General features: G+C 41.6%; 7 protein-coding genes, 1 non-coding gene and 1 pseudogene across 17 annotated transcripts in view; 2 read left to right on the top strand and 7 right to left on the bottom strand.

Annotated features, from left to right (window-relative positions):
- Nucleotides 1-35,205, bottom strand: part of AMOTL1 (angiomotin like 1) — a 164,264-nt gene extending 129,059 nt beyond the window's left edge. Inside the window, exons 1-3 of one of the 5 annotated variants that reach the window (XM_074372891.1) lie at nt 35,141-35,205; nt 29,809-29,892; nt 8,550-8,684 (exon numbers count right to left, since the gene is read on the bottom strand). In XM_074372891.1, the coding sequence (XP_074228992.1) occupies nt 8,550-8,634 (85 nt within the window). In that variant the 5' untranslated portion in view covers nt 8,635-8,684; nt 29,809-29,892; nt 35,141-35,205. Of the gene's footprint in view, nt 1-8,549; nt 8,685-29,808; nt 30,053-35,140 lie in introns of those variants that run through there. The other 4 variants (XM_074372898.1, XM_074372892.1, XM_074372894.1 and 1 more) reach the window with 4 other exon arrangements.
- Nucleotides 35,206-70,835: 35,630 nt separating this feature from the next.
- Nucleotides 70,836-113,324, bottom strand: PIWIL4 (piwi like RNA-mediated gene silencing 4). Its single transcript, XM_010973345.3, has 20 exons — nt 113,132-113,324; nt 111,850-111,934; nt 109,599-109,724; nt 103,778-103,992; nt 100,908-101,029; nt 99,255-99,335; nt 97,008-97,205; nt 95,447-95,558; nt 90,394-90,517; nt 88,954-89,071; nt 88,311-88,422; nt 85,559-85,743; nt 82,991-83,063; nt 79,379-79,576; nt 78,337-78,440; nt 76,602-76,672; nt 75,068-75,221; nt 72,779-72,904; nt 72,524-72,671; nt 70,836-71,568 (listed from the first exon to the last, which is right to left on the bottom strand). Exons 1-20 carry the CDS (start codon nt 113,216-113,218, stop codon nt 71,452-71,454), a joined length of 2,556 nt encoding a protein of 851 aa, XP_010971647.2. The 5' UTR covers nt 113,219-113,324; the 3' UTR covers nt 70,836-71,451.
- A 16,099-nt stretch (nt 113,325-129,423) lies between these two features.
- On the bottom strand, nt 129,424-135,695 carry FUT4 (fucosyltransferase 4). The gene has a single exon (XM_074372889.1). It carries the CDS (start codon nt 135,343-135,345, stop codon nt 133,753-133,755), a length of 1,593 nt encoding a protein of 530 aa, XP_074228990.1. The 5' UTR covers nt 135,346-135,695; the 3' UTR covers nt 129,424-133,752.
- Nucleotides 135,696-138,671: 2,976 nt separating this feature from the next.
- Nucleotides 138,672-138,771, bottom strand: LOC123613824 (U6 spliceosomal RNA; annotated as a pseudogene).
- A 4,630-nt stretch (nt 138,772-143,401) lies between these two features.
- On the bottom strand, nt 143,402-173,319 carry C10H11orf97 (chromosome 10 C11orf97 homolog). Of its 2 annotated transcripts, none has more exons than XM_074372887.1 (6): nt 173,183-173,319; nt 168,040-168,098; nt 160,858-166,655; nt 157,437-157,541; nt 147,545-147,712; nt 143,402-144,228 (listed from the first exon to the last, which is right to left on the bottom strand). In XM_074372887.1, the coding sequence occupies exons 3-6, from the start codon at nt 161,216-161,218 to the stop codon at nt 144,224-144,226; spliced, it is 639 nt and encodes a 212-aa protein (XP_074228988.1). In that variant the 5' UTR covers nt 161,219-166,655; nt 168,040-168,098; nt 173,183-173,319; the 3' UTR covers nt 143,402-144,223. The 2 variants fall into 2 exon arrangements, with proteins under 2 accessions (XP_074228988.1, XP_074228989.1); XM_074372888.1 differs by having other exon boundaries at nt 147,587-147,712.
- On the bottom strand, nt 168,615-177,587 carry ANKRD49 (ankyrin repeat domain 49). 3 transcript variants are annotated; one of them, XM_010973347.3, is made up of 3 exons: nt 177,448-177,587; nt 174,598-174,952; nt 168,615-173,369 (listed from the first exon to the last, which is right to left on the bottom strand). In XM_010973347.3, exons 2-3 carry the CDS (start codon nt 174,853-174,855, stop codon nt 172,914-172,916), a joined length of 714 nt encoding a protein of 237 aa, XP_010971649.1. In that variant the 5' UTR covers nt 174,856-174,952; nt 177,448-177,587; the 3' UTR covers nt 168,615-172,913. The 3 variants fall into 3 exon arrangements, with proteins under 3 accessions (XP_010971649.1, XP_045364893.1, XP_045364892.1); XM_045508937.2 differs by lacking the exon at nt 177,448-177,587 and adding an exon at nt 177,313-177,447; XM_045508936.2 differs by lacking the exon at nt 177,448-177,587 and adding an exon at nt 177,181-177,313.
- Nucleotides 177,588-177,594: 7 nt separating this feature from the next.
- MRE11 (MRE11 homolog, double strand break repair nuclease) lies at nt 177,595-245,086 on the top strand. 3 transcript variants are annotated; one of them, XM_010973350.3, is made up of 20 exons: nt 177,596-177,742; nt 178,517-178,630; nt 180,272-180,404; nt 185,213-185,373; nt 191,205-191,292; nt 192,540-192,681; nt 195,007-195,121; nt 196,308-196,493; nt 196,989-197,160; nt 198,515-198,595; nt 202,328-202,454; nt 204,873-204,973; nt 206,201-206,374; nt 212,099-212,161; nt 220,915-221,134; nt 222,738-222,821; nt 230,341-230,399; nt 232,346-232,413; nt 238,011-238,104; nt 240,208-245,086. In XM_010973350.3, the coding sequence occupies exons 2-20, from the start codon at nt 178,611-178,613 to the stop codon at nt 240,262-240,264; spliced, it is 2,145 nt and encodes a 714-aa protein (XP_010971652.2). In that variant the 5' UTR covers nt 177,596-177,742; nt 178,517-178,610; the 3' UTR covers nt 240,265-245,086. The 3 variants fall into 3 exon arrangements, with proteins under 3 accessions (XP_074228985.1, XP_010971652.2, XP_074228987.1); XM_074372884.1 differs by lacking the exons at nt 222,738-222,821; nt 230,341-230,399; nt 232,346-232,413; nt 238,011-238,104; nt 240,208-245,086 and adding an exon at nt 222,008-222,254 and having other exon boundaries at nt 177,595-177,742; XM_074372886.1 differs by lacking the exons at nt 222,738-222,821; nt 230,341-230,399; nt 232,346-232,413; nt 238,011-238,104; nt 240,208-245,086 and adding an exon at nt 221,913-222,254.
- Nucleotides 245,087-258,845: 13,759 nt separating this feature from the next.
- Nucleotides 258,846-272,977, top strand: GPR83 (G protein-coupled receptor 83). Its single transcript, XM_010973351.3, has 4 exons — nt 258,846-260,640; nt 263,259-263,384; nt 266,922-267,055; nt 270,193-272,977. Exons 1-4 carry the CDS (start codon nt 260,278-260,280, stop codon nt 270,824-270,826), a joined length of 1,257 nt encoding a protein of 418 aa, XP_010971653.1. The 5' UTR covers nt 258,846-260,277; the 3' UTR covers nt 270,827-272,977.
- Nucleotides 272,978-285,171: 12,194 nt separating this feature from the next.
- Nucleotides 285,172-285,248, bottom strand: TRNAI-AAU (transfer RNA isoleucine (anticodon AAU)). The gene has a single exon. It is a non-coding gene; the product is annotated as a tRNA-Ile (tRNA).
- Nucleotides 285,249-288,358: the final 3,110 nt, after the last annotated feature.

Genomic DNA, 288,358 nt, shown 5'->3' with positions numbered 1-288,358 from the left:
CCTATTGCTCTTAAAGGCAAACAGGCTTCTTGGTCATCACTCTTCCAAAGTAACTTTTGTCAGTGTCCAAGCCTGGCCTTGACACTGCCAAATTCCAGTGGTCTTGGCCCTAATAGGAGCTTCCCCACTGATTCTAGGAGTGAGTGAGCTTAGAGCAATTGTCTCCAGGCTCAGGCTCCTCCATCTTCCCCATCATATCAGGAGGCAGCTAGCCTTTGTGTTCCAAGAGAGACAGTCTACAGAGGGCTTTGGGGTCTGCCAGACCTTGCTTCCAATACCAGCTCCACTATTAACTAGTAGTTTAATTTCTGCCAATCTTAGTTTTCTATAAAAATGGAGATGATCATCATAGCTAACTCATACAGTTGTGGCAAGAATGCAATAAACTAAAGCCCTTGAGCCTGTAGGAGAGAGACTGTCACATTGTGAAAATCAAGTCAATGTTGGTTATTCTGAGATGGCATGCTTCTTTACAGCTGAGAAAAGTGGGTTCTTTTCTCTCCTTTACTGAAGGGAATCACTGACCACAGATTATGCTTCAAATTAAGGGCAATGTCTATTATCCCATCTTTTAGTTTGTTTTCTAAGAGTCAGATTGAAAGCTGGTTACGTGGAGTTGGGACCAAGCATTCCCCATAGGGATGGGGAACTGCAAATGTTCTACCAGGTGATTAGTTTCTGGCACCTGCTAAGTTGTCCTAACTCACAATGGGTGTCTCTTCAATTTGTTCCCATGAATGGATGACTCATAAGCCCAGAGCTTTCCTTACAACACTTCAGTTCTTTGAATTTCCCAGTCAACTGAAGGTTAATGAGAAAATATTTTTCTTGTTTCAATATTTGCTGTTGACAATTTTTCTAAAATGGATGATTCTAATTTTCCCTCTTAGGAAGCAGAGCAAAGAATAATGTTTCCTGCTACTCAAACAACATTTATGGGGAATTTATCACACTTCCAGGATGATGCTAGGCAATGCAGATACAAAGATGATCAGAGCAGGTTCCTGCCCTCATGTTGCTCACTTTCTAATTGGTTCAGAGGGCCCTACTAACCTCAGGCAGTGTCCAAAGAGCCTACCCACGCTTAACTTTTATAGGTCTTTTACAAAGAAATGATTCTGCAGGAGGGTCACTGAGTTATAAAGGATGGTGCACAATCTTATAGGTTGGAATCTCAGCTTTGTCAGATTATTAGGGGAGAAATCACAGGAATGATACTAAATCTCCCAGAGCCTCAGTTTCGTAACAATAATACTTATCTGACTGTGTTGTCAGGAAAAGCAGAACAGGTAAAGTATGAGAGAAACCAAGCACCGTGCCTGGCACACAGTGGGTGCTTAGGGAGAAATGCTCCTTTCCCTCCCACACAGAGGGCTGGAGCCTGCTGGAGTCTCCTCTCTTGACTGTGCTAGGAGGAGACTGGGCTTCCTGCTGCCATGGCCCCTGAGCACAGGGAGGAGTCTCTGGTCCTATTTCTAGGGCAACATTTATTAGAAAGTGGGACATGTGGGGAGAAAGCAGCAAGGAGGAAATGTTTCTGGGGCTCAGGGTGAACTCTTTCTGGGATGCAGGTTTTCCATAGAAACAGAATACACAGGGGGCTGCTGTCTAATATCCACTCCTACTATTACCTACCACATTATGAGCTGAACAGGCTTTGGGGAGCTAGCCTGGGAATCCAACTCTTAGCTTTAGTATTTCTTCATATATATAAATTTAATAATATATTATTAATTAATATTAATGATGTTATATAATATATATAGTTATAAATGTTTTAAATTAATTTTTATTATATAAGAAAATAATATATATTCAGAGTGAGGAAAAAAACATTTAGTACTGTGGGGTGTAAACTGAGAAATGGCGGTCCTCTTTCCCGCCCTCTCCCAGTCTCCATTCCCAGACTGAAACACCACCCACAGCCTCCTGTGTGCCCTGGTAGAGATTATTTTTTAAGCATATTCAAACACGTATGTGAATTGTTTAAACAAGCTGGGTTTCATAGTATGGCTTCCAAATTAAAGACGATATATTTCTAAATAAAATTTTGATCCCATCCCATGTCATAAACTGAGGTGTGATTATTTTCTATTTAGTAGATCAAGATAGTGTATAAAAAGTCATAGGAAAGAAGTTTTATCAACTATTAGAAAATCTTGAACAAAACTGAGGCATTTAAAGGGTTACACTTCAGTTATCTGGAAAACTCACTTAATCAGAACCCTCAATTCTCATTGAAGTACGGTCATATAGCAATGTTGAATATAGCTCTAGGATCAAAGGAATTCTTAGATCCATTTCTAGAGCTAAAAGCACCCTCCAAATGCTTTTTGGGGTGACTAGAAGAGGTGTTCCTAGCTTAACATCCATCACTAATATTCTGCTTAGTGCTATGGCATTGCAGCCGTGGACACAGACCACTCTGCACAGGAGTCTGGGAATGCCGTCAGCCCCTAACTATGGGCTGCCTTGACTCTGGGGCTCCCCAGGGACTACACAGCCCCTTGGTCAGTGGAGAAAAGGAGGCGATGCGATCTCATACAGACAGCATCTTCCCTCAAGAGATGGGGGAGGGCTAAATGCCACATGGGGAGTTTTTTCAGCCAAGGTACGTTATCAATTCCCTTTGCAAGAAAAAGCTGCACAGTTGTCCTAACAAGTTAGGATGGTAGCCAGAGGCCACTATGATCTGTGCACAGCCTTCCTGGCCCCAACCCCTGGGAGGTCACCAGTTTCAAGCAGGAAAGACAGAACAAAGCAGGCTGAGCCCTCCGCCTGCCTGCCTGCCTCTCCTCCCTGGTGTCGCCCTCGGCTCATCTTCTCCGCAGGTAGCCTTCTGTCTCCTGGCGGCCCTGTGCTAGTTAATAGCAGAACAGAGTGAAGAAGCAATGCTCACCCCCTCCTCCCCTCCTCACCCTGGGGAGCGTGAGCAGGACTGATCAGGAGGAAAGAGTGGGGCTGGGGCTGCCTGAGCACGGCATGACTTTCTCCTATCATCCTGTCTCTTAGCTGCATCCTCTTAGGACGAGGCAACAGAGGACAGCAGGGAGAATATGCTCCCACCCAGCCGGTTTCATCAAAGAGAATTTTGTGCTTAATTGGTCGCAGCATTAGCTCCAGGGCCAAATTGGCCCAAAGGACATCTCTCCTTCTCTGGGGGTTTAATATTCTTTTCTTGTAGCACAACCTCACTTGTTTTTTTTTTTTATAATCCTTGCTGAAAGGGAGAAAGAAAACATAGTTGGTTTGTTTCCCTTCAAGGAAAAGCAAGTCTCAGATAACTGCTTTAAGTGTTTGATAACCTGCAGAAGAGATGGGCTCTTTAGGAAGAATAATTCACTATATCTCACCTGAAAAAAAAAATCATTATCCTGAGCAGAAACAATACAAGCAAAGAGATGATATGATATTAAGTCTGACAGGAAACCAAGGATTCCTTTTTATAAAAACGCTACATATGGCCTCTGAAAAATTCAAATACCAGTGCAGTCGATGCTATTAACAAAAGCAAGGTATTTTATGAAATGTATAAACAGATTGGATCCATCCAGCCTCTCCCTGCCCCCAGGATTCCTGTTACCAACTATGGAATAGAGATGAAGGTTTAAAAGACTCCTCACTCAATATCATATCAAAGGAAATAAACTCTGGCTGAGCCAAGAAGCAACTAGAAGGTGTATGTGGGCATGAATCAGAATAAAGAGCCATTCCGAAAATACACGAAGAAAAAGGTCCCTGCAGAGGAAAATCATACACTTCCAGCTCACACTCGGTTGGATCTATTGAGTGAAATCAGACAAAATACCCTCTGTTAAGATTAAGGACAAGAACATTTGCTGCCATTGAAATCTGTGACTCAACCACTAAAAGAGAAATCCACTGAAGGGATGTGAGTTTCTGCTGAGATACAGAGACCATCCCGATCTCCCATTTTCCACCCCAGCCTCCTGGATGGAGGCCTGAGGGGGGATCGCTTCTTTTAGACATGGCAAATCGAGTCTGCCTGGACTGCCCAAGAGTCTCTCTTCTTTCACATTAAAATGGTTCTTCCAAGAAGCTATGGCCTTAGCAGTCAGCATAGCGCAGGTGCTGGAAGGAGACGCCTGAGTTCTAGCCCTCATTTTGCCGCTTATCTTTGGTAAGTCTCCAAACCTGCCTGGCTGTGATCTCCTGTGTGAAATGAGAAGACCTTTGTGCAATTTATTAAAACAAATGCCAACAGGGGACCATGGATAACAGATTTCATGGTATTCATGGTATTCTTTTTACTGCACTGCATGTGAGAGAAATAGACACAAAAGATCAGGCTTCAGAGAAAGGTGGAGACGCCGTTTGAAACTGACAGAGAAGTGAAATGGACGGAGCAGAGACCTGGAGGAGCAAGGCCTGAGTGTGAATGGGAGCTCTGCTGGCCTTTACTCTACGAGCTTGGCTTGGTTATCATGCCTTCCCAAGCCTCCGTGTCTTCATCTGCACAACGGGGATAATAAAAACTACTGGAAGAGATTTCAATGAGTGTTTGAATCAAATGAAATCATATCCAGAGCAGCTCTTGGCACCCAGACTACACTCAGAAAAATTCCTTCCTTCCTGACCTGTTAAAACTCTCGCTGACCTTGAGAGGCACCAGGAGGGAAATCCACTCCTTCCTGTTTTTATAACCATAATGAGAACAGCATCACTGAATTTCTAGACGCACCTGGCCCCTGCTGCCAGGTTATGTTTCCCACACTTCCTGCCTCTCCCCCTAATGAGGAGCTTACGCAGGTTGGGTCCCCTGGGAAGAGTGAATAGTGGTAGGATTCTCAAACAGCTGAGTGAGCACATCCATAACAGGAAGAAGAAGTGTTTCCTAGATTCACTGAGAAGGGCTGTGAAGGCCTTCCCTTCTGCACCAGATCCCCACGCGTCTGAGGTGGCAGCTGGCAAAGCAAAGGATGTCAGATGAGCTTACCCGGCGCCAATCAGAAACAGGGCTCTGGCCCCTTCCGTTTTGTGTGTCAGGCACTGCATGTGATTTCATTTGGAAAATGTGTTCCAGGCCTGTCAAAGAAGCTCGCAAGAACACTGGCCCAGGTCCTGGAGGGTGCTGTAGGAGTGCAGGAAGCGGGAGTGGCAGAGGGACTTTCCTGCAGAGATGCCGTATCGCCCCCAGACATCCTGGGTTCCCCCCCCACCAGCTTCCGGGAGGCTGACACACCCTCCTGGCAGCCTGAGATGTTCCGAGGATAACACAGAGGCAGATGTTGCGTGGATCTGGCCCTGCCTCGAGGCCTGTGACTCACCGGGATGACTGAGCCTCCCTGGCAGATAATGTGGTTCTCGGAGGACTCCACGAAGCCAAGAAGAAAACCTCAAGGCCTGGATGCTTCCAGGACTTTCCCGGCTGCCTCGCTAGAAACGTAAACCCCATTAGCCCACAATGGGCCGCAGAGATGGAGCAGCTGGTTTTGGCTAGTGTTGGGAGAGGAAGGACGTGGGGTTGAGGGTAGAGGAGAGATGTTCTGAAGCAGGTGGGTCAGAGCCTTGGCAATGCATTAGCTGAGGCGGCCATGGGAGGGCCTTGGACGGCCATCCACACAGGACCACAGCACCGTTTGTTTTCCGGCGGTGCTCAGGGCTCGTGCTCTTTCCTACTGTGACAATGAAATCAGCAGCAAAACAAACAAACAAAAAACCAACCAAACAAAAAATTCAAAACCCGTAACTAGGCCACGAGAGGCTTAACCTGAGAAGGCAGAAGGCAGAGTGGGGAGTGTGGGGGGTGAACGGTGGGGCGGGAGCTTGGTGTGGCGTGGTGTTGGGCAGACCTCGGTTCAAATCCCCACTCTGCCAATGACCTTGAGCAGTTTCTCAGCCTCTTCAGGCTCAGTCGTTTCATTTATAAGAGGAAAATAATGTTGTCATGAGAATGAACGGTGACAGTCTACATCGATACAGAAAAAGCTTAGGGTGGTGAGACTTTCCAGTACTTACCTTTTAATTTTGTTTTTATTTTTTTAACTATGTAAATGCATTACTGTTAAAAGAAGTTAAAATAAAGTGGTGCAAAACACACACAGACACACACACACACACACAAAGGCTTAGCATAATGTCTGGTGTAATATATCTACCTAATAAATGATTATAAATTTTTTTTTGTAATTCATCAAATTCTGACTTAGATCTGGCACAGTGGGGCTCCCACTTTCTTTCTGAGTACAAGATTCTTCCTCTCTCTTCAAGATTTCGCCACATTCCCATTTTGCCACCCTGCCTAGTCTTCTTAGGACCCGAGCCCTTTCCCTGAACCCCAGCCTAAGCCTCTGAGGACCACCCGCATACCTCTGCTCACAAGGACTTTCACATCTCAGCCACACTGATTCCCTGGGACAGTGCTTCATCCACATACGGCGACACTACCATACTCGGTCTTGGATGCCTCCATCATCACAGACTGATAGTCTCAACGGGGGCCAGGTACCACGGTATCCACCAGAGCTAAGCTTTTCCATCAGTCCCGGAAGCTCTTCACTTACCCACGAGCAGTGCCTCCCCATTAGGCAGATATAGACACAGGTCTGGTTCCCCTTCCTACTAGCCAGCCACACCCCAGAGACCGCAGATACATGACAAGGTGAACTCCAGGAGGTGTGTGGCAGTGCTTGGAGCTGGCCTCAATAAGCAGTTTCTAGCCACCCCTTTGTCACAGTGATCCCCAAGACTTCTTTCAGTTCTAAGATTCTAAGATGGAAGATTCTATCGCCTCGGTTACAAAAGCCCCAGCAGACAAACCACACCTACTCAGCTCTCTCCTCTGCCATCTAGCTTTGGTGAACAAGCCTGGGGTCCTGAATGAAATACTATCCGTGCTGAAAGTAAGGCAAAGTGATCAGTGATGCCAGAAGCAGTCGTGCAAAGAGTTGGGTTGCCATAGTTAAAAAGGTTCTTCATGAAAGGAGAAATCTGCAGGGGATGTGGTCCTAGCCATCATCTGTTCATGCATCCATCCATTCATCAAGCCACCCAGCCAGCCGGCCACCAAATACACATCAGGCATTTGCCAGGCTCCTGGGGAAAGGGACGCAAAGGTGAGTGAAACAAGACATCTGCCCCAAGAAGCTCACAAGCTGTCTAGGCTATAGACAGTTGCAATACAGCATAACAAACTCTGTGACCCAGCAATCTGCAAATTCTCTGGCAGCCCTGAGGACGGACCTCTCTTTCAGACCAGGATGGAGATGGGTAGATGGCAGCCACAGGAAGAGCTCTCAGTGTAAATTGCTTAAGCTGGAGCTTCAAAGATGCACAGGAGCTGGCCACGCAGAAGTCGTACAGTCATGACAGCCTTTGCAAAGGCTCCCAGGTGTGTGAGTGCATGATATATTCAAGGTTCCAGAGGGAGACTGAGTCAGTGATGAGAAAGGGGTTTGTTTTAAGTGATGAGTGCTGAGAGATGAGTCTGGAGAGGCAGGCAGAGGTCAGGTCAGGGAAGGAAGGCTGTGTGTTGAGCTGAGGAAGTTCAACTTTAGTCCCTGAGCTACGAGGAGACAGTAGCTTGAGAACCTCTAAAAAGTGGCCAGGGTGGCAGTGTGACAGGACACAAGAGTGAATGGCTGTTGGTTTTTAGCTGGACTGCATCCAGGTCTCCTTTCTCAGAGTCTCAAGTTTCCCTTTGGGAACCTCCCGTTGCAGACAGCAGTGTTGGTTGGGAGATGTACCCTGGTGCAGGGCAGAAGCTCAGTAAATGCTTACTGCTGAGTAAGTTGCCCTTTTTAGAGATGGGGCACAGTAGAGAGTGGAGTCTGGTCATCTCCAAGTCTATCTTGCTTTTTCCTGTATTCCCAGTACTGGGCACAGATGAGATGTTCAATATTTATTGGGTGAAGGAATAAACAACAACAAATGGGAGGCATATCTTTTCTAAAAACATGAGCTCCTCTCCACAGCTCTATGTCAGGGTTATGGTTCCTACACATGTGGACTCCACTCTAGGGCAGTAACAACATCCCCATCAATTAACGCTGAGTTGCATTAATCAGATGCTTGGACAGAGGAAAAGGAGGAAGGCAAACTGACCTAGTCTGTTTATACCAGTTGCATTATCCTCAACCTTAATCTTTGCAGGGCTGTGGGGAGGAGAGGAGAGGGGAGAGAAGAGAGGAGGGGAAGGGAGAGGAGGAGACAGGCAGGAACCCAGTGCCTGACACATGTTAGGTGCTCAGAGATACGTGGCTAACTTCCCACTTGCCTAGGGTGAGGGCTCAGTCAATGACAGCTTACATCTCTCACGATGCTTATCACAGCCTTACAAGTAAGCATCTTACTCTCATGTTAGAGCTGAAGAAACAGATTTTCTTAAGGCCATATAAGCTTATAAGAAGGAAATTCAGGATCTGAATCCAGATCCGTCTGACTCCCAAGTCCACGCCCTCTCCTCTCCACCTGGGTGCTTTCGAGAAGACAGCCAGCACCGGCCACATGCTGAGTCTAGCTGGGTTGACACAATGAGGGCAGGACTTGACGTGTACCACGCGTATCAGGGACAGCAAAAGCGGCCATACCCCCACTGGTGTTGGCAAAATGATGAATTCCAGCATGAGACAACCAGGCTCCTTCCTCCAGAGGCCACTGTTCACTGAGGTCCATGCTCCCAGCAAGTCTCTTGTCTGTGCAGCTCTCAGATCAAATGGAATCTCCTGAAATAAATCATGAGCACACACAAAAAAAATGGAGATAAATGACTATTGATGCTCTCCTGGGCGGGGGACACTTTCTTGAAGAAAAGGAGTCAGTTTCTAGTTCATTCTGTTTCTTTAGCGTGCAAAGATTGCTGTTAAGATTTGGGCATGCCATGAGTGGGAGCGCTTACAATGAGACTTCAAGTCTACCATCCACGCTTCCCTCTCCATTCAGTTAACAAATGTTTATGAAGCAACTATCACGCGCCAGGCTTTGGGCAAGGACGTTCCCGTGTTTAGTTCTGCATGCTTTGTAGAATCCTAGAATTTCAGGGTAGGATATCAATTTCATAAAAATAAATAGGTATATGAGGTATATACATGCCTTTAAAAATGACTGGAAAATGGAACAAAAAAGTTGAAAGTAACTCCACCATATTGGCCAAAACGAGTGCTTTTTATTTTCTTTGTAATTGCCTGCATTTTCCATAATAAACATGCATTATTTTTACAGCCTGAAAAAAAGTACACCATAAACATCCTTTCAGAGGAAAATCCCAGGGCCTAGAAGGGCTGTGGAGACCAATTTTCCATTTCCTCTTGAAAACCCTGATACGCCCATGTCATGAGAGCTCTTGCTTTCACGCAAAGGACACCCTACTGGCCGCCTCCGAGAAGTCCAGCCTGGAGAATCTCTCCCTATAAACTGTATCTGGGAAGATTACAACTCAAGGCCAAACTTCTGCCTACATCACAAAGAGAATGAAGAGAACACTCTGTGTGTGGCAGGTCCTCCTGTGGACAAGGCTGAGTAATTGAACGTGACTGATTGACCTAATTTGTGAATACAGCAAATGGGACATCCACCCCAGCGGAAATCTTGTCAGCCCAATTAAGATGGGCACCAGTTATCATTTGTTGGAATCAGAGCAGCTGGCTTGATTTGGTCTCGAGAATGCTGTTCACAGTTGCCCTGCAGGTTCCTGTACCGCCCGTCTGACAGCAGACACGGCAGACTGACGTGATGCTTTTCGGCTGTCTGTCTAGAGAAGGGTGGTCCTCTTAGGAGTTGCAACAAACAACCAAAAATCTCTAGTAAAATACCAGGAGGTACCGAAGATGGTACTGCATTTTATTGGGTACTGGCTTATTAGGGATTTGTGCTCATTCCAAGCACCCCAAAATTCTAGAGAGGAATTCTAGACCAGAGTGGGTGTAACACAATGCCATAGGGAAAACATTAGACTTATCCATAAATCCAGATCTTAGCCCTGATGCTGGCACTAACTGGGTGACCTTGGGCAAACTCACTTATGTTCTTGGGGCTCAGTTTCCTTAACTTCAGATGAAGGAGTTAGGATTAGATGCTGTCAAAGTTGTGCGCAGTCTTCCAAGACCTACAATCTATAATAATATGCTCTTACATGCAAAGATGACCTATGCACGCACATTAGTGGGCTGAGAAAGCTGTGTTACTTGCCCATTAGTGAGACATCAGCCTGGGCACGTGAGACGGGGCTGAGGGAGGCCAGAGGTAGTCAGCCACTGGGACGAGGCGTGTTCTCTGTGCAAAACTAAAAACATGTCTGGAATAGAAGTCCAATCCTGGGCCATGGCCACACTGGCATCATCATTTAATCAAATGAACTCAATATTCTACATCTTATATCTTCACCAGTTATGAAATAACATTAACAGTCATACCACATCCTTGAAAAGCAACATTTTTTTAAACATTTTTTTATTGAGTAATAGTCATTTTACAGTGTTGTGTCAAATTCCAGTGTAGAGCACAATTTTTCAGTTATACATGAACATACATATATTCACTGTCACATTTTTTTTCTCTGTGAGCTACCACAAGATCTTGTATATATTTCCCTGTGCTATACAGTAATAATCTTGTTTATCTTCTCTATGTTTTAAAATCCCACTCTGTCCCTTCCCACTCCCAGCCCCCTTGGCAACCACAAGTTTGTATTCTATGTCTGTGAGTCTATTTCTGTTTTGTATTTGTGTTTTTTCTTTTTTTAGATTCCACATATGAGTGACCTCATATGGTATTTTTCTTTCTCTTTCTGGCTTACTTCACTTAGAATGACATTCTCCAGGAGCATCCATGTTGCTGCAAATGGCATTATGTTGTCAGTTTTTATGGCTGAGTAGTATTCCATTGTATAAATATACCACCTCTTCTTTATCCAGTCATCTGTTGATGGACATTTAGGCTGTTTCCATGTCTTGGCTCTTGTAAATAGTGCTGCTATGAACATTGGGGTGCAGATGTTCTTTTGAAGTAGGGTTCCTTCTGGATATATGCCCAGGAGCGGGATTCCTGGGTCATATGGTAAGTCTATTCCTAGTCTTTTGAGAAATCTCCACACTGTTTTCCTTGCTTTTCCTTGGTGGCTTTCCTTGCTTCCCTCTCCCACTCTTAATGATTTAGATGTCTTCTTTTACAATTTTGTGTTTATTCTATTTGTAATTCATGGTAGTTATCACAAAAAGCAACATTAATTTACAACAGATTGGTCATTCAAAACCATTATAGCAATCCCTGCGGTACCCTTGAGAAGTGAGTTGGAGATTCTAATAGCTTTGTTTGACAAAACTAGAACTTTACTGAACCCTTGGAGAGGGGTTTTCAAAGTTGATGCCCCATCCCTCTTGGCCCAATGGTTTAGACACCCACTGGCCCCCAGGAAGCAGATTTGCAAGATGGTGTCTTCTGGATGAGTGAAGTTAGGCGTTCACATCCATACATTTTATTTATTAATCCAGACTTCAAAAATTCGCGTTGAGTGTTTCATTAACTTCAACTCGAAAGCCCTGCTGGTTTCTTTGATGCTTGAATCTCACACCTCAGCTTGGGAAAGCCAAGCATAAAATGAGAAATGAAATTGCATCAAACACAAGTATTTCGAGGAAGACTGATCCATCACATCTGTTACTGAAACTCTAACACCGACACATCCGTCACAGGAAACCCCAGAGTTGCTCATTAAACTCTAGCAGCTAGAAAATATTTTCCAGGCTTCTGGCCACATAAAACAACATATTCAGAGTTTTCTATAAAATGTTTAACCTCTATCCAAGTCAAAATTTTATCAAAGACTAAGTCCAAGAAAAAGAAACTAAAAGAGAAAAAAATTAATGCAACCCCAGGAATAAGAAATGCAACCACATGGCAGCTCAAACAATAAAATGTGTGATAAGGTGGGGTGGCGAGAGTGGGAAAGACTGTTGAAAATTCATAGTTGTAATTCTGTCTTTGAGAAGCACTTTTTCAAAGATACATTTGTCATGTTCATAGACCCATTATTCACAATAGCCAAGAGTCTTGTCAATAGATGAATAGATAAAGGTGTGATACGTGTGTGTGTGTGTGTGTGTGTGTGTGTGTGTGTGTATACATGGAATATTATTCAGCCATGAAGAAGAAGGAAATCCTGCCATTTGCAATAACATGGATGGATCTAGAAGGCATTAGGCTAAGTGAAATAAGCCAGACAGAGAAAGACAAATACTGCATGATATCATGTACATGTGAAACACTGAAAAAAAAAAAAGTAGAACTTATAGAAATGGAGAGTAGGGAAGTGGTTGCCAGGGGCAGAGTGGTGGGGGAAACAGGGAGAGGTTGGTCTAAGTACAGAAACTTTCAGCTTTAAGATGAACAAGTTTTGAGGATCTAATGTGTGACACTGTGACTATAGTTGATAACACTGCTTTGCCTGGTTGAAATTTGTTATGTGTGTAGAATTTAAATGTTCTCACAAAAAGAAAAAAAAGAAATATTTGAGATGACGAATGTGTTAACTAGATGAGAGAATCATTTCACAGTGAACATGTATATCAAATCATCATGATGTAGACTTTAGATATGTTACAATATTATTTGTCAGTTGTATCTCAATAAAGCTGAAAAAATAAAATAAACAGCAATAAAAAGGAGAGAGAGAAAGAGAAGAACTAAGCAGAGTTGGACACTGGGATCTATAAAATATTGGGATGCTATGAATACATAATTGATATTTAATAAATACTGGTTGATGGGATGAATGAATAAATGATAACAGCCAGTGTGGGTACGGACTCTGGCCAGATATTAGACACCATTAAGCTCCCAAAGGTGACCTGCCTACCCTGAGAGTGTAATGTGAGGCCAAATGGACTTTTGGACTTAAGGAGTTTGGACCTCAAGCTCCTCAGCCACCAGAACTCTCCTTAAACTGGCAAATGCTCTTCTCTTTTTAAAGCTACCTCTAGAGCAAGAAATCTACCCAGCCACCTGAGCCAGAAACCGGCCATCCTTGATTAATTGATTACTTCTCACATCTGATCAATCACCAACCTTGGTCCATTCTAGCTTTCAAATCTCTCAAGAATGCAACTCCTTCCCTCTGCTTTCATAGCCTCTGTCTTAGTTCAGCCACCATCACCTCTCACTGAGATACTGCAATGACTTCCATGGGTTCTTGGTCTCTCTTTCCTCCAACCCTTTCCCCACACTTTGTTGTAATATTTTTAAAGCACAAATCTGATCATGTCACTCCTCCATCAAAACACTCCAATGATTCATTATTCCCACGAGAAAGTCTGGGCCACTCCACATGGCGTGTAAAACCTAACTATAGCAAAGTATTTGCAACCCCTGAATAAGCTCCCCACTTGGTCTCTGGGATATTCAGCCCTTGCTAGAGCTGGGGCAAGGTGGTTCTTCCTCTCACTTTGCAAACTGAAGCTTATCTTTCACCTCTCGTCTTAGGTTTGGCTACGTGTCCCCCAGACTCCCCTAGGCTTACCTCCTGACAGCATCTATCACACTGCACTGTAACTGTTGGTATGTCTGTAGAGTTTAGTTCATAGTTTACTTACTTGAAAGCAGAGATCCTGTTTATCTGTATCCCTTGCATTGGTACAGCGGCTCCGCAAGGTAACACCCAGTAGGTATTTGTCTAATGACTGAATGGTGATGTTTGGCACAAGCACAGACGTGTCGCTTTGGAAAGTACTCTCTTTGCGACCTCACCCACATCCTCTGCTTCTTTGGAAATTTCTGCACCAAAAAACCGCACCCTATCTGCCTCTGCTTCCTGGCCTTAATCTGACCTTCTCATCTGGTCTAACTGGCTGAGATTCTCCCACTGATGCTCCCACTTCAGTGTGATCCTTACTCCTCTGCCAGCATGCCGCTGGAGCCCCTGCCCATCACACACCTGCCTCCCTCCCCAGGACCAGATGAAACTACACTTCTGATTATCCACGGAGACACCTGCCTCCCCAGTGCAGCCAGGTCACACCTAGACCTCTAACCAGTACCTCCAGGGTCATTTCTGGTTTGAGGGTGACTTAATCTAGAAACACAAATTCAGAAAACCTCTGTCCATACTATGATTCTGCCTTGACTGACTTAACATAGCTCTATCTGTAGAGAAGAGATGAATTAACCAGGACTGCCGTGTTTGGGGAATCAGATGGCATAGTCTACCATCCAGGCATTTAAGTGGCCATGGGTTCTAAGGAATGTGAACACCCTCATAGCAAACAAGTCCGCTTGCTGATAACTTATACTATAAATCAAGATATACATAAAAGTGTGTCTCGAGATATAAATATATTAAATGAATTCATTCATTCATTTGATAAATATTTGCTTGGTGTCTCCTATACACTAGCACTTGTGCTAAGTGCTTGGGATGGAAAAGTATAAATATTGCCCTTCCTTCAAGGATTTTTCAGTCTTGAGGGGGGGACAAATACCTGGACATATTGTGACAGAAGAATGTACTAAGTGCAAGCATAGAGCAATGCACAAGGTAAACCACGGATCTGCAAATGATAGAGTCTGGAAGTTAGAAGGGATCTTAAGACCTCCGGTCTAACCCTTGTCTTATGCGTGGCTCTCCAGTAAATGCCTACCCAGCCTGTGCTGTAACGCCCAGCCGGAAGGAGCTCACTTTCTCCGCAGGCAGCCCCTTGCATTTGTGACCTCTTCTACCAAGCAATTCACTTTAAAGTTTTCAACACAATATTGATATTCACCAACAATCCTCAGTGCTGCTGAGGCATTCGAAGACCTCTTGCTCTTTGTTCTGTTCTTCAAAGGCTGCTTGAAGGTGAGATACTCTGCCAGGAATATCAAGATTTTGCCCCAATTCTAATGCTTTCCAAGCTTTGCAGATCTGGACCTTATTCTTCAGTGAGCCAGGAATCGGAAGGAACATTCCATCTTGGTTACGCATAGAGGGTACAAATCTATCTTGCCATGCCCAGGAAACGAACCAGACAATGAAACTGAAGCATAAGAAGGAAGAGGTCACAGGATGGAGTCTTCTTTCTCAACTAGGAATTTCTAGCTAAGATCTCCATTGTATAGGATCTTGGTATCTTAGTCAATACAGGATGCTATAACAAAGCACTGTAGACTGGGTGCCTTATAAACAACCAATATTTATTTCCCACAGTTCTTGAGGCTGGAAGCGAGACTAGGGGGCCAACGTGGTCCAGTTCTGGGGGGACTTTCTTCCATTGCAGACTGCTGACTTTTCATTGCTTCCTCACGCAGCAGAAGGAGAGCTAGAGAGCTCTCTGGAAGGTGGAGAACTCGCTTATAAGGGCACTAATCCCATTCGCGAGAGCTCCATCCTTATGACTTAATTACTTGCCAAAGGCCCCACTTCCTAAGACCAGCACATTGGGGGTTAAGACTTCAACATATGGATTTTGAGGGGACAGAAACTTACAGTCCATTGTACTCGGTCTAGCCTGGGATCAGCCATCAGAAAAACCCAATCATCGACAACCTTGTGGACCACAGTAGAACAGGGGACAGTCTCCTCTTAGGCTCCCCCACAGGTTTGGCTCTGATGAGTTTCAACTTCTAAACTCAGAAGGATAATTTTCTTCCAGCTCCAAATAAACCAAACACATCAGAGTATACATCTGGGCTCTTAATATTCCAAAGATAAAATTCATCGGCACCTACAATCAAGAGTTTTAAACATGGTTGGAAGAGAAGAGAGAGTAGAACACTGTAAATATCCACTGTGAAAGAGATCACCTCTTTACATGGTCAAAAGGATATGAAATACAAGAGGCATGGAGTCTTCCTCTGTCTGAAATGACTGGTATTTAAAGAGTTCGCATGATTCTTCTGGGCTTTGTATTTGTTTGCATGTATTCTTACCAGCTTTGTAGAATTGGAAAGTTTGAGTAAGTCAAAATGGAGAAGCCCAACTGGGCAAAGTATTTTGAAGTTACTGTGGAATTTACTGATGTTACTATTTCAAGTTCTCCAATAAGTAATTTAGGCTATTATATGCTACTAGTCTCTAAGGAGCTGTGGCAACAAATTTATTTTTCAAAAATCTAATGAAGTTATAAAATGATGAGGTCCTCTGCAGAACTCTCAGGGACCCAGGCTTTTCATCTCTAGAGTCAGTCCATTGAGACCAAGCTCAGAAGTTTCCTCTACCATGAAACTTGCCCAGGCAGAGTTATTTCGTTCTCCCTTTGGGCTTCTCAGAACTTTTTATATTCCATTAAGACCACACTTTTTCACTGGATGATAACACTCTCTTTGTAAGATGATTGTCATCCCCGTTAGAAGGAAGGGTCCTTAGGACAAAGTCATATTTATCCACCCTTCCGTGCCCAGTGTTCACACAATGTCTGGCTAGACTTGGGGTCAGGCAATGCTTTTTGAATGAATGAGATGGACACACCCACAGCTGAGAAACTCAGATGAGTCTGTGCCTGCAAGCTCTTCACATAGCTCACATTAAATCAGTAGTCATGACGCAAGAATTAGCCCCACATTCTGCCATCTGGGCAGCACGAAGCCAAGTACACAGTGATGAGGAATGAAAAAGGAACATAAACATTTTAAGAAAACTGGGTTCTCACTTGGCTTGGGATTGTTCCTCAACTTAGTAACCCCAGATGAATCACTTCATCTTATTGGAGCCCAGTTTTTCCAGTGTGTGAAACACGCCTTACAAAAGTCCATTTTTCCACCTTTATCAGAGTCCTGTGAAAATTGTGTGTCAGCTGGAGAGTCACCAAAAGACTATACAAATGCATAGCAAGGTTATCATTCAATAAATTTGCTTATAGATAATCACTCGCGACACAGCACTGAATTCCAACTTGGAGTTGCCTAACTTGGGAGGTGACATAGCATGTGGGAGGGAGTATCAATGTAGTGAGTAAGAGCAAGGACTTAGGGGACAGATCTAGGTTTAAATCCCAGGTCCACCATTTCCTAGCAAGATCTGTAAGCAAGGTGTATAATGTCATTGAAATTAATTTTTCCCACCTGTAATAGGGGATCGGAACCTATGCTTTGTGGGGTTGTCATCAGGGTTAAATGAGAAATACCTGTACTGTACCTAGTATAGATCCTGGCCAGTAATAAAACTCAATAAATGGCAATGGCAGTTGTTTTTACTGAAATCATTATGAACTCTTGGAGTAGATACACTTTTAGAAGTGACTTAGCCCCATCCACAGCTTCATTCCTCGGGGAACCAGGATGAACTGTGACGAGGCATTAGGAAAAAAGTCCTCTGTCCCCAGAAGAAGGCTGCTGCGTCTAACACACTTTCCCAGAAGATGACATTTGCAAGAAGAGGACGAGAGTACGAATGGGAAACATTTGCTCTGTGCCGATCCTGGAAGGGAAAGGAGGAAACGAGGCAGCAAAGAATAACAGAGGCAAAGAGGCAGAGACAAGTTCTGTAAGGACTTGCTGAGGGAGAATCATAAACAACACTGCCAGGGTCTGGGATGCTGGGAAACCACAGGAGGGGATTAAGTGGTTCTATTTGAGAAAAGGAATTGGGTTGCAGTCTACGCGGCAGAGAGAGCGAGTGCCAGCGTAGGATAAGCCGCCACGGCTCTGATCATGAACCAAGAATAAGATACTGACGTGGGCCCCACAGCAAAAAGCTGTCGTTCAGACACAGATCTTGACAGCCAGACCTGTGCTGGGGCAGATAGCAGTCACCATCTAACCCAGCCATCCATGAGAAAGATAATGTGAGTCCCACGTGTAATTTGACATTTTCTAATAGCCACATTTTTTTAAAAAAAAAAAAAGGAATACAGGGGAAATTAATTTTAATAACATATTTTATGTAATCCGCTCTATCCAAAATAGTATTTCAACATGGATTCAATACTAAAAAAATTACTAATGAGAATGTCAGATTTCTTTTTTTCATACTAAGGCTTCCAAATCCAGTGTGTTTTTCCACTTATAGCACATTTGTACCAGCCACACCCCAGGTGCTCAGTAGCCACATAGGGCCCTGAGTTAATCCCAAGGGAAAAGGAATTCCATTCTCTTGACCTCCTAGGCCGCCATTAAGACCTTTTAAAAGCCTGGGTTCGTAGGGCAAGAAAAGATCTTTGGGGACATACAGTGTCATTGCTGACAGTTTTTCCTTCACATCTTTGCTTGAATTAAGCAGTTCCACACCCCGCTGAACACCTGCTCCAGTTCAGCACTCACTGATGACCAACTTAGCGCTTGCCCCGGCAGGCTGGTCATGGTGGATGTTCTGACCACTTCCCTGTTCTAAGGGAAGCTGCCTTACCCACGCCTTCTCCCTGCAGTCCCAAGGCAGTTCTTGGCACCCAACTTCTTCTCTCCATGCCCTCTCTGGCTCAGGTGACTAGGGATGGCCACATGACTCCATTTACCATCGGATCCATCTCTGTCGTCAGCTAGTGTGGAAAATTTCGTCCAACCAGGGACAGACCACCGTGGCCAGGTGAAGCCAATCAGCTCCTCCGTCAGGAAGGCAGAGGCAGAATCCGTCAGCTGACACGGAGGCACATCGGAAGAAGACACACAGGCAAGAAGCAGAGAGAGCTACAATAATACTGGATTTGCTGCCAATCCTTAGGCTTCTTTAGGTTCCTCTTTAATCTGTTTTCCAGATCAGGCTTCCAAAGCACATTTCACTTTAACAAAGCAATTCTCCAGATGAAAAAATTTTGAAAGCCTCCTGTGGGAGGGTCTCCAAGTAACCCTGGTTCTTGGAGCTCTGTTGAAACCTTCCAGTATTAACCACATTCTGGGCCCCAGAAGCATATCTGTTTTGCTCTTTCTGATTTTCCATGAGATTCCCGTATCTTTTATGGTCATGATTAGTTTACAAGAATCCCTTATGTATTAAGGAAAGCCTGAATGAGTCTATATCTTTCAACAAAAAGGCCCACCACAGAGATAGATACTTTCACACACATTCAAGCAAACTCTTTTCCACCACTGCCCCCTGGACTTGTGTGCACTCAGTCTCATGCCTATGTGTAGCCTGGCAGAGAAGGGATGGATTACTTTGGGTTGCATTCCTAAGTAATTATATTCTCTAAGAGCTCATCACAGTGGCCTTCTGAGGACCCTTTAAAGCCTCACATCATCTACTGCAATGGTTCTCAACCGTGCCTGCACGTCACAGCTACCTGGGGTACATTTAAAATACGGTGATGCCCAGACCCATGCCCAGACCCACGCCCAGACCTGTGAAATCAGAATCTCTTGGGGCAGGTCCCTGGGCATCTGTATTTCTTAAAAGCTCTTCAAGTAATTCTAATGTGCAGTCACTACTGAGGGACACTGATATACAGGATACGCCCTTGTACAGCCTTGGGTTTCTGGCAGAGAAAACCACGCATTGATTTAAATGATTAAAATGCATATTTGTTTCTTAAAGACTACATTAAAAATAAAGAATGATCCAAAGTGGAAAAGTGAGCCTCACTCATCAATGGAATCCCCAACAGTCCCATTTCCTGGAAGTAACCATTTTGCCCTCTTGTGTGCCCTTCCAAAAATTGTCTATGCCTATGCAAATATATGTATGTGTGTACATGTACGTATATATGCACATGTATTTATATATACAAATATATGTGTGTATAGAAAGAGAGACACACATGAATACATATACAAACACATATGCACATACATTTTTTCCCTGTGGCTGGTGTTTTTTCTTTCTAATATATTTTGCTTATTAATCTAGAAATATTTTTTTAATTGTTGATAGATTTTTTTATTTTTTTAACATTTTTATTGAATTATAGTCATTTTACAATGTTGTGTCAAATTCCAATGTAGAGCACAATTTTTTAGTTCTACATGAACATGTATATATTCATTGTCACATTTTTTTTTGCTGTGAGCTACCATAAGATCTTGTATATATTTCCCTGTGCTATGCAGTATAATCTTGTTTATCTATTCTATATTTTGAAATCCCAGTCTGTCCCTTCCAACCCCCAGCCCCCTTGGCAACCACAAGTTAGAAATCTTTGATTAAAAAAAAAAAACAGCAGAGTTTGAAACGGTATTTACTTTCCCAGATAATACAACAAATTATAAAGCAAAACTAATAAAACAGTGTAATCATATTGCTGGCATAAATTACTTGTTTGAATAGAACAAAAAGCTTAAAAAATAATCAATGGAATTGATTCAGTATATGAAAGCAATCGGCATTTCAGGTCAGTGGGGAAAAGAGAGACTACTCAGAAAAACTGTATAGGGGTAGTTGGCTACTTTTTAAAAAGTGGATTCTTTCCAAATGGCAGTCAATTGCCCCAGTACTACTAGATTGAAATGCTGCATTGCCATGTTGGTTGGACCTGCTTCTGGACACAGTGTTTCCATGATCTCTCTAGTGTTGCATCAGTATTTTAATTATTGTATGCTGTGACATGCTTTAATGTCTAGTATGACTAGACTTCCTTCCTGACATCACTTTTCTCCCCAGAAATGGCCTGGCTGGGGACCCATCACCTGCTCCACACCCATGAAGCCGCCCAGGAGGCACCTGCAGTAATAAAGCAGGAGCCCAAAAGTACCAGAAGAACAAGGTAGCCCATGTTAGCATTGCAAGAGCCCTGAAAACAAATTGTCATTGCAACTATAGCTCACAAAACTTGGCCAGGACCTGCACTCTGTGTCTAAATAGGGTGACTGCCCACTGAAATAAAGTAGTTAAATAGGAGCAAGAGTCCCCCAGCATGTTATCCAAATTGTCCAAAGTATAATCGGAAATCACTCATCATACCAAGCACCGGTGAAAACACAGTTTGACTAAGAAACGACAATCCATCAGTGCAACACTGAGGTGAATCAGATGTTGGAATTATCTGACAAGGATTTAAAAGCAACTGTTAAAGGGGAGGGTAGAGCTCAGTGGTAGAGTGCATACCTAGCATGCATGGGATCCTGAGTTCAATCCCCAGTACCTCTACTAAGTAAATAAGTAAATAAACCTAATTACCTCCCCCTCAAAAAAAAAAAAAAATGAACAGGGAAAAGCAGCAGTTATAAAAAATGCTTCAAACAAATTCTCATGAAACAAATAAAAGATGTAAAATCTCAGAAATAAAAGTTACAGAAAAGAATCAAATGCAAAATATTAAGTTTAAATACATAATAACAGAAATTTTAAAATGTCAACAGATAGGAAAGAAATAATAAAGATAATATCAGAAATAAATTAAATTGAAAACAGGAACACTTGAGAAAATCAGTGAAACAAATAGCTGATTGTTATGAGAAAAAATCAATAAGATCAGTAAACCTCTAGCTAGACTGATAAATATAAAAAGAAAAAAAAATCCACCAATTACCAACATCAGAAATGAAACAGGAGATATTGCTACAGATCTTATAGCCATTAAAAGGATAATAAAGAAATATATGGACAACATTACACTTTTAAATTCAACAACTTCAAAGAAATGGAAGATGCTTTGAAAACCATGAACAACAAAAACTCATTCAAGATGAAATAAGTAATCTGAATAGTTCTACAATTACTTTAAAAATTGATTTTATAATTAAAAAGCTGAAAAAGAAATCTCTAGGTCCAAATTATTTCACTGGAGAATTTTACCAAGCATTTAAAAAAGAATTAACATCAATTTTACATAATCATGTCCAAAAAAATAGAAGAGAAGGAATCATTTTGTGACTCATTTCACGAGGCCAGTATTACCTTGATACCAAAACCAAAGATAGTACAAAAAAGGGAAAACTACAGATCAATAACTCTCATGAACTGAGATGCAAAAATTCTCAACAAAATTATCAGTAAGTTGAATCTAGCAGATCTTTATAAAAAATAATAATATACATGACCAAATGGGATTTATTCCAGATATTTAAAGCTTACACAATATTTTAAAAATTACTTAAATATAATGCACTCTATCAACAGGCTAAAGATGAAAAAATATATGATCATATGAAAAAATATTTTTAAAAAATCAACATTTACTAATGATAAACATTTTCAACAAAGAATAGAGGGAAACTTTCTCAACTTGGCCAAGAGCAGCTACAAATATCTACAGTTAACATCATTCTTAATGGTGAAAGAAAGACTGAATGCTTTTCCTCTAAGACTGGGAACAAGGTAAGGATATCTGTCTTACTACTCTTACTCAACATCGTGCTGAAAGCTCTAGCCAGCACAATAAGGCAAGAAAAAGAAAAGTCATACAGATTGAAGAGGGGAAATTAAAACCATCTCTATCTGCAGATAATATGATGGTCTATGTAGTAAATCCCAAAGAATCGACAAAACAAAAACCAAACCCAAGACTAATAAGAGAGTTCAGCATGATTGCAGGATTCAATATTAACACACACAGGGGAGGGTATAGCTTTGTGGTAGAGTGCGTGTCTAGCATGCTTAGGGTCTTGGGTTCAATCCCCAGTACTTCCATTAAAAATAAATGAGTAAACCTCATTACCTCCCCTCCTCCAAAAAAAAGTTTATAAAAAAGCATCCAAAGGGGGAAAAAAACAATATTAATGCAAAAAAATTAATTGTATTTTGGGAAGATATTGATCAAAGGATGCAAACATGAAGTTATGAGATAAATATATTCTGAAGACATAATATACAGCATGGTGACAATAGTTTAACACTGTATTACATACTTGAAATTTGCTAAGAGAGTAAGATCTTGAGTAAGCTCTCTCAAATGTTCTCAACACACACACACAAATGGTAACCATGAGCCGATGGATATGTTAATTAGCTTGATTATGGTAATTGTTTCACAATGTATATGTATATCAAAATAGCACGTAGTATATATATATATATAATTCTTATTGTCAATCATACCTCAATAAATCTGGAGGAAAAAAGAAAAATATTCATTGCATTTCTATACATCAGATGTATACATGAAAACTGAAATTTAACAATGCAATACCATTTTCAATTGTTCCAAAGAAAATGAGATAGTTAGTTATAAATCTAACAAAATCTGTACAGAATCCGCATGCTGAAAATGACAAAATACTGATGAAAGAAGCCAAAGGAGACCTAAATAACACAGAAATTTTCCATGTTTGAGAACTGGAAGGCTCCATATAGTAAAAATGTCTTCTCGCCACATTTAAATACATGTTTAACAGAATGCCTATCAAAATCCCAGCATGGCTCTTGTAGACATAGACAAGTATTTTGTAAAACTTATATAGCAAGTAAAAGACCTGAGGATAACCAAGGCAGTTTTGAAAGAACACTAATATGGGAGGCATCGCTCTGCCTGGTGTATGGTTTACAATAGAGCTTTGGAGATAGTCATCTAGATGGTGTGATATTGTCAGAGGATAGGCACATGGATCGGTGGAATACAGTGGAAAATCCAGAGATGGAATCATGCAAATACACCTATTTGATTTTTGACAGAGGTTCAAAACCAACTGAATGCAGGAGAGAGAGCCTTTTAAACAAATGATGCTAGAGCAACTGGACATACATAGGCCAAAAAACAAGCTTCGACCTAAACCTGACAACTTACACAAAAACTATCTCAAAATGGATTTCGGAGTTAAATGTAAAACTAAAAGCTTTTAGGAAAATAATAGGAGAAAATATTTGAGAACTAGGACTGGGTAAATGTTTCTATACTTTGCACTGAAAGAATAATCTACAAAAGGAAATTTTGACAAATTATACTTCATCAATATTAAAAATTTTTGCTCTGTGAAAGATATTATTTAGAGAGTGAAATACAAATTTACAGACTGGGAGAAAATATTTGTAAAGCACAGATCTGAAAAAGGATGTTTATTTGGAATATATAAGGAAATCATGATATTCAACAGTAAAAAAAAATGATCAAATTAGAAAATGGGCAAAAGTCATTAATTTGACATTTCACTGAGAGATATATAGATGACAAATAAGAACATGAAAGAATGTTCAACACTATTAGCCATTCAGGAAATGCAAATTAAAATCACAATGAGATATCACTACCCACCGACCAGAATGGCTAAAATAAAAAAAAATAGTGATAATATCAAATGCTGACAAGGATGCAGAGGAACTCCATGACCTATACATTGCTAGTGGTGACGTAAAAGGTTATGGCCACTCTGGAAAATCGTTTGGCAACTTTCTAAAACTAGAAATGGACTTAGCATAAGACCCAGATATTGCATTCTCAGGCATTTACCCCAGAGAAATGACAATTTATGTTCAGGCAGAAACTTGCATGCAAATGCTTATAGCAGCTTTATTTGTAATAGCCCCAAACTGGAAGCCACCCAAATGTCCTCCAGTGGGTAAACAGGGGGATGAGTGATCAAGCTGTGCCACGCTATACTGTGGGATACTATTGATGCACGCAACAGCTTGGAGAGATCTGAAGAAAACCATGCTGCGTGGAAAAAGTCAATCTCATGCATGTAAATACTGCAAGATCCCATTTATATAACACTCCTGAAATAAAATTATATACATGGATGGACAACAGATTAATGGTTTCAAAGGGTTAGGGATGAGGTGGGTGGATACAAAGGGATACTGCAAGAGAGCCTTGTGGTGATGATATATAGTTTTGTACCTTGATCGTGGTCATAGTTACATGAAATTAAAATGATTAAAATTGCATATAATTTACACATATGCACAAATGAGTCCATGTATAACTGTATAACTGATAAAATCTGAGTAAGTTCTGTGGGTTGTACTAAGGGTAATTACCTGGTTTTGATACTGTACTTCAGTTATGCGAAATGTTAACACTGGGGAGACTGGGTGAATCAATAAATATTTCATTTAAAAAGTTTTTTTTTATGCAATGTTGCAAACTGACTATACTTCAATTTTTAAAAATTAATTTTAAAAACTTTTTTTTAGAGTCCACAAATCAGCTTTTCTTTACCAGTCAGAATGTTCACATTATTCTTTATTTAAAAAATCCACGTGACTAGACCCATCGCACATTTAATGAGACAAGTCTGCCTCATGTCAGTTCATAGATTAAAGTTTTGGTAACTCATTCACAAAGTCTAAATAAAGCAGGAGAACTTAACACTCACAGTTTGCTCTCAAGAGTCATGTTTTCCTTCACCCTGACTGTCCTACCAAAGTGAAGGCGTCTGTAAACTGGTAAACTTGACATTTCTGGAGCACCCTGGGCTCAGGATGCCTACAAAGGCCACCCAACTTCAATTTATCCTTAAATAGGATTTTTCAAATAATATTAGTTAAAATGTCTTGATCCCCGAATGATTCAACTACCTGCTACACAATAGAAGGTAAGAGGAGGATTCACCAGAAATCAGAAAATATGGTTTTAGTTCATGTTGCTTAAGATACAGGAGAAAGCTTTTGTGGCTCTCCTTTTAAAGCCTTTGGAAATATAGTCAGGGGGCAATAAGAGAAAAAATTTGCCAGTAGAATAAACATTCAGAATATAGATATTCAACAACAAGTTCCTACTGTATAGCACAGGGAACAATATTCATTATCTTATAATAGTCTATAATGAAAATGAATATGAAAAGGAATATATACATATAAGTGAATCACTACGCTGTACACCAGAAACTAACACAACATTGTAAACCAACTGTACTCAATAAAAAGAGAAAGAAAGAAATGGCAGCATACAAAAATTAAAAGAATATAGATATTTGGTCTGATTTAGTATTTACTGAACGCTTATCTTGGGCACTTGTCGTGTGACCGACTGATTCTTTGGGCTTGCAGGGAGCCTGTGGCTTGGGAACTTGTGACAACTGTAAACCACTATAACCCCAACCCCATCACTACCACTGAGGGTAACGGCTATTTACTCAGCACAATGTGTTAGGCACAGTGCTAAGCACTCTACACTTACCATCTGGGCTCATCTTCATGAGAACTCTGTGAGAGGCATCATTATCCAGACTTAAAGGTGGAGAAACTGAGAAGAGAGATGTCTAGATACTTCCCAAGGTCAGCCAAGTAGAAAATGTCAGAATCCAGACTGGAACCCAGGTCCTCTGATTTCAAAACCCATTCTTCAACCACTCATCCATGTGTCTCCACTAGAACCTATTTTAAATCCTCCTCTTCCCTGCTCCTTGTTAGGGCTCTGGGCTGCTCTCCTCCAGGGCTCTGGGTATTTCCCTGACTTCATGTTTTTTCTCTGCCTGCTTCCCCCAGCAAATTCCATGTGGAGGATGGAGCAGAGCCCAGAGAGGAGGTAAGGGAGATGTTCCAGCAGAGATTGGTGTGAGCAGAGTTAGATGAGGAAGTGATGGGGCAGATGTGAGATGAGGGAGAGAGAGAGGGAGAGAAATTTCTTTCACTGATTTAGTTATTAGGGTAAAACTAGTAAGTAAGGCAATTGAGTCTCTTTATCAGGCCTTTTTAAAAAAAATTCTTATTTTTTATTAAAGTGTAGTCGATTTACAGTGTTAGTTTCAAGTGCACAGCAAAGTGATTCAGTTATACACATACATACATAACATATATATTTTTTCAGATCCTTTTCCATTATAGCTCATTATAAGAAATTGAATATAGCTCCCTGTGCTATTCAGTAGGTCCTTGTTTATCTGTTTTATACATAGCAATGTGTATCTACTAATCTCAAACTCCTAGTCTATCCCTCCCCTCTGGTAACCACAATTTGTTTTCTATGTCCTTTCAGGTCTTTTTAACCAAAACGCTTTCTTCCTTAGTGGTCTGAGGCCTGAGAATATGCATGGAAAAGATTCCCCGACCCCTCCACACCCTTGCTGGCTTAATCTAGGCTGGCTTCTGCATAAACAGGAATACCACCTTGTTCCCGTTATTTTTGCTGCATAACAAACTACTTCTAAACCTAGACAATATGGACTGTCACTATCTCAGGATGCTGTGGGGTGACTAGGCTGAGCTGACTAGGTGTCCCTCACCCACACAGCTGCAGTCAGAGAGTGGCTGAGTTTGGAGTCATGTGAAGGCTTCTCTCCTGTAGCCTAAATATGAATGGCTGGAAAATCTGGGTCTGGTTGGGCTTCTCTGCATGGAGAGCATCTAGTTAGCTTGGGTGTCCTTACAGCGTGATGGTCACGGGAGAACCAGCAGTCATGCACTGGGGCTGGCTTGTAGGAACTTGAATGAATTTCTTTCTAACCTGTATTCAGAGCTGTCACTTGGGTAGCCTGAAATCAGCCACAGTGGGGGAAGTATTTATATTGTGAAAACTGGTGAACACTATAAATCAGAGGGCTCCCCCAACCCCAGAGAGCCAGGTTACCAGCACATGATTTTATAAGGCGGTTGGCATCCCCCGGAGTGAGTGAGCCAAGAAAACTGGAAGGAAGCTGCAAAGCATTTGAGAACCTAGCCATGAATGTCCCCAGACATCACTCCCTTCTTATTCTATTGGCCATCAGGTCCCTAAGGTGATCCCCAGTCCAAGAGGAAGAGAATTATCATCCATGCCCCATGGAAGGAGAGTGAAGAAACTGTACAGTAGAGGACCCAGCACAGAGAAGGCTCTAAATAAATGTTTGATGAATGAGTGAATGAATGAGTAGTCACTTACACAATACGTATGACCTGAAATCACTCTAAAAGTGTAAAGCCTTCTGGAAAATTTGACTTCAACGTCAGAGCCAGTGATTTTTAAGTCCCCAAAGAGCCTCAATCTACAATTGCTTGATATAGATCTGTTGACACTCTGTCTGCTGGTATTCACAGACCTATTGACTCAAGCCCTTCCTGCTTGTGTGCTCAACTGGTACTGTACACACGACAACAGCAGAATGCTTGTATTATAGATGTTTTCATACTATCAAAGTTTGCTTTACCTCCCTAAGTAAATTGCAAATTCCTTGAGAGAGTTCTCATGTATTTCTTTGCCCAGCCTCTTCCCTCCCTTGCCAAAACTAGGTAATCAGACGTACACATACACACAAATACTTACAAGACGTATGATAGATAAAGATTCTAAGCCTTTGAAGCAAAGAAGGAAAGGAACTAAATATTCTTAATTGCTGTATTTTGTAAAGGTTCTCCTTTAACTCTTGCATTCACCTAGTGAAGTAGGCATTATTATTTTCCATTTGAGGCAAATGAGTCTCAAGAAAATTTGCCAATTTGGTTGAGGCCAGACTAGGAGGTGATGAGCCAGGATTCAGCTGTAGACCTGCCTGGTTCCCGCTGCAGGACACATCCCTCCCTCTCCCCCATTCTCTCTGCCTCTCTCTTGAAGCATCCACAAGTCATAAAAATGCTAATGCTTCTAAACCCCAGATAGAGTAATAAGCGTTTCAAGTTCTGCTCTTGTAAGAAATGTCCTTTAAAAGCTTGGGAAGACAAGAAGCCTGAAGTGCCTTATACTAGGAAGGGAGTAAGGCTGGTAGCAGGGAGGTCAGCTAAGCGGTGATTGTAGTAACTCTGGCCGAGAGTGTTGGTGGGATGGACCAAGGTTGTGCTGGTGGGATGAGGAGGTGGGAAAATGAGGAATATTAAGACAGATCGACAGACTAGTGATGGATTGGATCATCCAGGTGCCAGTCAGTCACTGTAGAGTCATCACTCTGGCTGTACTGGGAAGATGAGGCTTGGAGAGAGGAAGGCTGGATGGGCGGTTTCCATATTCCTGGAGAAGATAAGGGCTTAAACTAGGAAAGTAGCCATGAAAGTAAGAGAGTGGATGGATTTGAGAGAAAACACAGAGGCAGTATCAACAGAATCTGTTGCCAAATTAGATGTGGGAATATGAGGATGAGGAAGGGGTCAAGGGTGAAATCTAGAAATCAGTCATGGACAACCAGGTGCCTTTCATGGAGTGAGTGGACACGTGGCTGGGGGATGGGGGAGCAGATTTCAGGGGAGTAAGAATTCTGGACGTGCCAAGTTTCAGGTGAATGTGTAAGCGGGCGCTGGCAGCCAGCATGCAATTGCATTTGAAACAAAGCAAACATCTCTTATCTCAGTGAGATTATTTGTTCCCTTCAGGGGGTAGAGATGAAAGCACCGAGCCCGTGTGCGGCAGGGTTCTGCGTCAGGTAATAACAGGGCCCTGCAATGGATGCTTTCGCTTCCCAGTTGTTCAACTTTCTCTCCAAAAGCCATTTATTACCCTGGAGGCGCCTCCATCAGCACCAAGATGTCTTTATGAAGACTTCCAAAGCTAATTAAGAACTGTACGATTTAATCAGTGGCAGTGACTCATCTATATAACTCACAGATAGTGTGGCAGGGAGATTTCAGTGGCCCCTAGGACCCCAGGTCTGCCTGCATGCACACACATACACACACACACACAGCCCGAAATTTAGAACTTGCACGGACAGGCTCCAAGACGTGTTTGCACGCTTCTGCCCCACATGAGCACACAGCCACAGTTTACCTAAGGTCCCTGCATGTCAGGGCAGGGAGCCCGGGCCCTTTGTCCCTGCTACACTCCGAGGAAGAAGGGAAACATTCAAGCCAGTGAGCCGCAGCTTTCCTGCGTGCCAGCTTTTAGTATGAGACCCTCTAAGGGTTCCAGCCAGAAGACAAAGCCAGGTGTCAGGAGGGCAAAGTGGGTAGGACAGCCCCAGCCAACAGAGATCACTTGTAGTTCCTTCACCGATGTGCTCGCTCTACCACTATTAGAACAGGCACCCGAAACCAAGCCCGGGTTAGATTTCCAGAAACCACCACTGCAGCTGGAGCTGAGCAGGGTTCTGCTCACCCAGCCCAGGGGGGAGCCAAACATCCTCCTCACCCAGCCCAGGGTCCCTTGACCAGACTCCAGCTTTACCCAGAGATGCCCTAAAAAGTCTCACCTTACATCCAACTTTCCTGCATGGAAACCCACTAAAGAAGAGCTTCCTTACCTGCAAGGAGGTCCCGGTGACCAGCATTGAAAAAAACACCAAGTTCCAGCAGACGTGACAGGGACGCACAGGGCCGATCTATTGCTTTTAAAAGAAGAAACGTGACTTCATCTCTGGTGCCGTGGAGTTTAGAAGAGCAACGCGTACTCCCTGCCTGAGCCAATTCAGCCTCGCCAGTGATGATTCCATCCAAATTATGCGGCCACTGCCCGGACACGCTCAGCCTTCAGAAGGTGGATCGCCGGAATCTGACTTGCCCTGTTGTTTTCAAAGAGCTTCAGAAAGTCCGGAAGCACTGATCGCCTTCACCAGCACCAGGGGCAGGGAAACCTTACACTTACTTCCCCAAATCATACATTATCTCCCAAGAATCCAACATTCTAGGGAAGGGAAACAGGTATTTAAACTTCTGAGAGGTAGAAATTCTTGGGGGAGGTGGGGAGAGAGAAAAAGCAAAGATCTTTCAGTCAGGAGGAGGGGCTGTGAAAATCTGGAAAGGATACCCTTGCTCAGAGGTTTTCAGAGCTGGTGGATTTGGAAGCAGACAAAGGTGACAAATAGGTGATGGTCTGGACTTTGCAGAGAGGAAAGTATTCAGTTCAGCAAAGAGAATGAGTCACTGTATGGAAGGAAATGTGATCAACTTTCTAATTTTCACCATCTTATTTTCTTTTCATTGACTATGGTACCAATCCATTTGGGGCCATTTGTAACATTAATCTATTAGTTCAAAACAGGCCCACATTCCACTAAGAATATTAGGGAAAGAGACATTTATTTAAGTCAGGAATTTTCTCTTTTGTATGTTAAAGGTGAGGCTGGAGCAATCGGATTTGTAACATGGGATTCAAGGTCACATCAAGCTACCCAGTAAGGCGAGAACCTCTCCTGGATGCCACGTCCTTGGGCTAAAGTTTGGGCAGGACTTCTGGCTGTGGTGTCAGGACAAGGAATGGTAATATGTGTGACCTCTGTTGGACGTAGAGCAGAGGGTCGAGCTTAGCAGCCGACTGCCCTTCCCCCCACACCTCTACTTCAGGAGACTGTAAGGTGAACTAGGCAGGTGTCCAGTTTGGGTCACTAGGCAGGTGTCCAGTTTCCTGCTGAACTATTTTGAGGTTTTGGGGATCATCTTGTGTCGTTTGACTCCAGAGAGGGTAAAACAAGAAAAAAAAAATCTCTGTTAAGATAGAGATATTCAGTTCCAATGTTAGAAAGGGCATTTTGAATTCAGAAATTTAATAAATGTCAACATGGCTTAGAGAAGGAACTTGCAAGTCTAGTCAGGGTGTAATGATAGGAAAGGTGCAGAGTTTCATCAATGGTAAGATCAAAAAAGGGCAGGAGCCATTTTTATTCAGTTTATTATAGTATCCTCAGAGCCTTGCACACAGAGTAGCACATGGTAGGCACAGGGCAGATAGTAAATGGTGTCCAACAGCCCTTTCTCTTCTAGATTTCTCAAACAGATCTGTTGAGAACTCTTGTATAACTGAAGTATAACTGATATACAGTATCTTAGCACTTCTATATGTGTTCACCATAGTTTACACGACAGTGATTTGATATTTACATTGAGAACTCTTCAAGTCACCATCTGGTAAGCAAGGCAGTTGCAGAGAGCACAAGCTAGTGGGTCTTCTGTAAGGCAAGAGAAACTTGGTCCCATTTTTTTTTTTTTTTTTTTTTTTGCCTCAGCCCCTAGGTTTACTGCCAAAGTTAGAACAGAGCAAAGAAAGCCAATTTCTGGAACCAGAAGCCCCCTTTGCCTCCCTTGTTTCCCTGTGCATCAGCTAGACCCTCATGTCTTTTCCCAGGGCCAGGACTCCGTCTCTTAAGTAATCTGCCAAGTGTCTTTAATTATCTTTTGTTCTCAACATTTTTATCGTAGAAGGTTCAGACTTGGAGATATACTGAAAGAATTTTAAAGTGAACTCCCGTACAGATATCATATAGTTCCTTCAACTGACATGTTACTGTATTTGCTTTATCATATATTAATTCTCTACCCATTCCTCTACCCATCCAGCAACTCATTTAATTATTTTTGTTATTATAGTCCCAGGTAAGTTGTAGACATTAATACATTCCCCCAAATACTTGTGTTATTAACCAGAGTTCCAAATTTGTTTACAATTCCTTTCTTTCTTTTCAGATGAAAATCATATACAATACAATGCAAAAATTGTTGATCCTTGTGTCAGGGCTGCACTGTCTTGTTTAGTATAGCTTTAGGGTAAGTCTTGAAGTCAAGTAGTATTAAGTCCTCAACTCTGACTTCTTTTCTCAAGACTTCTTTGAATAGTCAAAAATCTTTACATTTCTATAGAAGTTTTAGAATCAGCTTATCAATTTTGACTAAAAAGCATAGTAGGATTATGATTAGGATTGTAATGAAGCCATAGATCAACTTGATAATTGCCCTCTTAAACACATTGAGTCTTTCAATCCATTAACTTGATGTATCTCCATTTGTTTACATCTTCAATTTCTCTCAGCATTGTTCTGTGATTTTTTTTCCTGTGTCATTGATTTTCAGCAGTTTGACTATGATATGCTCAAATGTTTTTATTTTTGTTTTGTTTGTTTTTGATATTAATCTTTCTTGGCATTTATTGAGGTTTTAGAATCTATAAATATTTGTCTTTTATCAAATTTATAAACTTTTCACCTATGACTTATTTAAATATTTTTCTGTACTCTTCTTTCTCTCCTCTCCATCTGGGACTCCAACTATATGTGCATAAGATGTTTTGATATTGTTGCAAAGATCTGTGAGTCTCCACACACTTCTTAAATCATTGTTCCTCAGTCTGAATCATTTCTGCTGATCTATCTTCTAGTTTTTTCTTCTTTCATCGCCCTTGTGCTTTTAAGCACCCTTATTGAATTTTTATTTGAGATATTTATTTTTTAGTTCTCATATTTTCATTTGGCCCTTTTCAAATAATTTCTATTTATCTGCTAAGATTTTCTGTATTTTCATTCATCATGGGCATACTTTCCTTTCATACTTAAGCACAGTTACAACAACTCCTTTAAAATTCTTTTCTGTTAATCTGTCATCTAAGTCATCTTAGAGTCAGTCTCTGTTGACTGCCTTTACTCTTTAAAATAAGACATGTTTTCCTGTTTTGTCATATGTTGAATAATTTGGAGTGTACCTTGGTCAATATGAATGATATGTTGTAGAAACTCTGAATCCTATTATGCTCTTCTGATGAGTATTGACTTTTCTTTATTCAGGCCTTTAAAGTAACGGAAGTCAAACTACAAAACCCTATCTGCCCTATAGCAGCTGGAATTTCAGTTATCTACACGAACTATGATCCGAGAGGAACTACTTGGCAATATCAGAAGATTTCAATTATCTTTTGAGTCACCTACTTTACCTTCAACAAGATAATTCACAGCTCTTTCCTGGGATACTAATTATGTTTTATTCCAAGCACCACTTCAGATTGACTGGCTTTGTTGAAATGGATACTGAGCTTCAGCAAAAAACGGTGACATAGTCAATAAGCAAGATCTGCCTTGGACACAGAGGGGGAAGCATAAGGCAGATATTTGCAATTTCTGTTATGGATTTTTATAAGACAGTATAATACTCAGCTGTTTGTACGTACTAGAACATCTCCTTGAAGTCTGTATTTGCTTGTTTGTTGGTTAATCTCCTCCCTTAGATGTAAATTTCACCTGCACAGGGATAGTGCTTGTAAAATTCACTTTTATATGTCCAGTGTCTAGCATGTGGAATGCAGCAGGCTCTCACTAAGTATTTGGTGAGTGAATGAGAATAGTGTCTGATTGGGACCCATTCCAAATGGTACAAATTATCATCAGTGATCTATCCCTGAAAAAAAGAGGCAATTTAAGAATACTTAATCCAGTTTCATTTCTGTTTCAGCCTTAATTTTTAAAATTATATAACCAATGTGGGGAAACAAATAGAGAAAACAGATTAGCAAAAATAAAATAAATCACATAACCCCATTTTTCCCCTCACAGACATAACCACTGTTACAATTTTTTTCCATGTAGCTTTTTATTATCCTTCAATTTTGCTTCTCAGTCTTGGGTGCAATATTCTAATTATCTGGGCTGCTTTGAAAAGTCATGATGTTTATGCCACATCCCAAGCCAATTAAATCACATTCTCAGGGATTGGGACCCAGGCATTAACATTGTTTTTAATTTCCAAGATGAAGACAATATGCAATCAAGAGGACCCAAAGATGTCCCAGCCGAGACTATCTGACATTATTTTCTGTCTCCTACATGAAACAGTTCCTGCCTTCCAGGAGACTTCAAAGAAGGCAAGACTTGAAATAATTAAATATGAAACAATTAGAAATCAAAGGGACATCAAAGATACATAATCTAGTGCTAAATCTAGTTGTGAGTTAAGTGAGCCAAGACAGACGTACCTGAGTGCAGTCAGAGGCGGGTTTACTTGTACATTTTGTTCCTTGGCAGGGAGCCCTGCCATTTACATTGAGGGAGTCTTTTCCCTTTCTAAACGTTTGGCAAAAGGGGCGGAGCTTTGTTAGATTGACAGATGATGTGGATTCTACTCCTTCTTTCTTTGAAAATTTCTACCTTATAGAATCTTAACTCCCCAGGTTCCTGGCCTCCACCCTCCCTTTGTGGGAATGCCGTTTAAGTTCTTTCCCTGACTTCAGCATTTGAGAAGACCACCCTCAGAGGATCATCCATGGAAAACGCCATTGCTGACCAAGTAGCCTGCCTGTCCAGAGTGGAAGCCAGATGAAGTGGGCACAAACATCTCTCACCACCCTATTTCTCCAGCTTGCTGAAGAAACTGATCAGCAACCAGGCAGAAAGCCTAGTTCTAGACCCAACTGGCACAAGAGACTCTTCCAGGAGATTCTAAAATACCTATCCTTACACCTCGCCCCAGAACAATTGCACAGAACCAGGCATTGGTATTTTTCTCAAGGGCCCCCAGGAAATTAGGGTGTGACCCAGGGTGAGAAATACTGGTGGGGCAACTTCATGGTCCATTCTCATGGGTGATGGGTAGATTTGAAATCTCCCTTCCTGCTACTTCTAGAGGCAGCATAGAGGAATGTGCCAGGCCTTATGCTCAACAGGCCTGGGTTTGAATCCCTGCTGTGCCCTGCGTTGGCTGAGCGGTATTGGTTAACTTACTGAACAGCTCTGACAGTCCATCTAGTTAATGATAAAAGAGGCAAACTAATAGTTCCTACCAATGAGATTCAACAAGACACCATAAAAAAGCATCTGGCCCACAGGGTACCTAAGAAGCATGCACCCTCTTCCCTCCCTGTACCTCCTACCCCTACCCTACCTTAGCACTGCAGTGAGCTTTGGGCAGCTCTGGCTTGGTTTTGTGCTATGTCTCCTTGATTTGACCATGACCACTGCGTCCGTCTGGATTTGCAGCCCTGGTCCCTGGATCTGGCACTCCAATACCAGCTCCCGAACTTGATCCGGCTCTTCTTTCCTGCCTTGCAGGTTCCAGGCCCAGTTTCCATCACCTGTTTCTGTGGCTCAGCTCTAAGCCCCAAAGGGATGGTTTCTAAAAGTAGCTGGTCCCATGTTGCTTCAGCTAAGTTGTAGCACTAGGAGGGGTGGGGCTAATTTTAGACTTGTCCTGGACTAACATCTGAGAAAAAGCAAGGCTAGGCAAGTACACCCTGCCCCCTTTGTACCCGGGTTGGAGTTTACAGGGAAGGGCTGGGGAGATGTTGTCACAGGGTTTGCATGTCTGCATCAGACCGGGCACCTTATATGGAAATATAATACATTATACCATTTGCCCCAAAATCGATTTGGACTTGAACATCAGAGGCTGTGCTGAGTGGGAGTAACCACAATGTACACTGGAGCTTTTGATATGCTAATCCATGTTCTGAGCTGGGGTGAACTGTCTTCTGCCTCCCCAGGGACAGGACCAGGCAGGTGTAAACAGTGCCCTGGATCTGAGAGTCTGCAGACAAGAGGTTGATGAAGAGAAAAGATAGAAGTTATTGATTTATTCGTGGTTTAGAGAAACTGAGAAGGAAATAGGACGAAGCAATACGGAGACAGAAAGCCCTGATTGGGAGAGGCAGTCATGGCTTGGCAGCTCCTAGAAGAGGCCTGGCCCAGGGTAGGCTTTTAATGACCTTTTGTGTGTAGAATGAAAGGCTTCTAAGTTGGAGAAGATGAGATGCTTTGGGGATGCCCCGTGAATATCTTGTGCTTTGGAAGGAAGGACGACCAATTCAAAGCAAATGGATATCAAAGGACTGACCAGGGGAACCACAGCATCAGAGATTTGTGGCCTCTAGGTCACGAGACAATGAGAGAGAAATCAGCTCTTATAGGTTCAGGCCCATAGACTAACAACAAAGGAAGTGCCGAGGACCCCCAGGTTAAGAGATAAGACAGAGAAGAACAGTGAAAAGGGTAGGGCCTTTGGAGTGAGTCAGACCAGTTTCTCCATTCCATCACTTAAGGCTGTGTGATCTTATGCAAATTACTCAACTACTCTGAGTCACAGTTACTCTGTATGTTTATTAAACATTTACCAATAGATATTTACTGATCCTTCACCAATAATTTGTCTACTACATGAGCCAGACAGTTGGATATTGTGGCAAGCAGATGCATTTCTTGCCCATCTGCCTCTAACAATCTGGTAGGGAAGGCAGAGGAGAGAAAAGGACAAGACAAAGACAGATGGTGCTGAGTGCTGTGAAGAAAGGAAAGAGAATAACCATTTCATTGTTAGTGCAAAGAAATGCAACAGATTTCTGTTTGTTAATCTTGTGTCCTGCTCCCTTGCTGAATTCATTTATCAGCTCTAGCAGATTTTGTGTGGAGTGTTTAGGGTTTTCTATATCATGTCATCTGCATATAGTGACAATTTTACCTCTTCTCTTTCAATTTGGATCCCTTTTTAATTTCTTTTTCTTGTCTGATTGTTATGGCTAGGACTACCAATACTGTGTTCAATAGAAGTAGTGAGAGTGGGCATCTTTGTCTTGTTCCAGATTTTAGCAAGAGGGTTTTTGACTTTTCACTGTTGAATATTATGTTGGCAGTGGATTTGTCATAAATAGCATTTGTTATGAAGAGATATATTCCCTCTATAACCACTTTGGTAAGAGTTTTTATCATGAATGGATGTTGAATTTTATGAAATGTCTTTCTGCATCTATTGAGATGATTGTGTGATTTTTGTCCTTTATTTTGTTGATGTGGTGTATCACATTGAGTAATTTGGAAGCCATCCATCTTTGTGCCCTTGGGATGAATCCAAATCTTTTTTATGTGTTGCTGGAATTGGTTTGCTAATATTTTATTAAGAAACAAAACATGATTCCTAAAGCCTCCTTCAGCATCCTTAGCATGAAGTAGCACAGGATCTTCCTCCTACCTTGTCCCAGCCCCTTTCTTTCTTGCTGACTCTTTTCTCCAGCTCCTTTCCTGCCCCTCCACCCCACTTTCTCCCATGCCTGCCCCTTCTCCCTCTTTTGCTCTCATCTCCCTCTCAGAAAAATACCAAAGTTCTTTTCTTATATCATGCATAAAGGTCTTGCTTCCATCTAAAATAGCTTATCAAATTTTTTTAAGTAAATTTTTATAGAATTATAATAAACACTGACAAATCTGAAAGTAAAGCTTGATGAAGCCCAGGCATCCTGCTGAGGCTTCCCTCCCTCCCATTCCCCCCCAACCCCAGTGGGTCCTAGACACTCAGCATGCTGCCTGTGCTCTTCAGAGCTGCCTCTTCCCTACCCTGGAGGTTCTCTGTTCATCCAGAGAGGCCCTCTTCATTTTAATCACCCAAGAGAACATGCTGAAGATATAAAAAAAAAAAAAAAAAAAAAAAAAAAAAAAAAAAAAAGATGTGGGGAATTGACCAAGATTAAGGTGTCTCTCCACGGCTTTTTTTTTTTTTTTTTTTTTCAGCTCCTGACTCCATGTTGACCTGAGAATAGAAAATGCCTCTGGATTTTTACCCTCTCCCCTTGTTCCTGAGGGTGGCTCCCACCTCCCAAACTTCTAGAAGGGCATGTTGACCCTCCTTCATAAAGGTTCTTTTCCTCAGCACTGGTTCTGTGAGGTAATTAGAGCAGAAAAATGGGTGCCCCTTGGGTTGAGTTATATTTGACACAGAGCTAGACCTTGAGAGTTAGCAGGAAAGGTGAAAGTTGCATAGAATTCAAAATAGCATAGAAAAGCTCATAAAGCTATCATTTTGGAGACTGAAATGCTATTTTTCAATAAGCCCAACACAATAGTTGCATCCCGTACAGAAGTAAACTGCCATTTCTTCAGATGAGGTAGTTGGCTTTTAGACAGACAATCTGAAAGCCAGTTGCGCTGGCTCTTTTTATCTGGAATCCCATTCAGTAGGAAAAGTATCTCACACTGAAGCTGACTGAGGGGGCCTAAGATCCATGCCTCCCATCTCACATCCCTTCTGGAGCACATTTAGTACGCAGGATGGTTTATTAAGCACAATTACCCACAATATTTAAATGGTTGTTCTCTCTCTCTAACTCCAAGTTCATAGGGTTTGGTTTGTTTCATAATAAACCTTTGCTATATAATAATTCAGATAAATTTTATCTGCTTAAAACCAATTCAGACTTAGTCTTTAGGTGCAAACCATCTTTAAGTGGAATTTTTTTTTAAAGGAGGAACAACTGACTTTACTTTCAGTGGGGACAGCTGCATCAGACTGATTTGCAATAGACCAAACCTCTCACTGATAAACAAACAACAGAAAAGCTGGACTCTACATGTGGCTGAAGACATTAGAGTGTTACCGTGGACTCCAGGACTTGAGGGGCCGAGGTCTCTGGGTTGAAGAGGAAACCCGTTGTGGTGAGCCTGATATTCTGCCCTCTCAATGGATTTGCCAGCTCATAATCAGTTTAGGAATGAGAGACTGAGAAGCCAAGCAGAAAGCAAAGAGGTGGTTAAGTAGAGCTTTCGGCACAAACTGAAGTTCAGGACCACCCAGGGAGCCAGGAATAGAGGGATCAAGAGAGAAGGAGCGCCAAGAAGTGACTGTGACCACCTGAGATGCTTTCCTCCTTGAAGCGTTTGTTCATCAGTTGCACGGAGTCATGCTGATTGGCCAAGCAGAAAGCATCAAGCAGAGGCTGAGAACTTCGGCAGACTTCAGCAATCTCCGCATGCTAAGGAGAGGGGCCCTGGGAAATATCTCAGACTTCCATTTGTCATTTCGAGAGCTATGCCCAAGAAATAAGGGCAAATATGAAACAGACTTAGACTTAACAAAGCCTAAAATGTGGCTTGAAATCAATTCGATTCCCAACTGGACTGCCTAGCAAGAAGTAATTTGAGCTGTAAATTCACAGTAGTTGACTGTTGCCGGCTGACCTCTGATTACAAAAACAAGCAGAGGCTCGAAAGCAGCCCAAGAAGGCAGCCCTTTGCATGAATTCTAGAACAGATGTTCTCTGCTCTTCCCCAAGCTCCGCAGCACCCATCCCTGGTTTAGGTACCACTCCGACTGTGATGTGCAAGGCGGGTGGGGGGGTGGGAGACCAGTCCGTGAGTGTGACAAGTGCTATGGCAGGATGAATTAAAAAGATGTCCCGGGAGCCTAGGGGATAGGGCACCTAATGCTGCCCTCAAAGTGTGTGTGTGTGTGTTGAGGGAGGCGCTTCCCAAAGGAGGTGACACCTCAGCTGAGCCCAAAGGACCAGTAGGATTTTCCCAGATGAGGAAGGTGAATGGCATTAAAAGCAGATGGAATAACATCTGCAAAGAAAAGGAGAGCGTAACTTGTCCAGCAAACAGCAAAGAATTCTGTCTGATGAACGTGCTCAGTACCACGAGGGGAGAGTCAACAGGGAAAGCTGGAGAGAGGGGGGCAGGAACCAGGTTGGGCAGAGCCTCTTGTATGGGGAGTTAGGGAGGTAGACAGAGCCTCGGGCCACACTCAGCCGTTTCTGCATCTGCTTGGAATGGTACACATACCTCAGGCAGTGTGGCCCAGGACCACATCATTCTGTTCCTTCTGGAAACACTGGTTATCTCGTAGTATGAGCTCTCATTGTCAAGTACATGTGTCTTTGATGAATAAACTGATTACTATAGAGGCTAATATTGTGATTTAGATGGCATACTATCATGGCTTGAATTGGTGGGAGGCCTTGTAAAGGGACCAGATGTGAAAGACGTTTGGGAACTGGGCCTGGCTGACTGGCCTTGGTGAGTGAGGACAAGGGAGGAGTGACATCTCCGTTCGCAGCTTGGACAATTGGACTAATTTTCTTATGACAAATTATTATTGTCTGTGCCTTGTCTATTTGCCTTCTAGAGTAAAAGCATCTTAGATCAAGAAACCCAAAACCTCAAGAATGTACTGAATGCTGGCTACTTGTCAGATACCTCTGGTGTCCCATTCACCCCTTACAACAGCCCAAGGAGGTCAAGACTATTATCTTTTACCATTTGGCAGATTTTAAAAACTGCTCTATGGGGAGGGTATAGCTCAGTGGTAGAGCACATACTTAGCATGCACGAGGTCCTGGGATCAATCCCCAGTACCTCCATTAAATAAATAAATAAATAAATAAATAAATAAATAAATAAATAAATAAATAAATAAATAGATGAACCTAATTACCTGTCCCCTCTCAAAAAAAGTAGAGACAAAAAACTTCTCTAGATCCCCCAAATTGTAAGTGGATGACTTAGAATTGGAGTCCTGGTGTATCTTACCCTAGAACCCAAACTCTTATTATTAGACTTTTTTAGGCAATTCTACTTAGATGGGAACATAAGGCTGCTTTGATTGGTTCCTGAATCCACCCAGTTTGGTGTGGCTCATACAGCTGGCCCCACAAGCTATAGAATGAGTTGGTGTTTCTAGGTCCTCTTACACCAGGAGCCTGAGATGTTGTGTAGACGCACACCCTGTTAGTGGTTAAGTGCGCCCAGCCCTGGAAATGGAAATCCAGGGGTCTTGGGCTGGTTTCTCAGCCTCCTCCCCTCTGTGGGTCCCATCCTGGGAGGCTGAGAAACAGGAGCCCTGCCCAGCCATTTAGCGCTTCTGCTGAGCAGCCAAACTTACAATGAGAACCAATTAGTGTCAGCTGGGCGCGCAGGTGCTGTCCTGGGACACGAACGTGGACGTCGCTCAGCCGCGTGGGGGTGGGCGGGGAGCACATTACGGGGCCCTTCCACCACATCTCTCTTCCTCTAGGAAGAGCGCGTGGACATGCTCTATCACATCCCTCTCTGAGGAGACATCAGCCCCCTCCTCTTCTTTCAAATGGCAGTCAGGCCCATTTTAATTAGCACATCGCCATCACTCTGTGGCTTCTTTCCTCCAGTTGTCTTCAGACTCCACCTGGGTTCGTTCGCTGGGTCTCCGGGCCCAAACCAGGCAGTCACTACAATGATCCTGATAATAATCATCACCATAATCATGGCTTAGAAGTTGCAAAACGCTTTCACTTGGATGATCTCCTGTCATCTTCACTGCAGGCCTGCGAGACAGGCAGGGTAGGTACTGTCATTGCCTTTGCTTTACAGTGGAGGACACTGAGGACGGAGCTGTGACACTGGGGCAAGGCTGCTCAGGGCCAGTGCTGCTCCGCGAGATCTCGGTGGAGCCCGTGTAAATGCAGGCCGGGCACCCTCGCCAAGGGGACCAGCTGGCAGTGCAGGATGGGGTAGATTTCCAAGGGCTGTTGCTGTGGGTGATTTCTCGGAAAGAGAACTTCCCCCTCTTCGGTGCCCAGGGCTCATTTGAGGAGGGCCCAGCCCAAATCTGTCTGCACAAGGCTACTCCAGTCTCTCCTGCCGATGAAGGGCAGAGAATCTTCACCCAAGGCTGTTGGGACCTGTCTAGGCCCCTCCAGGTTCTCCCCCAAAGAGGAATATCAGCCGTCCCCAAGGCCAAGCTGACAGGCTGCTTTTCAAAACAGCCCCGAGAGGGAGGCCTGGAAGTGATAGCTGCCGTCTTTCTCACCCCTGGGAGCTTTTCACAGTGAGTTTGAATGGAGTCTAATGCAGGATGGGCAAACTGAAGCACGTTCTCCTGTAGAGGTGATGACGGCTCCCCTCCCAGAGCACGGATATTTGGATAAGGCTCACACGACCATTTGAAAGATGCACGTTTCTGTCTGCAGGACCCACAGCGTGCCAGCTCCCGGCCCTGGGCCCCAACACTCTTTGTGAGGGCTGTGTCTCTGGCAAAGACAGCTCTCATCACCTGGGATTAAGGCCCTGCCCCTGAGCCAGTCTCTCTCCCAGCATGGAAGGAAGGCAGGAGGGAAGGAAAGAAAAGAGGCGAGGGTCCCGGGTCAATTCCATGACCTTGGTCTACAAGGGCAGCAATACGGTTTTAGGTTTAAGAAACCTGGTGTTGAATCCCGGTTCTGCCTCTTGGCTCTGTGATCGTGAGGAAATAATTCCATATTTGGGAGGGGGTAAGTTTTTTTTTAATTGAAGTATAATTGCTTTACAATGTTGTGTTCTTTTCAGGTGTATAGGAAAGTGATTCAGTTATACATATATATCTGTTCTTTTTCAGATTCTTTTCCATTATAGGTTATTGCAAGATATTGAATATAGTTCCCTGTGCTGTATAGTAGGTCCTTGTTGTTTATCTTTTTGTATTAGGTAGTTTGTATCTGCTAATCCTAAGCTCCTAATTTATCACACACACACACACACACCCAGTATTTCCACATTTTTTAATTTGTATTCCTTAGCTGTAAGATGGGGGATGTTAGCACCTGCTCTGCCTGACTCAGAAAGATGTTGCAAAGATCACATACGAGTGCCTTAGTGAAGCCTAGGACAGCCTCGTTGCTAGGACTGGCCCAATCGGGGCCATGCCCAGTTTGGGCATAGGGATTGGAAAAAGCAGAAAAGAAGCCATGGGTTGGTGGGCTTCAATTCAGGAAGACAGGCAGGCTTGGGGCGTCAGGTTAGAGGAAAGCTTGCTCAGAAGTTGCATCTCCCACAATTTCAGCTTTTCTCTGGGCCTTAAACTTTTATGCAAATCGCTCTCTGCTATGTTTATGATCTAACTGAGCTTATGCAGTTCCAGGTGGAGGAACCTGTAAGTGACAGCTACACAGGAGTTAAGGGACAGGGCTGGGACTAAATTCTATGCCCTCTGAGGCCCATGCCTGCACCCTTTGTCCGTATCAGCCACCCTGATGGGGAGGGACATTTTGATTTGGGGAGAGAGAAAGTAAGGGCAAGATTATTTTGGAGAAAGGGCCAGTTCAGGGAGATTAGGCCCAGGATGCAAGGAACTGTGGCAACACTTGTCTAAGAATCATGGCATAGGACGAGGGCCCTGGGTATCTGAGCAGGAAGTGAGAGAGAAAGTACAGGAGCGTATTCATTCATTCATTTATTCACCCGTTCATTCATTCATTCGGATAGCCCTTCCACACAAATGGGAGCTGGAATGATCAGAGGCAGATTGGCAGCTCAGGCCAGGAGCAGCTCACAGAGTGGGGTGGGGCTGAGGGGACGGGTGGAGATGCTGTTGGGCCAGCCCACAGGGGTTGTCAGAGGCATCAGGGTGAGTCTGAAATAATAAGAAAAGCCAGGCAGATGGGCAACCAGTTCACCAACCCAAAGGGACTGGTCTGAGAAAGATCTAGTTCCCAGGACTCAGGACTGAAACATGGGACTCCAGAGCAGAATGACAAGAGTCCGAAAGGCTGGAGTTAAGCTCCCTGAGTGTAAGGGTTGGATGGTGAGAGAGAGCTAGACAAGTGAGGAGCCAGAAGAAAAGGACAGCAAGTTAAGGCTTTAGGTGTATCCCTGGGACCCTGGGAACCACGGGAAGTTTTCAGCAAAGGAGGGCTCTGGCTACAGACGGAAGATATACAGCAGCGGTCCCTGGGGGACAATGCATAGTTAGAGGCTGCCAGGGGCCTGAACTGATTCAGTGACAGTGGAGAGAGAACGAGAGATGAGAGGTGTGAAGGGGACAGAATGCGCTGGTTTTAGGATACCTTTGAATATAAGATGCTGGCGAAGCAGAGGTCGAGGTCACGAATGACTTTCAGACTTACTGACCTGGAGACTGGAGAACGTGACTGAGATTCCCCATTCGGCCAATTTTCAGACTTTCACAACACAGGTCGCTGTCCCCTTGGAGGCCTCACTTTCTAATTCTCAGAGCAAGCAAGTTGGTCAGAGTAGTGGTTTCTAGTTACGGTCCCCAGAGTGATCCTGCTGGGTGTGGCTGGGCCTCAGGAAAGGAGCCCTGAGCTGGAGTCAGAAGACCTGGCTCGAGTCCTGGCTCAGCCTGCGACATTAGGCAGGATACAGTTTCTGAACCTGGGTCTTCATTTGTGTAAATGGAGATAATTATCCATTTACTCAAGAAATAAACACACTAGGCAAAAGATGAAAAGAACGAGACTTGGCTTGTGCCTCAGGGAACTCACAGCCCAGGAAGAGAAGCAGACGTATAAACAGATTACTGCAAAGGAGCTTGGTAAGTGGCATGGTGACGTAAAATGTGTCCGGAAGGAGGCAGACTGAAGAAGGGAGGGGCTGGCAAGTACATGAGCTGCATTTAGAGATGGGACAAGGGAAGTCAGGTAGATGATGGGGAAGCAAGCTCTTCACTGAGAGAATCCAGCTGAGCCTTCCCTCCCCCGCCTCAACTCTTTTTCACCCTCCCATGACCCTTACTGCTCCCTTCCACCGTCTAAACAGCAATCCTCTTCCTCACCTGCAGATGAGGCCTGGAGGGATTCTTCAGCAAGCAAGACCTTGATCAACTCCATATTATTAACACCCAGCATCACCAGGTGGACGCACCAATGGTCCAGTGGTGGTTCCAGGCATCAGAGACTCCGTCTTCCATAAGCTAATATCGACCCAAAGAGACTCAGTAGTGCAGGTTCTGGGGAGCTGGCGCTGTGTTCAGTCCATGGTTGGACCCCAATGCCTCACACCATGCCTGGGATATGGTAGGTGACTAATAATTGCATGTTGAACAAAAAACCTCCATAGAATCTTTCCATTTCAAAGGGTCATTGCCTCATTTATTTCCCAGCCTCCAGGGAGAATTGCATCTCAACCACCACACCTGGACCATTCAGGATCTTTAAAGATTTAGTTGCATCCACTCAAGAAATAGGCAGAGATGCAGCTCATCTCAGGTTTTTTAACTCTGTTTTATTCGACCAGTGCACTTTGGGCAGCTCCACTGTGCCAGTCTCTGGACACAGAGATGAACAGGACCTCAAGAATGTCACAGCCTATGTGGAGAAAAGGGAACCCTCCTTCACTGCTGGTGGGAATGCAGTTTGGTGCAGCCACTGTGGAAAACAGTATGGAGATTCCTCAAAAGACTAGGAATAGACTTACTATATGACCTAGGAATCCCACTCCTGGGCTTGTATCCAGAAGGAAATCTACTTCAGGATGACATCTGCACCCCAGTGTCCATAGCAGCATTATTTACAATAGCCAGGACATGGAAACAGCCTAAATGTCCATCAACAGATGACTGGATAAAGAAGAAGTGGTATGTTTATACAATGGGATACTACTCAGCCATAAAAACGACAACATAACGCCATTTGCAGCAACATGGATGCTCCTGGAGAATGTCATTCTAAGTGAAGTAAGCCAGAAAGAGAAAGAAAAATACCATATGAGATCGCTCATATGTGGAATCTAAAAAACAAACAAACAAACAAAGCATAAATACAAAACAGAAATAGACTCACAGACATAGAATATAAACTTGTGGTTGTCAAGGGGGCAGGGGGTGGGAAGGGATAGACTGGGATTTCAAAATTTTAGAATAGATAAATAAGATTATACTGTATAGCACAGGGAAATATATACAAGATCTTGTGGTAGCTCACAGAGAAAAAAATGTGACAATGAATATATATATATGTCCATGTATAACTGAAAAATTGTGCTCTACACTGGAATTTGACACAACACTGTAAAATGATTATAAATCAATAAAAAATGTTGAAAAAAAACCCAACTTATTTCATGGGGAGGGTACAGCTCAGTGGTAGAATGCATGCTTAGCATGCATGAGGTCTTAGGTTCAATCCCCAGTACCTCCATTTAAACAAACAAGCATACGAACAAACCTAATTACCTCTCCCCACAACAAAATAAGTTATTTTTATTAAAGAGCTTAAAAAAAAAAAAAGAATGTCACAGCCTAGTCGGGGGACAGATACTGCCTTCATAACTGCCGTACAGTGGAGGCCCAAGGAGGAGGAGATTGGCTCTGCCGTGGGGATCTGGGTGGAAGATGCTTGAGCTGCATCTTGAGAAATGAGGAGGCGTTCAACAAGTGAACAAGCTGGTGGAGTCGGGAGAGAACACAGTAGCTGGGACGGGGCATTTAAGATGAGAGATACCCATAGGTATAAAGTTTACGGCGGTGTTATGCAAAGGGCAGATCCATGATGAGATAAGGAATTCGCCCCAGCCCTGCTTCCTTCCACAAGGAAGTCTACGGATAAACAAACTGTCTTCTGAAACTAAACTTGTGTGTTTACTGACCATTGATTACATCCTGGCACAAGCTCCTCTATGGAATCAGTAACATATGGTTTGTAGGCAGGCAGCTGGTCTACAGACCACACCATGCTCTACAGTTTACCAGGGGCATTCACACAAACGCAAGGGGTTTTTGCCCCCTCAGAAAAAAAACCCTATGAGGTTGGCAGGGCCAGTATCCACATATCCATTTTACAGGATAGAAGTTTAAACTCAGAGAGATTAACTTTCAAGTCTCACAGCAGGTCAGCAGTGAGAACCAGATGCAAAGCCGGGAGTCCACTCCCAGCCCTCCCCTCTTCTAGGTCACGTAGGAAAGCACCCTGACTCGTGGGATGGCTTCATGGCCAGCACGTCCCTAGAAACAAGTGTCAGAAAGCGAATCTGGTTTAGATGGATCATGTGTGTGACCTCATATGGCATCTCTCATGTTCCCCTGTCTCATCTTACTGTCGTATCATAAATAGAGGCAGAATGATTCTTCCTTTCCATCCACCCACCCTGGAGCCACCGCCACCTGCCATCCCCGGGAGGGCTTCCTCCAGCTCAGCCCTCTGCTTGACTGCTTGACATTTTGTTGCAGCAAAGTGTGTTACAGCTCAGGTTTATTACTCCAGCGGGCCCAGAGGAGTTAACATTCCAAGCTCTGGACCCTGTCTGTAGGTTTACACAGGCTTTTATAGGTTACCAGTCTAGACTTTGCAACATTTTGCAACATCATATGCAAATAAGGTATAACAAATGGACCAATCAGGAGTGATAGAAATGGACCAATCAGGAGTGATAGAAATGGATCAATCAAGAGTGAGCTTAGGGAACCAATAGAATCTTAGGGGTAAGTTTCACTTTCCTAGAAGTAAGCCATTTCAGAGTTAAAAAGCAGCCCTGCCTGGGGGTCTTGCCGTCTTTTTCATGGGGCTTCTCACCTCAACTTAACTACCTAAAAGGGCTCCACGTTGGCCCATGGGAGAGATTATCTCATAGATACAGCAGGCATCTTCTGAAAATAGGCTTAACTTTCCACAGAGGCCATTGTGGACATGTTGTTCTTGCCCTGGCCAGGTGGGCCATGGTACTATGGTGAGCTATCTTGTCTCTTCCCTTAGAACACAGCTCCCTGGGCAGAGCCTTCATTTTCCCAGGTGAAAAAGCCAAGAGCAAGTGGAGACAGCTACAAGAAAAATCATCCGGGCCAGGAGAGAAGGGACCCTCTAGCCCTCTGGAACAATAAATCTACTTTTATGATCTGGCCATTCCTCCAAACAGCAAGCTAGTGGGGAAAGCTCCAGGGGTCCAGGTCTGTGGTGTCCACAGCCATCCAACTGTGGGAACATTCTAACTCTGAAGTGAGCTGCAGAGGGTCAATGGCTCTAACACCCAGCCTCCTGGAACACAGCCGTGTGTCCTGTCCTGGAGGGGCTCCTGACTGGAAAATGGGCTCAGGCAGGGCATCTCCTATCTGCCTAACCTCAGCTAGGGAGCAGTCTGGGTCTCCAGAGTCCTAGAAGCTGAGTCTGGGATGTCAGGAGGACAAAGAAGTAAATTTTTAGGGAGAGCCTTGCTGTGTGCCATACATCTTCACCTGGAGTGAAGTACCTTCTATTTCAGAATATGGGACTTTGCCTGGAGTCCCATATTCTGAAATAATATAAAAGAGAAAGAAAAAGAATACTGGATGGAAGTTAGGAAGCTGTCCTGATCTGAACACCAACTCTGCTTTGACCAACCAGGGAAAATCCCTTAACCTGTCCGAGCGTCTGCTTTCTGCTGTATAAATCGGGAATGCAATTAACAGTCACAGCTGCCTCGGGACTGGGAGACAATCTCAATCAATGCCAAAGGCTGTGGGGAGGCATTTGACTCCAGCTGGCCATCCACCCCCCTGGCCACCACACCTGCCATGTTATTTACCTCTCTATTCTGTTTGCTTAGATCCATATATATAATGATTCATCCTTTCCCTCTTTCATTTAGAACAACCTTATATGACCTTCCCTTACTGAGAAGCTTCTATCTTCATTCAGCTGTGACCATCTTGAAGTCAGGGTTCTCACCTTGTTTGTGATCACAGGACCTCCCTGACCCAGTAAGTGTCTGCTGAGTGAATGATATTTTCCCCCACAGAACCCCCATGACTCCGAAGTATTTCTTTTATATTTAACATGCAGTTACCTTAAGCTCACTGTATACCAGGCATTATTCTGAGCATTAAACATGTATTAACTCATTTAGTAGGTATTGTTACATACATCTTAGGTACTAAAGTCTATGTTTGACGGCTCCAATAGCTGGATCTCTCATTGGTCTATTTCTCTTGTCAGTTTGTTCTTGATTCCTGGTTTGTCTAATGATTTGGGACTGAATGCTAGTAATTGTGCATGGAAAATGGTAGAGGTCGTTCAATGGGGTTATCTTTCTCCAAGAGAGGGTTTACTACTTCTTCTGAAGGCAGTTAGGATAGAAGCAGATCCGGTTAAGAGATGCTGAGATTAAGCTGACTCTAAGCTGTGCCTCAATCTGTGATGACTGGGGTTTCCAGTTCATCTTTGTTCCTTGGGTGTTAGCTTTCAATATGTTTATTAGGGTCTCTCCACCCTGGGGACAGCTAATTCCAATTTTTAACTTCCCAAACCTGGATGACTGCTGAAGCCCTGCTCAACCTCTCAGCTCCTTAGCTGCCATTTACTGCTCCTGGCCTCTTGGCTGCTGCTAGAAACCAGGGAATAATGATTAGGGGAAAACTGGTTCCAAGTGCTGGACTACCTTCTCTTTTGCCTTCTCTTTGGATTTTGACCATTTGAGTCCTAACTTCCCTGTTCCTGCCAATACCTTTTAAAAATAATACTTCTTATATAATTTTTAAAATATATATTTATGTAAGGATACATGTATACATGCAATGTGCTCTTAAATGGATATATTTATTGTATCTTAAATATATATAGTTCTGCTTTTATCATTTTTCTTAGCAAGAGGGTTATTCTGATACAAGCTAGTCCACCAGAGTCGGAAAATGAAATACCTTCCTCATGCATTACGTGAGGAAACTGAGGCACAGGAATGTTAAGTAACCTGCCAGATTACTATGCTTAAGTGAAACGCGTACTCATTTATTTTAAAAAATATATTTATGAAGCACGCACCATGTATTAGACAGTCTTGGGCATTGAGGATACAAAATTAATAAGCCAAGTCCTTGTAGTCCAAGATCTCAGGAGCGAGTGGACATGACTTATAACTCAGGGTAGCCAGAGCAAGTACTGGGGAAGTGGCAGGTGCTCCCGGCTCAGGCAAGGGTTTATCGTGCTGACCTGTACTTGTTTCTCTACAGACATTTCTCTCGTAGTATTCAGTGAACTTCTTGTGATCAGAGTCTGAGACTCATCCATTCACTTCTCACCCCCTAGTGCCCAACACAGTGCCTGGAATGAGGCAGTTACTCCATTAACAATATTCCTTGAATTGAGTTGAATTAACTCTCAAGCAGGGAGGAAGGGAACCAGGATAGCATGGAGGCCATAAGGTAACAGAGCTCATCTGAGCCTGGCAGTCAGGAAGCCCTGGTCCCCCTACTCTGCCAGTGACTCTCTGTGTGAACACGGCAGGTCACCTCCCCATCTGGGCCTGGGTCCCCATCTGCAGGTTGGAGAGATTAGACTTGACAGCGCCTGAAGTCTCTTCTAGAGACACGTCCCTGTGGCTGAGTGCGTCCGCACAGAGGATGAATGACCACAGCTCACCCCGTTGTGTCCCCGTGTGCCCTCAGGGAGGCAGGACTGGGCCGGATGGTCTGTCAGACCAAACCAGGTGGCTGTTCGACTTCAGTCTCCCCTGCTTTCTTCCATGGAAAAACACTGAGTGAAAAGGTTTTCCCAAGCTCACCAGACAAATGCCAGAAGTCTTCTTGTGCAGGACAAGCCGGCCAGAGACAGGAGTGGCGTGGGGAAATATTTTCTAGGTCCTCTTCCCCTGGGACCGGGTCCAGCCAGCCTGCATCCCAGTACGGAGCTGACTTTCCTATTTGAGAAAATGGCATTGTATCTACGACAGGCCCAGGGCTCATCCTGGCTCAAGTAGGGGAAGGAAGCCAACTGCCTTGCCTCCTTTGGCTGAGGGCAGCTCCTCTTTCCAGACACCCATCTCTCCAGCACCCTGGGGTCTGGACATTGTCACCAAGGCATCCAGAGACTCACCCTTGGCTGATTAGTAAGAGGGATCTGTACCCCCTGAGAGGACACCTGCCCCCAAAAGGATCTGTTGAAGCAAAGAAGCGTTGGCACAAGAGCAACAAGCGATGGTGTAGAGATCGGCCAGTGCGCCTCCCTTTATGTATGAAAACCTGGGTCCAGAGAGGACAGTGACTCTCTTGAGGCCACAGGATTTGCAGGGTAAGGCAGAGACTTTAATGTCACAGTGAGACAGCTCCGCTGGCCCCCTGGGCTGGGAGCATGACTTGACTTCACCATTAAATCACACAACCAACTTTGAGGCCCTTTTCTCATCCCGGGTCCTGCGTACAGCGGAGCCCACCGGCCAGCCAGCATCCCCAGGGCCGGGTTCTCTCCCAAACACTGGAGTCCGCTGGGGGCCGCGTTGGGGATCAGTGATGTACTTTCAAACAGACAACTCCAGGGGTGGGAGGAGGGAGAGGCGGCAGCCAGGGTTGTTTTTGTGGATTATGCAGTTACTGACCTAAATTTCATCTTGGGGGAGAAAAAAAAAAGAGAGAGAGAAAGAACTGCCGCAGGTAACACTGACATGTCGCAGAAAGTGCTGAGGAGATGAAACGCCTGGCTGGGGTCTTTGAAAATGTTGTCTGTTTTAATTGGATGTGTCTCTTCAGAACGAGCTGGTGGCAGGCCCATCACAGGCTGCTTTTAATCAGTGGAATTCACATTTCTCCACTGCGTCTTCGCACAGAATAAAGAGCAATGGGGCAGGGGCCGAGGGGGAGGGGGAGGATGCGATTCCAATTTGAAATATAATTTAGGAGAAGGATTTTATTTAAAATGGAATTGCCAGGCTCCATCTGCTTTATGCCTTCGTGAGGAGATTTTTTGAAAGAGAGAGAAAATGTTCTCTTGGAGCAAGAGCCCAGAGTGATCTTCTGACCCATTTTCTTCTCTTTTTCCAGAAGATTCTTGTGTGGGGCTAGGTCTTCCTTTCCAAGGTTCCCAGCAGCAGAATTCACTGTTCCCAGCCCAAGGGGGACAGGACAAGGGGGTGCCTGTGGCTCAGGGTGGGAAGGAGGAGTTGCAGGAGAGGCCAGGCCTTCCCTGCAGGGGCGGGGTTGGGGGTGGAGATGGGAGTGGAGAAGCCATTGGCCAGGGAGTCATACCAGGGGCAGGGCCTGTGCCTCCCCCTTTAACCTTGGGACAGAGAATCTCTGACCAGATAGGGGGCCAGGGCTGCCCCTGCATTTATTTATTCACTCAACAAAGTTTGATTGGGCAAAGCTACACATTGCTAAGCACTAGAACCTTATATCCTTAAGGGTCCCCTTTCTGGCCATAGTTAGAAGTCTAGTACCCCCAAGTTCATCTTGGGACCACCCTTGGAAGTACATCCAAAACTCGGGAAGGTCTCAGGACCAACAGAGGTACCTGGAGCCGTGGAACACCCCGTGGACCGCCCCGCACTGTAGGCAGGCTCTAAGGTAGACCCACATCCTCAGGGCAGCCTCAGTGACGTTTGAGATAGAGAGACAGACGTAGGGAGGGTAAAGGGAGAGACATGAGATGGAGACAGCGTGTGCTGTGAGCTGCAGTGTCCAACCAAGGGCAGGGAGACTATTTCAGGCCCGTTCCTGCAGCTTTCTCTGTAAGGGGGTGGGCGACAGAGTCGGGGTTGGGAATTGATACCTCCCTCGGGACTTCCCATTTCTGGTTTAAGGATACTCAAACTGGATTCAGTCAATGGTCACTTAACCAGCACTCGTGGTGTGTCAGGGACCATACCAGACTCAGCGGCCCTTGCCCTTGAGGGGCTCACAGTGTAGTCGAGGGGGACGTTCCATTTCTTGTCTCTTAGAAACTTACTCTTGAGACCCATGCTAACGAGGAAATCCAAACAGCTCCTTGGAGAGGCCCTCAGAGAGAGGAACAGAGGTTCTAGAACAGGAGCCCCGCCTGAGCTCCCAGACAACGGGCAGGATCAACACACGAGCCATGGGAGTGCGCCAGTCAAGCAGTGGGCCTCTTGTGGAGAAAAGGGAACCCTCCTACACTGTTGGTGGGAACGCAGTTTGGCGCAGCCATTATGGAGAACAGCATGGAGATTCCTCAAAAGACTAAAAATAGATTGAGCAATCCCACTCCTGGGCATATATCCGGAGGGAACTCTAATATGAAAAGACACACACACACCAATGTTCACAGCAGCACTATGTACAATAGCCAAGACATGGAAGCAACCTAAATGTCCATCGGCAGATGACTGGATAAAGAAGCTGTAGTATATTTATACAATGGAGTACTACTCAGCCATAGAAAAGAATGAAATAATACCATTGGCAGCAACGTGAATGGACCTGGAGATCGTCTAAGTGAAGTAAGCCAGAAAGAGAACAAAAAATACAGTATGGAATCACTCATATGTGGAATCTAAAAAAAAAAAAAAAGAGAGAGAGACACAAATGAACTTGTTTACAAAACCAAAACAGACTCACAGACATAGTAAACAAACTATGGTTATGGGGGAGGGGGAAGGGGGTGGAAAGGGACAAATTGGGAGTTCAAGATCTGCAGATACTACTACTGTGTATAAAATAGATAAACACGTTTCTACTGTATAGCACAGGGAACTATATTCAATATCTTGTAGTAACTTACAATGAAAAAGAATATGAAAAGGAATACACGTATGTGTCTGTATGACTGAACTGTTACGCTGTACACCACAAACTGACACAACATTGTAAACTGACTATACTTCAATTAAAAAAAAAAAAAGTGGATGCTTCACTGCCATCAGGCGGCCCAGCTGACCCCGCATGGAGCAGAGAGGTGTGGTTTCTACAAGCCACGCCCCAGTTGCAGCTTCCAGAGCAAAGTTAATGATTGCTGTTGTCCAATGCACTAAGTTTTGGAGCAGTTTGTTATGTAGTGATAGATAACCCAAACAGAAGGGAAGCCAGTGGAGCGGGAGTTTTTCAGCACAGCTTTCTGCAAAAGGCTAGATGGTAAATAACTGGGGCCTAGCAGATCAAAGGGTCTCTGCTGTTGCAGTACAAAAGCAGTCATAGTCAATACGCAGACAAATGAGCATGGCTGCGTTTCAATAAAACTGTATTTACAAAAACATGTGAAGAGCCATTCAGCTAGCTAACTGGAACTTGCCAGCTCCTGCAACAGAAGGTTTTAAGCAGCAGAGTGATCTGCTCTCATTTAGACCCAGAAGGCTGCTTCTGACTGCCACGTGGAGGGTGGACTATAGGGAACCAAGGCAGAAATGAGGCTGTCACCAGGTGAGAGAAGATGACAGCTTGGCCTAGAGCTCTGCTGGTAGCAGTGGAAGGACCTCATTGGGGATCTCTGTTGGAGATCAGAGTACTACTGAGAACTACCAAGACAGCTAAGAACCAATTGATCATTGCCTTGAGAGAAGTATGACAAAGGAAGCTATGGAAACTCAAAGCAGGAGCGTCCACTCTGAGGACGCAGGCATGCTTCCTGGAAGAGGCAGCTGCTGATTAGAAGCTAGTCAGGGGAAGAGCTGGAAGAATTATCTTCCCCACAAAGAGAGGAGAGAAGCAGTTCAAAATGGCTAAGCTGGAGGGAGTCAGAAGTTTCAGAGATAAATGATTATAGGAGATAAAGACTCTGGAGAGGGGGCAGGGGCTAGATCTGGGAGATCAGGGGGCCTTCCCCTGCAAGATCAAAGATGGACCCGCCTACTGGGAGTAAACCTGTGCTTTTCTTCTGAACTATGCTTCCCAGCGGTCCCCATGGCCACCTTCCCACCGTGAGTTTTGAAGCTTTCCCTGCAATGGGACCTCAGACTGTCGTCAGGAGCTCCGGCAGCACATGGAGGTCAGGTGCTGCCTGTGGCACCTGTTATGTACGGGCCAGATCCCAGGAAACCTCATTGTCCACATTAGTAAAACGGCGGCGACAACCACCCCACAGAGTAGTCACGACGACCAAGTGGGAAAAGCATATGAAAATGCTTTGCAAATGCCACAGAAACAGCAGGGTTTGTTAGGGTGACAGTGCTGAGTATTGAAACCCAGCATCCTGCCTCTCCTACAGGTTTCTTTTGTTGTTTTTTCCCTCCCACCACCCTCACAACCCTTCCTCCTGATGTTTTCTGAGTTTTGGGGAGAGCCCTTTGTTCCTTGCTCTGAGGTTCTATGGGGACACGGCCACTTCACCCTGCTGAGAAGACAGTCCTGTCAGCTTTGTCCCTAAGATACCCAGGAACCAGCTTGGATGTTTCTCAAACAGCCTTGGAGGCATCTGACACAAGCTGCCTGGCCTGAGGGGTGGTCCCCTGCGCCATCTCCATGCCCCTCAGAGCCTTCCTCCTCCCGCAGCCAGCCTCAACAAGTCCTCCTGTTTTGTGCTCAGAGAAAGCGCTTTTCCCTGAGATGAGAAAACGTGGCCTTTGACTTGCTCACAGAGGTCACCATCCAGCCCTCCTCCTCTTGTTCCCTTTTCTTGGCAGCATTTCAGAAAACATTTTCAGTCCAGTGGGTCAGTGCGGCACAGGGTTTGACCACCCCCTGGAGGCAGTTTAGGCCTCAGTGTCACTGCACAATCTGCAGATGTTCTGGCTCAGCTCAGGGCCACAGTCTTGGGTTCAGCGCAGACTCCAGCCCCCAAGTCAATGTCACCGCACAGTGTCTGGGATAGCTGTTCATGTGGTCTGTAATGTGAATGACACCCCCTGGGGTTGACAGTGTACAACCTGTGCAACTGTCCGTGACGGCCCTGCTAACTCATTCTTAACCGTGTGCTTTAGGGTAACTAGCAGAGTTCAGAATCTCACTACTCTTTTGAACTGATCTGACCTTCAGAGTCTGGCAACTGAGTGGTTCCAGGGGAGGATAAGGCATGGGCCTGACCTGGGTGCTATTTCCAGAACAGGTGCTTACAAGCTAAGGAACACAGCTAATCTCTTTAAGCTTCAGTTTGCTCATGCAGAAACAACAATACTTTATGGAATTGTTGTGAGAATAAATGTTTTACAAATAAAGCACATTTTATAAATAAAGAAAGGACACAGAGGTGGAGGGTCAGTGTGAACCCAGTGTTGACACCAAGCGGCATGTGAAAGGCACTCCTTAAATCTTTGATTAATTGAGGAATTACAGCAGGCCTTCAGTTGGTGATTCATGGAAATTTCACTTTATGTAATTGTTAACGCTTTTCAAATTTCCAACCATGAGTGTGGATTAGTTTCCTTAATTTAAAAAATGCCAAGGGGCAGGATATAGCTCAGTGGTGGAGTGCCTGCTTAGCACAAATGCAGCCTTGATGAGTGACCAGGAATGACCCAGATGCAGAAGGAGTAGGATGCTCTGGGAATGCAGGGGCAGGGCAGTTGGCTTTTTGATCCTGGGCATGTCACTAACCTCTCTTGATCTCAACATTTCTGTGAAATGAGGTCAGACCAGTTCGCTGGTGCTCCGTCCCGGCTACAGGCGAGAATCACCTAGAGCATGTAAAACAGTACCAAAACCCAAGCCTCACTTTGAATCAATCAACTCAGAATCAACTCAAGCGACAGTATTTTTAAGGAACCCCAAGTAATTACAGCCAGTACTGCGGGTCCCTGGACCAGAAGCTTGCTAGGTTGCTGTCTGAGTTTTTCTCTGACAATACATCTTTCCAGTTGAGATAAGCCTCATACAGCCTTCCCTTTCATTTTTATTTTTCACTAGTAAAAATTTAACCTTATGAAACAAATCAAAAACCATCAAATGGCTTTTTTTTTAACCATTCACAATTAAAGTGGAAAGAGCGGTGGGAGAAAAAAATCCCACAATAACAGTGTTGTTTTCCTACGAGTAGTTCATCGCTACAGTCAATTTTCAGATGACAGAAGACGTAAGCCTGCTCATTCGGGAATATAAATGGACGGGACCGTCACTCCAGACTGCTCGTGTCAGGGTTACATTGGTTTCTTACGAGTCCGGCAGACTTGGCAAGTCATTTATCAAACCAACAGCAATAAGCATGGTGCCCATCACAGTGACCAGGCCCATCTCAAACAGGCCTGGAGGAGAACTGGCTGGGTTAGTCTCCAAACACCACAAACGGTGTGGCTTAAAACAACAGAAGTGTACACTCTTACGGTTCTGGAGGTTGGACGTCCCATATCAAAGTTATCAGCCGACCACACGCTCTCCAAAGGGAAGGATCTATCAGATAATCCATTCCAGGCCTGTCTCTTAGCTTCTGTTGTTGCTGGCAGCCCTCGGTGCTCCCAGGCTTTTGGGCACATCACCCCCATCTTCGTCATCACCTGGAGACCTGCCCGTGTGTTGTCATGTTGTTTTCCCTCTGTGTGTCTGTCTCTCCTGCTCCTACGAGGACATCAGCTGTTGGATTAGGGCTCACCTAACAACCGCATCTTAACTTGATTCCAATTACAAAGGCTCTATTTCCAAATAAAGTCACACGTACAGGTACCAAGTGTTAGAGCTTGGACACATCTTCTTGGGAGGGGCAGGGGGCAGAGGGGAGGCATAACTCAACCCTTAAAACTGACGAATGTGAGCAATTTGGTGAAAGCATTGGGCAATTTCAAAAAAGCATCAGTCTAAGCAGATGCTGACCTGAATCACCTGGTTCTTTGAATAAACTACTGAGCAAAATGATGAACTGACCGGATGACTTCAGTTTTCACAACAGACATGGTGATTAAAAAAATAAAAATGCAAAAATGACAACAAAAATCTGACCCAGGTTGATATGTAAAAATCCAAACTGACAAGGTAGATAAATCATGGGAGGATTATGGGAGGAGCATTTTGATTTATGAAACTGTTTCACTACTTAGTCATATAGACCAATGCTTAGACATTGCTTTATAGTTTACAAATCACTTTCATACATACTGACTATCTCAGATAATCTCAACAATTTAGACTGTGACTTGACACTGTTAACCCATTTAACCAAGAGAGCGAACAGGCTTCCCTGGAAATAGGAGACCCAGCGCTCCTCACAGCCCAGGAGCTCCCTGCACCCCCAAAGCCCTTTACTGTTAAGGGTAAGCGCTCCTCCCTCCTGCACTGTTGGTGGGAATGCAGTTTGGTGCAGTCACTATGGAAAACAGTATGGAGATTCCTCAAAACCCTAAAAAATCGACTTACCATATGTTCCTCTTACGCCTCTTTGGTCATCTTTCATCGCCTTGCAAAATGATCAGCACATAGTAGATACTCAATAAATATTTGTTGATTTTCTGAAAATCAAACTACTTGTTTTATGAGCCCTCAGTTTCCAATTTTTTCCATCATTGCTAGTGAGAGTGAAGAATTTTCCATTCAGCACCAAGTGTCAAAAACTTTTTTTCCTTTAAGAACAAGCATGTTGACAACATTGCCGCTAACATTTATTGACTACTTACTCTGGGCCAAGCACTATTTTTTTAATTGAATTACAGTTGCTGTACAATATTATGTAAGTTACAGGTGGCAATATAGTGATTCACAATTTTAAAGGTTATACTCTATTTATAGTTATTGTAAAATACTGGCTGTGTTCCCCATGTGGTACAATAGATCCTTGTCGTTTATTTTATACTTAATGTATTTTTGGAATACATTGTATTACTTTTCATTAATAATTTGCAACATAGAGGTTTTTATCCGTTTTTATCACTGTTTATGATGCAGAAAGGGTAACTCATATATTCAACACCTTACAGCTGAGACACGGAAGAAGCAGACTGTGAACGAAGCTCAGATTCCAAAGCCTATGCATTTCTACTACACCACCCTTTAATAGACATGAACTGAACGCCACCCACCCAGTTTCTTTCTTTCCAGTCTGTCACTCCCGATGGTCCCATGCCTCTTTTTTATGTACAAGTTGCCCCCCTGCCCCAACACAGAACTGCCCAAACCAGCAGTCTTGGGCTTCAGATACTGTGCTAAGACCAAGGGGTTAACACTGATACTGTATTTTGAACATTTGATATAACATGGCATTTACCCATTCGTGTTATCTAACAAGTTACTTATTTTTCTTGCCTGGAGAGAAGTTCAATGCCTTCTTCAAAGGGTTGGATCAAACAGGTGAGCATCAAGTGGAAACATTTTGCCTCCTTTCCTGATGCTGTGGGATCTCTAAACAATGGGATGTTTGGAGAGCTTTTCTGAGACTAAGTGGAAACCTGGCTGGGCTGCCTTTGTGGTCCAGCTGCTGTGTTTTGTCTTTGTTCTGAAAGAAGAAAAGTAAACATCAAAAGCCTTGCCTGGGAGATAACGAACACCGTGGGAAGGGGGAACTCTCTGCCACCACCGCCGACTCCGGTCACAGAGCCCGCCTGCTTCCCTGCGTCCGCGTCCCCGTCGCCATCATTCTCTCCACACCCTTTGCACGGACCACGACGGGAGCTCCACATTGTCTCCCCATCTCCGCTCCTGCTTCGTCTACCGCCAGCCTGTTTCCTATGCAGCAGAATGATATTTTTAAAATACAAATCCGAATGTGTGGCTCCTCTGGTTAGGCATGGTCACAGCTCCCCATTGCTTTCTGAATCATAGCCGCAATCTTTAACCAGAACTTTAAGGCACATCGTGGTCTGGTACCCTGAGGGCCTCCCAGCCTCATCTGGCCCCACCCATCCCTTTTTCTGCCCTGCAGCCATAGTAACAGAATTGACTCTTCCATGAAGATGCCAGACTATTCCCTCTGTCTGGAGATCTGTCCCCACTGCCAATCTCCCAGATAACCTAGCTTAAATGTTATTATCTCCACACAACGTTGTAAATCAATTGTATGTCAATAAAAAGAAAAAGAAAAAATGTTATTACCTCTGAAGAAACTTTCCCAACTCCCCAAACTAAGCTAGGGAGCTCTCCAATAAACTCTCATAGAATCTCATATATCTCCCTCACGATGACATATTAACAATTTCTGTGGTATTTCATTTGATGCCTCAGGACCACGCTTGCCCTGTTCTTGGCTAAATCCCTCAGGGCACAGCACAGTTCCTGGCATCCAGAAGACCCTTCACATCTCTTTGTGGAAGAAATAAGTGAGCCAGGACTCCCCGTGAGGAAGGACTTGGCTTCCAGCCCTACTTCTGCCACTCACTGAGCTGTGTGATCTTCAGCGGACCATTTACCTTCTCTGGGCCTCGATGTCCTTATCTGTAAAACTGGGGTGATGACGACTGCTTTGCTTCGAGAGCTATTGACAGAACCAAATGATAAGTGGAGCTTGAAGGGATTCAGGAGCTGTGAAACATCAGGAGGGGTCATGTATCACTGCTGCTTTACAATTGGGTTGGTTACTAGGGGAGTCAACAGCCTGGCACCCAGCTCTCAAGACTCCTAGGCTTCGTGGTTTCCAGAAAAGTTCTGAGTGGCCAGGGACCCACCAGTGCCCGTAACTTGTGGACTCTGGCCAGTGGGGGAGCGAGCTGGAAAAAGAGGTGTGGCAGCGAGTCGGGGTGCTTCCTGCCAAAGCAGAATCTTTGCCTAATTTCCCCAGAGAACCCAGTGTCTGTGAGGAGATGAGGAAAGCCCCACTGGAAAGTCTCGTGCTCCTGTTTGGTGTCAGGATTCCGTCCTGGGGACGAGGCACTCCTAGAAGTCTCCCCTCACACCTCTCTCCTCACTGCTGCCAGCAACAGAGCTGCTCCTTATGACAAGCCACCAATTCTGTGACAGCCTGAGCCGAGCAATGATTTTCATAAGATTTTGTTGAAGTAAAAGGCTGAAGGATGAAAGAGCAAGAACTAGGAATACAGCTAAGCTGACATCATAAGGGCCATCTAGACAGTTACAGATTGGGTCTGAGAGACAGTGCTAGTTGTTGCTTAAAGGAGGAAGGTGGGAAGACGGAGACTTGAACAAGAAAAAACCCAGCCATCTATTCGTCTGCTGTGTTCGCTTTCTATTGCTGTGTGACAAATCACCGCAAACCTAACAGCTAAAACAGTTTCCACTGAGCAGAAGCCCAGGTGTGGGGTAACCAATGTACCAGCCAGGCTTGGCCTCTCATCTGAGGCTCAGGGTCCTCCTGTAAGCTCATGTCTCAGAGAGGATGAAATTTTCCTCTACCTTCTAGGCTTTTCTGGGCGGTCTAAGAATTAAACTGACATGAGAATTAACAGGACAATATCAAACTAAAGTTTAATACCCTGTGTACATTGGAGAGCCCCCCCAAAAACTGAGTAACTCAGCAAAATGGCTGAAACCCTCGCCTTGAATATCATTTTCAGCTACAGACAAGAGGATGCTGGCAGTAGTGGTTTGGGACTTCAGAGGGGAGGAGGGTAAAGCACATGAAGACAGAAAAGCAAATGTTTGGTAAATAAGTGTTTGCTGGGCCTTGCAGAGACAATGCAGCGTAGAGTAGACTCTGATCTCTGGGCCCTGCCTAGAGGTTCCCTGGCACGAGTAGCCCATGTCCTTTGCAGACAGCTCTGGTGATTGCTCTGTTCTGGGGACAGGCCCTCTGTCTAAATTCTTTAGGCAGCTGAGGGGGCAGGTCAGAGTTTCTTCCTGCATCTTTTAGGTCTTGATTTTTTTTTTCAGCTTGAAATAATCCACATGCCAACGAGACATCATGGAGTGGTAAATGTTGTTCCCCTACAGTAGAATCCAGCTCTTTGTAGCTGTAGAATGCATCCGTTTGTTTCTTTAAGGCCAGCAGGAAAGAATATGTTTCTGGCTTCTAGATCCTCTTTCAAGGGCTCACCTGATTAGGTCAGACCCACCCAGCAGGCTCTCTTATTTGATTAACTTAAAATCAACTGACTAAGGACTGCGAAACTCCTGTGTTTTACTATAGTCTGTGGTTTCGAAGCAGGTTAGAGTTTCTTCCTACAACTCAAGGTGAGGGGATTACACAGCAGCGTGGACACCAGGGGTAAGAATCAACGGAGACCATTTTAAAATCCTACCAACCACACCCTTCATTTACTGAGCTTCCATGATGTGTGTGTATGCGTGTGTGTGTGTGTGAGAGAGAGAGAGCAGAAATCGGCTTGCCCCAACTCACTTCAACTAACTCAGGGAAATTAGTTTTAAGGAAATAAGGATGTCTTGTGGACCAAGGGCAACGATGCGGCTTGGCCGGGAGAAGAACAGGAGTGGGGCTGTGGAATCCTGCAGGGAGAGCTGTGTCTCTGGGTGCATTGTCTTCATCACTGTCGCTCTCTGTGGACCAGCTTTATCTGATCTCCACTTACACTCTGCGGTCCCTACCCCACGCGGTCTCAGGTAGAAAAAGCACCCCCCTCTCTCTCCCTCTCTCTCCCTCTGCTCCTCTCTAGTTCTGAATTCTCAGAGTAGGAGTCTTGGACCAGGGGCTCACCTTTAGTGCCGTCATCTCTGGTCACAATGGGGACGCATACTATGATCATAGCTGCCATGGTGACCAGGTAGAGGAGGAAGGATGGGCATTAATTCTCAGAGAAAGGGGCTGAAGTTTCTCAAAAGATGTCCACTGCCCCGTGGAAGGTGGAAGGGATGTCGTCAGTGGCCGGTACGTGCTAGTCCACATCATCTTGGACGTGATATACCAGTGGAGGGAGCAGAACGGGCTGTGTTGAACGGTTAATGAGTTTCACACGACGCTCCCATAACCACAGCACTTAGAAGAAGGGCCATCCACTGACAGAAGAGGGTGCAGGTACAGGCGCAGAGGGCCCAAGTCAGAGACAAACACATCTTACAAAACCCTCCCTAGAAATGGCTCAGAATGTACATCCTTTAAGTGCAGAAAGCAAAAAAAGTTCTCAGTAACAAAAGCTCTAAAGGAGGAAGGGACTGTTCCAGTGCAGATTGTACGGCTCAAGTTCTGGTAAGAACAAAGTGAGACACAGACAGGTTAGCCCAGACGGGGCCAGGAGTTTAAACCCAGCCATGCTGCATAAGAGCTCTGATCAGCTCTTGGTCATGAGGGGTTGGTGTCAGAACACCTCGTGTGTCTTGTAGTCGGTTTATGTAAATGTGCGTGGTGGTGGGTAAGCTGGGTGTGGTTCTTACCCCGGGGCGCATTACCATCAAGTCTTCCTATAGCCCCAAATTAAAGGATCGTTCCCCATGTTGTCATATTTGTGTAAATGTGTACACTTGCATTTGATGGTCACTACAGTTGATCGCAGGCAAGATTCTGAGGCTCAGAGGGGGCCAAACTAAGGAAATACATCCCCAGCCCCGTGCCTCTAAAGCCCTTAGTTTCAGGGAGGCTTATGTCTATCTGGGTGTTCTGCATGTTACAGAAACAGTCTCAAAAGGGCGGATTTGGTCTGGTTGGTGTTAAAGTCCCACTAAGTTGTGGGCCTCTTGGTGACAGGGGCCAAGGTCAAATCATCTCTGTATTGTGATGCCAGCACATATTACATCCTCAAGAAACGAAAAAGAAAGAGATTATTTATGGTTTTGGCCTCCTGTAATCACTGTGACTATAAGCCGCTGTTGGTCCCGGTAGATCGTGACCCTCTAGGATTGCGCTACCCAGCAGGGTCACCACTTAGCCACACATAGCTTTTTAAATGTAAACTGAAATTAATCCAAATTAAATAAAAATTTTAAATTCAGTTAAAAACTGCCACATTTCCCGTGCTTAAAAATCTCCCGGGGCAAGTGGTAGCAAATAGAACTTGCCCATCAGCACAGAAAGCTCTCCTGGCCAGCACCGCCCTTGAAGGAGGGGGCTCCGCCAGCGAACTCAGAGAATCCGCGTCAGGGTCACATACGCTGTGTTCAACAACCCTTTCTTGGGCTAGTTACTGAGACTCTCCTGGTAAGTCTCAGCCTAGTCTTCACTTGCGCCTGGAAGACCTCACTAAGTCTTATTCTGTGATCCTCCTAGACAAGAGGCAAATCTGTGTCTTGTCAGATTCTGGCTCTTACCTAACGCTGAACACAGAAATCAACTCAAAATGGATTAAAGCCTTAAGCATAAGACTGTAAACTGCAACACTTCTAAAAGAAAGCATCTTCATGCCATTGGCAATGCCTTCATGGATATGATACCAAAAACACAGGGAACAAAACCAAAAATAACACGTGGGTCCACATCAAACTAAAGTGTCTGCACAGCGAAGGAAATAACTGACAGATTGAAGGGCAACCTATGGAGCGGGAGAGAGGATTTGCAAATCATATACCTGGTTTGCAGCTATATATAGTCTATCAAGGGTTGATCTCCAAAATATATAAGGAACTCCTGCAACTCCATAGCGAAAAAAGAAAAAAAAAAAACCTAATAGCCCAATTTAAAACTGGCCTAGGGACTCGAATACACATTTCTCCAAAGAAGACATGCAAATGCCCAAAAGGTACATGAAAAAATGCTCAGAGTCACCAATCATCAGGGAAATGCAAATCGAAACCAAAATGAGATATCATTTCATACCTCTCTGGCTCTTATGGTGAAAACAGAAGATAACAAGTGTCAAGGATGTGAAGAATTGTCACACTTGCTCACTGTTCCTGGGGATGCAAAACGGTGCACTGCTGTGAGAAACATTATAGAGGTCCCTCAAAAAAATTAAAAATAGAACTACCATATGATCTAGCAATCCCACTCGTGGGTATTTATCCAAAATAATTGAGACCAGTACTCAAAAGATCTATTAGCCTTCCTGTGCTCATTGCAGCCCTATTTACAATAGCCAAGACGTAGAAACAATCTAAATGTCCATCAACAAGTGAATAAATATGTATACATACAATAGAATACTATTCAGTCTTTAAAAATAATTAGCTCAGGATGAGGTTTTATACAAATCTGAATGAAAAGCTTAACAGGAACACACATCCTCAAGGAAAAGAAAAGGCAAGGTGGTATTTGCTCACATCGCTTCAGGAATTTTTTCCCACATCCTGAAGAGTAACAGGTAAGTCTATAAAATTCAAAGGGAATCATTGCATTCAATTAGGGTTTGATATCTCTTCTCCACAGAGTTGCAGTCCCTTTGTCCCCCAGCTCCAGATGCGTTGCATCCCGAGGGGAAATCGTTGCTGTGAGTTCAGCGTTGGCTGTTCTGACTTGACCATGTACTGCATGATGAATTGATGCTGTCAGGGAGGCTGATACGTGAGGCGTTTTAAGCCACTAAGGTATGTGAACTAAATCCCCCAATTCATCTGTCAGGAACACCTGCCCGGGGACAGGGCTCTTTCTGCAGACTCTGGTGACAAATTTAAGTCAACAGACTCCTGTGCCTTATTTTAGAAAATGCCTCTATAGACAGCAAGAGAACTCAAATGGGGACGCGTCAATAGGCACTTCCGTTTGGGGAGATAGGAGGGGGATTACATTGTTCACCTGTGCAAGCTGACTTGTGTTTCTCCGGCATGGCCCTGTCACTGAACAAAACCCTCAGCACAGGTTGATGAATTAGACACAGGACCTACTGCTGAGTAATTCAGAGAGTCACAGGGAGAAGGATGTGTAACCCTGTTATGGTAGGTGCCACAAAGAGGCATGTGCAGAGGGTTACGGGACCGTAGAAGGAGTGACTAACCCCTCGTTCCTTCCAGACTCGGCTAGGGAGCCTTCCTCCCCCATCTCTGCACACCCCCGCTGTCTCTTCACTGCCCACATGATGTCGGTGTTGTCTGCTCATGGGGCTGTCTCCCCAGCGAAGCCTTAAGCTGGAGTTTCTCAACTTCAGTACTATTGACATTTGGGGCCAGATTAATGTTTGATGGAGGAAGGGGCTGTCTGGGGCACTGCAGAATGTCCAGCAGCATCCCTGGCTTCTACCCACTCCATGCCAGTATCACACACAAACACACACACACACACACACACACACACACACACACACGTTATGACAATCAAAAATGACGCCTGGCAGCCAGATCGCCCCAGTTGAGAGCCCTGCTGTGAGTGCTAGCAGGCCAGCAGTGACATTACCTTCCTTCCTGAGCCCCGTGCCCTGGACCCTCCTGGCTCTGTGAGCCAGACAGAACTTTGCTTGCAGGGATGGGGAGAAGCCTTGTATTAAAGAAGTATCGGATTTGGGTTTTAAAGATAAAGAGGAATACTCAGCGCCAGCACTCTGCTGCCGAAGTGGCTGTGATAATTGAGCTGTTCCTTACCTGCCCTGTCTAGTGCGGTAGCCACTGCCACGTGTGACCTTTGAGCACTTGAAGTGTGGGACCTCCAAAATGAATTTTTAATTTCATTTCATTGTCATTACTTTAAATTTAAATTTCCAAAGCCGCATGTGGCTACAGCTGCCATGTTGGATAGCTCAGCTCTAAGCACTGGACGGCCTGCCCCACTGTAAGCACCACTCACCCAATGTGAGTTTGGGCTTGAATTGTTTCCCAGAGATTCAGAGATATATGTACACTTGCAGTGTCTCTGACCATTACTCAAGCCTAAAGCGATATAGCAGGGTATAAAATGAACACTCATGTTTTACAGAGATGATAGAAGCTGACCCACCCATCCTAAAGCAACCAGGGATCCCGTCTTCACGGGGCTTGAAGATAGATGCTGGTGGAATTCTCAGAATCACTTAATTCATTTAAAAGCAACCCATCTATACTTTGGCTCATTTATCCAAGTAACACATATTGAGAGCCTACTGCAATGCTCTCTCTGAGATCACAAAAAATACGCAGGGTGGTCAGAGAGAGAAACGTGTGCGCAACTAATTACAATACTTACAAGGAGAGCGGTGATGGAGTTCTGTGTGCGGGGCTGTGAGGACACAGAGAAGGGAGATCTGAGTGCCTGAGACGGAGAGAGAAATCTTGATAGTGGAGCCAATGCTGAGTCTTAAAGTTAGAGAGAGTTAGCTGAACCTACCCCAACAACAATGCAAAAAATCTCCTAGGGGCTTGTTAAAAAAGAGTCTCAGGCTTCTTCCCCAGAAACTCCTGATGCAGAGCTTAGAGTTTTGCAAAAGTGCCCCTGACAAATGTAGGAAGCAGGTGTTAGGAGGATGGAGCCAAAAACTCCCACGTGCTGACAGAAACAATGCTCAGGTCCCCGTGATGCTCCTCGTATCTGACACGTATCACTCTATCACACCTGCCATGTCCTAAATGGCAGGAGTTTGAAAAACATACATTTTTCATGGTATCAAAACTATTTAGAAAAGTGGGAGGCTGAGGAAAATAAAAGAAAGATAGAGAAAATGAAAAGCACCCATACATAAGCCCACCATCCAGATCTAATTGTTGTCTAATATTTTTGATAAATATTTGGCTTGTAATTTTTGTTGTTAAACACACCGGCACACAGGATTTGAATAATACTGTACCTATTCTGCTTTTAAGAAAACTTACAATAATCTTAAATTAAAAGTAAAATTGAGAAGATGGTACCAGGAGTCCCCATTGACCGCACACCAGCTTTCCCTGTTACTGCTGTACACCGGCAAGTGTATCTGCCTCGGCCAGTGCTCTAATACTGACACGCTGTTGTTAACAAAGCTCCACACTTTATTCAGAGTTCCTCACTTACTGTCTAATGTTCTGTTGTTCCAGGATCAAATCCAGGACACTGTATTACACTTAGTTATCGTGTTTCCTTAAGGCTCCTCTTGGCTATTACAGTATCTCAGACTTTTGTTTTGGGAGTTTTGGTGGGGGTGGTTCGGGGAGGGAGGCATAATTCAGTTTATTTATTTACTTATAATGGAGGTACCGGGGATTGAACTCAGGACCTCATGCATGCCAAGCACGCACTCTACCCCTGAGCTATACCTACCCCACCTCAAACTTTTCTTGTTTTTGATGACCTTGACAAGTTTTGAGGACTATTGGTCAATTTGTAGAATGTCCTTCAATTGGGATTTATCTGATGTTTTTCTCATTATCAGACTGGGATCGAAACACACACAGATCCCCAGAACTGACAGTTGTTACCATTTTGTGACATTTGACTCATTTTTTAAAAAGGAATAGAATTGAAATTAGAGTCCCTTTATTCAGCCTGCCTATTTACTGCCTCACAGCCTCCCACTGCCCCTGCCTCATAGATGAAACTGTGTCTTAAATTTAGCGTGCAACCATCCACTTATATTTTTCCCTTTTATATGTGTGGACACTCACACCTATATGACCGGGAAAATATGTGGTATTTTATGGTGTTATAAACTTTTTCCATGAATGGTATCATATACGCATCATCCTGTAACTTGATTTTTTTCACTCGACATTGTTTTTGAAAACACATATGTAATGTGAGGTGATGGATGTGCTAATTAATTAAATGATGAGAATCCTTTCACAACGTATACACTTGACAAATCACCACGATGTACACTATAAACATCTTACAATTTTGTCAGTTACACCTCAATAAAGCTAAAAAGAAAGCATTACTTTTGAGAACCTTTCATGTAGGTCTACAGAGAAGCTACCTAGCTTGCTCCTTTCTTTGAACTGCTGTATAGTATCTAGAGTTTGACTATAGAATATTCTATCCATTCTCTTCCTTTATATGCGTGCAAGAGACTCGCTAAAGTATGCGCTTAGACATAGAATTGCTGGACGGCAGGGTATGGGCCCTCGGTATGACATTACTACTTTGCACTCCAGAGACAATGTTTAACTTTATTTCCTTATGTTCTCAACAAAAATCAGTATTTGCAGACTTTCACATTTTTTCCAAGTTTAGGCAAGTGAAATTAAACTCATTAGTATTTCATTTTGAATTTTCTGGGTTACTGGGGAACTTGAGCATCATCTCATATATTTATCAACCATTTGGGACCCTTAACTGTGACTTGCTTGTTCATGTTTTTGCTCACTCTACTATTGGGTGGTGTTTGCTGTTGTCGTCCTAGTTGTTTTATTTACTTGGTAGATTTTTTTAAAAAATATATTTTGGGGATAATAATTTTTTCTTGTTGTATACACTGCAAAAGTATCGTTCTGCTCTGTTGTGTGTCTTTTAATGCCCCTATTTGTCATTCAGAAACTTACACTGTGACATGGTCAACATCAATCTTTTCCTGTATAATTTATGCTTTTTTATATGTTGCTTAAGAATATATGAAATATACTTCCGTACTGTAGTATCTTAAAAATTTTTCCCTATGTTTTCTTCTAGTTGTTACAATTTTTGTTTTTAGTGGTTAAGTTTTTAATCTGTAGGAAATTTCTTTTTGTTTTTCATGTAAGATGGAAACCTAATTTTTCTTTCTGTAGGAAGCCCAGCCACCCAGTCCATTTGATTGAGCAGTTCGTCCTTTTCCTCTCAGATCTGTAAAGCCAGCTCTATTAAATGACAAGTGTCCATACATGCAGTGACCTGCTTTGGAATTTCTAGTCTGTGCAACTGATCTTTCCAAGGTTGAGCACCACCAGTCTACTCCCACCCGCTCTCATATTGCAGATTGGGTGACTGAGTCTGAGAGAGGGGACGTTATCACATCCCACAGCTAAAACAGTTGGAACAAGAGTGCAAACGAAGAGTTTCTTAATCCATGATGCCTTCTGGGAGCTGACTGAGGTTGGCTATTCTCCCAGAATCTGCTGCACCACAGGGACTGCACAGGCAGAGGGCTCTGCTCGTATGACAGTCCTCGTGTGCCCCCTGGTGGATTAAAGTGGTAAAGAGCCGCCACCTTGGGCATTACTTAATAGGTAAAAGGGTGAGGGGCGGTACAGACCTTTCGATTGCCTTATCAACATGCTGCATGGAGGTTCACACAAGCCAACTGTTAGCTGGTGGCACTTTGCAGCATCCTTGTACTTGGACGGAAGAAAACACCACCTCAACACCAGAACACCACCACTCTGGAGTGGTATAGCACCTGGCCTCCAAAGACTTGCTATACAATTGTAACTTTAAGTCATATAAAGCACTCCCCCACTTAAGAATTCTGGAGAAATATTTAAAATCTGATAGCACCTTTTATTAAGGCAGTAGGGTCTTGTGGCCCATCTCTAAGGCTTTGGAGTCAAACACACCCAAGGATAAATTTTAGCTCCACAATTTTTACTCTTATAAACGTGGGTGAGCCACATGGCATCTTTAATCCTCAGTTTTACCATCTGTCAAATGGTCACCAGAGTGCCTAATTCATACCGTTGTTGCAAAGGTTAAATGTATAGGCAGGGGTTGGGAAATAGCTCACTGCTGGAGTACATGCTTAGCATGCATGAGGTCCCAGGTTCAATCCCCAGTACCTCCATTAAAAAAAAAATATGCAAAGTGCTTGGTACTGTGCCTGCGATGAATGCCTTAAACCCCCTCCACCCTCACGCCCACAAATGGCTATCATTGCTATTACCGGAAGGGACCCACATTGGGTGCACTTTTGCCAGGCCTGGATGAAACTCTCAAACAGGAAAAGACCATGCTCAGTGCCCTCTTAAATGATCTCTGCTTTGGCGTCTGTTTCCCCTCACCCCGCGGAGAGAAGCTTCAGCTCTCCGCTCTCCCCTCCACTGCAGCCTGCCACATAATATCTCCCCTGGACAAAGAATTTGGACCTCTGGTCTTTCCTGCATCAAAATATTTTTGCATGTCACCATAGTCTCATCTGTGGGGTTATTCTCATGTGAAAAGGCTAGAAAATGAGAAGAAACCAGAAACGAGAAGGAGAGATAGATTTCCTGAAGGTGGAGGAAATGACCAGTTGGGTCAAAGGCTGTGACAGGTCAGGTAAGACGAGGACTGAGAACTGAGAACCAGATTTAGCCAACCTGAGGTCATTGATCACTTTGACCAAAGCAGTTTTGCTGTCATGGTTCTGGTGAAATTCTGAGTGGAGTATGGAATTGGACACATCAGGTATCGACTTTTTGAGAACTTTTTCTGCAGAGAGGGGCAAAGAAATGGGGTGGTAGCTGGAGGGGGTAATGTCTCTTTTCTAATATGGGAGAGATGAGAGTGTATTCACAATGCTGATGCGAATAATCCAGCGTGGGGGGAAACTGATGGTGGAGGAGGAAGAAGGAAGAATTCCTACAGCAGCATCCTTGATAGGTCAGAGGGAGCGGGACTGGGTCCACCGGTGGAGAGCCCGCCCACTGGAGCTTAGATGCCGTTTCTTTATGATAACGAGGAGATGGGCAGGGTCTACGTGCACAGCTGCCTGGAGGCGGGTCGATGGGCTGGGCGCCCATGCAAGTCATCCTTCTGACGGCATCTGTCCTTTCTGTGCCATAGGAAGCAAGGTCACTCATGAGAGTGGTTGCTACTAAATGAAATAAAATTCCCTCGAGAACAAATGAAACGTCCATTTTTAGAAACATAACTCAAAGAGTGATGGTGACGTGATCTAGTGGGTAAAGAGCCTTTGCTGAAAACCCTGAAAGAATGAGGTTCACACGAAACAGCAACTGAAATTCAAGTCACATGTAGACGATGCTCTGAATTTTCTTTATTTTCTAACAACTATTTAAACCACTCAACAAAATGCTCTATAACATTATTCAGAAAAACTTCTGCAAAATTTAGGGTGGAAATTAGACCCCACTCACCTACCATCAAAACATCATGCAAACAGTTACTTTCTTAGAAGATATTTAGTTTTTTGGTATTACTTACAGGTGATGGTACATTTTAATTCCATAGACCAGAATGAGAATTTACCCCAAGGACATAACTCTAAAATAAAGCAATGTAGTGGGGAGGGTATAGCGCAGTGGTAGAGTGCATGCCTAGCATGTAGGAGGTCCTGGGTTCAATCCCCAGCACCTCCATTAAAGATAAATAAATAGAAACTTAATTACTTCCCCCCAGAAAATTAAATAAATAAATAAATGTTTAAAAAATAAAATTAAATAAATAAAAATAAAATAAAGTAATGTACGTTTCTTTTGAACCATTTCACATTTAAGTTGTTTTGGCTTTTTTTTTTTCCTCCAGAAGGTAAAACTCAACTCAATCTCCTTCCCCGAGGCACAGCCTCGAGCTCCTGGCAGATTTGTACAAAGTACACCAACTGCTCCTCAGACTCCTCTTCTAAGGATGCCAGTGGTTCATGTCATCACAGGTAGAAGAGAGAACTGGCTAATTCCAGATTTGGTTCCTTATGAATGCTTTGTGCCACCAGGAAGGTCAGCTTGTGTGCGTACTGACACGGAGCCGGGACACTGATTAGGCCCTGAGGAGGGAAAAGTATTGACAGTAGCTAAGAGGATAACCTGCGCTTCAGAGTGATTTCTTCTCCTGAGTTTTTTCATCCACTAGTTACCTATACGACAGAAAGCGGCATCAGTCCTTAATAACTAAAAACAACCACCCAAGGGCAACCTTGTTCCCTGGGAACTTGCATTCACTGGGCAGGATGGGGGTGGGGAGGGCCAGTCTGGTTTCATTGTGCCAAGACCTGGGAGCCACACACTTAGGGCTCATCAAAGTTTCCTGTGACTTGATGTTCCAAGGGGCTCAGAGCAAATCTTGGCTTTAGACTTTGAGAGCATCTCTGGGCTTAATGCCCGGGAACACAGGACAGAGCCAGGTCTGTTACTTTCCCACCAGACACAACATCTGAGTTGGTTTCAACTTCCTCACCTGTAACTTGGAAATAGCAATGTCCTGGTTTCCTCCCAGGCTGCACTGGCATAAGATAACGCATATAATAAAGTCTTCTAGAAATCATCAATGCCAATGCATTATTTTTTGTGGTGGGGGGAGTAATTAGGTTTATTTCTTTATTTATTCTTAATGGAGGTACTGGGGATTGAACCCAGCACCTTGTGCATGCATGCTAAGCGTTCACTCTACCACTGAGCTATACCCTCAGGCAATTAATGCATTATAATAGTTATTGTTCTGGAGGGGAGGGTAGAGCTCAGTGGTAGAGTGCAAGCTTAGCATGCACGAGGTCCTGGGTTCAAACCCCAGCACCTCCATTAAAAAATAAGTTATTATTTTCCGTCTATGACAGACTGGGTTTCACCTGCTGTGGAATTAGGGAGTCATTCATTTATGCATCCCTCCTCTGTGAAAAGCAAGGCTTTGTGCCGGGGGTCAGGACGCAGAGGTGAATCAGGTGACAGTCCCTGGGTGGGCACCTGGAGTGCCAGACTGCACCCAGGTGAAGAGCCGCCACTCACCGGCCAGTTGTAGTACAGGTGGCACAGTTTGAACGTGAGTCTCTGCATGTGATCGGGCTTCAGGCCGTTGTCATCGTAGATGACGTTGTAGTAGGTGGGGCTAACGGTTCCGCGACAGGCGGCCTGGCTGATCAGGTAGAAGTCATACCTGAGGGGGGACGGGAGGACTGTGAGGATGGAGGCACGGGGAACGGGGCCGAGCCGGACAACGCGCAGGGACCATTTTGTTAAAAGCGGATCTTCTAACAGACTTGCCATTCGGGCCGCGTTGCTTCCGAATCCACGATGGTGCCGAGGGGTGGGTTCTGCACAGTTCGGCCCGATTCCATCAAGAACCGGGACAGGCACTTCTTCCTGACCACAATCACCGACAGTCTGGGGCTGGGAACCAGAGAGGCAAAAATACAAGATGGAGAGGGCGTAAACCAAGCCAGGCAGCTTCCCATTTAGGTATTTATCTTGGGGTAACTTTGAAATAAAATAATGTCATTAGCAAAACACAGAAAATAAAAATTATCCCCATCTCCCCTCCCCCAGAGAGACATACAATTTTTTAATTAATTTATTTTTAATTGAAGTATAGTGAGTTTACAATATTGTGTCAATTTCTGGTGTACAGCATAATGTTTCAGTCATACATATACGTTCTTTTTCATATTCTTTTTCATTATAGGTCACTATAAGATATTGAATATAGCTCCCTATGTTATACAGCAGAAACTTGTTGTTTATCTATTTTATATGTAGTCATTAGTATCTGCAAATCTTGAACTACCAATTTATCCCTTCCCACTCCCTTCCTGCACTGGCAACTATGAATTTGTTTTCTATGTCTGTGAGTCTGTTTCTGTTTTGTAAACAACTACATTTGTGTCTCTTTTTTTTAGATTCCACATGTGAGTGATATCATATGGTATTTTTCTTTCTGTTTCTGGCTTACTTCACTTAGAATGATGATCTCTAGGTCTATGCATGTTGCTGCAAGTGGCATTATTTTATTCTTGTTTATGGCTGAGTAGTATTCCAGTGTGTGTGTGTGTGTGTGTGTGTGTGTGTGTGTGTGTGTGTGTGTGTGTATGCCACAATTTCTTTTCTAATTTTTTAGATCATATAATTTTTTAAATTAAGGATTGTCTTCATTTGTTACAAAAGTATGTTATGCCCAGTCATTTGACCTGTTTACATCATTTAAGGGAGAGGAATGGTTAACAGGACAATAAACTATAATTAGCACTTCTAAAGAAAGATTTTCCAGAATGATCTATGGAGACAAGATTTTTTTTCCCATTAGCAACAGTCTCCCTATTTCCACCTTCACTCTGAAGAGCAAAGGGAGAACCACAAGTCCCTCTTACCCCTCAAATCACTGCTTCTGAATCCTGCAAAACACATGCCTGGGTGGATGGACAGATGGACCAAATACACATTGGGGCCAAATGCTGAATGATCAAAAGTCAAGTCAGTATTTGGTAAACTCCAAATTCAAATATTCACCATCATGGAAGAAACCTCTAGGATGCAACGATCCCTCTGAAATTTCATTTTAAACATTTCAATTATTTTTAAAATATATTAATGTTTTCAATCTTGAAACTTTTTAAAAGTTGAAGTTACAGTGCAAGAGAACTAACTCCTTAGCACTGTCAGCTAAATCTACTCCTGTGATCCCTAAACTGCATGCTGGTGATTCTTAATAGGTCAGTGGGGAGTGAGAAATTTTGGCTCTGACAGTTTGGATGCAGATAGAGATGGTTCCGCCCCCAAGTTATCAGGTTCTCCCTCTTCTCTGAGGTCACAGATGAGGTCAAGGCTCAGCTTCCTTGTGGCTTGTGGCTGCGACGCTTTGGTTCATGGTGGGGACAATGGTATAACTCTCCAGACAAGGACTATGCACTGCTTGGAATAAGATGCTTTCCGAGTATTTTAAGAAGCCAACTTAAAATTGTCATCCTCCTCCATTTTCCAGTTCTAATATTTTTCTCACACTCGCCACTTGGCATCATTGTGTAAGAAAATGTACTAAAACGTCGAATCTAGGAATGTGATGGCGAAGCAAGGTGTCTGGTGTTTAGGGTGGTCTGGTTTCCACACACAGCCCCGCTCTCACGGTACCCACGCTGCATCAGTGTCTGCACTGCAGAGGCTTCTGCCCTGTGTGCTGACTTGGGCCTCAAATTTGAAGCCATCACTTGTTTTTTTCCCCCTAGCATGTTAATATGTATGAAGCATCTCCAGCTGCTAGCAGCCCTCCGGGCTTCCTGCTGAATCTCAGTGTCAGCTGCACTGGAGGAAACCTGCCTTCCTCTGGTGCCCCCAGCCACGGCCCCCAAAAGCTTACACCATCCCAACTGTTTACATAAGACCATCGAAAATACCCTCTAATCTAGGGGAACCCACCCAGTTGTACCTTGCACAATACAGAAACAGAGTGAAACTGAACTGCGTGGAAAAAAAAAAGAGAGAGATGCTGGCATTTAGTAGTGACAATAGTTACGATGAATGTGCTGGAATTGGGAGTCTGGGGAAAGAACACAAATTTGATACCTGGTGTTCGAACTCGCTTCTGTCACACTGCTCAGCAGCTGGGGAACTTCATACTCCATGAGTGTTTTTAGCTGACCATCCCCGACACCATCACGGTACACAATTATCCGTGCTGGCACATCGTGGTTATGCTTGTGCCATTTGTTGAGTGCCCCTGCGGAATTCGGCATTAGTAAGAAAAGAACGGCTGGTCTGATGCCAACAAAGAATAAAATTACCATATATTTCAATATTTAAATAGTTATCTATTTCATACCCCCGTGAAGTAGGGTCATACTCAATTGGGCTTGTATTTGCAATAATATAAAAACAGGTAACTTTGAGGAATATTCGTGCATCTCTGCTATTTGAGGGTTCGTAATGGTTTCTATGGCATAATATATTCTTGAACTTAGCACATCTCTTCAGTAAAATTTTAATATTTAAGCAATAAGTTAAAATTTAATTCATGTGACAGACATACAAATTCCCCCAAACCGAATTAATACTAATTTAGTTTCTTGACATGTTTAAATCCTCTCTATAAGTATAGACTGGATAATTCTATGAATTTTCTACCCCAGTGAGCACAAATATGAAAACATAGGAAAGGACCTGACTGTTCCTCTAAAAGCGTCCCTTCAACCAGACCCACCCATAAGTCTTGATGACAACATCAACTCTGAAAAACATCCGGCCACTCTAACTAGGAATTGCCTAAAGAGCAGAGACCAGACAGTAACTGACTCCTACCTAACAAAAACTTTTCCTAACTACTGCAAGAAAAAAAGATGAGCAGGTTTTGAAGTGAGGGCGCAGTAATATGCTGCAGTAGTTCTCTTCACATCACACAATTGCTTTAGGAGACTTTATTGTCCAGGAAATTCATTTTAGTTTGATAGATGATGATCGTATTTGTAAGCCCATCACCAACACATTTCACCAAATTCACCTTTTTAGGAGACAAATATTTACAACGCCCAAAGTTTACAGATGGGACGACGCAGATCGAGGGAGGAAGGGAGTTGCACAGGTCACAGTAGTAGGGAGTGGTCAGGCCAGATTCCAGCCAGGGTTCGCGAGGGCATGGGAACCCCACATCCCGCTTTCCTCTGCATCCCGCCTTGAGGAGGGTGCCCTTCCCCATCTGCTGTCTTCCCCATCTTCTCCTGCCAGGACACACTGTCTGCCAGCATCCCCAGCCCCAGCCCCAAAGGCGTCCCTCCTATTTCTAGACCCAATGCTGGTCTGTCATAATCCTTGCTCCTCCAGAGTAGTTTTCTCTTGGCCTTCAAACCGCTTGCCAGAGCCACCAGCAGCTACCAACACTTTTGCCCCCTGGCTTTGAGTTTACCACCCATAGGCACACACATAAATTCTACAGAGACTGTTAGTCTGAGTCAGGCCACAGCTTTGGGGTCTCCAACTGGATGCCAGTTGACTCAGGCCAGCTTGAGGAGTCTGTTTCCAGCGGTCTGGTCTGCTAGAGGCTGATGGACTTTGGGTCTGAAGGAACAGTCCTCGGAGCCCACTCCCACTGAGACTGATTCAGTACCGATCATGAAAACTTTCAAGCAATCAGCAATATCCGTCGCTGCTCTCTGAAGGATACAGCGGGAAAACCACCTGAAGTCAGCAAAGAACAAAAGGAAGGCTCACCCTCAAAAGTCCTAATACAAATATGCATTAGTGTTAAATTGCAAAACAGACATTATAAGTAAAAAACGATGTTCATAATTTTATATACTCCAGACTCGACGCGCAATTATATTAAAATACTCTTCTCTCACAACCCCCCCAACCAAATAAAATTTACTGATACAAGAAACTAAAGCACAGTGGTAGCATCAGTCGTATCTGGGTTCAAATCCTGCTGGTACACTCACCAGCTCCGTGACTTTGCTATGTGACCCTAGGCCTCAGTTTCCTCATCTGTACCAAGGAAATTTATCAGATAGTAAGGCAGTTAGTACCTCAAAGGGTTGTTGTCAAAATTAAATGAGATAATATGTACAGTACTTAGCACAGCACTTGGTACATAATAGGCATTAATCAACAGAGGCCAGGATATTATTACTATAAAGGAATTTATTCATTTAGCAGTCGATTGTCTACTTTTAAAATATTCAAAGATTTCTCAAGCATAAACTCCATTCCTACATGTGAGCTTTTGGGAACTGACATCTTAATATGATTAACTGACCATAAGTTCTCTTGCTGAAATTATTAATTAAAAGCACTTGGAAAATGAAGATCATGACTTAATGGTACACATGCATCCACATTATCCTAGTTCTCCAACTCTGTGCGATAATAATGGCACAGTCAGAAATGCTGCCAACAAGCCACAGCTCCTGTACGTGCTTGATTAAGGAAGTAACACGGAACAGGGACCGCATTCAACCAGGACTGAAATCGGAGGCACGCAGTTAGGCTGCTACGCTTCCTGTTTCCCACAATCCCAGATAAATACCCAATCACAAATTTAATGGAGTAAATCAAATAGCTTAGTTCTAGGAAGAAAACATGTTACAAACAGCTTCAAAACACATTGTTTACTTACAGATATTGAAACATTTCTAAGAACTACAATTTAATATGTTCTATGAGTCAATGTTTAATGGGTTATCCCTAATCCTGCCTATGTTTTTAACAGTTGTGTGAACAACCACCACATCCAGCGTCTGCAAGCATTAAAAATAATAACAAGAGGGGGAGGGTGTAGCTCAAGTGGTAAAGCACATGCTTAGCATATACGAGGTCCTGGGTTCAATCCCCAGTACCTCCTCTAAAAATAATAAACCTAATTACCCCCCCAAAAAATAATAACAATAACAGCAAGCATGTATTAAGCATTTATACAGAATAAGTAAATGGCAGATCGGGATATAGATCCAGGCAATCTGATTCTCAGCTGCCTGATATAATGTATGTAAACTTCCCAGTACGGCGCCCAATAGAGGACAGGTGTTCAGGAAAGAAACGCACAAGAATTTCTACACAGCCACCATTTGGGAAATATGATTTGCATACGAGCAATAGCTGGCCCCAATGTTTGTATAAAAATAGCTTTCTAATGAGGTTACATTTTAGCTTCATTAAAATACTGGCTTAATGAAGCCAATATTATCAATCACATTTATACATACAGGCATAATTTATGACCATAAGTGTTCATACTTAAAAAATGAGTGAAGAATATAAACTATTCCTTGCGGTATAGTCTTTCATTAAACCACGAGTAATAATCTAAATAATTGAGGAAGATGTTAGGGTCATTGTAAAAGTACCTGGTGATTCTGGGGTTAATACTGGCCACAAATCCAACCACCACCATTCCCTTGCTGCAAGCATCTTTGCAGACATCAATGCCAACCACCATCAGGGACTTTAACTGTAAAGTGAAATTTTTCATGATTTAATGGAACACGGTATCATTTTCCCAAGCAATGATTTCATATGAAGTTTTTAAAAAGACTGTCCCTAGTCATTCAATTATTTAAGTTAAGCTATGTGCCAGGGAGATCAAGGTCCAGATGAGGCAGATTTTTAAACCACAAGCCAAAGAGACTTAAAGCCAGAGGAAAAATAGAGTACATACTACACTTAAGAGACCCACTGTGGTCCAAAGTGGCCACCATGCTTTGTGGGGGTGGGCAAGGGCCATCAGTGGCTTAAGGGATTCTGGCAAAGTGGTCAGTCCATCCATCTCCCGACTCACAGCTGAAGGAGTCTGAAGAGAAATTCCACTCCCGGCTCTTCAGCTCTCTGAGCCCTCCCTTGTCTCTGCACCTCCCGGGGGCGCTGCTGGGGGTAATCTCAGACGTACAACCTGGTTATGGAAGCCTAAGGGGGTGGGCAGCATTCCCTCATCCCTCACTACTTGGCTTCCTCCCGTGGGGGCCATGGTTCAGTTCCCAAAGCAGCCTGGACGCTCGGCTCACAGGCTCTGCCAGTTCCCCAAGCTCTAGGGAGGGGGTTCCCGTCAAGGTGGCACCTGGCCGAGAGCAAGTGAAGGAGCACAGATTATAAATTGCTGCTGGGAGTCTCCAAATCAGGTCCCTCCATACTCAGTCAAACTAGATTTTCTTTCATGAAATACTCTGTGATCAGCTTAACTGAAGCTCTCTGAGAAGGGGGGCCACCCTCACCTTCCTGACGCCCTCCCGCTGGCTTGCGTCATGGAACTCAAGCGGACAAACCACAGGCACACCCAACAAACAAGATAGGTATTTCTAGGACCGCATGAAAATGGCTTCTAATTTGACTTAATTTTTAAAATGAATTAATAGACTGGCTGACGACTAAAAGGAAATGAGTGCCGGCGCTCACAGGAATCTCCACGGCCCACAGCTCGCCCCCGAGTTTACAGGTCATCTGCATGGCGATCTTGGTGGCCACACTCATCATCATCCCCTGTTTGTTCAGCGTCTGAGCGAGCACACACTGGCTCGGGACTGGGCAGTCGGAGCTCAAGTATTTTTTAATGCAATCATAGTAGTTCTTCTGAGAAGGCAGAACACACATTACCTAAACGCAAGCAAACAAACAAACAGAACCAAAATTTAAAACAAACAAACAAAAACAGGAGAAAAGAAAGTCAGTTAACTTATGCTTAGAGGAAGCTTTAAAAGATAAACAACGAATACATGGATTCTCCAAACATTTTTTGCCCTTAAGATCCCAAGAAGCAAGCATTAACACACTACAGCGCTTCTCTTAAATGGCCTTTAAAGAACAAAGACTCCAAGACGTTTGAAATGCCTCCTCAACTCCCATCCGCTCTGCAAACCCCCTCTCCAATCCCACCACCTCTCTTGGCTCTTCCTTCCTCCTTGTTTCTCTACCGATTTGATTCTGTCCGTCTCCTCAGATTCCTTTCTCTCCTGGCCCTTCCTCCAGCTAGCTACCTCCCTTGCGGGCAGTGCCCACCCAAGGGGCTCTCCAGGTCTGCCCCCCACTGCCACCTCTCCAGCTCCATCCACGGAAAGCAAAGTGGAAAATTAGCTTAAATTGTGGTCTTTTTCCCAGTAGGCACTGGACAGCTGAAATAAAAGCAGCAAGCACAAATTTTTTGTTGACTAGAACTTGGGTGTAGGGTCTGAGGGGAGGGCAAATAAGGAGAAAGAAGCTTCAGGGCCCTGGTATTTTTAAATTCCACCCTCCTCTGCCACTGTCTCTACTTCCTACCAGGTATTTCCTCATAGAAGGACCTCTCCTGGCCTGACTCCATCTTCTTCCTATCTTTTATTCTCTGCTTTCAAAAACCCCCAAATTATAGAAAAGATAATGATTAACAGGAAAAAAAAGTGATTTTGTTTTCACCTACAGAACTCTTCAAAATCATGTTAGGGCTACAATTATTTCTATGTAATTAAAGTAAGGCAAATATTTTTTAATTGTCATCAATGTTCTTAGGGGTCTTCCTGCCTTCCATCCTACGAATCTGGGGACAAGCAAGGTAGGTGGCAGAACAAGGCGGTGGCCCAGTAAGGACCAGGGCCAAAAGAAGGTGGGAGCCAAGTGAGATTGGTTACACACCAGGGACGGAGAAGTAAGAAGTATGTGGAAGATAGTAAGAGCCATGTTTCTCACTATCAGAGAAAAGAGGGGCAAATACAGAAAGCGGGAACACTTTCCCGTGGCACTGGATTGGAACTAGGAGTGTAAGCACGTGTTTTTAATATTTCAATTTTTTATTAAATATTTCAATATATGTATAGCTACATACAGTAATACAATAGATACCAGTGTGCATGTATGCACATATATGAGACACAAACACGTGTATATTTCCTAGCTTTGCCCACTGAGAAAGCCTATGGGCGATGACCCCCCCCCCAGTAGCAAATAAGCACACCCAGTGCCCAGATCTTGGTTACTAAACGCTGTTCTCTACCAAAAGGAATCGGGGCTCATTGGAGAAATACCTGATTCCACAGCTGGGCAGCAAAACGTCAAGATTAACGTGGAACCTCTTACTGCGCCATACAGTGAGAAAGTGTTCCAAAAAAGATGGAGACATGTCAAAAAGACCCAGAAGCCAGCCTCAGCGGGGCTCCCACTGGCAAAACTGGGGACAATTTGGACATCAAAATAAAGAACAGTAGTAATAGACTTTTAAGCTGGTTAAATAAAATAGGGATCCATGAACCCACACTGATGCCATTAAACGAACAAAGAAACGAGAAGAAGAGAAAGCTCTTCCTTTTAATATAATGCTACCTAACAAATGCAGAAGGAAGTACGAAATTAGAAAGCCACCATCATAGCAGTAGCGGATTCCGACAAGAAGTATCAATGGATTTTAAAACTAGTGGTAAAACCTTGATGAGGAACAGGATATTTACATAGTCTCAAATTATCTCCCTACCGAAAAAAAAAAAAAAACTAATTACAAAAGAAAAAAGAGTAACTTTACAGCGGAGAAACTTGACAGACAGCACCTTAATCAAGGGAGTGTCCCCGGTAAGATGCAATGAGAACGCAGAATTGTTGCTGCCATTCTCCTGCCAAAAGTGATAGCCTGATTTAATCATAAGGAAACATCAGACAAACCCAAACTGAGGGACATTATATAAAATAACTGGTCTATAAGCTTCAAAACTGGAAGGTCATCAAAGTCAAGGGAAAACTATGGAACCGTTCCAGATTGAAGGAGAGATTAAAGAGACAGGGCAACCAAGTGCAACATATTAGATACTTTGACTACAGAGGACATTTTGGGAACAAATGGACAAAGGTGAATGGAGTCTGTGGATTAGCTGGTCAATACCGCTCTCTGATTTTGATGGTGGTTCCATAGGAGAGAAACCTCGTGTAGGAAATGTGAGCAAAAGTATTTAGAGGATAATGGGCATCATGCCTGTAAATTACTCTCAAATTGCTCAGGGAAAAAAATAGATAGATAGATAGATAGATAGATAGATAGATAGATAGATAGAAAGAAAGAAAGAAAGAAAGAAAGAAAGAAAGAAAGAAAGAAAGAAAGAAAGAAAGAAAGAAAGAAAGAAAGAAAGAAAGAAAGAAAGAAAGAAAGAAAGAAAAGAAGGAAGGGAGGAAGGAAGGGAGGAAGGAAGGGAGGAAGGAAATACGATAAAATGTCAACAATTGGGGAATCTGGGTGAAAGGTATACGGGAGTTCTTTGTACTATTCTTGCAACTTGTCTCCAAGTTTGATTTTACTTTTTTAAGTGAAAGATGAATGCTCTTAGGGTAAGAACTTCCTTTGTTCATTATAATATCCTCCTACACCATTTTTTGTGTCTGACTTTAAAAGGGAGACAAAGAGAAAGCTAAACTCCTTCGCATAAGCTGTGAACAGGAATGTGGGGAGTGGGGATGAAGGCGCTGGAGGAGACGGATCAGGAAAAGCCCTGCGGTACTGCATGCACACGCACACCACATAGCCCTCCGCACACACACACACACAGCACTTCAGGAAATGAAGCAGTTGTGGGTGCCCCTCAGGGTGATGCAATGCAGGAGGAAAAGGCACTCACGAAAGGGGGCAAGAATTCAGAGGAGGAAGGAACGTGGGGCCATAGGTGACATGGAAACATCCAAGAATCCCCTGAAACGCTGGGGGGAACACCAGGTGCCCCAACATTAACGGGATAAGATGGAAGTCAATTTATCTTGAATCTTAAGTAAAAGATGACCACTACCCTCGACCCCGGCAGCATGATGAAAATTATGCAGGCATCCAAGACGCTGATACAGATGTAACAACAAGTATTTGGAAATGAATATTAGAAACATGAAAGGGAAATAAAATATTGCTTAAAATACTAAGACTAATACTTTCGTGGGTACTTGGGAAATGCACAGCAATTTGCAAACAAATTATGGAAGAATATGTTCAAATTCCTTCTTTCAATGCTGTTAGATATAAAGAAAAAATGAAAATTATACATCAAAACACAAAAAGTATCTTGTACTCACCAACTGGACCTCAGGGTCAACATGCTTCTGTACAGCGTGAACAAAGGCAGCTGCATTTTCTTGTACTTTTATGCTACAGAAACAGATTAATTTTGAAAATATATAATTCCCTTCCTAGTAACACATAATCATATGGAGCTAAAAATAATATGAATCGATTTTTATAACGACTATAATTTGAGGGGAAAAAAATCATTAAAGTGAAAACCTCTGGAGTCTAAAATTGTTTCTCCCACAGAAGATAATGCCATTTAATTACCATTTTTATTAGCTTAAAAAATAGCTTGGTGAAAAGTGAAATTTTCTCAATTGTACAGTTCTATGTGAACAGCAATTCTGTCGTTCAAAACGGGGTTGAAAGCGAACTTTGGAAACCACAAGTTTCAATATCAAATATCCATCAAGGGGGAGGGCATAGCTCAGTGGTAGAGCACATGCTTAGCATGCACCAGGTCCTGGGTTCAATCCTCAGTACCTCGGTCAAAAAAATGCAAATAAATAAATAAACTAGTTACCTTCCCCCACCAAAAAAAAAAAAATATATATATATATATATATATATATATATATATATATATATATATATATATATATATGAGATATTTTTGTATTACTCTATGCATTTAGCTAAAAAGTTAGAAAATCTGGTTGAAGTAAATTTCTATGAAAATACAAATGATCAAAACCAACTCAAAAAAAGAGAAAACCTAAAAAAAAAAAAATCTGACATAGAGTTCAAGTTAAAGTGGGACTAACAATTCTCTAACACTGCATCTCCATGAAAAATTTAAAATAAAAATCATTAGGTTAATGAGACCGAGATATTCCGCTAATCTGTATGATTCAGATTACAAGATTTGTTTTTCCTTAGTAGCACCTTTTTGGAGCCTGGAATATTTAGCCTTAATCAATCAGTGGACAAGTACTTATCAATTTAGCAGTTCTGTGCTGACACTATGTTAGGGGCCAGAGGCTACAGAAAAAAATCCCACGCAGAGGAATTTATAGATCTTGTTTCTAGATGTAGGTTCGCCCTCCTACATGTATATATGGTTGGACTGTCCCAGTGCCCAGTGGCCTTTTAAACCTTGCCCAGCAGGTGGCAGGACCACTGTCTGCCCCTTGCTGGATGTGAGCTGCAGGAATGACCAGCAGCACTGTTTCAGGTGGGAGAAGCTATGTATGCAGATCTAACAGGTAAATGGATACTTCATGGGAAAGAAAAAGGATGGAATGAAATATGAGCTTTCAAATAAAACAGGCCAAGAAGAGAACGTGGGCACGGGCTTGTTGGAATTTGTGTGAGAGCCCATGATGCCAACCCAGGGTCTGGGTCTGTGGTTTCTTTCATTAATCTTTTCCTGCTTTATTACCTCATGGGTTAAAAGAAATTAGGGCAGGTGAAACTCACACCAGGCGATCATTGACAGATTTGATAAAAGGGGAATTCTAGCCTACAGTGTAAAATGAGACTTTGGGAACAGCCCTGGTTTTCAACAATGCTTGCATGGCTGATGTAATTAATTAGCGCCCGTGTGTTTAAAGAGTAACTCCCCATCCTGTCAATCAGGACATCTGCACCTCCACTACAATGAAGGAAAAGAACCATCTGTTGCTCTTTTCAAAGCATATAGAGCTCAGTGAAGTAAGGCATGACCAACTTCATGGTTTTTCTAAAGCAAAACAATAGTCAGTGTTGGGTGTGGCTGGGTATGAATGGGTCCCTTACTAAACTGAAAGCATCTTACTTATCTTCCTCATCCCCATGCAAATGGCACAGTGTCTACAGTAGTAGATACTCAATAAATGTTCAAAGGCTAAATGAACGAGCTTGGCTTTATCAAAAAACTATCGAAATGACAAATCTTATGCTACTGTGACAGAATTAGAAAAGCTAATTTCGGATCTATTTTTACGTTAGGTTTTAAAACATAAAATCTATCAAATAAGTCAGGAAATGCAACTTTTACCTGTTAATATCCTATTTGCTGTTAAGCTTTATAAATAAGTGATATGGAGGAATTAAGACAAAAGAGGAGGAGGCAACAATACAGATTTACTTAGGATTTATATCCCAACAAGGACTGGAAAGATTTTGAGGAAATGTAACTGTTGCCCAGGAAGAACTACGAAAACCCAGTTTTACAAAGACCAACATAAAATATATTTTAACAGGATCAAAATTTAATCATTGCCAAATTTATCTACTTACAACAATTTTCTGGGCACTTTATATTAGGAAATTTTATTAACATAAAGAAACTTTTGTAGCTATATCAACCATTATATCCTATCTTCTAACAAAACCAAATTAATATACGAAAAAAGTTGGCAAACTACTATATATAAAATAGATAAACAACAAGGTCCTAATCTATAGCACAGGGAACTATATTCAATATCTTGTAATAACCTATAATGACAAAAATATGAAATAATATATTTATGTATAACTGAATCACTTTGCTGTCCCCTAGAAACTAACACAACATTGTAAAGCAGCTACACTTCAATAAAAAAAAACAAACAAACAGAAAAGAGTTGGGATGCTTCCCAGCATATCCTCACATTTTAGGGTAGTCCACGTGAAATCCCATGGGGCTTCCAACCTTCCTCAAGCAATTCAGAAAGCTCTCCATCACTCTTTCAGCTCTGCTACTACATATAATCAACCACTTATTCAAAGACTGTGCACTTAAAATTTTGCAAGTTCGCATATCCCTGGACCAGTCAGCAGCAGACGCAGGTTGACACTGAGAAAATGAAGGGTCGTGAAAGGGTTACACAGATTTACTCAGAGAGCAATGAAGTAAAGACGGTGTGAAGATAGTTTGTGTTTGTCATAAAAACTATTTAGTACAAGTTGCTATCCACAGACTTAAAACACAGAGATAAGTGCTATACATTTATTTGAACAGAATACACGTACTTCCTGGGAGTAAAGGCATCTGAGCATCATCGCAGGTCAGCCATTCCAGGCCTGCAGACCCTTGGCAAGTCCCTTTACCTCGTGGGCCTCTGCTATGTGCAAAGACAGGTGTCTGGTTCAAAGCTCTAGGTTCCCTTCCAGCTCTAAAAATCTATGGCACTGACTATGAATGACTCAGGTGAGTGGCTGTCCGGTTTGGTATCTCTGCTTTGGGCGTCAAGATATCGCAAATAGAAAATGCTGACGATTGACACGCCAGATCATCATACCGAAACTAAGAACCCCTACAGGGCAATTCAGAATATACATTACGCCAGGAGCGGCTACGTCCAGGAGCACAGATGAGGCCAGGACACAAGCTGCCTTCTCATTCTTGGAAGTTTCCCCGGGTGACCAGGAAAAGCAAGCTCCTGCACTGAAGAGACTTTAGGCTGGTCCCTAGGCTTCTGCTTATATAGATGGACCTAGAGATGATCATACTAAGTGAAGTTAAGTCAAAGACAAATATCATATGATATCACTTATATGTGGAACCTGAAAAAAATGATATAAATGAATTTATTTACAAACCAGGAATAGACAATAGAAAACAAACTATGGTTACCAAAGGGGAAAGGGGCAGGCGGGGCCGGGGAGCTGGGGAGAGGATAAATTAGGAGTTGGGATTAACACCTGTCGCTCCTCCACTTCTAGCTGCCCGGCCTACTGCGATGGAACAAATGTGGAAGGTGTTTCCCCCCACCAGAGTGCCCCTCCTCAGCAGAATAGTGAGCCTGGGCCAGGGTTGAGCCCTGCCCCACACCCCTCTCCTGCCGCTGTCTCCGCTGGACTGGTGACTTGGGTCCTGAGTTCTGCCCTTGTCCTGACTCCAGGGAGGGTGAGCCAGTTACGGAAGCTAGGGCCACTGCCACCTCACCAGATCTGGAGGACCAGTTCCCCTGCATGCTGTCCCTAAATCCCATACCGCAGGTCTCTCCCAGGGGCTGGCTTCCAGTGAAGGTGACATCCCATAAGCAGTTTTGAGTGGGTGGTAGGTTACTTGCCCACCAGAAATAGACCTGGTCCCTACACCTTGAGTTCTCCTTGGCCTTGCCCTGCCCTCCTAGAATCTGTCTGAAAGGACTGGAGTCCTGAGAAGGGCAGTGTCTGGAGGTCTGTGATAGCTCTACCCCCAAGTCATACACAGGAGCCTTTGATCTCATTAAAGAGATGTGAACCAAAAAAAGAAAAAAATCCAAACAAACAAACAAACAAACTACTATACACACACTACTATGCATGAAACAGATAAACAACAAGGACCTACTATACAGCACAAGGAACTATGTTCAATATCTTATAATAGCCTCTATGGAAGAGAATCTGAAAAGTATCGAGGTATATATATAACTGAATCACTTTGCTGTACACCTGAAACTAACACAACATCGTAAATCAAATGTATATTAATAAAAATCAATTTCTTAAAAAGTTAAAATGAAATTGTGATCATGTATCTCTGTATGTCTACTGTGTAGTACTATGAAAAGCACTTAATATTCATCCTTAAAAAATGACACGGAATGTAACTTGCTTTAGAAATGGGCAAGACAAACTACTACATATAATCTAGGTAAACAACAAGGCCCCACTGTAGAGCACAGAGAACTATATTCAATACCTTGTAATAACATATAAAGAAAAAGAATATGAAAAAGAATACATGTATGTGTGTATAACTGAATCACTATGCTGTACACCAGAAACGAACACAGCATTGTAAATCAACTACACTTCAATTTTTTTAAAATGGGCTAAACAGAGGGAAAGAATAGAAAAATAATGTACAATTTTTGCATAGAATAGGTTCATTTTTTTCCACTGAATCCCAGAAGTGGCAATGATGTGTCTCTCCAGGTTGCAGAATGCCTCTCTGCCTAAATGCTGTGGCTGGTGTGGAGTCGAATTTCTTCATGTTTAGACTGGGTGAGCAGCATTTTGCTTTGGGGTAGGGGGGTGGGAGGAAATAATTCTATCGGAATTAACCTGAGGTATCATGGATTTTTTTTTTTAGTCAAATAAGATTACTACAACACCCAATAATAGGTGGGTGTGTTTTGATTGCAATGACTTGAAATGCCATTTTCTAATGTGTCTTTAAAGGTGACACCACACCACACTAACTGACCTAAATCATGTCCTCTGGTTACCGCTAAGCCCTGGGAAGTACACACGGATTTAAAAGGAAAACAGAGGGACCTGGAGGTTTAGGACGAATGGAGGGCATGGACATGACTGTGGAGAAACCAAATGAATATTATACTGTGAGTCCACTAGTCACTCTGGCATACGATCAAACTGACACACATTCAAGAAAACACTTCTAAATGAAAATAAAATCAAAACACTTACTACATGGTCTTGCAGTATTATTTTTTCTGAAGGCAACACCCGGCCAGTCAGAGACATCTGGCATCCAAAATGCAGCCCCCAGGTCTCCAGCTCAAAACGAGCATCCTTGTTCCTGTCAACAGAGTTGAGTTTTAAATCTTTAAAGGGCTTATTTTCTGAAGAACGGTAATCATTAGTAATAGAATTATAACTTACTGAACCACTCAAAGACTGACTTTTTTAAGGTTCCCAACTTCCACTTCTACTCACTGTTCTTTCCCCTGCTGAAGGGAATTACGGGAAGACGGCGCCCGTGTGGGACACACAGGGATGGAAAAGACTCCCGGGGTGCCTTGCTGGTTGGCAAAATGGGCCTTTGAGCCAGACAGACCAGGCTTCAACTCCAAGTGCCAACATTTAGTAACATGTGACCTTGAATAAACTCTGAAATCTATTAAAGCCATGGTTTCCTTATTGGCAAGATGGAGGAATAATTAGCTACTTCCTGGGGTTGATGTAAAGCTTACATATGACAATACGTGGCAAGTGTGACCACGCTGCCTGGCAATAAAGCGCTCAATAAAGGTGAGGCATTAATCCTGATAATAAACTTGTTAACAAAGGGACACTGTGGAACCCCAGATGTTAAGAGATGTCCTGGTACCTCTGGATGTCGTCTGCGAGTCTAGCCAGGCGCTGCTGCCTTCCCAAAGGATTGAGACGCGTTTCTTCGGCTACAGCCTTCATCAGCTGGAAATCAGTAGTCGCCTGGCTAGGAAGCCCTATTAAATGTGAACAAAGACAAAGTGGAAAATGAACAGTCCTCGATGCAACCCCAGCCCATCTCAAGGCACAGTGCAATAATACCTTTCACTTAAACTGAATCAGATTCATCCCCTGGATAGCACCATCTGACGGCAATGCAAGCCACGTGTCATTTACAATTTTCTAGTAGCCATATGAAAAAAAAAAAAGCCAAAAAGAAGCAGATGCAATAATTCAAATAGTATATATTATTTAATTCAATATATCCAAAATATCAACATGCAACCAATATAAAAAATTTATTAATGAGGTAGTTTCCCTTTTTCTTCATACTATGTCTTAGAAATCCAATCTGTTTCACATTTACAGCACTTCTCAGTCCAGCCCCTTGGCTGCACTAGTCACGTGTCAAGTGATCAGTGAACTCACGTGGCCAGAGGCCACCGTGGACTGTGCAGATCTAGAATGCCAGGGTATCACTAAGAATGGGCATCCTTGAATTAGGAGCTTGGGATTAACATATACACACCACTATATATATAAAACAAACAACAAGGACCCACTGTATAACAAGGGAACTATATTTAATATCTTGTAATAACCTATAATGGATAAGAATCTAAATATTTTTATATATGTTCATGTATATGTATAACTGAATCACTTTGCTGTACACCTGAAATTAATGCAACAATGTAAATCAACTACACATCAATGGAGAAAAAAAAAAAAGGGGCATCCTTCCCCACCAGGAGGATGTCCTTACTAACTTTTCTAATCACAAAAGAAATATGTACGTATCACAACTGATCCGAGCAATACAAAAATGTGAAAGGCAGAAAGCCTTCCCTCCTCAGTCTCACCCCGGTAATCAGATGGACATGATTAAAAGTACCTGACACAGTTATTCAGCTTCCACTACAGAGTAAAGATTACCTTCTGGAAGCTCATGTGAAAGACACTAAGGATCATTTCGGCACCACTCAAAGAATACACTAAAAGGAAATTAAAGTCATGTGGCTTCCTAGGCCAGTGATGTTCAAAAACTGAGGAACAGCAGCTTGGTTTTAGGAAAATGTCTGGAGACCAATTTAACATCGAATTAACCAATGGAAGGCATGAGATACAGGAAACATGTAATTTTCACTCTGCAGAGCAATTTCCAGAGGACATTCTGCCCTCCCACTTTCTGTATAATCAAATAAATTACTTAAAGGGTCATCCTCCATGGGTTAAATTAGTGCTCTGGCACTCAGGTAACTGAAGGAGGTTTTACCCACTGCTAAGTGGCAGCAGTCTGTGATGGAGAGCAGGACAGAGTGTAAAACACAGACGTTACCTGTGAGAAAGCAGAGCTCGGGGATCAGGTGGGCCATCCGAACCTCAGGGTCATCGTTTCTCTTACTTTTCAACAGACTAACAAGCACTGGCTGGTTTAGGTCAGACAAGGTAATATCATATTGCTATAGAACGCAAGATTAATGAGGGAAAAGTTAATATGGAAACATTGTAAAGTCAGCATGCTTGCGCAGGAGCAACAAAGCAATCCCGAAATGAATAAAGGAAAAGAAGTCCCTGCTAATCCCTAAGGCGACCTCCTCATTCCTACTTCCTTCCTAGAACCTTTCTTTTGTATCTCAGGGCCAGTTTCATGATTTTTAATCATTACCTTTTAAAATGCAACACTGTTCTTTTTTTCCGATTATTTCCCTGCTCTCTTCTTGTAATAGGGAAGAACAAATCTGACTCCATATTAGATCTGTTCCTTTAGCTCCAACCCTGTGCTCTGTTTTTTGTGCTTAGTCGTGCTGGTTCTGCACCTTTTATAAAAGAATGTTGCCAAAAGCCTGAAATATACAGGATACTTCATTCTCAAGACTCTGACCTTTTAGGGTTTAACACTTTTCCATTCACATAGCGATAAAATGTTGCAGAACAGAGAGTAACATTTGTCTTGTTGAAGGTTGACAGGGACACCATGACCTGACCTAGGTGGACAGCTGCAAGAATAAAGGATTCTGACACCAAGAAGTTTGCAACAACCAACCACACTCCCCTCCCCTTTTTAGTATAAAAGGAGCCTGAATTCTGACTTGGGTAAGATGGTTCTCTAGGACATTAGTCCCCCATCTCCACAGTCTGCTGGCTTTCAGAATAAAGTCATTATTTCTTGCCCCAACACCTTGTCTCTTGATTTATTGGCCTGTCCTGCAGTGAGCAGAACGAGTTTGGACTCGGTACCATTCTGAGTTTCATCCAGTCAGAATAGCCTCCAGCTGGCTCCAGACGTGGCGCAATGATCTCACGGTAGCTGACTCCACATCAACATTTCCACCACTGGAGACCGAGGCAGACTGCCTGATGGAACTCACTGGCTCTCAGTATCTGTATTCATTTTGAAAATATCTATACACAAGTTGGAGGCAAGGATTATACTGAGTCAACATACAGATTTCCCAGAAGGGCACAACTATCCTTAATTTCCAGGACAATGTGATAGGGAAGCAGCTTTGAAGTCTGACAAATGTAAATCTGACCCCCACTTCTTCTGCTTACTTGAACTGTGGCACTTACCTTTCCTCATCTATGAAAAGAGGAGACCAGCAGCTCAGGGGTGGCTCGTGTAAACCGCAAGCACGGTGTCTGGTTTATAATGAGTCCTTGGCAATCATCAGCTCCTACCCCACCCCCTTTCCCTTCATAAACTTGAATTTCAACACTCTCACCTTGCCAAAAGTCCATTTACCTTCCAACGGCCAAGTTTCCAATTAACACTCATTTCCAGTATAATTTACTCAACACTGATGACAGAACTGGGATTAACATTTACAAAATGCCTGGGGATTTATCTCCTACTGACCTCAACAGTTATAACTAAGTGAGAGTTTCTCTATTGAGTAAGGACTTAAAGTCATTAAAATAAAAAAACAATCCAGGAAACCGCAATTGAAAGTGATGACTACAACAATGCTATGGCTGAAAAGCTTGGAGAAGCCTTAGTAGAATGAGAGTTTTTACACATGACTTCATTAATTCACATCTTGTGCTTACTGGATCCCAGGAACCACAGGGGATGCAAAGATAAAAGAGGCGGTCCCGAGTCCCTGGCAAGGAGTGAGAGACAGGGTGGTAGTGAAATAATTTATGGCTGGTAAATCAGGGAAGGCTTCATGAAGGAGGGAGAATCTGAGACAGCGCCTTGAAAAAAATGTGGGAGTGTAACAAGCTCCAGGAACAGCTCCAGCGCAACTGGCGCATACTTCAGGAAGAGGGTATTCTATTTCCCTAGAGCATGGCCACGAATTCTCCCCACTAAGCTGTGTCATCAGGTGATCCTTCCTCTCTCCCATGCTCAGACTTTCTTAGCATTTGAAACCGTTTTTCATGATAAGATAAAAACAGAGAAATATAAAGGTCAATATAAGATGTCTTCCACTTGAAAAGCTGACTACCTAATAATCTAGTGTTCCCTTCCTGGGAGAGAGAGGAGGATATTCTAGTAATTGGCACTATTTTGTTTCTTTTTCTCCCTAATTACAATATATATGCAATGAACCACAATTCATTACAAAGACAGTGAGTGGGATTTTATCATGATTCTTTTTTCAGAATGTCACAGGTCCTAAAATGCATTAAAAAAAAATGAATTTAGCCATGCAGGGAAAGCTCCGGGAGTTTAACAAATTTTGTGTTAAACAAACACACACGGAGCACATTTTCTGCACGTCAGAGAGGACCTCATGAACGAGATGACATCTGACCTTGAAGCTAATATTTTACTTGGTGGTGAGGAGGAGAGGTGCAGTGCGGCTTTATGCCACTGTCTCTTAAACGTGAGCAAAGGCTGAGGAACACAGAGTGACAGCAAGTAGACCAGGGTGATGGCAGCATGGGGTGCATGTGGGATGAGGCCAAAAGGTGAGGTGGGCTCAAACTATGTGATGCTGCAGATGAAGAAAGGAAGGCTGTTTGCCCAATGCCCACCTCGTGCAGGCACCGGACTAAGAGCTGTGCGCGGACAAGCACCTCGTTCAGCGCTTACGGCATCATGACAGAAGACAGATGGCTCCCTTCATGGATGATGCTCCAGGTTTAGGGATGTGCCCAAGGTTACACAGCCAGTGCCGGGACTATCTGATTCCAGATCTTATGCTCTTTACCACATTTCTGGGCAGCATTTCAGAACAATCGTTCTGGTGGCAGTGAGAGTGATGGATCCCAGTGAAGAGAGAGCTGGGACAAGGAGATCATAAAGGGGGACCGAAATCCCCCAAGCGGAAATCCATGAGACGTTCTGCACTAACGCAGTGGTAACGGGGCATGGGGCCCAGGGAGAATTCAGGGATAAAGGAGGCAGAACTCATCTAGGTGACAACTGAAAGAGGAAGTGAGGGTGAAGAAGAATGTAATAGGGAAGAGCAAATCTGACTCCACGTTGGATCTGTTCCTTTACCGCTAACCCTGTGCTGTTTCCTGTGCTGAGTCATGCTGGTTCTACATCTTTTGTGAAAGAATGTTGCCTATAGCCTGAAATACACAGGACAGCCCATTCTCCAGCCTCTGACCTTTAAGGGTAGAACACTTTTCCATTCATAGAGCGATAAAAAGTTGCAGAACAGAGAATAACATTCGTCTTGGAGGTTTACAGAAACATCCTGACCTGACCTACAGGGACAGCTGTAAGAACAAAGAGTTCTGACAGCAAGAAGTTTGTAACAACCAACCTCACCCTCTCCCCTTTTTAGTATGAAAGGGAGGCTGAATTCTGACTTGGGGAAGGTGGTTCTCTAGGACATGAAGTTGCCATCTTCTCGGTTTGCTGGCTTTCTGAATAAAGTCATCATTCCTTGCCCCAACACCTCGTCTCCCTATTTACTGGCCTATTGTGTTGTGAGCACAATGAGTTTGGACTCAGTAACAAGAGGAAGGGAGCAAAATGATTTCCTGAGAGGCAGAACTCCCAAGGAGAGACTGGAGTGGGAAAGACAATGAATTCAGTTTGAATTCTGTTAGTTTGAGATGCCTGCAGGATATTCATGCAAATGTGACCTGAAATGGAGATGAGTATGTAATTGAGGAATGGAACGAGGGAAAAGCAAAATAATATATCTGAGCAATCTCAAAATACGCAGAGAAGATCCTATGCAAGGGGACCACAGTGAACAAATGCATTTAATTTTGGGGGGAAATGAAGGGGCAAAATGTCAAAAGAGGCTGAGAAAGAACAACCTGAGACCCAGCAGAGAACCATGAGAGATGCACTAAGGAGTCAAGGATGAGGAGTTCAGCTCGGGGGGCGTGGTCGCTAGTGTCAAAAGCCACCAGAAGCCCCTTGGAATAAGAAGGACAACTGAATTTGACCTCAGAGAGCTATCTCCATCACAGCAGAATCGGATACCAGACTTCTGAGGCATCAGGAAGGAAGAACTGAAGAGGAGCTTGGAGCTAGTGTAGATGGTCTTCTAAAGAAATAAACTAAGGTGGAAAAGGAGATGGCTTTTCTTGAAGGTGTAGAATGGTCAAGGTAGGGTTTTAGCTTTGGGTTTATTTTTGTTTTTAAAACATCAGTGAGATTTTGGAGACTGGAATTTGACTGTGTATGAAAAAGAAGGCATCTCTGAAAGGACAGATGGTGGGGATGGGGTAATTATAATTGTTGTGAATCAAGTTCCCAGAGTTGGGAGATTACATCAATAAATGTTTGAGTACTACATGCGAGGCATCGTGCTAGCCCTGGGTCTCCAGAAATTAAGAGCTCAGGGTTGAGGAAGGGAGTCAGACCATTCACATCCTGCCCGTGATCATCTGAGGCTGCTGAGTGCAGGGAGGGGAGCCCTGGGGAGAGTGTCCCGGGGCTCCCTTAAGAGTTGACTGCTTAGCTGAGTACTGGAGACTGGTCAGTGACCGGCTGGCTGCAAATGCACGTCCAGGAAGAGGAAGCAACGTGTGGGAAAATGCACAGGGGAGTAACTGACTCAAGGAACCACAAATGGTGAGCACAGCAGAACAGACAAAGAAACCTGGGATGGTAAGGGATGCGGCTCAGGAGGCAGGGAGTGGCCGGATCATAAAGGGCCTCGGAAACTCTGCCCTGGAGCTTACATCTGGCTTCTACAGCAATAGGGAGCCGTGGGAATATTTTAAGCAGGGAAGTGACATTATCAGATGTGCTTTTAAAGGCGGTAACTGGACTACAGGAAGCACAACAGGAGACAGGATGAGGGTCTGAGCCAATCTAGGAACGGTGGGGACGGAGGGGAAGGGATGGATCAGCGAATGATGACGGAGGCAGACCCAGCCTGCCAATCTGAGGGATTCATTGGACTGGAATGGAACAGGGAGACTTCTCTGAGCTAAGAGGAAGGGGGATGAGGATGAAGGAAAAGTCCCACCTGCTTGTAGTAATCCACGTAGGTGATCTCAGTGCCATCCCGCTTCTGGAAGGTGTGCGTGGGCTTCACTGACCAGTCAATGTCATTGATGCGATAGGTTTTGTTATTGTACCTGATAAATACAAAAAGTGCCTAAGTTTTTTTTCCCAGATCATACAAAGTAAGTACCTATGTCACTACACTTTTAATTCAAAGTATTATTCTCCAGAATTTCAGAAGTTATGAAAGATAGTAACTCAAGAATAGTCACTTTAAAAAAAATGAGCAGCTCTTATCTAAGGAGAGCATTAATGAGCTCTTCGGTTCACAGAAAGTCCTCCGTATTCCAGCAAAACCGAACCGACGGGAGAGTCATCAGCCCGGCCGCTGCTTTTCTCACCGAGAGACACTGTAACTGCGGGTAAACCATTCTTAAATGTCCACAGGCCAAAGCATTGCTCGAAACGTTCCCATCAGCTTCCAGTGTCACTCAGAGTTTTTGAACTCCCAGATTGTTTTTCTGATAAAAAGCACTCCCCAAAAAAGGCTGATCAAATCTGCAATTCCAGCAGCCTGCTCCATCTCCCACCTAGGACTGGCCCCGGGGAAAACGGCAAGGCAGCTCGGCTGCGGTCATCTAGCTCCTTCTCCCCTTCTCAGCAGGCTCTGTGTGGCACGGAACATCCTCTCCTGACATCCCGGCCTCGGGACGGAAACCTCCCTGTCAGGTTTCTCCTGGGCTCTCGGTACCTTGCGCGGCGACTTTGATAGTGTGATGAGCTAATTCAAGAAGAGCATGACGGGAGGATAAGGGGCCGGCGTGGAATTCAACCAGCCCCGCCCCCCGCCATCTATCACCCAGAGAAACAACTTCAGCGAAAATTCCAAGCCAACCTTGGAGAAGGCTAGCAGAGCCTCTAAGAGAAGTGTTGATGGACTTGCAGCAGTGGATGGGAGCTTTTTACACTCAGGAAGTCACCTAACTGCCCAGGGGTCATTCAGTTCCCTGTGCACGGAGGGCAAGTTATACACAGACAAACCCAGAGGCATGAAAAGACTCAGCCTTAACAATCTCATCATTTTACAGAGAAGGCGAGACATGGACCTGATGTTGTCCTGTGATGGAATAAAATGAAATAAAATGGTTGTAAAGAGGTAACTATAAGCCCCGTGCTATGGGAGCAGCACAGGGGAGGGAACTGAATAATTCCAACTGAGCGGAGGCTTCAGGAAACAGTACCGTATGAGCTGGGCTTTGTGGGAGGCAGAAACTGGGGTGGGGGATCCAGGCAGAGGCACCAGAACAGCAAAGTGCAGACTCCTGGGAGTTGGGGGCAGAGGGGACAGCAGGAGACAAGGAAGGACCAGGTCAGACTGTGGACGGCCCAGCACGCCACTCGAGGACACCTGAACTCTAGACAACCGAGAGTGGCCAAGTCGAAGCAGGTGAGCAGACTAACCAGATCTGTGCTCAGGCCAGTGCCCGGATGCTGCTCCTGTTCCCTGTTCCCACATTTCTCTGGAGAATGCACGTACATAATGCATTCTCCAGAGAAACATCTATTTCCACGCAGGCTTTTACCTTGTCAGGACAATGAGTCCGATCAGCTGTTTTTCACACATCTGGGTAAAGCAGGACATGCCAGTTTTGTGGCAGAGATCAGTCATGAATTCCAGAACAGTCTCATTCCGGAGTACCTTATAACTCACATCAGCGCTAAATAGGAGCTGGCTTTCAAAATATGATACAGAAACAGCAAACCCAGGCCAAAGGGACAATCTTTAAAATAAAAAAAAAAAAAAACTCAAATAAGTAAAACTTTTTAAATAAATGTTCTAAATGTTATATCAGGAAAACAATAAACATTTTTTAATGGTGATTTTACATTCCAATCTCTAGATTTTATGAAACAATTCTTTTTCAGTCTGATTTCTTTCAGTGGCTGACTAAACACTTCAGTGCTGGGCTGTCTCTAAACATTATATTTAGGATAAAATACATTCCTGCAATGTAGAGCTGCATTTTGCAACCTTGGCCTCAGACATGTGGACTGGATAATTCTTTGTTTGGGGCTGTTCAGTGCATTGCAGGATGCTCAGCGATACCACCCCCCCCCCAGCCTCTATCCACTAATGCCAGTAGCAACCCCCAAGCTGTGGCAACTAAAAATATCTACAGACACTGCCAGATGTCCTCTAGAGAGCAAAGTCGCCCCTGGCTGGGAACACAGCTGTAGGATTCATATGTTAAGGGAGGGCTCTGTTGCAGCATGGGAACATCTCGGTTCAGCAAAGCACACGGACTCGATGTAAGACAGTGAACAGACTGAATAATGAGACCAAGAACTAATCTAAGCGGTGCCATGTAGACGCACAAGGGAAACTGCAGCAGTGGCTACAGCTCCTTTCCACATTCATGAATCTCGTGGTCTGAAGTCTTGAGTAAGAAAAAGTTAGGGAAATGGCATGAAAGAACAGACAGATGTGTTTTAAAAACCATTTCAGTTTATAGCTTGTGGACTTCAGTCACCGTGATCCTAAACCAGCCTTCAGGACCAGCATAGGCACAACCCTAGCTCCAGCTCAGCACAGCAATGAACTGAATTTCTAATCCAGGTGCAGAGATACGTGACAGGGATGAATGAACAGGATGCTTTATACAGACCACGCTGACTCATGGAACTAACATCTGGAAACCTTGCCCTTTTCCTCCACCTGGCAGAAGGCCAAACACCCTGCCCCATTTTCTTTTATGCACAGGTCTTGCTCGACTGATGACAGGGTTACATCTTGATAAACCCATCCCAAGTTGGAAATATCCTTAGTCTTAAATGCATTTAATACATCATAGCCTAGCCTACCTGAAATGTGCTCAGAACACTTAAACATTAGCCTACAGTTGGGCAAAATTATCTAACACAAAGCTTATTTTATAATGAAGTGTTGACTATCTGGTGTCATTTATTGAATACCATCCTGCAAGTGGAAAACAGAATGGTTGTGTGAGTACAGAATGGTTGTAAGTGTGCTGGTCGTTTACCCCTGTGATCGGGTGGCTGATGGGGAGCTGCAGCTCCCACCCCTGCCCGGCACCACGAGAGAGCACCACACTGCATATCGCAGCCCAGGAAAAAGAGAAAAATTCACAGTTCAGGGTATGGTTTCCACCAAATGTGCATCGCTTTTGCATCATCGTAAAGTCGAAGTGCCGTAAGTCAGAGACTGTCTGTACGTCTCCCTCTGTTCCGTGTCTGTCTTTGGGTTACTGGCTGCCTCTGTCTTTGGCTCAACCACGTATTCTGGAGAGCCGACTAACAATCATTTCAAGACATAGCTGACCACCTTCCCTGCAGCATCAACCTCCCAGTTCAGGGTGAAAACTCTGCAAGTGGTCCTAACAGCTCCACCCTTCTTCACCAGGGGAGCTCAGCTTAGCGGCTTGTTTGTCTGACCTCTCCTTACCCAACAATTTCGTATCAACCACCCTGGCTGTGTTACCCTTCTGCCAGCAAGAAAACAGAGCGCCAACTATGTGGTATAACACACTACGGCTCATTCTGTTCCATCATTACTTGTCATCCACAGAAAACTCAGCTTCTGAATTCCTCCTAGGACATATGATAACGGTCTAGCACACTAATATAAGAAAACAGGCTGCTAGCTTTTGACACTTGCCATTCTGTAAAGAATTTGAAAATTTTTTTAAAATTGATTACTTTTCACCCCACAGAGTCTCTCATAGGAGGCACAGTGCTATAATATTGCACCGTAAATTATGCCGTTCACATTGCAACAACGTCAACATAACACAAGATACAAATACACCTACTTGTGCTGGGGAATTTCGACTGGGTCGGAAGGCTTGTAGAAGTTCCGTCCAATCTGGTACATAGACAGCCTTTTTAAGATCCTGCAATTATATATGTATTTTAAATCTTTGTCAAACATCAGTCACTAATGCTGTCGTTGGAAGTTTGTACCCGTGCTGAAACCAAAACAGTAGGAAGTGCAGAGCTGGGAGGGTTAGCTATCGCACATACGTAGGAGAGTGTATGTAGGAACTATCCCCCCGCATCTGGGGAGGACACAGCCGAAATGAGTTCTATCTGCCTGGGTTTAACCGCACTGGGAAGTAGCTGGTCACTCACCGGTGATGGCTGTGCCTGTAACACGCTGGTTAGCCTGGATGGGGCGAGGCAGGCCATGCCCACCGGCTCTTCAGGCCTCCTTCTCATTTTGAGATGAGGAGGCTGCTTCTGATGAGGCTATTCCAGCTCCCCAGGGGCTACCAAGTAACCAGGTTGCCTCTTCAACAACTAAACCTGGTCACCTTTAGAATGTGACCCATGGCCGATCTGAGGCTGCTCCATGTAGGGGGGAACGAGTTTCAAGTCAAGAAACAGGGGCTCCAACTGCGTGATTTGGGGCTACCGAATGTCAGATGTCATCTGAGCTTAGCTGCCTTACCTAAAACGGGGATTTGAACAGGACCTGCCTCAGGGTGCTCGAGTAAGTTCTAACACCGGAGAAAAGTCTGCCACCGCAAAGCACCTTCCAATGTCGCTAACTTAAAACAGTCCCCTCTCAGGGAGCCACGCCCAAGACTGGCTGCTGAAGAGGGCTTGGCAGCACTGAGCTGAGGCCCAGATATGATCTAAAGATACTCGCAAGACATGAGGAATGAGGAAATCACGTATCTGTGTTGGGTAAGTTGTGCCCTACCCAGCAAAACCGCAGACTCCCCCATCCTCACCCTGGCCCCTGGCCCCTCTGGTTTGCTTTTTAGGTTTTAACAGATCATTCCAGTGATCTACACCAATAGTTCAGGAAAATGGCAATTCTCAAGCTTTTGTGCTCCCATGTGTCATCTGAGAAGCCTGCTAAAAATGTGGATTTTCAGGCCCCACTCACAAAATTCTGTTTAGTAGGTCCAGGGAGAGACTAGGAAATCTGCATTTTGTCAAGTTTCACCCCAAGACAACTCTGAAGCAAGTGGTCCTCAGATCAGTTTGAAGAACACTGAAAAGCTTATCACCACCTTCCTTCTGTCCCCGGAACACACGGGGGAGGGAAGGGGCTGAGAGCAGATGGTGCCAGCCTTGCACACCTCAATTATATCGGCCAGTAGCAAAACCAGTCCTTCCAGTTACTAAGCCAGGCTCACTCAACTTTTAAGTCGGGGGTGGAGGCTGGGAGGCGTACAGAAAAAGAAGAGGCGAGAAAAAACACCTGCCCTGCTACCACTGAGACATCACAAGCTTTAAGTTCTTTGTCTCAACACATGTAATACTGGACAGTAACAGAGGCAGCAGCTAGAGGCTGGGATGCACTGTGGGGCACGTCACTGCACAAGAGCATGCAAGTACGTCGAACACTGCCCTAAAGATGACATTGCCAACAAACAGTTACTAACTTTAAGCCCCAGGCTCGATGCTGAAAGGCATCATTAGCTGAAGCTAAATTCACATTTCAGGCACTTTACTTTTTGAAGATGATATTGAAGACTTGGATGCACACGGGAGAGCTTGCTGGCAGCTCCCTGGTCAGAGTGATGGTCATCTTTACAGTCTCGCCTCTTCGAGTTTCACTTGACAATTCCGTGACCTGGAAAAAGAAGTACTTAAAATGCACTCTGTAGATTATCCCCAAGTGCACAGAATGTAGAAACGATAAAACCATCACCATGTGATACGTATTAACAGAAACAAAACTGCAGGCGTTAGTCATGTGAGTTATGATCTAATCATTGCATTACGTTTGGAGAGTTTTTTCTCTCTGTATCTTGTTAATCCTAGAAAAGAAACACACCTCTCGACTCTCGAACTTCTTAATAAGGAACCAAAACCAGACTCAGGGTTCAGAGATTCAACACAAAGAGAATTTCAGAGCAATGGTTCTTGACCTAATTGGGGGATGTGAAGGGCAGGAGACAGGTCATAATTTACTTTGAGAGCCTGATAAAAGTTACAAATACTCTCCTAAGAAAATGTCACATATGTATGTATCACAACAATGTACATAATGGACCCGTTCTCAGGAGTTCAGGGGTGCCCAGAAGACTATTCCTCCCCATCCTGGGTTCACAGATTTCAGAAGAAAACCTCTAAAAATTTTATTCAAAAAAAAGAAAGGAGCAGAGAGGAAAAGAAGAAGAAAGCAAAGGACAGGGGGCAGACGAGGGGAAGGAAATGTAGGGAGAGCGAGAAGAAAATGGTGAAAGTTAAACAGAGAGGAAATCTGAACTTTTGAAAGGTTTAGAGAAATCCCTAGGGTTCTTATAATCCAGAACGATGTTCTAACAGTATCATGAATGCATGAATAGGTTTTTATGCCAGCTGCCCAACTAAATCTAAAGCTCCTTAGACCAGGCAGGGCTCGGTACAGGTTTTTGGAATAAAGAATGAACAGTCAATAAAAATCAATGATCAAGCACTTTGCAGAAGGGTAAGGAGTTCAAAGAGGTCAGTTTATTGCAATCATTTATGTATTTTATCCCTACTTTGTCTAGTGACAGTGTAGTTTTACCCACTTTTAGGTTAAACCAAGAAGGTATGGCAGGAATAGCTCACTGAATGGAAACAAAGAGAAACAGGTCCTTTCAGAGGGGATGAAGTGTTTCATCGAGTTGATGTCTTGCTTCTGAGAAAACTGCACAGAATTCAGAGGCAGAGAGCTATAGGAAGAGCCCACCGACATCCCAGAGAAGTCTAGCAGGCAGGAGAGGGCGGGCTCTCAGACCGCCACAGGGGTCTCAGGACGAAGGCTGAAGACTACGAAGGTGCTGGGATGAGTGGCTGGCGGCAGACGGTCCCCGCTCAGACCTCTGTCCGGGAACTGCTCTCCTAACAGTCACCTAAGGGCAACTCGTCAGTGTCCCCATACCTCCCCCATCAAACACTTGCCCCTCTGCTTCCTGTTACTGGACCCCACAGCCTCCAGTCCCCAGGCTGCTAGCTTCAGAGGGAGCGTCCACTTCTCCCCTCCATCTGCTATCTAATGGGTTGGCCAGTCTTAGCACGTCTACACCAGCAGGGTCTCTAATCCATTTCAGCTGTTCTAGTACCATTATTTACCACTGAGCTCAAGAGCACGTGGTTTGGACTTGGAGAGACCCTGGTTCCCTGCCTCTTGTAGCCTGTATGATATGGATTAAGTTACTTCAACTCCTTAAGACCTCATCTCAAGAGAGCTGTGCTGAATCCCACTCCAGGGCATGTATCTGGAGGAAACTCTAACCCAAAATGATATATACACCCCAATATTCACAGTAGCACTATTTACAACAGCCAAGATATGGAAGCAACCTAAGTGTCCATTGATGGATGATTGGATAAAGAAGTTGTGGATAAAGAATATATATATGAGGGAATACTATTCAGCCATAGAAAATAATGAAATAATGTCATTCGCAGCAACATGGGTGGACCTAGGGATGATCATACTAAGTTGAAGTCAGTCAGACAAAGACAAATATCACAGGATACCACTTTTTGTGCAATCTGAAAAAAATTATACTATTGAACTCATTTACAAAACAGAAACAGTCTCATAGACATACAAAACAAACCTATGGTTACCAAAGGGGAAAGGTGGCGGGGGTGAGGGATAAATTAGGAGTTTGGGATTAGCCGATACAAACTACCATATACAAAACAGATAAACAACAAGGTCCTACTGTAGAGCACAGGGAACTATATTCAATAGCTTGTAAAAACCTATAATGAAAAAGAATATATATATATATATATGTATAACTGAGTCACTATGCTGTGCACCAGAAACTAACACAACATTGTAAATCCTGCAATTTCCATATCCAATGATGACAACCATTAAATATACCCTTAAGATTGATATAAATAACTTGATTTCGTATGATGGAACAAGCGATGAAAGGAATAAGTTTTAAATCAAGGATTGATGGAAAGTTCTTTTGACACATGGACACAATTGCATAGGACCAAAAAATTATACAGTAAATTTAAAGCTCAGAGGCTATAGGTAAACGGTGTTTCTTAAAGTCTTGCCAATTTGGGGAAAAGTTTAAAAAAGATTCCTATCTCAAGGACATTTTGCCTTAAAAAAAAAAGTTGAAATAGCAATGTTTATATTACAGCTCTTCTGTTTTAAATGCCAGACCATCAGCTTCTTAGTTAAGAAATCAAACACTGATGAGGTCTTAATTAGAAAGTCTTTTGCTCTCAGGCATCGGAACAGGAAAGAAGAAAAGGGTGAGTGAAACACTCGTTCCAACTGCCAGGAAAATCAGTTAACCTCTCAAATCTACATGGATGAATATAAATATATGCATATATGTGCGTGTATATATAAAAAAAATTAACCATACAATACCTTATCTTCTAGCTTTTGTGAGAGAAAAAGGATGGCACCATCAAATGCTTTTGCTTTGTTGGAGAGCTCCCTGTGATTATAAAGCAGAGCAATTCTCAGCCTTCTAGATTCTATATCTGGATTATATGTCACATGATACTGGTAGAGCTGCCAGTCTTGGGGCAAGTCCAAGTTAAAGAGATTTGTGACCAGTTTCACAGGTATTCCACTGGAACCTGAAGAAAACAAATAAAAAACTTTTTTTTAACAAAAACAAAAAAATCACATCATGTTCATATTAATCACAGCATCCAAACTTTAATTTGCATGTGCATAATTGTTGCCGCGAAGCAAGGATTCTTGTTCAGTGACACAAATAAGCTCTAATGCGGCGGTGGGTGGAGGAGGGTATAGCTCAGTGGCAGAGCATGAAGGTGGTCCTAGGTTCAATCCCCAGTGCCTCCATTAAAATAATAATAATAAAAGGGAGTTCCGGTCAAGATGGCAGAGTGGTAGGACCACGAGCTTCCCTCTCCTCGCGACTACAACAAAACCACAACTGAATGCTAAACAACCACCCAAAAAAAGACTGGAACCTAGCAAAAAAGATCTTCTGCAACTGGAAACTTTATAAAGAGAGAACCACGGCACAATGGTAGGAGGGGCGTGCTCGTGATATAACTGCGCCCCACACCCCCCAGGTGGGCGACCCCCAAGCTGAAGATTTGTTAAGTGGCAGAGGCCCTCCCACAGGGGTGAGAGCTCTAAGCCCCACGTCAGGCTCCCCAGCTCGGGTTCTGGCATCGGGAAGAGAAAGAGACCCCAGGACGTCTGGTTTTGAAGGCCAGCGGGGCTTGGCTCTCGGCCCCCCATGGGACTGGGGGAAATGGAGGCTCCATTTGCTTGAGAAGCGGACACGGAAACACGTGCACCGGGTCCAAGGGCAGAGGCAGTGGTTTCATAGGATCCTGGGCCAGGTCTGCCTGCTGGATTTGAAGGGTCTCCTGGGGACGTGGGGGATGGCTGCAGCTCACCCAGGGTACATAGAAGCTGGTGGCAGATATTCATGGAGTGTTCATCTACATGAGCTTTCCTGGAAGCTGACATCTTGACTGGGTCATTAGCACCAAGACCCAGCCCCGCCCAACAGCCTGCAGGGAAACTTCAGGCCAAACAACATACAGGGTGGGAACATGGCCTCAGACTTCCTAAACCACTTCATCAGACTTCTTAAGCCACAAAGCCTCTAGACACAGCCTTACCCACCAGAGGTCCAGGACCAAGCTTCACCCAGCAGTGGGCAGGCACTGGCTCCTCCTGCCAGGAAACCTGCATAAGCCCCTAGTTCAGCCTCATCCATCAGGGGGCAGATGCCAGAAACAAGAAAACAATAATCCTAAAGCCTGTGGAAGGAACCCACAAACACATAGAAAGACAATATGAGGCTGCAAAGGAATATCTCCCAGGCCAAGGCACAAGATAAAATTCTAGAAGAAATAAGTGATGAGGAGATAGGTAAGTTATCTGAGAAAGAGTTTAAAGTCATGATGGCCAAGATGTTCAGAGAACTCAAGAGGAGTACAGATGCACAGAGTGAAGTTTTTAGCAGAGTTGGAAAATATAAAGAACGCCCAAACGGAGTTGAAGAATAAAATCACTGAAATGAGCAATACACTAGAAGGAACCAAGAATAGACTAAATGAGGCAGAAGAACGGATCCATGAGCTAGAAGACAGATTAGTGAAAATCAATACTTCAGAACAGAAAAAAGAAAAAAGAATAAAAAGGACCGAGGAGAGTTTAAGAGAATGCTGGGACAACATGAAGTGCACTAATATTCACATTATAGGGCTCCCAGAAGGAGAAGAGAGAGAGAAAGGACCTGAGAAAATTTTTGGAGAGATAATAACCAAAAACTTCCCCAACTTGGGAAAGGAAACAGTCACCCAAGTCCTGGAAGCACAGACAGTACCACACAGAATCAACCCAAAGAGGAACGCACCAAGGCACATAGTCATCAAACTGACAACAATTAAGGATAAGGAGAAAATGTTAAAATTAGCAAGAGAAAAGCAACAAATAACATACAAGGGAACTTGCATAAGGTTATCAGCAGATTTTTCAGCAGAAACTCTTTCGTTTCAGACTTGATGGAGAAATCAAAAGCTCCACAGATAAACAAAAGCCAAAAGATTTCAGCACCACCAAACCAGCTTTATAACAAAATGTTAAAGGACCTTCTCTAGTCATCAAACCAAAAGAAAAGAGAACAAAAAGAAGAAAGAGAAAAAAGAGACCTACAAAAGATTGCTTTGGCTGCTTGAGGTCTTTTGTGGTTCCTTATAAATTGTGGAATTGTTTGTTCTAGTTCTGTGAGGAATGTCACGAGTATTTTGATGGGGGTTGTGCTGGATCTGTGGATTGCTTTGGGTAGTGTGGCCATTTTGATAGTGTTGATTCTTCCAATCCAAGAGCACAAGAAATCTTTCCATTTCTTTGTGTCATTTTGGTTTTCAGAGTATAGGTAACCTCCTTGGTTAAATTTATTTCTGGGTATTTTGTTGTTTCTGATGCAATGGAAATGTCTCTGCCAGTTATAAAATTCTGGTTTTTGAAGTGGGGGAAAAAAAGTGATTAAAGGGCCATAAATGGCAAAATATCCTTTTTTATAGGTGAGTTGTATTCCATTACAAATACATATATACTGCGTCTTATTATCTATTCAACTATTGATGTGCACTTAGGATGCTTCCATATCTTGGCAATTATAAATAATGTTGCTGTTAATAGCAAGGTGTACGTATCTTTTTGAGTTAATTCTTATATTGTGGTTGGTTTTATTCCTTTGATAACTATGTAAGTTTAAAAAGCTAAAGCTCTAAACGTTCTTAGAAACAATGAACAGCACATATATGTAAATTAAAAGATAGGTGCAGTAAAAAAAATTGAGCTATGAAGCCATGAAAGACATGGAAGAAACTTAAAAGACATATTACTAAATGAAAGAAGCCAGTCCGAAAAGGCCACAAACTGTACAATTCCCACCCAGTGACATTCTGGAAAAGGCACAACTACAGAAACAATAAAAAGATGGTGGTTTCCAAGGGTTTGGGGAGAGGGAGGGAGGGATGAATAGATGGAGCACAGGGGATTTTTAGGGCAATGAATTTATTCTGTATGATACTAAAGTGGCTACATGTCTTATGCACTTGTCAAAACCCATAGAATGTACAACATCCAGAGTGAACCTTAATGTGAACTATGGACTTTGGTTGATAATAACGTGCCCATGTTGGTTCATCGATTGTACCAAATATGCCGCACTGATGAGGGATGCTGAGGGTAGGGGAGTATAGATGTGTGGGTGGGGAGGGCTATGTGGGAACTCTGTATTTTCTGCTCAATTCTGTTGTGAACCTAAAACTGCTCTAAAAGAATAAAGTCTATTTAAAAATAATAATAATAATTAATAAACCTAATTACCTCCCCACCAAATTTTTTAAAAAGCAAAAATAAACCAAAAAATAGTAAAAAAAAAAAAAAAAAAAAAGATAAAGATAAAAATAGAAAAAAAAAAAAGCATGTAAAGACAAAGATGTTTAATAAGTGGCAGTTTTCTTTTTAAAAAAAGATAAGCCCTAATAACCAGCAGCTTGAAAACCTTACAATGTCCTACAAACAAAAAGATAATGTACAAAACAGGTCTCATAAGAACCAAAGAACAAACACTCTTGGTTTCAGGAGAAGAGGAACATCTGAATTCAACTACCCTAGGACTCCTTCCAAAGTCAGCCTGCCAGCTGATTCTGTGCAACTCAAATTGGCTTGAGAAATAGTTTCAGATGCTGCCCTGAAATTAGGTACTCTCGAATCATAAAGAAACTATCCAGTTTTTACCATGAAGACAACCTCATCCTCTTGGAAATCCAGATAATCAAAAGTTCATCATACTTCAGAAAACTGTGAACCAGTTCAATCAGTGGTTAGCAGGCTCTGCAAGTCCCAGAGAAGGCCCTCACAGATTTAGGGGGTACTGGGGAGGGAGGAAGAAACTTCACATTTCCCTGCATGAGAACAGACAGGGCCTCTGGGCTTCTGGTTTCTGCAGGCATGAGGAGGCCAGGTGTGTAGCCAGGAATTTGATCCCCCACAGAATTTTTATGCATCTCTTCAAAATCTGCCAGACAAATTCAGAGGTGGCTACGATGTAGCTAGTCAGTGCCCAGGATGGCATAAGCTCCCTCCAAGACAGAATCTAGAAAGGCACAGAGAAAGTACTTCTCACCTTGTGACCGAGCAGGACCCTATGAGGCCTTCCTGCCACAGACCCCTCCCCCCACACCCTCTTCTGTAGCTCCTCTCTGAAGTACCCAGATAATAGTATCTGATGCACCTTTCCTGAATTTTTCAGATGCTAAAACCACCACCAAATGGAAGAAATTAACTACTTGATGATCATGAGCATGTAGCTCCCAGACCTTCTGGTGCCTAAGGATCGACAATGTTAACTGGCCTGTCACCTCACCATCGATGAATCAGAGAATTGTGCACAGCTGATCACATACCTGGGACCCCCCCCCCTCACTTTGCCTTTAAAAATGCTTTGCTGAAACCCTTCCAGGAGTTTGAGGTTTGAGGGGCATGAGCCACCAGTCCCCCTTGCTCGGTCCTGCAAAAAACCTTTCTCAGCTCCAAACTCCAACGTTTCCATTCTTTCATCCTCACCGTATGTCTGGCACTGGGTTTGGTAACAACCTCGCCTTGTAGTAGGGAATTACTCAGTGTCTGACTTATAGAAAAGAATTATCAAATAGACACTATTTTGTCTTTCTCGTGGAGGCAGTAGAAACATGAGCTTTGAGGTGATGAGGAAGAAAAAGTACCATGTAGACCTTACACAGTATCCCCTCAGCTTCGACCTGTGTAACTATCCAGTAGAGCAAGGAATCACTGTGTGATTTTAGTTAAAGAAAAGCTTTTCGTTGTGGCTGTTCTCCCAGAGGAAATGGCAACATATTTTACCTGCTCATATTAAGGGACAAAGAGAAGTCATCCCAGAATATCAGAGGTGGCAACATACCCTTTGAGATCAACTCCACCAGGGTGTTACCACGACCCACTAGTGCCGCAGTTATCAAAGCTAAGTGAAATGAACCACCACGTTTCACGGAAAGACCAGAACACAATAAAGTGGACCGCAGTGCCATGCCCATCGGAAGGGCAAGCATTGTTTCATGACACTTTGTTTCGATTGTGTTTGTGTAGTGTGTGTGCGCTGGGTAACAATATATCTATTTATTTCCCTGCAGGATTTTACAGAGTTTGAAAAAGACGGATCTGCATGAGTGAGTCAACTTCTGGAGAGAATCACAAAGCCTTTTGAGAATCATGTGAGAACAACAGACCTACTTTCCCTGCAAATACATATCCTCACAATTCTAGGTGCAATTTCAGGGGGTGAGCCCAGAATCTGGGTGAAGAATTCTCAAAATAGGCTACATTTTTCTTTTCCCAGGTGAAGTCTAAAAAGGTTATTATTCCCCATATAGGAAAAAGCTTGGGAAAGCGACTAAACATATCTGTGGACATACAGCCCAGGGGTAAGAAGAAAATCCTTTCAACAAGTGAAAGGTTGTTTTGTAGAAAATGTTATTCTTTCCATTAATAAAAGAGAAAATGAAGACTAAAACAACTAGTGTGTGATAATGCCTTGAATAAAGCAGATGTTCAATACATATCTTTTATGACAATACATGAATTTGTTTATTTCAGATCTAGAAGTTAAAATCCCTTAAGCAAGATTTGGTAACATTCAAAAAATAAGCAACATAAAATTGGATACCTTTTTTGCAGTTTCTCACGTGGGCCATTTTCTCTCTGGTACAAACAGCCAAATCCACGAAGTCTCGTCTAAGTTTCCCACCTCTTTCCTTGAAGGTACATCCAGCATCACCAGCAGAAATACCATCTTCATTTAAAACATGAAGCGAACACCGTAATCTCTCACATTTCAAGCAGTGGTATCGCTTACAAGTACTCTAGCAAAAATGCATCTAGGAAAAAAATGCGTCTAGAACCAAAACTCAGATTTTTGTGGCTTTTAATCAAACTGCCCACGTGGCAGGAAACAATCATAACTCTATGGAAGTCTTCAGCCTGAAAATTGAAAATTGTGAAGGAAGCATGGCATGTTTTGTTAGAAATACCAGACCTTGGGTGAGTCCCATCTCATAACATTTGGGGCTGGTCTGATTCTCCACTTGGCTGAGGAGGAGGCTCTGTCTCCCTGCGGAAGCTCCACGCCCGTTTATGGACGGCCTGTCTCCATCTCCCTCTTTGATTCTTTTAGCTTTTATGTAACACCCTGAACGCTAACATCTGCACCAACTTCTGTACAGATGGGGCTGAATCTCTGACCTTTCCCAATCACAAGAAGAGAAATGCCCAGACACTACCACCAGTTTTGTGTGTGTGTGTTTGTTCTTTTCTTCAATTTTTTTTTAAATGGAGGCACTGGGGATTGAACCCAGAACCTTGTACATGCTAAGCATGTGCTCTACCACTGAGCTATACCCCCTACCCCTGCCATTAGGTTTTATGCTAGACCATTCCCCTGAGAATGAAAGCCAGCATTTCACCTTGGGAGAGACCACTTACCTGTTAGCTTTTAGAAAATGAGAAATTAAAATCTGTTTCCAGATGAATATTTTCTTTTTCAATGAGTATGAAGAGATGCTAATTTTTTGGATACAACTTGGGCACTTTTAAAATAACATGAGAATATAAATTTTATATTACTACATTATTATTACTACGAAGGAATATGACTAACAGTGTGACAGATCTCTAGGACTCTGACTTGATCACTGTCATAGACATTGTAGGCAACTACCCAAATGGCATTACCACTTGCCCAAAACTGCTGTCCACACCTTTCTCAGCAGAGTCCAAGCCTCCCAGGAAAATCACAAAATGTACTTAATTTTTTTTAATTGGATTATTCTCACTAGATTACCCATATTATTTACTGCTCTTGGTTTCAAAAGACGTTCAGTGGTTTCTAAAAATTCAATACTGTAGAACAGGAATGGCTGGGGGAAGGGCAAGCAGGCAGTTACTGTTTACTGGGTACAGAGTTTCAGTTCTGCAAGATGAAAAAAGTTCTAGAGATGGATGGTGGCGATGGTGGCACAACAGTATGAATGTCCTTGATGCCACTGCACCGTCCCCTTAAAAGTTGGTAAAGTGGTCCATTTTACCTTATGCATGTTTTACTACAATTTTTAAAAATAAATAAAAATCCAATCTACCCTCTTAGGATGAAGGCTTTCCATCGCTTGCTAGTCACAAGAATGTGCAGCAGATGTGGAAAGAAATTCCAAAGAAAAGTTGGAATAACACTTGAATGGTGGCGGTAGTGCTGGAATTACGAGACAATATATTACAGTTGTTTAAGTCACCCAGCCTGCGGTTCTGTGTGGGCAGCCCTAGCAAGCCAGTGCATCGGGCATGCCGACTTGCATGGTGCGGTGGGGCTACTTGGAGTAGCATGCTGACAAGTATCCTGAGACCAAATCTGGTGATGTCTATCATGGATGGGGAAGGAAGAAGGGAGAAGAGGCAACAGGCATGCCCGGTTTCTACCCTCCCTGCAAGGCAATGGTATTGGCACTTATGTCATAAAGAATTTAAAAATATATTTTCAAAATTATTCTGTAGGGAGCAAGGTATAGCTCAGTGGTAGAGTGCATCCTTGGCATGCACAAGGTCCTGGATTCAATCCCCAGTACCTCCATTAAAATAAACAAACAAACCAACCTAATTACCTCCCCCTGCCCCAAAAAAATAACATGAAAAAAAAGTATTCAGTAAATAGACAGAATCAGAAAAACCAACTTCCTAATGTCTGTGGCTTCCCAATTGCTAAGCACTGTCAGGAAATTCAGGGGCAGAGTCTGTGTTTGGAAGCCCCAAAGAAACACAACAAACAAGTGGCATCCTTCAGGAAAAGGAAGATGGGAGGCCCGAGGAGTGACCCTGTACCATAAGGCTTAGCAGACTGGAACAGGACTGGGTGGAACAGACTGAGCTGCACTTACATTTCTGGGAAATCCTGCTTGTTCCCACGGGGCCGCTGCTAGAGGATACCTCACTGTCACCGAGACCAACAGATGGAGGCTAAAATGGGAAAAAAAAAAAAAAAAGAAAAAAGAAAAAGTTCGGCCAGATTTAGGATGTTAAGTCATAAATTAAAACATGATCACAAGAAGAATATCACATGCTATGTCATTAGATTACCAAGAGCTAGGCAATGAATGTTAACAGGTAAGATGTTTGAGAGAGGAGAGGAGATTGCCCATTTTAGGAGGCGAGGATAAGGACAAGCTATGGTTTTCCGCATTCATCAGTCTTTGATTTCAGTGCCAACTGTGAGCCAGACACAGCCTTTAGCCCCTGGACACGGAGAGAGGCAGAGGTGTGATCCTTGTGCCCAAGGAGCTCATCAGACCGAAGGCGGTACAGGCAAGAGCGGACCTTATGCTTTCGTGCTGCACAGACGTGGGGCCTCCCGTGTGAACACGCCTGGAGCAAGAAAATTAATTGGGCCCGAGGACCTGGGCCACCAGCTGAGATGATGACTCTCCTGAATAAACTGTCCAAAATTAGTTCACGGAAGAGGTGAACGGAACCATCAATATTTTCTCTTTACAGTAACTACTTCTCTTTGTTCCAGAATGTATACATCTGGGCCTGCTAGAAAATGGATACAGATCAAGAGAAGACGTCTGCGTGACAGTAAAGGCATAATGACCAGACTACTCACGTGAACACCTTTAGTCTAAGAGACTGCTCCAGATACTGAGTAGTTGTAACGTTACTTAAAAACTGCTGATTTGCCGCTCAATTCAACCCAGCTGCCTAAGTCTAGGAAGGAGCCCTACACGCAGTGCTTGCTCAAGAAACAGTAGTTGATTATCTATGACCTTCGTGTTTGAGATTATTTTTATATATGAATTAACAAAACGGATTATATTCGATTATCTGCCATAAAATGGTCCCTTTGACGATAGGGGCATTTTCACCAGGAGACCAAACGAAGTAGTTAAAACTCAGGAAGCAGAAGAGAAGGATACACTTGCCTCCAATTTTCAGCCCTATTCACTGGCTAAAATAGCGACATTAATTAATATCTTAGACAAATTCCCCAGCAAGGTGGGGGGTGGGCAGAAAGCCTGGAAAGACTCCAAGTTGAGAGAGAAGATAACCCAGTACTTCCTAGCAGAGAGGAAGAGGTATCTGCAGAGGAAGGCGACGTCCAGGAAGGAAGCAGAGGTAGGAGAGAGCAAGACTCTGTCGGCTAACGGGTCTACAAACCGAAGGGGAGGCGTGGAGGCGCCCCACCTCCGCGTCGCTGGAGCTGCGGGCCCTGCCTCGCGCCCTGGCGCGGGCGCGGCCAGTCATGTTCCGGATGAGCGCAGAGTGACTTCAAAGGCAGCCAAGTCTCAACCACGGTATTTTTTCCACTGGCATCCAGATGGCGAAGCTGCGACGGAGGCGGTGGGGGTGGTGGGTGTCTGGCCCTGGGGAAGGAACCGCAGCCGACGTTGCGGGGTGGAGGGGCGCGCACAGCCTGCCAGGTGCCCGCGGTGGGAGGGGCGGGGGTCAGAAGGGGAAGAGCGCGTGGGCGGGAGCGCGTGGGCGGGGGGGGGGGGCTCAGACTTCTTGTCCTCACCCTCCGCTCCTCCCCCTCCAAAAACTGGCATTATACAGCTTTCTGGGTTTTGCCCATGACATGTGTGTATAAGGTTTCATCTCACTGTTACTTTTTTCTTTCTTTTCTGCTCGCAGGTGTGGGTAACCACCCCTTCATAGGCGTATTTGCTGTGGAGTTTTCTGTGAATTGTCTTTATACCCATTACTGTTTTAAACTGGATTTCTCATGTTTTTTCTGGTGATTTGGAAGAAATTTTTTTTAACATTGCAAATATCTACTTACAGTTTCTCACTCGTTAGTTTTAACTGTGAAGTTCTTTCATCAAAATTCTTAATTTTTATGTAGTCAAATCTAAATTTTTTAACATTTTTTATTGATTTATAATCATTTTACAATGTTGTGTCAAATTCCAGTGTAGAGCACAATTTTTCAGTTATACATGAACATATATATATTCATTGTCACTTTTTTTTCTCTGTGAGCTACCATAAGATCTTGTGTATATTTTCCTGTGCTATACAGTATAATCTTGTTTATCTATTCTACAATTTCGAAATCCCAGTCTATCTCTTCCCACCCCCCCAACCCCTTGGCAACCAGAAGTTTATATTCTATGTCTATGAGTCTATTTCTGTTTTGTATTTATGCTTTGTTTGTTTGTTTGTTTGTTTTCTAGATTCCACATATGAGCGATCTCATATGGTATTTTTCTTTCTCTTTCTGGCTTACTTCACTTAGAATGACATTCTCCAGGAGCATCCATGTTGCTGCAAATGGCGATATGTTGTCAGTTTTTATGGCTGAGTAGTATTCCATTGTATAAATATACCACTTCTTCTTTATCCAGTCATCCGTGATGGACATTTAGGATGTTTCCATGTCTTGGCTATTGTAAATAGTGCTGCCATGAACATTGGGGTGCAGGTGTCATCCTGAAGTAGGGTTCCTTCTGGATATAAGCCCAGGAGCAGGATTCCTGGGTCATATGGTAAGTCTATTCCTAGTCTTTTGAGGAAGCTCCATACTGTTTTCCACAGTGGCTGCACCAAACTGCATTCCTACCAGCAGTGAAGGAGGGTTCCCTTCTGTCCACAGCCTCTCCGGCATTTGTCATTTGTAGATTTTTGAATGATGGCCATTCTGACTGGTGTGAGGTGATACCTCATTGTAGTTTTGATTTGCATTTCCCTGATAATTAGTGATATTGAGCATTTTTTCATGTGCCTGTTGATCATTTATATGTATTCCTTGGAGAATTGCTTGTTTAGGTCTTCTGCCCATTTTTGGTTTGGGTTGTTTATTTTTTTCTTATTAAGTCGTATGAGCTGCTTATATATTCTGGAGATCAAGCCTTCATCAGTTTCATTTGCAAAAAATTTTCCCATTCTGTAGGTTCTTTTTCTGTTTTACTTATGATTTCCTTTGCTGTGCAGAAGCTTGTAAGTTTCATTAGGTCCCATTTGTTTATTCTTGCTTTTATTTCTATTGCTTGGGTAGACTGTTCTAGGAGAACGTTTTTGAGATGTATGTCAGATAATGTTTTGCCTATATTTTCCTCTAGGAGGTTTATTGTATCTTGTCTTATGTTTAAGTCTTTGATCCATTTTGAGTTGATTTTTGTGTATGGTGTAAGGGAGTGTTCTAGCTTCACTGCTTTACATGCTGCTGTCCAGTTTTCCCAACACCATTTGCTGAAGAGACTGTCTTTATTCCATTGTATATTCTTGCCTCCTTTGTCGAAGATGAGTTGACCGAAAGTTTGTGGGTTCATTTCTGGGCTCTCTATTCTGTTCCATTTGTCTATATGTCTGTTTTTGTATGAATACCATGCTGTCTTGATGACTGTAGCTCTATAGTATTGTCTGAAGTCTGGGAGAGTTATTCCTCCAGCCTCTTTTTCTTCAGGAATGCTTTGGCAATTCTAGGTCTTTTGTGATTCCATATAAATTTTATTATGATTTGTTCTAGTTCTGTGAAATATGTCCTGGGTAATTTGATAGAGATTGCATTAAATCTGTAGATTGCCTTGGGCAGTGTGACCATTTTAACAATATTGATTCTTCCAATCCAGGAGCATGGGATATCTTTCCATTTTTTAAAGTCTTCTTTAATTTCCTTCATCAACGGTTTATAGTTTTCTGTGTATAATTCTTTCACCTCCTTGGTTAGGTTTATTCCTAGGTATTTTATTACTTTGGGTGCTATTTTAAAGGGGATTGTTTCTTTACTTTCTTTTTCTGTTGATTCATCCTTGGTGTAAAGAAATGCAACTGATTTATGAACGTTAATCTTGTAACCTGCTACCTTGCTGAATTCTTCAATCAGCTCTAGTAGTTTTTGTGTGGACCTTTTAGGGTTTTCTATATATAGTAACATGTTGTCGGCATATAGTGACACTTTTACCTCTTCTTTTCCAATTTGGATCCCTTTTATTTCTCTCTCTTGCCTGATTGCTATGGCTAGGACTTCCAAGACTCTGTTGAATAGGAGTGGTGAGAGTGGGCATCCTTGTCTTGGCCCAGATTTTAGTGGGAAGCTTTTGAGTTTTTCACCATTGAGTACTATGCTGGCTGTAGGTTTGCCATATATAGTTTTTATTATGTTGAGATATGTTCCCTCTGTACCCACTTTGGTGAGAGTTTTTATCATAAACGGGTGTTGAATTTTATAAAATGCTTTTTCTGCATCTATTGAGATGATCATGTGGTTTTTGTCCTTTCTCTTGTTGATGTGATGTATTACATTGATTGATCTGCATATGTTGAACCACCCTTGTGTCCCTGGGATGAACCCTACTTGGTCATGATGTATAATCTTTTTTATGTGTTGTTGGATTCTATTTGCTAATATTTTGGTGAGGATTTTGGCGTCTATGTTTATCAGTGATACTGGCCTATAATTCTCTTTTTTTGGTAGTGTCTTTGCCTGGTTTTGGTATCAGGGTGATGGTGGCTTCATAGAATGAGTTTGGGAGTATTCCCTCCTTTTCAATCTTCTGGAAGAGTTTGAGAAGGACTGGTATGAGTTCTTCTTTGTATGTTTGGTAGAATTCCCCAGTGAAGCTGTCTGGTCCTGGACTTTTATTTGTAGGGAGGTTTTTCACTGCTATTTCGATTTCATTTCTAGTGATTGGTTTGTTCAAGTGGTCAGTTTCTTCTTGATTCAGTCTTGGTGGACAGTATGTTTCCAGAAACTTGTCCATCTCCTCTAGATTATCCAGTTTGGTTCCATATGGTTTTTCATAATATTCTCATATGATATTCTGTATTTCTATTTTATTTGTTGTAATCAAATCTACTAATTTTTAATTTTATGGTTTGTGCTTTTGTGGTTTGAAAGAAAATTTTATTTTTTTCTTTTTTTTATAATTTACAGTGTATTAGTTCCTGGTGTACAGCATAGTGATTCACATATATAAATATATATATTTATACACTTTCCCATATTCTTTTTCGTTACAGGTTACTACAAGCCATTGAATATAGTTCTCTGTGCTATGCAGTAGGACCTTGCTGTTTTTCTGTACATAGTAGTTTGTATCAACCAATCCCCAAATCCCAATTTATCCTTCCCTCTCCCTTTCCCCCCTCTCCAACCATATGTTTGTTTTCTATGTCTATGAGTCTCTTTCTGTTTTGTAAATAAGTTCATTTGTGTTATTTTTTTAGATTCCACATACAAGCGGTATCATGTGATATTCTCTGACTTACTCTGATTTTATTTTGAAAGAAAATTTTCCCTGCCCTAAGTTTACAAGGATGTTATATGACATTTTCTTTTATTCACTTTATAAGTTTACTGTTCACATTAGCTATCCTGTATTCTTCAGGAGTTCATTTATATTTTATACATATAAATATATATTTATATGATATGTATGATATGAGGTAGAGATCTAACTTTATCTCTGTGTACTGAGCCATTTCCCCCTAACATCACCTATTAAACAGTGTATACTATATGATTTGTGGAACCACATCCAGCAAATGACAAATTCCCATACATACCTAGATCTGATTTTGTGCCTTCCATTTCTTTTCTGCTTATCTATATCTGCTCTGCACCAAGACTTTACCATTTTTTATTATTCCCTTATATTACTCCTGAAATCTCAAACTCCCAGTTTATCTCTTCCCAACCCCTTTTCCCCCTAGCAACCATGAGTTTGTTTTCTATATCTGAGTCTGTTTCTGTTTTGTAAATAAGTTCATTTGTGTGTGTGTGTGTGTGTGTGTGTGTGTGTGTGTGTGTGTGTGTGTTTTAGATTCTACATATAAGTGATATCCTATGATATTTTTCTTTGTCTTTCTGGCTTACTTCACTTAGAATGATGATCTCCAGATCCATCCACATTGCTATAAATAGCATTTTTCTTTTTTATGGCTGAGTAGTATTCCATTGTACAAATATATCACAACTTCTTTATCCAGTCATAAAATTCATTCTTTATCATTAATTTTTGACAGTTTCATTATAATGTGTCTTAGAAAAGGTCTTTTTGCATTGAAATAATAAGGTGTTCTATTAACTTCATGGACTTGTATATCCAATTCCTCCCCCAGGCTTGAAAAATTCTCATCTTTAAATAAACTCTTTGCCCTCTTCTCTCTCTTTTCTCCTTCCGGTACACGAATTATTCTATTTGTCTTTCCAATCAAATTTGATAGGTCTTTTAGAGTTTCTTCACTTTTTAAAAATCTTAGCATTTCACCTCTTCTGATTCATTTCTAAATTCCTATCCTCCAAGTCACTTATTCTTCTTTCCAACTGACCTTCCGTTACCTAATGCTCTCTAATGCATTCTTTTTCTAATTCATTGAATTCTTCAGCCCCAGAATCTCTGTTTGATTCTTTTTTTAAAAAATAATTTCAATCTCCTTGGTAAATAACTCGTTCTGTTCAATAATTTTATTCTTGAGTTCACCAAATTACCGTTCTGGCTTTTATTGTAGCTGGTTGCATTTCTTTATAACAGCTATTTTGAATTCTTTATCACTTAGCAATTTTCTGTGCCTTTGACTTTGGTTGCTGGAGAGTTATTTTCTTTTTTTGAAATCACATTTTCTTGATTTTTCTCAGTGTTTGACAATATGTGCTTGTTTTTTCACATTTGAAGCAGTGGAGTCCTGCCTTAGTTAAGGATTTAATTTATCTTTGATTCCTAAGAATTCAACAGACTGACAATTGGAAACCTTTCCTTTGTGTTCCAGAAGGTGGCGCAATTCCTCAGGTTTTTTTATTTCTCCTGTTGGAGCCGGTTCTCAGGGCTGTGCTCAAGAGCGCACACCGGGAGCTGGCAGCAGAGTGGGGAGAGGTGTGGGCTTAGCATCTGGGGCTTTAGGGGTGCCCCCAGGCCTCATGGGGGATCCTTGAGTGGCGGGCTCCCACGGGTCCATAGTGGACATCCTGCTGAGGCCCCAGACAGACAGCAGGAAATGTGTTCCTTCAAAGCCCTTTGATGATAATCTTGTCTGCCTCCCTTCCTTTCCCTCTCCCCGCAGGCACAGAGGTCCCTCCTCAGAAATCTGGGTGCTGCTGGAGAGAAACGGTTCCCTCCAGCTGCAGCCGGTGCAGCCGGGCAGTCTGTCACTCACCACTGCTGCTTTCCACCTCCCCTGCTAGAGAGGTAGCAGCTTCCGCTGCTCAGTTGCCTTCCCCCTCGGGAAGGGGGCTGCCTTGGCCGTTTCCTCTCTCTCCTCCGCCTCCAAACTCATCTCTGTCCCGCTCTGATGGCAGGGCAGCTTCTCCTATCAGGCAGGCTCGACCTCCACAATTCTCTGTCTCCTGTCGGTGTCCACTCAGTTTTGCACTCTCCAGGGTCCCACTTTCCCAATCGTGGTAAGTGGGGTCGGGCAGGCTTACCGACTCTCTTGGATTTGCAGCCCTTCCGAGGTCCTATCCACCCACTTTTGGATGTGCAGGTGAGCAGAGATCGCCCAGATGTCCTGGTTTGCTGTGCAGAAACACTTGTTCAGTTATAAATGTCCAATTAGTTGTAAATCAAAGGAGAGAGAAAAAGGAAACAAGTCACTCCACATGATGCCAATGTCACTCCGCTCCCTACACTTTCACATGGTTTTGACCACTAACCAGATATCTCTATGTGATCTTTGTTTCCTTATACTATTTATCAGTGCTATTTTAAAGATCAGCACAAAGTAGACAAGGTTATATCATTTGCAATATTGGAAAATAAGTCCCAGACACCACCAGTTGAGATCCTAGAGTGGGCTAGCTGCCCTAGAGGGGGAGATAAAAAACCCTGGCTAATTGGAACTGGCTGTTTGTCTTCCATTCTTCAACCATGACAGACCCATCTTCCCTTTAGAACCACTGACCACTGGAGAAATACTTACTTGTAATCTTGTGGCTAGAAATGAGATGTTAAAAGAGACACATGATGACTCTAGTGGTTGTATCTGTCCTTCCCTTGAGGTAGCTCTCCTGGGGCAACTAAGAGCAGGTACATGGGGAAAAAAGTGTCGATGAAAAATACTCAGTCCATCCAAGAAAGAAATGGAAAATTTTATTCGAGGCAAATCTGAGGGTTCCAGGAATAGCATCTCAAAAAGCTCTGAGAACTGTTCTGCCTGCTAGGAACCAAGGCACACTTACATCAATTTTTTTGAGACAGAGGGCTGTATATCAAATGATGTATTATTGACAGTTTACGTAATCCAGATCTAAGTGGCATCCTGGTGGGTCATGTGACCCCTTACAAGATCAAGAAGGAATGTTATCTTTTAAAGAGTTGTCTTGTTGATGCTAGGGGAATGGTGCTCTTTGTGGTAGGGTAGGTATTCCTGCCGATGGGCGAGGTCTGTTCAATGCCCAATGCAGACACACAATGCACAGTTGAGGGTGAGAGGAGGCCAAAAGGCAGAGAATTCTTTATGTTTAAATTTTTCTTGTCTTGCCATAGAATATGAATTTTATTTCACAGAGCCAAGAGTTATGCCATAATCATACTCAGATCTGCCCACAAACAATAGCCCAAGGAAGCACACCTGGTCACCGGAGTCACTACTGTGGATACAATACAGCCATCACGTCCTGTTTTGACACAGGTTCTTAAAAGCTTTTGTAATTAGTTCCCCAGGCACTGGCTCTTGTTCCCAACTGTGTCCTGGGAATTGTCAGGGTAGTGAGAGCTACTTGACCTGTCTCTCTTTCCCCTGGTTTTCTGGTGGCTAAGGGCCGCAGTGTGACTGTGGGTTCCAGAGCCAAGAAAGCACAGTGGTGGCCCCAGGGGCAGGAGGTGTCTTACTGGGCCAGTTCTGACCTGTTCCTGAAGTCATGCCGGAAAAAGACAGAACGTGGACTTTCAGTGTGTCCAACATTCCTGAATTAAATTCCTTGCTAATTAAAATCCCTACAGTTGTGCTTTACAGCTTTTTCAAACCCAATTCAAATGTCTCTTCTGTTTTGAAAGTTTCTTGCATCTCCAAGAAAACAGTTTTCATTCTTTGGCTTCTTCAGCATTTTGTCCCTTTCTTTCAGCACTAACCACAACAGTTATTGGTAAGCCTGTCTTTTTCAAAGTTATCAATCTGTGAGTTCCTTCAGCAAAGGAACCAGTCTGGCCCTTCGTCCCACTCTGAACTCAGCACAATTCCATGAACCCAGCAAATGATCAATAAATGTTTGTGGAAATACTTGAATTGGGGTTTGGCTTTAAAAAGTTGGAAGATTTGTTATGAAAATTTTGTTGGAATATTTGTTATAGAAGAAAGCAGAAATTTAAGGTAAAGAAAACACAGCCTGCAAAAATGTCAATAGGTCAAAAGGACAATAACAAGCTGAAAAGGAAAAATGACTTGCCCTCAATGGAACACAAATAAGGAACACTCACTATCCTTGCATTCTCAACAGCAGCAAAGAGAGATTATCAAGACTACGGGTTCTGGTTGAAGATAATGATGTAGGAGGATCTTGAGTTCACCTCCTCCACGGACACAAGAAATCCATAGCTGTAGCTGGAACAATTAACTCTGGGAAATAAGCTTGCTGCTACCCATGGGGCAAACTAGGAAATAACCCACACTGAAGTGGGCAGGAGAGGCTGAGACATTCGCTATAAATCCTGTAAGCAGCTCTTTGCAGGAAACGGCCCCCAGCAGGAAACTCCTTTTCTTGGCATTTTAGCTACACTGCAACTGACGTTTTAAAGTCAGTCCTTACCCCCTCCACCCACCACCCACCCCCCACCCACCCCCCACCCCCCCATGCTCTACTCAATCGCAGCCTCCACCAAGCACGCTTTTCAGATCGGGCGAGGCTGTGTGGGCGTGGTCGGCCGCGGGGGCGGGGCCGGGGTCTCCTACCCTCCAAGTGGTTTGGTGGATGCAAACCAGGCCCGGTTGCGCGCCTCCTCCGCGGGGTGCAGTGAGTAGTACGGTTATGAATGCACCAGTTACCTCGCCCTGAACGAAAATGCGAGCCTGGATCGCGGAGGACAGGTGGCTCAGTTCTGACACCACATCTAGAAGGCACGATGACCAGGGAGTCCCAAACTTTAGGGCGCAAAGGAGCCACCTGGACATCTGATTAAGATCTAGGCGGTCTGGAGTAGGGCATGAGGTTCTGAATTGGTAACAAGTTTGGTGCTGATGCTGCTGGTCTTCAGGTCACACATTTGTAGCAGGAAGGTAGACCAGGATTCCCACGTGGCTGTGCATCAGCCTCACACTCAGGGCTTGTTAAATTAAGTGATCCTGACTCCATGCCCAATATTGTAAAATGCTGGGCCAGGGGATAGGCCTGAAGATTTTGTAATAAACCCACAAGCAATCCAGCCAGATAGGGGACCATTGAGGGGAGAGGACTTAAATCCACATTTAAATGTTTTTTCCTGGAGAAAAACAAGACGAGACATATGCTAGGAGATACATGTTTTCTCTACCGGGGGTATAGGCAGGTGGAAGATTTAGAAAATGGTTATCAGTTCAGCATAAAGTCTCCTGGTTACTAAGAGCATAGATCTTAAATGTGCTCACCACAAAAAAGAAATGGTAATTATGTAATGCGATGCAGTTGTTAGCTATGCTATGGTGAGCATCCTTTTGCAAAATATAAGTGTATCAAAGCAACAGGTTATACACCTTAAACTTACACAATGTTGTATCTCATTAAAGCTGAGGGAAAAAAAATCTCTGACTCCTTGCTCTCTGAGGCTATTTCCCACATGGATTTCTCACTTCTTGGTGTGAACAATGGATTCCAAATTAATGGAAACATAAATGAGAGAGGGAAATTGGGCCTTGTTTTATTTCAGGGAAAGGCACAGAGCAGGCTTGAGGCTACACAGCCAAGACCAGAATCCAAAATCCCACTCTAGGTCAGGTACCATATAGGAACCACTGCCCATGCTGCTAGCCCCAGCTGCCACTGTTCACGCCACTGACTCCCATGATGCTGGATGCTGGACCCTGGGGCTAGGACTGCTGTCTCTGCTGCTCCTGGCAACTGGATGACACGACTGCCACTCACGTCACCAGTGCCAAATGTATTCTGTACTGTCCTAGCCCAGCCTAGCTGTCACCAAGTCCCAAGACAGAGGCTGGCATGTGGTTACCTGACTGGTGGAGCCTCGTGTCCTGTCCAACTGCAAGAATGTTTGGGGAGGTAAGTTTTTCTCTCTTATGGAGGGAGATGGTCTCTGCCTCCTATGAAAACACTTCCAGTGTGGAATTCTCCCAACCTGGGAAGAGGGCGCAAGTTCCGGGAGCAGAGGTTGTGCGTGAGGGATGGAACAAGAAGGACACATTTTGATTTTTGGAGCAGCGGTGTGAGAATGGAACTTGATCTGGTACACTGTAGGCACTTGGGTTTGGCTGGATGAATGGGTGACTAATAAATGATATATTTCAACTTACTCCCGTGTTTGCCTGTTATGGGGTCTCTCTTTTGGCTACTCCAGTTTATACTCCCAGATAAGTGGAATGGCATTGTTGAATGATGAAATGATTGCTCAAAATCCTCCTGTACTTTGTCTTTTGTTGGGATTAAAAAACTAAGATCTAGCAGGGAGGGTATAGCCCAGTGGTAGAGTGTGTGCTTAGCATGCATGAGGTCCTGGGTTCAATCCTCAGTACCTGGATTAAATAAATAAATAAATAAGCCTAATTATCTCCCTCCTAAATAAATAAAAAAATAAATAAATAAATAGAAACTGCCACTTTAAAAAATAAAAACAAATAAATAAAAATTTAAAAAATAGAAACAAGCAAAAAAAATGATCCTAAGATCTGTACGGCTGTGGCTTCAGAGGAGCTACATATATATGCTGACATTTTATATTAATGTTCACATTTTTTTTACATCACATTTTTCTGGGGATAGTGTATAGAATATTTATCAGTTTTTATGTGATCCCAGCAAAAGTCTAAAAAAAAAAAAAAATCCCAGTTTAGCCACCATGCTGCTCAATCTGTGGTCCATGAAGAGCTAATAAACTTTTTAGCAGATGCAGTGATACAATATAAATGCTTTTTTTTTTTTTTTTTTTTTTTGGGCAGTTACCAGCCTGAGACAAGATGAGGCAGAGATTCACTTACTTACACACTTACACTCCCTTTCAGTCCCTGTATGTATCTTTTGGTGGGCTGATAACAGTCAGTTACAAACCAGCACTGGCTCACAGGACAGACACACAAAGTAGCACTGGTTTAGTAAAATGGCATTATAAATCCAACTGTATCAATATAAACATCTAATGTAAACAGATTAAATAAGCCAATCAAAGTCCAGATGATTAGACCGAAAACGACAAAGACCCAACTATGCTGTCTACAGTAGACACACTGAGACTCAATTACAAATAGATTAAAATCAAAAGAATGGAAAAATACAGCTCAGGTAAACGACAGCTGTAAGAAAATTGGATTGGCTTCAGTAATATTGGAAAAAAAGAGATTTAAAAAAAATACTAGTAGAGATAAATAGGAACATTTTGTAATGATAAAAAATAAGTGTTTATCAAAAATATAAAATAATTTTATACACATATGCATCTAATAACTGAGCACCAAATACATGAAAATAAAACTGACATACAATTTTGCTTGAAAATCAGATTCTGCTCCTAAAATAAAGGTATGAAAGCCACGCATAGAGTCTTTTTCCTTACTTTTGGGCAAGAAACTTCTTAAACAATCCTTTATGGAAGCTTAAAGATTTAGAATGGCAATAGTCCGTCCACCGGCACGCAAGGCAGTGCACTGTGGAAACAAGCGGCCTTGGAGGCCAAGAGAATCGGAGGCAGCTCTGCAGTGAAAAGCTGTGTGACCCTGAGCAGGTAACTCAGCCTTTTATTTATCTGTGTAATGAAGATCATAAAAGTCAACTCACAGGGAGTATCGTGACTGTAAAATGGGATAATATATGTGAAAAATGTATGTGGGCCAACTTAGGTGGCCACACAGCAGATTCAATAAAATTCACCTGCTCTGTCTTCCTCTTCCCCTTCATTTATAACATTTTAGAAAAGCGAACTATTGCACTAGAAAGCAGATCAGTGGTTGTCAAGAGCTGGGGGCGGTAGAAGCTGTGGCCAAAGAGGCATGAGGAAAACTGGGGGATGGTGGAACTGGACCACAAGACCCAGTTTCCAGACCCTGGAGTGGCACTGGCTGCGCTGCACCACCAGAATGGCCAAAGTGAATTAACGGGGCTAACTAAAATTCCATCAGGCTTCTGACAGGCAAATGAGCATGGAGAACCGAACACCCAAGACTGCTATCCGCTGAAAAATCTGTAGAGAAGCAGCATCGGCAAAGGCATGGCTCCACCTTGGCATTTATTCTGGGCAATGAAACTGAAGCCTTCAATGGTTCCCCTGAATTTAGGAACTAATACAAAATCCTTAGCCTCACTTACAAGGCTCCTCATGCTCAGACGCTGCTTTCCTCTCTAGAAGCATCTCTTGCCCTCCTCACCTCTCACTCCTGCCCCAGCACACCCTTGTCTTCTAGTCCAGAATTACAGGCTGTCCCTCTAACCTACCATATTCTCCCACACTCATGGGCTTTTTGCTCATGCTAGTTCCTCCCGAATACACATCTCTCATACTCACCTCTAAGGTGTGCTTCCTACTTAAAGACTCACCCAGCTGTCTCTAGGTCAGGGAAACCTTCCTAATTTCCACCCACTCTGACATCCACGCTGAACTGGACTCCCCGCATCTGTGCTCCCATTACACTCCTTACGTTCCTCAACCAGGACCCTAGCCAGGCCACTTGAAGATCGTTGCTTCATTTGCCTGTGTCTGCTTCTAAATGATGATCTCCTGTTGGACAGGGACCATGTTTTCACCTGTGTGTCCCAGGAGTCTCACATAATGTTTATTATGTGAAAATACATGTTGACAAAATGAAGGGCTGAGTGGATTCTTGGATGGATGTGGATGGATGAATGATGGTTGGACAGATAAATACTGGCTATCAAATAAATATGTCAGAAGCACTGTGGGACACTCTGGGAACTGAAAACGTATGTGTGTATTTCTGGTGCACTAAGAAATCTGATTGACTGACTGATTTGAATTTCTAGTTTTCCCACCACCCCTCGTTTTCAGATATGACATTTATACAGATTAAGTTAGATTATAATAGCTGGAAATAAATCTGAAAAAGAATACATATATATAACTGAATCACTTTGCTATCCACCTGAAACATTGTAAGTCAACTATGCCTCAATCAAAAAATTTTTAAAAAAAGAAAGAGAAGGGGGAGGGTATAGCTCAGTGGTAGAGTGCATGCCTAGCATGCACATGGTTCTGGGTTCAATCCCCAGTACCTCCACCAAAAGTAATAAATAAATAGATAACCCTAATTACGCCCTGCCCCCCACAAAACTAGAAAATTTTTTTAATTCTTTTAATTTTTAAAGAAGTAAAAAAAAAAAAAAGTAGTTATGTTTTCTAGTCTCTCTTTCCCCAGCCCTGCCCAGAAGACCTAGCATCTTCTTTGGCACTTGCCAACCTCCTCCTCCTGGGGACTGGACCCCAGCTCTTCACTCCTAGCCCATCGCTGTGATCCTGCTGTAGACCACGTGGACTGACCACCTGGAACAGCAAGGTTGCTGGCCCCAAGTCATGCCCACCTGGAGACTTGGACTCAGTCAAGACTATACCTGCGGTTAGGTTATCTCGATACTGGCCCTCACCGTGAGGCCTCTAGGCTCTCGATGATACCATGGTAAGAGCTGTTAGCAACCACCTGAAGGCATTGCCCCTGGTGAGTGGTTTTCAGGTCCTCCCTGGGTTGGCCAGAAGGCCTCCCTCCGTTTCCTGCCCCCAGGGCATTTCCCATCAGGTCAACTGGCTTCTCAGAGCAAGCAAACTAGAAAGCAGAAAGGGCCCCAAGAGGGAAAACCAGGCTTCTTGTCACCTAATCTCAAATGTGTTAGCCTTTCACTTCTGCCATATTCTTCTCTTCATTAGAAATGAGTGTTAGAAATGAGTCACCAAACCCAGACCAAACTCAAAAGGAGAACATTACACAAAGGTGTGGACACCAGGAGGCAGGGACCAGCGGGGGTTGTTGGGCGACATGAGGCAGGCCACTGTTGTAGAGGTACAAGAATTTACCAGAGACAAGGGAAAGTTTAACAAAGGAAAAGCTTAATAGATACGCTGCTACAGGCAACAGCGGTCCACACAGAGGAGAGGTGCCTGTGTGAGCACTGGGGCGAATGTGCAGGGTCTTTTATTGGGGGGAAGGGGCTGTGAACACAAGGGGTAGGGGGCTGCGTGATCAACTTGTGCACAGGTACCTGACTGGTTGTAAGTGAGGTAAGACTTGTCAGGGGCCACTCTGAGTTATGGGATTTATGACTCTGATAAGGGCAGGATATGCAGTGATGCCTGACCGCCAAGGGTATTGGGAGATTAGCCATTTCCTGGGGGCAGTTAGTTTTGTTATAGTAAACACACATGCAGGGAAGTTGTTTTTATCCTGAAGTGGGGAGTGGGGGTTAAGGGTGCCAATTGGCTCCAGGCACACAGAGAGCCCAGGAGTGAGGGTTTTATGGACTTCAGAACAGCTTCAGAGAGTGCCAGATGGCTCCACGGGGGTCATCGTAGAAACGGATGACCACAACGCCTTTAATGTAGAGTTGAGAAATAGGAAAAAAATATGGAAAGCACCCTGCATATGGTAAGACCTTAATAAAGAACACATACTAGTGAACTACAACTTCTAGGAAAGAATCCTTGTCTGAAAGCCACAAATTTGTACCTCCCAAAGAAGGAGGCTTGGTCAGTCTTCAGATAAGACTCATTTTTATCTGAGGGTGTTTTTGTTTGATCAGTAAGAGCATTGGTATTTCAGAATAAGTTTCCGGGAGTGGGACAGAGATTTTGAAAATGTTCACCAAACATTTTGAGAATGAGAAAAAAAAAAAAATCACAGGGTAAGAGCAGGTGTTCCTAGTTACTAGGAGAGCAAAAGCCCCATAGGGGTTAGTAATTCTGAAGGTGATGCTTAACAGTAACACTTATTTTTAACTGTAGTATTAGTGAAAATAATCAGGTAGCTTTAGTGTTGAGGCTCGAGGCTGCAGAACTTGTGTTTTTAATAAGGGACATTAAGAAGACTTAGTTTGTGATGAAGGAAGTTCATTTCTAACATGGAATCCTCTGCCTCCTCTGAAGCTACTACTGAGAGTTTGCTTTTTTTCCCTTTAACTGCTGTGATTTTGCACAAAAATCTAATTCTTTACAACTTGCTTTAAATGGTTTTATCATAGGATTCCACATGAAACCAACAAATGTACTAAACATTCTAAATCCCTTCTGTGTTTTCCTCTGACTCTTCTTCAAAGCAGTCAGTTGGTGATTATGGTTATATTAAAAAATAGGAAATTTCTCTAAAAGTGGATAATGAGTACAATTGAAGTATGCCGACAGGAAATAAAAAACAAAAACAAAAACCTGCAATGGATGTGGTTTTCCCAAGAGGAAAAAGAAGCATTCAAAAAGAGTTCAAGAAGCTGTTGTAAGCAATCCAGGCGCAGTTTTCTATTTCTGCTGAAATGTTAGTTTATTCCTTGTTAAGTTCCTGCCTCCTTGTCAGTGAGTTCAGACTTCTTGATTTCACTTCTCATTTGCCAACAGATGCTGCACTTCAAGTGGGAACAAAGGTTTCTTGAGGAACGTGTGGCATTGAATGATCGACTTTACACTCTTCCCTCATTCTCCAGGCATATGTTCCTCCTTTCTCCTACTTGTCATCTTAACCTTCGTCTTCCGTCTCCTCTTTTTCTAGCTTATCTTCTCACTTTCTCTTCAACCACTTCTTACTCATGTACCTCAATGTCTTTCCTTTTACTCTTCACTCCCCACATATACCCACCACCTGCTATGCTTTTAATGTGCTTTTCTTTTAACCCTTTCATTATTGAGTCCTCTTTTCTTGTCACACCTGCCCCTCCCCTCAGCTGGCCATCACCATTTTTCAGACTGCCTACCTAAATGAGCACATCAGTGTGTGCCTCTCGGAGGAGGAAAACTAGAGAAAGCAGTCAATGTTTTTTCCAAGTTCATAGTTTCTGCATCAGCTGCTAAGAAGAAAATGCCTCTGCCCACCAGCATGTTCCTAGTCTTTATTCCACTTCTTTAAAAATTGGCATTATTTAACTTCATGCACAGGAGCTAGAGACAGCACGTTGAAGGCATCAGAGCACTTAGCAAAATAAATTGGAATGAGAGAATATATAGTACTTATGTCCTTGGAGATGTCACCAGGTTAAAGTGAAAAGCCAGGCAAGAAAGACAAGAGGACAAGATGAACTCAACCTCACATGGTTTACAAGAGGCAAAGCCATCACATGTCAGTTACCAGTCTAGGAGCAGTGAGCTTAGAGGGCCCTTAACCAAGACGCAGCCCATGTGTCATGGGGGACACATTAGCACCGGGGGGGGGGGGAATATAAAATTATAACCAAGGAGTCATTTTCCATCTCATCACTTTAATCATTTTGTCAAAACAATCTGAACAGGTGTACATAAGTACTTGATTTATTATCAGAATGCATAGTGTGAAAGTCCCTGAGATACATCCAAGGATGACTCGAAGTGTATTCAATGCAATTATTCACCATACTAATTACCAAAGACTTGGCTCCCTTCCCTGATATTTAAGGCATGTCACTAAAAAATATATATGTAATATTTATGTATCATATAAATATATATTATATATAAATATATATATTTTTTAATGCTAAATTAGAGTCTCCCTCTGAAGTGCCTGGTTTTTCTGCCAGTTTACTGAGGCTGTATAGTAAGTCATTTCTAGACTATAAGGAAGGCACTAAGGGCGGTAAGGTAGTTCTTTAAGCCCTGGGGTGCCAGTTAGTAGAATGATGGCAATGGAACTGGAAGATTTTGTTCCACCCCCTAATTTTACAATTCAAGTGACAGAGGCTCAAAGGGGTTGTGACTTGCACAAGCACAGCTGGTCCTGCCACTAGCATTGTAACCTTGGCAAGTCCTTACACGGGTCTGGACCTCTGCTCCCTCCTCTGTAAAACTGACTGGTGAGCCTCACAGCTAACATCTTTCAGGTGCTTCCTATATGCCCCACACTGTCCTGAGCGCATTTTTTTTTTTTAAACGGAGGTACTGGGATTGAGCCCAGAACCTCGTGCAAGCTACCACTAAGCTATACCCAACCCCCTGTCCCGAGGACTTAGTGTCTTTTTTAATTCTCCCAACACCTCTATAAATTATATATGATTACCTTCAATTAGAGATGGGACTATGAAAACACAGAAAACTTAAATAATTTGCCCAAGATAAGACAATTAGGAAATGTTGCAAAGCTGGTCTAGCAACCCAGGAATAAATGCCTCCAAAATTCTCAAATTCCAATTCTTAAATTCCAATTCTTAAATCCCTTCTAAGAAACCCCCATCAGGTAGGTACTCAAATTCCTTCTACCTCCAAAAGTCTAGGGCAGCGTTAACAAGCTATGACCCATGGACCAAACCCAAGCATGGCCTTTGTTTGCACGTAGTCAATTGCTGTTTTTGCAGACAGCAGAGTTAGATCGTGGCCACAGAGATTGTATGGCTGGCAAAGCCTGAAATTTTTCCTCTCCAGCCCTTTACAGAAAAACTGTGCTGATCCTTGCTCTCGAGCTTTGAAAATTTAGAGCATCCTATAACTCTACAGCACTTTACAATGTACAAAGTACCTTGGCAGACATCATCACATTTAATCCTTGTTTTGCAGGCGCATTCATGCATTATAAAGGAGGAAGCTAGCTTAAGTAATTTGCCTGATCAGGGCTACAGGAGCAGAAAGTGGCAGAACCACATACCCAGGTTTTGACTCCAAATTGCAAGCTCTTTCCATGAAGCCACCCAGTCTCTAAATTACTGCTAGGGAAGGGCTTGGAAACTGAAAACGACCTGTGAATACTGAAAGCAAGTCAGACTGTCCTCCTGATGCAGACATCAGTCCAGGTGCACTCGTGTAATTAGTCATCAAGCACTAAAAATATTAAATTTGTAATACAGTTGAAAGAAAAATTTATGAAAGCCATTTCTGAAATACATGTGATGCATCATATGTATTTTTATATTCATATATGTGAATTTTTAATCTATTCAATTTAGAATTTGAAAAACAGAATAACATAAAATGAACAATTGCCATATTTCTCTTACTCTTTGATGAGATTAGCCTAAAAAAAATTTTGGTCCTTAAATTTCATACTCAAAATTTCCACATTAAAGATTCGATTATACCCTCCTCATGCTCAGTATTCAATAACCACATATGTGGTTAGTTTTAAATAGGCTTAATACTAAGGAAAGCCTTAGTAAAACAACAGTTATTTAATTAACTATATCACTTAACCAAAACTCCAATTTTTTTTTTCAAAGAAAACCTCACTGCTTCTTCCTAGTCTGCAAATTCCATCTCAATCTAAATGGCAATGATGATTCTTAAAACCATACGGCTTAGCTTTCGGGATTCATTTGAAATACATGATATTAGGCCCCTTCCTTTTTATTTCAGATATATTCTGCAACATATCTTGAGACTTAATTTTATAATCCATATAATTGGATATAGAGGCATGAAATCACTGCAAGGAAAGAAGGGGGAAAGATATGTCTCTCTCACTGATTGATTCCCCACCATGTGTTAATCACCTTGTGACTTCTTGAAATTCTGAAAACCGTTGTGAAGTAGTTTCCTGCTCCATTTTACGGATAAGAAAGCTGAGGCTCAAGGTTATTACTAATATGCCTGAGGTCACATGGCTGGGATTCAAATCGAAGCCAGATTATCTTCAAAACCCAAACTGTCCCACACTGTCCCACCTAGATTCCCAATAACACCAAGATCGCTGGCCAATAGGTCATAAAAGGCTTATTTGAAGAATAGGATTCTTCCTTCTTCTTTATTGGACGCCTGCTACTTGGATATTATAATTCTGCCCGTACTATTTTAATAAGGATATTTTATCCAGGGATTTTCATTTCTCCTTTTAAGGAAAAAGGAGAATTGAAGCACCTAGATTTTAGACAGCTTTTTGAGTTGGCAACAAATGCATAGAAATAAAACTTTATGATTCAGCTAATTGTACTAATCAAATGCACAATTACTATTTACAGCAGAACTCTTTATAAACTTAATTAATCTTGGGCCTTACCCCCAATAAGTCACTGAGGGTGTTTATTATAATAAATCAAGGGAAAAATTATTTCAAGCTTTAAATCAACTGGCTTTCTAATAACTGATTTATGGTACTGTTAAGTAAGTCGTTTTAAACAAATAAGTTCTGCCAACTGATTTACCAAAATTACTACTTATTTTTTGACAGTGGTAGATTGTAAGAGCCTTAAAGAGAGGGACCTTGCCTTGGGGTCTTTCCTGGCGCCCCAAGCTCAGCGTTTGGCACAGTGAAGTCACGTGGGGAAACCTAATATGCTGCTTGTTCAAAAGCTTTTAAAAGTCAATACATATATTTTCAAAGTTGGCCTCATAGCACAGACTTAAGGGCAGGAGAAATGGGAGGATATACTTACTGTACTGCTAGGCAGATGAGGAGGGGAACCTGATGGCCTCAGAGAAAATTTCCCATTTCTTTAACAAAAGATAAAGCTTTACTGCAGGCACTAATTTAGTTCTGTTTCCTAGCAACTAAATATTTAACTAAAAAGTGACACACAAACAGTAACTGCCATTAACAGACACCATGAAACCTTTTCCTTTTGCAAGGTTCCCTAAGGGCAGGACAATTTCACTGTTCTGCAGACAGGTAATGCCAACAGCTCCGGAGGGCGTGAAGTGGGGTGGGGACTGACATTCCAGTTTAAATTTCAGCTCCAGGAAAGACACAAAATAAATAACTTTGTGGAAAGTGACATTATGGCTTCCTTCTCTTCTGTTTGTAAACACAGGCTGATTTTCTGGGAAGAAGGGAGAAGGTTGCTTCTACTTTATTTTCACATCTGTAATTTTAATATGCTTTAAAAAAAATCCAAGTTATAGAAAAACAGAGACACAGAAGAAGTAAGTCAGGAGATGATTATTCACACTGTAAACGGATTCTCCATAGGTTCTATTAAATACTGAGCTCTCCTAAAGCAGTGAGTTTGATTTAAAAGCGGCTTCTCAGGAATACCTTTGTGTAAAGTGAGGTACACCAACTATTCATCTTAACTCTTCTCCAAGGACAATCCAGCATCCTGTTTCCATTTATGAAGCAAGGAAAACACAGTACTTATTAAGGAAGGCAATGGATTCTTGGATCACCCTCCTCACCTTTCTTAGGAGACAGGGCTTTTACTACCCTGCGACAAGGCTCTTTCTAAAATCAGGGTTTGCTGCATTTGGCCCAGTGATACGTGAATCGAGGAGCAGTGTGTGACACTCAGCACAGGCCACAAATATGGCCTGCCGCTGATGAGGAAATTCAGAGCAACTGAATGGGTTTTTTTGTAGTTAAGCTATTTCTCTCCCTCTGCCCTGGGTACTAGGTGAGAAAGGACTCCCTTCCTCAACCCAGAGCACGGATGCTCTTGGACAACAGAGGGAGCCCCACAGCCATTTGTGCAAAAAAGCATGAGCCCCCGGCATCCTTCCCACCCAGTCGCTTTGCTGAATATTAGTAATTGGTAAATCAACTTGTTTCCATAGATTAAAAATGGATGTTTGGAAAATTTAGTCCCATGATTCGGCAGTCAAGGAGTCGCACAGCAAGAGGATCCAAAAGATGACGATTTGGCCTCCCTGGGTTCTACCCAGGGGAGGATGACTTCACCGCTCAAACCAGCCAGCCAAATTACGGATGCTCTTGGGCTGGTCCCCAGCCGTCTGCACAGCCTGGCAGGCCCGGCACCAAGGCTCATCCCAGAAGGAGGTGATGTGCACAGCGTGACTCCGGCGCCAGCTGAAGTAGCGGCGGTAGGCAGAGGGGTTTCGGTCGAGGAATTGCAGGTAGGCGGCCAGGGAGGAGGCACTAGGGAAGTCGTCCACGTGGATGAAGGCACCGCGGGGTACGAAGCGCTCATAATTGGCACGGTCGGGGCCCAGCACCACGGGCACAGCCCCGGCCAGGAAGGCGTTGCGCCACAGCTTCTCGGTGATATAATCCAGGTGCTGCGAGTTCTCGAAGGCCAGGTAGAACTTGTAGCGGGCCACTGTCTGCAGGAGCCCAATCTCAGGCACCGGCTGCCCGGGCCCGTCCTTTCCGAACACGTCCACGGCCACGTGCTGGCTCAGCTGGCGGTAGTAGCGGACCCGAGCCTGGCGCTCATCCCAGTTGCTCACTACCCAGGCCACCAGCCCCTGCTTCTGGGCCAGCGGCGGGACCAGGCCCGGCGGTTGATCGCTGGGATGGGTGCGGGGGTAGAGGTAGCCGTAAGGTACGAAGATGTCCGAGTCGACCCGGTAGGAGAGTGTCCAGTTGAAGAGGTTCCCGGCCAGGCTTCGCAGCCCGGGAGAGTGGGAGGGCGACTCGAAGTTCATCCACACCCAGCGCTGGCCGGGGGGCCTGGGACCCGAGGCGGCCAGGGCTACGGCTGCCTCCGCAGCTTCCTCCTCATCGTCCAACGTCAGCAGCTGCTGATTCTCCGTCAGGCGCACGTGGACGCCCCAGGGCGGGGGCCAGTCCGGGGGTCCCCTCACCAGGTCTCGGTGGTGGAAAAGCACCGCCTGGGCTTCCCCGTAGGCCGCGCGATCGGTGAGCAGCCGGCAGCCGCTGATGTTGAAGCGCAGCCGGCAGTCGGGGGGGCGCCTGGTGGCGCTGCGGCCGCCCCCGAAGGGCTCCCACCACAGCAGCACGCTCACCGGCCGCACCGGCCGCCGCGGGGCGGAAGCGGCCGGGGTCAGCGGCGGCAGCTGGTTCCAGCAGGCGTAGGCGGCCAGGGCGGTACACACTAGGCCGGCGGCCACCGACGCCAAGACGGCCGCGGGCTGTCCCTGGCCTCCGCGCTGGCGGCGCCGCCGACCCCACAGCGCGCCCATGGCGAGCGCGGGCAGGGCCGCTGATGTCCGCCGCGCGTCGGCGGCCGTGCTGCCCCGGCGCCGGCTCTCATGCTGCCGCTGCGGCTCCAGCCGTCGTTGCCACCCGCCGCCGCCAGCTCTGGAGCGGGAGAGGGCGGTCCCGGGATCTGAAGGCCTGTGGGTCCCGGTCGCCTCCTCGCAACTCCCCGCCCCCTGGGCCTCCAGGGCGAGGGGACCTGGTCCAGCCGCCCAGCCCGGCGCCGCCCCGTCCCTCCCCTCCACCGCGCCCCGCGCCCTACCGGCCCGGCCAGGCCCGGCCCGGGGCGCTTCCTGCGGCACCTCCGCCCACTCCGGGGCCCCTCCAGCGTTCCTGGACTTCCGGGCCGAGCCCCGGCCGCTCCCCATCCGCGACTCCGGGTCTCGTCGCGGAGGTCCCGGGCTTCTCCGGGCGCGCTCCCCGCCCCACCCTGGCCTCCTGCCCGCCCGAGTTCCCTCCCGGCTGCGCCCGGGTCCTCAGTCGCGTTGGCCTGAACCCTTGCCTTCCAGAGTGAAGGACCAGTCCATCCCCGGGTGCGTGCAGGGAACGCGAGAAGCTTCAAAAGCCTTTGCGGTGGGAGAGCTGGCGGGAGCTCAGGAGGAAGTTGGCCGGCGATGCTCGGCCTCTGGGCAAGACAGAAGATCCGCTTCCTTTCTCAGAGCCTGCCGGAAGGAAGGAGGCGGCGAGGGCGCAAATGTGGGGGCTGACCTTGACCCCGTGACTTGCCCACGCAGGCCAGTGTCCAGTCAGCCTGAAACCCAGCAGGACCCTGTCTGTGGAGTCCTCCCTGGTACAAATCCTTTCCGTGTCCTCCATTTCTTGTTTGTAGGAAAGAGGCTCCTTTCAGCCTCCAAGATCTTTCTTCCCTAAATTCCAGATTCAAACAGTTGCTAATCAGGGAAGGGAGGGGATGCAGAAACAAAGGAGGAGCAGTTAAGAAAAAATAGTAGTCCTGGGGCAGGGTCTTGGTTCCTCCTCAAGTAATATACACAGTGTCTTTGAGTTCTTTTGCAGGAACCAAGACCCCCACCCAGGTGGAGGATGACAGCTTCTAGCTGAGCACAAGATTCCTGGAACACCGCCCAGCTCACCAACAACCAATCAGAAGAAAGTCACCCACCCTGCAGCCCTCACCCCAAATTTTGCCTCTAAAAACTACCCCCCCAAAACCATTGGGCAGTTCTGATTTTTCCAGCATGAGCCACTGTTCTCCTTGCTTGTAATCATCCTTCCTCTGCTCCAAGCTCCAATGTTTTGGTTTGTTTGTCCTGACTGTGCGTGGGCACACAAAGCGCTGGTAACAAACCCCCAACCCTGTGAGGCCCACGAAGGGGGTGCATTTTATGAAACCAAGTTTTCAAGGAAACCCTACCCTTCATAAGAGCATTCGCTTTGCCTACCGCCCCCAAAAGAGGATAGACCAGGGCCCTGGCTGCAGAGAGTCCTTGAAAGGTTTTAATAAAGCAAGGGAGCAATATAATGAGATTAATACTTTTAAAAGCTCATTTGTGAGGGGAGGTGAGTATAGAGAAAACGGCATAAGATGGACTTCTGGTGTCCTAGCCATGTTTATTGATACGGGCACTGGTTAATAAGTGTGTTTGGTTGAGGAACTTCAAGCTGTTTGCCTACATATGTAATTCTATCTATGTATACGTGTATGTATATATGTAATTTTATGTATACTTAAGTAAAGTTTTGCTAAGAAAAAAATCATTCTGTTATCAATAAAGAATGAGTTGGAGGGGAAGGTATAGCTCAGTGGTAGAGTGCACGCTTAGCATGCACGAGGTCATGGGTTTGATACTCCAGTTAAATAAAACAATAATAATAAATAAATAAATCTAATTACCTCTCCCCCCAAAAAACAAAAAAAACCAAGCAAACAAAAAAAGAAATGAAGGTAGTTCTTAGTGTGCGATTCACTGTGGGAATACACACACAAACACACACACACACACACACACACACAAATGAGTTGGGTATTAGGGACCAGGATAAGAATAGGAGTGTCTAGTCCAGTTGGAAAGCTCTTGCTATAATTCACATGTGAAACAAAAAGGACTCAACTATGACAGTAGCTGTGAGGAGAGTAAATTAAAATTAAAGAAGAGATTCAGAGAGAGTTGGGAAATCTGTCCCTTTCTCCAGGAGGCCATCTTGGACACCCATGTGCACACATCCAGGGTAGGTTACGTGCCTCTCCTCTGTGCTCTCGTACACATCTTTCAGAACATCATGGGGTTAGTGATCATGACTGTTTCAATCATAAACTCTCCCTAGCACAGAACCAGGCATCTAGTAGTAGTCATCGTCTCAATGAATACTTGTTGAATGAATGAATGAATGTCCTAAATATAAAATTGAAATGATCTTTAGGTACCTCTGTTCCCCACTAGAAAGTGTGTCAGTATCAGGAGAAACTGGCTATGTGAATGTCTTGCTGTGACCTTAAGAAGCCCCATAAGCTTTCAGTGGAAAATACTACACATGGATTAATCAGAATCCTGGTGACAAGCATCAGAAACTCCATCAAATTAGGCTGGCTCTCATCGGTCCAATGTGGACCAGGTGCTCATTCTTGAAACAATGACTGTGGCCAGGGGATGTGGACTCTCTTTAGACCCTTTTCTGGATCTAGGTGATAGAATCAGCCCCATATAAACCTCATCATGGACTAACAGTTGCGGGGGAGGGTAGTTCCTTCAAGGAAGAAAATGAAGTGCTGTTACCTGAAGAAGAGGGAAAGGATAGTGGACAGGCCAAAACAACCTGTCTACTAGCCTGAATTATTATTATTCTAAATAAATTTTAAATCACTTTAGTGGTTTTTTTTAATGGAGGGACTGGGGATTGAACCCAGGACCTCCTCCATGCTAAGCACATGTTCTGCCACTAATCTGTTACCGTCCCCCCTTTCTTGGTAGTTTTTTTTTTTCCTGTATCACCTTAGAACTTTAAACACTCTATGATTTATTTTAATTTAGTAACTATAAACAAATGTTTCTTTGTGTATTTAAAGCCCTCTCAGTTTCCACAAAATATTACCCAGGAAAAACCAGATTGCAGTCGCAAGCCTGAAGACAAGGTCAGGTATACAGAAGGGCTTTTGGCCCCGAGCTTGTGAAAGAGGTGTAGAGGAGAGCTCGAAAATTCAAGGCTCATTTTGTCAAGATGAATGAGGGATCCATGCACAGCAGGTCCAAGAATGACCCATTCGGTTCCAAAACTTAATATAGGACAGGATTCTCTGGGGGCAAGAACCAGGCCAACTGTGGTTCCTAAAAGTCTACCTCGTGCTTTGTTCTTCTCCAGGGAAAGAGCTCATTCTGAGCCTGTCCTACTGTTCTTCACCAGCAACATTTGTTATTTCCTAGGGTCGCCTTGGAACATGTTCTGACTGCCTTGGGTCTCCCCACCAGCACTCTGGCAGCCTGGGGTCCCTCAAATGGGTTGTTATTTTTGGTTGGATCTGAGGTTTCTGTGACTGAACACTGACCTGCCAAGTATACTTTAATTCTTTTTTCCTTGAAGAGAGAAAAGGGCAAAATTCCTCCCAGTATTACGTACTTACCAGGAAGTGGGGAGCAGCCAGGGAGCAGGTGTAACTGGAAAGGCTAACCCATAGGCAAAAAGGTGGAGATGATTTCCTTTGCCAGGTGCTTTTTTTTTTTTAACTGAAGTACTGTTGATTTAAAAATATGGAATCCTCACAAATTTACCTGTCATTCTTGCGCAGGAGCCATGCTCATCTCTGTATTGTTCCAGCTTTAGTATATGTGCTGCTGAAGCAAATACAGGTACAATTTTTTAACTGTGTATAATTAGGCAGATGAGTATGGAGTGAATGTTAGTTTGAAAATATTAGATAATGAGTAAGTTCAACAACCATCCACAAGTTTTTGTTCATTGCCGTATGAAATCTTTGATAGAAAAATAAAACTAACACCAACTTATAAGGTTGTTTCCTTTTATTAAAGTGCAAAATCTTATCACCCCTAAACAATACTGTTATGAATAGTCAGTATGAGAATTTATTACATTTAGTTTAGGCTTTTACTCTTACTCTTTTACTCAAATTCCTCCTTTACTCTTACTTGACTGAACAGGTAAGGCAAGAATTTTGGATACTCAGTAAAAGTACACAGTGAAATTCCAGTTAAAGTCAGAAATGTCTGTAATATATTTAAAATATCTGTAGGGCTTACTTCTGCATTTTCCTTTTTAAACTACTCTTTCATAAAATAGAGTTTATTTGCAGTCGCACGTTAAAGTTATAGAATACAAGGCTTACACAAAAGAAAATTATTTTGACATTGCAATAAACGTTAACATCACACAGTGCAATGCTTGGTACATATGAGGTGTTTAATAACTATTTGTGAAATAAATGAATAGATGAGTGAATGAATGAACAACCACTATTGATTTTACATTTCATGAGGCACTTATGAAATAATTCACTTTCTTCATTCATGAAGTTTATGCAAAAGACCTTGGACTATAAAATAATAACTAAGTTAAATAATATAGAACAAGCCGTAGGGTAAAAATGGTAAGTATCATACTGGCTTCCCCAAATCATCTTCAAGTTCAGCAGCACTATCTACCTACCCCCACCTCAAGTTTACTTGGGTCCTTAGTCAAATTACTTAGCACAAATCCTGTACGGTCTCAGGAACTCAACAAACATGTCTGCTCTGGGTTTATTATGGTACCTGCTCCACATCAGAACTTACGTGCGGCCATACTCAAGACAAGACCCAACTCAGGGAGGTAGCCCAACTCTCTACAGATGGAAGGGATTGTGACTGCCCACCCACCCTACCCAGTCCCCCCAAACCCCCATCTTGACCCCACTTCTCACAAGACCCAGGGCACACTTCGCTAAAGAAAATGGAGAGAAGATGCCTTTTCCATAGAGGTCAGGGAATTCTGCTCTGACTAGCAAATTCCCACCGAGCAGCCATTCAGATCACAAAAGTGGTCGGACCAGGTTCCAGCATACTTGTTTGATTCTTCCTGTAAAACAAGTCTAAGGTACTTGAAATATTAAGAAATCCCTGTTAGATTAAAGTAAACAAAATTAGTGACATATAAATGATTTTGGAAAAGTGTGGAAATAGAAGGGTAAATCCATGTTGCTCGCATGACAAGGGAAAAACCGTTCCCAAGCAAATGGGACAGCCACATCAAGCTACTGTGGCCAAATAAAGCACAGCCCAGAAATCATACATGATTCACCAAGGTGAAATCACAGTGAAAATGTTGATAATATTATTTTCCACTGGTCTAAAAAGAACCTTTGGTCTGTATTTACCCTGAGTAATGTTCCGCCTCATTCAACAAACATTTGGTCTTGGGAGAAAGAGAAAGACCAGTGAATAAACACTGCCCTGACTGTCTAACTGCATTGCAGGAACTCCTTCTGTCCTGGCAGCATCACTGCGCTCTGCAAAAAAAAAGGGGGTGGGAGGAGGGGAACTTCTTTGAGCTGACTGTTCAAAGACTTAATTTCCAGGATCATCCAAGACACAGGGAAATAGCAACTCGAGGTCAAAGAAGAGAAATTAGATGTGAATGAGAGCCCCAGTGTCTGGGTGTCTGACCAGCCATTCACAGAGCCCACTGCTCCTCACAGAACAGCCGCTTTGCTTCTTTGGTTCCCTTGAGACTCTCCTGAGCCCATTTCCCCAACCACAGTTTGAGAAAGGGTGATGGGGATTGTTGCTAGAAGATTTTGATATGATGACCCCAGGGTTTGCTGTGTTCCTTTAAAAGAGAAAATACTTCAGTTTTTCTTTATTTTCGTATATTATGCCAGGACTCCTTTTTCATTACCAGTTTGCAGAGCTGTTTCTAAAGTGTTTTCCAAGCAACAGGACTGAGAATTGGTCTATAATGATTTTTGCCAGACTGTATTAGGGTCAGACCTTGTTTGGGCTTCAAAACTTGCAAAAGCTATAACTTTATAATACTTACACTTACTGGATTCCAGTTATGTGCCAGGCATGTGAGGTATATCTGAACGAACAAACACCTCTGCCCTTGTGGGACACGTTAGCCATCACACTCAACCCACCCGTGTGAATTATGGCTTTAGAGAAATTCCAGACCTGAAGAATCCAAAGCTTGACATCAGAAGCTGTGATGAGGTAGGCCCTTAGTAATCCTGCCCATTTGCCTCCTGAAACAACATTTCCTTCTGTCCTTGCCACTTTGTCCTGCTTCTGAATTGATCACGTGTCACCAGAGTAGAAAGTCCTTTTAGGCACCTGTATTTGCAACTTCCTCATACCCATTTGTAATTAGTTAAGTAAGGTGTGTTCATACTATCAAAGAAGGTTTTCGTGTTAAAGAAAAGCAGGTGGGGGGGGTGAGGGTGTAGGCTGCAGACACGAGACTTTCTGCCCAATAGCTTCCACTCTCTCTCTCTTTAGTTATAGAGAAGCAGAATGATAAACCAGAACGAAGCTACTTAGCTCATACACATGTACTCCAAGCAAGCACTGTAATTAAGCCAGATAAAACTAAAGGCAGTTGTCTTAGTAAGGATCTTGTTGGTTGCAATTCAGAATTACAGTGACTTACAAGAGATAGCTTTAGACCAAAACAAAACAAAACAAAAAAACAAAAAATCCCAGGGTTGGGGGACAAAATTTACTATCATGTGGGAAGGGGGACACACTATATAGCTTATAAAAACATGATTTACATAAACATCTATTACATAGGAAAATGGTCACAGTGTATGACTAAGTGAAAAAATGCAGGATACAAAATAGGTGTAATGTGATAGTATTTTTGTTAAAAAAACAAAAAGCCTCTGCATTGTATGCTTCCTATTCCATAAATATTTCAGTTGTAAGACAAAGGCTATGTTAAGAAGATAAACCAGGGGATAGATTTCTTTAAAAGTGAGACTAAAAAGTTTTCTTTTCAAAAAAAATTTGTCCCATCTCAGGCAGCTAAGTAGCTAAGAAAATTTTCCTAATCATTTTGGCTATTTATTTATTCATTCATTCATTCATTCTAATCTTTTGGTCTGTGTGGCTCACAGATACTTTTATCATGACTCTTTGGCCAAATTAGGTTGGAGTGTACAAGTCCTATGACACAAGTTACCCAGCACCCTGCAGCAACTGTCTCTGGCCTGAACGCAGGAAGTTCAAGGATTCCAGGGCCAGGAGCATATAAAAGTAGCCATTGGTTTAAAATTGATAATAGATTTTTACCATTTTAAAGAAGTGTCCTTGTAATCCTGGCTTTCAAAGAGTTTTCATTTTTTTAAAAATGCTTTTTAAATTAAAAAACAAAACAGATGCATCATATTATATAATCATTTAAAAAAATCATCCTCTACATTATTCATTATTATAAGTAATCCTGGCATGAAAAACTCTGTATAAGAATCCAGTTGGGAAGATGTGCAATGGGGCAATGAAGAATGGGTCCTTTTAACCCCAAAAGGACCAGGGCCTGAAAGTGGAGTAAGGACAGAAGCCCTAGCAAGGAAGCAGTGCCATAAGATCAGTCCTGGGAGGAGAGATGGGTGTTACTGGTTGGTCCGGAATGGAGATGCTAATACGGAGCTCCCAGCCCAGGCAGCGAGGCTGAGAATAAATGGGGCGCAGCGAGGGTAGTGGAAGGGGGGATACTTGTTTATTGGGCTGCAGTAGAATGGACGTGAGAACGGAATTCCTTGAGTGTGTGTTTGTGAATTCACACCGGGAGCCCAAGTGCAAACAGGACATCATCTCGAATGAATGAATGAAAGCCAGCATCTCCCACCCATCTGCACCTTTTGTGTGACATCTTAACATATGCGCAAAAAGGTTGATGGTAATTATTTGGGAGAGGTTAAGATTTTAGATTTGTAAGAATAGTAAATGCTTTACCCCAACTCCAGGTAGTTTTTGGTGTTATGTTTCTTGACTAATTGAAGATGTGATTGCTCCAATTTTACCCACTGGCTCATAACCCTGTTTTTGAAGTAGCCTGTGGTGAGAGAGTTCCATAAACATGGTAGTGGCTGGAACCGGCTTGCATGGAGCATCTCTTCTGGTGTGTATTAACTAAATGGAAAATTTTATACTGAATCTGGAAAAGTTTGGATTTTGACTCAAGAGATTATTGAGTATTTCACAGTGTAAATATTTTTGAGTAGGGAAGGGACATATTCAGTCAACAAATCTTTGTTGACCTGACTTATTACATTAAAACTGAGAAATAAACTTGAGAACCGTGAATTTTTAAAACCGAGGAAGTTTTAAGATGAGTTTAAGAGGAAGGAGAACGAAAGATGTAGAGCCAGAATACTAGGGAAAAGAAACTTTTAAGTGGAGAGGGTAAGTAAATCACAACATTTATGCATAAAATGAAAAATCTGAAAAATCCAAAAAATAGAGTAATAAATGCAAAGAATTAGTACAAACATTTTTAATAGAATTATTCGGTTATAGCTTAGTAAATAAGAAATTATATATTAAGCGAGATAACAAATGTATATATTATACAGTGTGATTTCAAACATGTAAAATAATACATGCATAGGAAAAAAGAATAAAAATATATCAGTGTGTTACCAGTGGTTGTTTATGGGAATTGAATTACAGATGGCGTTCTTCCCTTTATTTTGCTTTATTTTTCAATTTTCTATACAGTACCTATATTACTTTTGACAATTGGGGAATAGGAAGGTTGTTTTTTTGTTTTTGTTTTTTTTTTCTCTCCTTCTTAACCTCAATAGACCCATAGTATTATAGTGTTTGTAAAATGCTACCCACACCCTTAAAATCTCTTCATAAACTTTTCATCTGTTCTTCATTTATTAACCTTTACCTATACCTGGATTTTTTTTAATGGGTGAACATAATTATACTGTAGTGAAAGGTTAACATTTATAAGGTTTACCTTGAAGACTCCAATAGCAGGCCTGTGTTTTAGCATATTTGACATATTTAATAAAATAAGCTGAATTTGAAGCCCAATGTATTCCAACTGTGACAATTAAAAATAAATATAATATTTTCCATCATTGTTTTCAGGTGCTTAGTGAATTTTACCAATAGCCTTTCACTGTTTCAGATTAATTTATAGATAGGAACTAATACCAATAACAGGAATTACAGACTAACATACATTTTCTTTTAACACATCTAAACTGTGAAACAAGCTTGGGTTTCTTCTCTGTTTTACAGACATCAGGAGAAAGAGGTTATCTTCTCAATGGAAAAGTTGTTGATTTTATCCTAGAATAAACAAATACATGAATAAATAAATACATTTTTACTTTGGGGAAATCCTCTTTAATCCCAACTCCATTTTAATCTAATGTTCCCAACAGTGCTTCATGGTAGAACAGAATGTAAAAGCTATGCCCACGTGATTCAAGCAACTGGAGAAACCGCTACTCAGTCTTCTAGACCTTCATTACTCGGAGTATAGCATCCGGATAAGCAGCACTGGACCACCTGGGGGCTGGCTGGAAATGTACAATCTCAGACCTACTCTATCAGAATCTTCTTTTTGATAAAATATCTGTGTGATTTATAGGCACCTTAAAGCTTGAGGCGTTATGGGCTAGACAACTTAATTACATTATTATTTTGTTATATGCCACAGAATAAGAAGGAAATGATGCAAGTAAATGAATAAAACCTGTTGGTATAATGAAAGCAGGAGATGTTTCACAGTGTTTAAGAATTTAGAACTACAATTAGATGATCACGATTCTAAATTTAAATTTTAAACGATGTGTATTGAATGTTGGAAGAGTCACAACTACAACGATCATGTTGTTCATGAGAAAAGGGGAACAAAGCACAAGGTCATAAGAAAAAGACCATACTGAGGACTAACTGAATTATCTATGCAAAGTACACTTTACAAATCTCTCTTGGAAAGCATTGGTTCCAATGTGTATATATGTGCAACTTTTCATAATTCACACACTGAAGCCAATAGGTTCCCTTGCTTTTCCCTCTACTGTTTGCATTCTGTTTAATTTAGCCATTCAAGTAGGGAAAAGCACATTCTTTGGTGGAGGGGGAGATTTATGTGGGTTAGCAGCAAGAAAATCTGAACATACAGTCTGCATTCACCATGCGTATGTTTCCTGTTTCATCATTCATTGGTCATTCTTGTGACTAATAGAGATTGAACACCTACAGTGCCAGGCATGGTGCTAAGTGCCAGACACACAGAAGTGAGTTCAAGAGACACTGGTCCTGCCTTCATGGGGCTTCTGGTAGTGTACGAATTACTACTGACCCATTGTTGAAACTTATCTGTGGATTCTGTTCATCTGTTATATTTCTGTGCCTTATATCTACCTTTTTGCATTGATGAAGAGAAACATCTAATTCTTAGTTATCAGTTATCTCCTGATTCATATGGATTCATCAGCTGTGGTTTTTGTAGCAGATAGTAGCAGTCTGCATGGCAAAATGCAGCTGTTACCTTACAGAGGTGAAGCTAAAACATACAACAATAACAGTTACACACTGTAATGTGGAAGGGCTTGACCTGGGCTGCCAGGACAGTAGTGAGGATGAGTATCAATGAGTAGGGGCCGTGAGCAAGTCTCTCCTGAATTGTGTGGATGAAAATCAAACTATGGTGAAAATCAAACACACACGTTGTATCATACATCCCACATTGATAAACTGGGTAATCTATTGCATTTCTGTGTCTTCAAAAGAAGGTAATGTGCCTTTCAAGTCTTACAATATGGCATTTTTAGAAAAGCATCGTTAAAATAAATGTGTAAGTGGGGGAGTATAGCTCGGGGTAGAGTGTGAGCTTAGCGCACACGAGGTCCTGGGTTCAATCCCCGCTACCTCCATTAAAAATTAAAAAATAAATCCAATTACCTCTCCCCCCAAAAAATACATTACAAAAATAAATTGCTTTGTGAGTTTTCTTGGAGTGATGGATGGATTTGCCCACTATAGTAGGGACCTGACAAATTGGGTGGAAAGTTAAAATTAACAGCCCCCGCCATGGGCAAGTGTCCCAGACTTGGGTGGAATCAACCACGACTTCAGGGCATTGATACCTCTGCAGATTTTGCATGTGGCTGCCTCCCAGATTCCCAGCGCTGCCTTCCCAGCGCCCTGGCATCTGTGTCTGTTTAATTAACTACCATCCACAACTTGCTCCACCCTTGTTGTCCAACGAGTTGATTCTCTGCCAAGGTGGCCCAGAGGCTAAGGCGCGGTCTTGGAAGTCACATGGACATGGGTTTCTACTTCTGGCCTCACTACGTCTTAGTTAGACACAGGATCTTGCACAATGTAATGTTTCTATGCCTCAGTTTTCTCACCTGGCAAACAGAGATTAAAACCCTCATCTCGCGTGACCGTGGGGATGACATAAGTGCATGAAACACTCACTGCCACGTGTGGCACGTGATAAATGGGGACTACAACTACTTTATGACTATTATTAAACCCAGGTCGCCATTACTGGTCTTTTTTGCTAAGGAATTCCCTCAAGTAACAACTTCTGGTTTGTCACCTCGTGTCTCAGTCTTTAGTGCCTAGACTTCCCCTGACTGAATCCATATTCCAGAAGCTGCCTCCTTGGGGACGCCCCTCCTTTGTGGCACTTGGGCTGAGCCCTCACCCGTCTCCAGGTTCACCAGACACCCCAGCTCCTGCGCACTGTTTGGTTCACAGAGGCAGCAGTGCCTAGTGATGTCCACTCACTAGCTGACTGACTCTGGGTAAATTATTCAACATTTGTGTGCCTCAGTTTTCTCATCTGTGACATGAATTGTACCAGTGTCATGTGACTGTTGTAAAGATTAAATAGATTTATCTATGAAGAATCCAGGGTAAGAAGTGCTATCTAGCATTTGCCGTTATGATTCCGACCTTGGTTAAGGGTCCCCCAGCTTGGCGCTCACCTGCTTCTCTCTCCTCAACCCCGGGGTCCCTCCCAACTGCAGAGCTATTTTCAGGACTTGTATACCTAACTGCATGTCCCTACACTGTCTGGACACTGCCTTTGTTTCCACGTCAGAACCCCTGCCTTCCCCACATCCTGCCACTAATGCTGCTAGCAGACGCTGGCTGCGACAGACATATTTCAGAATGAGTCATATTTTTTCCCCGAACATAATATCTGTGAGGAATAGTCTACTGGGGCCAGCCTGGTGGCCTCCTACCTAAAATAGGGTAAAACTAATGGAGCCAAGCATTTTTCTTCCTTAATTCCGTCATCTCCCTGTCCTCATTTCCACTAGTAAACACAGATCAGCCATCAGCCAAAAGGACAGTGCATGGTTCCTCCCCACTGAGCCTGACTGTGTGCTGTTAAGCCTTAGGTGGATAAAATGGGAAAGGAAAGAGTAAGGGGTAAACTCAAATGTATGAACTTCTATTGTATCCATGGGGACATAACATTGGTTAACTGAACTGTTACTGTTTAATAACTGTTTCCACAATGAGGCAATGTGGCTAAATTCAAAATAACCTGAGAGAAGCAAGTCCAAAGAAGATTGCATTTTGATTGGGAACTTTAAATAAAGTGTACGCCGCTAGTTTATAAACTGCTCCGCACCCTCCATGCTGGGAGTGGAAGTCAAGGGTATCGGGGTCTTACGTCTCAGCCCTCCGTGCCTCGAATAGTAGTTGGCTTGTGGCAGTAAATTGTTTCTGCTCGGCAGTCCTGGCTTCAAGCCTCCCACGGGGAGATTCCTTTTAATGCTCCAAATCCCTTCCAGGGCCACTGTCAACATTTGCAAAAGCAAGATGATGATTATTAGCTTTTTCTCTTTTTAGGACAAAGTGTTTTTTGTTTGTTTGTTTTTTCTATTTTATATATATATATATCTTTTTATTGAAGAACGGTCAGTTTACAATGTTGTGTCAATTTCTGGTGAACAGCACAATGCTTCAGTCATACATGAACATACATATATTTGTTTTCATATTCTTCTTCACCATAAGTTACTACAAGATATTGAATATACTTCCCTGTGCTGTACAGTATGAACTTGTTGTTTATCTATTTTATATATAGTAGTTAGTATCTGCAAATCTCGAACTCCCAATTTTTCCCATCCCACCCCCTTCTCCCCCAGTACCATACGTTTGTTTTCTATGTAGGACAAAGTGTTTTTTAAAGCATTTACTTGGTGATTATTTTTTTCAGTCATTTGGGTGGAGGTTTCTTTGGTTTGATTAATCAAACAACCCAAGGTCTTTATCATTTGTTTAATCTGTAATTCCAGTTCATTCATTCAATTATCCCCTATGTAACTAAACCTCTACAGTGCTGTTAGATAATTTAACCTGTGCCAAAAGAAACAGATGAAAAATCAATAAAGAAATAAAAATAGTGATCAGGAACAAACAAATATAGCTAATATACAGACTTCATTCAGTTGATCATTATCTGATTCTGATTTAATTCCCAGAAGCACAAATATTTCCAAAGATGACATATCCCAAGTTACCAGATTAATTCATCCAATAGATCCAACAATTTTCTAAAACTAATCTAGATACTGAAAGAGACATAAACTCACTGGAAAACATCACAGCACAATATTTGTAACATGATCTCTCTGCATTATTCAAAGCAAACTATAGTCCGGAATTCCAACACCATCAATAAGCATTGGTATAGTACTGTTTTGCACTGAGTTTTCCTCTATATCGTAAAACCACTTGTTTTGGCTTTGAGAGTCAGTTAACAAGCATTTGGTGAAAATCTACTGCGCAGAAAACTGTGACCCAAGTCAAGTGAAGAAGTGAATTCAGGTGCGTGTCATAAGTTGTTTTCCCCATTTCTGAATCTGCAAATTTCAATGCCCAATATTTTCCACGGATCCAAGGCTGCCCACAGGCATACACCCAGCCATTTGATCCCTTCCCAAAGGAGTCCGTACCATGGAACAAGTAAGCGTGCAGCCTTTGGCTTCAGAGGAAAGCTGGGTTTCAGTCTCTGCTCCACCACCTACCAAATGTATGACTTTGGGCAAGTGGTTTAACCCACTGTGTCTCAGTTTCCTCATCTTTCAAATGGGGATGACAATAATATCTACCTTGAAGGATTATTATGGGATTTGGATGAAATGGATATAAATGCTTTATACTCAATAAATGGTAGCTATTATTTTTATAGGGACAGTGATTTTCCTGTCCAAGCATAGACTGAGATTCCATTTCCAGAGGCACAGTCACTGAGCTGACTCACCCAGCTGAATGTCAGTCCTTCCCTTTCCTTCCCTGCCCCTCAATGGAGTGGCTGAAGCTATCTGTCAAGATCAGTTTCTTCCCTCTTCAGAAACCTTCAGCGCAAACTCCACAATCACCTTCTGTCAAGACCTTACAAAGTTGAAGCTGTGTCTTATGTCTAACCTAAATCTTCCCCCACCGATCAAGCCAGTTTCCTCTTCTTCCTCATCTAGAGATAGAAAAGAGCTGCTCCTTTTTCTCAGATAATCAGTTCTCAGATGGAAGAGCCCACAAACATTTATTCAGTACCCCTGTGACACCCTGAAAGAGACTAAGGAAATAGATTTGTTCACGTTGTGGGAAGATCTGGTAAATGGGAAACAGTTAAAAATCCAGAGGGAGGACTCTAGAAAACCCACAACAAATTAGACAGAACTGTGCTAGTCTAATCTAGCTGTGCTCTCTTAGATATAATCACAGGGCTAGCTGGACATTCACAGCTTAATAGAGAAAATACCTGAAACGTAAATGCACATGCTCAGAAATGCCTGGGGAAAAACCCTCGGAGCAAAACAGAGACATGCATAAATATTTACAGTACTCAGGGATAGAGGCTGCTAGAAAAACAGCATGACTTTGATTTGATACGATGTTTGGATGAAGAAGTTATGGAAGGTGACATATTTAACTGGAGGAAAAGAGGTCCAGGAAGAAGCAGGAACACCCTTTGAAGCAGCGGCTTCTTTAAAGAGAAATCCAACTCCTTCAGCTTTGGGCAAATGCAGTCCAGCAGGAGGAAGAAAGACAAACTGGGGAGGAGGGGGTTTCACGGTCAGAGAGACCTCAGTCAGTGCTGGCAGCTCAACCTGAGAAAGCAAAGGGCAGCAGCTAAGAGAAAGGAATTCAGTCCTTCCTCGAAGCTCAGAATCTTCCAGAGATTCTTCTCTCTCTCCCCTTCTCGTGTCTTCACACTCCTCCCACTCAGAAACCTTTTTAGGTGTGTCCTTATCCTGAATTTTAAAGTTACTGAACTATGACTTTTTGCCAAATATTTGAGCCAGTGGGATCTGGCCTGGTCTATCAAAGAAGGTAAACTTGCCCTTTAAAAATATTTTTGTTCCCTTCAGTTGTCTCCAGACTGTGAATAAGGAACATTGGAGCTTGAAAAGCCTGTTTAGAGACATGCTGCCTGTGCTTCCTTTGTGTGGACATGGTCAGAGGAGGAAAATGTTAAGTAATTTAAATTTATGTTTGGTGACTTCTAGGCTCTGTAATTACGTCTTTTGTTGTTGCTTTTTTTTTTTTTTTTTTTTTTGTAATTATCTTTACATGCCTTTGGTGTCTGGTAAGTTCCTTGTATATTGTAGGTACACAAAACATTTTTATTGAATGAACTAATGAATAGCAAACATGTCCACACTTGGTGAGCAACATTTTACATTTCCTAAATTTGTACTAAACATAAGAAACAAACCAGACACAAAGTTAAGTTACCGCGCATTCAGGCACATAGAGACACACGTGAATGGACGTGGTAGTACGTGATTGAGATTCACTGGGAAAGGGAGGGTTGTACAAGAGAAAAGTAATAAGCTTCATTCATCACGTTTTTTATGACTACTGTCACCTCAGCAGGTTGTAGCCAGAAAAAAACAAAAGCCCTTGCAGTTTGATAATTTAGTAGACTTCTTTATTTCCTCACAGCCCTCTATAGAAGTTTTTATAAATGTGGAAAATAGCTTTAAAATAACTGGAAAAATGAATTCAGTACTCCTACAGTGCATGCCCCATAAGCCTACTTTTTCTTTTTTAAAAGTTGTAAGGAGGGGGGAAATCTTCAGGGAATCACTGAGAATATATGAATTATGATGTTAGCTAAATTCTTACATATCCAGGACGTTCCATGAGGGGCCCATATTTCATTTACATTGGACAGAAGATCCGATCAGAAAATTGCTTTTCTTTTTTTTTCAGGAGGGTGAGACCCTGTAGATCTTGGCCCCTGTGCTCATCTGATAGGAATGTATTCTTCTGAATGTTAGCTTCTGAAACCTGTTTTACCTCGAGTTTAAACCTAAACTTGGAGAAGATCATGACCACTTTGTTTTTACTGAAGAGAATATTATTTCCTACCAATACAGTTTCAAATCTTTTTTCCTCTAAGAAAACATAATCTTATGTTTTAAAGTAGAACCCGATGGCTAAGAGCAAAAACATCAGCTTCTGACAAGCCTGCATTCAAGTCTCACTTATTCCTCTCTGTGACAATGGGCAGGGCACTGCACCTCCCCCGAGCCTCAGCTTCCAGATCTGCAAAATGGGAACAATGAGAGCATAGGGTTGTTGCAAAGATTAAGAGAGATAATTTGGAAAACTTTCACATCCAGGAGACACACTGTGAGTGAGGGCTAATATAATAATAAGTGATAAACAATTATATTATTAATGAATAATTATTACCAAAATTAAAATAATTATTATAACAATTAATTAATAATAATCACCACCAGAGACACCCTTCACCTACCCCTACCCATCACCCGAGCATCCAATGCTTCTTACTGAGTCCATCTATCTCCACGTCAGGAGCCTGGAAGGACCCAAAGCCCTCACTAGATCAGTCACAAGCTAAATATGTTAGAATCTAAGTTGCTTAACTTCAGGACAAATCCTCCTCTTAACAGATAACACAAATTCTTCTGTAAGTTCACCCACACTTTACTTTGTGATCCAGTGTTTAGTTGCTTTATCGATGGTGGAGGAAAAATATAGTCTGGACGCTGATTAAACACTCACATTTACCAATCAGATTGTCGTGTGAGTGTGTACAGCTGACTGTTTAAAACTTCAAACAGTAAGTTACAAGGATGTAATTGTACTGCATGGGGAATATAGTCAACATTTTATAACTTTATACAAAGTACAATCTATAAAAATATTGACTCACTATGTTGTACACCTGAGACTAATATAATATTGTAAATTGACTATACTTCAATTAAAAAAAAAGAGAAAAGAACAAAAAAAATCAAACAAACCCAACTAATACATACATAGCTACACAGATATACTTGGATACGTGCATTTACTTTGGGGTCTCTAGAATTTAGATAGACTTGGGTATATCTAGGGAACAGTATGTACTGTTTAAAGTCATAAATTCAAATATATATAAAAATATATGGAGTGAGAGGGGTGGGGGAGGGAGGGAGGGAGAGGGAGAGAACACGAGCAAGCAAGCTAGCCAGGAAGGTAATATACGTAAGTTAAGCAGACCGGAAGTAAGAAATAATTGACTTTCCCAGTTTTGTTTTTCTTTTTTTCCATTTTTATTGTAGGCATGAATGCCACAGAAATGCTTTTTTTTCTTTTCTACCATGAGAAGAGAAAGTCTGCAGTGGGTGTATGAGCATAAATAACTTGTGATTTGCCCCACTTAACTAGGGAACTTGGGGTGTAATGATTAACAGTGGCATGAGAAGGGCAGGGTAACCCACCTCCAGCCACTGCTGCCAGGTGTGACTGGCAGCTCTGCTGTTACAGCTTTCTCCTCCCTCCTCCTTCTTCATCCACAATAATACAGAAATCTGGATTTGTATGTAAAAGTTCCTGATTTTTAAAATGTTGACAAATGGTTCATATATTTAAAAAATCCAATGCTGAACCATCTGTTTGTACGCTTGCAAAATAAACCTCGCATGTGGGTGAACAGTTTGGGATCCTGGGCCAAACTAAGAGACTCCCAACAGCCTAACTGGATGTGGGACATAGTGATCTGGAGTGGGTATGGAGGATGGCTCTTTGGTTTGGACTTGCTCATGAGGCCATGTCATTCACTGGGATGGGTGAAACACGGGAAGAAGCAAGCGGGGAAGAGGTGTAAGTTTTGTTTTGGACATGTTGATTCTGAGTACTTATGGGACATCCAGGAAGGACAGCTTAGCCTGGAGACACAGATTTCAGACACATCATAGTGAGATAGTAGTGGAAACCATGGGACCAGCTGAAGTGATCCAGGGAGAGTTAATGGAACAAGATTAGAAGAATGTGGGTAACACCCTCCTAAATATCAATATTTGAAGATGGGAATAAGTAACAAGAGTTCTTAAAGGAGGATGAGAAGCAATATCCAGAGAAGTAAGAAGACAATGAGGACATGTTGGTATCAGGGTATCTGAGGAAGGAATGAGGTTTAAGGAGACAGTGCTGCAAAAATCTCAAGCCAGTCAAGGACAGAACAGTGTCCACTAGATGGAGCCATAACACGTCACCAGAGACACTGTAGTGAGTAGAAAGTCAGTGGAGCCGGGGAAGGTATAGCTCAGTGGTAAACTGCATGCGTAGCATGCATGAGATCCTGGGTTCAATCCCCAGCACCTCCATTGAAAAAAAAAAGAAGTCAATGGGACTTGGGGTCAGACCTGAATTTGGAATCTGGTATTGCTACTTACTTAGTGCATAATCTTGAACAGTTACAAATATCTCAAAATCTCAGTTTACTCATCTGTAAAGTGGGAATCATAATTCCTATAGCACAAGGCTTGTATGAGAATTTGTGGTAAGCAAAATAAAGCCCCTGTCTTCGGGGAGCTTATGTTCTAGTAAGAGAGACAGTCAATAAGCAAGTATACTTACATAAAATATATAAGCATACTTAAGTATACTTAAATAAATATATATAAGCAAGTATACTTAAATAAATATATAACTGCAGGTTGTGACAGAAAAAAGCAGAAAGAAGTCGTATAAGGGATTAGAGAGTAAGCTGGGGTGTAGTTTCTGTTTTAACCTGGTGGCGAGGTTATCTCTGAGAAGGTAACATTTGAACTGAAAGTTCTTTCAAAGAGGGAGGAAGACATCTGATGGTCTGGGTAAAGTGTAGAGGTCTGCAGGAATGGGTCTGGCATGTTCCAGAATTTCAAGAAAGCCTGGGTGGCTAATGTGAAGAGGAAAAGTACAGGAGATAAGTTCAGAGAGGTGAGCAGGCCACACAAGGAAACTGAAATTTAGCCTAAGAATGCTAAGAAACCATTGGAGAGCTTGCAGCATGGAGATGCTGTGCAATGATTTATGTTTGTAAGAGATCCCTCTGGTTTCTGTGTAGAGAACGGACTATGGAAACTGTCATAGGAGTCTACTGCTGAGCCTGCAAGAGATGGGGGCTTAGCCCAGGTTGCAGTAGGGGAAATTTAAGATATATTTCAAATGTAGAATCAGCAGGATTCACTGATGGACTGGGCATGGAGAAAGGATTTGCCTTCTAGTTGTTTGGTCTATTCAGCTGTGTGAATGGTGGTACCATTTCTTGAGATGGGGAAGACCTGTTGAAGAGTGGGATTTTAAAAGTTGGAATATAGAGTAAGAGTTCTGTTCTGGACATGTTAAGTTTAAGAGGCCTTTAGACATCAGTAGGCTTTGGGGATTTTTGAGGGGAAAAGTCCAGAGATATAAATTTTGGAGTCAGTAGCACAATAGGGCTAGATGTGATCACCCACGGAGTGCAGACAGAGAAAAAGGCCTGGAGCTGAATCCTCCACATTTTAGAGGGCAGGAGGAAGGAGAGTCAGCAAAGATGATAGAGAAAGAGTGATAAGAGTGAAACCAGGAGATTGGAGCACGGTGACCCAGAGACTAAGTTGAGAAAGTGTTTTCTAGAGGGAAGCAGTAAACAATTGTGTTAGACGCAGCAGAGAAGTTGAGTTTGTGGATTGGATTTGACCTTCAAGAACCTTGGATTTGACCTTCCAGAGAAGGGTCATTTGCAATCTGGGAAAGAACAATTTTCCTGCACTCATGGAAACAAAAATCTAGTTGGACATGGAAGGAACCAAAATGTCCATCGACAAATGACTGGATGAAGAAGTGATATATTTATACAATGGAATACAACTCAGCCATAAAAAGGAATAAAATAATGCCATTCGCAGCAACATGGATGGACCTAGAGATCGTCATTCTAAGTTATTAAGCCAGAAAGAGAAAGAAAAATACCATATGATATCACTCATATGTGGACTCTAAAAAGAAAAAGTACACTATGAACTCATCTATGAAACAGAAACAGACTCGCAGACATAGTAAACAATCTTATGGTTACTGGGGAAAGGGAGTGGGAAGGGATAAATTTGGGAGTTTGAGACTTACAAATGTTAGCCACTATATATAAAAATAGATTTTAAAAAGGTTTCTTCTGTATAGCACAGAGAACTATGTTCAATATCTTGTAATAACATTTAATAAAAAGTATGAAAATGAACATATGTATGTATATGTATGACGGGGACATTGTGTTGTACACCAGAAATTGACATATTATAATTGACTGTACTTCAATTAAAATAAATAAATAAATAAAAAGTCTAATTGGGATTGGTGAGGGGGCGACCGATAAGTAAAGGAGTGGAGACAATGGGTCAAAAGTTCTTTCTTCTACCATCTGAGAATACCTGCTTTAGAAGTGATATAAGCCCCTAAAATTTTATGCAGAATTCTGGATGTATGTGACAAGCTGTGTATTTTGGCCAAGGACATGGGGCTTCCAGCCATTAAAAAAAGACGGAGAAGAAAAGAAAGAGAAAAAAATATATAGCAGGTTTCTGTTTTTCATAGACCTTTTTAAAATTGAATCTTACAGAGTCAATTCTCTTGAAAGATTTTTTTTAGGCTAATATAGCACCTCTGTGCGACCTCTGGTGGATATTATAAAAGGCATTCTCCATTTTACAGGAAAAATATTTGAAAAGATTGCCTAGAAAAATAAATTTTCCTAAACTGAATGATTTTTCCTAATCACTTATACTGTCTCATGATCAAATGTATCCAGTAAGAATAACATCCAACTAGTGTATAAATCAGCTTTTATGCAGTCTCCAAAAACAATGAAGGTAATCCAACACAGAATAGCATAGACTTAATTTTTTTTTTTAACCACCAGGGAAATAGTACATGTAGGTTAGGTGTCAGAGAAACAATTTAGTAGGTCATTCTGCATCTATCCATAGCATTCAAACTCTAAGACTTTAAACTTTCCCTCAAGAAACTGTGTGAAAAAAATTAGCCATCTCATTGGTCTTTCTTCCCACAAGAATGTGCAGTACAAGAAGGCCTAAAAAAGTGTTTCTATGCTGGTTTTAAAATGTAAAGTGGGAAGATACATCATGGAGTCTGAAAAGATGCACCCCTGGGCCTAGGGCATCTGCTCTTAGGAATCCTTAGTGAATTTGGGTCCCACCTGCCTGTTGTTCAAGAAATGCCTCAGAAAATGTCAAGTTCTCTGCATGTAGGAGTCATGTCTTACGATTCTTTTATTTCCTCAAGCAACTATTGGAACCCAAGAGGGTTGCAATTGAAACCTGATGATTTGAAAAGCATGAAATATGCACCTAGGACTCACTGAATAGGATCTATGAAAGTGAGGGGCTCCAGCAGTTCAAAATAACATCGGCGAGGTTGGCTGAGAGTGTATCTTTTTTCAAATGAAACATCAGTGAGAGTTACCAATGCGCAGACCATGTAACTCATATACTATCTCTATGTAGGATAAAATCCTTGGATGGTTTGACCTATTTAAATGACTTAAGTTCTTCTGGGTCAGTGATTTGCAACATGGGGTCCCTGGACCAGTATCGTCCATATCAGCTGGGGTGGGGAGGATATAGCTCAAGTGGCAGAGCGCATGCTTGGCATGCACAAGGTCCTGGGTTCAATCCCCAGTACCTCCTCTAAAATAATAAATAAATAAATGAACCTAGTTACCCTCACCCCTCCCCAAAAAAGAAAGAAATGAAAACTTTAAAAAAAAAATCACCTGGAAACTTGGTAGAAATGCAAATTCTTGGGCCCCATTTCAGACCTACTGAGTCAGTTACTCCATGGATGGGGCCCAGGTATCTGCTTTTACCAGGCAGTTCTGATGTAGTCTAACTTTGGGAACCACTGTTATTGGTCATACTTATACTGATAAAGATTGAAGATGTTATTGTGCTTTTCTGGTCACTTGGAAGAAATTCTACTCGTTAAAAAATAGAAATAACTCCACCAGAAGTGCAGGATAGCAGTGTAGATACTGATACCCAGCTCATTTTTTTTCTAAAAACAACAATTTATTTGGACATAGGCAAAATAATTATAAAAGTAACTGAAGAATTTCCCAAGGACCCATTTTTCTTTTGCCAGTCGTGGTTTTGTAATAAAGAAAATAATCACTCTGCCATCATTTAGGCAATTTTATATGCATTTTGCAAATATACTTCATTTGTCCCTCAGATTACCTGCAGGTGAATTTTTAATGTGGCATTCATCTCTCTTAATGTAAAGTTCTTCTTCCAGTACCTCCTTAATTCTCTTATGAGGCTCACAGTATAAAAATTTCTTCCCTATAAAGACAGTAACAAAATCAGTTACTTATAATTCTGCCCAACCTTCTAGCCATTACCTACATGAATAACTATTTTTTGAAGACAGCCATCCTTCCATACAAATAGCAGATGACTCACCCTGCAGACTCTATTTTGGAAAGATCTCTTCCATGGTAACTTTTAGTTTAGGGGAGGAATTCACATTTTGAGTTTAAGTTTCATAACTTTTTTAGGTATTATGAAGAAATATATGGAGTTTTTTCATTAGGTTGAAGAAAACTTTTATTTGGTCAATATATTCTCATTAAAGACCTAGTCTGTGCCAGGCACTGGGTTAGGGGCAGAGGATACAGCAATGAATAAGATAAACGTGTGCCTGTAACCTATAATCTGGATGCATAACAGAACAGTCTAGCAGTATTCAATCATCTTTTTAAAGATTAAACCTGAATTGGAGTAGTGAACCACTTATGGACATTTTAAAGAAATACGGGTTTAAGAAACGTGGCTAGGACCTAAAGAAGTAAATCCTATAACACTTCAGTGAAGAGGAAGAGATCACCTGCTCTAAGTTGAGGTCTCTTGACAAATTTTAGCCCTTCTGCTTTGAGAATTTAGAGAGGAAATCACTGAAGGTTTTGAGGAACTCTGAAAAATGAGAGAGTAGTAAAGAGCTAGTATAGGCAAATATTCCCTGCTGAAAGAAAGAAAAAGAAAGGAAGGAAGGAAGGGAGGAAGCTGGCTATTAACAGTTGCTACAATGTATTGAATGCTACTACATCCTAGACATGTTACATATATTATCTCTCTTTTCCTCTCAATCACCCTATGGGCAGGTATATTCATTCCTATTTTATAGATGAGAAAGTAACTCCCAAAAGTAAAAGTCACAAAACGAGTCATAAAAATTAAAAGTCATGCCTACTTGACTCTCTCAAATCAAGTCACTAAACCAGCTAGATTAGGGAGATGTTGTCGCCAGTGTATCCGCATCTCAGCAAGACATTTGATAAAGTGCATTTGCAGAAGGCAGTGCCCACGCCAAAGAAGCTGATGAACAGATCAGTGGCTTCCAGAGACTCTACTTGAAACTGCTGGGACACCATTTAATTTGTTAATTCGGATGTAGGAACTTTCAGCAAACTCACCACATGTGCAAATGGCACACATCTGGTGAATGGTGTATGTGCTGAATGGCAAACTCAGGGCTCAAAGGGATGTCTATACTTGGAACGAAGTGATAAAATCCATAGGATGGTACTGAAAAGGATAAATATGATGACTTGTATTTAGGATCCAACAAAGGAACTGCATAAGTACAGTACAGAAAAGGCCTGGGTCAAATATTTTCAATTGGACAAAGGAGGAAAGAGAAACTAAGGATGTTGTAGACTACATTTGTTATACGTGTTCATAACATAACATGACTGCCAAAACAGCTATTTTTGTCTGTTCAGATCCACTTAACAGAAGTATAATGTTCAGATCAAGGGAGGTTATGGTGCCACCACACTATACTAATCTGATGGTACCTAGAATACTGGTTTCAGTGATTTAATAAAATGGAGACTATTGGAATAGTTCAGCTAGCATGGTGAGAGTGCTACAAATTATTTTAAAGGTCACGCTGAGTCTATGAAAGATTTGTTGGGTGCTCAGATAGCCACCACTCTATAATTCAAAGATGTTTCAGTGGGAAAGGACCACATTTTATCTGTGCATATTTGAAAGCAGATAAGTAATTATTAGTAGAAGTTGTACAGAGACTGAAGACCTTTCCACAAAACATTTGGAAATTGAATGGGTACTTTGTGCAGATGTAAAGGGTGTCTCCACCTCAGCTGAGACCCTAAATGATGTCCTCGCGGAGGCTGAGGCAAGAACTCCTTACATGCCCCCCACCCTGACTTTGTGAGCTCCTAAACGTTTGAACACCTGCCTTAATCCATCACTCATTTCCCAGCATCTTGCCCAATGTCGGGCATGCAATAAGGACTGAATATTTGTTAAACTGACGAGTGAATGGTTAATTCCACCTTTTTACTCCTACAGCCACAGGGAATAAAGAATCTTTACATTCTAGCATCTTTAACGGGAAAATTCTCCGATAGAATCTTAAGTCGGAGTAAGGAATTCCTTAACTATCCTGCATATTTAAAACATACTGCATTTCGTGGCTCTAAATAAGGTCTCTGCATGCTGTTGACAACACTAACAGGAACGAGGCTTCATAACCAGGCACGTTGAAGCTGATGCGGAGGGAAGCGGCCCTTCCACCAGGCGGCAGAGGTTCTGCGGCTCGGCGGTGGGATCTCCGAGGCCGGCGTGGTCCCCTGAGGCGCGGAAGCTGAGCCGCGTCAGCCCAACCCTCCCTCCTCCGGTGGCCCGCGCCCAGACGGAGCTGCGGCAACTCCGGGCTGCTCTCCAGAGAGGCAATCAAGGAGGCGCTGCAGAATGGCTGGGAACCGCTCGCCCTCCTCTTCGGCCTATTATCTTCACCTTCATCATTCCTTAGCATCTACTGAAGACCTGTGGGGCACAAGGGGCTGGGAAATACCTGTAAATTTGCGGGACAGTATGGATGAGCGCTTCGACCTGGCACGGACTCAAGTTTCAACCGTGTTGGCGGTGACTGTGACCCAGAACTGCCTTTACTTAGTTGAATATTGTCTGAGTGTTTGGCAGGGCAGGGGGGAAACAACAGCAGTCTTAAATTGTGGCCCATAATTGTGAGATTCTAAAAGGATCGGGGGATAATAATTTTTGAATTAAGAATCCAAGAGACGGGAGTTGATTTCAAAGATTTCTCCAGCACTGAGTGAGGGTAGGCAAGTCACTTCCTTTCCTCTGGTCTAGAGCTCAGTTTCCTGGTTTGTAAAATGAAGGAACTGACAAAAATGATCTGTATGTTTCCGTGAGTGTGTATGTATATAACTTATATATTTTAAAAATAAATTTAATACCTTCATTATATGTGAAACATAAATTTATATGTTATATTTTACATATTTTTGTAATTTAATTATTTTATATATATATATATATATACACACACATTTTTTTCAATACCTTCCAGGCCAATGTCACTAACCAATTAAGTTGGAGGCTACCCGGGAGGCCTTTTATGAAGAAGGGCTTGGAGAAGTGGACTTAGATGCTTTCGGCCACAAAACCATCATACCTGCCTTTGACAAAACAGCAGCTCCATCCTTTCCCTCCAAAACCTTTGCGGCTTCAGCTAGTCTCACTCCGGTTTCCCCCAGTTCCTCTTAACACCGCTTCCCGGCGCCACCACGTCCCTCCCTGCAGGGCCTACGGCTGGAAGGGAACTCACACTGCTTGCGGGACTCCTGGGGGCCGCCGCCGCCGGGCTCCCCGCGCGCCCCGCACCCCAGGCCTGCGGGCTGCCGAGGCTGCTCCCTGTCGCGGCCGGCCTCGGGCACCGCCACCGCGGTCACCGCCTCCTCCCCTCTCATGCTGCAAGGGTCTTCTTCGCGGCCCGAGGCCGGCTGGCCGCCTCCGCTCCGCCGCTGGCTGCCGGGGAACACGAAGCGTCTCCGGTTGCCGTAGCGACTGCGGATCCTCCCCGCCCCCAGCCTCTCTCCGCCGGCGTCTCCAGGCGTCCAGCGCGCTCCGGAAGGCGCTGGAGCTGGGGAGCTGCGATTGCTTACCCACCAAAACGGAGGGCGTTCCATTTCTCTCTCCCGCTTTTTTCTCACACGAGTTTCGCAAGAGGCTTTACCATTCCACGGTAGGGAATCTGAACTCAGAAAAGTTTGGCCCCCAAAGCCAAAGAAGTGATCACCACCTGGAACAGGTAGGGGCTGGAGCAGGGACTGGACGGGTGAGTTCAAGGTAAGGTCTCTGGTTTCACGCAGTGTTTTGCTTGTCGTGACCCTCTCCCTGCTACACACACAATGTGACCGAATAAATGAATGTTGAGGGTTCCCAACTTTTGGACTGTAAACTGTTGTTGTTATTATCAGACCATTCTTGTAGTGTCCAAGCACGTTTGTATTCACAATTTCTTTCAATCCATATAATAACTAATTTTACAAATGAGAAAATCAAGTTCAGAAAAGTTTGATTTAAATAGCAAATGGAAAAATCTAGGTTTTTATTTGGAGCATGAGGTCGCTCTTGTTTTGTTTTTGCAGTCATTAAAAAATTGTGGTGTTAATTTTATGAAAGCTAAACGTGCAGAATTAAATAGTTCTGCAAGGTTTGTAGCCAAATACAGAGGACTCCATTTTACCCCACAGGCAACCACATTCACCTCTTTTGGCTGATAGTTTAGTATTTAAAGCCATCTAACCAAATGCTTATTTTGCTGCTTTTTATATATTTCAGTTTTAAGTATCACATCTTGATTTCCGTCAATGGAAAATGAGGATTTAGCTCTCTTTCATGCTCGTCACCTCACGTATACTGTCCCCTCCAACTGCCAATGTAGATAAATTGAAATTTTGGCTACATTTTACAATGAATTACTATGGCTGCATGAACTCTAGTTGCAGATGAGTCCACCACCTACTATCCTAGGGTCACTTTTTCTTTCTGCACAACCTTTTAATTAACTGGAGTTAATAATTGCCTTGTTTTTTTAATTTGCTTGATTTCTAATATCCTTATCACTCAATTCCCAAACTCTCCTTGTGTAAATCTCTTAATATCTTCAAATACATGAGGAATTCTATCAATTTCATCTTTTTGAAAAAGTCCCTTCCAGAGAGACCTGATCTGTTCCGGTCTGCGCTGGTTGCTCTCCAGACCTGTGGTTACACAGCTGTTGTCTAAGGATTTCCCTTCACCGCCATGCCTCTCTCTTGTGTCGAAGCTCTGATCTTCTTCTCTTGTTTGGTTTGCTTACTTATTCGTTGGATCATATCTCCAGGAGCTTTTGGAGAAGTGGTGTATGGGAGATAAAACGCCCAAATCTTTCCATTTTTGAACGTTTATTTTACCCTCTACTAAAGGGGCGGGTCTAACTGGATAAAGAACTCCAGGTTGGAAATCATTTTTCCTCAGAATTTTAAAGTCATTGCACTATTGTCTTTCGGCATCTACTGTTGCTATAGAGAATTCTGTCAACGTTCTATCCCTGACCCCGTGGGTAGGACATGTTCTTTCTTTCTAGAAATGTGGAGGATCTTCTTTGTCCTCATGGTTCTGAATTTTATAATACACCTTGATGTGGGTAAATTTTCAGCCATTTTGCTGGGCACTCGGCAGATCATTTCAATCTAGAAACACATGTCCTTCATTGAAAGACTTTTTCTTGAATTATTTTATTGCAATCTCTTTTTTTTTTTTCTCTGTTCTCTCTGGAACTCCTATGATTTGTATATTAGATCTTCTGATTTGTCTTTTAATTTTCTGACCTATTTTTCCTTTTTTATATCTCTATTTTTGCACTATTTTCTGGTAGATTTCCTCAACATTTTGTAAACATTCTATTTTTCACTTCTAGTGCCATGTTTCTAATTTCCCAGTACTCTCTTTTTTGTATGGCAGCTTGGTCTTATATCATGGATGGATGCAATATCTTACCTCTCTAAGGGTATTAATTGTATACTTCATTTCCAAAGTTGTTTTCTTTCTGTATAATTGCTGCTTCCTCCAAGTTACCTGTTTCCGTTTCTTTTGGTCTATGTCTTAGTAGCTTTCATCAATCTTCAGGTGATCCCTGACTGTCTTGTCCTATCTGGTAGTAGAGAGTACGACTCTGTACATACAGGTGGGCTTATTAACTGGAGGTTTCACTGATAGGTAATCTCTCTGGGCTGTTCAGTTGGGGAAGCCCTGATGTCAGTATTTTAAGGTCTTATCTCTTGACCTGCTCTGATTCTCCACGGGGTGACTCCTCTAGTCTCCCTGCTGGAGGGTATCAGCCTGGTGCCAGCACCCTGGGACGTGAAGGGGAGAAGAGAACCAAAGACTCAACATGAAGTATGTAAGCATTCATGAAATGCCCATTTCAGCGTGGTGTCCCGCCCTCAGCTGTGCTGTGTACCGTCCAGTACAGAGAGCCTGTCTGACTTTTTTATATGGCTAATAGTTTTTTTTTTTTTCACCATCTTAACCATTTTAAATGTTAAGTATATTTACATTGTTGTATAACACTAGAAATTTTTCATCTTGCAGATTAGAAACTCTATACCCATTGAACACCAACTTCCTGTTTCTCCCTTCCTCCAGCCCCTGGCAACAACCATTCTGCTTTCTGTTTCTATGAATTTGAATACTTTAGATGTCTCGTATGAGTGGACTCATACAGAATTTGTCTTTTTGTGATTGGTTTATTTTATTTACCATTATGTCTTATGCTAAGAAGGATTAATCCCTGTTGTAGCACGTGAAAGGATTTTCTTCTTTTTTAAGGCTTAATAATATTCCATTTTATGTATCTGTTACATTTTTAAAAATTTATTCATCTGTCAATGGACATTTGGGTTGCTTCCATCTCTTAGCTGTTGTGAATAATGCTGTAATGAATGTGGATGAGCAAATATCTCAAGATCCTTCTTTGAATTCTTTTGGATATATATCAGAAGTGGGATTGCTGGATCATATGATAATTATGTTTTTAATTTTTGAGGAACTCCACTGTTTTCTAAATGTCTATACCATTTTACATTCCCACCAACAGTAACTGAGGGTTCCAATTTCTCTACATCCTCACCAACACATGTTATTTTCTGTTTTTGTGTTTTGTTTCTTGATAATGGCCATCCTAGCAGCTATGAGGAGTTATCTTACTGTGGTTTTGCATTTATCTAACGATTAGTGATGTTGATCATTCATATCCTTGTCAGCCATTTGTATTTCTTCTTTGGGGAAATGTTCATTCAAGTCCTTTCCCCACTTTTTAATCAGGTTATTTGTTTTGTTTTATTTTGCTTTTGAGTTGTAGAAATCTCTGTGTATATCCTGAATATTAACCCCTTATCAGATACATGATTTACAGATATTTTGTTCTATTCTGCATGTTGCTTTTTCACTCTGTTGATTATTTCCTTGGGTGTGCAGAAGTTTTGGAATTTGATGTAGTCCCACTTGTCTGTTTTCATTTTTGTTTCCTGTGCTTCTGGTCTCATATCCAAAATGTAATTGCCAAGACCAACATTGTGAAGATTCTCTCCTATGTTTTCTTCTAAGAGTTTTATAGTTTTAGGTCATATGTTTAGGTCTTTAATACATTTTGAGTTAATTTTTGTATGTGATACAATGAAAGGGTCCAACTTCATTTTTTTCCCATGTAGATATCCAGTTTTCCTAGCACTGTTGAAGAGACTGTCTTTTCCCTATGGTGTGGTCTTGGAACCTTTGTGATAGAATGTTCATGCCAGTACTACTCATAAAAGCACCAAACTGGGAACAATTCAAAGGTGCTTCAAAAATCAGCAATAAATGTATATATAAATTATGGTATGTTTACATAACAGAATATTTTACAATGAAAAAGAACCAACCCCTGCTACATGCAAAAATATGGATGAATCTCTCAGATGTAATGTCTTATGAAAGAAGCAAACACAAAATATACATATAAATGATTACACTTAATGTAGGCAAAACATAATGGTGACAGAAGTTAGAATAGTGGTTACCTCTGAGGGAGCCCTGAGAGAGTGACAACAAGGTAGACTTTTGGGGCACTTGATCTGGGTAGTTGTTAAATGGATGTGTTCACTTCATTGAATTCATCAAGATTTCTAAACTTTACTGTGTTTGCTATACCTCTACAAAATTATACAAAAAATTAGTCTGAAAATATTTTTTCTATTAGAAAAAACTAGTCTGAAAATATTTTTACTCAAAAAAAAAAACAAAAAACAAGCAAAACCCCAATGTAGTCTACTTTGATCAAATAATAAAGAATTAAGCAATTATCATTTTCCTTTTTGTCTCCAATACCAAAAAGCTTGGAGATAATTTAATTGTCAATTGCAGTAACTATATTAACTTAAGTGGTTTATTTCCTTCATTCTCTTAAATGGCTTTTGATTTTCTGTTTCTAGTTATTATATGCATGCCACTAATTATACATGATCTCATATCTCCTTGGGAATAGAATGTTCATAAAAAATATAAGATGTACTGTTTTATCCATGAACTGTATTGATGATTTTTCTTTACTTTTTTTAGTTCCAAAAAACTTAAACCCAACAAAAACAGGATGGCTTATCCTTTTCTCATTTTCATTAAAGAGACCAAATTATCCACTAGATGGAGGCAAAACCCAAGACTAAATTTTCCTTGTGACAAAAATTATATTGAATGTAAGAACATGAAGTCTTTATTGAAGAAATAAAACAATATATTGCCAAAGTTAATATATTACTTTGTATTGCTCAATAGTATACTAGTAAAACTCTGGGTGAAGTACATTTTACATTCTCTGTTCAATTCTATAGATTTCAAACATGTCTCCAGAAGTCACCTCAGTCTTTCTTCTGCTTGGTAGTAAGGCAATTAGATAAGCAATGGGATGTTTAATGCTATTATTTTTTCTTCAGAAAAGTAGATGCTATAACCGCTTTGGTATGTTATTCCAGATTCTAACAGTCTTGATCTAATTATTTTAAAAGCCAACAAGATCCTTCTTCTAGTAACTAAACCATCTTTCAAACTTGTTGAATGTAATGTCAAATGGACTAATCATTTTAGGGCAAATATTTTGCTTCCTACTCTATAATTTAATGGAGAAAGTGCTGCTTGCAATTACAAAGGGCTATTTGCTTGGGATTTTAAAATTCCAGTGAATTGGTGAGATGTATATTTTTTCAGATCGCTCGTAAGACTCCACAGGCCCCCAGGAAGATATACCCCTAGAATCTGGGGAGGAGGCCCTCATATATCCCTTCTTGCCAGTGAAAATAACAAAAGGATGAAATTAGTCATCTCTGGATGACTACTTTTAAAAATCAGCCTTGTTGAAGTATAACTTATGCGTAAAAAACTTCATTCCATTTAAAGTATAAAATTCAATGTCTTTTGACAGTTGTACATACCTGCAAAACTACCACTGCAGTCAGGACACAGAACATTTCCATCACCTCCAAGACATTCCTCCTGACCTTCTGCAGTCCAACTTCTGTCCGTGTTGCCAGGCAGTCACTGCTCTGCTCTCTATAAGTGAGTTAATTATTTTCCCAAATGAATATTCAATTGTTCCAGCATCAATTCTTTGAGAGAATTTCCCATTGCATTCCTTGGCACCTTTATCAAAAGTCAGGTGACTAATGTACATTTAAGTCTTTTCTAGACTCTGTCCTATTGATGTATGTCTGTATGTCTGTCCACCAATACCACACTGTCTTGATACTGCTTTTTCATAGTTTTGAAATCAGGTTGTATAAATCCCCCAACTTCGTGTTTTTATTTAAATTGCTTTGGCTCTTAAGATTTTCAGCTAATGGAATTTTTGCTTATGTATGTTTTCATGCCACAAAATGTAACTTCCTCCTAATAAGAATAATTTTTATGTCCTCAAATGCTACTATAAATAATCTACAGAAAATAATACTAAAGAAAGTGGAATTTTTATTGTTTTAATTATTTAATAGACTGATGGCACATAAATAGATATTAACATTCATGGGGGAAAGCTGTAACATTTGAATGAAGCTTTCTAGAAACTTAGTTCAAGGAAAATAAACTAAATGTGCACAAAATGAACTATTCTTTAATCAACTTTACAAATAGATACCAGGTATCAGAGTAAAGGTGGTGGAATCACAAAGACAAGTTTGAAACTTAATCTCCATCTCCTCTTACTAACTGCATGAGAATTTACCTCCATAAGCCCACTTTCCTCATTTGTACAATGGCATCTTATCTCATCGTGTTACTGTGAGGCTCACATGAGATAAGGTATGTGAGCACTTACTGCACAGTCGGTACCCAGTAAACAGTTGTCAGCTATTGTCACAGTGGTTCAGTGGGCCACATTTTGGATATATAAAAATTCCATTAAGAAGATCAGATGACTATTCCATTTGTGCATTCCAAAAAGATGATTGAGGAAGGCTGATAAACAGACATAGAATTTTTTTTTTACATTACAATTTTGATATATTTTATCTTGGAATTCAAGATTCAAGTGAAACTAATCACTGTTCGTTTGCAACCTCAGGAATTTCCTGGGTGAAGCCTGAAAATACATGGAGGACAAGGAGAGACTGAAGAGAGAGGCAGCTCACTCCAGACTGGTAGGTGACAAGTTTAATGAGCAAGGGAACTTACACGGGAAGCTTGTCTAGGGTGGCTGAAAGGTGAATAGATCTCTGCACCTGCCCCCCCAGAATCTTAAAGTTTATATAGAGGCCTTAACAGTGTTCAGTGTTCAGTTCAGGTGATCTCAACAACACAATGCTCTCCCAAGGCCACGTCCTTGAACGGCTCCCACTGTGGGAACAGTAGGTAGACCGTACATTCCAAGGACAGGGGGGTGGGGGAAGGTAGGGAGCTAAGGAGCAGAGATGGGGTGGGGGAGGTGAGGAAACTTCATTACCTGGGTCCAACTAGAGGGTCAACTGGCTGTCACATCCTCTCCACGACCTGCTCCAACAACTGCCAAAATAAATTATACCATGTTATTTTTTTTTCAATTGAACTATAGTCAATTTACAATGTGTTAATTTCCAGTGTGCAGCATTGTGACGTACATATATATATTCCTTTTCATATTATTTTTCATCCTAGGCCATTGCAAGATATTGAATATAGTTCCCTGTGCTATCCAGTAGGACCTTGTTGTTTATCTGTTCTATATAAAGTAGTTACTATCTGCAAATCCCGGACTCCCATATTATTTTTATATTTAAATAACAAACTAAAGGAGTTTTAGATCAGTAATGACATTAAAAGATTATTTTTTTTATTGAAGTATAGTCAATTACAATGTGTCAATTTCCGGTATACAGCACAATGTCCCAGTCATGCATATACATACATATATTTGTTTTCACATTTTTAAAAGATTGTCTTTTATTCCCACTCTTGACACTTGGAGGCTGCCAGCTCCCTCCCCATTTCCATCTTCTCTACAGAGGTGGTTGGTTTCTCTTTCCTCTTTTCTTCTAGATATGAAAAAACTGTGCATCAGTTTAATTGCATTTTACTCAGCAATATAATTTTAAAAAATACACTTACAATGGTGCAACCTATTAAAAATCAGGATTTGTTTATTATCTCCTTTAAGACCCAGAAGTTAGGCTTTCTCTAAAAATAAACTCATCTATCTGACTTAAGGGGTAAATTTTCTAGACTCCAATCCTAGAAACAGGAGTGAGTTTTTCTGACATATGAAACTCAGTATTGAAGACTTCTCTTTTTCTAACTGTATGTTTCAGCCCAATTTTTGAATGTGTTTAGATGATCTCATTAACAAAATAATAAAAATTGAAAATAGAATCAATGATTATCTAACTTTTGAATGTACACTGATGAATATTTGGAATGCCTAACAGAATCTAAGGAAAATACGCACTTTTAAATAAAATTTAAACAGACACGAAATGAGCTGAACTCAAGTGCCTTTTCTAGTACCTGTCACGAGGGATCTGATTCTTCTATGATATGATTCTTACAGCAGAGCTATTACTTGCCCCTAAATTTGGTCCTTTCAAACAGGATACATTTTCTTCATAAGTTAATTACATTTGGTTTTTGAAAAACCTGATAGACACCTGATTTTTTAAACAATGGTAGGCTCACTTTCTCATTTTTTTTAATTGCAAAAAATTGCCTTGTGTGTAAGGCAGCTGTTTCTGAAAAAGGAACTTCAGTGACTACTTAGGGGACAGTGCTTCTCATGAACTCACATTAATTCTCCGATGACATTTCCCTAACTTCCAAGTACTGTCTTGCAGAGATGAAACGGTGAACATATCATAATAGAAAGGGAGGGGAGAAAACGAATTAGGTAGTTGTTTGCTTTCAGATTTTATAAGCTACAAAATTGAGCACACTTCACTGAGCACGTCTTCTGGCCCACAAATTCTACTACTATGAGACCCACCGGCAGATGGGGCCATGTCATTAAATTCACAGTGAGGACTGTTAGGTGCTCCTGAGTTTCGATCAGCTAATTAAAGTGATAGACCACATGAGAGTTTTTATGTTTTTATTGTATTTGCTCAGCATTTACAAGACCCCTCCTGAAAAGGGGAAAAAAAGTAGGTGTGAATTCAAAGAGCCACTCAGTAGGGAGGACACCGAGAAGCCACACACGGAATGAGGAGTAAAACATTGAGTTTCAAGGTTCCGGGTCTGCAAGGGAAACACAGAATCTCATTTCTTTCAAGTCCTTGCAATTATCAGCTGAAGACCTTTTGCTTTATTTTGCTTATTCCTTGAATTTTTCTCCTGTTGGAGATCTTTGACACCTGGCACAAACCTTTGAGGATGGGGTAGGCATTTTTATTCTAGGAGTGGAGATGTTTGGAGTCTTGGAAGAAGTTCTCTTGCATATTTTACTGGGAAGTCATGAGAGAGAACCACAGACATAGAAAGGGAGAGCTTTGGGATCTTCAAGGATCAAAATACCTAAGACAGGGAAGGGCATTTCTACTTGAAATGCTGGGGAAAGGAACTGCTCAATATCACTGTTTGAGTACCTGCCATGTAATAGGTACCGTATCCATGCTACATCTCATTTATGCCTTACAAAACCGTAACCAGATAGATATTATCTCCACTTTGCATGTGAGAAAACCAAGGTTATTCGCCCAAAGGCACGCACAGGAACCTAGATTTGTCTGGCTCCAAGTTCCCTGTTCCTCCTCCTAACCCTTCTGCTTTGTCTTCAGGGCGAGTTTCAGGCATCCAGACCTGCACTGCCAAAAAGTAGTCACTGCTCAAGTGGGGCTAGTCTGAGCTGAGGTGGGCCATAAAATACACACTGTTATTTTGAAGATTTACTCCAAAAAAGTAAAATATCAATAATTTAAAAATATTATGTCACGTTGGAATGACTATTCTGAATGTGAGGTTAAATAATATGTATTATTAAAATTAAGTTGACCTGTTTTTAATGTAGCTTCCAAAAAAAAAAAAACCCTTAAAATTACATGTGACTCACATTATGTTTCTACATGATAGCACCAATTTAGATCCTTTCCACTTAGGTTCCCATAAGTGAAATTTTAGGGAGAAAAAGGGAAATTTTCAGGAATTTAAAACATTGATGGGCTACATTCAATCCTTAGTTTACTGCCTTCTGAATGTAGTGAACGTAGCTCTTAAATTCCCTTTAGAGAAAGCACTTCACATTGCCCAAGTTGAATGCTCATCACTTTGTTATACACCTGAAACTAACATAATATTGTAGGTCAACTATACTTTAATTTAAAAAAAATTTTAATGAAATTTAAAAAATACTAAGGGAAGTGTAGAAGTGAACAATACAAATTCTGCCCTGAGGATGGAAGGGATCTCTCTAATATGTAGAATTTGTGCACTGGTTGAGTGTTGAGGCCTAAAAGCAAGGGAGAAGTCACATCTCAGCTCCTCAGTAATAAAGCAGTTCCTTTGGAGCCATACTTAAGTGGAAAGCTTACATAAAATCATGGATGGGCTCTGTGATTTTCAGATAACTAGGCAGCCTTGTTTAGCAGTCTAATGGGATAGGTGAAGTCTTATTCTACTATCACTATCAACTGTACCTTGTCATTGGGAATCACTAAATTAAGCCAGATTAAACAGCATCCTCTTAATTTCTGCCAAAACTTTTCTTTTTAATTCTTATTTTTTTAATTGAAGTGTAGTCAATTTACAATGTTAGTTTCAGGTCGACAGCAAAGCGATTCAGTTACACATATACATACATACATATATATATACTTTCTGCCAAAACTCGTGTATCATAGATACTGACACTCTGAAATGGAGATCTCTCCTAGCCAGAGATCACAAAATAGTCTTGAGATCCTGTTTGTCACAATGATTCAGTTGATACGGTATCTTGTAACTTTTCTGAGATGATCCAATTTTGTTCTAACCTAAAAACGGCCACATATATTTGATCAATCAACATTACTTAGTCTAGGGTGACTGTGTCACATGGGTTGTCTCAAAAGAGACAAACCTTGGTAGACATTTAAAAAATATAACTGAAGGAAAGGGCTCCCTTTCTCCACTGTGTCAGTTCTGGTGTTGAGAGTTAAGAGAAAACCCTTTGTTTCAGTCACAGAGAGGCTAAGAAGTCAATGGAAAACTGCTTCTGGAGAGATGGAGAGAGCAGATACCAAATAAATGTATGTTAGATGAATAAATACGTTATGGATCTAAGGAAGACACACACAGGTGAAAAAAAAGAATTCATGCTTTTTTCGGTTGTTCAAAACTTTTATTTTTGAATATTTATATTTATGCTTTTGTCACTACCCACACGGTGGCTTTTCAAAAAAGCCTGAGCCACTCATGGTTCTCACTCCAATATAATAATCATCCTCTCATTCTTCAAATTCCTTTTCCCTTGTCGCTTTGCCTTTGTGTGATTTGTACAAAATGAGGACCCTGGAAAATAACACTTCCTGTGAACTTGAGAGACTATATGAGCAGTGCCCAGGTCGGCAGGACCAGGCAGGGAAAACGAGCTGGGTGGCAGACACACTGTGACCTCCTGGACCAAGGTACGGTTGTGCGCAGGTCAGGTCTGAAAGGTCATGCTGATGCGCCAGCAGAATAAGGATGACGCAGGTTGACCAGGGTGAGGTAGGACGGTCCACAGGATCGTGTGACTTGTGGTAGGGGAGGCAGTATTTAACACTGGTGGATTAAACACCTAGCTAACTACTTTCCTGAAAGTAGTCTAGGTTCTAAAAGACAAAAATCTAGGTTTCTTGATTTTTTTTTTAAACATTTGAAGATTCAGGTCACTAATATATTACTTCTTACGGATTACAATGAAAGCAAATGGCTATGGTGATGCAGAGGAGACAGCTAAACCGCACCAGTATATTTAAGACTTTTAAATTAAATTGAGTTACCTTACCTTATAAAAATACATGTCAATATACTAAATACTCAACAAAGATCTAGGATGGGGGTTATTTAAAAATACATTTCTCTTGGATCAGCACCAAAAATATCATTAGTTTTCTGTACAACCTGTGACAAGTTTTTAGGTATAGGTAAGTTAAAATGATTTCTGATAAAAATCACCAACTCCACAGAAATCATTAAAGATACAGCCACACAACTCTCAAATACATTTTGACATCAAGGTCAGGCAATTCACTTGGAAGGATACCATCATGAGTACCACTGAATTACTGTGGTAAGACTTTCGATGTCAACTTCGTATTATGGGGATTTTTCACTTCTCACACTAAGGAGGCACTGGTACTTAGACACTTAAGAAAATTATTAGAACCGTTAAGACTAAGGTGAAGAATTTGTGCAGCCTTCCACAATTTCAAAGAGGTAGTGATAGATACTTGTCCTCCTGGCGATGTCAAATGCAGTTTCTTCCAAGTTGTTCTTCAGACCTGGTTTGATGTAGCGGTTCATCAGGAGGAGTTCTAGGGTATCTTTGCTGTCTATGTTCCCGGCAGCAAGATGCAGGGGAGTTAAGAGGCCTTTTGTTTGGGCATTGATATCTGCATCATGCTGCAATAAGAAAGAAGCCACTCTGGTGTTATTCCACTTACAAGCACTGTGCAGGGGTGTCCAGCCATCCACAGTCACCGCATGGACGTCTGCCCCTTGGGCGATCAGCTCCCGGACAACATCTAAGTGTCCGCCGTAGGCTGCTCGATGGAGCGGGGTGTAATCATCTTCATCCCGGGTGTTTACGTGGGTGGCCTTTTCAGAAAGGAGTCTCCGCACTGTGGTAAGCTGAGAAGGGAAGAGAGCTTTTAAAAACCGAACTCAAAACTAAACAGTGAACAAAGAAAATTAAACTGTCTAGTAGTGTTAGGTTTAATTAAGTTAAATATAAACTTACTTGTTAGCAGGTGACTTTAAAATCAAAATAATTTAAGATTTCTTCTTCTTCTGGGGGAGAGGGTAACTGATTTAACAACATACAAGTTAGTGTTAACCATCAACTGTTGATTCTAAGATTGTGACTCTCTGAATACCAAACCATACATTTACTTTTGGTCCAATTAAGGCTTACTGCACAAAAGCTATAGTCCTAAATGAATAAAACTGGCTAGAATTGTACTTAATATTTTATATTTCATCTATGAAGAAACATCATAATGCAGTGGACTAATTTTTCTGTAGTCGGATTATCATACCAATATACATAGCGTAAACATTTTTTAAAATAAACTTCTATCAGTAGACTACAATGGTAACAAGGAAATGCAGAGACTAAGGAGCTCGATTTTTCCTAACTAACATAACTTTAGACACGTGTTTTCAGGAAGTGATTTATGGTTTGGTCTGAGGACCTCTGGTGGGTCTGCTCTTGGGTTAAAAAGTTATCCAAAAATACAAGACCTTTCTAGTTTACTAATACAGACATGGGGGAACTTAGTAAAATGAGGTAGAAGTGGCCAAGTGGGAACAGATTTTTTGATGTTAAGTAGGATCATCCTATGGGTCCTGGGAAAACTAATAATCCTGAATCTCAATTTTACTTAATCTGTAAAAGGAAAGGATATCACCTATCTTACAGGGATACATGAGGATTAAATCAAATCATGTAGTAAGGTGTGTGGTAGACCTGGTATTTAACAGATATTAATTCCCATCTTCTCTTTCCTAAATGATACTTGTCTTTAGGATGATCCTAACGACTTAATATAAATGATTGAAAAATATAGATGACTGTTTGCTATCTTCATAGTTAATTATCCTTAAGCCCCCCAAATTACCCATATGACACCTTCTGGCTTACTATGTGCCTCTTTTGAACCTCAAACCTCTGTATAAAAGAGGCAGGTGTTAACAGTGGCCATTTTTACAGATAAGAAAATAGAGGTTCAGAAATGCAAGGATTTGCCCAAAATTACAGACCAAAGCCAGGTTCAGGGACAGGTCTTCTGGCTTCCAATCTAACACTTTTCCCACTAAATTAAGGTTTCCTCTTAAACAGTTTTTTTTTTTTTTTTACCCGATTTTTTTCAGCAGCCCAAAGAAGCAATTTGCTGGGATCTTTTTCCATTTTTTTTTCTTGCAGTTGATACCACTCTTCAGTTTTTTCATTTTGCTCCTCGTCTTCGTCAGAATTCCCTACCCAGAGACTTTGGGTACCAATGGGAATAAGGTGTCTATGTGTTTCCAACAATTCAAGCTGGTTAAAGTGTTCAGAAAAGTCCAAGAAACTCTCTGGGTCTGGTTTTCCATCATCACTTCCCTTCTCTTTTTCCATTTTAACTCCTATTCTAAATACAAAGCATTTCAAATGCCACGGTGTAAATAATCTTTCCAGAGATGAATTATGTCTGCTTTATTTTATTCATCAAGATCTGAAAACACAAACACAAAAATTATTAGTAAATCAGTAATTGAGGCTTTATCAACAGCATAGATAAGTCTTGCAAACATACACAAATAAAGTCTGTCTAAACTCTTTGGTGTTTACTGATACCCTCTAGATTCATTAAATACTGGAGCTGACAGATTTCAGCTATCTTTATTTTTAATGGTCTAATACTCACTTTTTTGTTGCTCCTTCTCACTAAGACAATGGTTATAATTGCATTTATTTTGAATCTATTGGTTCAGATACTATATTATATTATGCTAAGAGTGCTTAGCGCTTAAGCGTATAAATGATAGCTAATACAATAAAGAAAGGCACATTCACAATTTTTATAAACTAGACACATAGATGCTATAGAGCAGAAACAAAAACATTTAGTTCCTAAAAAAGTTCTTCAAAGAATCAGGGATCCTTAGAGATGGAATGGCCCCCAAAGGACATGTGTCCCAGTCTCACATCAATGCAGATATCTTGATCATGACATCTGTAATAATTATCCTATTTCTACTTTAACAGGTTCAGGCCTAGGAAAATTCACTGCTTTAAAAAGTAGCTTATTCACTGAGAGACAATTATAGTTCTTAGTTGGCTTCTTGTTTTGAAACTGAATTTTGGCTGTCATTCACTCCTTCATACAACAAATATGAATAGAATGCCTGGTACGTGCCAGTCTCTGGGTACTGGGATTCAATAATGAACAAGATCCATGTCTTAACCTCAGGAAGCTTGCCATCTAGTCAGGGAGAATGGCAAAGACAGCATGATAAGTACTATGATAGGACCATGTCCAGATCTAATGAATATACAGGAAGGTCATAATTAACCCAGGCCCAAGAGAAGGCTTCCTGGGTGAAGTGATATTTATTCTGCTAGGCTGCCATATTATTTATAAGCCAATACCAGGTTGAAGAGTTACATAGTATATTAAACTGTAATGAATTAAATAAAATGATAATAGATATTTTAAAAATATCATTTCTCAGCTTTCCAACTATATTTGTTGAAATCTTACCACTCTTCCAAGGCTCTTCTCAGATGTTACCTCTTTCATTAAGTCTTTCTTGAGCCTCCAAATTAGATCTGTCTCTAGTTTCTACTTTTTTTGTGCTCCACATTGTCTTATTTCATCACTGATTTTGTTTTTATTTTAGCCTCTTAAAAGATTATAAGCTTAAGGATAGGGACTATATTTAACTTACATTTATGTCCCACTAATATATAGCAGGTGTTAAGAAATATTTGTAGAGTTAAACTGAATTAAAGCCCTATCATTTAATTTTGCTTGGAATGGATTAAGAAGTTCGAGACTTAGTCATACCCTTAAGATACTGATTTCTTTCTACCTAATTTCAGAGTTTTAACTATATAATCCTAATGCACCATTAGATTGTATCACTAGTGCCAAGAGCATTAAACTCAAGTTTAAATCTGTTACTTATAACCAGTACCTTCTCTGGACCTGTTACTCTGTTGTAATGTAAGGACTGTTCTAAAGGATTTCCGTAGACTGTCTAGTTTTTCAGTTTATTGGGAGACCCTATCAGAAAGGCTTTATGTTCTCATAGTTCTTACTTCTTTCTTTATTCTCAAACTACTTCCTGAAACTTAAAACACAAAAGTGATTATACATCAATTCCTTAAACACTTAATACCAGTAAATAATACAAAGTTTACTTGTTAATTATATGAACTATAATAACATCATAGCACAGATCTTCCACCCCCGTTTCCTTTTTATAAAAACTCTCTTTACAATTTGAATTTCCTCTCCAGATACAATAAATTACATATAAAATGTCCTAGTGGACTTAATTAAAAAAATCAAACCAAGGTGCATTTCCCTGATTCAGGGTTTGAAGAGTCGATCAAGATTCCTACTTGATGACATTCTACCAGGATGAAACAGGGTACATTTTTTTTAAAGGACACATTCCATAGAGCTCTAAACTATGTCAGCTCACAAACAACCCGGTGAGAGGTGGGGCCATAAACCCAGTTTACAGGTCGCTGAGTTTCGGATAGTTTAAAACAACTTTCAATGGAACTGAAAGCCTAACTTTCCTAATTTAAAAGTTTCACATTATTTTTTTTTATTGCACCTTATTCTACTGCTGTCAGCACAAAGCAGTACACATATGCTGAACCCGGGATCCAGGGACACAATTATGGGGAAGCAGGGACAGGCTTGTAAACTAGAGTCAGAATGCTCACTCTCTGGGGAGTGGGAGTGAGGAAGACCACCAGGCCCCGCCCTCCGGCACCGGCCGGTCACTTCGCAGGCCCGTGAGTTCTCGTCTGCGGCCTTCCAAACAGCCAAGAGCGAAGAAGCCGCTCCAGCCCTACCGAGGACCCACGAAGCGGCTCGACTTGCAGGGCTCCCCAGGGGTCGACAGCTGACCAGGCCCTTTAGGTTCAGAAGTTCTTGGGTGGCGCCAGGCGACCAGGAAGCGCGGCCGCGGACCAGAAAGAGCTACCCACCTTAGAGACGGGAAAATCACCGCCGGGAACTTCGCTTCCGGGGTTCGTCCCCTCGGCTACTCAGGATTGGCTCCTGGACGAGGGCGGAGCCTCGACGCTACTTTCCCTGCGCCCTTACCGCACTTGGCAGCCAATGAGAGGAGTGGAAACGCTCACGTCATCAATGAGGTATCGCGAGAGAAAGAGCTGCTTTTCTCTCCCGCCGAATTCAGGTTTTTGGCCAAGTGGGTTCTCAGAGGCGAGCAAAGCTGGTGGTGTTGCTTTTCTTCTCACGAATCTCCCTCCTTCTTCCTGGGTAAAAGACAGCCTCGGGTCCCCAGGGTGGGGCTTTGGAGAGTCCAGGTGGGGGGTAATTTAGGAATCGCTTCCTGTATCTGTAGGATCTCCGGCGAAGCCCGGAGAAGATTGACACTGTGGGAAGAATGGGCCGAGTAGGCTGGGAAGGAGTCCTGGGGGCTTCGGCGTCCTGGCGTCCGAGCGTCTGGAGGTGGGGGCGTGCTGAGGCTTGGAATCCCTACCGAACCAGGAATTCGGACGTGGGAGGGGTTGTTCCGCGGTGGCCGTCACTCCTACCCAAATACCTTGGCCTTTTTCCTTGAACTGCTGGGTCCTGAAGGTGTTTCTCCACAGACCTCGTGCCTGTATTTATTTACACTAGCTTTAAACGTGGAGCCCTTCTCTTTTCAAAGCAAACCCCTGCCGTTTAAAAAAAAAATCCCGTATGTAAACAAGAAATGCGAGGTCGCCTCCAAGCTCGAGTAGCCTATGCATGCAACTTTAGTTTCTGCACATCCAGAGTTGTTTGTGTGCTAAACCTGAAGTACAGTATGTGACCCTTTTTGCCTATTCATTTAGCAAACATTAGCTTTCCATAGGGCATGGGAAAGGGAGATAGGAGATGAGCTTAATCAATGATGAAACTAAAATGGCACTGGAGATACGCTATTTTCTATTATTAGCTCTTAAAAAAATAAAAGTATAGTAGGTGCTTAGATGAAAAATGGAACTCTTCCAGAATTGCCAGTCTGCTTTTTCAAAATGTATTTTAAATAATATAATTTTGTTTTAGAATTTGGAGTCGAGTTTTCTGACATATTTGAGCACAGGACCCAGGGGTACTTGGAGAGAGAACTGGTTCTGGAGGAGCTGGACAGACCATAGAAATGAGTCCTGCAGATGCCCTGTAAGCACCTGTCTTTGGAATCTTCGTTGCTTTCGGTTTCTACAGCCCAGCAACTGTGGTCACCATAAAAGAAAACGTATTTAATAAATTATGAGAAAATAAAGAGCTTGCCTATGAACACAAGTGTTAGTCACAAAAAAGCGTATTTGGAAGGGTTAGAAATTCATACTATATGTTTATAAACTAACGATAACATGCAGCTCTAGATTGGTGTCTTGCAGTAAGTTGGCATATTGCTACAGTATATGAATTTATGTTCTTAGTTTTTGTCTTAAAATATTGAAGCTATAAACATTCTTGAACTTTAATGATTGTCCTATTAGCTAATGCAAGTCTGTTTAAGTAGATTTTTAGAGGAGTAAATTGCTCTAGTATTGAATAAATTGGAAATGAATCTGACTAAAATGAAAATAAATCAAAGGACTAGAAAAGGTTATGTGGAAAAAGCTTTAAGCTTGAGTATTTCACCCTGGTTTTAATTTCTTGATTAATACTCTGTGTTCTTGGGCAAGTTAGCAATCCTTTGAAACTTGCCTCAGTTTCTTTATTTGTATAATTGGATTAAAAATGACTCAGATTAATTTTCATGTTTAAATGAGAGAACTCAAGTGAAAATATAAGTTGCTATAGATGCCTGGAATAGTAATGTGATCTGAAAGTATTCTGACCTACCGGTATGTATATTGCAATCAGGACTGTGTGCATATCATTTTTGAAGTATCTAAAAATAAATGTTTTCTGGAAATTCTCCTGTGTTTAACAATTTGAATTTTGGAGATACATAGAGAAATTTCTTTTAAGTTTGTATGGTTTAGTGAAAACAGCCTGAGCTGTAATCCTGGGTTTTAGTACCATTTCTACTACTTTATTGTGCGATGAATCATTAATTTCTCAGTGTATAGCCTTCTCATTTTTCAGAGATACTTACTTAACCTTTTTACATGTGGGAAGATGAGATCAGAGATCCAAAATATTTTAAAGAAAGTTAAAAGTTACATTAAGTTTAAAAGAATCTTAATAGCTATTCTGTTGCTGCTTCACATGAAAGTACTTTTGGAATACTACCAAATTCAAATGGAATTGTAAATTTTAGTTACTTGGCCAAATTTGTTAGCGAAAAACTAACTTTGTATGGAGAGTAGAGTCAAGCAAGCGTCTTCAGGGTCCTGGATGTAAACTACTAACTTCCTAGGATAAAATCTACTTATAAAGTAAGGAGGAGGGCTTTTAAAGTTAACTAGTTAATTCTAATTTTCCTGGAAAAGTGCAGAGTAGATAAATAGCAAGGTTGGATACTGAGGTCAGATCCTCTTGGATTTTCGCTGTGGAACAGAATAGGAAAACAACCAAGTGTTCAGATCAGGTTACATATGAGTGTATAAAATTGGTTGTAACAAGGTTATACATTTTTGAAGCAGTTACAGAACCTTTAAAAAATCTATGTACATTCTGCATTGTATTAGTGATAGGAAAACTGTGATGTTAATGATCTGTTGACTACTTCAAATTTTCAGACCTAGTTTAAGGTTAGAAAAATGATTTTATTCCATAATTGCTAATATTTTATAGATTTAGGTTTCAATTTGCTTGAATATCCTTTTAATGAATTCTATTGAAATGTCTCTTCTTTTTTTAATACAGTGACGATGAAAATACATTTAAAATCTTAGTTGCAACAGATATTCATCTGGGATTTATGGAAAAAGATGCAGTCAGAGGAAATGATACATTTGTAACATTTGATGAAATTTTAAAACTTGCTCAGGAAAATGATGTGAGTTTGGTTTGCATTTTTGTGATTTCTATCAAGTTCCCTTACTCAAGATGCTCTTTTTCCTTCTTAAAGTTAGAGGTTTGTTTTATAGGTTCATGTATTCACATTGCCTGATTAAGTATACTGAAAGCACAGAGAAAATTTTGTGGGCTTTATTCCCTGAATTCAAGTAGGAGCTACTTTTGTAAATAGCCTGTAAAAATTTACAGATATTTATGGAGTGTTTACTGAGTGCAGGATCCGGTTGCAGTTTCTATTTGAAATGCACAGCTGACTGTCATAGTTTCTACTTTCAAAGAACAGACAGCAGATCAGTATGTGAGATAAGACAGATGTCCATAATGCCCAGATGTGAGGTCATCTGTGATAAGAGCCAAAAGAAAATTATAAACAGCATTTCCTGGAATTTTAGAGGTAGAAGAGGTCACATTTAGATGAGGATGGAAAGATGAAATTAATGAAGGAAGTGGCATTTAACCTGGGCTCAGAAGGCTGGTTGACTTTTGATGGATGAAGAACACAGAAAGTACACCTCACATGAAGGGGAGGGAGGGTACAGAGGTGGGGCAGTAGGTGTGTTAGGGATACAGCTGCTATGTTTGGCCCCCCTGAAGGTTATGTGTTAGGCAGCAGCCTGAAAGACTAGAAATGTGGTTTGAGCTGCGTTGAGAGCTTCAACTGCCAGATTGAGGAGTTTGTACCCAATTTAATAGAAAGTCTTTTGGCACCAGAGAATAGCATGAAGTCAGGATAAGTTTGAGGCTTATTAAAAGGGATGGCATGGAATGAAAAAGGAAGTGAATGCGAGAGATATTACAAAGATACAATTTGCATACTTGTGTTGGTTGTAGGGAATGGGGCTGAGGGAGAGGGGGATGGCAATGATTCTGAAATGTGTTAAGTTTGGGTGATGGTGGTACCAATAATAGACGTAGGTTTTAAATAAGGAAAATTCCTCTTTATTTTCATACTTCCATATACTTCTTTATGCGGGAAGGTGATAAATTCTGATTTAGATTCCAATAGGACATTCAAGGGAACATGCCAGCAAACGGTTGAAATGTCTGTCTAGAGTCCCAGAGACAGCTGAGGAATAAACAAATTCTGGTGACTTGCAAACGAGTGTCTTCAACCTTGACTTTTCCTCAGAGTTCTGTTCTGTTTATCTGCAAGTCCTATGTTTCTTCCTCCTGAATATACGAAAGGGGAAGCTGTCCAGAACTCTTATATTTGCTGACTGCAGGAGTTCCCCTTAGGTCTTTTTAAATTTACTTTAGTTTTTACATTTTATTTATTTATTAATCTGGGGGGAGTCATTAGGTCTATTTTTTTAATGGAGGTGCTGGGGAATGAACCCAGGACCTTGTGCATGCTAAGCATGTACCCTACCACTGAGCTGTACCCTCCCCCCCACTTAGGTCTTTTTCACTTCCTGTTCTTTCCCTCTACATCTATTTAGCATAACAGCCAAAGTGAACTTTTAAAATCATAACTCAGATCATGTCACTCTGCTGCTTAAAATCTTCCAAGTGGCCTCTTATTGAATAAATAGAATAAAAATTAAATGACAAGGTTCAACGTGATCTGGTCCCTGCCCAGAGACTTTATCCCCAACGATTCCTCCTCCTTCACGGAGCTGCATCCATGCTGGGATGTGTGTTCTATTCCAGGACCTCTGCGGGTCTGGTTCTCTGCTCAGAGCACCTTGACCTTGGCAGGGTTGACTTCTCAGTTCTCAGTTCAGGCTTTTACCTTTTAGGAGAAGTCTTCTCTCGTATCTCCAAACACTCCTTTTTCACATTACACATTTTTTAAAATAACACCATTTGAAATAATTTATTGAATTGTTTACTTCTTTATTTATCTTCTCCACCAGGTGGTAAACTCCAGGGAAAAATCTTTTCTCTTTGCTCATCTATATATCCTAGTACCTAGAAAGGATCTGGCAACCGTAGGCACTCTTATAAATGGGTTAATGAATGAGGGCATGTCTGGTTCTATCTGCTTTTAAGATGGATTCCTCTTTCCCTGAGGGCAGAGAAATTTGCAGCCAAAGGAGGTCTGTTTCTGCAGAGAATCCTGTGTCCTTTCTTTTCTGACTCTTAGGAGCTATACTATTTCTATCCCTGAGCATAAGCTTTTTTTCCCTCTACTTTGTCCTTTCCTTGTGTTTCCTCTTGTTTCCCTTCCCTGCATCCTTTAATCTTAACTGCCCCTCTCCCACAGCCCCATGCTGGTATTTCCAGGTGCATATTATATTTACTTTCCCCCATAATTTGTGTTTAGTATTTCTTCTTATTGAAATCTAAATTCTTCCCAGTTTTAAGGTCTCTGTTTTGTGGGCCTGCACCATCTAACCAGCCTTATTTTACTCTGGTTCTTTGGAGCCTTTTTTCTTCCTTTATTTCTTTTTTTAAACTTTTAATTTCAAAAAAATAACAGTCTTACAAAAGTGTTGCAAGAATAGTACAGATAATTTCTTACCCTTCAGCTAGATTTCCCTATGCTTTCCCACATTTGATTTATCTTCTCTCCACACTCGTGCGTACACACACGTGTACATACACATACACACACTTTTTTCTGAACCACTGGAGAGTAAATTGCATATATAACCACAGCGCACTTATCAAAACCAGGAAACTGATACTGATTCAACACTATCATGTAATTTTCAGGTGCTGCCCGCTGTCTGGGTGATGTGTGTCATAGCAGTTTGGGGGCAGGTCTGTGGAGTCTCGGTCCCAACCCAGGATTTCTCTTGCACTTAGTTTCATGTCTCTTTAATGTCCTGTAATTTGGGACATTTCCTCAGCCTGCCTTTGTCGTTCATGACCCTGACATTTTTGAAGAGTCCAGGGTAGTTGATTTTGAAGAATATTCCTCAACTGGAAACATCTGATGTTTCCTGGTGGGTAGATTCCCTTGGGCAGGAGAACTGCAGAAGCACGTTGTGTCCTCAATGTTCCCTGGAGTCAAACCAGTTTTTAAAAACACTAAACCTTTTTTTTGCTTGTGATAAAATACACATAACATAAAATTTACCATCCTAACCATTTTCAAGGGTACATTTCAGTAGCATTCTAAGCACATTTGTGTGGTTGTGTAGCAAACTCTAGAACTCTTCTCTGGCAAAAGTGAAACTATACCGTTTAAACAATGACTCCCCATTCCTTTCCCCCTTAAAAATATTGATTTTGTTGTTTTTGTTTGATTTCTTCTATGGTTTTGATTTTTTTTAAATAAACATTCATTCATTCATTCATTTATTTTAATGGAGGTAATGGGGATTGAACCCAGGACCTCATGCATGCTAAGCACGTGCTCTACCACTGAGCTCTAACCTCCCTCCCCCCTTGTATGTCTTTGATTATGATCATTTTCTTCCTTTACTCAAATCGTGTTTAGTTTTGAAGCTTAAATCCCACATTTTTGTTGATGCTTTTTTGACTATGGTAGGGGTAGAAATCTCTTCCCTTCTAGGTTCTTTGGCTGGTCTAATAATTAAATTGACATAAGACAGATTACCAGGAGAAAAACAAATTTCAAGTGTACGGGAGCCCCACAAAAATGTAAGACCTCCCCAGCAGTGAGGTAATTGAGGCTTACATTCCATCCTGAGCTGAGGAGAAGGGGAAGGGGGTCCGGGGCTTCATGAGGAAGGAGGACAGTTTACAGGGAGATGAGAAGAGTAGATGTTTGGCTAACGGGGGTTTCCGGTGCCATGCAGATGAATCTTTCTAATGTCAAAAGTTGTGTCTGGTAATAGCTCTCTTTCTGGTACATGCCTCCTATCTAAATTCTTTTAGGCTGTTAAGAGAGGTAAAAAAGCTTTCCCTGACCTGCTGGGTCTTAATAGCCTTCAGCTCAAAACAGTCCACATGCCAAAGCGGCCCATTTTGGGGTGATGCGTTTGGCCCCCTCCCCCCATTACTGTAGCCCACAGTGATCTGTAGTGTTGGCTTCTTGTGTATAATTAAGAACTTAATCAAATTTCTTTAGGTAGATTGTCCGCTTCTTGAAAGCACATTGGACTTTTTTTTCTGTATGATTTCCCCTTCTTTCTGGGTGTTCCTGAGTGCTCTTCCTTGAAATCTCACTTATCTTTCCTAGGGCAACTCAAATGCCACTGTGTTATTAGCACATCTTCCCAGACTTTGTCCTCAATGAATTTCCTCCCCTCAGTTAGATTAATTGTCACGTCATCTCTGCTTCTGGTTTGTTTACATATCTGTTCTAGTGCATGTCAGAGTCTGACTTATGTTTAGATACATAGCAGTTTGTCACTTCTGTTAGATTTGGAATGTAGTTAGGATACGGATCGTGTTTTATTCATCACACCCAGCATAGGGTATGACACATTGTCCGTATTAAATGACGACAGGGACGTCATCTGTTTTGTAGATTGCTAGTTCCTTACCTGTCAGGGCCTGTAGGAACTCTAAATAGTTGTTGAATGAATTGAGTGAATAATTCGGATTGAATTGGCTGTCCTGTCCATAGGTTTTATTAGAGTGCTAAGTTTATGTTTGATTTGGGTAACTTTAAAAAAAATATGGTCACTCTGGGTAGCATGCGTCAGAGACTTAGTGTAGTAATTTGAAGATGGCTTCTCTGAAGGTGGCCCAGGAACCTAAGTTGGAGTCAGATTAATAACCAGATTGGAAGGCCCTTTGAATAAATATGAAGTTTTAAATCTCCATACGTAATAGTATCTTTTACAAGATTTTTTTTATCACTTTGGTCTATAGTTTTAAAAATTTTACCTATAGAACATACTAATTTACACACTATTTTCTTTTGATTAGGTGGACTTTATTTTGCTAGGTGGTGATCTTTTTCATGAAAATAAACCCTCAAGAAAAACATTACACACCTGCCTTGAGTTACTAAGAAAATACTGCATGGGAGATCGTCCTGTACAGTTTGAAATTGTCAGCGATCAGTCAGTCAACTTCGGTTTTAGTAAGTAAGTATATTTAAGTATTTAAGTGAATGTTCCCTTGTGTGTAGTATTTTCTGTATAAGACACATAAACACACTAACAATTAGCCATTTTACCTTCACTGTAAGTTATTTTCTTTTTCTTTTTTTGGGGGGTTGGGGTTTGGATTTTTTTTTTTCATTTTTCAGTTTTATTAGTTACAGTTTGACTGCACATATACAATATACTGCATGTATTAGTTATTTTTAAAGGAGGTACTGGGGGGTTAAACCCAGGACCTCGTATATGCTAAGTGTGCACCCTACCCCTGAGCTACGCCAACCCCCCAAGTTATTTTCATAGTAAATGTAGTTCTTTGAATTTTCTGAACATTATTATATTAATTTGTGTTTCCCTAATTAACATGAGACTGAGTATCTTCTTAAATTTTTATTGTGCTTTTGGTATCTCTTCTGTTCATATCCTTTGCGTATTTTATAAACAGGGGTTTTAGTCTGTTTGTACTGAATTTGCAGAAATTATTTGCATATTCTAGATACTAAGGCTTTGTTAGGCATATTTTTTCCCCCAGTCAGTGGATTGTCTTTTGACTTTGTTTATGGAAGCTTTTGTTGTCAGAAATATTTAATTTTTATGTATGTAGTCAAATACATTGTCCTTTTTCTTTAAGATTTGTGCATTTGGGACTTATTTACAATATCCACCTAGAACCCCACGTCATAAAGGTACTCTCATGGTTTTTCTTCAGCGTTGTACGGGGTACAGCATTGCGTTTAGTTAAAATGTTCTCATAGTCTCCCTCCATCTTTGCCAGTTCCTCAGTCTTTCCTGAACAACCCTGATGCTTTTGAAGTATATTGGTTAGCGTAAATATTTTGTAGAATGCCCCCCAGTTTGGGATTTCCTCATGATTAGACTAGGGCGATGGGTTCTGGGGGAAGAATATTCCATATAGGTTAAGTGCCTTTCTCATAGTGTGTCAGGAGTGCCTGCTGTCAACGTGGCTGGTCCTTGGTGAGGTTAAACTTGGTCATTTGAGTAAGATGGAGTCTGCCAGGTTTCTCCACTGTCAGATTACTCTTTTTCCCTTTGCATACACTGTTTGTTAGAAATGAGTCTCTAAGTCCAGCCAACACTCAAAGACAGTTAAATTTCTTGGAGTGAGGAAGGAGGGTCGAAGAACTTACAGGCATGTTAAAAACCACCACAGTGATTAGTAAATATTTCGGAAGAGGCTGTGCAGCTACTCTGTTTCTCCTTAAATTTTGTCCAGTAATTTTAGCATTCATCATGACTCTTGCCTACAGCAGTTGTAACTATGGTTTATAATGGTGATTTTCTGTTTCCCACTTTCTTTCTACATTTTTAATTGGAATTCTTCTGTAAAGAAGATTTGTTCCTTGTCCCCCATTTGCTTCTTTATTTATTCAATTGTCGGGTAGTCAGAACTTACTCAATTTTTTATATCAGTATCAACTCATTTTTTTCCCTTTGGGTTACAGTTTAATACTATTGTCATCTACTTTGTTGCCCAAATAAATTTTTTCCAGCTTTAGCCATTGGGCACTCTTTCAGACTGGCTCTTGTGTCATTTCAACATACTCATCTTTTTTCACCCTCTTTCTTTCTTTTTGGCACTGTAAGATGCGCCAGGCTAATTCTGTATTTTCCCTTCCCTAACTTTAGACTCATCAATTTCTTCAAGGAGTCTTGGTTCCTTTTTGGAATGGTATTTGGAAGCTAGAATCTGGATATTAGGCATGGGCATTGCTCTTGTCTTGTCACTGCTTCTAGGCTCTCTCAGTGCACACAACTAATAAATAAGTAAATATGTATATATATAAAATAACCCATGAGACGGACATAGCCATATTTATTTCTTACCTAATTATGTATACATATTTTAAAAATGAGTTTATATTGGGAGGTAAATTTTTTGAGACTTAAATGTAAGAAAATGGCTATTTTTAACTTTGGATTGATAATTTGGCTGAGAATAGAATTAAGATTTCAAAAGGTTTCTATAATTTTTAGAAAATTCATTCTGAAAAGAAATTATAGTTCTGTTTAGGCCACTATTGACATTACAAGGTGGGCGACCTCACCTGGCCAATTAATAATGCCCGCTCTGAGCCTGACCATGAATACGAATTTCCTTATAAGATCACTCAAGCTCAATCAAAAACAAGCAAAATTTTAACCCAAAAATGTAACTTCTTGATTATTAAATCCTTACTCGTGACTTAATTAACGTTACTAACTGTATTACTGATATCCTGTCTATTTTATAAGATTGTTGTCTCTTACATTTCCCTTTGTTTGTAACTAGACCTCCAGGAAGATTGATGATGGCTAAACATCTTGAGGAAAAAGATCAAATTTATAATCCTGCATAGAATAATTGTAATAGTGTGATCCTAGGTATGGGAATGAGCAACAAGGGGTAAACATTTCCTGGATCATGATAGACTAGTAAGACAGGTGATCCAGAGAATTTTTAGTATCAACAGGGCCTGATCCAAAAACTAGCACCTTGAGTGGCACGTCAACAGATTATTCACCTGATCTAGGAATGAGCCTTCCTAGCACCGTGGGACAAAATTGGTCATGAAATGTCTCCCAAAATATTGGTCAAAGTTAGGACCAAGGGGGAGCAATGTGGACAAAAATACTGCAACCACATCAGTAAACAAAGAGTGCTGAAACCAAGTCATCAGCGGCTGCCGCCACCCACCAGTGGGGACAGGCCTGCAGCCCAGCCTCTGCAGCCACTCACAATGGTGCCCCGTGAGCGGACTCAGAATAAGAAAGGACAAAATAATGGCCCTAGATAGCTAGGTGCTTGTCAAAGGAATGAATTCAATGAGCCCAAATGTTTGCTTCCTCCCATACATAGAAAAGCACTAAATTCTTTAACTTGAGATGCCTGGTTTTCTTTAGATAACAAGCAATCTTTTATTGTTCCAACTACCTGGTCTTTGTTGTAAAGCTCCTATATATCCTAGCTCTTCCCCTACCTCTTCGGAGCAGTCCCTCAGAGCCATCTGAAGGGCTGTCATCCGGTCTCGAGTTCTCCAGCCAAATAAAACATAACCTCAACTTAAAAAAAAAAAAAAGATTCCTGTAATTTTTAACTTACGTCCTTGTTTTTAAGAATTCTGATCAGTGTCTTTACCTGTCTTCTATTCAGTTATAGAGTGTTAGTGTTTTCTTCTTTCTTTCATCTTGTTTTTAAACCGCTCCGTCCGCCCCAAAGACGGGTTTACCTGTTTCTCTGCTCACTGTTGCTGCTTCTTGTATTTCATTTCTTTTGTCTAGATTCAGGTTTCTTTCTAAAGTACAGTTTTTACAGTTTCTCACTGGCTGTTGGTGAGTGGTAAACTATTTTGTATTTCTTTTGAGGAGTCTGCTGTAATTTTACTTGCTGGAAAAACAGTATAACATAGTGGTTAAAAGCACAGATTCTGGTACAAGACTGTCTCAGTTCAGATCCTGGCTCTGTCCTACCTGGGTTTCATCATTATGAGATAGAAGAAGAGCAGTGCTGAGCTTACAGAGTAGGTGTAAGGAGTAGTTGAGTTAATAAGAAAATTGTATAGAATGGTAACTGGCATAAAGAGAACATTCAGGTCACCATTTTGTTTCTCCTCATTGCCCTTAGCATTTTGCTGTCTTACTATGACATGTTTAATTGTGGATTTAGTTCTGTTTATCCTGCTTGGGCTTCATGCATTTCAATCTAAGACTTTTTTCCCCAGAAATTTTCAGGTAAAGAGATAATATAATACCTTGTGATATCACTTATCAGTATGTGGAATCTGAAAAAGCTGGACTCATGTAAATGGAGACTAGAGTGGTGGTTACCAGGGGCAGAGAGTTGGTTACAGTTAGAAATATTGTATTCTGAAATTTGCTAAGAAAGCAGATCTTAAATGTTCTCACTACAAAAGAGAAATGGCAATTTTATGACATGATGTGGGTGTTTAAGTGTGCGTTAAGCTTAAGGTGCTAAGTAAGCTATAGTGGTTATCATTTCACAGTATGTAAGTGTATCAAATCAACACGTTGTATACCTTAAAGTTATGCAATATTATATGGCAGTTATATCACAATAAAGCTGGAAAAAATAGAGTATGTTATAATGCTGCAGTAATTAAAAATGTGGTGTGACTCATAAATTGATAGGCAGGTAAGTGGAAGAGTATGGAAATTCCAGACATAGCCTTAGTACAAGTAGGAATTTAGTGTTTGATAATAAAGGTGGTATCTTGCATCTCCAGGAAAAATATGGCTTATTTAATAAAAGAGCTAGAAGAAACCGTTAGGCTTTTAAAAAAAAAAAGGCATGGGAAAGACTTTTCTAGTATTACGTCAACCCAGAAGCCATAAAAGAAGAGTTTGATGTGTTTGTCTTTGTAAATTTCTGCATGACAAGAGCTGCCCAAAGCAAAGTCAAAAGTCGAAGTTTAACCAGGAAGAATATTTGCAACTCATTGCAAATTAAGGTCTGATTTTCCCAGCAGGTAAATAGTTCTTTTAAGTCATTAAAAAAAAAAAATCCATGAGTTAATAAAAAAAAAAAGTAGGTAAAGAATACAGACATAGTTCACAGAAAAAGAAATAAAGTTGCATTTAAACACATTAAAAGAATACGAAAGATACAAAATGAGGTATACTGAGGTATTTTTCTCCTACAAGATTGACATAGATCAGTGGTAGTTCTTAATCTTGGGTGTACATTATCATTACCTAGGAAGCTTAAAAATACTGATGCCCAGTCTCTAGGTCAGTTAATTTCTCTGAGTGTCTTGGACATTGTTGGATCTTAAAAGATTCCTGAATAATTCTAACATGCACCTCAGGTTTTAAACCACTGGCATAGAAAGCTTGATAAGTATTATGTTGGTGGAGTAAGGGGAAGAGGGGTCTCATGCATTGCCGTTATATTGTGTGTAAATTATACAACCTCTATGGAGGGAAATTGGCAGTAATTATCAAATTTACAAATGCATGTACCTTTTGGCCCCACAATTTCCTTCTAGGTATTTTCCTATACTCTCACAAGGGCAACTTTGTACAAGAGTACTCACTGTAACATTATTTGTAAAGCAAAAGACTGGAAATAGTCTGAGTGTCCACTGATAGGTAACTGCTTAAACGCATTATAATAATCCATACTGTGTCCAGCCCCCCCCCAAGAAAAACTGCAAGGAAGCTCTTTATGTACTGACATGGAATGAGTTATAAAATATGCTATGTAATGTATATAATGAAGACAGGGTGTAGAAATCTATATTGTGCTGCCATTTGTGTAAGAAGGAAGATGCATGCATTTGCTTCTGCAGGTGTAAAGTATTTTTGCACAGTTACGCCAAGAAATTGCCTAAAGTAAACTTGCCTTTGAGAAGAGGAGCTAGGTGGCCAGGGGCAGGAGTGGGTGGGAGACTTTATAGTTATGCAAGTAGTAAGCGATAGAGCTGGAATTTTTAATCTGTCTTTTGGATTCCTAAGTGGGTGTCTTTCTTCCCCTTCTCCTTCTACAAATAAAAACCTTGTACAAAGGCTTTTGCGAATTGAAAGCCTGTTCCCCTATTCAGAGACACAAGTCTTTTATGCAGTTCACAGGCGTCATTTACTGTATGGTTTTCTCTAAAGCGTAGTACTTTGAGAGCTCTTCAGCCTTGAATTGAAATGAATTTTTGCCTATGACTTTTTTTTTTAAGCTCCAAACTTGTGGTCATTTGCCAACTTAGCTCATCCAGTTTGCCTATAATTGCATTCATTTTTTGGAGGCAGATAATGGAGGAAACAGCTTTTGTGTCTTATTATAGAAACTAACTTTTTTTTTCTTTAAGGTTTCCATGGGTGAACTACCAAGATAGCAATCTCAACATCTCAATTCCAGTGTTTAGTATTCATGGCAATCATGATGATCCCACGGGGGTAATTATTATGTTCTTACAGTTTGTTGAAATTTTAGAAACTATCTGTTTAGTGTGTGGAGAGCATTCTTCCTCTTCTTCCCAGGAATTTTTAGTCAAATTGAGTCAAAAATTCAAATTGACTTTTTATTATTCATATAAGCTTCTATGCTGCTTTTTAGGTAATTTTTAAAAATCTGGAATAATAATTGGTGTGAGAGGTGTGCTTTTATTTCATGAGTACTGAGGTTAACCATAAGTAACCAGGAGGAGGGGTAAATACCTAACGTTTGTATAACGCTTTACAGTTTACCAAATATTTTTACATCTTTATCTCATAAAATCTCACCTGTAGGAAATGATTGTCTCATGAACAATTTTAAATGTAAGTTAGATCATCTTACCTTGTTTTTGATACGGAAGTACAGAGGGTCCTCAACTTACAATGGTTTGACCTAAGATTTTTCAGCTTTAGGATGGTGTGAAATTGATGTGCACGCAGTAGAAACTATACTTCGAATTTTGCGTTTTGATCTCTTTCAGGCTAGTGATATGATGCTGAGGGGGCGGCGAGCTGTAGCTCCCAGTCAGTCATATGATCATGAGGGGAAGCAGCTGCTGTACACACAACCACTCTGTTGTTCACTTTTGGTACATTACTCTGTAAATTACACAAGATACTCAATACTTTACTATAAAAATATTTATACTTTTTCTCTGTAGGCTAACCTAAGTGTTCTGAGTGTATTTAAGTTAGGCTGGGCTAAGCTATGATTTTTGGTAGATTAGGTGCTTTAACTGCAGTTTTGGATTAACAGTATTTTCAATTTACAATGGATTTATTGGGACCTAAACCCTTTGTAAGTTGAGAAAGATCTTTAATAGTAGGGGTCCTGATCTCAAAATATCTTTTCCTTTTACCTGGAAATACATTATAAATACTAGTTAGCTAGTCTTTTTTCCTCACCTCTTAAGAGGTCTGCTTAATATTACAAAGCACTGATTTCATGGCTGGTTTTTAGTTTTCAGCGGACAAGACATCATGATAAGTTTTGGTGAAATGTTAACTTTGCATTTAGCATGTGATTCCAGTCGCAGTAAGTCACTTGTAATAGGAAAAGGTAGCAATACTTTTACTATTGTAATTGAGAAGACGCTGTCCTAATCTATATTTTTGTAACTATCGAATATACTTTTAATAAGTAATAATATATGCAAATTACTTATTTTTAGATATACATTAATATTCTTTGGAAATATTTTGCATAGGCAGATGCGCTCTGTGCTCTGGATGTTTTAAGTTGTGCTGGACTTCTAAATCACTTTGGACGTTCAATGTCTGTGGAGAAGATAGACATTAGTCCAGTTTTGCTTCAAAAAGGAAGCACAAAAATTGCTCTTTATGGCTTAGGTAAGATGGTTTTATTTTACTATTTATGTCAATAAATGTTTAATTGCTTAAGCAACTAGGAAATCAAGTTCTGGAGTTAACTTCCTTGCTGTTTGAAAAAGTGAGGCAAATTTAATTATTCCTTATGGGTGACTTTACAAAATAAGAGGTTTTGATAGAAATTTCTTTTTAGATAGTGCCAGTCTAGAGTTGTCATCTACACTACTCAGAAAATTTGCTCTCTCAATTTCACTATCTTCAATTTATTTAGTGTCTAGTAGGCTAAAGCTTGTTTGCTAGGCTTTATTCCATGTGACTGGAAGATCAAAGACTATTTTTAGGGTGCAAAGTCTGTTTTTTGTGTCTTCCTTGGATTAAGTTCAACTTGACATTTGTTTTATGAATGCAATAGCTTTATTGTTTTTGTTGTGTGTAGAGTATTATAAAATTATATTCATGTTAAACCAACCTTAAAATATCCCAAGAAAAATTGGGAAGAAATTTCATGCCATAGCCTCAACATAGTTTTTATTATTTTTGGACTGATTTTAGTATAATAGAAGCCTGAGAAGGTCTTATTTACTGCATTTCTCTTTGTATATGTTTTTAAAAGAGTAATTAGGGTGGGTGGTTTATTTAAATACTTTCACTAGGAAGCATATAGTCTTTGCCCAATTTTCATAATTTCTCCAATGAATAGAAAAGCATTGTTGTTATCTATATTTTAGAGATATGGAAAATGAGATCAAGTTATTATGTCTGATTTTGTAAATGATAGAGCAGGAAGTGAAGTACACTTTTTTAAAAAGCTACTAACAGGTGTTTTAATCACTGCAATGTTAGGGGTCATATTTGCAGAAAATGTTGCTCTTCCCACTTTCAGAGCAAGGACAGACCCCATTATGCCTCAGTCACTGCCAGAAGCCACCTACTTCCATCATCCGTTTTCTCCCAGACTCTCATCTCATCCTGTTCTGTTACCATTAACTGGACTCCGTCTCTACCCGTCCCCGCCTCTCTCACCCCAACCCTTCCCTATCTAATTAGCAGACTCCCTCCTGTCCTCCGTCTCTGAGCACTGCCTGTACTCTCCAGCCTGCAGTGAACCTGGTCCCTGAGGATGCTGTGTCCCACACGGTTCTCTCCCGGCCTCTTCTGGGCTTCAGAAGAGGCCTTGCTCCCTGCTGCCGCTTCCTTTCCTGCCTGCAGACTGCCCCCTTGCAGCCAGTTGCCAGCTGGCTAAACTGCCCTCCACTCTCTCAAATTTCCTACCTACCTACCTTCAGTTTTTATCAGTGTCTCAGTGCTTCAGCCTCTAAGTAGATCAGCCTTCCAGTGTCCTGGATTTTATATGCCTTGGCTTTTTCGTCTTCAGTTGTACGTTCTGCATTTCACCATCTATTTCTTTGTCCATACTCTAGGGATTCCCTTTAGAGGCTAAGCCTCTTCTAGCTCTCATACTTCTGCGTTGTTGGCTTTCTTCCCAGGCCTTCCCTCATCACTACATGAAGTGGCAGCCTTGCCCCCACCCCCACCCCGACATTCCCCATATTAGCATTCTGACTTTTTTACCTTTTATAATATTTAAAATTACAATTTATATGTATATTTACCTGTTTTTTTTTTTTTGACCTCCTTCACTTGACTAATGTGATTCCTCAGGGCACAGGGAGAGTTATTTAAAAGTCATTAAATTATTGGAGACAGTGCATCCCTGGTGTCCTCTTTACTTGCTGCAAATAATAAATCCCTCCTCCCCCTCCAAAAGAAAGTCAATAAATTATTAAAAAGCACAGCATTTTTATTTAAAAACATAATATATCATTCTATTATTTTTAAATACAGGTTTTTAATTGAAGTACAGTCAGCTACAACGTATCAGTTTCTGATGTACAGCACAATATCCCAGTCATGCATATGTATATGTATATTCATTAAATACAGTTTTTAATCTCATCCCTTTTAATATCTGTGTATTCTATAATGTATGTTAGATCAAAAATACATATATATTTATAATAAATAAAGGGAAACTGAAAAAGTTTCATTAGAAATTTTAATAAGAATTTAAGCACAGAAAACTCAAATTTTTATTCCACATTTTCCAGATTTTGAAGGTATATATGCTTGACATGGAAAACATTCTCTGAATGCAGCTAACTGCTCAGCAGCTGTCATGCGCAAACTTAGAACGTATTTATTTGTAAATAGTGATACCAGATTTCAACTATCTCTCTAACAGAAAAATGAAATACTCAGAGAAGCACATGATTTAGAAGCAAAGCATACTGATTTTTAAAAACCAAGTACAAAACCACTTATAACATAGTATAACATCCATTTCAGGCTCCATTCCAGACGAAAGGCTCTATCGAATGTTCGTCAATAAAAAAGTAACAATGTTGAGACCAAAAGAAGACGAGAACTCTTGGTTTAACTTATTTGTGGTTCATCAGAACAGGTAAAAGTATTCTCTAAGAATTTTTGAATCACTTATTGAGGTTCCCCCAAACTCTGTTTCCAAGCTTAGCTATTTCTAAAATGCACCTTATTCTTTGGAAGTTGTTGGGGCTGGGGGTATAGGTCAGAGGTAGAGTGTGTGCTTAGCATGCTTGAGGTCCTGGGCTCAATCCCCAGTACCTCCACTTAAAAAAAAATAAAATAAAATTGTCAGTGCAGGATCAGGCAAGACTTAGATATGCACTGTGTGACTGCCTTTTGAAATTGTCTTTAGTGTGTGTGTGTGTGTGTGTGTGTGTGTGTGCGCGCGCGTGCACCCGCACACGCGTGCATATACATACATTATTGCTTGTTTCCCCACTAGAGCAAGGACTGTTCACCACTGTGTCTTCAGTATCTGTATCAGGCCTGGGATACCTGGCACATAGTGCAAACTCAGTCAATAGTTGTTGAATGAGTATCAGTTTTTGTTAAGTAAATGCTGGTTGAAGTATTTGAACACTTACTTAAATTCCCAGTGATACAAGTCAGTGTTAGGGAAAACTTTTCCTCCTTGTCTTCATCACTTTGGGTTTTCATCTGTCTTTTAATAATAACAACTAATCTAGGTATAAAATGAGAGTTTGCGAGTCACGTGTTCATATGATGTTTTATTAAACATTGAAAACTTATCTCTTATGTGAGACTGACATTCTTATTTCCATTATTTTTATAATCAGGAAAAGAAACCTGTTGTTAAAAAATAACTGGACATATGTAGACATTTGTTTTTATTCTACAAAGCTTAGACCAAACTCACTTCTATTTTTTGTGCTCTGTTTGGTATCCACTCAGACCAATTGTCAGGTTTTTACTATTGGTAGAGCTCGTGCTTTTCTGACCCTCCCACAAGGGGAGTTATTCTTCTCCAAAGCCTTTTGTGATCTGCCTCTAATGTGAGATTGACCACTTTCTCTTTTGAGGTTTCTATTTGTCTGTGTCTTACAAGTTTGTAAACCCTTTGAGGGTGGGAATTAGAAGTTATCTTTGCATCCCCGATCCTTTGAACTGTTTCTGGTGTATATAGAGGGAATATAAAAAACTTTAATGAATGGAGAAAGAAAGACCTATATAGACCTAGTTAATAAGAAATTTTTCTATATCACAGGACATTTATAATATTTGTTTTTTAAAAATCTTGGCATTAGGAGTAAGCACGGAAGTACTAACTTCATTCCAGAACAGTTTTTGGATGACTTCATTGATCTTGTTATCTGGGGCCATGAACATGAGTGTAAAATAGCTCCAACCAAAAATGAACAGCAACTCTTTTATGTATCACAGCCTGGAAGTTCAGTGGTTACTTCTCTTTCCCCAGGAGAAGCTGTAAAGAAGTGAGTAACTATTACATTTTCCGAATCAATTTTTAAAAATACTTGCTATAATAATCTAATCATCTCACAGGTTCAAGGTATTGATGGTGTTGTTATTTATATAAGATAGAATTTATTTATAAAGACTGATCATTCAATATAATCTTCCTATTTTCCCAGATTTTAAGCTGATTTCAACAGGAGGACATCCCAATGACATAAATTATTTTGCTGCTCGTTTGGCGAATTTAAGACTAACATTTTTATTAATTAAATTTTAAGTTAGTGTACTATAGAAAAATTAATGGACAAGTGGCTTTTATTCTGGGAAAGAAGAATGTTTAAGTTTTTTCCTATGAAAGAACATTCAGATTAAATGACTGAAAACATTTTCTAAGGATGTGACTTTATCAAGAAATATTTTGTTGAAACTTAGAAATGTGAGAGTTTTGAGGTGCACGTTTTTCTGAGGAAATTTGCAATGTGTCTAGACTTTCGTTTCCCTCCTCATTTCAGACACGTCGGGTTGCTGCGTATCAAAGGGAAGAAGATGAATATGCAGAAGCTTCCTCTTCACACAGTGCGGCAGTTTTTTATGGAAGATGTTGTTCTGGCTGCCCATTCAGACATTTTCAACCCCGATAATCCTAGAGTAACCCAAGCCATACAAAACTTCTGCCTGGAGAAGGTGATTCTTCTAGATGAAGGTCAATGAGATCTACTTTAGATGAGAGGTTATTTACATTGAATTAAATACTTCAGTAGAGCAGAGGAAAGTCACTGTATTATGTTACATTCTCATGAAGCTTGTAAGGAACCACTGTTGTCCTGTAAATGAGTTTAGTCATATCAAAGTTTTAAAGTCTTTGAGATGGAGGAATGTTATATATAGAAGTAACTTTGTTTAATTAAGATCCTTTCCTCCTTCTTAAAAACATACACATGATCTTTCTTTTTTTATCCTGATTTGATCATTTGTTCATTTTACTAAGGAAAACAGGCTCTGGCTTTGGCTGGGGGATAGCAGGGTGTTCTGGCAGATGAGGGGAACCTTAGCCTCTCTAATAATCTCCATCAGGCATTCCTTTCACCCTCAAAGCTACCCCCGCATAAAATCTTAAAATGTGTCTGCTGTGCACCTTGTAGCTTCAGCATAAGTCCCATCCCTCCCCTCCCATTTGGACTGTCATCCCTAAACCTCTGCAGAAATTCTAGAGCCACTATGAAGTTAGGTGAATGCATTTAATGATGTGTGAGCTGACAGCCTAATAAGATTAATTGCTGACACTTACTCAGTTCTTATTCTTTGTAGGCTCTTCTCCTTTGCATTTTATTCTCATGAAAAATCATGTAAATGATAACAATAATTATCACTGATACTCACTGACTGCTTATATGTATTCTGGGCATCATTGACAGCATTTTGCATTTTATCCGGTCAATGGTGCTACTGGTAGGTAGAGTCTACCAGCCACATTTTATAGAAAGGGGAACTGAACCTTAGATACAGTAACTCACCTAGTATCACAGCTTTACTAGCAACATGTGACTCACATAACTGACAAGTTTAAGAGTTTGCCGATTTCAAGATGACTAGATCCAGAAACTCAAATTAAGATCGTAGGTTCCTCTGTCTATTTCTGTGTCTATCCCTGTGCTGATGGATTCTGTCTTAACCTTCACTGTAAGAGAGTCATTTTCACGTGGTAGCCCACAGACTTACACTGTCCTTAACAGCTGAATCATTTCTCCCAGTTGTTCCAAAGAAATCCCTAGCATTGAGTTTCCCTGGACTGAACTTGTCCCTAAAGCCCAATTTCTGAAACCAGGGAGATGGAAAATGAATTGACTGTCCGGGCCTAGTCGGGGAGCATTGAATCTCTCAACCTTGGCACAATTGGCATTTTAGACTGGGTAATTCTTTGTTGTGGCAGGTTGTTCTGTGCATGGTAGAATTTTAACAAATCCTCTCTGACGTCTACCACTAGATAGCAGCCAACAGTACCCCTTACCCCTGCTCATGACGATATTTTTATTTTGAGATTGAAGAAATGCTTGAAAATGCAGAACGGGAACGTCTGGGAAATCCTGTCCAGCCAGGGAAGCCTCTTATACGACTGCGAGTAAGTCCTATTTAGATAAATTCAACTTCATTCATTTTCAGAGCTAGTGTTGTAGAGTTGACGGGAATTTTGATTTAATCATAGTTTCATTCTGATAGGTTTGATTTTTTTTTCTTTTCTCATTTTCTAAATAGTCTGTTGTATATTAATAGATTGGCTGAGCTCTCTGACTTTATCGTTTACTACTCCCTCTCTCCCTCCCTTCCAGGCACTTGGCCCTCTTGTGGTCCCTCAGACAATCAGACACTCCCTCACCTCCTGGGGTCTGCTCAGATGTCATCTCAGTGAGCCCCACCCTGATTAAGATCACAGCCCCCATACCCTCTCTCCGGCACTCCTGATTTCACATACCCTTCTCCACTTTTCTTTTTTGTCCATAATCCATCCTCCTAACCTGCATGCCATTTATTTATTTTGGTTATTGTTTGTCCTCAGCTACAAAATTATCAGCTCTACAGAAGGGTGGAACTTTGCGAATTATGTTAACTAAAGTATCTGTAGACACCAAAACAGTTCCTGGCATATAGCAAGTACTTGATAAATATGCTGAAAGAATTGATAAGTATCGGAGAATATTAAAAAATTCTAAGAAATTGAAATGTTTTCTCTGCCTATAAGCCTGCTAATCTTTCCCACCATGATATACACAAGCAAACAAATAACAGATTTGTTTTTGCCTTTGTGCCTTTCCCTTCTCCGATCTATCCTTTCTGATTTCTTCCAAGCTCTTCCAAGTACATAGCCTGAATTGCTCCTCGAACATTCTCTTCCTCAGTCCACTGTAATCAAGGCTCTGACCCCACCATCTCAGGTGGGAAAGATGACCTTCAGTTGTCAAATCCAGTAGGTTTTTCTCATCCTTCTGAATCACTCTCGCATCCTCTTCTCCGAGTTCTGTTTGACCCCTCCTATCTCTTAGTTGGCCCTCTGTTCAGTCTGGGCATATAGGGCTTTAATGAACGCCTGTAGAAGGGTGACTCCCAAATTGTTACATCCAGGTTAGACCTCCTTGTTGAGGTCCAAGAGTCCCTCTGAAGCCTGGTACTCAAGGGGTGCAGCCCTCAAACCAGCATCATTGGTATCACCTGGGAAATTCTTAAAAATACAGAACCTCAGGCCTTACATCAGACCCATTGAATTGCATTTTAACAAGATCCCCAGGAGATTTGTGTGCATATTAAAATTGGAGACGCATTGGGACATAGAGTGGGGAGGTGAGTGCAGTCTAGAGCCAGACTGCCTGGGTTTGTTTCTGGCTCTGCCACTAGCTGAGTGACCTTGAGCTGCCGGGTCTCTTGTCCCTTAGTTTGTACTTCATAGACTTACAAGATCTAAGTGAATTCAGTGACCCTGCCCCTTCTCTCTATCCCATTGTCATTGCTATAGCTGAGCACTGATTATCTCTTACCTACACCTACAGCTGCAGCTTCCTACCTGACTCCGCCTCCAGTTTCCTCCTCTCTGTGTCTTAAGCCTTTCCACACTAATGCAAACATAATCTTTGTAAAGTACAGTTTTGCATGCCTTTCCTGCTGAAAAATCCCCTTCAAGATCCCCTAGCGTTAAGAGGAACAAGTCTAAACTCTTGCATGGCATTCCAGGGTTTTACGTGACCTGGTCTAAACCCACGCCTTGGTCTAGACCTACCCCTTTTGCTTCTGCCTCATTTCCTGCCAGCACCTCCTAAGCTCCAGTTACATTGGACTACAAGTCTCTGTTCCCTGGGCCCAGTGGAGTTTTTTCTTGCATGTTTGCCAATGCTGATCCTGTGTGGAATGCACTTCCCTCTTCTTTTGTGATAGCTCCTTTAACACCCACTGAAAGCTTCCCCTCTTCAAAGAAGCCTTTCCTTATTTCCCTTCAGAGTCGATGCTTCTTCCTTTTTGTCCTCGGTGTACTTTGTACATTTTACTTCTTACAGCACCATTCACGTTCTGTTTGCAATTTATGGAGTTTGTCTTATTTCCATAGCTTGTCTTCCCTGTCAGCTTGTGAATTTCTTTACAACCAAGATGCTCTTTTACTTATGGTTGTACCCCTGGCCCTCAGCAGAGCACCTACACATTGTGGACACCCACTAAAGTTTGCTTAGTGAATGAGTTTTGTGACTTTTAGGAGCAGAAGATTACAAACAAAGCTAGGCTGGAGTACAGTGTTAAAAATGTCTGAAGAATTTTGGGGAGACCCAATAGCTTGAGCATGTGATCTTTTCTGTTTTGTAACATGACAGCTGTACAGATGGTCTGGGTAATACAAACATAGTTGCTTTGGGGGACCACATGATTCTCTTTATCCAGGCAGAAGATCGCGTGTTTCTCATCCATGTCTGCCTGATACTATTAGAACCAACCAGACTTATATAGAAAATTGGCATTCCAGGAGGGAGGGTATAGCTCAGTGGTAGAGCCCGTGCTTAGCATACACAAGGTCCTGGGTTCAGTCCCCGGTACCCCCATTAAAAAATAATAATAATAAATAAATGAATAAACAAACAAATCAAACTAATTACCTCCCCCCGCCAAAAAAATGAAAATTGGCATTCTTCTTCCTACACACAATAAATTATTAATTCATTAATGAAACAAAATATTTTCCAGTAAGTAATATTCCAAAAGTACACTGTATCGACTAGGGGGCCCTCACTGATTCACTAATTCAGTGAACAATGTTTGTTGAGTACCTGCTTTTCTGCATGCTGGGGGCCACAGTGATGATAAAACAGATGAAGTGGAGGTGTGAGGAGAGACATAGTAGATGGATAGCAAATATATGAACAAAATCTTAGCTAGTGCTAAGTGTGGTGAAGAGTGTAAGTGGGGTGGAGGTTAGGAGTAGTCTGGTTAGGTTGGTGATGTGGTACAGTGCTGATTCCCAGAGGATGTTTTGAGAACAGCTGGTTTAGGAAAATGATTCTCTCTCTCGGAAAGAAATGTAGGGTTTTTTTGTTTGTTTTTTTGTAAAGGGCTTGGTACCAGTTAGACTTCTTTGGAAAGAGCCTGCCTTAAGAACAATTAGCAGTTCTAAGTAGGAACAGTCGACCCTCTGTACCTGCAGCTCCACGTCTGCGAATATGGAGGCTGACTGAACTACGCCTTTTTTGTTTGTGTGTTTGTTTATCGATTTTTTTTAATTGAAGCGTAGTCAGATTTATGCAGTTTTATACTGAGCTTCCACAGATTTTGGTATTTGCAGGGGTCCTGGAACCAATCCCCCGTGAATACCGAGAGATGACTGTACCGTGTTTTGAGGGTAATCATTTCTCAAAGCGCACAGACTTGTTTCTTTTCCTGCGTGGGTTTTTCCCAGCGTTTATTTTTGTCTAGTGTGGAAGCGTATCCCTGTGGTGAAAGACCAGTTAACGAATGCATCTAGGGCCAGCATTTTATTTTGGTGGAGAACCCTTTCTGCATTGAAAGTTAAAAAATTTGTTTAGAAATTTCACCTCCTTTTCAGATGATATTCCTGGCACCTAGACTGTTAGTTTTATCACGGGGAGATGTAATCATTCCTACATTGTGGGAATTCTTGCTGTATCTTGGCTCCATCAAACAATGTTCTGCATAAGCATAAACCTTTGAAGCTTTGTTTTCTCGATAGAATAAAAGGTATAGCATCATCATGATCTTTAAAATGAGCTGTGGAAATTAACATTTTAACTTAAAATTATTGCACATAAGCACTAAAATTGTTAATCTTGTTTTTTAGCCCTCATAGCTTATTCTGTATTTCCAGGTGGACTACAGTGGAGGTTTTGAACCTTTCAGTGTTCTTCGCTTTAGCCAGAAATTTGTGGATCGGGTAGCTAATCCAAAAGATGTCATCCATTTTTTTAGGCAAAGAGAACAAAAAGAAAACACAGGTAAGCTAGTTATTTTTGCAAATTAAAAAATACTCTCATAAGGTTTACATAAATGAATCTCTAGTCAAAGTATAAAACACTAATGGAAAATGTTTTAGTGTGATTCTAATAGCTTAGATAAATAAAACTGATAGTTGGAATAATTACATCTCTTGTCTTCTAAAAATTAGATAGTAATCATTTTTTAAACCTGTGAATATCAGTCAAGAAATGGAAGTCTTTCTCTGCAGACAAAGTTTTTACAAACATGCTGTCAAATAACAACAACTTTAAAGATTTATTGTTTAAAATAAATATTTACTATATACATTATTAGTGTTCAGAGAACTTGCTCTCGAATTTTGCATTGCTAAATATTTCAACTTTGTAGTGCAGTGACTTAAGAAGATTCCAGTCTTTTGAAGTAAGAGGTTTCCCAGAATATTAGAAAGATATGTACTTAAGGACTTAAGTTTGATATTTTTGATGATTGTGTAATTAATTTCCAGTTAAAGTTCATAAAAACTAATTGCCCTTCTTTTAGCATTTATAAAGAACAGGTCATCTGACTGAAATAGTGTTTTGTCATAAGAAGTATTAATCCTTTTAAATACAGAGGTTCTTTTCCTTAGAGCTATTGCATCAGAATTTTCATAGAAAAATGTGGCCCTTGTTTACGTGTATGCTTATCTAGGTTTTTATTAACCCTGATTTAATGGGCTTCTGTTTTCAAAGTGAGATTGTGATCAAAATTGTGTGTGCTTTTAATTCAGCTTGAAACAGTCATTTGAATATGTAAATAGAGCTTGTAGAGTACTGTTTTAGGAGGAAAAAAATCCATATCAGAGAATATTTAATGCTGTGAATTTTGAATTACTTATTGATAGTGATTTACTTTAATTGTCCATCCTTATTAACTCTGTGAAGTTTTATGGGTTTAGCATTTGTAAGTATATGGAGTATAGAACTAGTACCTTCTGTTACTTGAGTTTCAGCCATAGTTTTGTTCTAATGATTCCTTTTTTGTTTAAACATTAATTGCTGAATGGAAACAGTGACCCTTTTGTGTGTGTTAATGAAAGCACTTTTTGTTTGGCTAGCTCTGCTACTTTAGCTGCAAGTGCCGCATCATGTAAGTCACTTAACCTCTCTGATGTGTAGTTTTCTTCTGTAGAAAATCAGGGATGATAAATGTGCCTGCCTCACGGGATTCTAGTGAGGATTAGATGGTATTCTGTGTGTAAATAATCTTACCATAGTGTCTGGAATAATAAAATGCAATCATATTTATGAAGCAGTATTAATTCTCCCAACTGAAATTCAAAAAAGATTTCTGTTCACTTGTCCTCACCACTTTGCAAGAGGCACCTTGAACTTTGTTTCTCTTTACCCTCTAAGCCGGTGGATAAACTGGCTTAAACTTTTTCCTCTGCCTAAAATATTACTTCTTTCTCTTTTTCTTTTTTGCTTGGTGAATCTTACTCATTCTGCAAGTCTTGAGTCAAATGATAACTGCGTTGCCATCTGCACATTATTTTCAGGCCTCTTTGAGAAGAATTGGTTTAGTTCTTCTCTGTGGGTCATAGTTTCTGTTCTTCTGTTGTAGCACTTACCACCCTGTATTGTAGTCATTTGTTGCTACGGGCGGCATCCTATCATTGTATTGTTGTTTCCCACACCAGGTCCAGCACCTGCTAGACAGTTAATGCTCGTTTCCCTGACGGGTTATGAGCAGAGCAGGTACTGCACCCTCTGCTTTGTGACTTCCTCCGCGGTACTCTCTTCATCCTAATTTTTGAGACAACCATCCCATTTCGGAGTGCCGCAGAAGTACTTGAAGCATACTTCCCATTTGTCTCAATACTAAAAAGATAGTTGCTTCAGGGCTGAGATTTAAGGAAATTAATAAGTTTTACTGTTTCATCAAGGACATTCTTAAGTGGAACCGGCTTTTTGTTTTGTTTTGAACTTTTGAATACGACGTGATGACTATTAGTAGAGCACACAGCCACTGCCTTGACTCAGCCCGAGGTTCCTTCCAACAGTTTTACCCGCAATTACTTTTGTATCATTTGTGCAAATGTCAAATAAGTGGAAAAGGTAAATAACGTCTTAGTATCATTATGAGAGTTGTTTTGACCTTGAGCCCCATGAACCGATATGGGGGACTCCCAGAGGTCTGGACCACCATGTGAGAACAACTGTAAGAGACAGACAACTTGGAGGTTTGAAAAATAAATATGACTTTGGGAAAAAGATTCTAGATATTAGCAAAAATGCCATAGTTTTTGCCTCAAAATTTACTACATTGAGCAAGCTGACAGTTGATAAAGTTTGGCCATACCTCCTCCACTTACAGCAGTCTGCAATGAATTTGTGGTGCTTTAACATTAAAATAGAAGCTGCTATTTTTTTTTTTCATGGACTTCTTTTTTCTAGGAGAAGAAATCAACTTTGGGAAGTTCATCACAAAACCTTCAGAGGGAACAACTCTAAGGGTAGAAGACCTTGTGAAACAGTACTTTCAAACTGCAGAGAAGGTAATTTCCTGATTACTGTTCTCAATTTGAATAATGGCTAGCTTACAATAACAGATTTTAATTTAGGTTACGTATAATTGACAGTTTAAACAAAATGAATCCTCAGAATGTTTCTGTGTAGTAAGTAGGGTGACAATCAGTTACATTTATTTAGAATTAGTACACATCAAGAAGAAATAAGTGCTTAATATTAGTTGTTAATATTGTTATTACAGTGTCTTTATTGTTGATATTGTTAGCTTCTTTCTTTTTATCTCTAAGACATAAGTCTGAATCCAGGATTTCATTTTCTTGCATCCGGATATGATTTCAGAATTACTTTATTATTATAGCCACAGGGTGGTAAAGCTACTCTTACTGTCATGAGTATATACCACTTTGAGATCCTCTGGTTTTATCTTCCTATTGCTGCTTAAACAAATTTCCACAAATTTAGTAGTTTAGAACAACACAGATTTATTACCTTACAGTTTTGTAGGTCAGAAATCTGACAGTGGTCTCACTGGACTAAAATTGAAGTGTTACCAGGGCTGTGTCCTTTCTGGAAGCTGTAGGGGAGAATCCATCTCTTTATCTTTTCCAGCTTCTTGAGGTACCCACCATGTCTTGGCTTATGGCCCCTCCTTCTCTCTTAAAAGCAAGCAGCACTGTGTCTGTCTGACCAGCTTTCCCCAGATACTTCTCTCTGACTCCCTGCTTCTGTCTCCCTCTTCTGCTCTCAGGGATGCTTGTGATCACACTGGGTCCCCCTGGATAGTCCCTGATAATCTCCCAGATAATCTCCCTGATTAGCAACCTTAATTCTGTCTATAACCTTAATCCTCCTTTGCCATGTAATATATTCACAGGTCCCAGAGATTAGGATGTGGACATCTTTAGGGGGCCATTCTTCTGCCCACCTCACTGGTTAACCTAATCTCTTAGTGATCAGCTGCCATTTCTGGACTCTCTATCCCAGCCAGTCAGGCCTCTGCATTTTCATGGGTCCTGTTCTCTACTCCCGTGTCTCATTTTTGCTTTACTTTTTCTGGCCCTTAATATTTATCAGTAGGCTTAATGACTATCCATTGTTATGTTTTGTTTTGCTTTGTCTTCCCTTCAATAACTGCATAACTCTTTTGTCTTTTTCCCTGGTGGTATGATTCTGTAATTTTCCTTGCTCACATGGAATTATTTTGTCAGGAAGATACTATTTTCTGCATCCAGTGATTTGTGTGTCTCTTACAGAATGTGCAGCTCTCACTTCTAACAGAAAGGGGAATGGGTGAAGCAGTACAAGAATTTGTGGACAAGGAAGAGAAGGATGCCATAGAGGAATTAGTGAAATATCAATTGGAAAAAACACAACGATTTCTTAAAGAACGTCATATTGATGCCCTGGAAGATAAAATTGATGAAGAGGTGAGTAACTAATTTGGGGTAGAAAAATCTAATACTTAGACAATCTCTCCTTAAGAGCAGCTCTAAGTTTCTTTCTGATAAGTCAGTAATTAATCTCTCTCATTTGTTTAGTTTCCTCATCTATAAAATTGAGATCCTAAAATGAGGATTAAGTTAGAAAATGTCTAGTGAGTGTCTAGAACACTGTCTTAACTATGATTGATATCCAGTGCATGTTAGTTTTGTTCCCCATAGTTGGTATCCTTTCTTGAAGATCATGAAAGTGCTTTAAAATGAACCTCATCGGGTGAAAATTTCTGCTTATTTCAATTTTTTAGTAAGTTTTGATTGAGATTTTGAATTTCATCTAGAAAACACAGTCTCTCTAAGCATAAAAGCAGAGGAAAAACTCTTTAGATTTGACTACATAAAATTTTTAAATGTGTGCATGTCAAATTGTCAAAAAACAAAATTAGAGGGTACTGGCATAAAGAAAATATTTGTATGTGGGCAGGAAAAAAAAGGTTAGTATTTTTAATATAATATTAAAGGGCTTTCATAAATCTTAAGAATACTAAACATTTCAATAGAATAATGAACAGAGGACCTGAGTAGGTGGTTCACAAAAGAAATATAAATGGCTAATAAGCATATGAAAATGGCATTTATCCTAGGGTAATCAAAGAAACTAATTAAATGTACTTTTGATTTGCCAAAGTGGCAACAATTTGGGAAAGACTTTGTACACTGCTGGCAGGAGTATCGAGTTTGAACAGCTGCTCTGAAAAGCATTTGGCAGTGTATGTCAAGAGGCTTAAGATTTGCCCTTTAACTCAGCCCTGGGGAATTTTCCTAAGACAATAATGAGATAGAGATTTGTATGTGGAATAATTTATCTGAGTGTTATCTACAGTGGGGAAAGGACAGAAATGTTTTGGTAAAATACATGTTGGCACATTTGCACTATAGAATACTATGCAGCCACTGAAAATTACACTTTGGAAGAACATGGAAAAGCATTTTTAGTGTTAAGTGGGAAAAGAATTCCAAAGATGTTAAACTATACACAATGCGATCCCAGTTACTTTTATTTTATATAAGTGAGTGTGTGTGTGTATGCACAGAATGGAAAGAAATATTCCAAATGTTATCAGTGTTATGTTCAGGTAGTGGGACTATAGGGGATCTTCTCTGTATTTTCCAAAGTCTTTCTAAGCAGAACAAAACAACATTATTTTAAAAACTCATTCCCTTTGGCTTTTATTTCTGTGCTTTTAGTAATTTAACATGATTCTTTTAAAGCCTTAAGGTGTCTTACTAATGTGCAACCAATAATATTCAATGCCAAGTACTTATACAGGGAAGGCAGGTAATCCACATTCTAAAGCCACTCACTCACTCTGTGACTCTGGATGTGTTGGGTTCATAAATTTTTAGCATGGGTAGATGTCTCAGTTAACTGCCATAAATAAAACATGACCATCTCCCTAAATAAAATGCAAAACTGTAAAACTAGCAAATAACAGGAGAAAACCTCGATGACCTTGTGTACAGTGATGACTTTTTGGATGCAACATCAAAAGCACAGTTCGTGAAACAACTAATTGATAAACTGGACTATATCAAAATGAAAACCTTTTGCTCTGCAAAAGACAGTGTAAAGAGACTGAGCAGACAAGCCACATACCGGGAAAAAATAGTTGCAAAAGACACATCTGATGAAGGACTATTATTCAAAATATAACAACAAGGTCCCACTGTATAGCACAGGGAACTGTATTTCAATACCTTGTAATAACCTATAATGAAAAAGAATGTATATATATATATGTATAACTGAATCACTATGCTGTACACCAGAAACTAACAACATTATTAATCAGCTATACTTGAATTAAACAACTTTTTAAAGGAATATACAAAGAACTGTTAAAGTTCAGCAGTAAGGAAATAAAAAATCCAATTAAAAAAATGGGCCAAAGACCTTAAGACACCTCACCAAGGAGGATAGCCAAATGGCACAGAAGCGTATGAAAAGATGCTCCACATCGTATGTCATTAGGGAAACGCAAATTAAAGCAACAATGAGATAGACCACCACACACTGTCAGAAGGGCCGAAATCCAGAACACCGACAGCACCAAATGCTGGTGAGGATGTGGCGTAACAGGAACACTCATTCGTTGCTGGTGGGAATGCAAAATGGTACAGCCACTTTGGAAGACAGTTTTGCAGTTTCTTATAAAAGTAAACATACTCTTGCCATACTCTCCAGCAGTTGTGCCCCTTGGTATCTGCCCAAAAGAGTTGAAAACGTAAGTCTAAACAAAAACCAGCACGCGATGTTTATAGATAGCGTTGGCGTTAATAATTGCCAAAACTTGGAAGCAACCAAGATGTCCTTCAGTAGGTGAATGAATAAGTAAACTGTGAAACATCCAGACAAGGGAGCAGATCAGGGGTTGGCAGGGGTTGGCAGGGGTGGGGTGAGGGGATGAATAGGTAGGTCCACAGGGGATTTTTAGGACAGTGAAACTACTCTATGAAAGTATAATGGTGGATACATGTCATCATACATTTGTCCAACCTCATAGAATGCACAACAGCAAGAGTGAACCTTAAGGTTAACTATGGAGTTTGGGTGATACAGAGCATAGGTTCATCAGGTACAACAAATGTACCAGTACTAGTTCAATGGTGGGGGACATTGATGTTAATCGGGGAGGCTGTGCAAGTGTGGAGTATATGGGAAATCTCTGTACCTTTCCTTTCAATTTTGCTGTGAACCCAAGCTAGTCTAAAACAATAAAACAAAACAAAAAACAGACTACCCTCCACCTCCTTAAAAAAACACAAAAAGCAGGACCATCCCCACTTCGAATGGCATCATGACTTTTGAAGCTGTTTGTGGCATGGTGGGTAAGAATATAGACTATGGACCAGGTGACCTTAATATCTAATCATTGTTGGGTTAGTCGTTGACTGAAAAAAAAAAAATACACGAGGTAAGAGCTGTGAGTTCAGTTTTATTCGGTGCTGAGGACTGTAGCCCGAGAGACAGCCTCTGAGATAGTTCTAAGGAGCTGCTCCAAAGAGGCTGGAGGGAGGTCAGTATATGTGTGATTTTGGTGAAGGGGGTACGTGCAGTCAGGCACACATCTCAGTAGAAGGTTGCTGCTAGGCCTCAGAGCAGTTGTCTCCTTTAATGATTTTAGTGCCTTTCTTGGTATGAGAAGATACAAGAAATTGGGTTCATAAAGTTTTTTCCTGAAAATATCTAAAGGCCAGTTCTGCCAGTTTTTCCCAGAGCACAGAGTGTCTCATTCCTGATCTGCACCCTGAACTCCTTTTAGGGTGTGTTGGAGGTTGGCAGCTGCAGTGGCTAATGGCCTAATCCTTGACCTAATCCTGATCCTTGGATGGCGAGTGACGCTTAAGTCTTCTGCCCATGTTTTGATTGGGTTGTTTGTTTTTTGATGTTGAGTTGTATGAGCTGTTTGTGTATTTTGGAAATTAACCCCTTGTTGATCGTATTGTTTGTAAATATTTTTTCCCATTTCGTAGGTCATCTCATGATGTTGATGGTTTCCTTTGCTGAGTAAAAGTTTTAAGTTTGATTAGGCTCCATTTGTTTATTTTTGCTTTTATTTCTTTTGCCTTGGGAGACAGATCTAAGAAAACATTGCTATGATTTATGTCAGAGAATGTTTGGCTATGTTCTCTTCTAGGAGTTTTATGATGTCATATCTTGTATTTAGGTCTATAAACCATTTTGAGTTTATTTGTTGTATGTGGTGTGAGGGAGGGTTCTGATTTCATTGACTTACCTGTAGTCGTCTAGCTTTCCCAGCACCACTTGCTGAATTTATCTTTAACTCCTCTCTTGCTGTCACTTGTACCCTCTAGAAATCCTTTTGGCTTGACCTTCAGAAAATCTGCAGAACGTGACTGCTTCTCACCACCTTCATCACTATCAGTGGTCCAAGGCATGGCCATTTCTCACCTGGATTATTCCTGTTGCCTCCAAACTGGTCTCCCTGTTTCTACCCATGTTTTTCCTTCACCCTCTAGTCTATCCTTAGCTCAGCTGTTGGTGATCTTAACATATTTCAGATGAAGTAACTCCTGCCTAAAAAAAACTCTTACGGTTGCTTCTAAGGCCTTACACAATCTGGTTTTCTGCTGCTTCTTTACCTTCGTATCTGCTCCAGCCACAGTGACCTCCTTGCTATTTCTTGAACATACCAGGCATGCTTCTGCCCCAGTGCCTTTGCATATATTCCTCCCTTTAGTTGGAGTGATTTCCCCCAGTTATTTACAAGGTTCATTCCCTACCTTTTAAAATTTTGGCTCGCTTATCACCTTCTCAGTGAGGCCTTTCATTCGGATGTAGCCTCTCCTCAGCAACTCCCTGTCCCTCTTCCTGCATTATTTTTCAACGAGCACTTGTCACCTTTTGCAAAGATTTCACAGGTTTGCATACTTGAAAGGACTCATAAGACTCCACTGAGCATACTCACTTAAGGTTTTTATTTAAAGGCAACCGATATGGTACAGCAAGAGAAGGAGTGTAGGCAGGCAGTAGGGATCTGGGAGATAGCAGGCCTGCGTTCCTCATGTCCTTATTTACACACTGAACCCGGGAATGAACACCAACCAAGATCTGTGCAGAAGTTCCCAGGGAGTCTTTGAGGCCCCTCTGGTCACGTAATCCAGCAATGCGGCAAAGCAGCCATCCAGGTGGAAAAACCATCAGTAAATGATGTGGCCCTGAGAATGCCAGAGGCTCCTCGGAGATAAGGACAGAGCTTCCCCTGTATAGCTATAAATCAGCTTGATCCTGCACACCTTCTAAAATACAGCATAACTTCTTATTTTGTTTATTGACTGCCTTCCCTTATGCATACATGCACGCACACACACATGCTCACATACACACACTGATTGTAAGCTCCATGAGGGCAGAATTTTTGACAATTCTATTTATTATTGTATTCTCAGTTCCTACAGTAGTGCCTGGCAGGTAGTGGCTTGGCTCAGTAAATATGTGCTGAATAAATTATGAAATAAACAGAACTTATCTCTAGCGGCATAACTGTATTATAAGAGCTTTGCGAGTAGGAGCCAAAAAACAAAGAAGCTCTTTATCCCTTCATGGTCCCAGGACCAAGCTGGCAAACAGCAAACATTTGGTGGTTGAGTATTGACCAAATAGATCTTCAGGGGCCCACCCATTTCAGATACCTTGTCAGAGAGCCTCCTGGATGACTTGCAGCCAGGTGCCCAAGAATGATTTGAGCATTGGGATAAATAGTTCAAACCTCTTAAGAGAGGGTTTTTGTTTTTAACTATTTTACTAAAGTAAAACACCCATAGGACATTATAATTTTTTTCCTCTGCGGTCCAACAGACTGTTTTTCAGTGACATGGAACATTTTGGCAGCAGGTAATATAATTTTGCTTCGGGCCAATTTTTGGTAGAGTACATTTCTGAACTTTTAATGTAAGTCACTGGGAAAATATGATTTCTTTACTCTTGTGAAACAAGACTATATTTTTTCCCCCATTTTTTAAAATTGAAGTATGGTCAGTTTACCATGTTGTGTCAATTTCTGGTGCACAGTGTAATGTTACGACTATACTTGAATTTCCAAGTTTTATGTTGTAGTGGAAAGTATCTGTTAAATCAACCTTATTATTTATATGACAGACATGTTTATAACATGCTTGTGATTTATAATCCAGGTACGTCGTTTCAGAGAAAGCAGACAAAAGAACACTAATGAAGAAGACGATGAAGTTCGAGAGGTAATTTTTCTGTAAATTCCTTTGCTTGTATGTCAGTTTGTTAAATCAGAATAACTAGTAAGTTTGTTTAGAGTGGTGAGTCTACGGGAACCTTGGTCTGGGAGGCAGGACTGAGCAGAGGTTGACTGGGGACGGCTGCCTTTGACTTTTTTCCAGCTCAGCCTGCAAATACTCTGTGTGCCAGTGTTTTCTTTTTTTTTTCCTTTTGCTCTTGTCTAAAACTTAGTTAATTTTTTGTGCATGTGTGTTTGTGGGGGTGCGGGGGGTAGTAGCCTACACAAAAAGAGCTCTTATTAATCACACTGACACCCAGTTGCCATCAGAGCATCTTACCAATATAAGATAAAATCTTACCCCGCCGAGCTGTTGTTATTTTGTGCAAAAAGGAAGAAACTTAGTGTTCTGGTTAGCAGTGTTACCATAGGTAAATGCACGGTGTCCACTGGCCTTTCCAAATTGTTGAACTTAACCTAGTTGCCCTCATTGCTGTCTCCTCCGTTTCTTTGCAGATTAGAAACTTGAGGTTGGCAACCGTTAACTTAAACTTGGGGCCTCTATCTGGTACTGGGTGAATTCACAATTGAAATATGTTTTCCTGTTTTCTAATTATCTTAGGTGTTTTATGATTGCTGTCTAGTATTTTAAAATTATTTTATCAATTATTTACTTTTGAGTTTTCATCTTGATTGCTTTCCTATAGCCTTTTTTGTAGTATCTGTTACAAGTAGCCATTCTGCTTTTTATTAGGAATATAAATATGAGAAAGGTATGGTCTGTGTCCACCAGAGATTCCCAGTTTAGTAGGGGAGACATGTATGTAGAAAGAAAATGTTAAACCTTATGACCTAAAATTTCGCCCTCACTGAATTAGTACAATTGTCCTATGAATTCACTTCCGCTCCGTAAATATTTCTGAACTGTAGCTGACAGGTGAATCGTAAAGAGTTAAGCATTTGACACATCCTTCAAATTAACTTTTACAAGCCCACTATATTCTCTGCTATAATAAAAAGTGAGTTCACAGGAGTCTTCTCCTCGCCTTTTTAAAGAATATTTTTTGCCTTGTTTTAAGCGTATTCCTTAGGCAAAAATCAAGGCCTGAGACACTAAGAAGAAAAGGAAAAGCCCCTGCTTATGGAGATGGAGACTCTCAATCTACTGTTTACCCCCTGAATTCTTCCGAAGGAATCCTGTTTAGTAGTTGATCTACTGATGACTACTAGTCAATACCACAGCCTTTAATGTCAAGCAGTTCTTGGATTCTGATAGAGGAAGAAAATCAGTTGTCAAATAATCCTTTTGTACCATCCTTAGAGACTGAGACAGACTCTAAGGCTTTTTTTTTTTTAATGAAACTTCCAAGTCTAAATCTGATTTGCTTCATCATCTGACATTCCATACTTGCTGTTTAGGATTTTTAACTGGCGCAGTCATGCCATTTACCTGGAATCCTAGAGAATAGTAGGAGACGGACATTTTTGGTATTGAGGTTTTGTTCTTTTCTCTGTCTTATCAGAGTTTGACGTCTTGGGACTCCTCTCCCCACCTCCCACCCCAGATTGTGTCCCACTTTATTAGAATATGTAGGAATATGAACAGTGTAGTAACTCCGGTGGCAACCTTTCTCTAAACAGAATGTGCTAGGATAATCTTCTAAATGTCCAGCTGTGAGTTTCACAGCTGGCTGTGCCTTGTAGCACTTGCACTGTCTCCGTAAGTAAGGCAGGAAACTTTGCAACATAAAGTAACGTTACCAGCAATGGTTCCAGTATTGGCTACAGTATTTTTTCCCACCTCATGCTTTTCATGAACAGCCTTCAGTAACTGATGACAGAACTAAAAGCTCCCACCATCCATTAAATTTCACACTCAGCATTCCCAATAGCAAAGTTATTCTCCTAAATAAATGTATTGGGAAAAACAGAAGTGATTATCTATTTGAGTTTATTCATTTCTGTTTTCAAGGGGAAAAGGGAAATGGTAGTTATTAGATTTTTGCTATGTGTATTACATACACTAATCTCAGTTTCCATTTTACAAATGAGGAGACTGAGACCAGGCTTAAGGTCACTTGGTGGGGCTGAATTTTAAACCTATTTCTACCTCCAAGTCTGGACTTTTCAACCATACTTCATCCTATCAGAACTTTATATTATAATAACATTAATACAAGGCCAATAATGGCTAAAAATTTACGACTTCAAAAATCATGTAGCATGTGAAAATCACTATTCATAATAAGCATAGAATCAACTGCTTTTTTGATTTTTTTACGTGATGATTTTTGGAAACACAAGAGGAGGAAGCAAGCGATAGATTAGTAATCTCCTACCACATTTATTACATTTGTATTCATTTTATATACAGTGCCTTTAAAGAGTGAATACTAGGAGGAAGTGATTCATGGTTCTTGGATTATTTGACTTCAACTTGATTAACCCTTTCAGTCTCACAGATTACAGAAATATTTCTTTATAGTGGATCCCTTGTGTTTGAAATCACTAATCTCAGTTTCTCATTAATCTTTTAAAGAGTAAGAGTGAACATTTCATTCAAGGATGGTTAGGAGAGGATATGACAAATTTCATATGGGAGTTTTTCAGAAGAGAACTTTGGAATTTAGATTTTCAGCTATATTTTAAGACTGTAGCAGGTAATCAGATCTTAGGTAATTTTTCAGCATGCCATGGAGTATTATAACTTTTTTCATTCTCAGCATACTATTTAGAACTTGACTAATGGAGTTGGAAACTTTTTCAAGCTATAATTCACAGCTTTGCAGAATTATTTAGCTCAGAATAGGAATCCCAGTATCATACTTAAATTATTTAAACAGACAAACAAAAACATTAGTCCTTCTGTTAGAGAAAAACATGTTTTAGTGTCTTTTGTTCACATAGAAAAATTCTCAAGTATTTTCTTTAAGTATAAGTCATATTTAAGTAAAAGGCTGAATAGTAAATATTTTTTAAATGTCCTTTAAAAATGTGAAAACTATTCTTAGTCTGATTTTAGTCTGATCATAGTTATCTGGCCTCTGATTTCTTTCTTATGTTCTATCTGAATTTGAGGCAGGGTTGATACCCTGTTTTAAACTGTAATATCAAGTGCTATTAACAGAGTGAAAAGGCAACAAATAATGGCAGCAAATAATGGGAGAAAATATTTGCGCATCATATATCTGATAAGAGATTAATAATATGTAAAAAGCTCCTAAAATTCAACAACAAAACAACCCAATTTAGAAATGGACAAAAGGCTTGAATAGATATTTCTCTAAATAAGATATGCAAGTATACAAAAAGCACATGAAAAGATTCTCAACATCACTAATCATTAGGAAATCCTAATCAAAACCATGAGGTACCACCCCCTTTGGATGGCTATTATCCCCAAATTAGAAAGTAATGAGTATTAGCAAGTATATGGAGAAAAGGGAACGCTTGTGCATTGCTGGTGAGAATATGAAAGCTACTGTGGAAAACAGTATGATGGTTCCTTAAAAAAAACACATAGAATTGCCATATGATCTAGAAATTCCACTTCTATGTATTTACCAAAAAGAACTGAAATTAGGGGCTTGAATAGATATTTGTACACCAATGTTCATAACATTATTTACAATAGCCAACAGGTAGTAGCAGTCCAAAGTCTATCAAAAGATGAATGGATAAACAGAATGTGGTATGTACATCCAGTGGAATATTGGTTAGCCTTAAAAGGAAAGAAATCCTGTTAACATACTATAGCATGGATAAACCTTGAAAACATTATATTAAGAGAAGTAAGCCAGACACAAAAGGACAACTACTGTATGATTCCACTTATATGAGGTGCCTGGAGTAGTCAAATTCATACAGACAGAAAGTAGAACAGTGATTACCAGGAGGTTGAGGGGGTCAGGAAATGAAGAGTTGTTGTTTAACGGGTATGGACTTTCAGTTTGGGATCATGAAAAAGTTGTGGAGATGGATGATGGCAGTCATTGTACAACAGGGTGAATGTACTTAATACCACTGAAATGTACACTTAAAATGGTTACAGTCATTCATTTTTATGTTATGTATATTTTACCACAATTAAGAAAAAGTATAATACTAGGGTAGTATATTTTAAAATCTCAAAAAGTGTATATGGAAACATTGTCTTGACATTGGCTCTAAGCCTACACTCATGAGATAAATTCTTAGAAGTAATGTAGTTCAAATGAACTTATTTGTAAAACAGAAAGAGACTCACAGACATAGAAAACAAACTTATGGTTACCAAAGGGAAAAGGGTGGGGGGTAAATTAGGAGTTTGGGATTAGCAGATACAAACTACTTTATATAAAATAGATAAACAACAAGGACCTACTGTACAGCACAAGGAACTATATTCAGTATCTTGTAATAACCTATAATGCAAAAGAGTATGAAAAAGAATAGATACATACAATTGAATCACTATGCTGTATACCAGGACCTAATACAACGTTGTTAATCAACCAAACTTCAATTAAAAAAAAAAAGATAGCAGTGAATTCCAAAGTCCGTTGCACAGAAAGGCAGAGTTAAAATACTATTTGAGTTTAATGTTTGAGATGCTAAAACAAAGACACAGTATTTAGACAAAGGGAAAGTACAAAATTTGGCAATGACAGTAATTCATTCTGAGAAATAATAATCACACAAAGGCATATGTGTTTTAAATTTGGCTAAATTCTACCGAATCACTCCAAATATGTTATACGAAGTTACAGCCCAACTGATGGTTTTAGGAGTGCTTATTTCCCCGCATCCTTGCCATCATAATGTATTTCTGTATCTTGTGATCTTTACAAGTCTAAGTGGTAAGAAATTATTTCTTTCTGTTGTTTTTAATTCATACTACTTTTATAACTAGTGAGTCTGAGCAATTTTTATGTTTACAAGTTATATTTTTATGAAACACTTGGTCATGTTCTTTGCATAGAATTTTTTTTTTTTATCTAGGGCATTGGTCTTTTCTCTGATTTCTAAGAGCGCTCCGGTGAAAATGTGTACACACTGTGTGTGTGTTTGTGTAGCATAGTTAGGGTTTTGTCATGTAAAAGGAGTATCCAGTTGTTCTTGAGGGGTTTTTGTTTGTTTGTTTTACCAAGAATGGGCAATGAATTAAGAGTCTTTTGGCATCTGTGAAGATAAGCATGTGGGGTTTTTCTGCCTGTGTTCTATTAATATGGCGAATTATGTTATTACATATCCATTATTGACCTGTCCTTGGTATCACTTTGTGAACCCCCCTGGTAATGGTTGTACTGGTCTTTCCATGTGCTCCTGGATTCCTTCTGTTTGCTTTGATATTCATAAGTAAGATGCTGTAATTTTCCTTTTATGTATGCAGTTCTTTGTCAGTTTTCAGTAACATATTATGCTGGCTTTATTAAAAAAAATGGAAGCTGTCTTTCCTTATGCTCTGGTACTATTGAAATAGCTGTGCAATCTGTTCTTTGAAATTTGGTGTAATTTACCTGTGAAACGTTCTGATTGTGGTCCTTTTAGGGAACTTAGTTCTTTTAACAATTTTCTCAAAATTTACTTTGTTAATTAGTCTGTTGAGACTATCTTTTCTTGGTTCAGTTTAGGTCATTTATTTTCCAAATTACTTAGTATTGAGCTGAGTGTTTTGTCATAATTCTTTTAATTTTCCTTCGATCTACTTTTCCCTCCATTCTCATTTCTTTAATTTAACAGTTCATTTCTTTAATTGTGTCATATGTTCTGATACACAGTATTTTTATTATCATCTTTTAGATAGTCTACAATTTTTATTTTGTGTTGCAGTTTGGAGTCAGGATTTATTAATTTCTAATTTTATTACATTGTGATTAGAAAGTATGATATTCTTTTTACTGTTTAGAATTGATTGATATTTTTCTTAGCATCCCATTATATATCACTTCATGGAGTCTTGAAAAGAAGTATATTACTTATTTTTAGAGTATAGAGTTTAACATGTATCAATTAGATCTGTCTTATTAATTATGTAATTTAGGCCTCCTTTTTTCTTTTAAATATGTATATTTTTTCTACAATGAGGTATCACCTTACACCAATGAGACTGACCATCATTAAAAAGCATACAAATTATAAATGCTGGAAAGGGTGTGGCAAAAAAGGATCCCTCTTATACTGTTGCAGCCACTATGGAAAACAGTATGGAGGTTCCTTACAAAACTAAAAATAGACTTACCATATGATCCAGCAACACCACTCCTGGGCATATATCTGGAGAAAACTCTAACTCAAAAAGATACACACACCCCAGTGTTCATAGCAGCCCTATTTACGGTAGTGAAGACATGGAAGCAACCTAAATGTCCAACAACAGGTGACTGGATAAAGAAGTGGTGTTATATATACACAATGGAATACTACTCAGCCATAAAAAAGAATGAAATAATGCCATTTGCAGCAATATGGATGGACCCAGAGATTATCACATTAAGTGAAGTAAGTCAAACAAAGACAAATATCATATATCACTTAAATGTAGAATCTAAAAAATGACGTGAACTTACTTACAAAACAGAAATAGACTTACAGATATAGAAAATAAACTTTGGTTACCAAAGGGGAAAGGGGTGGGGGGAGGGATAAATTAGGAATTTGGGATTAACAGATACACACTACTATATATAAAATAGATAAACAATAAAGTCCTACTGTATAGCACAAGGAACTGTATTCAATATCTTGTTAACCCATAATGGAAAAGAATCTGAAAAAGAATATATATATATATATACACACACATATATTTTATATATATATATAAATATATATAATTAAATCACTTTGCTGTGCACCTGAAACTAACACAACATTGTAAATCAACTATACTTCAATTAAAATATATATTTTTTAATTGTACAGCTGGGCCTTGTTATTCATGGTAGTTAAGTCTTACAAAGTCACTGCAAATGCTGAATCAGTGAATACTGAATTACTGCTCCTCGGGGAAAAATAGGAAGAGGTTCCTGCCAGCCACCAGTTATAACTTTCTTCTTAACTAATCAGTACATAACCTTTCTCATGTATGTTTCTCTTTAAAGACACTTTATTCACTGTACATTGTTGATTCATTAACATTGAACTTGTGGCCAACAGCTGTGTAAGTCATGCCTGATTGAGACTTGTCTGACAACATGCATTTTCTCCATAAGGCACGACACAGCCTTCCCGCACTTAGAACCACTAGACAGCACCTCAGCACTACACTGGAGACCATTTTAAAAGTAAAATCAATTGAAAGCACAAAATTGTGAACAATGTGGGACTAAATGTGCTATGAAAAGAACACTCATTTAAAGTATGAGATTTGAGGTGGGGAGGGTAGAGCTCATGGTGAACATGCATGAGGTCTTGGGCTCAATTTTCAGTACCTTCATTAAAATAATTAATTAATTAATTACCCCACCCGCATAATAAAATACGAGAGTTGAAACCAGACAGCTGAGTGGTTCATCGTCAGCCTCATCTGGGAACGTGTGTGTCAGGAGAGTCAGAATTTTCAGTTATTTCACTGCAGCTAAGTTCATCATCGTGAAGCTGGATTACCCCCCACCTCCCACCACCCCCTTCACTCCTGCTTCTGCCCTGCCTGCTTTGTTCTCATCTCCTCACTTAGCCCTGTCTCTCCTTATTTCCTGCCATCACAGAGCACTTAGAAATACTCTAGCCACTTGCTATTCTTAAACCCAGAACTTGTCCTGCCAAGAAGAGAGACTTTTGTCGTGGTCTCTTGGGTTAGATACACCAGTTTCGGAGCTCTCTATGCTGTCTGAAACTCTTCTCTACTTTCTTCCTTAGCCTCGCCAAATATTTACTGTAACTCTTGTTTGGTTTTATGTTTGGGTGGTAGAGCTATTTTCTAATGTTATTGAAAATGTATTGTGTTTTACTTTTGTTCTCCTTGTTACATTTTGATTGGTTTAAAGGACAGGATCAGGGCAGCATTGCTCTTACTCTGTTTTTAATCAGAAAAGTCTGTGTTCATTTCAAAGTTAGGATACTTCATTAAGTCTCGAACTTGTCTTTTCGACAGTTTCTTACTAAATTAAAATTTGTTAAAGTCTTGGTCCTGAGGTTTTTATTCTTTTCCAGGCTTTCAGTTCCTTTGCTCTATTTAATTCTTTTTACCGTATATTTGTGAGAGATTATTGCTTATGTTTTTCTGATTATAAAATAGTAATATTTTAGAAAACATATATTATAGCAAATATGTAATATTCAAGAATAGTGAAGAAAACAAAAGCACCCTAAAATTTTATCACCCAGAGGTAATAGCAATTTTTTCTAAGTTTTTTTTCTTGTCATTTACTAAGAGCCCATTGTACAGAGTAGCTCAAATGATGGCAGTCGCTTACGAGTGATGGTGCTAAATTAGGGGCAGTTACCAATATTCTTACCCCAGTTCTGAAACTTTTGATTCTGTGAAATTTTATCTTTCTAGGTGTCCCTTTTCAAAAGGTCTCATTTTTCCAGGTAAACTCATCTGACAAATCATAGGCATTGAATTTGATTGATGAGGGAGAGAGCTTCTCCTGTTGTACAATTTTTTTCTTTCTTTTTTTTTTCATCTGCATAGACCGTTTTACATTTTTATAGCGTGATTAGTGCAAATAATAGCCAGTTTGACAATAGGAAGTGCTCATCTGAGTGATCGGATCAATGGCTTTCAGGATGCTGCATTGTCAGTAATGTGTAATTTCCTCTTGTCGTCCCTCTCAGGCCATGATGCGGGCCAGGGCCCTCAGATCTCAGGCAGAGGATGCTGCCTCTGCCTTTAGTGCTGAGGACCTTAAGAGTATAGATTTGGCAGAACAGATGGCCGATGACTCTGATGACAGCATCACAGCAGCAGCCAACAAAGGAAGAGGCCGCGGAAGAGGCCGGAGAGGAGGAAGAGGGCAGAGTTCAACATCGAGAGGAGGGCCTCAGAGAGGAAGAGGTTAGCACTGAGTACAGTCTTTTGCACACATCCATGCTTGCCAGTTGTGTGGGAAATTCAGAATTGTGTTCCTGCTGTCAGAGTTGAGGTACACAGTCCTTTAAAAATTTATTTTTATAATGCATAAAGACAGTCTTTAACGTAGTTCTGACATGTACATTTTACTTAAATAAATTTTGAATGGCCACATGCACATAGAGTTTTAATTGCTCTTACATGCATTTTTTTTCAAGAATTTCACCGTGTTTCTTATAGAGACTTTTGGGGTACATTTAATGTCTCATTTACTCTCACACATACAAAGGAATAGTGAAGCAAGCATAAACTGTTAAGGAAAATGGCTAGCTAATGCCCACTGACAGCAGGAAGAAAACTCCAGATCATAAAAATTATTATTTTTGTTAGTGTCGTAAGATACAAATGCCCACATTCTTAGAAAGTGGCTTCATAAAATTTGTTTAAAAAGAAAATTGCTCCCAAACAATTTGATTTCTTAAAGCAATCATTAACATTAATTACCATCGTTGTGTTTAATGTGACACGATTGTCATTGAATAGTCCAAATAACAGAAGGTAATCATCCAGTGACTTCCTGGTGCTTTATAAAAAATCTGTCTCTAGGAATATTTAAACATTACTTATACTAAATATTTATCTGTAGGAATTTTAAACTGGGAAAATGAATAGTATTTTAGTTACAAATCTCCAAGGAAGGACATCCCTACCTTCTAGTGCTGATTATTTTCATTATGCTTACAATTAAAAATTTTTCCTTAAGAAATCTACTTCAGGATGACACCTGCACCCCAATGTTCATAGCAGCACTATTTACAATAGCCAAAACATGGAAACAGCCTAAATGTCCATCAACAGGTGACTGGATAAAGAAGAGGTGGTATGTTTATACAATGGAATACTACTCAGCCATAAAAACTGACAACATAATGCCATTTGCAGCAACATGGATGCTCCTGGAGAATGTCATTCTAAGTGAAGTAAGCCAGAAAGAGAAAGAAAAATACCATATGAGATCGCTCATATGTGGAATCCAAAAACCAAAAACAAAAACAAACAGACAAACAAAAACAAAGCTTAAATAAAGGACAGAAATAGACTCACAGACAGAGAATACAGACTTGTGGTTACCAGGGGGGTGGAGGGTGGGAAGGGATAGACTGGGATTTCAAAATTGTAGAATAGACTACACTGTATAGCACAGGGAAATATACACAAAATGTTATGATAACTCACAGAGAAAAAAATGTGATAATGAGTGTGTATATGTCCATGAATAACTGAAAAATTGTGCTGAACACTGGAATTTGACACAACATTGTAAAATGATTATAAATCAATAAAAAATGTTAAAAAAAAATTTTCCTTAAATCTTAATTGGAACAACATGAACCAAATGTGGCCTAAGTATAATCTCTAAAAATTGATTGGTCAGACTCTAGATGTTTCTTCTTAGATATCTTTGGCATTTTACACATAATCTATGTTGTGATATAACTTTATTTAGGTTTCATTTTGGTGGTGTTTAGGGGAAAAAAATAACTAGCTACTGATGGGATTATATATTGACTGCTCATTATTCTAACAGCAGGCACTGGTCTGGAGATTTCTACTCAAAGCAGAAGTTCAAAGGCCACTGTGTCAACGTCTAGAAACATGTCTATTATAGATGGTGAGTATAGACTGCAAGTGATCATCTACCAGTTACTTATAAAGTCCGACACCGAAGACCTAGGAAATCCCAGGAGTAAACCTGATTGGTCTCTGTTGCTGCCACTGGGGAGTCAAAGGGGCTGTTAGAATCATAGGATAAATTATGCTAGTTTGAAAGATCTTTGCCATTCAGGGGGGTTATTGAAGAGGGTGGGATTTAAGAGTTAATTTTTATAATTTCTTATTTTAGACAGATTTGATTATTTCCCTTTTATAGAGGGATCACCAAGACACAGAAAAGGCAGTTGGCCAGTGCATCAACAATGATTAAGAGAGAAGGAACTGCTTCTTAATGTACTGTTAACTTGCTTTCCTCATCCTGCCTTTGTCCATCTCTGCTGTCAGTATAGAGGAGCTGTGTGAGCTCCGGTTCGGGAAATTATGGGTAGGATTCTTTGAATTGGTTTTGTGTATGTATTGTGGTCTAAAAATTAGCCTCAAACTAAGGGAACCTATTTGTATACACTATTTTAATAATAATTTAATGTAAAAATTTAATAAACTTTTTAATATTGTGGTTTATGAGATCAGCTGAAGTTGTAAGTCAGATTTATGAAAATATATCTAAAAATAGGTGGTGATTTTTTTTCTCCCTACCATTCAGAGTGTATCTGTTTGTATTTTATTTATGTTATCTTATTTGAGGTTAATTTTTGACAGATTGGAGAGGTGGATGAAATCTTACAAGATGAAATTTATCAAGGGGAAATATAAACTGCATTTATGTCCGAAAGGACAGCTGTGCAGGAAGAGTTCTGAGAAGCAGGTGACATTAGCAGCAACTAAGTAAGAAAGACTTAGGTCAGTGAGGTTGTGCAGGTCAGTCTGACTCTCTGAATCTAATGGTGTCTTAAACAGTATTAGAAGTAGTGCTTCTCTACATCAAGGAAATTCTCCCTCTGTAGTGATGGGCTGTATCACGCCAAGAATACTGTGCTCATCTTTGGAACCATATTTCATGAAGGATATCAACATTATATGATCATTCAGAAGAGAAACTGTATAATATAAAAAATTTGGTAGAAGGAACTTGGGATATCTAATCTGGGAAAAATTCAAGTCTTTACATAAATTAAGTTCTATCATGTCGAAGACTGAAAAGATTTGATTTATATAATTCCAAAGGCAGTGGTTTTAAATCTATTTTGAGTTATGGATTCTGAAAGCTATGTCTCCTGTCTTTAAATAAGTATCCATATGCAATTGTATTCCCATTTCAAAGGGTTCAGAGACCTCCATGACACTCATCCATGGGCTTCGTGTTAAGAACTACTGGCCCAATGAGGATAGTTGGGAAAAGCTAATTGCACACAGATTTAAGTTATTATCCAATAAAATGGACCTGGAAGACTTAAGAACAATCTCACCTACTCCCTCTTCTATAGACAAGGGAATTGAGCTAAGCAATTTGCCCTAGGTTAATAAAACCACTAGTAGTACTAATAATGGCTGATATTTATAAAGTAATTACTGCACGCCTCTCAACAGCTCAGTGGGATGGGTACTTATATTTTCTCTGTTTTACGGAAGAGAGAGCTGAGGCTTTAAAAAGAGGCAACTCACCTAGGATCTTAAAACTAGTAAATTCTAGAGCTTGGATTGATCCCACATTCTCTGGCCTCCAGAACAAGTAGCTAAGCATGATGCTAGTTGCCAGAGCAGGGTAAACTTAGTGACGTAGCTACTGGTTCTCAGTAGATGAGTCTTTGCATTATACAGAATAACCTATCAATTAACGTAAAGATGGAGTAAGCTGCCTCAGAAGGAAGTGAGTTGTGACTCCATCAAAGGAAGTTCTCAACATTTATTGGAAGACATGATACTGGAGAAGGGATAAAAACATCAGATCCGTTAAATGTCTCTTAAAGAACCTTCTTATCAGAAGTTCTCTTGCCTTATTTTCATTCAAGGATTCTTCAGTACTTGAGTAGGGCCAGCTGAGATCCTTACTGTTGACTTCAGAAATACATCGTCTCTGTTGCCATTTAGAGCAAGGATGCTGTGGCATTCTTGGCAGGTCTGAGATAAAAACAAAAGGAGAGAAGAGAAAAAAGGCAGCACAGTAAAGGAACTGGGCTGAGTTCAACACGTAAACGCTTTGTGACTTTGAACAAGTCACTCACTCTCCTGGTTTGTTTACGTGTATGTTGGGAAAATAATCCCAGCCATGTTGGATTATTCTGAAGATTAAAAGCAAAAAGCCTGGCCCAGAGTAGGCATTCATGAAATGTTATTTGTTATATAAAAAAAGAGAAAACAGAGTTAGAAAGGGAGAATGAATAAAATATGAACACTTTTATGTTAAACCACCAAAACTTGGTTAGCATACAACACAGAGGCATGGATGTTGTAAGTTAGCTGCCTTTACCTTAGCCCAAGCTGCCTTTCTTCATTATGGCTTTATTGTTTTATGTGAACTTTCCTTGACACCAGTGTGCAGAATTAATCACTCAGACTGAGTCTTCAGGTTTCCATTGTTGTTAAGAAATCAGCTATTAGTTAAGCTTGTTGCCTTTTTTTTTTTTTTAAAAGAAGTCTGTTTTTCCTCCAGCTGGGGCCAGTTTTGGTGTTCTGCAGTTTCATTGCGATGAATCTCGATGTGCGATTCTTTTATCCTGCTTAGGACTTATTGGGCCTCATGAATTGATATCTTTATCATTTCTAGAACTCCTTAGCTGTTGTCCTTTACATGTTACCTCTATGCTATTTTTCTCTCTTCCCTTCCAAGTCTTCAGTTAAATAAATGTTTGACCTTTTCGCTCTGTCCTCTCTTGTATTTTCTGTTGTTTTGCTTTCTGTGCTGCATTCTGAGTGATTATTTCTGATCAGTCTTCCAATTCATTCATCTCTTCCTAAAACTGTCCACTGAATGTTTAATTTCCATTGTTTCTTTTTTAGGGGGAGGGGGCGGGTGGTTTAGAAATTCTTTTTTGGTTCTTACATATGCTGTCATTTTGAATACTTGTAAATATCCTGCAGTTATTTTTAAACCCGTCTTTAATTTTTTTGTGTGCATGGTAAGGATATTTGTTTTGTGCTCTGTGCCTAATAACCCAGCGTCAGAATGTCATTGGCCTCTTTCTGTTATTGTCTGTTTCTGATTTCTGTTGGTTCTCATTTATGGTGACCTGTTCCCTTGCGTGTTTTGTTATCTGTTGTCCCCATAACCTTATTAGTAAGAATAATTTGAGATCTTGGACGAAGATGTCATCCTCCGGAGAAGATTCATAGTTGTTTCTCCAGGCTTCTAGGGGCACTACCTTTAAATGACTTGAGGGCCAGCCAGGTGACATGTACTTGTAAAGTCCTGTTTACATCTGCTGCTCTCCTTAACTGTTAGGGTCCTAGCTTAGGGCGGGGATCAGATGCACTAGACTCCCCACTTTGGGCAGGCCTTGGGCTGTGGGCGCTCCTTCCCTCTCCCTTCAGAACTATCAAAACCACAAAACCACTGTTAACATTTGCCCCGTTCAGCAGGTGTCCTCAGGGAAAAGGGCTCTGCTTGCCTCTCTGTGTCCCAGCTTTTCTTCAGTGTTGGCCTGTTAATTCTTTACTGTGTGATCAGCTCTTCAGTGTCACAAGAATTGTTTTTTCTCTTTTTTTTCCCCCTAAGGTTTGATGTAGCAGTTTGGACTGTTTTCAGCAGAAGTGTTTGTATAAATAACCTAGCCTACAATGAACAGATATAAAGGTTTTGTCTTTATTTGTTGCCTCCTTTGTGTCTAGAATCCTATGACTCATAGGGGTTTTTGTGAGCTTTTTTTCTTTTTCAGTTTCTAACTTCAGTTTCTTTCAGAACCACTCTGCCAGTGGTTCACAGACATTCTGTAATGACTCCTGCTCTGTTACCCGTTGATTATGTGGAATAAAGCTCCTATTTGTAGAGAAGACAAGAGACCAGTTACAGTGCTTTAAAACGTTCACAAATTGGCATGACTGATCATTTTTTCAAGTAAGAATAATCATTTGTAAAAAGAGGCTATGTAAGTAAACCAAATTAATATGAAACTTAAGATTTCCTGAATTATGTATAAGGAAAAAAATATTATCATGGTGCTTTTTGCAGCAGGTGGTTGTGGTTAGGATCCCGGGCTCTGGAGTCAGACCTGGTGTGGTCCACCAGCTCCTCACCTGCTGACTCTGAGCCTTTGCACTGTGAACACGGTGAGAGCAGAGACTGTATCATTGTATCCACAGTGCCTGGCACGTAGTAGATGCTCCTTAAGTACTTGAGAATAACCGAATAAAAATTATGTAGAAATTGCACAGTATAAATGTTAAAAGCAGAGTCTAAAATCAGAAAGACCTTGGGTTGAATTCCAACTCCTTGACCAGCTAGCTGTGTACCCACCAGCAGACGAGTTAAACTTTCTATCTCTAAGCTTCAGTCTCCTTGTCTGTAAGATGGGGTGATGGTGACATTTACCTCATTGGGTTAGCTTGAGGTTTAATGAGCAAATGCATGTGAAATACCTGGCACACTATCTGTACATGTTAAATGTCCAGAAAATGTAAACTGTTACTATTCTGTAAGCTTCAGATCCCCTAGCTGCAAAATTGGCAGTGTAGAACTGACTTCCCAGAGTGGTTAGAAGTATTAAATGAACTATGCATATACATGATAGCACTGAGTACGAATCCAGTAAATGACTGCTGCTGTTAGTATCATTGGCGGTGTTTATAATAAACTTAGGAAAATGGATGTTTTATAAATTAGTCTACATTTGCCTTTTACATAGTTGATTTGTTCTAATGGTTTTACAGTCTAACTGATTACCTCCAACATTGGGCTTTTTGAAAAATGAAACTGACTTTTTGGAACAGTCTCTGACAAAAATAACCAGGGGGTACTGACTATAGTTACTAGAACTTTGGGACAAAAGCAGCTTTAAAACTATAGTTTCTACATTTATATTATAAATGGAGGAATGAAGGATAAATAAAGGTTCAATTCTATTATAACAAGCTTCAAGGAGTGTAGAGATTTGTTACTGTCCTGGAGTTTTATTGGGAAAGGGTAGATATTACACTTACAGCCAGCAGCGGTGGTGAATAAGAGTTGACAGCCCAGATTTTTCCATTGACGTTTGTCTGCAGGGGATAGTGACTAAGTGAATAACACCCTCTGCCTTTGCATTTAATTTGCCGTGGCTCCCCCAGTGCCACTTCATCCACTACTACAAGTGACGTCGTGACATTGCTAACTACATCCAGGCGCTTACCAGAACAATTTGCATTAACTACCTCTTTCTATCCTTTCAACAATTTTTGACCCAAAGTATTATTAACATTATTTAATAGCTGGGAAAACTGAGACCTCAAGAAGCCGAGGAACTTGGCCAAAGTCACCCAGTTAGTGAGTCCACATGAGTCTAATTCTAAAACTGGAGCTCTTAACCCTCTATGGTATTGCCTTCTTCACAGAACTTGGTGCTTCTTTTTCTGATCACAGTAATTTATCTCACAAATGTTTGTTGGGGATAAAAAGAAAGAAAGGCTCTTGTTTTTTCAGGGAGCTGACAGTTTGAGGAGTCAAGTAGTGAGTAACAGTTGAGCAGAAGTATTTTTTGAGAGTCACAATCACGGGCTTTCTCGTTCCGTCGCCCTGTCCAGCCTTCTGAGCAGAGTAGGATGTGAGGCTGGTAACTGACTGAGGTGGATGAGAACTCTGCTTCTGCCTTTCCTTTCTCCACTCAGGTAGGCATCACAAGGTTGAGGATAGAACCTGAAATAGATGAGTAAATCATAAATGTAGGCTTGGTGGAAAGATTCCTGAGTTTTCTGACTAGGAGAATTTGGCGCTTTGTGGGATTCTTTGAGCATCTGACTTTTTCAGAGTCCTCTGTCCTTTGTCTCCTCTTGCCCTGTTGTTGACTGGGGGTGACTTTTTTTTAATATTAGGAAACTGGTAAGGCTTAGGAGAAAATTAAACCTCTCATTGGCTGTTTAAAACTTATTCTAGGTTTTTAATATTCTGCGCTTAATTCTAAAGTGTGCGTTGGGGAGAGGGTAGGGAAGATTTCTTCACATTACCAAGCAGTTCTCAAACACCTGCTGGGTGTCCTACAAGTCAACTCAGTTCTGACACTACGTACCCGGAGATAGCATCAGATTGCAGATAAAGACTCAGTTCCACAAGGCTACCCCACTCCACATCAGATGCCAGTCACAGGATCCGTACTTCTGACCAACTGGCTATAAATCAGAGGTTCCCATAACTCCCTCCTTGGAGTCAATTTTCTATGGTGGCTCACAGAACTCAGGAAACTAGTTTGCTCACTGGATTACTGGTTTATTACAGAGGATGTTAAAGGATGTGAATCGATAACCAAATGAAGACATAGTTGAATGAGGTCCAGAACAAAGACACTTCTGTCCTCATGCAGTTTGGTGTCTGGGCATGTTGGCATGTGGAAGCATCCTGGTTTGTCACCTGGAAATGCTCCAAATCCCCTTTTAATTTTTTTTTTTTTAATGGAGGCTCCAGTGCACCGGCCTGATTGATTAAATCAATGGCCGTTGTTGATTGATTCAATTCACAGCTGCTCTCCCCTCCCCGGAAATCAGAGGGTGGGACTGAAAGTTAGAACCCTCTGTTTATGGTGGTTGCCCTGGTAACTAGCCCCCTTCTTTAGGTGTGGTCCAAAAGTCAACTCATTAACATAACAAAAGGCACTTTTTATGGCTTCTTAATTGCTTTAGGAAATTAGGGTTTTAGGAGCTCTGTGCCAGAAATGTGGATGAAGACAAAAATACACTTCTTATTATAAAATAATAATATCGCAGTTTTGGTCTCAGGAAAAATAAATATTAATTGAACTTCATGCAGCTGGGACTGCGAGTAAGGAGGTGGTTTCTCACCCCACAGATGACCTGAGATGAAAAATATGCAGTTAAAAGAGTTTATTTTAGACCTGGAAAAAAAAATTAACTGAACTTCATGTTTCTAAGCCAAGTTTAGAAAGCTGAAAAAGTAAGGATTCACAGGAAAATTATGGAAAAAAAGATACTCTGTTTTCTAGGGTATTTCTTAGGTGCTGAATATTTCTAACAAAGTAGAGAATAAGAAAGCACTTACTAGAACCGTGTGACTCCTAACAGAGCCGTAGGGAAAGGTATTGCCAGATGTAAGAGAAGGAAGGTATTAGCAGGGTTACTTTCAATATATTTGGAGTTCAGACCATTAGGTGATCAGATTTTATCCTTCAGATATTTTTCTTTAAAATGTTTTTAGTGTAGGTGTATTTATGAACACTGCTTATTACTTTATTTGAATAAATCAGGAAATCATTTGAGACTGGCAGTTAGACATCTAATTCCATCTCCCTTCAGATTTTAAAAAATGTAAGTAGTCTTATAATTAGTTATCAGGGGTTTTTGCAGATAGGAGTTAGGAAATCTTCAGCTAAAGAAATGTGCAAATTTTTCTACGTTATTTTAAGAATAACATAATGGATGTTCCATCTTTTTCATTACAGCCTTTAAATCTGCAAGACAGCAGCCATCCCGAAATGTAGCTACTAAGAATTATTCAGAGGTAAGAAAAAACGTTTTGTAGTTTTGTTCTATATTATGTTTCCTATATTATGATTGCCATTTCTTTGGTCTGCAAAGTAAGTAAAAGAAGAAAAACCGTAGAACATTGAAACTGCAGAGAACTTGACTGATTATGTAGACTGATGGCTTCTAGGATTTTTTTTTGGTTTTTCTCTCTTTTTTAAATAATAGGTCACATGATTAGAAATCCATAAATGTATGTACCCAGTAATATTTTTAAGGATAATAATGTTGAACCAAATGGGTCCATGCATGAAATACTAATATTGAAGATTGTTCAAACATTGTAAACTGACTATAATTCAATAAAAAAAAAAAAGATGGTTCATTGCATATGGAGGCCTTATTCATTCCTGGCTCCTTTTGTTACTTACACTCTCATAATCCTCTGGCTCGTGCCTTTATAGCTGAAGCCAGACTCAACACAAGGTTTGCGTCTGCAGACCTCTGTGTTCAGCCCTAGATTTAACATGAGCTTTCTGCTCTTCCTTTGGATTCCAGGAAGAATCAAATATGGGCTTGACTCTCCTGTTACCTCACTTTTAAGACCCATGTGTCTTACTTTCCAAGCAACATCCCTGGCCTCTACCAACTAGAAACCTGTAGTGCCCACCCTGCCTAGTTATGATAATCAAAAATGTCTCCAGACATGGCCAAATGTTTCTGGGATGGGAGTAGGGGTTAAAAATCACACCTAGTTGAGAATCATTGCTGTATATCATACTGCCCCAGCAGCACTTCCTCAGATTTCATTTCTTCTTGATCTCTCAAGTACGTGACGTAATTGACCACCCCCTTTTCCAGAAAACGTCTCTGTCCTGATTCTGATATTGTTCTTTTATCTGTCTCAACTTCATCTTTCTTTTTTTTCCCCCCTCTTCTTCCTGTTAATCACTTACCTGTGGGTATACTGGTGCTAACTTTCTATCCTGAGCTCCCTTTCATTATTCCTATTCCGCTATTGCCTGCGACTGCTTCAAGATCATATCTGAAAACAAATCATCATCATGTCCACAAGGTAGCTTCCTTTCTAGATGTTTCTTCTGTAAGGCAAGAACATGAGTTCAAAAAGAGCAAGTCATGGCAAACTGACTTCTTTCATTTTTTTGATTGGATTACATAGTGGTAGATTAGGGGAATGCTGAAGGTGTTGGATTCCTTCAAGGCATATAAGACAATCTCCTTATAGTTTCTTGGACAACATGCAGAAATATTGGCTGGATTCATAGCTGTTTAGACAACTTTATTTAATGACTTTTGATTAATAGTTCTGTGGCAGCCTGCGGTGGGGGAGGGGGTCTCGTGTGCTGTTTTTTCACTATTTTGTCTTTCCTTGGCTTTCTCAGTTAGATGAAGACACAGCAAATGTGTGTATTAGGTGTCAAGATAACACAAAATATAGAGGAATAGGTAGTATTTTGGATGATAGATTCAAGATTCTCAAGTATCTTTAATGGGGCTTAAAGCCAACAAATGGTATTTAACAGGGACAAATGTAACATAAAGATAGATATCCAGTACGTTCCACAGTCTTATACCTCATTTAAAACTTGGAGATGAAGTATCCAATGGTCTTGCTCCTTATTGGAACCTAAGGAAGTCACAGGACACTGTCTGCACATGACCCTACGTGAGTCACTCACCAGTTTAACTACATGTTCCTTGAGGTACCCAGGCTGCCGCGGAGGCCAGGAGAGAAGTGAGCTCACACTATAACCATTTATAGATGAAGAGTAACATTGCAGGGAGGTCAGACTGAGCTTAAGTTTTAATAGTTGCTCCTTACATGATTTCTGCCTCCTTTTTTTGTAACTTTTCTTTAATATTAAAAAAAAAAAAACCTTTGAGACTCAGTTATTTAATTCATTCATATTCAGAATTTCTGTTCTCACAAAAGCTGTTTGCTGTTTTGTTTTTCCCCCTTAGGTGATTGAGGTAGATGAGTCAGATGAGGAAGAAGACATTTTTCCTACCACTTCAAAAACAGATCAAAGGTAGGTGCAGTGACTTCCTGCAAAAAGAAGCATCTGAAAAAATTAAAAATTATCCAAATTCTACATATACATTTTTCTATGCCATAGAAGTTTAATAGATTTATTTTCAACTAGTCAAGTATATAGAGAAGTGAAAAATAGACCAAGGGCTAGTTCAGAGATTCAGTGCAGCATAATTAAAGTATTTTCACTGAAAATTTAAATAACTTGTAATTCATTTCCTTTTGTCTTTACCACCCAGTGATGGAAATCATCCGAGTGCAACCAATAAAGAGTAATGTCACAGGCCACAGACATCTGCTTTGAAAGGGTAATCAGGGAAGGCCTCTGGAGGAGGTTACATTTAAGCTAAAATTTTACTAAAAGAGACTTGGCCTTGCAAAAAGCAGAGGGAAAAAGCACATGCAAAGACTCTTGAAGAAGAGCACGCTTACTGTAATTTAGGAGCCAATGACTAAAGGGTGGTGGAAAAGGAGGTGGTTTGAGATGAGAATAGAAAAGAGAGGCAGGAGAGAGAAGCATGATGAAGCAGGAGCAGGTGAGCAGGGCAGGGAATGGGGACTCTGTTACGAATGCAGGGAAGCCAGGGGAGGATTCTGAGAGAGAAGTGGCCCCATTAGACTGATGTGTGTAAAAGACCCCTGTGGTGCAGGCTGCCTCTGAAGTAGGGCGCAGTAGGTGGTCCCGGTGAGAGAGGTGATGGGGGCATGCACCAGGGCGGTAGCAGGGGAAGTGGAGGGAATAGGCGGTTTCAGGATATACTTTGGGTGGATGTGACCAAAGCTGGGGATGGCTTGAAGATTTGGAGTGAGGGAGAATGAGGAATCACAGTTGGTTTTCAGGTTCCCTGCTTGAGCACCTAGGTAGTGCCATACACTGAGAAAGACAGAAAAGAAAAACAAGATTTTTATAAGGCATGATGGGCAGATAATCAAAAGCTCTGCTTTAGATGTGGAAAATTTGAAATACCTGTGAAATTTACAAGAAGGGAGGTTACAGGCGATTGGATATATGAGTCCAGAGCTAAGACAAGGTGTTGGAATGATCCCTAAGTCAGTTCTCAACAGCATATAACTGATATTTAAAGCTTTGGAATGGATCAGTCATCTTGGAAGAGAAGAGAGGAGAGACGGCTTGTGTTCTGATCCTGGGTTTCAACTTTTAGAGCTTAGGTCAAGAAGAGTCACGAGCAGCAAGAAAAACGCAACGACAACCAGGAGGGTATACAGTTGCTGAAGCCAATGCTGGCCTTTGTAGAAGGAGGGGAAACTACCGAGATGGGTCAGATGCAGGTCACTGTGTGAATTTGAGGAGGGTAGTAGAGGCTAATTGAGGTCGTGAGCTCAGATGAAGATTTACTTGAATTTCTCAGGCCTGAGTTCCATGTATTAAACAGGACCCCTTTTGTTCTAGCTGATAGAAACCTGACTCAGATCCCCTTAGCAAAAAGGAGATTCATTGGAAGAATATCAGGACATCTCAGGACATTGAAGGAAAAGAATCCCTTTCTAAGTGCTTGTTCTTGTCTTTGTAAATTAAAATACAAACAAAAACAGGTCTAGCTCCCTGAGGTGTTTTTTGTTTGTATTTTTGTTTTCTTTCTAGCAGTGAATCAATGGTTGAGAGGAACCTAGAAGCTTAGCTTGTATGAGGTCCTTATTTTTCATTATTGGAACTAGTGAAAGTACTGTTTTAGTATGTTTGACATACACTAAGGGTGTTGAAGGAAAAATGTCTTGGTTGTGTTACCATTTGGCATTGTCTGCTCTTCAGGAGAGTAAGTGTTGGCTTCATAATTACTAATGAGGTAATGATAACTGAACTGCTCGGCACTCCTGTGCATCGGGCATTGTTCTGAGCCTTTTACATATGAATTAATGGTTGGTGCTCACAGCCACTCCCGGAGGTAAATATGCTTCTAACTGTATTTCCCTCGTCTTACCTTGGAAGAAAGTAGGGTGTGGTAGTCTCAGTAGCTTACCTGAGGTCACCCAGCTAGTCACGTAGCCAGGTGTTCTGCCCCAGAACTCATCTCTCCTGTTGCTTCTTTTCGTAACAGTTGGAGTCCCAGACCTTTGTGCATGTAATAAGAATCATTTAAATGAAGAGAGGCAATTTAGAAATTAACATTTTGGCAGGAAATCTGAAACCAGCCTTGGCAGATTTGTGTTTCTGGTGACAGCAACTGGGTGACACAATTTAGGCTGTTTTGGAAGAATTATTTAGTAATGGCATGGTTTGTATAGTTATTTCCCTCATAATTTGAAGTATTTAAGTTCTGCCACTTACTCAGTATGGACCTTGTGCAAGCTTCTTGACTTCTGTATCTCTGTGTCCTTGTTTGTGAAATGAAGATAGTAATATTCACCCCAAAGGGTTATTTTGAGACTTAGGCGAGTTCATATTTATGAAGTGCTAAGTACGGTACTTGGCACATAGTAGCACCTCTATGAGTGCTTATTAAATAAATAAGAGGCTTGGGAAATTGAACAGGAGTAATTAGTAAAAGCACTAATATTCTTGGCAGTTAACTTTAAAAACAAAATAACTTCCAGCTGTAAAATTCCCTTCTGCTGGATTGGCATTGGAAATACACCCACTTTTTTTTTTTTTTTTTTTCCTGGAATTGTTCCAAACGCTACCCTTGTTGTCATGGGGATAAGAGGACCCTTCCAGATTTGATAGAGCTGCCAGACAGTATCCACCCTCCCCTTAAAGCCCCAGCGGGAGAAGACCTGTCCCCACTGGGCCAAGTGGGAGGTGGGAGAGGGGAGCTTGAGGGGACTCTATTAGACATGCAGTGGGGAGAGCTGACATTTGGGGGGCATCTTTTACGTGCCAGGCACAGCATGTGTCCAGTTTAACATGTTATCTTACACTTTTTGGGGGTGGGGGAGGATTTATGTTTATTTATTTATATTAATGGAGGTGCTGGGGATTGAACCCAGGACCTCGTGCGTGCTAAGCACGCACTCTTACCACTGAGCTATACCTCCCCAACATGTTATCTCATGCTCGTAATGGTACTACAACTGACGTGATGGCTGAGCATCTCTGGAAAGGAATTCTGACTATGGCTCCAAATTATACTTATACAGAAATGGAGAAGAGGTACAGCTCCTGGCACTCAATTTAATACAACCCCCTTGCCTTATTTTTGAGCCTTCCGCGTGAAGCTAATCAAATTAAAGATTTTTTGACATCCAGAACAAAAAGCCCATTTATTTGACCCAGCAGTCAAAATAGTATAACCATTCTTCCTTCTCACCATGGATTTCTTTTTTTTAATGTGGTTTTTTTCAATTGGAGAGGAGGTAATTAGCTTTAGCTTTATTTATTTATTTAATAGAGGTCCTGGGAATTGAACCCAGGACCTCATGCATGCTAGGCATGCACTGACCACTGAGCTCTACCCCACCACACACTGATTTCTAAGAATGGGGGACCTCTCATAGACGAGATCTGTAGGTCTGTGGGGTCCTCTGGTGCAGAATTGAGACTCCTGCTATGATCACATGATCAAATGAGCCAACATCTGGTGTAGATGCCTGGCTTGGTTCTGGGGCACCATTGGTTATTTGTCTGGGGAGACATCAGCAAGCAGAGCCAGGTCTCGGTGGGTGCTTCTTTCTGTAACGGCCTCCACCCCCAGCAGCAGTGCACGCCTGCCTTGGCCGGCCTTGGCAGTGTGGCTTTATGCCCTCAGTGATCTGCTTCCTCCTGTTGACAATGCCCAGTTCCTGCTTAGGTCAAGTACAGAGAGACAGGGACTTCCGAGACAGGTCTGTTGATAAATTCCTTGATCCTCTTCCTCCAGAGCTGTGTTGCTCTTCAAGTTTGCTAATAAACACATCCTCCTGTCCTTTACTTTTGTGCCTAAGAGCCCATGGATTTTTCTGTCTCCTTTTGACATAAGACCTTTTGACTCTCAACTTATTTGTCCAGATAAGACCTTCAGATATATTTCTTTTGCTACAATAACATCCCAAAGCATGGTAATAAATTGTTGGCTAAGAATTCACACTGCTTTCATTTAAGACAGGATTTGGCAGACTTTTTCTTAAAGGGCCAGGTGGTAAAATTTTAGAGCTTGCAGGCCAAGAGGCAAAATTGAGGATATTATGTAGGTACTTACATAACCATTTAAATGTACCCATTTCAAAATGTGTAGCCATTCTTAGCTCACAGGCTGTAAAGAACAAGCAGGCTGGATTTGGCCTGCTAGCCAAGTTTGCTGGCCCCTGTTCTAAAAATTTTTTTAGTAACAAGACATAGGAAATGAGTTCCATTATTACAAGTTAAGCTTCATAAAAGCAGATTCATCATTATCTTGCTTACTGATATTTAGCAGGGCCTGTCATAGTACCTGGCAAGGATCAAGCACTCAGTAAATATTTGTTACTCAATTTGGACTGAACACAAGTAGTATTAACAGTGAGGCAACCCTAGGAAGGGGTGAGCCTTTCCTAAGATCCTTTTATCCTGTTATAGAAACATAACTGAGATTTGAATTAAAATATTTCAATATTGAGAAAACTCTAATTCTAAAAGATATAAAGAAATATGCACCCCAGTGTTCATAGCAGCACTGTTTACAATAGCCAAGACATGGAAGCAACCTAAAAGTCCATCAACAGATGACTGGATGAAAAAGATGTGGTACACTTATACCATGGAATACTACTCAGCCACACAAAAAAATGAAATAATGCCACTTGCAGCAACATGGATGGACCTAGAGATTATCATACGAAGTGAAGTAAGTCAGAATAAGAAAAACAAATAGCATATGATATCACTTACATATGGAATCTAAAATATGATACAAATGAACTTATTTGCAAAACAAAAACAGACTCAGACATAGAAAACAAACAAATGGTTACCAAAGAAGAAAGGGAGGGGGTGAGGGAGGGCTAAATTAGGAGTTTGGGATTAGTAGATACAGACTACTATATGTAGTATAGATAAACAGGGTCCTAGTGTATAGCACAGGGAACTGTATTCAATATCTTATAAAAAACTATAATGGAAAAGAGTATGAAAGAGAATCTAACTGTGTGTATATACATACATATATGTATAACTGAATCACTTTGTTGTACACCAGAAACTAGCACAGCATTGTAAATCAACTACACTTCAATTTAAAAAAAAAAGTTCAATGTTGCCATAGTTTTCAGGGGTGGGGGATGGTAGTAGACACATGTTAATATATGCTAAGAATGATTATGATATAAGCACGCATCTGTTTAGTGCTTGATGTGTGTCAGGCACTGATCTAAGTGTTTAAGTATATTAACACGTTTAAAGAGTTATTATCACCCTCATTTTACAGGTGAGGAAACTGCAGCACAGAGAGGCTGAGTAACTTGCTTGAAGCCGTGTAGCTCGTAAATGGCAGAACTGGACATTTACTAAGGACGCAGACTGCAGAGTCCTCTTCCCCACCACTAAGCTTTTCCTGCCTCTAATGTAGATCGAAGGAAACGTATTAGTTATTTTTATTCATGGCTGCTACTAAAATGAAAAACTTGAAAGGCTCCTGTGCTGAATTCTTTGGTCCATTTTCTCTGTTTTTCTCATGTTTGCCTCAGGTGGTCGAGCACTTCCAAGTCGAGCACTTCCAGGTTGAGCAGAGGCGCGTCCCAGAGCCAAATCACTAAAGGGGTTGATTTTGAATCAGATGAGGTAACAAAGTAGTATGTTCAATCTTAACGATTTTTAACTGTTTATAAAATCTGAATAGGGACTGTAAGTTCATTGCTGAAAATTATTTCTAAAAATACTTTTTTATTGACAACCTTCCTTTGAACTACAGTTAATGTTGAGTCAGTTCATACCATCTGTTGAGTGAGTGCCCGTTGATGGAAACTCCTCCGATGTTAAAGGCCTGCAGACTTCTAACATAATATTCACTCAGCTCTTCTTTAATTTGCCCAGTTAACAGTAGGATCAGGATAGTTTTGTCAGCTTCTGTCATTTACATTTGGAGAGATGATGATGATGATGATATCGTAAAAGCTTTTAATGTTACTTTATAATAGCAAGTTGATTAAATACACGCTGTACACTCTACACATTTCATATGTTAGATGGTACATGGTAGGGATTTTCAATTTTGATAGAAACACATGGAAGCTACCATCTTAACCAGTTTTAAGTGTACAGTTAGTTCACTGGTGCTAGGTATATTCACATGGTTGTGCACCAGATCTCCAGGACTTTTTCATCTTCCAAAACCAAAACTCTGTACCTGTTGGACAGCGTCTCCCTGTTCCCCCGTCTCCTCAGCCCCTGGCATCCACTCTTCTACTCTGTGTCTTTCCGATTCTGACTAATGCTTCATGTAGGTGGAACGCTACAGTATTTGTCTTTTTGTGCCTGGCTTATTTCACTGAGCGTAACGTCCTCCAGGCTCATCCCTGTTGTAGCAGGTGACTCACCCCTTTGATTTTGAGCTTCAGCTGCTGCTGTCATGTTCCCTGGGTCCCAGCTGTGATTTTGAAACAGCTTGAGGAGAAGACTCCCCAGAACTCAGGCTGCAGAGAAAACGAGCTCAGTCTGCCTGTTAGATACTGACATGTTGCCTCCAGGAGGGGAGTGAACAGCTGACCTGTTTGTTAATTCCAAAGCATTAGATAGACATGCGCTTACATGTTACCATTAAAAAAGTTCACATATATCATGTTAGCTGCAATGAAGAACTATTAGCAAATTCTCTATTATACTTTCATTTGGATTTATCTCTGGTTTATTATCAAGTTCTGCCTTTTATAGTAGGAAAAAATGAGTCAATAAATGAAAACAAATTAGTATTTCTCAAGGCATCCACATCTCATTAGAGGCAGCTAACTTAGTGAGCATTTGAATGTGTTAATATCACAAACAAAGCCTAACACCAAATAATTATCCCTTTTATCAATGTCTTAAAAGAAACAAGTGAAAAAGGTACAAATTTGCTTTCTCTTTTGAATCAGTCATAGAGGATGATTTTAGGTTATCCTCATCAAATTATGTCTTTTGGGCTAGTCTGAGGTTTGTTAGTTTTCATTCTCTCTAATTAAATCCCTGGTTAACACCTAATATTCTTGTCTAGTCTTACTGTGCATGTGAACTACAGCCCAGCAGCCTGGGAACTCTTTGAAACTCAAATAGTCCATCTACTTCTTTTTGCAAAAATGTTTGATAGATTGCTTTGCTAGGTTGTTTCTTGCATCAGTCTGAGAGTAGCTATTTATTTCTAGCATTAAATGGGTAATGGAAATAAAAATTACAGCTATTTCTGAATTAGGTCATGTGGCTTCATTATTTTTTCGGCTCTGAGTTTCTAGAGCATCAGATACACAGTTATAAAGTATAAATGAAAAAAAACCTTTAAAAACGTAATAGAAATGACTTGAAGAGTTTTTGTTTTTTGGGGGCTTACCCACACCTTATTTGCTTTTATTAAGGTGAATAATTGAGAGAAATTATATATATATATATGATCTGTTTTGTGGGTATATATACACACACACATATAGAGCAGGATAAATTTTTGTTTTTACTGCTCGGTAAGAATTTAATTGGACATTTTCATTTTAACAATAAAATGGCTACCAAGGAAGGGAGGAAGAGAAAAACATTGACAAACTGTTCATATTTACAAGGAAATAGAAAAGTGAAAGTCTGCCCCATGTGAAAGGAGTAAATGGCTCTTAGTGGTATTGTTTTGCCCATAAGAACTTCTGTCTTGTTTCAGTGAAACGTGGAACGATCACTGACTTATTTACCATTTGGATGTCATTTCAGGACGATGATGATGATCCTTTTATGAACCTTAGTTCTTTAAGAAGAAACAGAAGATAATGTGTTTAATGGCAGTTGGAAGTTTTCAAGATTCAGGAAAAATCAAAACATTGCAAACCAAGAATTTACCAGTTGAAGATTTTTTTTGAGTATTGCTGTTAACTGAAGAATTTGAATGAGTCTTACTTCACAGAGAAACCAACATATAAAAATTTATGTTTTTGAATATCATTTCCTGAACATGACTCCATTACTTGAGAAACTTCCCAGCTCGAGGCCGTTTTCCAGCATAGGTTCTCCTTATTTTTTTAATCTGGATGTTAACATCACCTGCTCTATAAATGCTCTATAAAACTTGGAATGTTATTTTCCTGTCTCATATTAGTATTTATGTCTTACTGGTGAGAGCTTTGCTTAAATATTCTTGAGTAAAGACTGAAATGAATCTACCATTATACACTTGTGCTTCACAATCAAAGACTAGGTTAGTATTTTAAGGTGGTTACATTTAGCCAGAGTTGAGGAAAAGAGATTATAGAATCTAACCCTTTTTTAATTTTAGTATCTAGACATCTTGGATTTCCTGAAGGTAAAACAATATATGAAACGGTGCCTAAGCTCAGTTTGTTACTGAGTATATGTTCTTTTTTCTGATGTCTGTGATAGTATTAGTCAGAGACTTTGAATGATTATATATCCCTTATACTTTGAATAATTAGATGTAAGTTTGTATTAAGAAATCAACCATCTCAGTTGCTGAGTTTTTTATTCCAGTTATAGCAGATTTCAAAAGATTGTGTTCCCACTGAATGGTAGTAATTTTATCCATTATTTTCCATTATTAATATTTCTCTCTCTTATCTTTCTAGGAGGAAAAGGTTAAAGGTTAAAATAATATAACTATACCTTCTTAGAAAATATTGAAGAATTTTTATTTTTTTTGATAGAGTGGTCAGTTGAACCTTATGGTTATATTAGATTAAAATATTGAAATATAACCTCTGTGGATTATCAGTGCCAGGATTTCTCATTAATAATATTTTATCTTAACATTGGGCACAGGCAGTTTCAGGAATCTTCGTGCAGCAGTTCATGTTACATTCTCTTACCTGTATTCAGGGGGACGTTAGGAATTTGACCCCTTCAGACTTAAATTCAACAGTCCCACTCTTTAAAAAAAGACTGTTAAAACACCCCTGAGAGTCTTCCTTCTGTTCATCTTACCATGGAGCTTAAGGTAAGCTCCTTAAGGACGTAATTGATCTTGGTGGTCAAACAGCCTGACATTTCTTCATCTGCGGGAACAAACACTAGACAGAGTGATACTCCTGATTATTAGCAGAGTCATATTTCGAATGCCAAACCATAACAGACAACATTCACATAGTGGCCACCTCTATATTGTAGCCCTCTGAAAGGCCCTATGTCAAAAACTGTGATATAACATTAGTTTCTTTAAAAATGTGTTCTGTAGCTCACTTGAGCACAAGGATTATTAGACGGTGGTGTTAACTCAGCAGAAGTCGCTGTTCTGTGAAATAGTCTCAGGTACGTCTGCCCGCATCTTTAATATTCCCAGTATTTGAGTGAAGCCAAAGTGAAATCAGGAGTAAGAGTTGCCATCCTTGGTGGGTGGACGCCAGTCCGGGTGGTTGTCTCTGGGCGATGCAGCGCTACCCCTGCCCAGGGCAGATTCCGCTAATGGCTCCCCTCACCTGCCACCTGCCGCCAAGCTGGCGGGGTGAGGGGCGTGTGAAGGAGACGGTCACTGAAGCATCATGACAGGTTCCTGAGAAAAAAAAAAATAAGGCTTTCTCCCTTTCTAAAAACTGCTCTACAGCATGAAAGCGGTACTAAAAGTGATGCAGTTAGCTCCTGGGAAAAGTGATTCCACGGCAGCAAGAGAGGGTGAAATTCTCCTCAGGTCATTTTGTGGATACTGTGTGTCACTTCCTGGAAAATACAGTAAATGAAACTTGAAAGAAAAGCCTTTTTGATTAATAATTGTCATGCAGTTAAATATGCCACTTATCCCTGGTATTCTGCATCGATGCAGTGAGGTCTAGGGTTTTGGAGACAGTTTTCAGACATGCTGGCCTAGGTGTATAGGGGTGGTTCCAGACGATTCCAGAGTCCCTGCAGTTCCCTTGGAGGCCAAGAGGGCAGTGATGAGAACATTCAGAGGGAAAACTACTTCCATCATTTACCAAAGAATATATCTCTTCCTGCTGTTTGTTCTACATCAAAAATACAATAGTGCATTTACAAGGTTAAGACTGAATTGTAGTTTTAGGAAATGCTAGGAAATAGAACTGGTACTTCAGGCATTTAGCCATATGACTTTTAATTCGGGCATATATTGGATATTTTTTCCCCTAAGCTTTTAAAATTATGATGTACAATAACAGAAAAGTCATGTGGTTTAACCAATAATTATAAAGTGAGCCTCATGGTATCTCTGTACACATTAGGAAGCAGAATTTCACCAGTGCCTCGGAGCCCACCACGTGTTCTGGGAAACCAGTCCTGACTTCTGCAATTCACAAGTTCTTACTCTTGCCACAGGGTGGTACTTCCAAATATAAAATTAAGAAGTCAGTGTAGTTTTGCAGTAAATTGGGAACCTATGCAATAATACTAAACCTATGCAGTAATACCAAAGTTCTCTTTCTAATTTTATATGTAAATTGCTTTGCATATTTCACCTGGCCCAGCCTGTTACTAAGGAAATTGCCAGTTTGAGAAATTTTACCTATAAAGGTTCAGGAAGAAGATGTTTTATGTTTTAATAAAGAGAAGAACTCTTCACTAGAAGAATGGAATTAAAGTCTCCCATTGTAAAATTTTTCTGTTGAAATTTACTGCATTAGAAAATAACCTTTCCCCAATGTAACCTCACGTCCTTTCTTGTGTCTCTTACAGGTTTATTGCACAGTATTTTGTGGCTTTTTGAAGGTAACTTCTATTAGGATTATTACAAAAGTTTTATAAAGATTTGGTTTTTTGAGTCCAGAGAGCTTCTATATTCTCAATGAAAAATGTCCACATTTGATCATTTGCTTATTCATTCCCTTGTAATATTTCTGAACTTAATGTTTCATAGCTAAGTCTGAAAATACAGCAATTTATCTTGATCTCTAGGAAGTCAGTTACATAACTTGCTATTGCCATGCAAATTTGTATATTCCTACCATGACTGATTGCTAGATCTGATTTCAGCTGTTTAAATTGTAAAGGCAGTGCATATTTATTCTTCAAAATTGAGACCCTGAAATCTTTATCAAAACATGTTTATATAGGGAAACTATAATCCTCTCCCCAGACATAACCTCTCAACAATCAGCTACGTATTTCTCCAATTACTTTTGGTATGACTGCTAACAAATATTGTTGAATTAGAACCCCAAATCATATAGTCAAATATGTTAATCACCACCTCAAAGGTATATGTTCACCTTGGCACTTACCTAGACATCCTGATTTTTCCATGTCTTCTTTATCAGACTCTTTTCATGAAACCATCATTGTCTGTTTTGAAGGATAATTGCACTGCTCTCCAATGTGTAATTTAAATGTTACCACTCAATTTGGGTCAAATAGAAGAATATTTATTTAATCTGTGTGCCTTGACGTCATAAATGGCAAAGTGAGATTCAAAGGGCTCTTAGCCGGTGATTGCCTATAATAGTTGATTAGCGGAAAGAAACACAATGAGCATTAGGCTGGTGTGTCCAGGCCACACTCTGTTCTGCCCATCAGAGCCACTGCCGTCCTGATGACTCATGTGCAGCTACCAAGCACTAGTGCCCGAGTGCCCTCGACCTCACTGCCTGTTTAATTTCAAGACTCTCATGGTTGTTATATTTAAAAAGCACTATTTTCTCCACTATAAGATTATAAAACTAACTTCAGTCTACCTATTATTGCATTTGAGCTGATTGTGGGTTGTATCTGGACTTTGAGCAAATTTTGCTAGAGGCAAAAAGCCATTCATTGCCTAATGGCATGAAAGGCGGACTGCATATCTGCTGGTTTTTGGAGTCTGGAAATAGGACTCATGAAATGACATCACTCCGTCCAGCATAGATACACCTGAAAGCACCCAATGGTTTATCATCCCCTAGTCTTGATTTCTGAGGTTATTAATAGTGCTTTACAGCCAGCTCATGTTTCTTAAACTTTTAATTTGGAAATAATATCAAATATGGAGAATTTGCAAGAATAGCAAAGAGCTTTTTACCTTTCACCTAGATTCACCAACTTTTAACATTTCACCATTTAAAAAATTACTCTCTTTCTGTGTGTATGTTCCATGCATATATATTCATTATAAACATGAGCATGCACACACTTACATAGAGCTTTTTTTTCCATCTTTTGAGAGTAGGTTGCAAGGGTTAATGTTCCTTTACCCCTTAATACCTCAGTGTATATTCATGTGTCCTCAACTTACTCCCTTCCGCATTCCCTCATCCCTTTCTCCTCTTTCTTTCGCACCACGTGGTGTCTGAGATACATCCATGCTGCAGCATATGTCTGTACTTTGTCATTGCTTATAGCAGTTTCCACTGCCACCAGCCACATTGGAGATAGTCCCAGGTACTCCATATCCTTGCAATACTTGGTATTGTCAGTCTTTTTAATTTTAGTCATACTGGTAGATGTAAAATTGTATCTTACTGTGGCTTTATTTTCATTTCTCTGATGACTGATGATGTTGAGGAACATTTCAAATGTTTTCTGGCAATTTTGATACCCTCTTGTGACATGTGTACTCAGATATTTTGCCCATTTTTGAATGGGTGGTCTGCCTTTTTCTTACTGATTTCTGAGATTGTATTTTATATAATTCCTTTGTTGAATATATGTGTTGCAAAACCTACAGTCTGCGGCTTGCCTTTTGTTCTATAAATGGTGTCTTGTTGAACAGAAGTTCTTAATTTTAACAAAGTTCAATTTATCAATGATTATAGAGGAAACCATTCTCTACCCTAAGGTCATAAAGAGATCTTCTGTGTTATCTTCCAGAAGCTTATCTGAGTTGCCTTTCATATTTAACTGTGCAGCGCAGCTGGGGATTGATTTTTACATGTGGCCTGAGATAGGAATCATGTTTCATTCTATTCCATATGGAGATGCACTTGCCCCAGCACTGCTGGTTGAAATAACCCTTTCCCCTTACTCTGCAGAGCTGTCTTAGTCATCAAGAGACCCTATATATACATACAGTTCTGCTTCTGAATTCCTAATTCTGTTCCACTGCTCTATATGGAATTAATTACTCCAGTTTTATGTTGAGCCTTTTTACTTACTAGAGTAAGTAAAGTCTTACTTTTTTGTTTTTTTTTTTTTCTTTCAAGAGTACCTTGGTAATTCTTGGTGCTACAAATTTTCAAGTAAATTTTACAGCTGTATATAGAGCTTGTGAGCTAATACAAGAGTTTAACAAAAATAACTGACTAGTTTCTGTTTGGTTATAAATCCTAACTGTTGTCAATTGTAGTTGATTTAATTTAAACCTTGATTTTATTCCGAGGCTTAACTAGACATCTTTGACAGTCAAAGAAACCGATTTTGGTTTAGCAAGAGCTAAAGCTTGCTGTGTGAGATTAGGAGAATATCCTCTTCTTGCTGGCATCTTTGTTTCCTACCTGAAATGTTCTTGCCTCATTTACCTGGCCTAGTGCCCGTTCGTGACACAGCCCAATCGAGGAAGGGGAATAATGTTTCTCAGGCCCCCACTTCACTCACCTTCCCTTCCTCCCACTTGTTTAAAGCATGTGCTGTTTTCCCCTCCTCTCTTGAGACCATTCCTCTGTTTACAAAGCAACCAATCTGGGCTCCCTTCCCGTTCTTATCCTTGCTCCCCAACCCCCTGTCTCTCCACCCACTAGTTTCCTTCTGTCTTTATTTCCACCCCCTGAACAGCATCTCCTTGTATTCTGCTGGAGCCCCTTCTCATCAGGTGCAGCAGGTGCTTTGAAGGGAATGCGGGAAGGGGGAGAGTGAAGGAGAGAGCTGTTTATTCAGTTGCTCTTCCATGCCAAGCCCAGGTGTATATACACACTGTCATTATTTCATTCATAACAACACTATGAAGTGGGGATTATTACCCTTTGTTAATAGCCTAAGAGCACACAGCTAATAAATGTACAGCTGAGATTTAAGTCGAATTCTATCTGAATCTAAATCTCGTTCTTTCCACATAACCACACTGCCTCCCAGAAACTGAGGCATGTCCTGACTTATAACTTAAAACGTGAGCCTCAAATCCTGACGCATCTTTGAGCAGAGACGATACAGAAGAGAAGGGCAGAGTGCAGGGGAGAATGTGAGTTAGGGCTCAAGGTGGTGACTGGCCCAGGCAGGGTGAAAACCTGGAGGAGTGCTTTCCCTGGGAGAGAGACATTTCAGATGGTTACAGGGATTCATATTAAACAATGAGTAGTGAATGTGGGCAACTCATTGACATAGTTCTTGTGAATATTGAGTAGTGAATGGTTTCCAGTTGGTCAAGATAAAATCTATAATAGATAATAGACTGAGAATGTGTGTCCACTAGGATTCTCAGGACTGATTCAGTTAAGTTTAACATGTCCATCAACTAAAAACCTATTAAATAGTAATTTCCCACAAGAGGTTTTTCTGTTTCCTGTTTTTCCCACCAATAACATTTATTAGTTTTTTTCCTGATTAAAAAAAACAAACACACACTCTAAGAAACCCAGAAACTACTAAACAGTACAAAGAAAAAATATATATAATTAATACATTTGTGAATTAATGTATTTGTGAATATAGCTGCTTTAGTCCTTTAAGATAAATTCTTAGATGTGAACTTCTTGGACATAAAGTGTGGTCACATTTTAAAGACTTGGTGAAAACTAACAAATTGCCCTGTTGAATGGCCAGAACACATGATTTTTTAAATGACAGACTGGTAATGCAAATAGCTAATAAACCTAGGACTTTATTAGTAATTAAATTAACCTTGCCATTTTTAACTATCAAAATAGAATTTTTTTCATTTATTTGATATTGAGTGCCAGCTGTGCATCAGACACTAATAAGCAAAAACCAAAAAAAAAAAAAAACCCCAAAAAACCCTTAATAGACATGACCTCATGGGACATTTAGTCTAAAATAGATATACCATTTATTGAGCTCTGTTTGCCAGTACCGTCCTAAGCACTTTATAAACATCATTACGTCTAATCACCACAAAACCCTGTGGTAGGTATTTTTATGTATTGAATGAGGAAGCAGATGTTCAGAGATGAATCACAGAAGTCACATGACTGTAAGGGCTGAGGATAGAAGCCCAGCCCTGACTGACTCCATAGATCTCGCCATTAGCTTCTGGGTGAGGAGGATTGTTTCAGAATGCATTTCAAAAAATCAAACAAATTACTGGGTGTTGGTTAGGATGCAGTGAAAAAGTGCTCACATTTTGCTCGTGGGCGTGCAAATGGGTTTATCTTTTCTGCAAAGCAGTCTAGCAAAATTATCATAAGCTTTAACATAGTTTCTTCTTTACCTGGGATTCCATTTTGGGGATTCTACCCCAAGGAGAGAATCAGACATGATTCAAAGTCAAAGGTTTATGTATAGGCATACCTCAGAGAGACTGCAGGTTCAGTTACAGACCACCACAGTAAAATGAATGTCACAATAAAGTTAGTCACACAAATGTTTTTGGTTTCCTGGTGCATGTAAAAGTTATGTTTATACTGTATTGTGGTCTATTAAGTTATTTCTAGAAAAACAATGTACATTCCTTAATTTAAAAATACTCTATTGCTAAAAATATGCTAACCATCATCTGACTTTTCAATGAGTCGTTAATCTTTTTGGTGGAGAGTCTTGCCTCCGTGTTGGTGGTTGCTGACTGATCAGGGTGGTGGTTGCTGAAGGTCAGGGTGGTTGTGGCAATTTCTTAAAATAAGACAACAATGAAATTTGCCTCACCGATTGACTCTTCCTTTCCTGAACAATTTCTCTGTAGTATGCAATGCTGTAAGCATTTAACCCACACAGAACTTCTTTCAAAATAAGAATCCATCTTTTCAAACCCTGCTGCTGCTTTATCAACTAAGCTGACTTAATATTCTAAACCCTTTGTTGTCACTTCAATAACCTTCACAGCATCTTTACCAGAAGTAGATTCCATCTCAAAACACTTTACTCATTTCAAAGAAGCAACTCCTCGTCCATTAAAGTTGTATCAGGACAGGAGGAGGTGGGTATGGCTCAGTGGTGGAGCACCTGCTCAGCATGCACGGGGTCCTGGGTTCGATCCCAGTACCTACATTTAAAAATAAATAATTACCTCCCCCACCAAAAAATAATTAATTAATTTTAAAAAATGTTTTTAAGTTGTATCAGGAGGTTGCAGCACTTGTCACATCTTCAGGCTCCACTTGCAGTTCTCTTGCTATTTCCACCACACCGGCAGTTACGTCTGCTCCTGATATCTTGAACCCCTCAAAGCCATTCATGAAGGCTGGAATCAGCTTCTTCCAAACTCCTGTTACTGAGATTTTGGCCTCTTCCCATGAATCATGAGTGTTCTTAATGGCATCTAGTATAGCGAATCCTTTCCAGAAGGTTTTCAACTGACTCTGCCCAGTCTCATCAGAGGAGTTACTGTCTATGACAGTTATAACCTTACAAAATGTATTTCTTAAGTGATAAGACTTGAAAGTCAAAATTACTCCTTGATCCATGGGCTACAGAATGGATGCTGTGTTAGCAGGCATGAAAACACTAATCTCTAGATCCACATTATATATATAAAATAGGTAAAGAACAAGGACCTACTTATAGCACAGGGAACTATATTAAGTTTCTTGTAATGAGCTATAATGGAAGAGAATGTGAAATACATATATATATATAGATACATGTATATAGATATATATATATAACTGAATCACTTTGCTATACACCTGAAACTAACACTGTAAATCAACTGCATTTCAATAAAAAATAAGAATTAAAAAAAAACTAGTTAAAAAGAAGCATAACCAATTTATGGGTATTTTTTTAAATTTATTTTTTTGGTGGAGGTACTGGGGATTGAAAGCAGGACCCTGTGCATTCCAGGCAGAAACTCTACCACTAGGCTATATCCTCACCCCAGTTTATGAGTAGCTTGTTAAAATTTCAGGATGAAAAGAATCTGAAACTTTTCTTTTGAGGTATTAATATTAAAATACACAAAATAAAGAATTTTATTTAAAAAGAACACTAATCTCATTTTATATCTTCATCAGAGCTCTTGGGTGACAAGGTACATTGTCCATGTGCAGTAATATTTTGAAAGTAATCTTTCTTTTTCTGAACCGTAGTTCTCCACAGTGGGCTAAAAAGAATCAGTAAACCGTATTATAAATGGATGTGCTGTCATCCAGGCTTTGTTGTTCCATTCCTAGAGCACAGGCAGTGTTGATTAAGCATAATTCTTACGGAGCCAAGGATTTTCAGAATGGTAAGTGAGTGCTGGCTTTAACTTAACAGCACCAGCTACATTAGCTCCTAACAAGAGAGCTTGTCCTTTGAAGCTTTGAAGCCAGGCATTGACTTCTCCTCCCTAGCTATGAAAGTCTCAGATGGCATCTTCTTCCAGTAAGACAAGGCTGTTTCATTTACATTGAAAATCTGTTGTTTAGTGTAGCCGCCTTCATTAATTACCTTAGCAAGGTCTTCTGGGTAACTTGCTGCGGCTTGTATCAGCACTTACTGCTTTGTCTTGCACTCTTATGTTATGGAGATGGCTTCTTAGACCTCATAAACTGCTAGCTTCAGACTTGTCTTCTGCAGCTTCCTCCCCTCTCTCAACCTTCATAGGAGTAAAGAGAGTTAGGGCCTTGCTCTGGAGTAGGCTTTGGCTTAAGGGAATGTTATGACTGGTTTGATCTAGCCAGACCACTAAGACTTTCTCCATATCAGCAATAAGGCTGCTTCACTTTCTTGTCATTCATGTGTTCACTAGACGAGCACTTCTAATTTCCTTCAAGAACCTTTCCCTTGCACTCACAGTGTGGCTAACTGGTGCAGCAGGCCTAGCTTTTGGCCTGTCTCAGCTTTCGACATGCCTTCCTCACTCAGCTTAATCATTTTTAGCTTTTGATTGAAAGATAAAGACATGTGACTCTTCCTTTCACTTGAACACTTAGAGGTCATTGTAGGGTTATTAATTGGCCTAATTTCAATATTGTTGTGTCTCAGAGAATAAGGAAGCCCGAGGAGAGGGCGAGAGCTGGGGAAGAGCTGGTCGATGGAGCAGTGAGAACACCCATTGTTATCAGTAAAGTTCACCATCTTATGTGAGTGTGGTTCACGGCACCCCAAAACAATTACAGCAGTAACATGAATGATCGCTGGTCACTGGTCACCGCAACACATGGCATAATGAAAAAGTTTGAAATGTGAGAATTACCAAAATGTGACTCAGAGATATGAAGTGAGCAGACCCTGTTGGGAAAATGGTGCCAACAGACTTGCTTAGCACAGGGTTGCCACACACCTTCAATATGTAAAAAACACAGTATCTGCAAAGTGCAGTAAAGCAAAGCACAATAAAACAAGGAATGCCTGTACAACTGATTGAATATTTGATAAAAAATTGAGTATACATGTATAATATACTCTACATATAGTATAAAATATACTCTAACATTATGTAATGTTATAGAATATAGTACTATATAAACATAGTTTATATAAATTATTTATATAGAGTATATATGTATATATAATTATAAATTACTTAATATAGAATATATGTAATTATAAACTTTAATATAGCGTATATATATATACATATATATATATATATATATAAAATTAAAATTTATTTAATACGTCACATTAATGACATAATGGTACAGTATCCAGAATTTGCTTCAAAATAATCTAGACCAGGGGAGAAGAGATGGATTGAAAATGGGTGACGTATATGTGTAAGTTTATTATACCATATTTCTATATAAAAAGCCTAAAAATATTTATATTAAAGATTCTATCAAGCATTATTTATTACAGTGAAAAATATGTTGTGATGTTCCATGAGACAAAACAGGCAGCCCTTAAAAAGGATGTTTTTGAGAAAAATTTAGTAACATGGAAAATACTTTCGGCATAATGTAATCAGGACACAAAACTGACAAGTCTTCATTTCAATTATTGTAAAAAAATACAGAAAAAAAAAAAAGGAAACCCACCAAAATGTTAATAGCAGAATTGTGATGATTTTTATTTTCTTATTTATGTTCTTTTATATTATTTTACAAATACCATTTATATTCAGAAAAAAGCAGTAGTGAAAAGAAGAGAACAGTCCATCTTTAGCTGTGACAGGTCCCTTATTGTCACTGTCAGAGATGGGTCATTGGTCTGATGAGCCACCTGAACCAGTGTGACCTGGGGGGCAGTTTTTGGTTATATGTAAGGAGATTGTTGGAGAGGAAATGAAACTGTGGGCTCTGTAATTCATACCTTTTGCTTCTGCAGGACATAGCCAGTTGTGTTTATGGGAAAGGTTTCCATTGTCAAAAAGGGATGGTGACATTAACAGCTCTGCTTTATTTTTATGGGTATTTTGGAAATTTTTGTCTTAAAAAAACCCTCTTATTTATGTTTTCATATATACATTCATTAGTATTTAGGAAGAGCCTGCTCTGTGCCAGGCACCATGCGAGGCTTGGTTTAAAAGATGAAAAGAGCAGAATGGCTGCACGTAAGGAATTTCGGTCTAACGGGAGAGGCTGACGTAGACATCGTTACATTGGACAGAAAAGGCTGTAGCAGAGGTAAGTTCAGGATGACCCCGGCTAGAATCACCAGGTTTTCCAGAAGTCACATATTCCTAAGATCCTTCATTTAACATTTAAACTTCTAGATGTAATATAAATGGTATGGTCTTTTTCCTCGTACAGTTTAAATAGATTTTATTATTCTGCCCTTAATTTCAGGCTTTTATGATATCCTTAATGTGACTGTTTTGAAGAACCTAACTGGTTGGCCAGGATCTGACTTTTACATTCAGTGGCTCCATATTTTACTTCACTGCGTATAGTTTTTCCCTCTGAGAAGTATGATCATCATTTTTGCAACACCACAGTCTCCTCGGTTCCCTTGCCTGCAAGCTGAATTTGCAACTGTAATTGCTAGAATTTGTCTTTATCATAGCATGAACTTTATAAAATAGAAGTCAGTGTAAAATTAATATGAGAAAAGACGACTTTTTTTTTTTTATTCTGACACTTAAAACCAATGGCCTCTGGTGGTAATTCAAAAAAAAGAAATCTTATTAAAGCATTTTTCAAAAGAGTATAAGATCAATGATAGCTATTGCTTACATCCTGTGAAAATGAGCTGCAGATCCAGTGATGCTTTCTAGAAATAGCTTTAACACAATTTTGATTTGGTATTACTGTAGGAAAAAAACTGCTAATTATCATTCCTCCTCTTATAAGATACAATATTAATCAAATGGCTTAAAATCATGCTTCATTATCTTCTTTCCGAGGATCTGATTTGAAACAAAGTGCACAGCAGAAATAAAAGAGAAGTAGGGAAAAAAAGCTCATGAGCAATTAAGAGCACATAACTAGAGCTGGTGCTAAGAAATATGAGTCAACCTGTAGGATTACAAACGGTCTCCTTGTAACATTAATTCCATGCCTCTAACCGATATCCTCTTCTCTTTGCCCCCTCGGAGATTTACTGAAGAAGCCCTCATTTTAAGTGGTTAACCAGCAACAGAACCAGAAAATACAAGGTGTTTTTGTTTGTTTGTTTGTTTTCAAAGAGGGTAGTTTTTTGGTTTTTTGGTTTTTTTAATGCAGGGACTGGAGATTGAACCCAGGACCTCATGCATGCTAAGCATGCGCTCTACCACTGAGCTATACCCTTCCCCACCCGCAGAGGGTAGATTTTACCTTGAGTTTAGAAGATGCAGTTTATAGCATTTTAAATGATTAAAATGTAGATGTGTCCCTGGATCCTACTAGACAGAAAAAGGAGTATTCGGAAAAATTAAGACTTGCATCCTGGATTGTCTGATTCCGGGTCCAAAGTGTCTACCACAGTCCTGCCCCTTTCCTCTCTCTGGGTCCTGTGCTTCGCTCTAGGAGGTAGCATTAGGAATAAGATCATTCTGGGTCTGGAAGAGCTGATGGTTTAATTGGAAAGATAGATAATTTGCAAATAGACTACCAGAAGGGAAGGGTGACATGAGAGAACAGACCACACGGTATGTGAGCAGTTTTAAATGAGAAGATTTGGGGACACTGACTCTGCTTATTCTGGGATTGTGGCAGGCCAGAGGGATCACTGAATCTTCACAGGAGAGATGACACTTGAGCTGGGTCTTGAAGAAGGAAGAGGAATTTTTCTGGCCCTGGGGTGGGAGAGGGGATGATTCTAGACAGAGAAACAGCGTCTTCAAATGTATAGCATCATGAAATTGGTGGACTGTGAGAAAACCCCAAGATGCTAACCATAGTGAACCGGTAAACAAAAAATGGAGCAAATATAAGAAAAATGAGGGAGGAGCAGGATAATGATGAGTTTAGTTTGGAGCTGGTTGACTTCTAAATGTGTTGGATTTTCCTGGTGGAAATGTCCAAACAATGTTGAATATATAATGTTGACCTGGCGCGTTCAGCAGAGGTGGTGAGTAGAGGTACAATTTGGAGTGATTGGTGAGTGATGGTTCAACCAGGAGAGATGGCTGCGATCACCCAGGGGGACTTTTAATTCAAGATGGCACCCTTGGCACCCAGGATCACCAACACTTAACAAGTATTCCAGCAGTGATACAATCAGTGCAACCATTGATCTATGTCATGGGTTAAATGGGCTGTTGTGAGCTGGTCCAATACCTATGCCACCATTTATAAAACCGTGTGAAGGTACAGAGTGAGTTCAAGCAACTTACAAAACAAATTGGAGCCACAAACTGTGCGTTGCTTGTGTGCACTTCCCTTTACTTCTAAAATATACCATTTTACCCTATGCCTCCAGTATATGGGAGCTTGGAAGCCAGTTCCTAGCATAACCCACCCACACATTTTACATGTTTCTTGCATTTGAGACTGTCTTCAGCCATACTTTATATTTCAGGCCTACTTGGTTCATTTGTAGCTTAAATCAAATGACATCCAACTTTTTTTTTTTTTTTTTTTTTTTTTTAGATGACATCCAACCTTTGCCTTTGAAACAGACAAAGTGTGTGTGGCTGTCATGTGCTAGCACGGTGCTAAGTGCTCTTGCTTCCCCTCTACTGCTGTGACTGTCACCAGAGAAGGATGCTGGATGCGGTGACTTTTTAAACCAAGGAGGGCGTTTCAGGAAACAATACTGGTGTTAAATGAGCAACTGCTTGTGGTGCCAGGAATCTTGATGTGGGGAGGTTCTCAGAATCACTTTTCTAAGGCCTCTGTATGATGTTATTCTCTAATTCTTTGTCTAGTTTTTATTAAAAAATACTTGTGATTTGTTATTTTTCTAAGTCCATTCGAAAGAGTTAAACACGAAACCCTGCTTCCCAGTGTGTTGAACACATGTGACTATTATTAGAAAAATGGCATTCCTCTTTGGCATTGAAGGGGTTCAGAAGGAGCCTCCCTAAAACACACCTCTTGAGCATATGGGTTAGTTTGAGCTGAAGTCAATTAAGGTCCAAAAGACTCAGGAAGAGTTGTTGTTCGTATGGTTGTTCTACCTCCCTCTTCACTGCCTTGAAGAATTTATATGGAGGGTCTGGTCCTAGAAGAGGGCTCTCACCAGAACCGACCGCAAAGAGTGGTGGCCACGTGAGGGAAGTTGCGAGGCGCCCAGCAGGGCCTATTTGTTCGAAGTCCTCTCTGTCCCATCGTCTCTGCATGACGTGGCAGACATTTGTTTAGCAGACATTGGCTCTTCCCGTCTTCCTGTGAATTGTCTTCCTTTACTTAGAAGCCCCAGACCCCCATCACCTTCCTCTCAGTTCAGAATGGCATCTCAGCCTCAACTACCTGATGGTCGGGGAGCCTCTCAGTGTCTCTGTTGGACTCCCGAACATATGCCATTAGATTTGTTTTTCTTTTATTAATCTGTCTTACATCGATTTAATCAATAGACCAACCAAAAGAACCTAGAAGGGTAGAAGAAATTCTTTCCTCTCGGACAGCACATACTGCCAATACACAGCCTCCTTGGTTTTATTCAGAAGGCACAAAAAAAGGAACTGCCTCATTCTGTCAGCTTTGTGTCTTCCCGAATCTCCTTAGTTGCAGCAGAACAGAACTGAGAAATGCCTCTGCAGAAGGAACGTCTTTCAATAATTTAGTCTTAGTGCGAGGTGGCTGGGGGAAGTACCTGTTTCATTAAGCATTGGGTTGTTTCATCCGTTCAGGATAAGCAGGGGAGGGTGGTGCTGGGCTGGGAACTCAGGAGGCCCGGGCCTGGCTGGGCGGGAAGCTGAATGCCTGGGGAAGAAAAAGAGGAAGTGATCCTAGACTTTCCGTCAACCTGGATGTTGTGAGTGCCCTGACTCCTGCAGAGCACACCAGGCCAACTTCCAACTGCCAGCACCAGTATTTATTTGCCTGAGGGCCTTCTCTGGCCTCCGGAGCCCACTTCCGCTGCCTACTTGGCAGGCAGGAAGTATAGGAGAATTACCACACCGCTGGCAGCAGCCTTCAACCAGTGATAGACAGGAGGTGGTGTGTACATATCTCTGCTCCCTCGCCTGGCTCGGCCAGCTGACATGTATGCTCTATACTGGCTTCCATGGCAGGATTAAGCCCAGTCACCCACAGTGGTAGCTGGTCTGACAATACACTCTTTATCAGCCACCTTCCTTTCCTTTTCTCATTTTCCCACTTTCCCTGCTCGTGTTTGCTTTCATTTCCCCAATAAACCCTTGCCCTTAAAATTTTGTCTCAGGATTTATTTCTGTGGGAAGGTAAGAACTATAATATATCATGTCATCTTTCAGAAAGTTTCGGGCCCCAGGCGCAAATGCCCTCACCCCTACAAGGTGGGCATGGTGGGCAGGAAATCAAAGTGAAGGCATTAGGTGGTCCAGATGAGTGCGCCGTCACCGAGCACCAAGCAGCTTAGAAGACAGGGCTTGGAAGGACACTGCCTACCTTTGATTTCTGTCTCTGTGCTTGATGCTGACTAGCCCTCTTCCTACCATACGTTCTTTCTCAGCACTGGGCGCAATTCAATTAACCAGAGTTTGGTTTTCTAAATCACTATCATTTTCATGCCTTGCCTCCCTGAGATGCTGCCACGTCATCATTTGTGTCAGGGGCCCATCATCCAGAGGGAGCCTCCAGTCCCCCCAAGCTCTGGAGTTACATGTTCACAGGCAGTCTCTCGATTTCTTTCCTGTAGCTAAATATCTGTTATTTCATCTGCCTGGCACCCCTGTCCCTTTTCCTAGGATCAGTTACATAATCCCCTATTCCAACCACATGATTCTGTGAGACTCACTAGGTCCATCAGCAGAACTGAAGGACGTATGCTTGTCACCCTTTCCCACAGACATAGTTGCTTAGCGAGGTGATGAACTAGAGACAAGAGTGAACTCCATTGAACTTGCTGATAAAATAATGGAGAAAGGCAGGCTAAAACTTTGAGAGGGGTTGAGGTCAAAGGAGGCTCTTCTGTGTTTTGTGTGTTTGTCTTCAAACACACTGAGAACTTGCTAATCATCCTTGCTTCCTCCCTCTAGTCTCTGTCAACCCTGCTCCTCCCCTTGCCAGCACCTGGATCCAGGTCTCTGCTCTGCTCCTGGATCACTTGAATGGCCTCCAAACCTCTTGTCTCAAGCCCCGGCCCCTCTATTCTCCAGTTACTAGAGTGTTTTTTCCAAAATGCAAATCTGATCGACTTAACAGCTCCTCTGTGAATTCCCATTGCTCTCTGGAAATCTTTCCAGTCTTTATGAAGATTTCAAAACTGATAAGGCCCTTTTTATTTGGGCCTAGCTTTCCATCCCTCTCTCTCCTCTCATCTCTGCAGACCCAAAAATGTTGCCTACTATTTAATAAACAAAGACGGTCACCCACCATCAAGCCATCAGCCAGTGCAGGTGACCCAAGGAGATGGTGCACCCTGGGGGAAATTCAGGATGGAGAAAAACAGGATGCTGGCCCTAGATAGTTAAGATGCATGTCAAAGAAATAACTTTGATGAGCCCAGACTCTTGCATCTTCCCATAAATAGAAAAGCACTAAAATCATTAACTTGTTTTTGTGATTGGCACTAATTTTCTGATGTTTGACTACATGTGTGTTTTTTTTTTTTTTCCAACAAAAACTCCTATGTATCTGGCTCCTCCCTTACCTCTTTGGAGCGGTTCCTCAGTGCTATCTGAGAGGCTGTCTTCTGGGATATAGTCCTCAGTAAGGTCCCCAAATAAAACATAACTCACAACTTTTAGGTTGTGCACTTTCCTTCAATTGACTTCTCTTTGCAAAACACATTGTAGCTCTTTCCAGTCCTGCAGTAGTTGAATGAGTCAGACTTATGCTCGTCTCCATGTCTTCCCGGGTACCACGGTTCCCTCCTTATGGAATACTCCACTTCTTCCCTCTGCCCCCTCCTCCATGACCTAACGTCTCTTGCTGGTCCCTTAGGACTGAGCTGAAGCGTCACGTCCTCTGGGAAGACTTCCCTAATTCCTTCCCACCTAGATAAGTGCACCTTGTATTTTACTATGGTGACACTTATCAAGCCATTCTCTAATTGCTTATTAATAGGAGAGCCTGACCTGTGTCCCTGGAGCTCAAGCCGATGTGTAACTTTCCTGGAAAAGTTCCAAAGAGAGAGGTGGCTGAGATTCTCCTCATGGCCCAGTGAGATAAGAGGACTTCAAAAAAAACTTTTTTAAATTGAAGTGTAGTTGATTTACTATATTATGTAAGTTTCTAGTATACAGCATAGTGACTCAGGTATACATACATATATTCTTTTTCATTATAGGCTATTACAAGCTATTGACTATAGGGAACAGTAGGACCTTGTTGTTTATCTATTTTATATATAGTAGTTTGTATCTGCTAATCTCAAAATCCTAATTTATCCCTCTCCCCACCCCTTTCCTCTTTGGTAACCACAGGTTTGTTTTCTGTGTCTGTGCATCTATTTCTGTTTTGTAAACGAGTTCATTTGTGCCATTTTTTAAGATTCCACACATATAAGTGATATCATATAATATTTCTTTCTTATTCTGACTTACTTCACTTAGTATGAAGTCTCTAGGTCCATCCACATTGCTGCAAATAGCATTATTTCATTGTTTTTTGTGGCTGAGTAGTATTCTATTGTATATATACACCACATCTTCTTTATCCAGTCATCTGTCAATGGACATTTAGGTTGCTTCCATGTCTTGGCTATTGAAAATAGTGCTGCGATGAACACTCGGGTTCATCTATCTTTTTGAATAACGGTTTTCATCTTTTCCGGATATATACCCAGGAATGGGATTGCTGGATCATATGGTAACTCTGGTTTTCGATTTTTAAGAAATCTCCATACTGTTTCCATAGTGGCTGCACCAAATTACATTCCCATCAACAGTGTAGGGCAGGGTTCACTTTTCTCCACATCCTCTCCAGCATTTATTCTTTGTGGACTTTTTTAATGACGGCCTTTCTGACCAGTATGAGGTGATCCCTCATTATAAGTCTGATTTGCATTTCTGTGGTAACTAGTGATACTGAACATCTGAAAAGAGGACTTTAGTGGGAGGGGTCTGTTCTTCAGGATTTGCGTGGGCCTTCAGGGCAGGCTTTCTCCTGAGCCAAGTGGACACCTCAGAAGGTACCTGGGCTTGAGTCCCCTGATGGAGGCTAGAGGGCGCTGCTCAGCAGGGTGCAGTGACAACAGAGAGTCTACATGGCATCTGCCATTAGACGGGGTAAGAGAACAGTTACAAACAGTCAATGTGGTGGGAGATCCACACAGCAGTCTCTGAACACCCCACACGTAGGAAAAGGAAAGCTTTCCACCAAGGCCAGAAAAGTTACATAACTTGCTCAGGATTTCACAGCTACGACGTGACAAAGCTGGGATTTGACTCTGATTCCACTGGATCCCGTGGGGTGGATGGCCCGGCAGGGGTGACTGGAAGAGACTTCACAGGGGGACTGAAAAAAACCGGAGAGCAAGATACCAAGATTTCCTGGAGAAGCAAAAAACAACATGGGTGATATCCCTGACAGGTACGGCTTCAAAAACTCCCACGGCAGGAAACTCAGTTACCAAGAAGTGGGCACAGAGCTACTTATCCTTTGATTCTTGGAACCTGTCGGGAGAACTGTTTTGAAGCGTTTCCTTGAAAAACAAAGCGTCTTACATTCTTAGTGAATGGAAGGAAATAAAACGTGGCAAGGCCCCCGCACGTCTTAAGTCTGGTCACTGAAGGCGCTTGGAGAAAGCCTACATCGCTTTCATCATTCACCTTGTACTGGAACCGCCGGGACCGTGATCCACCTCAACCTGAAACCTGCCAGGGCTGACGCTCAGACGGGACAAGGGTGTCCCTGCGCGGAATAGGGGGCTGCCTGGAGCCGGCGGCCCCAGTTCGTGCGGTGCGCCCCACGTCCCCAGCCGCCCCCAGGCGCCTGCCGCCCGCTCCCTTTCCGATGGCGAGGCGTAAGCAGAAAGCACGCGGATGACTGTGCGTTAGGGAAACAGCCCTGACTCCTGGCCGGAGTTTTATTTCTAGAGCGGGAGCGGGCTGGGGCCGGGGGGTGGGGGAGGCTTGCGGAGCTGGAGCGCGTCACGGTCGCCGGGAGAGACGCCGCGCCGCCGGATAGGCAGAGGCGCTCTCTCGCCCGCAGCCGTGGGGGCGCCGCAGAGACACAAAAGTGCGGCCCGCGGCCCCGAGCACGCCGATCGCGGGCAGGAGACCGGTGGGCACTGGCGCCAGCCAGGCCCTGAGGGGCCCGGGGTCTTGGCGCGCCCAGCCCCGCGCGCTCCTCTCCCGGCGCCCGAGCGCACGCGCGCCGCCCGGCGGGACGTCCCTCCCGCCCGCCCCGTCCCGGGCGCGGAGGCTCCTGCAAAATGGTCCCTCGCTGGGTGCTGCTCTGCCTCCTCCCCGTGGTGCGAGCCGCGGACGAGCAGAGCCCGGAGGCGGCCCTGGCCGGACCCAACGCCTCGCACTTCTTCTGGAACAACTACACCTTCTCCGACTGGCAGAACTTCGTGGGCCGGAGGCGCTACGGGGCCGAGTCCCAGAACCCCACGGTGAAGGCCCTGCTCATCGTGGCTTACTCCTTCATCATCATCTTCTCGCTCTTTGGCAACGTCCTGGTCTGTCATGTCATCTTCAAGAACCAGCGGATGCACTCGGCCACCAGTCTCTTCATCGTCAACCTGGCCGTCGCCGACATCATGATTACGCTCCTCAACACCCCCTTCACTTTGGTGAGACCGAGGGCTGGGGAGGCGCTGGGCTCTCTCCCACCTCTGGCATCGTCTCTCTCCCTGTCTCGCTGTCATTCTATTTGTGTCTGCCTCTCTGTCTTTGTCTCTCTGGGTCCCTCTCCCTCTCCCATCCCGATTTCACTCATTTCTCTGTCTCCCTCTTCTGCTTGATTTCCTGTCTTTATCTGTCTTAGTCTCTTCTCTGTCTTGTCCTCTCATTTCTCATTTCATTTCTTATCTCTCATCAGTCTCCTGTGTTCTGTCTCTTAGTCTGCCACTCTCTGTCTCTCTCATTCTGTTTGTCTTTCTGCCTGTTAGTCGGCTGGGAGCCTTTCTCCCTCTCTCCTCTCTCTCTGTCTTCCTCTTTTTTTCCTATCTGTGGCTCTCTCTTGGTTCCTCTGTTTGTCTGTCTCTGTCTCTCTTCACCTTTCTCTCTGACTCTCCTTGTCTGTCTCTCTGTGGTTTTGTCTTTCTGCTCTCTGAATCTCTCTCTGACACTGTGTCTGTCTGTCTCTGTTTCATTACCTCCTAAGTCAGAGCTTCCGCAGCTCATGGCATTGGGGTCAGTGATTCAATTGCCTTCAGCCAGCTGTGGATAAATGACCATTTCCTGTTCAGTATCACTGATCTTGAGCCTGCCTGCTGATGGAGCAGTAAACCAGAGCCCCTTGAAATACCAGCTTAGATTGTTAAGTCATCCCCCCTCCAGAAGTGCAGCTCATTAAATGTGCCCCCTCCTCAGGATGCTGCTTTGCACCAATCTGAAATACCAAACAGTTGCTAGTTGTTAGTGGAACCTTGAGTGCATTTTCCTAGATCACTTATTTAAATTGCATTTCTCGTCTATGGTTTGACAGTGAGGCTGTGTATGGAGTCTGTGCTGTGGAAGAGATGAGGGTGAGGTGGGCTTGGGCCCCAGGGCTGGGGCAGCCTGGGGGCATTTGCAGATGGGTGGTAGGTGAGCCCACCCCCTCCTCACCCCCTTCCCTGGCTGCTGGGCATTAACGGTGCCAGTTCTGTCCCTCCGTGACTTGGGAGTGTGGTGCTCATGGTTGACTGAGACTGAGGGCTGTGACCAAGCAATCATCCTGACAGTTCTACCTTGTATTTCTGAGTTACGTCTTTTCCAATTTATGCAATAACCTTGAGTTATTACCAAACCGTATCTGTTTATATCTCTTTCTATCTCTTTCTCTTTCTCTCTTTCTTACACACACACACACACACACACACACACACACACACACACTCAACCAGAAATAACAGACAAGCAAAAAGAAGAGAGTAAACTACAAGCTTATCCACCTGTGTGAACATCCTCCGGAACCTTACATTTGAAAACTATGTTCTCTCTCTGGTCCTCACTTATGAGAACGTTACTCACATTTGGCAGATGAGGAAACTCAGGCAAAGAGAGGTTCAATCCCATGTCCAAGGTCGCTTGGCTAGTAATTGTCAGAGCCAGGATAAGAATGACTTCCCCTGACTCAAGTGCAGCCAGAGTTCTGTCCACTAAGCCACTCAACTGGGCACTAGGGGGCGGGGCACTCTTGGACCTTGTTAAGCTTCTGCTACTCCAAACCAGGGACTTTTTCTGCTCTCCTTCCCACCTACATCTAACAGATTCCTGGCCACTCAGGATGCTCTGAGCATTAGCTAAGGACAAAGGGACTCCCAAATACCACACCCCTCCCCGCCACACACACATACACACACTCTCTCTCTGCTGCCTTGAAAGCACAGGAGAGTGTATCTCTGGCTCCTCTTGTCTCCCCACTGGTGTCTTTTTTATTTTATTTTTATTGGCATGTAATTGATCTACAATGTTAGTTTCAGGTGTACAGCAAAGTGACTCAGTTTTTATATGTATACATATATACACAGATACGTAAATACAGATATATAGGGAGATGGATATGTATCTGCCACACGCCCTGGGAGCCTGTCTTCTCCCCCCACCCACACCCCCAGCCCCTGCTCCCACCACTGCAGGCCCTGGGTCTCCTTCTCAGACAGTGCGTTGCCAGGCCTGTTTGGCCAACATTCCAGAGCTCAGCCCACGCTCTATGTTGTGACTTTTCAGACGTGTCTCCCCCAGTAGTCTGAACTCAGATGAGCTAAGAAGGAATTTTATTATTACCAGAAAAATAGCTACTAGTTATTTCTAATCATATCTTTCTAGCAATCTGTCAGACACTGCGTTCCATGCTTTCATGCTTTGTAGACTTTTAAAAAAAAATTAACTTTACAGTAAGATACAAGGTAGAGACTTTTAAGCCTTTTTTTTTTTTTTTTTTTTGCAAATGAGGAAACTGAGGTTCAGAGAGGTTACCTTGCCCAGGGTCACACAGCTAGAAAAGACTAGAGGTGGGAAGTTTAATTCCGGAGCCCATGCTTTTCCCATGTTCTCCGGGCACCTGGTTAGGATTGGTTGAATTGAATGATGGAGGGTGAACTGTGCGGGAGAAAAGCACGTGTGACCCACAGTCCAGCAGTGAGAGTGGAAGGAAGAGAGGCCAGGGTGGGGGCCTCCTGTGGGGTACTCGGCAGAGACCACAGGAGGCGGGTGGCAGGGTCCAGGCCTGCCTGTCTCCTGAGCTCTGCGGGCTGGTCTGCAGGTCCGCTTCGTGAACAGCACATGGGTGTTCGGGAAAGGCATGTGCCATGTCAGCCGCTTTGCCCAGTACTGCTCCCTGCACGTCTCAGCCCTGACGCTGACGGCCATCGCCGTGGACCGCCACCAGGTGAGGATTCATCCCCGGCACCCTGTCCTACCCTCTCTGGTTTTGATTTCCAAGGGCTCAAGACCATGCTTTAGTCCATTTTTTCAGTGAGTTTATTTGTCTTCTTAGTGACTTCTGTGAGCATTAAATTAGGCCTACGATGCCCTCTGAGCTGGGACTGCAAAAAATTATGTCCCGTTTGTTGTTCTGCTTCCTGGCATTTTGTGTGTCAGAAATGAATGGGCTTGTTTTTGGGGGTGAAAAGCAAATCCAGAAAGTCACAGATGAAAAGAGCCAGGTCAGAGGCAGGGAGATGGATAGCCCCAGACCCAGACTGTCGAGGAGGTAGACAAACTGGGGGGCAGGCGGCAGGTCCTGCTGACTGACCTGCCCCATCACACACATGTGGGTGGATATAGTGAAGGAAGCTGAAGGGGACCTGAGGGTCCCCATCCTGGAGGAGCGTGGCTCCACGTAGGTGCCTCACTCATGCCGACTCAGTGAACCATTGTTTTTTTTTTAATTGAAGTTTAATTGATTTACAGTTTTGTGTTAGTTTCTGATGTACAGCATAGTGATTCAGTTATACATATATATATATATTCTTTCTCATATTCTCTTTCCTTATAGGTTATTACAAGCTGCTGAATATAGTTCCCTGTGCTCTACAGCAGGACCTTGTTGTTTATCTATTTTATCCATAGTAGTTTATATCTGCTAATTCCAAGCTCCCAATTTATCCCTCCCTCCCCCACCCCTTTCCGCTTCGGTAACCATAAGTTTGTTTTCTATGCCTGTGAGTCTCTTTCTGTTTTATAAATAAGTTCATTTGTGTCATTTTTTTAGATTCCACATATAAGTGGTACCATATGATATTTGTCTTTCTCTGTTCGACTTACTTCACTTAGTGTGATTATTTTGAGGTCCATGCATGTTGCAGCAAATGGCATTATTTCATTCTTTTTTATGGCTGAGTAGTATTTTATATATTTATATTTATATTTATATTTATATATATATCTCACATCTTCTTTATCCATTCAACTGTCAGTGGACATTTAGGCTGTTTCCATGTCTTGGCTATTGTAAATAGTGATGCTATGAACATTGGGGTGCATGTAACATTTCAAATTGGAGTTTCCTCCAACTATATGCCCAAGAATAGGATTGCTGGATCATATAGTAAGTCTATTTTTAGTTTTTTAAGGACTCTCCATACTGTTTTTTATAGTGGCTGCACCAAATTACATTCCTACCAACAGTGTAGGAGGGTTCCCTTTTCTCCACACCCTCTCCAGCATTTTTCCTTTGTGGACTTTTTTAATGATGGCCTTTCTGACTGGTGTGAAGTGATACCTTATTGTAGTTTTGATTTGCATTTCTCTGATAATTGGCAACACTGAGCATCTTTTCATGTGCCTATCGGTCAGTGAACTACTGTTGTCTACTTAGGTCTATGCTGAGTCAAGGAGTGCAGGCTCAGGAAAGTGCATCCTTGGTGATTGATGAAGCTAGAAGTAGGGCTGAGGTCTGTCTGGCTCCAGGCTCACACTCGGATCATTAGACCACCCTGCTATGAGAAGACACAAGGACACCTACGAGGCCAACATCATAAGGGCCATTGGGACAGAGAGAGAGAGCATTGATTCTGAGTAGCTCCAAGAAGCACAACAAAGACCAAGGGATGGGAAGCTTCTGAGATACAGACTCAAAGATGCAGCTCAATGTGCTGAGGCGTTTTCTAACAGAAGTGTCTGAAGATGGATGCAGCCGCCTGGGGAGGTGGTGGCTTCATGTCACCAGCCATACTTAAGCAAGGTCTGGATGATCACTTCATGAGGGATTTTAGAGGAGGTTCATGGATCTAATGGGGACTAGACTTGGCAAACTTTGCGATCTCTTTATCCCTGAAATGCCTGCTTTCTGGCTCTTACGTTAAGATGCTTTGGTGCAAAGTGTGAAAAGGTTGCATACAAATATTTCCTGCCTTTTCTTAACCTTCTCCCCTAATTCAACAAGAGGGGCTCTGGATCACCTTTCCCTGGACTATGCCCACCCCATGTAACACAGCAACCTGAGGGTTGACCCTTGGGCCAAACGTGGGTCTGAGGAACAGGGGGTTAAGTCTCACCCACATTGCCCACATGTCATTGGCCCTGTTCCAGAGCCAGTGGGGTCTTTGAGTGTCTGAGGCTTCTGATGCAGGCTTCCACTCCCTTCATCAGCCCAAACAAGGAAGGGGAGTGAGGGGCAAAGATGGCAAAGTCAAGGATGGAGATGTGCGGGGCAGCTTCTAAAGCCTAGTCTATTCCTCCCATAAATTTTTTTTAAAAATTGGCAGAAAACTTTGGGAGGACACAGCCAGAATGTGCAGTGTGTCCTGGGCAGCATCCTGAGGCAGTGGGAGCCCTTTATGATCCTGGACTCACCTATCCCCAAATGCCTTTTCCAAGAAATGATTCTAATCTTGCAACCTAAGTGTCCATCAATGGATGACTAGTTAAAGGAGATGTGGTGTACGTATACAATGGAATACTACTCAGCCATAAAAAAGAACGAAAATTTTGCCATTTGCAGCAACATGGATGGACTTAGAGGGCATTATGCTAAATGAAATAAGCCGGATAGAGAAAGACGAATACTGTATAATATCACTCATATGCGGAATTTAAAAAATACAACACACTAGTGAATATAACAGCAAAAAAAAGCAGACTCGCGGATATAGAGAGCAAACTAGCGGTTACCAGTCGGGAAAGGGAAGTGGGGAGGGGCAAGATAGACGTAGGGGAGTAAGAGATACAAACTATTAGGTGGAAAATAAGCTACCAGGAAATACTGTACAACACGAGGAGTATAGCCAGTATTTTATAATAACTGTAAGTGGAGTGTAACCTTTAAAAATTGTGAATCACACTATATTGTACACCTGTAATGTATATATTATACAACAACTATACTTCAATTTAAAAAAAGAAATAATGATTCTAATCTTAAAATGAGAAGGCTGTTGAATTCCCAAGTCTTCATTTAAAACTTTTAGGAGACTTGAATATGCATACAAGTAGCAATCAATTCCAAGACACTTTTCAGCCTCAAGTCTCTCTTTTCAGCCTCAAGTCTCTCACACTGGCTTTATTACGTATGGGGCTGGGAAAGCTGGGCCCCACGGCAGTTTTAGAAATGACTTTCAGAAAGAGTGTGGTGAACCCCCAAATAAAGGTCAGTGCAGCTTCCCATCATAAATGGTCCATGTGTGTCACCCTCAGACCCCTCAGATCCCTTCGTAACCTAAGGGGTCTAGAATGATGGGGAGACAGGCTCAGCTCCAGAGGTGGGGGCTGACAGCAGCTGTTTCTCTGCCAGTCTTGCTGTGGGTGTCCTGCAAACAGACCTCCTCCTTCACTCCTTCCCTGTCCTCTCAGTAATGAAGTGAGGGGCGCTTGACTTTATAAATAGGACCTACCTGCCTCATTGTGACAAGTGAGTTGCACTGCCTGGATTTCTCATTTACCACACCGTCTTCAGCCAGTCATGCCCAGTTTGCTTATCTTCCAGGTCATCATGCATCCATTAAAGCCCCGGATCTCGATCACAAAAGGCGTCATCTACATCGCTGTCATCTGGACCATGGCTACGATCTTTTCGCTCCCACACGCTATCTACCAGAAATTATTTACCTTCAAGTACAGGTGAGATGAACGAACAGGGAGCAATCTGGGGACTCGGAAGACCTCGACAGACAGAAATCTGAGCCCCCTGCCTCAGTCTCAGAGTTACCGGTGTCTGCTGCCCGGAGCCGTTCGCTCTGCCTCCCTCCAGTCCTGTTGCTTCCAGGCCCGTGTCTGTCCTCTGCCGTTTTTCTGCCTTTTCTCACCTTTTCTTCTCAACACTTTTAGCTCCCTCCTTATTCTCTGTCCAGTGTGTCTGCGACGTCAAGGCAGTAGCAATCAGCTTCTGCCACTGGGGACATGCACTCACCCCGACTGAGACTCAGGATCACCCAGGCTCCCTCTAAGATGGTGATGTTAAATTCTCTCGCACAAGGTGCAAACAACATGTGTGTATCTAAGTGTCTCGGGGAGGAAGTCGTACCTCCCCCTCCCTCCCCGTTATCACCGGCTTTGTCTTATGCTCTCAGAATGAGCGTTTCTTGCAGAGCACTTCTTTCTGATTTTGCCGTCTCGGTGTCCCTAGCGTCTAAATTACTGTCCCCAAAAAATGAGCTCTCAGTACATATTTAGTGAGTGAATGAATGAGCTTAGAGTGATTTTCACCAATTCATTGTCGTTTTAGCTGAGGTTCCTTAGAAACAGATCCTGAGATAAAGGAAGGTACACGTGCCTGTGATTTGTGCTCCCAGGGGTATAATGGGTAAGGGAGTGAGTGGAGGAGCAGGACGGCAAATGGGGTGTGGTTTGCAGGCGGAGCTCTGGGGCAAACCGGCACAGCGTTTGCCCGCTTTGAGGCAAGGGAGCTGGCCTTTCATATTCCAGGCCTCCCTGGGGAAAAGGGAAACCCCTGGCCACTTCTGGCTCTCAGTGGCTCAGTGGGGAGTATCTTCAGGGGCCTTAGGGGAGCCCTAGGTCCCTGGAAGATCATGGGTGCTGGTTGTTTCTTGTAGGGAGGGCAGGAGCTGGGGGCCCGGTGCTCCAGACCAGTGAAGAGGATGTGGAGGGAGCACTGCCGGCGTGTCCCACAGCCCCACGTGCTGCCCCGCCTGAAACATGCACTTCCACTCCTGTAACTTACGCAGGGTCAGGAGAGCAAGCTCTGAAGGTCGGTTTCAACTAATCCCCAAATTCTAGGCTATTGGAATGAATCCCATACCCAAACCCCTCAGCACTCAGACTCCCCATCTGCCTTCACATGTGCAAGGCGATTTCTTTTTTCTGCTAACAAAGCAAAGAGACTTTTCTTTTTTTCACTAGTGATGGCCACCGGCACACGTACAAGAGCAACAACCTACGTGGTATGATGAGAAAGTAGCAGTTTTGAGTTGCTGCTGAGAGATTTCACAGTATGAAAACCCTGCTCACACCCAGTGTCTGGACATTTAGATGAGGACCCGAGCTTAGGATTCCTGCCACAAGTTCCTGCCATGCTTTCCCCGGCACCTTTTTTTTTTTTTTTTCAATTGAAGTACAGTCAATTACAGCACCTTTTAATTATTATCTCTCCAAATATTTTCTCAGGCCCTTTTTCTCTCTCTCCTCCCTCTGGAACCCCTATAATGCAAATGTTAGTGGTTTGATGCTGGCCCAGAAGTCTCTTAAACTGTCCTCATTTATTTTCATTCTCCTCTTTTTTCTGTTCAGCACTACTCTGTCTTCCAGCTCACTGATCCGTTCTTCTGCCTCATTTATCCAACTCTTGATTCCTTCCAGTATATTTTTCATTTCAGTTACTGGAGTCTTCATCTCCAGTTGTTCTTTATATTTTCTAACTCTTTGTTAAAAACGTCTCATTTCTCTCTCTGCACAGCCATTCTTCTCCCGAGTTCTTGGGTCATCTTCACGATTGTTACTCTGAGCGATTTCTCAGGTAGATCGCCTGTCTCCACATCACTGAGCTCTCCTGGGGTTGTAGCTTGTTCCTTTGTCTGGAACGTGTTCCTCTGCTACCTCGTTTTGTCTAAATTTCTGTTTGTATTTTTACTATGTGGTGGGTTAGTTACATGCTTCTTGGCCTTGGAGAAGTGGCCCTAGTAGGGGACATTCTGTGTCCCAGCCGTGCACTGCCCTCTTGTCACCCCGGGCCGGGCCGGGAGCCGGCTGGTCCCAGGTTAGGGGTCTGGCCTGCGTTTGCAGATTTGGTTCCACAGGCTGGGGGGTGGTAGTTTTCTTGCTTCTGGTGGCTGCCCCCTGGTGGGTGAGGCTGGTCTAGAGGCTGGTGCAGGTTTCCTGGTGGGAGGGGCCGGTGCCCGCCCACGGGTGGGTGGAGCTGGGTTCCTGGGTACCTTTTAAAGTAACCACTCAGAGCCGAGCCTGTGAAAAATGAGTGATCTCCGCCCCAGCCACCTTATTAGTAGCAGGTGCTTGTGACCCTGCTCACCTGTGACCTGGGAGGGAGGACCGCCCTTCTCCCGGCTCACGCACCCCCATTCTGGGATCTGTAAGTAATACATCTTGTGACTTGACGTCCTTTGTGCGAGGATATTGAAACTGACTTTAATCAAAATGGCCCCAGGGTTTTTACTTCCCCAAGGTGGGAGCTCGGGTGCTGGGGGAGCTCCCTGCCACCCCGTGAGTGGCTCATTATTCAGCAAGACAGAATCTGTATATTCTTGACACACCCTCTCTGGATCTTCCAATACACAGGGTTGTCCCTAAAAAGCTTGAAGAGGATTGGGTACGTCCTGTAGGAAATAAGTACTTTTTGTCTGAGTGGCTGAAGGTGTATGAGTTCAGCCATTGTCACTCACATTCTCAAGACCCATACTTTCTATTTACTCCCCTCTGGAATGGGAATGGATGGTACAAAGGGAAATCCCAAGATTTCCTGAATACATTGTGTTCCCGGAGGAGTTAGTTCTAAGACTGGCAACACCGTGTTGCATTCACTCACTGAGCAAATGTTTGTTTACTGGCTCTCTTTCCTGGTCTAGGAATAATACAAAGTTAAGAGGACCCAGAGTGATCTAGACGTGTTTCTTATCTATATAGCACTCCCAGCCTAGTGGGAGAGCTAGGAAATTAGTCTGCGGGGTCAAACGTGCTACGACAGATGTCCCAGGAGCCCAGTGCTTCTGGGCATGAGGCCTTTCCCCGCTGACTGCACACCCGCCTTCTCTCTCCCCTTCTCCCTTCCCCACCCCGCCCCGCCCCAGTGAGGACGTTGTCCGCTCCCTGTGCCTGCCAGACTTCCCCGAGCCGGCCGACCTCTTCTGGAAGTACCTGGACTTGGCCACCTTCATCCTGCTGTACATCCTACCCCTCCTCGTCATCTCCGTGGCCTACGCCCGTGTGGCCAAGAAGCTGTGGCTGTGCAACACCATCGGCGACGTGACCACGGAGCAGTACCTGGCCCTGCGGCGCAAGAAGAAGAAGACCATCAAGATGCTGATGCTGGTGGTGGTCCTCTTCGCCCTCTGCTGGTTCCCCCTCAACTGCTACGTCCTCCTCCTGTCCAGCAAGGTCATCCGCACCAGCAACGCCCTGTACTTCGCCTTCCACTGGTTCGCCATGAGTAGCACGTGCTACAACCCGTTCATCTACTGCTGGCTGAACGAGAGCTTCAGGGTCGAGCTGAAGGCGTTACTGAGCATGTGCCGAAGGCCACCCAAGCCCCAGGAGGCGCAGCCGCCCTCCCCCGCCCCTTCCTTCAGGGTGGCCTTCAGGGTGGCTTGGACGGAGAAGGGCAGTGGCCGCAGGGCTCCACTAGCCAACGCCCTGCCCTCCTCCCAACTCCAGTCTGGGAAGACAGACCTGTTGTCTGTGGAGCCCATTGTGGCAGTGAGTTAGAGGAGGAGGTGACGGCTGGGGGCTCTGTCTCCAGCCTAAGGACAGAGCCTGGAAAAGAGCCTGCCTCACACAGGAGCTTCACAGTGCCGACAGCAAATTCCTGCAGAAGCCGGAGGACTCTTGAGTTCCTGGCGACTCTGCCCAGCCTCCTAACCCCATTTGATGTGAAGAGTTCAAGGCAGCCACCAGCTAGACACGCGTTTATCAAATGCTGGTTCCCTGAGCTGGGGACCCAGGACAGCTTCCGCCCAGGTCAGGGCTAAGTCAGTCAACTGCCTCCCACTGTCAGGCAGCTGCCTTCCAGCCGTCCCTGCCGCTGAGCTCCCGTGTAGGACCCCTGAGTCAGACTTGGGTGTGTCTGACCCAGATGCACAGCTCTGCTGGAGAAAGGGTCACCGGCCAGTGAAAGGCTAGCGAGCCAGAGCCGGCGTGGAGGTCTGTATGCCTCGCCTCCTGATGTCGTTAGAGCAGGATGCATCCAGGTCTGTGGCGCCTGCCTGGGAAATGACAAGAAAGGACCGATTGGGTTCCTTAGAACAAAGAGGAATGACTGAGTTTCCTTAAAGCAAAGAAAAACGATGATTGAAACTTGGAAACAGCGAGAAAAGCACAAAGGAGGAAATAACAATCACCTCCTTCTCCCCCAGCTTGTGATAAGTTCTGTCAAAATGCTGATAGATTTGCAGCATTTCCTCGTGTGTGTGTGTGTGCGTGCACGCGTGTGTGTGTCTGATTCTCTGAATTACGCTTTTCCATTTAGAGATTAGCAGGAAACAGGCATAGCCAAGAACTCCTGACTCCCCTCCCAGGAATAGTGCCCATAGGAAGGGTTGGAAGATGAGGTGGGGGAGGAGCCCAAGGAGAAGTCTGTCCCAGAGCAGACAGACCGCCCTCGTCCTCAGCCGGTCATGGGAAGGGCCTGGCTGAAGGGCCTCTCCTTGGATGGTGGTGTTTTGAGGAACCAGGGAACGAAACTCACCCAGGATGCGTAATTCCTTCTCTTCTGCGATCACCCCAAACAAGAATTGGTAAAATGCCGCCCTGCTTTTGCAGGAGATGAGGGCGCTGGCTTTCCAACATGCTGGAAATAATTGTTATTAAGACACCTCATCCTCCCAAGCTGTCTAGACAAGCCATGTCTCCTCCGTGTTGTCTGAATGATCAGACTTCTTCATGCCACTTCCCACAAGATGTCTTGCTGTCAGCATCGCCCTGGCAGCTCACGTGTCACTTACAAAGACGGGCATTGTGATGGTCCTTAATGACTCAACTTGCCAGAGGGATCTTATTCCAAAGACTATGAGTGTTTTCATCACCTTCCATCTGGTCCTGAGTGACTCAGCGTGTCACCCAGGAGAGACGCAGCCGGCCCAAGAGCGCATCATTCACCAGCCCTGAACAACTGCCGCGCTCATGCTGGTTTGGGCTTTCTTTCCAGCACCAGCTACATCCTGAAAGCAAAGCATGGCTCTGGGTCTGAGTGGAAGACTGAGGCCCCAGGAGAAGGGGCTTGCCCAAGGTTCACTTAGATCTCTTGAATTTTCATTGAACCTGAACTTGGGTCATATCACCTGCTTCCCTGTAACCAACCATGGGGGGGGTTCATTGTACTCTTCTCTCTCTGTACAAGGATGTTGGAACATTTTCAAAATAGAAAGTTTGAAAGATCATCTTCTGAACAGTGGGTAAAAAAAGTGACTTTCAAGGGGGTCAGAGGGAGACTTTTAAGCCCAGAGGGATCCCCACCTGGGTTTTTCAGGTTAAATAGCTCCCAGGCCTGTGCCTTGTCTCTTAAATTCTGCCGTGGAAATTCTTTGAAGCAGAAAGAGAACAGGTGGCCAGGCTACAGAAAGTTTGTCTGGCTCGAAAAGCACTTTGCTTTGCTTTGTTTTCCACTGGGGGCATCTGGAAATTCTGCCAAATCACGGAGAAGGCCGTCCTCTGGCAGAAGCCCCCTGCTGGCCCTCTGGTCCGGGTCTCCCATCAGTTTCCTGTCTGCCCCCTCCCCCTGCCCCCTGTGTGCCCCAGAGCAAAACGTGATTTGTGTTTGTGGGTGTGAAATGTGTACAACTTGAGTCTTTCCCCTGTGCTGTCACGGGGACTTTACTGTAAATTGCTCCAGTCTCAATAAACTACATTTTGGGTGCGTGGGCTGGGCTTCCTGACCCTGTGATTAGGCCACAGGTGGTAACCTTTTATTTTTTTGTTTTGAGGGCGAGGTAATTAGGTTTATTTATTTATTTTAACGAAGAGTCCTGGGGATTGAACCCAGGACCTCACGCAGGCTAAGCACGCACTCTACCACTCCGCTCTGCCTTCCCCTGATGGTGACCTTTAATGTGGGATCCACATGGGTTAGTCGGAGAGAGCCAGGACACCTCTGCCCTGACCCCCGTCGTTTACGGGGCAAGCACAGCACTAAGAGGGTAAACTGCCGGTTGAAACACCTCTGGTCTAGTGCGCCTTCCACCGAGCTGGCTGCCGAGCCCCCTCTTCTGTGATTAGGAATCTGTGCTGAGAGCGTTCACCTGGGCCTCCTCAGGTTCCTCGTGATTCACGGGGAGGCGACGCTGCCGCTCCCAAGCGCAGTGTGCGGTGGGTCCCGCGTTCCTGTTCACGGAGTTTCTGCCCCACTGGGCCTGGGTCCCCCATCGGACCAGGTAAGTTGCGTAGGAACCCCACTGCCTACGTAATTACCCTGATGCCATCCAGAGCCCCAGAAATCAGCGTTAAATAATTACACAGAAGGGAATCCACCTGTGCCTCAGCAAACATTTGAAAGACAAATGAAAGGCATAGAAGAGAGGGGTGCTAGGGTTTGCTGACGTGAGACGCCGTGCTAAATGTTTCTGAGTCCGTAAGCTCGTTCATCTTCACAGTATTTCTCCAAGGTGGGCATTATTATTTCTGCATTGCAGGTAAGGAAACTGAGGGTCAGGTAAAGATCCCACGGCCAACTTGGGTAAATGCTACCTTCTTGGAGATTAGGTTCTGAGAAGCCATGTAGAAAAGAATTTTTATTTCTTTTTAATCTAATGTTCTACAATTTCCTTGGATACAAGTCATTTGGGGTGGGAGGTGGGGCGGTAAATCCTGTTAAGTGTGCTAAATCCAGTGATTGAGTTACATGCTTTGGGAAATGCTTGAGTAAGTCGGCCCCAGGACCCCTTGCGGCTCCATGGTCAGGCTTCTAGAACAGGTGGCATCTCATGCTCCCTTGTGGGCTCAGTTCTGGTGAGAAGCATCTTCCAGACAAGCTGTTAGTGATGCCCAGATGGCCAGTGCCCTGCTTGACCAACCAAGGCAGGTTGTCAAGGTTAACAGCCTCCTCATAGGGTCCCCAGAGAGCACAGACAGAACTTGGCTAACCCCTCACCTCTCCAAGCTGGTTGGGATGTGTCTCCAAGGCCCGGAGGATGATGGGAACCGTGCCAGAGTGCCTGAGGCCAGAGGCAAATCTGGGAAGACTGGCGGTCTTGGAGGATCCATTTTCCACTGGGGGAAAATGCTTGTCCTAGAGTGCTGTCTGAAGATGGTAGAAGATGCTGCTAGTGCTGTGGGATCAGGTTGCCAGCATCTTGCTTTGGCATCTCCGTGTACCCACCCCCTCACCACACCCCTGCCATTCTCTCATGTCAAGGTGTAGTTAGGGAAGGAACAAATACCACACATGCAATGCTGGATGCATTTGGAAAAAAGTAAAACAAATAATCAGTGGTATTTAAAGTGAGAAAGCCCTGGGGTTCCAGTTTTATAGCCTCTCTTGCTGAGAATAAGCTATTTGCTGCTTCATGGGGACAAAGTGCTTGGTGTTAATGGCTTCTCCTCACCTTCTGTTTCCAACCTAGCAGTGACCCTGCCTTAGACTGGTCATGAATTTAAGTTGCTCAGCTTCAATATGAGGAAGGCAAAGGAATCATGAACACAGGATTCAGGATGTGTTACCTCAGGTGGAGAAGGGGTATGGGTTGGCATGTAGGGCGATGGGAACCACGTGGTTATAATTAATTGTCAAGGTTCTAGCTTTCGTGGTGAGCAGGGAGTTCATAGGTGCTTACTACATGATTAAAAGTCGCTATTACCAAATAACCAAATGGCTAAAAGCAGGTCACACCTGGACCAACAGTGTGCTGTAAACCCAGGATCATGATTCATCCAATGCTGTGCCTCTGAAGTCTATAAACAAACGAACAGTAAACCAATGGAAATGGAGACCTAGAGTTCCAAGCCTTCACTTTTCTTCCCTGCATCCTTCCAATCAAATTACATCTATATTTGTATTATTAAAACAAGCAAGTAGAGGTCACTGCTGAGATAAGTAGGATATGAAAATTACACTTCCTTTTTAAAAACAATCTTATTTGTTTAGGGGATTTAAAACTTGCCTGTTAGTTTCTTGGCTCGGTTTCCTATATCACTATGGCTAATTCTTTCCCAGTGTTTCAAAACAGTTAAAACCCTTTTGTGAGGTGACCACACACATGTAGTGCTGTGCCAGCGCCCCTCCCACACCCCTCCTGGACCATCTGAGCGCTCTCCTCGGGCTCGCAGAGCGCTGCGTTTGCGAATCTCTGTGTCAGCAGAGCACCTGCTTTCCCAAGACTCCCCTTCTCTCCCCCCCCCACCCCCCGCCAGTGGTTAGAGCTTCCAATTTCCTAGATCCATTTCCTCCGCTTTTTTCGTCGACTTTTTTGTTTTGGAAGACTTTATCTTCCAGCAGTTGCCTAAGAAAAGAAGAGAAAATTTTCTTTTGAGAACTCGTATGTCTGGAAATGTCTTTAAATTCACATATAATTAGAGCTACGATTGAGTGAATATAGGATAATAGGTTGAAAATCATTTTCTCTCATTATTTTGAATGCATTTTTATTCGTTTTTTTTTTTTTGCCATCATAACAAATTATGACAGTCTTAGTGGCTTAAACAGTGCAGATTTATCCTCTTACACTTCTGGAGGTAGAAGTCTGACACAGGTCTCACCAGGCCAAAATTAAGGCATCAGGAGGGCTGCGTTGCTATCCATAGGCTCTGGGTCTGATCCATTTCCTTGCCCTTCCCAGCTTCTAGAGGTCACCCACATTCCTTGGCTCGTGGCCCCCTTCCTCCAGCTTCACGCTTCCCACCAGAAGCAGGGGTGGGAGGTAGAGGGACCTAGTAGGCAACAACTCTCTTCAAATAATTTTTTTCATACATTTCTCCCCCCTCTTCAAATCCAAGCCCTTTCTATATCCCTGATTTAGCTGAAGGATTCAAGAAGAGAAGGTATGGTTTGAGCTCTGTCTCACATTCATTTTGGCATCCATCTGAGAGCCATAGAATTTGTCTGTCAGAGAAACTGAAATCAGGAGAGTCCAACTTTAACATCTTCTTATGTAACATAAGAATCAGAGATTTTGGGAATCAGGCGCTTCTATCCTTGATGGAGCACAGGTGCTCAACCCAGACATAGTCACTTCAGAGGAAGCTCTGCCTAGCTCTGAGCCTCAGAAATGCTGTATGCATTCTTCAATATAACGCACTAAAAGTCATTTTAACAGCCAGAGGCTTGATTTCCTTTCTGGGGAAAGCTGAAATCTCTTCCCTCCCTTATACACAGTTTTGCGGATGCACCTTTTCCCACCTAAATTATGTTATATTAAGGTTCCTGACCTCTGTCAGACCCTGAGAGTGTTTGTTAGGTCATCACTTCAGGATTTCTCATTCCTTCTTGTAGAACCAGGCTATAGAAAACAAATTCTTTTTATTTAACTCTCTTCCTGCAACCATGCTAAATCTGTAATTCATTCTAGCAGAATTTTTTTTTGGTAGATGCTTTAAGATTGGATATGTACATGATCATATCATCTGCAAATAAAGGCAGCTTTACTTCTTCTTTCTAATATATATGATTTTATTTCTTTTCCTTGTCTTATACTAACTAGATTTTCCTGTACAACTGTGAATAGAAGTGGTGAACGTGGATTTCAGATGTTGTATTTTTCACTTTTGAACTTTTCAGTTGGTTCCAGATTTTGGCCATTCAAATAGGTGTGTAGTGGTAACTCATTGTTGTTCGGATTTGCATTTCCCTGATGACAAATGATTTGGAGCATGTCTTCATATGCTTATTTTCCATCTGCATATATTCTTTGCTGAGGTGTTTGTTGAAGTTTTTGGCCCATTTTTAATCAGGTTGTTTTCTTATTGTTGAGTTTTAAGGGTTCTAACAGTCCTTTATGGGATGTTCTTTTCAAATATTTTCTCCCAGTCTGTGCCTTTTTATCTCTTAACATTATCTTTTGCAGAACAGAAGTTGTTTAATTTAGTCACATTTTTATAATTTTTTTCTTCAAGAGCAATTGCCTGAACTTTTTATACCACCATTATAGAAGTCCTGTCCTTCCTTTATTTGATTATTTTTGTACGTTCTATTTCTTTGCTGAGATTATCAATCTGTTCATTCATTGTGAGTATATTTTCCTATAAGATATTTGAATAGTTTTAATAATGGTGGCTTTAAAGTTCCTTGTCTGCTAATTGCAACATCTACGTCCTCTCAGAACTAGCTTCTATTGCCTGATTTTTCTCTTGGGTAAAGTGTACGTTTTTTCTGTTCCTTTGCATGCTTAGTAATTTTTAATTGATTGCATACTGGATACTACATGGTATGTTGAAGAGACTCTGGATTTTATGTTTCTCTGAAGGATTTTATTTTTCTTATTTTGGTCTAGCAGGCAGTTAACCTTGATATCCCCTTTGGTGGGGAGCAGCTGAACTCATCTCAATCCGCTCAACTTCCACGCACTCACTACTTATCAGCTGGGCTCCCCGGGGTCTCCCTAATACATGCGTAGTTTAGTGGCCTGCCAAGAGCTTTGGCTTCATTTATATTAAAATTTTGTATGTCTCCCCTTCCGCAACTCCTCCACAATTTCTCCCTCTAACTTTGCAGCCACGCCACAAGCCCTGAGCTTCATCTTGTGGCATCTCAAGGAGCAAGGCTCTGACCTTCTGCCATCCTGAACTTCCGGCATATTGGGGCATGTCTGTAGACAAAAAAAAACTCAAGTTCCCAAATCATAGCATTTGTAACTGTCCAGTTTCTATTTGCCTTTTCTCCCTCTCCAATGCCTTCATATAGATGTTTCAAAATATTTTCCCAGATTTTCAGTTGTTACTACAGAAAGATCTAATCAAGGTACTCAGCCATTACCACTCTGAGTGAGTTCGTAAGGTTGTTTCTCAGTTTAGGCTTTCCATATCTCAAGAGCAGTACAAATTTGGTCCCACATCTAATTACAGAGCTGGCTTAGATTTCTAATTTCTTGTGGGTGTTTCTATTTTGCACCCATGGTCCAGGAGGAGTGGGAAGCTTCTCTACCACTTCCCCTGGCCAGTCAATATTCTAGTTCCACTTCCACCATTCAAACGGATACCACCGCCACTTACAGGCTTTCAGCTTTAGGCAGTAAGTCCCAGCGCTGACCTGCCCCCTCCCCCTGCCCCAGGCATGTGCCTCCATATTCACAAAGGCGATATAATCTCAGCATCTAAAATGTATATTCAATCTTGACGTCCTCAAGTGCAGGTCTGACACCAACTCCTACTCACTGGTTTAGCTGTGAGTTTACTCCTTGTTTATGGAATTTGGATTTTTTTTTTTTCATTTCTTAGCTTTAAGCAGCATTTCTATGTGTTTGTAGGAGGCATGGAGCATCCTGCATCAGCCCAGGCACACATTTTCAACAGAAGCCCAATAATTCCCATTGCATATGGGTTTTTTAAAGTGTTTTTTAAAAATTCAGCTTCTGATATGCATTAACTGCTTTAGAGAGGGTATGCAATTTGGTCAACTTCAAGTTAACAACTTCTTTAAAAGTCACCATAAACTGAAAGCAATGTGCACGTTTCAAACATTATGAGAATTCCAAGGGAAATTGCAGTTTTACAGATGAAAACATTCAGAAGTTATTTGATAAGTATTTATTGATCTAGGCATTTCAAGCGCTAGAAATACAGCAGTGAATTCTCACTGCAAACACTGTACTGGGAAGTGTTACTGGCTCTATTTTATAAGTGAGGAAACAGCCTCCAAAAAATGAGACTGAAGTGACTTGTCCAAGTTCACACAATCGTTAAGAAGTTTTTACTAGATGTTAGACCCACGTCTTTCTAGCTCCAGTGGTCATACTTTTGACCACTAATCTGTGCAGCTGTGGGTCTTGCCAAGAATTATCTAATAGCCATCTTTAAGACTGGGAGTAGATAGCTCAAGGAGGAGGCTGACCTAAAGAATGGCTTAAATACCTAGCTGCGAGTCTCTTGGGGATGCTAAATGAATGTGGAGCTACCCAAGGAAGCACCACATCAAGTTGATTCTTGGCAGGCAATGATTTAAATTTGTGGCTTCACCAATTCACTAAGAACCCCGGAAGTCCATGAATTGTAGTATATTATGGCCAAAAATATAAGCTAGTCTGCTGGTGCTATCCCTTCTTCCTTACTTTTTATTCCAGCCTAGAATGAGGGCTTCATGGCTGGAGCTGCAGTATCCAACTTGTGACCATGAAGAAAAGGTCGAGAGGACTACAGTGATGTTGGCCCTGACAGTCGTTATTTCTGAACCAATGCCATCAGCTGCTTACTCCTGACTGCTTGTTGTGGGGGGTGGGGGGTGGGGAGAAAAAAACTCTTTCTTCAGCTACAACAGTCAGATTTTCTATTAACTGATGCTCAAGCCTTCCTAAATGATTCAGCCTTTTCGCTGGGAATAATGTATTTTTAAATTCCCTTTCCTTGAATTAGCAATGCCCTCCAGTATCTGTTGCGTCTCTGCCATAAAATATGAGTAATTAGCCCACTTGAGATCTCCTACTTCTTCGCTTCTCTTGGGCTCCTTCCCAGGCCCTCACCAATTCCTACTCTAGCTGGTGAAAAAATCATTTTAAATCTATTTATCTCTTGGTCTATGAGCTGCCGCAGAAAATAAATCCAATAAAATACCACAGACTGTGTGGATTAAATAGAAGTTTATTTCCTGACAGTTCTGGAGGCTACAAGTTCAAGATCAAGGTGCCATCAGGGTTGGTTTCTAGTGAGGTCTTTCTTCCTGGCTAGCAGAGGCCACCTTCCACTGTGTCCTCATGTGACCATTCTTCTGGACGGACTTGGAGGGGTCAGGTAGGGAGAGAGAGAGACCTCTGGTCTCTCTTCCTCTTCTTATAAGGATACCAGCCCTGTTGACTTAGGGCTCTACCCTTGTAACCTCATTTAACCTTAACTGCCTCGCTAAAGGCCCTCTCTCCAGATAACACTGGGGCTTCATTCAACATATGAATTTGGGGGGTTGGGGGGACACAACTCAGCCCATAGCAAATATCATTATAAATAATTTGCTTCAGTTTCCCTTTCTTGTTCTAGTACATTTGTACCATTTATCTTGATTACTCACTGTGAAAAAGGACCAAAGTAGCTTCCTACACTTACTTCTAAGAGGAAGTGATTGTTATGGTCCAGAGATTAGTTCAGGTTACTGAACTGAGGGACAGGTGAAGAAGGACTCCAGTCTTTCACATGAACAGGACGAATCTGTACCAAAAAAAAAAAAAAAAAAAAAAAATATATATATATATATATATGAATGAAAGGAGATTTTATGACCCTTTCAGGGAGTGTCCAGTCAACCCCTAATTTGTTTGTTAAAGTAGAAATTAAAACGAGTGAAAAATGAAAACTTAATTAACTTAGATCGTGAGGTTGTAAATAGGAAACATATGACTTTTGGTTAAACTGTAATTTGGAGGACAATTAGACACCAGTATATACATTTTCACAAAAGGCATTCTGAGGGTTTTGTCAAAGTCTTGGGAATACCCCATGAAGCTGTCAAGGATCTGCTGTCTTCTGCCAGTGAGATCTGACCTGAGCAGCTTGTTTATTCTTCTGAAGATAAAAGAATGAAAGTTCAGTATATGTTGTCTGGTGAACATTTGTCATTGGAACTGTATGTTGCTGGAAATAGGCTTATCTGAGGGTGTGTAGGATGCAAGGTTGCCCTCAAACTTCAGCATGAAAAAAAGGTAAGGGGTTAGAAAAAAAAGTCCAAAGAGAGGAAACCAAGAGCTTGAAAAAACATGTTAGATCTTTTCCCCCACCACCCTGAATTCTATTCAAGGAAAAATCATTCTTGAGCCTCAGCCCCCTGGCAATGAGTACTTTTTGTTACCCACCCCCCCACAATTTTATTTTTACTAGCTGCCGCATGATCTTGAAAATAACAAATGAATCACTGCTGCCAAGGAGTCCAAAGGAAGGTGAAGCTGTCTTTGACGAAGGATGGCGACAGAAGTGTTTTGAAACAATGCTTTAATTTCATTTTATTCCAATTTTTTTTTAGTAAACTAAATAAGAAGCAATGAAAAAGAATATGGAAAGGATATATAATATACATAAATGAATCACTATGCTGTACACCAGAAATTAGCACAACATTGTGCGTTGACTATACTTCAATAAAACAAAACAAAACAAAACTAAGCTACTTTCAGCGGGGTGGATATAGCTCAGTGGCAGAGCACACGCTTAGCATGCATGAGGTTCTGGGTTCTGTCCCCAGTTTCTTAATGTTCTAGACCTTTGCATGGGCAGACTCTCTTGCCTGGGGTCCTTCTAACCCTTATTTACCAAAAGTTTCCTCTTTAATTCCTATCCGTTTTTCAAGGGTCAGCTCAGGACCACAGCACACACGTCCTAACTGCCAAGTCTCAGTCAGGAGCCCCTCATCTGGAAAAGCACAGAGCCCTGGTCTTCCTCCAGCTCTTTGTATTGAAATGGCTCCTTCACTTGCCTGCCTCTCCCATGAACTTGGTTGTGCCTGTGGAAGGAAGTTATGTCTTACCATCAGTTAGACCTCTCTGGAGTGCCTAGTACAGAGTAACTGGGAATAAAGGTTGCTCAGATGTCTATGTAACACAAGTAATATTTTACAAATACTTCTCTGTTTCTTCTCTTAGAGGCCTTTTCCCCTACCCGCAATAGCTCTTAAGACGTTAAGATTAGGCTGTGAGACATAGTGTTTCAGAGAGAAGGGTTATACATAGCACATAGAAGAAGTCCACTAAGCCAGGAAGAAGGAAAATATGATATAAAAAAGGGCTCCTTCACACAGGGAAAGGAAGGAGAAAGGTCCTGCGGTGCTGAGAGGATGGAAGGGAGAGAGCGTGAGGGGAGGGGAAGGAGAAGGAGGAGACAGAGAGCCAAGGGGGAGGGAAGCGTGGGGGTGAGGAGGGGAGGCAGGAGAGGGGGAGAAATTGTCCTCCTGACCCATGCCTCTCTCCCCAAACCTTGAAGGGCCTTATGCCCTCATTACAATAAAATTAGCCTTGCAGCTTATAAGTACCCATCACGCACTGGCACCATGACACTTCTGGTCCAGACTAAATAAGAATAAAAACCCCTCCTCCCCTGGGGACGGTGAGGCTGGGGTGCAAATCAGGAAATGTGCCCCTAAGCCCCTCCCTCCCCAATGAATATTCCACCCACTCATTTTTACACCCCATGTAACCAGTTTGCCAAAGAAACTCAGCACAGCTACTCACCTGAGTCTGCCCACTCTCCCCTGGAGAATGTACCATCAGTTAGTAAACCCTCACTTCACTTTTGTGACCTCCGTGTCTCATCTCTGAACTCTTTCTGTGATGAGACAAGAACTTGCACTCTGGTAACAGAGGCGATTAAAAAGTACATAAATATATTGCCTTCAGTGGATCTTGAGACAGCACAGAAGAGGTAGGATTTATTCTATTCAGAGAGGGAAAGCCATCAAAGAAGGGATGAACCTGAGTTGATATTTCTTTTCCACCCCAACTTGTCTAACACTGGTGGGGTATACTGCAATTCAGTTCTGGCACTACCTACCCGGAGTAAACGCAGAGCCCACAAGTTTAGGGCAAAGTCCTCCGCAAGGCTGTTCTCACTTCACATGTCAGCCGCAAGTTCCAGGTTATCTACACTTCTGACTGCCTGGCTACAGATTCAGGGGTTTCCACAACTCCCTCAGGTGGGGTAATGCAGTAGAAAGGCTCGCAGAATTTACGAAAGCTCTCTGCTTAGACTGCAGTTTTATGGCACAGGATACACATGGAGTGAGGTTTGGGGGCGATGTGGGGCTTCTGAGCTCTCTCCCCATGGAGTCCATCCTACCAGCATACGAATGTGTTCACCAGCCATGAAGCTCCACTGAGCTTCAGTGTCCCAAGTTTTTATTGAGGTTCCATTATAGAGGCAGGATTGAGCACATCATTGGCCACGTGACTGAAGGTAATCTCCAGCCCCCTTCCCTCCCTGGAAGTCAGGCTGGCCAAAAGTTCTAACCCTCTAATCAAATAGCTGCACTCTGGAGATCGGCCCATCCTGACGCCATGCAGTCCACTGGTGAATCACCTCATTAGCATAACAAAGACATTCCTGTCATTTAGGAAATCCCAGGGCTTTTGGAGTTCCATGCCAGGAATTCCTGGACAAAGACAGACAAATTCTTCATTAGAGCACAGTTGGGTTTAGAAGGTTGACCAGAAGTTTAGTAGATGGATATTCCAAGTGAGTCACCAATTTTCTATGTGACTGAAGAGGCAGTGCCAACCCTGGCTTCCAAACCATTTCTCCTCACTCTGCATGATGTAGGAACTGTAATTTCCACAATTATGACCACTACGTGGGAGTAAGTCATTGAAAGCTCGGGTTAGGATACAAATAAGTCTATCAGCCTTGAGAGGGGTGGATAACCAATTCAAGATCCATTATGAAGTCACTTCTGGTACAGAGCAGGATCCCAGAAGGATCAAGCCTTAGAAGCAGAAAAAGCCATAGTTTGGGGAGTTTGAGTTTAAACCTTGGCTTGGCTGTGAAATATTAGGCAAGTAACTTAACTTCTCTGGGCTTGAATCTCTCTCATTTCTGAAGTGAAGGTTTAGGACCACATACCCTCTAAAGCCTATGGCCAACACTGCACGTTGGCTAACCCAACACCCATTTGAAAAGGCCAAGAGAATCTCAGAGGTGCTGGCTTAAAGTTCTGAACCTAAGCCAGCCACCTACCTCCCAGCAAAACATTGTCATGTGGGCAAAACAAGTCCCTATTTATTTGAGTCCCATTAGTTGGATTTTCTGTTATATGCATTTGAACCTGTTCCTAACTGATACCAGGTTCCTATAGGTCTGGAATTCTAAATACTTATTGACGGCTGATAATGTATCAAGTACGATACAAAGTGCACAAATATTTCTCTTTTTTTAGGGTGAAATTTCTTTTATTTCAAAGCTGAATAATATTTATTATATTGATAGACAATATTTTCTTTATCCATTCATCTGTTGATATTGAAGTAGTTTCCACATCTTGAAAATTGTGAATAATGCTGTGATAAACATGGGACAGAAATATCTCTTCAAGATTCTAATTTAAATTATTTGGGGCAAATACCCAGAAGTGGGAAAATGTATCATAGGTAGCTATAGTTTTCATTTTTTGAGGAAACTCCATACTGCTTTCCATTATAGCTGGACCGTTTGATATTACCATCAAAAGTATAAAAAGGTTTCAATGTTCTCACATTTTCATAAACAGTTGTCACAAATAATTCTTAAATAAAAGTGCACAAATAATTCTTAAAGTCCTGCCTTCCAGGAATGCAAAGCTTCAGGGTAAGAAGGGCTGGGAGTCCAGGGACACTTTGCATCTTCTTTGAAGTCAGTTGTTTGAATTCAGGCTCTGTCACTTCTGGACGCCGCAATCTTGAGCGAGCTCCCAGATTCGCAACCTCATTCAGAAAATGGGGACAGTAATGCACTTGTTAATGTGTACCACTGTCCGGAGGCTTTACAGAAGCCTATTTCCCAACACAATAGGTTTTTACTGCCCTAAAAAAAAAAATTAGAATACACTTACTCTCCGCTGGTGTTCTGTATTCAAACAAGTGATTTTGCAGATCTAGTCAGTCACATTTTCCCCAAGGCCAAACCACTCTTAACTACATTGTTTTTGTAATTACCTTCCTTGTTACTTTCCGTATTTCCTCTTAATCTGCAGTGTCTTATGGCCCTCCTGAGAGGAAATTGTTTCCTTTGTTGAATGGGTTGAATTTAAAATACAGGTACCTCCTGCTTTTCAAACGTTCCCTTCACATCACTTTGCTTTTGCCAAAGCCCTTCACCAGAACTGGTTTTTGCTGACTGAAAGAAATCTGAAGAGGACTTTCTATTTTTACAAAAGAAGGCAAAAATCGAAAATAGCACTCAATGTTCATTTGCAGAAGTCTTTCTTTCTTTTTTTGATGGGGAGGTAATTTGGTTTATTTATTTATTTTTAGAGGAGGTACTGGGGATTGAACCCAGGACCTTGTGCATATTAAGCACATGCTCTGCCACTTGAGCTATACTCTTCCCCCACAGGGAACTTTAACAGTGGCAGTGCGTACCCTGAGCAGGGCAAGTAGCCCAGACAACCTCCGTTCCTGGAAACCACACTCAGCATCTCAGCATCCAGCCGCCAGAGCTCCAAACTGTGTCTGTGAACCTCTGTGCTTTATCTCCGTTTATTTTGTGCATCCGGTAGCAAGATGTGTCCTGAGGTAACTGCTTCTTTGCTTTACTCTGTTTTGGCTTACCAAACGTTCCTTAGGAATGCTGTACTTTCAGATAGCAGAGAAAGCCTGTGCTGTGGTGGGTGCCAGGGAGTTGCTCTGGTTGGAGAAGCAAAGAAGTTGTTTGGATATCAAGGTGTTTCCAGAAAGCTGTGGAAAGGAGGTAAGAAACCCCTCAAGCAGCCAAGTATCAGAAATCTCCTTGCTGGCCCCTTGGGTTTGCTATGGGAGGGGAGGGAGCTGTGTTCAACTGGATTTATCATTTCCCTTCTGCCTGTTTAATATTTCTTACTGTGTGGTTTTGCTAGTGATGAATTCTTTCAGACTTCGTGTATCTAAAATGTCTTTATTTGGTCTTCATTTTGTCTTCATTTTAAAAAGATACTAGTTTTCTAGGGCTGTCATGAGAAAAATACCCAGACTGGGTGTCTTAAACAACAGAAATTTATTTTCCCTCAGTTCTAGAGGGCAGGAAAGTCCAAAATCAAGGTGTTGGCACATTCGGTCTCTCCTGAGGCCTGTCTCTGTGGCTTGCAGACGGCTGCCTCCTCACTGTGTTCTCACAGAGCTGTCCCTCAGAATGCATCTCTGTCCTAATCTCTTCTCCTTATAAGGACACCAATTATATTGGATTAGGGCCCATCCATATGACCTCTTTTTGTTTTAATTACGTCTTAAAAGCCCTGTCTCCAAATACAGTGACACTCTGAGCTCCTGAGGGGGTGGTTAGAGTTTCAACATATGAATTTGGGTGGGGGCACACTTCAGCCCCAAACAGATACTACTTCTAGGTATAGAATGATAGATCGACAGTTTTCTTTCAGTGCTTTAAAGCTGTTGCTCCACTATCGTCTCACTTGCATTGTTTCCTGTGAGAAATATGCTGTTTCACCCCTGTTTTTTTCCCTCTGACTTGGTTGAATCTCTTTTCCTCTGGCTGTTAAGATTTTCTCTTTATCCAAGATTTTGAGCAAATTTACTATGATTTGCATGGATCTTGTCTTCATGTTTCTTGTGCTAGGGATTCATTGAGCTGCTCGGATCTAATGGTTTATCATTTTGGTCTGAAGCAGAAGTAATTTTTTTCTTAGGACTTTTTATAGAAATGGAATTGTGGCTCAAAAGATTTGAAAACTTTACATTTTGTTGCATTTTTACCTATCTACCTTTCATAAAGTGTTGACCAGTTTATATCCCCACCAGCAAACAGTGTCATATTCTTTTTTATATATATATATATTCTTTTTATATTATATATATTCTTTTTAATAACTGTCAATCTAATTGTTTAAAAAAGTTCTTATTGTTTTATTTGCATTTCTGTGATTACCCATGGAATCACACCTTTGTTTATGTTTATTGATGATGTTTTCTTTTTCTTTTTTCATTTGTTCATTTAGTCATTTGAGCTTCTGTTACTGTGCACCAGGAAATGTTCTATGTGCTGGGGATAATAGTGCAGCAAATAAGAGATAGGGGGCTCTCCCCTCATGAATCTTGCCTTCTAATGGGAGTAGGAGGAGATAGAGCACAAACACACACACACACACACACACACACACAACTTCAGATGGTGATACAAACTGTCACCAACTGATGATGTGATGAAATATGACTAATGATTGAGACGTCCCTACATGAAGTAATGGCAGAGGGCTTCTCTGAAGATGTGATATTTGAACTATGACCCAAAGTATGTGGAAGAAGTAGATATGCAAAGATATGGGACAAAAACATAACAGAAATAGGGACTAATAAGTGCAAATGTTCTGAGGTAAGCATGAGTTTAGTTTATTTGAGGACCAGAAAAAAAGTCCCTTGTGGTTAGACAGTGGTTAGCAGGAGAGAAAGTCTTAGGAGCTGAGGTCGGAGAGCTAAGCAGCAGAAGATCCATGGAACCTGTAAAACCATAGTAAAGAGTTCAGATTTTACTCTAAATGTGAATTGCCTGTACAAATCCTTTGCCCGTATTTCAGTTGGAGTGGTCATATTTTTAAACTGATTTTTTAAAATTCTTCTTTATTAGAAATATTAGCCTATATGTGTGTGTTGTGGATGTTTCTATTTTTCATTTGTCTTTTAATTTTGTGCAGTGTTTTTGTTTGTTTGTTTGTTTTGACATATAGTCAGTTTACAATGTGTCAATTTCTGGTGTACAGCATAATGTTTCAGTCATACATATACATACATATATTCCTTTTCATATTCTTTTTCATTATAGGTTACTACAAGACATTGAATATAGTGTCCTGTGCTATATAAAAGGAAACTGTTGTTTATCTGTTTCATATATGGTAGTTAATATGAGCAAATCTCAAATTCCCAATTTATCCCTTACCACCCTCTTTCCCCTCACCTCCCTCTGCTGCCAGTAACCATAAGTTTGTTTATTATGTCTGTGAGTCTGTTTCTATTTTGTAGATAAGCTCATTAGTGTCTTCTTCTTCCTTTTTTTAGATTCCACATGTGAGTGATATCACATGGTATTTTTCTTTCTCTTTCTGGTTTACTTCACTTAGAATGATAATCTCCAGGTCTATCCACATTGCTACAAATGGTATTATCTTCTTTTTCACAGCTGAGTAGTATTCATTGTATAAATATACCACAACTTCTCTATCCAGTCCTCTGTCAATGGACATTTAGGTTGTTTCCAAGTCTTGGCTATTGTATATAGTAATTTTGTGCCCAGTGTTTTAAAAAAAACCCTTTCCCTTTCCTTTCAATCTTGCCTTTTAAAAATATTAGTACCTCCATTAATCTTTTACTTTATAACTACTGACATGAGAAAGTTCTTCTCATCAAAATTATAAAAATATTCACCAAAATTTCCATCTTATCATTACTTTCACACATCAATTTTTCAGTTATTAAAAAAAACTATTAAGTCACATGCATGACAAATATTTCTGTT

This window comes from Camelus bactrianus, chromosome 10 (genome assembly GCF_048773025.1).
Source record: "Camelus bactrianus isolate YW-2024 breed Bactrian camel chromosome 10, ASM4877302v1, whole genome shotgun sequence".
Taxonomy (NCBI): domain Eukaryota; kingdom Metazoa; phylum Chordata; class Mammalia; order Artiodactyla; family Camelidae; genus Camelus; species Camelus bactrianus.
This window is presented reverse-complemented; position numbering and strand designations above follow the sequence as displayed.

Bases quoted from the DNA above. Each gene is read 5' to 3' on its own strand.
- PIWIL4 (XM_010973345.3), bottom strand. From the start codon at position 113,218: ATGACTGGCCGCGCCCGCGCCAGGGCGCGAGGCAGGGCCCGCAGCTCC. The intron at 95,559-97,007 runs GTAAAAGCCTGC...TGTATTTATCAG, and splicing joins GGACTCATTGTCCTGACAAG to GTACAATAACAAAACCTATC. The intron at 88,423-88,953 runs GTACCAGGACAT...CTCTGTTGACAG, and splicing joins CTCGCAGACGACATCCAGAG to GAACAAGGATGCTCGTTTTG.
- FUT4 (XM_074372889.1), bottom strand. From the start codon at position 135,345: ATGGGGAGCGGCCGGGGCTCGGCCCGGAAGTCCAGGAACGCTGGAGGG.
- C10H11orf97 (XM_074372887.1), bottom strand. From the start codon at position 161,218: ATGGAACGCCCTCCGTTTTGGTGGGTAAGCAATCGCAGCTCCCCAGCT. The intron at 157,542-160,857 runs GTGAGTTCCCTT...CTGTCTTTATAG, and splicing joins CCAGGAGTCCCGCAAGCAGT to GGAAGAAATTTTTATACTGT. The intron at 147,713-157,436 runs GTAATCTGAGGG...AAATGTTGACAG, and splicing joins CATTAAAAATTCACCTGCAG to TGGCCCTGGAAGGGATTTGG.
- ANKRD49 (XM_010973347.3), bottom strand. From the start codon at position 174,855: ATGGAAAAAGAGAAGGGAAGTGATGATGGAAAACCAGACCCAGAGAGT. The intron at 173,370-174,597 runs GTAAAAAAAAAA...TTCCCTTCTCAG, and splicing joins GGGCTGCTGAAAAAAATCGG to CTTACCACAGTGCGGAGACT.
- MRE11 (XM_010973350.3), top strand. From the start codon at position 178,611: ATGAGTCCTGCAGATGCCCT. The intron at 185,374-191,204 runs GTAAGTATATTT...TTTTTCTTTAAG, and splicing joins GTCAACTTCGGTTTTAGTAA to GTTTCCATGGGTGAACTACC. The intron at 202,455-204,872 runs GTAAGCTAGTTA...TCTTTTTTCTAG, and splicing joins AGAACAAAAAGAAAACACAG to GAGAAGAAATCAACTTTGGG.
- GPR83 (XM_010973351.3), top strand. From the start codon at position 260,278: ATGGTCCCTCGCTGGGTGCTGCTCTGCCTCCTCCCCGTGGTGCGAGCC. The intron at 260,641-263,258 runs GTGAGACCGAGG...GCTGGTCTGCAG, and splicing joins TCAACACCCCCTTCACTTTG to GTCCGCTTCGTGAACAGCAC. The intron at 263,385-266,921 runs GTGAGGATTCAT...CTTATCTTCCAG, and splicing joins TCGCCGTGGACCGCCACCAG to GTCATCATGCATCCATTAAA.